This window comes from Podarcis melisellensis, assembly GCF_964234715.1.
Source record: "Podarcis melisellensis genome assembly, chromosome: 5".
Taxonomy (NCBI): domain Eukaryota; kingdom Metazoa; phylum Chordata; class Lepidosauria; order Squamata; family Lacertidae; genus Podarcis; species Podarcis melisellensis.
The window spans coordinates 39,498,710-39,709,793 of NC_138537.1; the positions used below are offsets into that span (position 1 = coordinate 39,498,710).

Consider the following 211,084-nt stretch of genomic DNA (forward strand, 5'->3'; position numbering starts at 1 on the left):
TAATATGCATAAACCATTATTTTGTTCACATAATCTGGGTGGTAAAACTATAAACTTTCCCTACAATTTGAATTTGTTATCATAACACTACGGATCCTTGTCTAATAATTTATTAATAGCCAAAATGTTGTGATCTAGTGTTCTCGTGATAATCAATAATTGTCACTCATTCCTTTAGAAGCTCCTTAGAACTATCCAAGAATCCTACATTTTCCCCATATTGTGAAGCAATGGGGGATTTGTTGAAGAAGAGGAGTTAATAATTTTGTTTAGTGATTTTGTGTGAGTGCTCATGGCACTATACAAAACCAAGAGAGAATCTGCCAGGGTATTACTGTGGCTAGTTTCTGTAGCGTAGTGGTTATCATGTTCGCCTCACACGCGAAAGGTCCCCTGTTCGAAACTGGGCAGAAACACACACACACATTATTACTGAGGGTAATTTATAGAACTGGGATGTCTAAACTAGGTCATGTAGTCTCATAGGTTCTGCAAAGTTTGTGAAAGTAGATAATAAATAGAATTAGGACTTACCCCCATTTCTGCCAAAGATGAAAATATGTTCTGAATTAAAAAGCAGCAATTTCATTACCTTTATAATTGGGATGGGAAGCCTCAGAAGTGAAGGCAAAATGTCACCCTCCATCAAGGAGGTGTGTGTGATTCTGCTCTGTTGCTAGAGGACCAGGTGACCTCAGTGACTCATGGCTTTTTACAGCTACAGCTGGTTTGCCAGCTATGGCCATTCCTGGAGAGGGGGACACAGATAGCCTGGGCAAAGTTATCCACACCCTGTTATCATACGGGCTGGATTATTGCAACTAACTTCACATGGGGCTACCCTTGAAGACAGTCAGGCAACTGCAGCAAGAGTGAATTGACAAGTATGTCTGCAAGAGACAACATTACACTTGTTGTTAAATTGTCTTCACAATTTAGTCTATTAGTCACCAAGCTTAATTCAGGATTTTGGTAAGGTAAAGGTAAAGGTACCCCTGCCCGTACGGGCCAGTCTTGCCAGACTCTGGGGTTGTGCGCCCATCTCACTCAAGAGGCCAGGAGCCAGCGCTGTCCGAAGACACTTCCGGGTCACGTGGCCAGCGTGACATCGCTGCTCTGGCGAGCCAGAGCTGCACACGGAAACGCCGTTTACCTTCCCACTAGAAAGCGGTCCCTATTTATCTACTTGCACCCAGGGGTGCTTTCGAACTGCTAGGTTGGCAGGCGCTGGGACCGAGCAACGGGAGTGCACCCCACCGCGGGGACAAACTTAAATAAAGCTTGGAACCCAAGTATCTGAAGTAACACATTTCCCCATACAATCCTGCTTGACCCTCTTTAGGATGCCATCACTAGCAGAAGTAAAAAAACAATGTCCTGCCAAAGGACCTTCTCATCATTAGCATCATGGCTATGGAATATCCTCCCTTCCAAACTTCAGCACCAACTGAAGGGTGTTTTTGTTTTTTTAAAAAATACCTTTAAATAATTATAGGTCCAGCCTGGAGGACTGCAGGCTTTTCTAGCTATTAATTTGTATTTGTTTTCTCTGTTTATGTTGTTTGCTGTGACACACCCCAGGATAATATATAAAGAAGGGCAGGGTATAAATAAATACATAAAATTAAAAATGATTAACTCTTAAAAAACAAACAACTGCTGCTCAGCTAATAGGAACACCTTCAATCAAAATGTTTTTTAAATTTAACTGCATTTTAAAATAGTATTTAAAGAAGGGCTTTGATACAAATGGAATCTTAGAATGACTATCTAACCAAGATCTCTGTCATGAAGCAGAATGATCCGTACAAATCAGCGTACACAATCCTAGCCATTTTGCCTGATTGATACAAAGTACAGCTAGGTGTCCTGCAGAAGGATTTTACAGAGCAGTTAGTTTGAGATGACTTGTTCAAATGAACCTTAGGAATAAAATAGACTGGTTCAGTTATTAACTGGCAAAAATAAAACAAGCAAACCAACCAACCAACCAAGGGAAAGCCCCCAGGCTGCCTAGACACCACACCCTCTGTCTGAGGTAAAGGCCTTAATCACTGATGGGAATGGATAAGCCTGGTTGTTGCCAGGGGCAGTATCAGGTTGCTTTACATATTCCAGTTACAGATAGGTAGCCGTGTTGGTCTGCCATAGTCAAAACAAAATAAAAAAATTCCTTCCAGTAGCACCTTAAAGACCAACTAAGTTAGTTCTTGGTATGAGCTTTTGTGTGCATGCTGAATAAGTATCTGAAGAAGTGTGCATGCACACGAAAGCTCATACCAAGAACTAACTTAGTTGGTCTTTAAGGTGCTACTGGAAGGAATTTTTTTACATATTCCAGAGATAAGCCAAACACAAGAAAACCCCAAGTCTATTGCTAAGCCCTGGTGAAGGAATGCTCAGACTATGGCCTGGCCTGGTCCTTTTTGTATGCTTCTACACTTGTTTCTGCTACAGGAATGTGTTAGTAGTCTTTTAAGGTATACAAGACTTTCATGTTTTTCCTTCAGCCTAAAGTTCTGCTTTTACTTTATCTGGGATTATCACATATGATGAAAAGCAGTGTGGGAGGGTGTTAGGGGTGTTGGTAGTACCTCTGGTTGGGGACACATTGTTCTCCTTCTGGGGTAGTTTGTCCATCTTGGTCCCCACCCTGCCCTCACCTGTGGATCCTAGAAACTGTCAGCATGCGACAGCAGCCACATCCCAAGAACGGCTTCGACTAGCCGGCTAAACCAGGTGAGGGTAGCTGATGAGTATCAAAAGTTGGGGCTCTTCCACCTGGGAAGGTAACCTATCTAGAAGACAGAAACCTTTGATCCTAAATCTCTGCTGCTTTGCAGGATATTTGGGAGAAGGAAAGGCGAAGGAGTAAACCATACAAAAATCTGGAGTGTAGTCCCTAAAATAGTTGGATAGTGCCTTGTACACCTTTTTCTGACAACTCCTGTAGCTAAGCTGGTGTCAAACGTATTGCTCTGATTTCCTTTGGACCACATCAGCAAGGTGGAGAGGATAGATATTGTCCTCTGGGTAGCCCAGGACCTCCAAGGAGGTCACTTCAGTGCTGCTAATGCAGCAGTTTGACTTCAACCCCTCCCTACAGGTGCACTCCATTGTCTCTCAGACAGACTGATGCCAACAAGTGGTTTGGCACTAAGGCAGAGTAAAATAAAGTCAATAGAGATGTGAGCAGTGGTTGGAGATGGGAGAAAGCATTCAGGATGACTCAAGTCACAAAAAAATGTTGATCTTAGCCCTAAGGACGTTTGTTATATGTAGCCCTTAGATTTAGGATTTCTGAATATTATTTTAACTGCAGGAAAAGCCTGGCCAAGCTTCCCCATGACAGACACAAACAAGCATTTAGGATTTTAAACAAAGCCCTTTTGATCATGCAAATTGACTAGCTCCTGTTCTGACAAAAAATGCACTTAAGAAAATGAACACATAAATCACTTCTTATCAGACAGATCTCTTTGGGGAAATAGAACTTAAAAAGAGACTGACCACACCCACACAGAAAATAAAACCTCTGCTGGTTCCCTTTTGGAAAACAGAGAGCCAAAGCATAGCATTGTACTTGGGACTTGGTTCTAGTTTATTTTAGACCCCAGGAGATATGCGGGGAGGAGGCGTGCCACTGCAATTTTAAGGAGGCTCCTCTATGCTGGGATGGGCAAATTCCAAGACCTCATGCCTTGATGAGGGCGAGGAAACAAGACACCTTCTCTTAAGTATTAGAAGCAGATATTCCCAGCAAAAAGGAGGCCATAAAGGAGGGTCAGAGCTGGACAGTAGCTTGGGGCAAGATGTAAAGATGGATCACATCATTTTATTCTGAATTAACATGGAATAACTGGTCCCACAGCTTCTATAATCATAGCCCTAATGCCATACATAAATATACTTTGAAAGTGTGGGCTTTCTTTAATCATTTAATCAAATTAAATCTTGTATTTCCATCTTCAGCCTTAGAAGGTAGTCAAGCATGTTATTAAGGACGTAACTAATAAAGCTTGTTATATGCCATATTTTGGAGTAGATCATTTACTATTCATTTACCTCATAACTGCTTTAAGCGTTCATAATTTAAACATTTGGGAAATGCACAGATCTCTTTTCCTTCTTTGTTATTTCCCAGCCCTGTTAGAAATTGTATAAACATTATCATAATCATCATTTCCACCCTAGCTTTTATTCATTTAGGATGGCTTATATTTGAAAAAAGCTGCAGAACAAATAATATATCATAAATTGGTATTTAGATAAAATTGTAGAGGGTTGATTAGCAGGAAGCCTCACAGAGCTACAATTCCAGAACCCTTAACAGAATCCTTCGGGGGAAACAATGTGCTTCAAATGTAAGGTGCTATTGCTTCAACAGCTGAAATCAAAGCAAATAAACAAAAATTATTCAATGTGTTTTGATGCACCAAGAACTGGAAAGAGAAAATTTAGTTCAGTTCTAGGGTGAAATCACAGCCAGCGGTTTGATTTAGAAAAGGTAGGGCCACCAGGGAGCAGCTCCTCCACTGTTTGGATCAACATGTGATCCATGTATTGATGGAGTTTCTACTTGTGGCCAGTTCACAGTTCTGTGGGTACTGGGTGGCAGGTGTTGAAACTGCACACCTGTGCACACTTAAAGGGAAGCGGGTCGCACTGTGGTCTAAACCACAGAGCCTAGGGCTTGCTGATCAGAAGGTCGGCGGTTCGAATCCCCACAATGGGGTGAGCTCCCGTTGTTCGGTCCCTGCTCCTGCCCACCTAGCAGTTCTAAAGCATGTCAAAGTTCAAGTAAATAAATAGGTACTGCTCCAGCGGGAAGGTAAACAGCGTTTCTGTGCACTGTTCTGGCTTGGCTTAGTCATGCTGGCCATATGACCCGGAAGCTGTACGCCGGCTCCCTCGGGCAGAAAAGCGAGATGAGCACCACAACCCCAGAGTTGTCTAACCTAAGGGTCAGGGGTCCCTTTACCTTTATGCACACTTAAGTAAACCCCATTGAAAACTGCCAGATATACTTCCAAGTAGACACAGTCAAGTTCCTGTTGCACTGTTTACACTTTACCTGAATACCCAAAGTGCAGGTCCCTTCACTTCTGAGACAAAGTGCATGTCCTAATAGCCACAGCATACTGTTCTACAACCTTACATTTGAAGAACACCAGACGGGGGAACCTTTTACTATAAATCTTCCTTCTCTCTCACCATAATCTGAAATGACACTCCTGAACCCTCAACTAAATAGTACTCTGTTCACTTGGTGATTTAAAATGGGGTGGAGGGGGGTGGGAAGAAAGATCCAAAGCATGAGGTAAACAGGACCACTTTGTGTGAAATATAGAGTCCATTGACCCAGGGAAGTTTACCGTAAGTTTATGCTTTCAGCTAGAGGAGGTGCAGCTGCTTCCTTAGCTTGTGTGTATGTATCAGCGACTGATCCACTGTACAGTGGTACCTCGGGTTACATATGCTTCAGGTTACAGACTCCGCTAACCCAGAAATAGTGCTTCAGGTTAAGAACTTTGCTTCAGGATGAGAACAGAAATCGTGCTCTGGTGGCGCGACAACAGCAGGAGGCCCCATTAGCTAAAGTGGTGCTTCAGGTTAAGAACAGTTTCAGGTTAAGAACGGACCTCTGGAATGAATTAGTAAGTACTTAACCCGAGGTACCACTGTAAAACTAATACAGCTTAGGTTCAGGACCCCTAATCCCAGAGGGGCCCTAGAAGCGAATTTAGCGTATATTGCTTTGTTTATTTATTTTTACACGACTCAACTTGATTTTTGTGTGTGTGTGTTTATATTTCAACAAAGTCAGTAGCACAGATGTTGTAAAGGTGCGGTGATCTGTCCTGGGACAACCCCACTGAAGAGGATAACTTCATTGCTGGTTGCTAATATATATATATATATATATATATATATATATATATGCGCGTAAGTGCATAATGAATATTATGCGCTCTGGAATAATGAAAGTCGGCTTCCAGCCATGAAGAAATAAAGGCGAAACGTTGAGTCAGAGCGAACAGGTGCGGGGGAAGAGAAACTAATGGAGAACAACCTCCGGCTCCCCCGCAAGGCAGAGTCTCCGGAGGCCGAGCCTGGAGCGCGCCAATTCCCCGGCGCCTCCTTAAGTCCCGGCCCGGCCTCCCTCCGCCTCCCCGCCCCCTGGCCCTGACTCGCCTTCCCCGCCAATTCGCCCAAGTCTTAGAATAAAGTTCAGGGCCGGCAGACTTCTTTCCTCAGCGCAGGAGCGAAGTGGCCCCGCGGAGGTTTTTCTTCTCGCCGCCGCCGCCGCTCGTTCTTCGCCCCGCAACATGGCCTCGGCCGAGCTGGCCCAGAAGCTGCAGCGCCGGCTGCTGCGGGACGGCAGCACTTCGGAGGCTCCTCCCGAGGACGGCGACGAGCCCGCGGGGTCCGAGGCGAGCCTGGCGGAGCCGGACGACGACGACGACGACGACCAGAACCCCGTGAACGCCTCCGCGGACCCGGAGCTGAGCGCCAAGCTGAGTCGCAGGCAGGACATCAACGCGGGCGCGGCGCGGCCCCGCTTCGCCCAGATCTTCAATCCTTACACGGAGTTCAAGGAGTTCAGCCGCCGGCAGATCAAGGACATGGAGCGGCTCTTCCGACTGTAAGCACCGCCCCGTCCCCGGCCCTCCTTTCCTCCTTAGCCCGGGTCCCTGTACGGAGTGGAAAGCGCCTGCTTCGGAGTAGAACCAGGCGGCCGCACGTGCGCTTGGAGTTGCACCGATGCGGCGCGGTTCTCAGCGCCTATAGTTCAGAGGTGTAAAAAAATAGAAAATCCCCGTTGAGCTCCACGGAGTAAGCAGCTCCTCTGCTGATGGAGATCGGGATTGCATGCAAGCAATGCATGTTTTCTAGGCAGGAGAAAAAACCCAACCCGCTTAGTTCACTAGGATTTACTCTCCAGTAAATGTATGTATGTATGATGGCAGCCTTAACTAGCAAAACGTTCTGCAACCGAGCCTTCACTGGAAGCACGGGCTGAATCCGGTCAAGTACTATTTCACACGACTGCTGGTTTAGTAGCCACGGGAAAAGTGCCTTGAAGCTCTTGTGATCTGGGGGTAGGTGTGAGTGGTTGGCTAGCGAGAAGCAGTAATTTTGTCCACCCCGCCCCCCCCCTTCTTAGTGGTTGTATGAAATGAAAATATGATCTTCTGTATGTTTACTCCGAAGTAAGACCCATTCTGCTCCGTGGAGTTTACTCCCAGGTAACTGTGCATAAGATTGCAGCCTAAAACCAAGAGCTGCTTCTGTAGAATGGATGTCAAGCTTGGTTTATTAACTAGGAATTATTGAATTGCATCTCTTTTCTGGAGACGCCTGAGTCTGGGTTTTCACTTATTTTGTGCAAAGCAGGTTGAGAATAGCCTTGCAGAACTACATCTACCCTGGTCATTATGCAAAGTAGAGTTTTTAAGTACCCCCCCCCCCGCCCCGGTTAGTAGCATTCAGGTGCCTGCACTTCTTTCCTTTGCTACTCTTCCTGCAGTACTGTATAGCCTTATGAATGAGAAAAGGTGAAAAAGGATCTGTATTCTTTTCATTTTATTTTTAAAGTTTACACTCACTAAGTTGTAAAACAGGTTGCCGTTTTCAACTTGCAGAACTGGGACCACTGTGTGTGAACTGCACCTCTTGTATCAGTCATCTCAAGGTTTGTTTTTCTTCTGTGGTCTAGCTTTGGAGCAGTTTATACTTGGTAGCAATGCTCAAAAGCCACACTGCAACAACAAAAAAAGTTTGACCTTCCCCATCTCCGCAAAGCCAACTGCAGTTATATTTAGCATGTTCCTTTTAAGTCGTGAAATATGACTATTTGTCACTTGTTCCAGTCTTGCTTAAGCACCCTTTGAAAAGGGACTTTTGGGGCTGCCTTTTCTTAGTAAGTCTATGCTAGCACAGCTTCCTTAAGTCAGTGTTGCAATTACGTGTCCCACTGAACTTAGTGGGACTTACTTCCAAACATGCGTAGGATGTGGAAGTGTACTGGGTGACGTGTTCTGAAAGTTGTAGGTTGTAGTTTAATATTGTCTCCTAGAAAAACACTATTCAGGCAGTGTAGTTTGCTAGTAGTTTAAACTGTCTGGGGTGGTAGTGGTGTTTTTGTTTATTACTGTGCTAAGTATGTTAGCACTACTTTTATCTAGTTGATAAAGGTTTGTTTTATCCATAAACCTGTAGTCCTGGAAGAAAATGTGACCCCCCCCCCCAAACAGCTATTTATGATGGTGCTGAAATAGCCATTGTAACGAGGCAGGACAGCGCATTATGAGGTGTATAGCTATAACAACTCCATCAGCGATTAGTGTCGCAACAAAGATCCCTTGACTTTGACTATGGTTTTTCCCTGATTGGTATTTGTTTTGTTTAAGGAGAGGCTGTTGGTGGAGCTAGGGACCAAGAACAAAGTTGATCACATCTTTGAGATAGGAATCTGAAGACTATAAAGCACATCCCAAGCCAAGAGAGTGGAGATTGTGTAACCTGTGAAACTGAGTTGAGGCTGAAAAAGAGGCACACTTTCTGTTCCACTCCCCTTGAGACAAAGAACTGAAATGGATTGTCCCCATCAGTCAGTTGCATAAAACCTCGGAATTAAGGAGAAGCTGCTTGATACTTCATTTCATTATTATTTAATAGCAAAAATTGTAGCCAACCCTTCATAATTTGCTGTAATTGCTACTAACCCACCCACCCGAGCCTTACAGCACAGAGCAATTGCAGGGGGTTGGACTAGATGACCCTTGGGGCACCTTCCAACTCTGCAAGTCCATGATTCTATCCCAGTGCTGAAAGTGCTTCTGAGACCACGCTGCTCTTAAATAACATCCATGTGCCTCTTCTTGTGGTAGGTAGAAAGAAATAACTGCATTTTTACCAGTACACTGAAGGGCAACTGCATTGCTCTTTAATGCAAAGCCCAAGGGCAGAATTAACAGAATTCTTTATTACTTGAAGCAAAAAGACAAACACTGTCTGTGGGCTAGTTATGAAAGACAGAGTCAAATGCTGTGTATTTTACTTCACTTTAAAATAGGTGTAGTGAACTTTTGGGCCGCCAGGTGTAACTAAATTACAACTCCCATCAGCCCCAGCCAGCGTGGCTAATGGCCAGGAATGATGGGAGTTGTAGTTCAGCAACCTCTGGCAGGCCAATGGTTCCCCACACCTGCTTTAAACCACAGTAGCAGCTGTGCCTCCAGTCTAAGGAAAGCTGCTAGTACCAAAAAGGGAGGGATATAAATAAGCTGGGTGTTAACTAAGACCACTCATCAGTCCAAGTCCTGGTTTTCTACTTCCGTTACATGTCAACACTGTGAGCCTCATTAGGATTTTTAAGGGCCTCTGTAACAGTAATACTTGTACAGAAGAGAGACGTTGCCTCCCCTTAAGAACATTGCAGCGACCAGGAAAGTAGTATCTAGCTTTCCTATGCAATATTGAATGCATATGAGCCTCATGGGCTATAGACCTTGCAGGCTGTGCCCCCTTGATTTTGGCCTCCACCTTCCAGGTAACAACTTGCTGGTAACAACTCTCTTCCAATTCTGCCAACATGACTTTCCTGCCTAGAGGTGAATTCCAGTCCAGCTCCCATGTAGAGTCAGGACATCTCCAACCCTCAGTGCCAAGGCACTATATTACAAATGGGCTATGCATTTCTTCCAGTATGCATAAATATGTCTTGCTGCAATTTGAGGCTGTCAAAAGGCCACTATGCCAGCTCCAGGGGGATGACAGAACAACAGGTGAGCGAGCAAACAAGCACTGTGGATGGCCCAGGTGAGCTGTTCCACAAAGATGGGGAAGGCCAAACTGCTCTCTGAAGTGCCTCCCACTCTCTGTTAAACATGGTTGCATTGAAGTTTGGCAAACCACTCTCTGAAGCACCTTTCAACCCCCTTTAAAAGTGGGTGGGGCTTGGGGTGAGCGGGAGGACGGGACTTGGTCAGATGTAAAGAGGGGAGGGGTTGGCCAGGTATGGAGAATGGGGTTCCGGCAAAGCAGAGGCAGCAGCCCCTAGTAAAAACATAGGAACGTATAATGTGTTTTGTGTCAACAGATCCTTGGAGATTTTGCTCTTTAGAACTAGAGCTGATGGTGTCTGTCACATTTGTTTGTTGATGTGTCTGCTCTAGTTGTGTATAACATTGGGAATGGCATCTTCATTTGTAGGTTCAAAGGGTATGTGTGGTGAAGGTGAGGGAGGCTTAAACCTTTCCCCTTCCTCCAGCTTACCTCCTTATTATATGCCTTTTCCCCAGCCTGGCTCTGATGCCAGAGCTGAGAGAGAGTGAAGCAATGGAAGCAACTGAGAATGGGGAGGAAGGCAGGTGAGGGGGGTGGTTTTGACATAAATATGAAGAAACTTCTCCCCCACTTCACATGTCAACGGGACAAACACAGCAACTACAAGCGTGGCTTCCCACCTTGGGTCTGTCAGAAAGCTCAGGAGCTGGTTGGGTTGGGTTTTGGAGACCTCAAGGACTGTAGCATGTGGGGAGGAGGCTTCTTTGAAGCACACAGGGGAGGTCTGCCAGTGCAGACAACTGCTGATGCAACTTTCTTTGTTCAGCCCTAATTAGGTATTGATAAGCTTTGTTCACAGTCGCCTTTACCTTCGAATAAAACCATTTTTCAAATTGTAGAAGGCACAGCGTCTAATTAAACAAAATCATCTTGGGGTGGGGAAACGGCGGTTAATTCCAGGAGGGAAAGAATAGTTATGAGTGTCTTCCAGATCAAATAACACCTAGGAAAACAAAGCAATTATTATTCAGCGTGGGGATTCTACGGAAAAGGGTTTTCCTCAGTTTTGCCAGAAAACCTGACAAATGCACACAGTGGATTTTTAGCTTTAGAAAACTTGACTGGCTTCAGAGTCCAACATCCATTTGTTTTTTTGTTTAATGACGTCTATGTTATCTTGTTTTTATATTCTGCTGGAAGCTGTCCAGAGTGGCTGGGAAAGCCTAGCCAGATGGGCAGGGTATAAATATCATCATCATCATCATCATTATTATTTATACCAATTTGTATTAAACACTTAATAACAGTTTTACAGAACCTCCATGGTGGTCTACTGAAGCCAGTGACCAACTCTTTATGCTTTAGTTTAGGAAAAGCGATTGATGGCAGAAGTAACAAACAAAATAGTTTAGTCTCAGGTGGTCCTATCTGGAAATGCTGTTCCCCACTCCCCAGACTTGTCTTCAACAATCAGAGAATAAATGTGGGATGCTTTGCCCTGAACATCTTGGTTAATAGCATTCAATGTTCTCATTCATTCTTTTTGACCTTTTTTGAACCCAGCTCTAGTGCTGGCTGTTTGCCACATACTAAATAAGCTCCAAAGGCCAATTGTGTGCTGTGAAGAATATTTCCTTTTGCTCCCTGCACGTCAACATAATAAAGCACATTCTAGTTGTAACATTGCTAGTCATCCAGAAGAGTGATTTCAGATCATAAGAACATAAAGAAGAACTTTGCTAGATCAGACGAAAACTCCATTTAATCAAGCTTTCTGTTCTCACACAGTGGCCAGCCAGATACCGATGGGAAGTCCATCCCAGTGAAGTTCAAATCTATTGGCTTGTATATGTGGGCATAGCTAATCTATAATTGTTAGTGGAAATCATTCAGCCTGAATGATGTGATTTGTTTCAAGCTTCTCGCCAAAGAAAATTACTCTCTTCTGATGATTTAAAATGTTCATCCTCTTTGACTGGCAAGAAATTAAAGGAGTAAGGAGAAATCACTGCCCCTATCAGAGCAATGCGGGTGTATCCTGTCCAAGACCATATTAAAAAAAACAGCCACCCTGCCTTTCTGGCTCTGGCATGATGTGTAAATATTGCAGCGAAACTTGACTGATCTGTGTTGTGTTTACACGATTTTACTGCACTCAGTAAGCAGACCTGTTCCCTACTGTCTAGCATGTCGGCTACAAATATACCCTCTTGGGGTGGTGATGTGTAGACTGTCCCTCACAATTTTCTGAGTGCATATACTTGAAGGGATACCTAGTCTTTTGGTTTTATCTTTGGCTGTGATCCAGCTGTGTTGTGGCTTGCTTCCCTGTCTGCCAGACCACTGCCTTTGTGCCTTTTCAGCCAGCTGCTCTGGGTAGTATTTTTACTGCTGTGTTAATCTGGCAAGAAAGATTGAGGGGGAGAGAGTCCCCAACCGAAAAGGGAAGTGCCTCTTTTTAAAACCTCATCCATCATTCTTCTCTGCCAGAGATACCAATGGACTGCCATGTGCAGTAGTCAGAAGGGATAGGTTTGTATAGTGATGGTTCGGCTGCAGATGCAGTGAGATATTTTAATTATGAGAGCCTCTGAAAATAATCTCTGTACACTGTTGGTGTGATTTGCACATTCCTTCAGTCAAATTATTGCAGGATAGTGTGTGGGGGAGAGAGAGGGAACATACTGTATGAAAGAGTGGAGCAGGGCTTTCTGTTGCTGTTGCTGCTACCACCACCACTACTACTAACTTTTCTGTTTTGATTAAACACTCCTCTTTAATTATATAGGGAATGTGCCAGATCTGCACACCCAAAGCCTGACTCTTTTCAGCACTAGTGCATGCCAGGAAGGGAGCAGTGGTATGACATTGCAATCAGTCATCCTCCTGTGTCAGCTTGTTGGAGAAAAGGAAGTTGTAGTTGATCCTCCAAGCACTTCCAGATGTTTTGCAAGCACTGAAAAATAGTCAAAAGTCCTCACTGTGAAAGGAGTTACAGTCTAGATGCTAGAATTCATGGGCAATTTTTGCTAGTGTAGAACACAGGCTCAGCTGGTATTGGGAATGGTATCTTAATCTACTTTTTTTCCACCGCAGACAGTGTTTCTTTAGATCCACAGCAGGGCAACAACTTCATTAGGACCAACCAAAACATTGTAAAATAGTGAGAAAACTTTCAAGCTCTCCAGAACTCTACCTCAGGCTAGAACAGCCTTCCTCATCCTGCTGCCCTCTAGATAGGTTGTACTTGGAAAAACAACTGAAGGGCACTAGGTTGGCAAGACAAAGCTAGATATTCTTCAAAATATCTACCTTGATGAAGCTTTCTGGAGAGCCTGAAAGCTTGCTCACTTTTTTTGATGTTTTGGTTAGTCCTAATAAAGATACTGCCTGACTGTTTATACACCCACACCCACCTGAAACAAACACAAATGTATGTCTATAAATGGACCAGCCCGGGTACCCAAATCCTTTTTATTTTTTTAAGTGTTACTCTTTCTTTCTTGTTATGCTAATTAAAGGTAAAGGTACCCTTGCCCGTATGCGCCAGTCGTGTCTGACTCTAGGGTTGTGCGCTCATCTCACTTAAGAGACCGGGAGTCAGTGCTGTCCAGAGACACTTCCGGGTCACGTGGCCAGCGTGACGAAGCTGCTCTGGCGAGCCAGCACCAGCACAGCACACAGAAACGCCGTTTACCTTCCCGCTATAAAGCGGTACCTATTTATCTACTTGCACTTAGGGGTGCTTTCGAACTCTTGGATGGGCAGGAGCTGGGACCGAAAGATGGGAGCTCACCCTGCCGTGGGGATTCGAACCGCCGACCATACGATCGGCAAGTACTAGGCACTGAGGTTTTACCCACAGCGCCACCCGCGTCCCGTTATGCTAATTAGACACCCTTAATTTGGAATACATCTAATAGTTGGTTTTGCCAGCCCCTAGGTATGCCTCTGGTTGTTAATGGTCTCTCTAGTGTAAAATTTGTATACTTCTGGCGAATACTATATTGCTGCTCTTGAAGCTTGACATAGTTTTAAGTTCATGTATTATTAACAGGTATCTGTTCCATGTATTAAGGGTGATTATTTAAATGAGATTTGGTAAGCTCTTGAGTCTTCAATTTAGAGCAGTTCCCCTTCCCTTCCTGTGTTGTTTTCCCATGTTGCATTCTAGATTAAAAACTCTTTGGACTTGGGCTCTTGCATTCTATAAAGTACATTCCATGCTGATGGAACTGCAATAAAATCATAATAAGAATTGGTCCTTTCAGTGTTTCCCAACCTTGGGTCTCCAGCTGTTTTCAGACTACAGTTCCCATCATCCCTGACCACTAGTCTTGCTAGCTAGGAATGATGGGAGTTGTAGTCCCAAAACAGCTGGAGACCCAAGGTTGGGAAACACTGGAATAGATAATACAGTAAATAAGATAATATATAAAATAAAAATGCCACTGATTTCCCCCCCCCCGTGTTTGGAAACAAAAAATGTCTAGCCTCGAAAACTGAGAGTAGAAAAAGGTATTTCTAAATTTTCTAGATTGACAACATTGAGCGCATGAAATGAAATTTGAGTTGCTGATGTTGGAACGTTACAAGAGAGCACGCTTTAGCCAACCTTAATTGTTGGTTAAAATTAGTAGCTGTTGCTTAGACCAGCAGCCTTCTCATTTCTTGTATCAACAGTAAGAACCAACAGGAATTTCTAAACCATATGTCTATTTCTAGAGCAAATGTCTGCTGATATGTAGGAGGCATATGCTGGGGAATTCTTTTGGAGGGTGGGTAGGAGGAGTGAGGCTGGGAAGCCTGGTGTATTTCACTTTGTTCTTGACAAGTGCTATAGTAATTTCTCTTTCTTTCCACATTTTTGCACCACCTTTCTGAGAAGCTCAAGGCAGCAGACCTCCCCAACCCCCTCATTTTACTGTCACAAGGCTGGGCTGGTTTGCCCAAGCTCACCCAGTAAGCATACACAATCATAAATTTGACATGACCAAAAGGGCCATGTGGTCCAACCCGCTGTAATATAAGAATATTTTGCCCAATGCGGGGCTCAAATCCACGACTCTGAGATTAAGATTCTCATGCTTTACAAACTGAGCTATCCCTGATCAAGTGGGATATGAACTCCCACCTCTATGGTCTATGCTTTGAGGTGCTTTGAGGTATCACACAAAGCCCACTTTAAAAAAGTGGCATACTGTTTTTGCATACTGGCTTGAATCGCGAAGCAGTTGGCTGCACACTAACTCTGTAGAGCAGTTACTACCCAGGTACAATCTCAAGTGGTGTCTGCTTCGCAGGTCTCTTATGTGGAGCAGGTTACTCTTGGAGATTCTGGTGTTTCCATGGTCTGCGTTGTAATTAGCTGGCTGTTTCACGATGAGAAGTCTTCCAAAACTATTAGGGTCCTGTTCCTCACAGTTTTGGAGAAACTCTTCAGAGTATTGCAGCTCAGCTTCAAACCGTTCTCTGCTCAGGGCAAGTTGCTAGTTACAGTAAGTTCTGAAGACTGAGCTTGTGAGTCTGCCTTCAGGCCTTGCATTGCTGATACCTGCAACAGCGCTTCATTAGCTTAGTTTCGTTTATGAGGTGGTCAGTGTGGCAAGAGGCAGGAATGCCTCTAATTGCTCCTGGCATGCTAGCGTTAGGCCATTCGACTCTCAAAGTAATAATGTGGTAAGTACTGCATTCAAATGCTCCGAAGCCAATAATATCCTTGTTTAGGTGGCAGCCTATATTTTTCACTGTCATTATAGGACTGTGCAGATGTTCCCTCTGGTTCTCTGAACTCCTAGAGTGGGATCATGTTCCAGGCTTCAGTGTAGCTTGAAATGGGCTGTTTGTATACACAACTGTTAAGTGCATTTGCTTCTTCACATGCTTGGGAACTCTGGAGTCATTGGGGATCCTGATCAAATGGAAGAGGATCCTATGTGTGTACAATTCCATATACGTATAGCCCCTTTCACACTTCCACATGGAGGACTGAGACAGCAGGTGCATCAATGGAGGCAGAGACAGCAAATGTTCCATTTCTCCCTTCACCTGTTCAGTGCCTGCGTAGTCCTAGTGCAGTCTGATAGCAGTTGCAAATACATGGACATACACCCACCCCCACGGTCTCAACTTTCTTGTTCTTTGCATTACAATCATAATCACATTTTTTTTTAAATGACTTTTTTATTGTTGCTGTGTTAATATCATTTTTTTAAAAAAGTACAACTGTTTGGGCTATCACTGAAAATCCAAGATAATAGCAACTTCCTTTGAGTATTGCTTTTTCTCTTTATAAGGGAGGGAAGAAAACACTTGTTGAAACCAAGCCCTTTGATACTGTATCACAGCTGTTTACAACTAGACTTCTTTTTTTTGAGGAGGGGGGGGGGAATAAAAATAAAATTATTTTTTTGCCCTGTTCCCCTTATCTTGATTTCCTTGTGTCTTGGGATTTGGTTGCTTAAATGAAGGGGCATTCGTTAGTTTTGGGGCTTCACAAAATTTGGTTATATGTCCTTTTTTCTTACATCTGAAACAAGTAACTCTCTTGGATGGAGCCTTGACCTCCCTCTTTGGATGGGGACATGCAGTTTGAGCCATTGGGCTCATCAGTCCTGGTTGGAGGGCTTCTCACACACTCCTTACAAACACATTCAAAAAGGACATGTGGCTTCTAACTGTGTTTTCTCTCCCTATCACTGGGAGAGCCAGTGTGGTGTAGTGGTTAAGAGCGGTAGTCTCGTAATCTGGGGACCCGGGTTCGCGTCCCCGCTCCTCCACATGCAGCTGCTGGGTGACCTTGGGCCAGTCACACTTCTCTGAAGTCTCTCAGCCTCACTCACCTCACAGAGTGTTTGTTGTGGGGGAGGAAGGGAAAAGGAGAATGTCAGCCGCTTTGAGACTCCTTAAAGGGAGTGAAAGGCGGGATACCAAATCCAAACTCTTCTTGTTGAACTGGGTCAAGCCCTCTTTTTTCACATAATGTTAACACATTGATTGCTATCTCTGCAACAATGTTGTAGCTTGGTCTGCATGAATCTTTTGGTGTGGCACCTTACATTATTAGCACTGAAGAAATTACATTTTGCTTTTCAAATTTCATTTCATCCATCAAATTATACAGATAAGCATCATGCATTCCTTACAATGTTATACTGATGCCAGCAGTTTTTGCTCCCCTAATTCTATGAGAAGAAATTTAGGCTGCAATCCCGTGCCCACTTATCTGGGAATAAGTCCCATTTAACTCAGAATGTGCTTTTGAGGAGAGATATTTAGGGTTGCACTGTCAGTCACATCCCTCAAGAGAGGCTGGCTTTGGAAATACTGGCACTTAGACTCCTAGATATTTCTTAACAACTAATTTCACATAAGTTGAGATTAGAATTGGTTTGGTGCTTTGTGGGCAAAGATGGCATTAGCAAAGGAAGGGTGCTCAGGGCATTATGACTTACTAGAGGCCTTGTACCCAATGCTGTTCAGGAATTCTAAGAAAAGTCCATTTTCGAAAAGTCCAGTCTGCCATCTTGATTCAAAATGATGTTCCGTTGTATCCAAACGTACGTGGAAACTCTCCTCCTTGATCTTGGGAACCATCTTGCTTGCAAATTTTGGTTATGATATCTTATGCAGCTTCCTGTAAAAGAGTGTGTAGCAAATTAGTTTATTATAACTTCTACCCCCTTGCCCTTCAAACAATTTCACAGGCAGCTTACACAAAATAATAATAGTAAATCAGAAGCTATAATTTAAACAAACATGCACATACTAAAAGCATATTACAAACAGAAGCATAATATCACCAGCAGAGATTGAATGCATTGCATTAGATTAAAAGGCCTGGAAGAATTTTAGAAAGATGTTGCCTGATGCTAAAATGACAATGTAGGTGGCAGGCAAGCCTTGCTGAGGAGAACCTTCTTTTAATTAGCAGCACCACAGAAATGGTCCTTTCCCATTAGCCAGCTGTTGCATGTATGGTGGGGTGGCAGGGATACCCAGATAAGGGCCTAAGATATCAAAGTCTTAGTATCTAGGCAGGCATATTTGAAGGTGGGCGTGCTAGCCCCCAAACCAGCATTTTGAATTGAGGCCTGAAATGGACCGGGATCCAGCGCGGTTGATGCAGCACTGGTGTGATACGATCATAATAATGCCTGGTACCGTGTCACTCTGGAATGGCTGAGCGTGGGGCCTTAAAACAACTTCTCCCTTTGTGGGGAATGCTGCAGGCCAGCGATGTGATGCAACCTTCACTCCCTGCAGGAATTTGTGCTGAGCTCTTTCTGCTCTGGAAAAACAAGTTTGTCTTTCTTGCTCCACACCCACAGAACGAGATTCTCTCTCTCTCTCTCTCCCCCCCCCCCATTTAAATGTCTCAGTGCTGCCTCTCAGGACTCAGTGGAGGAGGAGGAGGAGAAACATTATCTCCCTCTAATTCCTTTTGTATTGTGCTGAGCTGTTTCATCTGCTTCCTAGGTCCTGCTGAATTGAGAACAGATTGAGTATTCCATAGCCACTCTGCTTTTTGAGGCGGCACAACTTTGGGAAGCTGTGCTTTGAAGGCTGTCTCTGGCACGGCGCACTAAACTCCTATTGTACTGCCGGGATAGTGCATTGCTTTGCCATTGCTGGCAAGACCCAGTTTCTCACAATCCCTGCTTTGTACTGCCTGTGTGCTGGAATGACAGATACGTGAGACTTGCTCCGGTGGCTGTGAATCCCGAGTACACTCGGTTAACCCCTGTGGAGCTATTGCTCCTCCTGCAAAGTCGCCTTCCTCCTTGGGCACCAGCATCCGAGCCCCTCTTTTTCAAAAGGGGCAGCTCTCAGAACACTGCTTTGAGCTAGAGGAATGGCTGTAGCTCAGTGGCAGAGTATTTACTCTGTTTGCATGCAGAAGGTCCAAGGTTCAGTCCCCAGGCATCTCTGGGTAGTGCTGGGAGAGACTCCCATCTGAAATCCTGGAAAGTGACAGCCAGTCAGTGCAGAGCAGGTATGGGGAGCCCTTGGCCCTCCAGATGTTTTTGGACTACAACTCCCTTCATCTCTGCTCATAGGCCAGCGGTGGCCAAACTTGGCCCTCCAGCTGTTTTTGGACTACAACTCCCATCATCCATAGCTAACAGGACCAGTGGTCGGGGATGATGGGAATTGTAGTCCCAAAACAGCTGGTGGGCCACTACTGCTAGGCTATCCTTTTGCTGGGGCTGATGGGAGTTCTAGTTCAGCAACATCTGGAGGGCCAAAGGTTCCTCACTTCTGGCGTAGAGACAATAATGAGCCAGATGGACCCAATGTTCTGGTTTCGTATAAGGCAGCTTCCAAGGTTCCAGAATACCTTTAGTAAGCCTATGTTTGTGGAAATACCTTTTTATCCTGGGCTGTGACTCCCCGTGATGTATTTCTTTTTAGTACGCTATCTGTTCTCTCTTTACGTCAGAGCATAGCAGTGCCCACCATCTTTGCTGGAATTGTAGCTGTAATTTGTTTTAACTGATTGCAATACTGTATTTTTAAATCATTGTAAACCTCCCTGAGACCTCATGGCAAAGTGCAGGTAAGAAACAAAAAAACAAAAAAAGTAGGTGGAAGTGCATGAGTCCTCCTTATATTACCGTATTTTTTGCTCTATAAGACTCACTTTTTCCCTCCTAAAAAGTAAGGGGAAATGTGTGTGCGTCTTATGGAGTGAACACAGGCTGCACAGCTATCCCAGAAGCCAAAACAGCAAGAGGGATTGCTGCTTTCACTGCGCAGCGATGCCTCTTGCTGTTCTGGCTTCTGAGATTCAGATTTTTTTTCTTCTTGTTTTCCTCCTCCAAAAACTAGGTGTGTCTTGTGGTCTGGTGCATCTTATAGAGCGGAAAATACGGTATAATAATCCCCTTGACTGCTACAGCCTTGCCTTGAACATGGGCAATAGAACGTTCTTGCTCGGAACGTGGTGGACTCTCCTTCCTTGGAGGTTTTTAAGCAGATGTTGGATGGCCACCTGTCATGTATGATCTAGCTGAGATTCCTGCATTGCAGGGGGTTGGACTAGATGGCCCTTGGAGTCCCTTCCAACTCTGATTCTATGAGCACTGCCTTGCTTCAATTCCCCCATCCCCACAGGTGGAGTGTTATGCTAAGGAAAAGGGGCTTAACGTTTTCTTTCTGCTCCAAGTACCTATCACTGCTTGTGGGGTTTCCGGTTATAATGACGGTTTACAGCAGCCTTGTAAATAAGCTGTCAGAATTTATCAGCCTGTTTTTACTAGTCTGCTGAGGACTGGCAGAGGAGGGCCCATAAGTTCTGTCCCTTCTGAAGCAGCCCAGTGCAGAGGAGGAGGAGGAGTCCTGTAGCAGCCCCTTTGGTTTCTATATTGGGCAGGGAGGAGTGTCTGTTCCCAGCCCCTAGACACACACACACACACACACACACACACACACACATATTTTGGCCCTCTTAATTGCTCCTTGCTCCCTTTTTTGTTCCTTCTATATTGGTCTTTCCTATCTGCAAAACTGGGTTTCTGCCCTTGTGGATTCATTTCTTTTTCTTTTTTTAAAAAAGGCAGCAACCGGATATTGGCGAGAGTGGCAAAGAGTTAGGAGGATAACGCAGAACAGAGAAGCTTCAGTAATTATTCAGCTCCCCATCCCACTCCCATCCCCCATGATAAGGAACCTTCCATATATATATTTATATATATGAACTGCTCCTTTGTTGTGCTTGGAACTGTGCTATCCAATTTTAGATTCCAGTTCATCTATTTTCACTGCCATTGAGTTCAGCTGTCTGTGTGTGTGTGTTTGAACATGCTATGGAGCACATGTTTTGCAATCAGAAGCCAGACACTTGCTGTTAAAAGACGCTTCATATCTTTGGAATAATGTAATGGGCTGATAAAAGGAAAATGCATTTCAACATCAATATTATTATTTTAGTTGAAGGGATCTCAGCCACTCCTTTCAGAAATGAGTGCCCACTTTTTAGGTACCGTATCTTTTCAAAAAATAGGTTCTAAAGTCAAGATATATTTACTATGTGGATATCTGACTTACTTTTGTCTCAAGTCATCTGTGGTCCATGATTGCACACTTGACTCCCTACATAGAAGTTACACTAAAAATTAGTAAACATCAAGTATGTGCACATTTGGATAGTACTGAATGGGTGTTTCATCCATTTGAAACATCATTCCACAACTTGCCCCTTCCAGATGTTTTGGACTACATCTCTCATATTTTAATCTAAAACATCTGGGGGTGGGCAGCAGGTTGGGGAAAGCCGGTACAGTCAGACCTCGGTTGTCGAACGTAATCTGTTTTGGAAGCTTCCGATTGGTTGCAGGAGCTTCCTGCACTCAAGCAGAAGCCGTGTCAGATGTCCGGCTTCCAAAAAACGTTCGAAAACTGGAGCATTTACTTCCTGGTTCTTGACATTTGGGAGCCGAAACATTCCAAAACGGAGCTGTTCGGGAACCAAGGTTTGACTGTATCAACTATTTTTAAATGGGCAATGGTATAAATTTCTGTGCCAGATAATTTTCTGGATAACCTAAACCTACATTTCTCTTTCTCTCTTGAATGCTCTGTCGTGAAAGGCTTGAGAGCTCTGGAAGTAGCTTATTTCAAGTCTGGCCCTGCCATGTGGCTGTGCAAAGTGATCACCTTCAGGCAGCACCATGGAGTGGGTAAACAGATGAAGGCAGGAATTTGTGCCTGAATGGTGCCAGTGAGACTTTTAAAAGCATTCTTAGGACACTATTGGGGATCTGTACCAGGCACCAAAATGTCTTGAGACAGCACTGACTAGCTGAAACTACATTATGTACAAGGGAGCATTGAGCACTCCTTAAACTGAAGGCCTTTGAGCCAACAAAGCTATGTCTCTCTGACATCTCTCATGTCTCTCATTTCCCCCTTCCTTTTTTTAGGTATGACTCTGGGAAGGATGGTTACATTGACCTTATGGAACTGAAGCTGATGATGGAGAAGCTTGGGGCACCTCAGACTCATCTGGGCCTGAAGAACATGATCAAGGAAGTGGATGAAGACTTTGATGGCAAACTCAGCTTCCGTGAGGTAAATGTCAGCAGAAAATAAAATGTAATGCAAAACCAAATGGGGAATAAAAATGTGGAACTTCTGCTATCACAACAAATGTGTCCTTCACCAACTCACTTCCTCCTTCAAGCCTATGCTGTTTGGAGCAGCTGTGCTTTAACTTCTGTGGAAAACTCCAGCTTGTTGTACACCAGATAGCAATTTCCCAGGCTCGGGTGTTGTGGCATGATACTAGATACGGAGACATCCTTGCATACTGTAAGACACAAGCTATGGGGATTGAAAGTCTGAGGCTTGAAGGCCAGAAGAACTTTTAACCTAGACTTTCCATGTTGCAGGTAGAAGAGTTAAGAAATAATCATCTCATTTTTCTTATATGAAAACTTCTGCCTTTATTTTTCCTCATCAAGAGAAAGCTGAACTAACTCTGAACAATTTTATTTTCTTGTGACACTACACTCAGCTGTTCATGTCACGGTTTGCAAATGTCACCTGCTTCTGGGGTTCAGGGCCACATTGTAATAAATTATTCCCCTCGTAGCAGTAGGTATAGAAGGGGGCATTCTCAAGTGTGCACTAAGGCACTACCACATGGGTATTGTCTAGCTCCACTTGCTTGAAGAGGCAGAACAGCCAGAAAATGTAATCCAGGCATCCCCAAACTTGCCCTCCAGCTGTTTTGGGACTACAGTTCCCATCATCCCTGACCACTAGTCCTGTTAGCTAGGGATGATGGGAGTTGTAGTCCCAAAACAGCTGGAGGGCCAAGGTTGGGATTGCCTGATGTAATGCTTTCTGAGTGTGAGTGCCTCCAACTTTGGTCCATCCAATGATAATGGGTAGACCACTGCCATTTTCAATATACTGTGAGTAGATCGCAGTCTATTGCGAGTTGGACGTCCCTGCTGTAGGGAGTAGAGTTCCAATGGTACCATCTTTGGACATGTCATTCACTTAATCAGCAAGGACATTGTTTCTCAGTGTGTGATTTGGCAGGATAGGTTTTCAAAAGGTTTCATTGGAGTACCTTTTTCTCTTGGAAAGGGATGACCTAGCCACTGTTAGCCATGCTTTAGTAACTTTCAGGCTGTAATATATGTGGGTATACCATTGAAAAGGGTTCAGAAACTTCATCTGGTGTAGAATATGGCACCCAAGCTGTTGATGTGGACTGGCTGGTACATAGTACCCAAGAAAGGTTCATTGGCTTCCATTTTGTTTCTGAGCACAGCTCTCTAGGTTCCCTTACCTTCATAGTTTAGGTAGATGGCTACTGGAGAGAAGGCCTGTTCTATGGTTGCATGTCAATTGTGAAGCTGTCTTCCAAGGAAGATCCGCTTGGTGCCTTTGTTACTTTTCGGGTGCAAGACAAAGTCTGTCTACTTTTGCTTTTGGTGGATAAATTGGTTGTATGTGGATGTGTGTGAGAGATAGAGAGATAGAGATAGAGCGAGAGCGAGCGAGCGAGAGAGAGAGAGAGAGGGGGGAGGGAATACTGTTGACCATAATTCCTGCTTTTTATTGTTTATAAATTATATCATTCTGTGATGACATTTTAATCTTGACTACTGCTCTAATGGGATGCGGGTGGTGCTGTGGTCTAAACCACTGAGCCTCTTGGGCTTGCTGATCAGAAGGTCGGTGGTTAAAATCCCCGCGATGGGGTGAGCTCCCGTTGCTCAGTCCCAGCTCCTGCCCACCTAGCAGTTTGAAAGCACGTCAAAGTGCAAGTAGATAAATAGGTACCGCACCGGCGGAAAGGTAAATGGCGTTTCCGTGCGCTGCTCTGGTTCGCCAGACACGGTTTAGTCATGCTGGCCACATGACCTGGAAGCTGTCTGCGGACAAATGCCAGCTCCCTTGGCTTATAGAGCGAGATGAGCACGCAACCCAAGAGTCGTGCGCAACTGGACCTAACAGTCAGGGGTACCTTTACCTTTTTACTGTTCTAATGTTTTTATTATGCTTATATTTTATTTTATGTTATATTGTTTGCCAAGTATGGCCCCAAAGGCACCATTTAGAGAAGTGCTACCCTGATGCCCCAGTTGCTCCTCTATCAGGTGTGGCAGTGGTGACAGATTTTTCAAGCAGGCCACTTGGCCCTTCCACACACACACACACACCCCTCAAAATATACCCAAAGCGTCCAGCAAACCACCCCCTGATTAGGTCATTATGCTAAATTAATTCTCTCTTAATGGCACCCAGACACCTGCTTTGCTGCTGCTGCTCTAATTTAATGTGTGAGGATTCATTCTTTGTCCTTGAAGTATTATCTTGACTTACTGAAGGACAAGTAGGGCAGAACAGCTTTCTGTTACAGATAGGTAGCCGTGTTGGTCTGCCATAGTCAAAACGAAAAAAAATCCTTCCAGTAGCACCTTAAAGACCAACTAAGTTAGTTCTTGGTATGAGCTTTCGTGTGCATGCACACTTCTTCAGATACATCTAGTTGGTCTTTAAGGTGCTACTGGAAGGAATTTTTTTTGTTCTGTCTCTCCTGTTATCTACCTGTGACAATGAGTAAGCGATTGGAAATAAGTTGAGAAAGGTGTCATAACCATTCTCCTTTTGTTTATTTTTGTCAGATTACAAACTATGCAATAAAAGTGATCGAGGGGCCTGTTTTATCTTCATGAAGGCCACTTTCACTCAACAGCTAGTTTTATGATTGGGATGGCTAAGTCTGATTTTGTTTGGGTTCAGGATTGGCGAGGGAACTGCAGTCTAAGGATGTGTCATTCTTCATGCGTGTGTGTGTATATATATATATATATATATATGTCTCTCTCTCTCTCTGTGTGTGTGTGTGTGTGTGTCTGTATGCATGAATATGCATACACACAGTGGTAGCTGGGGCCCGTTGTGACTGATAGGGCAGAAAGCCGGGAGCCTAAACCATAGATTGAGCTAAAGGTATGCCTAGGGGTTGGTGAAACCAGTCCCTGCTGGGGTGCAAAATGGTTGTGTGTTGAGACAAGAACTGGGAGCTGGGCGGTAGGAGATATGGCAAGGCGGTATGAAGGTAGATCGCTGGATACTATGGAGTGTATAACATATGTTGTTGTTTAGTCGTCTTAGTCGTGTTCGACTCTCCGTGATGCCATGAACCAGAGCATGCCTTTGAAACTCTCACTTTCTTCTCAAAGCTTCTCCTTTTTTATGTCCATGGAGTTTTCTTGGCAAAATACTGGAGTGGCTTGCCAGTTCCTTCTCCAGTATAACATATATGTGATGCTTTTTGCAGTGGGAAAGAAATGGAAGAGCAATAACTTTTTTTGACGGTAAATAAGTTTGAAACTTTATTTCTCATCATGATGGCACCATGAGAGCTAAAAGAGCAGGAGGAGGGGATAGTGCAAAGTTACTTGCTTTGCAAGAGAGCATTTCGCTTGCCCACCATGGTCTTGCAGATCAGCACAAAAAAGATGATTCATTAGACATGCAACATTCAAGGAAATTAGAACTGCTTTCTCTGCATTTTAAAAATAGGATTAAGGAAGTAGATGAAAAGAATGATTTGTGCAAATCTATTGCAACTGAGGAACAAGCCTATAAAAGGCTGCAAAATTGCTCGCTGGGGGAATGTGTGATTCTGTTCAGGCTGAAGCCAGCTAGAAGTTTCAACCTAGAAATAAGCAACTTGTCCCTGTTTACTTCCTATTACTTGGCCTGTGTGGCTCTTACTGTTGGCCACCAGCAGCAGTTGAGCATCGCATTTATTTCCATATTGATTCTGGCTGCACCTTATGCCCTCTGCTGCAGGAAAAGGAATTCCCCAGGGAGGTTCATTTCATACCTCTGAAACTTGTGCAGCTATTTGCTTTTGTAATGGTTACTTATTCCACCGTACCTTTCCCAAGGGGTGTTTTAATAAAGTTAATTTTGTACTTATCAACCCATCAATATATCACCAATTGCTTCCACACCATTCTAGCCCAGATCCCAAGGTGAATAAAGTTGTTGCATGTAAGCAGTATGCCTGCAACTTTTCTGTATCAGTGTCTGCTGTTAGTAACATGGGGCCAATATTCAGATACGATACATGTGGAACTGCCCTTTTCCTACTTATAAAAAATTGTGTTGTGTGGAAATGGACTCGGCCCCATCATCCACACAGTGGTCTAAAGCATCCTTTAAATCACTACTCTGAGGCTTGGCTACTATGCTGGATGTATGGGTTTCTTTACTTACTTTCTGAAGAGCACGCAGTAGGCATACGACTTGCAAAATCTGAACACACCCACGCCTTGTGGATTATGTCCCCAAAAGTTTGTGTAGCAATGTGAAGAATCTCTCCAGAAGGCATTCGGACAATGTGAACGTGCTCAAATCATTTGCCATTTACACAGAATAGTCCCTTCTACCCCTGCACATAGATGATCTGGACTTGGCAACTTGCACCTATGACTTGTTCCCAGCTGTTTAGTGAGTCATTCCCACATGCCTTTTCTGGCTGTGTCAGCTGGTACAACAGCATATTTCCCTCCTTTCTCAGCCAAAATGGAGGAACCTGCCCAGTGCAGAAGACTCTGGAGCATTTGCTCACTCTGCTACAGCTGGTCATGCCAACGTGTTTACAGGGACCAACCTGACATTCCTTGGACTAGAGTGGGTCTTAGATCTCAGAACATTTGCTGGTAATAGACCTTTGAGTGCTTCTTCTGTGAGAGGGTGTTGTTGGAACAGGGGGAAGTAATATCTAGTATAATAGTGATCGAAGCAAGCATCAGAAAATCTGAAAGCCAGGAGGATCTCCATTGGCCACATTGCAACTACAGCTTCAGTTTGTTTGGAACAAGACTGTTCTGCATGTGATGTGCTTACTTGGGTTTGAGGAAAGGGTGCATATGGCTTGAATGGCATGCACTCCCAGTTAGCGGGACCTGTTATTTAAATAAATCTTAAATCTGTTTGTGTATAGCTTCCAGCTCACAAAGGTCACCAAAATGGACTGGCCGGAAAACCAGCTACTTATACCAGGCTTCTTTCAACATAGTAGCTCTTTCTTTATCACTTTGATAGGTCACCACTGAAACTGAGAGGATCCATGGCTCAGTGGTGGTGAACGTAATTGACATGACAGAGTTTATTATTTATTATTATTTTTAAATTGATGTTATTTATTAAATTTGTATGCCACCCTTCATCCGTAGATTTCAGAGCAGTTCACAGCATAAAAATACAAGATTAAAAAACAAACAAAATACATAATAAAAACAAGAACAAGAACAGACCAGTAACACTCCTCCCCCACCCACACATTTAAAAGAATATAGGATGTTAATCAACCCAAAGCATGGCTAAAGAGGAATGGTGCTGTCAGGTGCTGGTGTGGTTGCTCGAGAGCAAACAGGCAAGACTCCAAGCTGTCTTTTCCAGGCTTTATTATCTGTACAAAACTATTTACAGTGCAGAGCGTCTCAAGTCCATGTCTGCTCAGTCGCTAGCAGAATCTGGGAGTGGGCGGTCCTTATACCTTCCCCAGCATAACAGTCGTGTGACTCCCATCCTTCTCCTCCCCTCTCTGTGCCCAAACCTACTGCGCAGAGTGAGCGCTGGCAAAGGGGGACTTGGCTCCCGTCCGCTTTGCTCAGGCTCGGTGTTGAGGCTCTCCCTAGCATCTTCTGATCCCTGTGCCCCTTCCCCAATGGAGGCAGGGCTTCCCTCCTCGCCAGAGGAAGAACTGCTTCACAAGATCTTCGGAGGCTCCCTGTAACACAACTGCCCTTCCACCTCTCGCCTCTGAGCTGATGGCAGTTCCCTGACAGGTTTCAGGGTCCGGGTAGGTTCATATGAAGAGAGGCGGTCCTTGAGGTACTGCAGTCCTGAGCCATTTAAGGCTTTATAGGTCAAAAAGAATTGAATTGGGCCCGCAGACTAATCTGCAACCAGTGCTGTCCAGCCAGGAACATTGAGCAGCCTTGCCCCATTGAGCAGCCTTGCTGCCGAATTCTGCACCAGCTGCAGTTTCCAAAGCCTCTTCATATAACACGCTTCAGTCATCTAACCTAAGAGGTTATCAAAGCATAGACAACAGAAGTTGGAGTGCACCTTGCTCTAAAAAAGGAACCTTTCGAGAGCTCGCTTCCAGCTCTCACCTGTTTCTCTGCAGCCACATTGGGACTTGCCCAGCACCTGACATCACATATGACAATAAGGTGTGGGGCAGGTGGGCATGGTTTCACAGGGAAGTTTATATATTCCTGAGCCACCCTCAACAGGAAGTAGTGATTCTGTAGGGTAGAGTCCAGAAAATCCATAATAATTACCGCTGTCATCTCAGGCCGGGTAGGTGGCACTGTGATCGAATCCTTATTTGGACCTAGTTGCCCACCACCAGGTAGAAGCCCTCCAACCTGGCAATGGACTGGACAGAAAGTCTAGCCAAGCGGTATAGAATTATTACAGATCACTACAACTCTTTTCTGTTGGTCCTGCACCAAGATCTCAGGTGGGCACAGCTGATTAAAAACCAGCTTCTTCCAGTTTATACACCCAGGAGATTCAGGATTGGCACCTTCCTCAGTCTCTGTTAAATGGATCTCTGCTAGAGACTGGTGAGCTGCTGCCAGGCAAAGTAGATGCTATTGTAGATGGACTAATGTATCACTATAAAAGGCAGCTTTGTAACTGCGTACATATTTTTTTCCAGCTGCAGAAAAGCTTTTAGCCACTTGCCAAGTATTGGAAGCAAACTTATGCTACTCTCAGAAGGGAATCTAGTGGGAGGGGTGTTAGCCCAGTCATAGAGCCCTTCCCTCCATCCTTTCCCAGTTTTCAGCCTCTGGAGTGAGTCATGGCAGTGTCATGGGGGTGTCACTCTTGAGGGATGTGTTGAGGCTGGGAATGTGATTCAGTATAAGGACCTGTCAAGCACACTGCGGCAGCAAAACTTAGCAAACATTTGGCTGGACACACCCATCCTATATTTGCTGCTAGAAAAGAGCCCAGCAGTTTCGTAATGCTCCCCCTCCCATCCCTGAGGGACTTTGGGAATTTTTCAACTTTGTTTTTTTTAAACGCTGAATTAGTAAGCAGCTGGGAGCTGGGGGGGCATGCGGGGGAAGCTTGGGAACAAAGGGTTCTGCCAGATGCCTAATTTCCTGATGAAAGAAGCTGGATGCAGTTTCTGGTATCTTGCATGCTGCCCTGTAGTGAGAGAATGTGAGCTTTTCAGAGGATGGAAATCCACTCTGATCACACACATACGAAATTTGAAAGCTGAATTACTGTAGTACTGACATTCCCTGTTTGGATGTTTTATGCTATTTAGGACCTTAGATGAGTCCTTTGACTATAGAAGAAGAGTTGGAATATTGCAGTATTAGCACTTGGTGCTATTTAGTTTGGAGCCACTAGGCCAGTTTGCACACAGCAGTAAGCTGTGGTGTATTGGGACTGAGCAGCATGCTAGTCCACCTTGCCTGCTCACTCTGGCTCTTGTCCTTCCCCTAGGTCTGAGTAGGGGCAAGGAGCCATGAAATCTTGGCTTGCCATTAGGTCCAAATTGGGATTGCTCCTCCCTTTCATGCTGATAAAGTGATCACACTTTTTTAGATGGAAACCCACTACCATCCCATGTTTGGATATAATGACAAGCCAAGGCTTCATGACTTGTTGCTTGTGCCAGAGGAGGAATGAAGCCGGAGTGATTAGATGTGCTAGGGCAGAGTGCACTGGCATCTCAAGAAGCCAGTGATCTGGTAAAGTAACTGGGTTCAGCATCAGCCTGAAGAAATGAGCAGACCAGATAGATAAGGTGCTATTGAGTGCTATGTCACAAATTCACCATTTTAAATGTAACGTGGGGTGGATGGGGGGCAGGGGGAGACATGGAGAATGAAGAAGGTGCAAGGTATTAGGAAGAGAGGCAGCATGAGACATCTCTCTCTCAGACCAGTCACACACAAGCTTGTGCCTCCATATGCTCCCAGCTTTCTCAGCTCAGTCTAGTTTCTTCAAGTGTCATAGGGCTGTTTGACAAGTGAAAGGGCCTGAGTCAAAGCACACAGGCGCGCGCACACACACACACTGACTGTACTGAGTGGGGAGCATTGCTGTTGTCATCATGTGCTCATGGACTTCACATAGGCATTGCTTTGGCCACGGGGAGGACAGTATGCTGGACTTTGTGGACCTTTGGTCTGATCTAGCAGGGCTGTTGTTACATTTTCCAGGACCAAACAAGTAAGTGGGCACAGAGCAGTGGCAGTGGAGCTATCTTCCTTTTGGTTTCTTCTTTGGACTCAAATTACTCATATATAGATGATCTACATAAGTAGTAAAATGGTCATTGATATAAAATAAGTTATACTGAGGACAAAACAGAAGAGATTTGGGAAATCCATTATTAGATCTCCTAATATTTAAGTGTTTACCTAAACCATGAAAGGCTCCAGGTTTTATTAGAAAAATGGAGTGTGTGGCAGGGTGGAGATGACATGCCATTTCTCCAGTTTTGGTCTCCTGCCCCACTGACTTTGCACTGGCACGGGTGAGGGAGAGACTTCAGATCAGGGAAATTGATTTATCTTCCCCCAGTTCAGTTGTTCTGATCAAATTCATCCCCTATAGCTCTTTTTATGTTACAATTAAATGTTGGCACATTCCTGAGTCTCACATATTTTTGTCTTAAATAAGTTCACCACTTTATTACTGATTTTCCTGCCTAAGCTATTACAGCTCCCAGTCATGAAAGCTTAGGCTTAAGTGCTCATCCTGTTACTTTTTTCTAAATTACCATTTTTTATCTTGTATAGTTTCTACTCATTTTCCACAAAGCTGCAGCTGGGGAGCTTGAAGAAGACAGTGGCCTGCTGGCTTTGGCAAAACTTTCCGAAATAGATGTCGCTCTTGAGGGAGTGAAAGGCGCCAAGAACTTCTTTGAAGCAAAGGTAGGAAAAACATATCTTAGAATCAGGTGATGGAGGGGTTCATAAGTCTTAGGCTGTAATCTTAATCACCCTAGGAAGTATGCCCCATTGAACACAGGGAGTTTTACTTCTGAGTAACCGTGTGTCGGATTCTCCACCTAGAGCACAAGTTAACGATTCACACTGGGAAAGTGGTGCACCTGGAAATTTCCCTGCTTTAATGTAAACCAGAGTGCTGTTTTAAAAGCTGAAAGTGCAACTGTTTCAGATTGGGTGAAAGTGCAAGTGGAACCGAGACTGGATGAATCAGATCTAATGAATGCTTGTTCCGTTTCCTGTGTCTCACTATGAAAACAAAAGCCACATAGTTTTCTTTTTTAAAAAACAAAACCACCACCAAGTCAATCTTGTTGGCTACTTTTGAGGTATTGTAACAACTCCCCCAAATCTTTGTATGGTGGGAAAAGCACCCCAATACTTTTTATGTGTTTTGGACTACAGTTCTCATAAGCCCAGTGCAGGCTGGGGCTGATGGCAGCTGTTGTCCAAAGCACGTGGAAAGCAGGTGCAATCAGGTTGGCGAAGGCTGTGCTGTGAATATACAACATGATCTGCCCCTCTCTGCAGATAATTCCAATTGCTTGGTAAAGTTTCAAAGGCCAAGACCAAGGGAAGATGATAACTGTCATCTATTAAGTTCAGTACTAATAACTCTTCTTTAGTAGTACCCCTGGTGCTTGGTCACAATATATTTTTCTCCCTAAATTAAATTACCCTCTCATTTTACAATAAATCAAGGTGAGCACAACCAATCAGGGCATTTAACCATATTCTGAACTAAAATAATGTTTGGTTGACACCAAGATAGCTGACTCTGGTCACCTGGTTGTAAAGAACCATTGGGTGTGCAACCTGTGGTATTACAGTGGTACCTCGGGTTACATACGCTTCAGGTTACATACGCTTCAGGTTACAGACTCTGCTAACCCAGAAATAGTACCTCGGGTTAAGAACTTTGCTTCAGGATGGGAACAGAAATCGCAGCGCAGCGGCAGCAGGAGGCCCCATTAGCTAAAGTGGTGCTTCAGGTTAAGAACAGTTTCAGGTTAAGAATGGACCTCTGGAACGAATTAAGTACTTAACCCGAGGTACCACTGTAGTTATAGGGACGCAGGTGGCGCATAGGGACGCAGGTGGCGCTGTGGGTTAAAGCCTCAGCGCCTAGGACTTGCCGATCGAAAGGTCGGCGGTTCGAATCCCTGCGGCAGGGTGCGCTCCCGCTGCTCGGTCCCAGCGCCTGCCAACCTAGCAGTTCGAAAGCACCTCCGGGTGCAAGTAGATAAATAGGGACCGCTTACCAGCGGGAAGGTAAACGGCGTTTCCGTGTGCGGCTCTGGCTCGCCAGAGCAGCGATGTCACGCTGGCCACGTGACCCGGAAGTGTCTCCGGACAGCGCTGGCCCCTGGCCTCTTAAGTGAGATGGGCGCACAACCCCAGAGTCTGTCAAGACTGGCCCGTACGGGCAGGGGTACCTTTACCTTTACCACTGTAGTTACATCGTACAGGCTAGAGAAATAGCTGTGCTTAACAGCCTGAGGACTCAGATGGTTTGCAGCATATAGTTTTTCATACGTGCCTCTTCTGAACTTGTTACTAGTCTGGGAGATGCAAGCATTAACAGGATGTGTGGATGAGTCCATTGTGGGTTTTGGTTAAAACACCATCCTTTCTCCCAGATCAAGTTCAGGGGAAATTAAGTGTCTGTCAGTACTGGAAGCTGACTGTGTACAACTCTGGCTAGAACTGGTGATCTCACAGTACCTGTAGGGCAGCTAAGAGCTAGCTGTCTTAGATAAGTGAAATAAGTTGCTAATGATGGAATACAGGGGTAGGAATCCTTTTGACCCTGCAAGCCAGATGTTTATATATCTCCCCCGCCCCTTGCAGGCCAACTTTGGCAAGTTAGCCAACACAATTAAATTTCTGCCCCATCAACTGTCACCCCATGGCACCCACTGGTTCACAGGTGGATGTGATTTGGGGAAATGGCCTCATGGGCCAAATTGGACCCACTGTTAAGCCAAAATTGCCCTACAAGCCAGAGGTCCCCTACCCCAGATGTAATACAAACCCACCTCTCAATCTTTTCTTTGTGTTACAATTTTATTCCTCTATTTCTAGGTTCAAGCTTTGTCCTCAGCCAGTAAGTTTGAAGCAGAGATAAAAGCAGAGCAAGATGAGAGAAAACGTGAGGAAGAGGAGAGACGTCACCGCAGAGCAGCCTTCCGAGAACTCAAGTCTGCATTCAGCCAATAACTGAGGCAACCTATCGGCCACCTGAGGGACTTTGTACAATCTTACAAGTTTTGCCTTTGACTTGGCGAAGGACCAGGAGAGGGAACAAAACTCATTTGAAGCCTTTTCTTTTCTTTTTCTGAGCCTCCTACCTAGATGCTGGGGAGGTGTGCCATACACACAGTGGCATTCAGAAGGATGCAAAACCAGGAGTGGTTCAAGCAACCCCCTTTATTTCTGTAATAGGCATTGCTTAGAAGAATCAAAATGTCCTAATGCTTTAGCCTGAGGCAGGTGATTGAAGCACCTGATAATAGTGCTTACCATTTGCATCTTGGTCAGAAAACACTCCTTGTGTCCTTCTGAATGTCTCTGTGTCATAGCTCTGTAATTTCCCTCGGGCTTCCTTTCTGTATACCTTTTGACTCCTCCTGAATTTTACAAAACCATTTCTTGCTTCTAAACAAGCTGACCCTTCTTCTAGGTGCAGATCACAATCCTTTCATGTGCAAATAAATGCCCCAATTCCTAATGTATCATTCTTTTCCGTCTTTGTGCTCACTATTGGGGGTGGAGGGGAAAGACAACAGCTTTTTGGTACAACAGCTCCCCAGTAATGAAGGGAAACCCAGTTAGTAAATATTGGCTGAGATCCAAAGAGCTTCTTGGGTGAATAGCAGGCACGTCTTCCACTCAGTCCTCAAATTCTTGTGCAAGCTGGTCCCCAATACTACCCCACCCTTCCAATGCAGCCCCCACATTGCATATCCCCCATCATCCCTTGACCCCTGCAAGCAGGTTTTCAAGGGGACACAAGGTACCATGACTTGAAAGAGGTGGCAGGAAAACCTTGTTGTGTGGGCAGAACTCTACTCATGCATTTCTGGGTCCATGCCATTTTTTAACTCATAAAGATTCCGTTCAGGGATACAGCAGTCACCATTCATTTTTACCCTTTCCATGTATACAAACGACTGTACTTTTTGAGCAACAAATAGAACTGCTAAGTTCTGGCCACATTCCATTGCATTCTCTGTGTAGGTGCATAGCTGTTTTCAGCTTTCTCCTTTTTATTTTTAAAGCCATTGGATTTTAAGAAGCAAGGAAACATCAATCAATAAGATGTTCAGTGAAGTGGATTAGTACAGTTTTGGGGACACAGTGGCTTCCCACCCCATGGAATTTTTAATCTTCTTGCAAACATTGGTGCAAATGAAAGAGCTTCTGTAGAGTTAACACTTACATAAAACAGCCAGTTCTGCTTGCAAGAGAAAATAGATTCCAAAAGCAGAAAGCAGCATGTTACTCTGCTCAGAAAGCTTGTACTATATTCAGAACTTATACTGTGTGTATATATATATCTTCATGTATAGAAAAGGAAAACATCCTCTTCCTTGCCAAGCTTGTCATCTGATCATAAACTGGATCTCTCATCCTCAACTTTATTTTCACTGTCTTTTAGCTTTTTACACTGTGACACTAAACTGTGAGTGTGGAATAACAAAGGGAGCCCATCTGATATTTAATAATAGGTGGGGAAATTGCTAAACAATTTTTTAAAACTGTATTTGCAAGACCACAGATTATATTTGATAAAAATCACATGTTTTAGCTAAAATATTTATAATAAATGTTTTTATACATGCAAAAGTTTGATTTTTCTTCCCCTGTTGCTTAGTTATGCAAATAAAACTTTTCTAACTTGCTGGAGGCTAACTTGAAATCCTTTTATTCTATCTCATCCTTCATGGCAGAAGGAGGGGGCGGAGTTCTGTGGTGCAAACTAAAATCCTTGCACTAATGCAATGAGTGATTTAGTACTTCTTTAGATACAAACCTTGATCTGGGATTTAGTATTTGTTAATATAATTGCTACTTTATATATATTGTGCTTTGTTTAATATGCTTTATTGTATTGTATATACACTGGTACCTCAGGTTAAGTACTTAATTCGTTCCGGAGGTCCATTCTTAACCTGAAACTGTTCTTAACCTGAAGCACCACTTTAGCTAATGGGGCCTCCTTCTGCCACCACACCGCTGGAGCACAATTTCTGTTCTCATCCTGAAGCAAAGTTCTTAACCCGAGGTAATGTTTCTGGGTTAGCGGAGTCTGTAACCTGAAGCGTATTTAACCCGAGGTACCACTGTATTGTAAATCTTTGAGACCTTTTTTAAAGTGTAAAGTGATTACTGGTGTAATAAATCAATTCTCACTGACCACTGGCCACACAGCTGATAGGAGTCCAAGGACAAATGGAGGGCCAACTCTCCTTATTCTAGAGAGTCTATGAATAGGCAATGTCCTAGATCCAACTATTTAACTTCCCTCCCCACCATCTTCTGTAAAATTCCTGTGAAATGACCTAGATCAATATGCCACTTTTGGAGCTATTTTGAGCTATTTGATGAAAGAGAGTGGCTGCTTGTCTTTGGGATTCGGGCTAATAGGCTGACTTGTTCCAAAGCCCTTTAACTACCTGTTTCCTAGTTTGGATGAAATAGGGAAATGTTTATTTGTTTTTAAGAATATTTATAAACTGCCAACTGAACAACAAATAATGGTGGTGTATAATGAAGTAGCTGAAAACATCATACTGTACAATGATCAGATCCATAGCTAATGAAATACTTCCTTCCTGGTTTGTTTGCTGGCTCACGTGAAGGCACTGTGTGCATGGCCAATATTATTCTTTGCACGCTGACTTTTTAAGCTAAGAGATGATCATTCAAATGCAGTCAGTCTGTAAAGAGACTTTTTACTTGTTTCTTTATTTTGAAGGGAAAAAAATGAAATTTCAGTTAAGGAAGCACTGAACAACCTATCCTTGCCTATTCCAATTGCCTTTATGGGGACTTGAACTGGAAAAAAGAAACTACAAGTGACAGGATGAAGGGTAAATCATAGGACATTTAATTGAATGATTATTGGGTTTTCAGCTTTGCACTATTAATTAAAATTAAGGACACACATTCCTGTTGTTTAAGCACCACCTACTGGAGGGACTCAGAACTCTCACAAATGTTAAATACAGTACAGTATAAGAATCCAGAGAGGTAGGTCTTGCTCCTATCTGTCTGAGCACAGCTCCCGCAACACGGTGCCTCCAATCCCCCTCCTGCTCAAGAGGCATACATGGGAACAGTATTCTTCTGATGTCAGCAGTATCCATCTTGCTAGGATTATGCAGTATAGTTCAGTATTATGACATATGGAAATTAGGGCCCATCCACATTTCTGCTTTTCCTGTACCTAGAAAGCACGGGTTTGAATGGTTTTCTGCTTGTCCTGTGTTTTCTAGGTACAGGTCCAAGCAGTTTTCTGTCTGCCCCACTGCTTTCCCTTAGACGTGTGCGTATTCCATAATGCACAGCGCTGAAATCTGTAAATAATATTATTTATTGAATTTATATACCGCTCTATACCCAGAGGTCTCTGGGCAATTCACATAAATATATATATATTGTAAATTCAGACTAGACACCTTGAGTGTCTCCTAAGAAGTGTTACCTATGTTTGAAGCTTCTGCACAGTTCCTTCAACAAGTTCCTGACTTTAGCAGTGAGCAATAAAAAACTATGGTGGTACCACAAGTTAAGCAGTGTGCTGACAGAGGATATAAAACTAGGTTGGGCAGATGGGTTTAACCAAGAGCTGCACTCATGGCATACCAATGAGAAGGTTTCAAGGCAATTATGGTTTCCAGGTAGTGAAGGGAAAACACCTATAATGCTACCAGGCAAGTTTTTTAATGGGCTTTTAAAGAGGTGGCAACTTGGCAATTGCACTGGTGTTGACTGAAGGAGTAAAGTATGGTATACAATGAGCAGATTAGGTGCAGGGATTCTTCGGACCCTGGCTCATTGCCAATTTGCTTGAAACATAGGGATCTTTTCCTAGTACTGAGAAATTCTCACCATATAATCAGGGAGAATCCTTTTATTACCTAAGTAATATAGGGCACCTTTTAGCCATGAGGCCCGCAAAGCAGCTTATAATTAAATGAAATAATATAACATAAGAAAAAAACTTAAGAAAACCAAAACCAAATGCACAGCAACAATCTACCTCATGTATGTTAACAGCAATCTTCACTCTGGGAAAGCCTGGTGTAATTAAAAAATACCTTCACAGATGTCATAAAGTGTGCGGTGAAGCAGTGCTACCCAGTTCAATAAAGAGGAAATTTCACAGTACAGTACACTCACAACTTGCACACATTTAACTTGTGCACAATCAGCTTTATGTGTGTTTGGCAAAAATATTTTTTTTAAGAGGGTGGGTGTCCCTCCAGTAGCTATGGATCTGATCATTGTACAGTATGATGTTTTCAGCTACTTCATTCCACCTGCCATTGCACCCAATGTTCTTTGACTATACACTATTTTGGCTTTAGGTGCTATTCCTGGAATGTAACCCCCACATAAGTCATGGACTTACTGTATTAAGTGCCAACACAAAGAAAGCTGCCATTTCTTTGTTGTTCTTTAGTCGTTTAGTCATGTCCGACTCTTCGTGACCCCATGGACCAGAGCACGCCAGGCACTCCTGTCATTCACTGCCTCCCGCAGTTTGGTCAAACTCATGTTTGTAGCTTCGAGAACAATGTCCAACCATCTCGTTCTCTGTCATCCCCTGCTCCTTGTGCCCTCCATCTTTCCCAACATCAGGGTCTTTTCCAGGGAATCTTCTCTTCTCATGAGGTGGCCAAAGTATTGGAGCCTCAGCTTCAGGATCTGGCCTTCCAGTGAGCACTCAGGGTTGATTTCCTTAAGAATGGATATGTTTGATCTTCTTGCAGTCCATGGGACTCTCAAGAGTCTCCTCCAGCACCATAATTCAAAAGCATCAATTCTTCAGCGTTCAGCCTTCTTTATGGTCCAGCTCTCACTTCCATACATCACTACTGGGAAAACCATGGCTTTAACTATACGGACCTTTGTTGGCAAGGTGATATCTCTGCTTTTTAAGATGCTATGCCATTTCTAGTAGGGGCTAATTTTACCTCAAATACTAGTGGTGCCTGAAGCACTGTCATTCCAACAGTTCCTCATACTGATTTGTGTATGAGAGGAGGCGTTACGTCCTTTGTCGGTGCCTGGGATGGGCGCACCAGGCAGGAGTAGATGCAGGGCACAGAGGGTGAACAAAATCTGCTGTGCCAGTGCCCAGCCCTCACCGCTGGGTGGGTGTGGGGCACAGAGGCTTCACAAGGCTGCCCTGCACCGCCCATGCATAGGGGAACCTGGTCATCCTATGCAACCCTTGGTGGGCGAATCTCTCCGATGCTGGCTGGGTGGCCATTGAGCAAGGGGGCGAAGGGTGTGGTGGCTTTGGGGCCCAGCGACCCCTGATGGCAGGCAGGGCAAGATGGGGATCCCTGTGTTGGCATGCCTGGTTGACGCCTCCTCAAAACTGTACACCTGGGGCTATAGCCCCCCCCCCGTTCCCACCATGCTATGCCCCTGCAACATGAGACCATGCATGGGATGAGAGGCCCAGTTTGTCATAGTGCATCTTCACACTTATGTACTGTACAAGAACCCCATCTCTGCTTCTATCAAGCCTTTATTTTTTACAAGTTATGCTAGGTATTGATCATCTAAAATCCTGATCCCAAACAATATCTTAAATGTGTGATAATTAGATGTGTTTATCTTTAAAAAAAACCAAAAACCACAAGGTCCTCACCCCCATCAACACCATGCTGGGTGTGTTGGTAGGAGGTTAACTCTTTCCACCTGCGTTTACCTGATGAAACTTTACCCCACCCGCAAGCATTGACCTCTGGCAGGGCTTTCTCAGGAGTGGCTTCCAGCTGATGGAACGGCCTCCCTGGTCGTGGGTGTGTCTCTCCCTCATTATTAACTTACAGGAGGGGTTTTAAAGCATTCTTGCTCAGCCAGGCATTGGGTGGCTGAAAGACACTATTCTTGGCAACCTTAAATTTATTAGCTGTCAGATAATGTGGTTGCTTTGCATTTATTTAGGTACTCTTAAATGTGTTTAGGTGTTTTAAATGGTTCTCATTTCATTTTAAAAAGTATTATTTTATCACTTTTGTCTTTGCTGCCCTGTGCTCCTTTGAGAGAAGGGCAAGATATAAATTTAGATAAACAAAAATGACTGTATTTGCCCTAGAAAGGAAGCTCCGCTCTGCTTCTTGAACTGGAGTGTGCTTGGACTACAGTATTTAGCAGGAGGGCTTCTGGCCCCTTTTCTGCCTCCTCCTCCTGTCATTGTATGCCCTCTAGTGGCACAGGAATTTTAAAGAAAATAGCAGTTTGGCATCTCATTCTGGGCACTGACACAAACACACGCACACCGTCCCGTGTTTGGTCGTGTAGTAAAACACGGCGCTGGTGGTGCCCCTGTGACAACAGATCAAAGTGTCTTCCTCGTTGCCCGCCAATGATCCTTCTGGACTGTCAAGAACAAGGCTCGGTTCCTTCCCTCAGCGTCGACTCTGGACGGTCGAGGTTCTTCTAATTAGTGTTTTAGTGACTCTGCGTGAGGGAGCAACTCCGTTTCCGTGTGTGAGAGAAAACACGCACAGACACTAGCTATCCCTGTGTAGGTACCACAGAGTGAGACCACGGGCCCTTTTCTCAGGCGCCTCCGCCGTTCCGAGAAGACTGAGACTAGGGAGCGCAGCTTCCGCTCGCGGAGCCGCCGTTGGCGCCCGCGTTCGAGAGCGCGACTTCTCCCGGTCTCTCGGTCCGCGGCCTGCGGGGAAGGAAAGGGGCGGAGTCACGGCAGCGAGGTCACATGACCTTGCGTGGCTGCGCGGCAGCCATCTTGTGTTGTCGGTGCTGAGGATTGGCTTTGGATCCGAGAGGCTCTCCGTCCGCGACCTCAGGTAAACCGACCCCCTGGCCGTCCTGCGCCCTCCCTTTCGGGCGCGACCCCCTCGCTGGGTTCCCGCTTTCCCCTCAGGTCCAAGCGGCTGCCCCTCTGTCGCGGCCCTTCCGCGCGAACACGCCTAGGCCTCTCGCCGAGCACCGGTCTCCCGTATGTCTCGTGTCCGGAGAAGCCCATGGCAGCCGAGGGAAAATGGGCTTGAGCGTGGCGTCGGGCTTCCTTAGCTGTGGCGTGGGCTGCTGGGTGGTTTGCCGTGCCTGGGCGGGTGGGAGGAAGTTCTGAGGGGTCAGGAGCTGCCTTGGCTCAGACCTGACACAAGACAGCTGTGGGCCTTTCCTTCTCCATGCGGCATATTGGCAGGAACTGCTGGGTCCGGGTGGGCGGGTGATACTGACTTACTCCTTGGCTGGCAGCTACACAGGAACGTGCAGTTATTCCCAGTCCCTGTGTGCTTCCCCCTGCGACCATTTCCTCTTCAACTCGTTCTGTAGAAAGAGACCTTTCCTTTCCTACTCCATGGCCATGACTTGTCAACGCCAAGGGGGAAGGAAGGCTCCAGCAGCTGTTGCCTAATGAGCCGGTTAGTTGAACATTATACCGGCACTCATGACGAGGGCTTTACAAATGGAGGGTTGTGTGTACTTTGGGGGAAAGCTGTGGGGTGATAGTGGTGTTTAAAGTGAAGCTGATAGTATCTGGTGACTCCTGAGATTTCAGACAGTGAAGGTATATACTGGCCACTAGAAATGACGCGTACTTCCACTAAATACAGGGGGGTGTAGAAGATGTAGAAACTCTGGTTAAACATATATTGGTCATTTCTCAAGTAACAAACTGTTCTGGACAGCATGATAGCAATCTGTTAATTTGAATATTCTCTTACTATTCATTCTCTCTGTGAAGTAGTATTGAGATTTGTGCATAAAAATATAGTGCTTCAGACTGAAGGCCTGTCTGATTCATCATTCTTTTCTCACAGTGGCCAACCAGATGCCTGTAAGAAGCCCACAAGCAACCTGGAAGATAGTTATGAACAAATGATACATAACTTCAATTCATATAATTGCTAGTTTACTTACAGTTGGAAAATAATACATGGTATAGCAGAATTTCTTAAATGACCAGAAATATTTTACTACTAGTCCTTAGCAAATGGGTTACTAGGATAAGTCTTATGTTTGCAACCTTATTTCCAGGGATACTAGTTTGCAAAATTACTTTTTGTAATTGTCACTGAAGTTGTTTTTTTAAGTGACTCTTAAGAAATCTCAGAAGAGATTCATTTCCACTACACTTCCCATCAGTTTGAATTTTTTAAAAAAACTGGAATCACTGTATCACTGTTAATCTTGGGTTTTTTATTTAGCTGATAATATGTTTCAAAGTTCCACAAAAACAGTACTCTAACAGATTTTCTTACTTCACGTTCAACTGTTGGACATTCAAGGTGATTGCCATTAAAGATGGAGCTGGCCATCACTGGATATTATAAACCAAGCAAAGAGTATTAAAGGAGACACAGGCAAGACAATTTGTTTTCTGAAGCTTATTCAGGATAGTGAGCCACTTTGTGGTTATAACCTGATCTGAAGAAAATACTAGTCTAATAAATGGCCTTTGCATTATTTATAGCAGTATGATTAATATAATTGTGTTTGCTGATGAGCTTACAGGAGCTGTTGCACAGAGACTTTGCAGGACCGGCTGTAGGGAGAATGGTCAAGAGGCACAATAAAATTAGGACCAAGAACGCCAGTCAGGTAGACAAACAAGTTTGTGGCCAGATGCAAAAGATGAGCATCAACATGTCTGTATGGGAAGCAAAAGTGAGGCAAGCATGCGATACAGTTGTAGCTTGGTTTTCGAATAGCTTATTTCTCGAATGTTTTGGCTCCCAAACACCGCAAACCCGGAAGTGACTGTTCCAGTTTCCAAACTGTTTTTGGAGCTTCCTGCAGCCAATCAGAAGCTGTGCTTTAGTTTCCAAAAGTTTTGGAAGTCGAACAGACTTCCAGAACAGATTCTGTTCTACTTCCAAGGTACGACTGTATTGTGAGATACCTGAAAAGATGTGGAACCTATGGCCCTTCATATGTTTTTGGACTACATTGGCTGTCAGCCTCAGCCAGCATAGCCAGTGATCAATGATGATGATAATTCTATTCCATCACCATCTGGAGGACCACAGGTTCCCACCTCTGAGCAAGCAGATTCAAAGACCAGAAGGCTATTCTTACAAGGAGAGCTCTTCTGGAAAACAACAATCACATATATAAGAACATACAAAAGGAGAGGTCTGCTAGCAACCTTTTCCTCTGAACCTAAAGCTAGTGAGAACAGGACACAGCAGAAACTACTTGTATCCAAACTATGTACTAAGTAGCAGTAAGGCAGCAAGGAGCAGTTTAGAAGCATTTGGTTTTGTTTTATACTAGATGCAATTTGCCATTCTGTTCAAGTCAGGAGCTAAGATTAGTTTTAACCAGTGCTTTTTTTCTAGGAGAACTCAACAGTACACAGTACCGGCACCTCCCCCCCCCAACCTTGCAGTAAGGTAAATGGAGGGTGGTGAGACCAAGCAAGCAACCATGACTAAAAGGGGTGTGTGAAAAGCAGGAGGCTGAGGTGGCGGCAAGGAAAGGAGGCCCTTGTTTGGGATTGTATTTCTGCTCTCAGTTAACGGGTTGCACCATTCCCCCTTGCACACTCTCCCTCTAGATGCGGGGCAAGCTGTAGGGGTCAGTGTGGATGGTGCGGCTGGTGGCTGGGAGGAGGAGGAGAAATGGGAGGGTGGGTGTGAAGAGTGGACTGGGCAAGGTGGGGGGGGGTTGAAGAAGGGTGTGCACAAAGTGGAGCTTTAATTAATTGTGGGGTGACAGGAGAGTGTGTGTGAGAGAGAGAAAAGGGGGGATCATGGTGAGTACCAGCACCCTTTTTTCTAAGAAAAAAAAGCACTTGTTTAACTATAGTTTATCTTTAAAAAGCCTAGATCAATAACCACATTTTGAAGTTATCCTTGCCAGAGAAACTGTTACTTGACTGGTTGGCTCACTGGGCAGTTTGTTTAAATGTCCAGTTCTTCAATGTTTAGGAACTGCATGTGGAAGATTATATTTCATGTATTTTGTCTTGTCAGGTTACTTTGAGATAATATGGACAAAGAATTAACATTTACTTCTTTACTGAATTTCAGGAGTGGCTTGCCCAGCAAGGTGGATCTATAGCAATAGCCTGCAAGGGAGATGGGATGGGATGGTGAGATTGGGGCTGTGTGGGTGCACTGGTGGAACCAATGTGGCATTCCCCACTGTGTGTGCCCATGCAGCCCTGACCACACCAACTCTCCTGGTAAGTGTTATTGACTTCACATCTGGGAGGCTGTTGCTGTAGTTTTACTTCACTTAGTGAACTTCTGGGTCATTCCATATCAAGTGATCCATTTTTTTTTACCTCATGTCATCCAATTTTCTTAATATTTTGTACACTTGTTGAACGATCAAAACTAAGAGTGATCAAGTGATGTGCATTGGAACACATTTTTAAAAGAAAAGCCTTACTAGCTTTTCAGATAACTTTTAATTGAATAACTTCCTTTAAAAATGCCCTAAGTAACTGATATTACAGTTTGAAGTCTAGTTTATTCTGTTATATTTTACTCTCAAGAAGACCCATTTATCCTAAATAGAACTGAATAAGGCAGACATGTATGTACAAAAAAATTTTTTAGAATATGAGATTTCAAGATGAAAATTTGCAGCTAGGTTTTAGAAAAGTTAAATAATACATTTTTTTTGAATTTTTAATTTTGTAACTTAAATTTATAATATAAAGTAAACCCATCATGTGGCATATCATATTAAAGCCCATGATGTTCTGAAGAGATTGGTGTTAGTAGTTTTGACATATCTCAATTCTGGGCGGAGCTTTTAAGGTTTTTGTATAGTCTGGCAAGGCCAAAATTGTCAATTTTTTGAAATTTCAAACCCTCATAACTCACAAACAGGATGAGATTAAAAAAATGAAAGTTTGAAATTTAAACTTAGATTTGATCATTCAACAAGTGTACAAAATATTAAGAAAATTGGGTGTCATGAGGTAAAGAAGTTGGATCACTTGGTATGGAATGACCCTTCTTGCTAAATTGATTTTCCATTTTTCAGTGATCAGCATAGTGTATAGTGTTAAAAGCATAAAAAATCTTTTTAAAAGACCCAACAAATATAACCTACAACAACAATAGTCGTAGTAACAATAATATCCACAGACAGTTTAGCATTGCCATCGATAATTAAGATCAGCAGCAGTTAAACGTCTGCCTCTTAATGTCTGACAAAGCATGAGATATTTCTGGGAAAAACGCATGGATGGGTATTTGTATATACTTTATCCATAGGGAATTCCAGGGCCTTGGGATGAACACAGACAGGCACTTTTCTATTGTGCTGCTAACTTATTTCTTCTTGCAATTATAGGATCCTTTCTGTGAACCCTGGGATATGTGTAAAAAGAGATGTGCTCAAGGTTTATAGACCCATTCTGTAAGAGTTTTGCAAACCAATGACAGCTGCTTAATTGGGCCCAGAAACATGCCGGCAAACTTCAGTTGCTGCAAAACTGGTTCTTTCTCCCACACCCATCAGGCACTGGGCTGTGGTATTAGTAGCTTCTGAAAAGTTTAAGAGAAGTCCAACCTGGGTAACTTATTATAGACCACATATTGGCACTACTACAGGTGCCACATAATACCCGTTCCATATTTGTAAGAACTCAATCGTTTAGTGTGGAAGCACCTGCACTTTGGAACTCCCTGCCTATTGAGAACAAGCAGTTGTCTTCACAGTAGTTTTTTCAGTGCCTTCTAAAAGCATTCTTGTTTAGACATGGCTATCCAGATGTTTAGAAAGTTGAGGTAATTTTAATTCGGTTTAGTAGGTTTGTATGTTTTGAAGTATAGTTGAGATTTTTTCCTCAGTTTTATTGTTTTAACTTTTTGTAAGCCACTTTGAGGTTTTAAAAAATCAAGCAGAGTATAAATTTTATGAAATAAATAATAAGATTAGCATTCAAGACTTGGGGCTACAAAAGCATGCTTAACTGCTACCAAAGACTGAATCTTTAGTTCATATGTAACTAACACTGGGCCTCACTGATCACAGCTGCCAATGTGTTTTCCACGAGTTCCTTTTAGACTGTTTACCTGATTGATTGAGACCCTATGTTCCCCGTTGTAAACTTCTCTAAAAGCTCATCATGCTTGTCCACCACTGCCCGATTTAGCTTAATTCTTCTAAATCTCATCTTCTTGATCATGGCGTCGAATCATTTAATTGGATAGAGAGATAGGATTCTTAGTTAACACTCTGCTCTATATGTTTCCAGTGTAGTGATGATAGTGCATTCTAAATCTCGCACTAATCTTATTTAGTGATTTTGTATAAATGTTAAATAACATAGTTAAATACTGAACCTTTGTGTAACACTGCATTCTGGCATCCAGTACACTGAGCAGGCATTGCCTAAGGCTATTCTGGAACTCCATTTGCCTAAATACAGTTGTACCTTGGGTTACATACGCTTCAGATTACAGACTCCGCTAACCCAGAAATAATACCTTGGGTTAAGAACTTTGCTTCAGGATGAGAACAGAAATTGCGTGGCGGCAGCAGCAGGAGGCCCCATTAGCTAAAGTGGTGCTTCAGGTTAAGAACAGTTTCAGGTTAAGAATGGACCTCCGGAATGAATTAAGTACGTAACCAGAGGTACCACTGTTAAGAGTGTAAATATTTGAGATCTTCCCCTTTGATGGCTGAAAGTTATTGCAACTAAGGTGATAAAATGTAGCGGTCTACAATGTAAATGTCTTGAGAGGATTAGCAGGTTGAAATTTCCCCTGTGACCCTCCAAACAAATAATTTCCACCATGCTTTCACTTTCTCTCAATCTCTCTCCCCCAGGCCCTGCCAATCTCAGTAACATATAGCCTGATGAAGAGTTCTGCAGAATTGAAAGCTTACTCACTATTTTGTGACATTTTGGTTGGTCTTAATAAAGGTATTGCCCTACTATGGAGTGGGAAGTTTTGTCTAAAGGCAGATGAAAATGGGTTGATAAAGGATGTCTCATCCAGGAAATACTGTGGTTGCTATTCTCCCACGTGCTTATGTCATTCTGTTATGTAGTTCTACTTTGTTTTTTTAACATGAAAGCTAGAACAGAAGCTTACTATTGGTTTGGAAACTTTGAGATACTTTCATGCATAAGGACCACTGTTTTGTGTTTGTGTGGATTATTACAATTCTTTGAAGTCATTTAACAGTTATGGGGAGTCTTGACTTGTTCTTCTGTCCGAGCCCAAAATTGTGGTTTACTTCTCCCTAATGACCCGTGATCTCTAGTGAACATGAAGCCATGGTTTGTTTTTTTTGCTTGTATCGCTCCTTGCCCTAAATAAATTATTTTCCTTTGGTTAGCACATAATGTTCTAGATAAATTTGTGTATATGTTTTGTGGCTGCTTTTTAGGGGCTTAAAGGCTATTCTTGTGCTTCTCAGAAATATTGTAGTAGTAGTGTTAATAATAATAATAATTTATTTATACCCTGCCCATCTGGCTGGGTTTCCCCAGCCACTCTGGGCAACTCCCAATCGAATATTAAAAACACAATTCAGCATTAAACATTAAAAACTTCCCTAAACAGGGCTGCCTTCTAAAAGTAGGATAGTTGCTTATTACCTTGACATCTGATGGGAGGGCATTCCACAGGGCAGGCGCCACTACCGAGAAGGCCCTCTGCCTGGTTCCCTGTAACCTCACTTCTCGCAGTGAGGGAAACACCAGAAGGCCTTCGGTGCTGGATCTCAGTGTCTGGGCTGAACGATGAGGGTGGAAATATGCAGAATATGAAGTAATGTGCTTTTCTGGCTTATTAGTTTAATTTTAGTATTATAAAATCAAGGTGTGTGTCTCCCCTCTGCCCCCTGTAACTCTTTAGGACTGGGTATTTAAGAAGGCAAAGAAGATTTGGTCAAATATTGCCATATAATGTTGTTAAAAATTAAGTTTAGTCATAGATAGCTTACAATAATTGCAAAAACAAATTTGTTAAGTTACCATGGAAAAATAAAAACATTTACAAAAAAATGGAGTCCAGTTGCTCCCTAGAACCTGTACAGAATGGACAGATCATATGCAGATTGTTCCTGAAGCATGCAAGATAGTGTCCTAGATGATCCAAGGCAGTGGTGATCTTTGCAGCTGCTGTCTGCTTTCTGACCTGATTTTGTTTAAGGATGCCTATAGTTTTCGCAGGTGACTTGTGAGAGAAACTTTGCTATGCTTCTAGGCAGGAAGTAAGTAACAAACAACACCATAATGAAGTGAAACAAAAAAGTGCTGCTACGTACATGGTGACATTCATGTTTGCAAGGAATTTTGACAGTATTTGTCCAGCATCAAATGGTATGTGATCAGTTGACAATATTTGACTGGTCAATTATCATACGTACTTTTCATAATTTCAAGGATAATAGTATGTTTTCTATGATCATTCTTATGGGGCAGGTGGGCATAGTTGGGGAGAAATGGCCCGGTGGGCCAAATTAAGATCTGTGGTAGGCCTAATTTGGCCCACAGGCTGGAGTTTCCTAATGTCTGTGGTAAGCTATGGGTTTTTTTAGACCACGGCTTACTGTTATGTGCAAACAGAAGCAGCATGACAAAAAGATGCAAAACTTGGTTTTAAGAACGAAGAAATATTGTAAATAATACCCTATTTAGTTGTAAATGTACATGTTTTAGTTATCATGTTTATACCAATGTTTAGGCAATATATGAAGAAATGTTGATGGGAAATTTAATTTAAATTGGCCTTTAAAAATCATGATTTAAATCGCTGTGTTTCAATTAATCCTTCTTGATACAGAAGTCATTTTAGTTGCTTGGTATGAATGTTTATGTGCAACAGAAACTTAGATTGTTTCGGTCTAAAACAACAACAAAAAAGCCCTTGACCAAAGCTTTTTTAGCCAAATGCGTTGGGCACAGAGTATAAATGAGGAACCAATTCCTTTTTTCTTTTTCTTCTTGCTTCTGTAAGTTTGGTTTCTCTTTAAACACCATCCTTGGATGCTTCCTGTTTTTGATGTATTTTTCTTCTTAATGTGAATGTTTGCAAAGCCAGTATTATACAGCAGCCTCTTGCCTCTTTTTCTGTTCCATGGTGCATTTTTAATTTTGATTTGATTTGAATATATTTTTTTGCTATAGCAGTGGTTCCCAGTGGAGTTATCCCAGAGGGTCTGTGAACTGGCCCTGCACAAGATGAGGAAGAACTGGTGAAGGCTTCAGCAGTGGCACATCCTCTGCCGCAAAATGAGCCTGACCAAGCACAAGTCAGCACTGTGCTTTGCCTGCCTGCCTGGTTGAGACACCCCCAGGGTGAGATCAGGCTAGGGCCTGGGCCACTACTGTAATAGAGCCTTTCTTGCTTGATCCTGCAGTACTTTCTCACTGCCTGGATATTTCTCCTGAAAAAGAGGGATCGAAGTAGCAACTGACTTCCAAAGGTAGGGGGGATGAAAAGGCTGCAGCTGCTGCATTCCCCACTGTGATAGATCCAGCCTTGTTTGAGTCTTTGCTTTCCAGCTCACCTTCCTGCCTCCTCCTCTGCACCTCTTGAGATCCAGGAGGCGTCCTGTGGTGGCATCTGCCTCACCAGCCATGGTGCTAAGCTATGGTGCCCTGCCTTCTTACTGAGCTAGCAGCCTTCAGGTAGCTTTTGCCTTTGGTCTATGCAGCAACCAGCCACTGATTTCTCAGTCTGATGATCACGGTCTTACTTACCACAGAAGGGTAAAAGGCACTTCAACACTTTTGGTGAGATTTGGCTTCTTTTCCATTATGAGATGGAAGATGCTCTTCCACCCTCAGCACAAGAATCTCTGTAGAGAGGCTCCTTGAATTGATAATACATAAATAAACCTATTGCTTGTGTACTGCATATGAAATTTAATAAGAATGTACCACTGGACAAGTTTCTGTAGTTATATGTTCTTCTATTTAAATAAAAAACAAGAACAAATTATTGGAAAGGTTGTAATTTGAGGTAGTTGATTTGTAATAAAATTGGAGTATATCTTTTTGATAGAGCTAGTTGAAGATGGCTCTTTCAACTTGTCTTCAGGGGGACCTTATGTGAATGGTTGTGGCCTTTTGTGTTTGGTGGAAGAGTAGCTTCCATTTCTGAGCAAACATATTCTCTACTCAGGTAGGTAGCTGTGTTGGTCTGATGCAGTCAAAATATATATAAAAATAAAAAAATTGTCCAGTAGCACCTTAGAGACCAACTAAGTTTGCTCTTGGTATAAGCTTTCATGTGCATGCACACTTCTTCAGATACGATAGGGTCTGGTGACTTCTGTTTCAGTGTATCTGAAGAAGTGTGCATGCACACGAAAGCTTATACCAAGAACAAACTTAGTTGGTCTCTAAGGTGCTACTGGACATTTTTTAAAAAATAATTTTATATATTCTCTACTGTTCTTTAACTTCCCTTATTTTTTCTTCTTTTGAATATTGCATGTTTTGTCTGAAGTGGAACATCTTTCTATATTATAAATGTGTTTCAGGGTGTAAAACTCCTGACAGTCATTGATTCGAGAAGATAATGAGATCATAAAATATTCATGGATGTTGCCACTTCTACTCAGGGAATACAGTGGAACCTCTGGTTATGTACCGTCCTCCTTACGAACACTTCGGGTAACGATCTCCGCTAACCTAGAAGTAGTTGCTCCTGGTAGCGAACCTTGCCCCGGGATGCGAGAGGAAGTTGTGTGGCAGCGGGAGGCCCATTATCGAAAGTGCGCCTCAGGTTAAAAACGGTTTCAGGTTGAGAACAGACCTTCGGAACCACCAGAGGTACCACTGTAAAGCTGTCAGTGATAGAATGTTTGCAGTCAAGCTTCTGTGAAAGAGTTTTCCATTTGGCTTTGATTAAAGCCTCACACAAGTCTGAATGGCAAAAAGAATTATAAGACAGGCCCAGGTGAAGTTGGATGAGAAGAGATCCTAGGAGATCAGCTTATGGTCTCTTAAGTTTTTGCAAGGTAGAGTGTCTAAAGAAATGAGTAGAGTGGCTGAGAAATGGGAACATTAGGGAGGGACAGGTAGAAGAGACAGACTTGAGGAAAAGAGGAGAGAGTAAACAGGATGTTTTAGGAAGGGTCTAATAATAGGGCAACAACTCTGGGAAAAGCTGACAACCAAGCCTAAGGACAAATAGGCTGCATGCTCTTCCCAGAAAAGTGGCTGTGATAGGATTATTGGGCAGGCAGGGTACTGCCCAAGAGTTAGGGTTGTTAAAGAAACTAGGACAGAATGGTTAGTTGCCTGAAAAGCAGGGAGTAAAAGAAATAGGTGGAGGCATGAATTGAAAAGGATGAGACCAAAGAAAAATGACTGGGGGAGGGAAGGGAAAAGTATGAGATGTCAAGTGATTTGTAGTGACTGTTTTCATATGTATAAGTACAGTAATCGTTTGACGTTGCTGTGATTGGGTGGACATGCTGTGTGAGGAAAAGATTTACTGTTTGGAGAGTCCCTAGCAGAAATAAAAACATACTTCTGCCCCCATATTTCTTCTGATTTCCCCCTCCTGCCCCTATGCCACATTTCATGCCTTCTAGAGCATCTCTCAACCACTGGAAGCAATTCCTCAAGAGATTCAAGGGGCTGCTATAGGAGAGGATTTCTGTGAATGCCCCACTGCATCAGCAGTCTTCCAGTCACACTCCTCTGGACCCTACCCCAATATGTGTTTCTTCATATTGGGCAAGCTTTAAGTCATTGCATTGCAGGGGGTTGGACTAGATGACCCTTGGGATCCCTTCCAGCTTTACAATTCTATGATTCTATAATTAAAGTTCAAAATTTTATACCAATTAACTACAGTTGTTTTTAAACTACTGTTTTTAAACTAGGATACACTAGTTAAAACTATAAAATCAAATTTCAGTTTAAATGCCTGCTGGAATAAAATAGCCTTCAATAGGCACTGGAGGTTCAGAAGGAAGCGGGTCTGTCTGACCTCAGCTGGAAGGGAGATCCATAACATTTGGTGCACAACACTATATGCACAACTGTAGCTGGTAAAAGGCACTCCTAGGCACCCAGGCTCCCTGAGCTTCCAGTGGCAAATATGGATCTAACAGCACACTCCCAAACTCCGAGCCTGTTCTTTCAGAGGAATGCAACCCCCCTCCAGAACAGGCACATGGCCAGTCTCAGACATGGAGCTAACAACCCAAAGTGCCTTTGTCTTCCCATGGTTCAAATTCAGATTATTGGCCCTCATCCAGTCCATCATTGCGCCCAGACAATGCTCCAGATCATGTGCAGCCTTCTCTGACACATAGATTATGGAGAAATAGAGGTTTTACTAGGCAGGATGTGCAGGGATCAGGAGAGCAAAACAGATTACAGTGGTACCTCGGGTTACATACGCTTCAGGTTACATACGCTTCAGGTTACAGACTCTGTTAACCCAAAAATAGTGCTTCAGGTTAAGAACTTTGCTTCAGGATGAGAACAGAAATCGTGCTCTGGCGGCGCTGCAGCAGCAGGAGGCCCCATTAGCTAAAGTGGTGCTTCAGGTTAAGAACAGTTTCAGGTTAAGTACGGACCTCCGGAACAAATTAAGTACTTAACCCAAGGTACCACTGTAATAATCTTTGTACTTAAAACAGGAAAGTATACTGTGTATTAAATTGTAGCATTTAATAGAGCATTGTTGCTTCCTACAAAAACCAAAGCTCTCTGAAGATCCTTAGTTGCTTTTTTTACAACATAGCTTTTATCTTTAAGCAAAAATAATCACACTGATTCTGTCTGTCTTGTAAGTTACTGCCCACCCACTTATTCTTATGTTAGTCATTTGTAGTATGTAAATGGCTTGAAGGAAATAAGAACTCTATTTCAGTCTCATAGCTTTCGCTTTATGGTTGCCTGGAGGCATTTCTTGTTGCGAGCAACCTCATGAGTGGCTTTTTGTTAGCCATGTATAATGTCTAAATATAATTGTTTAGGAATATTAGTTATAATATTGAAGCCTCCACAAATCCATTTGCCAAGGCCAAGGGCCCTTCTTCAATATAATAACATCATTCATTCCGCCTTCCATCTTCTGAATCATGAGAAGATTTTCTTATGGCATGCTGCTGAGCTTTGAAACAAGAAGAAATATGATGAGAGACTTGCTGCTTCTGCTTTCTCTGAAGCCCAGCATGATATGTGCATAGGTGGTGACAGTGGCGTAGCGTGGGTTGTCAGCACCCAGGGCAAGGCAAGTAATTTGCGCTCCCTAACCCAGGGCAAGGCAAGTAATTTGCGCCCCCTAACCTGCCGCCGCTGCCAGCTTCTTCTTGCTGCTGCCTGGGCTGGTCTGGTGTGGTTCTCTCCCGCGCTCAGCGCTGTGCTGGGTGGCCGCTGCACTGTCCCTCCCCCAGATAGTCCCTTGCTCTCTCTCCGCACCGCACGCCTGGCACCCACCCCCTCCACAGTGGGCGGCGACCCAGAGGCTCGGATCGGATTCGCACAGCCAGCACTGCAGTGAGAGTGAGTGAGTGAGCCAGGTAGGGGCAGAGAGCTGCGAGTGCAAGCGCCCCCCCCCCAGATGTTGCGCCAGCAACCCCTGCACCCCCCACGCTACGCCACTGGGTGGTGAACACAAATTATATCTGACTTGTAAGGCAAGCCAACATTTGTGGACCCCTGGTAATAATACAGGATTTTACTGAAGTTGTTAAGAGTTATTTTGAAATAACAATTTTAATTGCTTATTAGAAGTTGAAAGATTGGCCTTCGGCCAGTGAGAGGTGTTCTGTGTATGGAAAGTGGTTTCTGTACATGGATTACTCGAGCTGTGTTTCAGGAACTTGCTGTGGATATAGGGCTATAGGGAGAATCTAGCAACTCTTCTGCCCTATAAGTGGAGGAGGATTTCTCATATCTGAGTAGAGCAGACTCCCTTGGAAGGTGGTGGACTGTCCTTTGAAGGTTTTTAAGCAGACGTTGGATGGCCTTTTGTCATAGATTATTTTGCTGAGATTGCTGCATTGCAGGGGGTTGGACTAGATGACCCTTGCATAGCTGTCAACGTTTCCCCTTTTTAAAGGGAAATTCCCTTATTCCGAATAGGAATCCTCGCAAGAAAAGGGAAAAGTTGACAGCTATGCCCTTGGTATATGCTTCCAACTCTGATTCTATGAGGGCACAGCCCCTCACTATTTCCCCTTTGAATGGGGAGAAATAACTCCAGGCCCCCCCTGCTCCCTATCCCACCTGATCAGCAGGGAAAATATCAGCTCTAAATGTTGATGCAGTTGGGAATGTCTGGATTGGGACAATTTTAGCTTATCATATGTTGATATAAGATTACTGATTCATGTTCTTACATTTATTTTTCAGGTTAAAACTTTTTAAAAAATGGCAGCAGAAACCCAGACGCTTAACTTTGGGCCTGAGTGGTGAGTTACCTATAATACTTGTGTCTTGTGAAGTTTTCACTAATGAGTTTGACAAAAGTTGACTTCCAGATGCATTGCTTCAAATGGTGAATGATAAAGCATATTTGAGTTGTTGAACTAGCTTTTTTAAATTACAGCTGGTTAATTATATCCCTGGCTTGAATTAAGAAGCAGGAGCCTGTTGTCACAATGTTGAAGAAATCCCCTTTTGTGAGGACATTTCAGTTAGAATAAATCAGAATGATACTAAGGGAGAGAAATATTTAAAAGGAGCACTGAGGGCTATAGATGTTAGTTACTTCCCTTCCCACCAGGAGATAGCACGGACAGAAAATACTTATAATACTTTAGCTGCTTATTGTCACTCTTCCTTGCAACCATATACAGTTTCGGGGTCACAGTGATATGCAGGGTGTATGTGTGATTGGAGTGAGCTTCCCACTGTGTTGTACATTCTATGTTGAAAGTGTGGTTAAACATGTCCTTACTCAAGTAAGACATTGTTACAAAGATATTGCCCATGGCTTTGATTGCACAGTGGTTATTCAGCATCTTCAGACTTGTTCTCATCATCCAGTATGGATGTTCAAGAAAGAATGGATGAGGATCACCTTTGCTTAGTCAAGTAAAGTTTTTCATTCCTTACAGTAAAAATACTGTTGGTATTAAAATTACCTGTGGATAAAATACCTTCATGCAGGAAAAGTGTACATAGTTCATATACTATATTTTTAATGAAACGGCATTTTTTGTGCAAACGTGCATACTTAGCAGTACATTATTCAAAAGTTTAATACTTCACAGCTCAACAGGATGTTTTCATTCATTCTCATCTTTCTGTTACTAATAAGCATATTAGCCTAGTGCAGACATAATGCCTGCTTCTTGAAAATCATTATTTGGAAAGCTGGAAGTAATATTGGGAATGCATGTTCCTTGCTCCCTCCTCTGAAACAATTTCCAACCTATCCTAGTCTTAAATGTTTTTCAATGAAAGTCAGATGAGGGCAGCATAGGGGGCTGCAGAGAGAAGCGGCTATTGGCAGAAATCACCTGTTTCCCCTCCCACCAGTGGGAGAGTCTGCTGAACAGACGTTTTTGTCAGAAAGAAGGTACAAAGCAAAAACTGCTGCTGTAAATTCACCATTATAACACTATTCTTGCTTTTACTTGGAAGAATGTCACCAAGTGCTTGGAGGCCTCTATGCATTTTATGCCTCTCTATTTTTATTTAGAACAGCTGAGAAGGTAGCAATGTGAAGTGGAAGACTAGCAATGTGAAGTGGAAGACTAATGAGGGGGTTTCTTAACCATTTTGCTTTGTTTCATTTTCCACTTTAGGGGGGGAAAACTTCTTACACCCTCGTAAAAGTAATCTAAGGCACAATTCTTGGTGGGAAAATGGAACAAGTAGAAAGAGTTAAAAGTCTCTTGTTCCATTTCCCCTCTGCTTCAGACTGCAACCTCAGTTGGTTTTATTTTATAAGCAACAGGTCCTAGAAGAACTACGTGTAATGTGTAGTTTTGGCATTAGATTCCCATAAATGCATTCCAGTTATGAAGCAAATCAATAAAAAACAATATATAAACTTTTAATGGGCATATATCAAATGCACGGCATTGTTCAATAGATTATATTATGAAAATCCTCTTCTTTTTTCCTATCTGTCTAATAGATAATTTTTAATGTGTGTTTTTGTTTTTAACCGCGCATTAAAATGGTAGCAAAATGGAGAATAGCAGTTAGTTTAATTAAAAATCTTTAGTAACTTTTTGGCACATTAATTTTGAGCAGGATTGGGGTCTACCTGAGGGCCACATTACTTTGTGGGCAGCTTTCAGCTAGAAACTATAGAGATGAGTCTGGCCTTTGTCCGGTAGGCTACATTCCAGCCACACAAAAACCAGAGGTTCCTACATGCACATCTCCCCATCCTCCATTTAGGTAAGCAAGCAAGAAGAGTCATCACAGTTTAAGGCAGTTGAGAGTGTGGAGCAGGACAAGTAAAGGGTGAAGGCATGTGTGTCCTGGGAAGACATGGAGGCCTGGAGGGCTATAGCTGGCTCCTGGAGCTGAGGTTCCTTACCTCTGCTTTAGAGTTTCAGAAATTATTGTTTTGATACCTTTCATATCCATTATATAGTACTTATTTTTTCAGATTCTTGGTTCATATAAAAGTGGAAGGTTATTCACAAGTGATGTTTATTTAAATGTCATGAAAAGTGCTACCACATGGTGGCAGCAAACCAATGAGAGTTAATCCCAAATTGCTAGTTGGAGTGCCTTGAATCCTCCTAAATTATAAATAGCAGCAGCGATCTGAAAAGTTGTATGAGATAAGCTTTGATTTTAACATTATATAGTTTTTGTAATATTTCAGAGTAACTTTTTGATTGCTGGCTCTTCACTAGTTAGCAGTAGCTTTTATTGAATACTTGTAAAGAGATACAGATCTGTGCAGATGCTGGACTTCAGTTTAGCTGCCTTTTAATTCAACAGTATTATTTTAGATAGGTTTACATTTACCTACAATTTACACTTTATACAATATACACAGAAACAAATCACAATCCTTAGTCACTGGTTACTGTTACAGACAGCAGCTATGATACCATTGGTCTGAAAACCTCTGTCCTTGAAGATCTCTGACACATAATTCTGGAGTTGTCAAAATATAAAGCACATAATGTAAATAAAGCTGCATTTATGTTTGCTTCCATTTTTTTTGCATAAAAATGGCTCATTTGTCATCTTGTCTGATGAAACTGCAGTTATCTTAACAGTTTGTTTAAAATAGACCAACATCCAACCATTGGTTATGAATCCAGCTTGTTTAAATAAGCCATAGTTAACATTAATCACACTTTAGGATTCAAAATGCAAAGCAATTTGACTTCAAAACCAAACTCTTCCTCCTGCCAAAGGCCAGTTCACATTACACTTCACGGGTTTAGCATAACATCAAAATGTGGCTGTTGAGATGCAAGTACTTATTGTGTTGGGTGCTGATAATAGTTGCCCAATTGAGACATTATGGGTAACTGGTTAGAGCAAGTTACAGATAGGTAGCCGTGTTGGTCTGCCATAGTCAAAACAAAACAATTTTTTTTTCTTCCAGTAGCACCTTAAAGACCAACTAAGTTAGTTCTTGGTATGAGCTTTCGTGTGCATGCACACTTCTATCTGAAGAAGTGTGCATGCACACGAAAGCTCATACCAAGAACTAACTTAGTTGGTCTTTAAGGTGCTACTGGAAGAAAAAATTTTTTTTGTTTTGGTTAGAGCAACTGTAAAATGCTGGTGGGAATCCATTCACGTGGAGGGAGTGTAAAAACTTGTTTTGGGGGGTTGTCTGAATAAGGTATTAGTTTTATTTGTGTTTGATTAAACTGTGGTAACTAAAATAAAGTTCAGACCTTAGAAAATGCATGTTGTGACTCAGAATCAAACTAAAGCTGAAGTGAAAACCGCACTGAAACTTTTTTAAAAAAAGATGGAACTGTTATTTGAAAGCCTGCTGTGGATCCAGAACAGATCACTTTCCTGCATCCCCAATAATTCTGGTTTCCAATTCAGAATAAGTGTAGTGGCACATGTGCAGAATCAGAATAAGGGATACATAATACATGGGATGATTTTTATACACATTGGGTTTGTTCAGGCTTCTATACCCTGCCTTCTTCAAGAGCTAAGAAGCAGCAGGCAGGATGGAGGCCTGCTGCTTTAATGCTGCAATCCACTGTAGAGCAGGCTGTGAGGGTAAACAGCCTGGTAAAGGAAGGGAAGAGGATAGCATTTCTATGCACTGTGGAATGCTTCCTGCATGGTCAGCTAGTATCTGTAACTTTTACAAGATGTTGTTGAAAGCTTTTCACACTAACCTTTCACCCTAAGGGTAGGTATACATAGTTCTTTATTAAACAGTGAGTTCTCTGACAGGCTCGTATGTGGTAGATAGGCCTTCAGGGTCCCATCTAGTTCAGAGTACAGTAGCCTCCCTGTGCATAGAACAGGTCTCTGAAGTAAGTAGCTTCAAGAGACCAGGTAGAGGGGAACTTGAGAAGATGAAAATAGATGGCAAATGAGAAAGAGAATGGGGAAATAAATTTAAATCTTCAAATTTGTCATCATAGTATAGTACATCCTTCAGTACTTAGTAGCATACTGCTTTCTGTGACTAGGCCCTGAAAAAAAGCTAATTAGACATGGGCAAGGAGTTTTTGCCAGCCAAGTTGAACTTTCTCCTTTGAGCAGCTGACATTCTCATGCTGTATCACAAAGCTTTTTTAAACGTCCATTTACTTCTATTTGCCACGCAGCATGGCTGTAGGAATGCTGTTAGTGGAAAAGCAAGTATAAAACCCTTCTGGGCAGATAGAGTTCTTTAATCTGGGCCATTGTATATCTTATACTTATGTTGCAACAACTTCTTCAAACTGTAGGCTTTTCTTTTCAGTATATTTAGTCATAGACTATTAACAGAATATGCATTACAGAGCCAGGGCCAGGTTTGTTCCTGGGAATCAAGGACCAAGACTGACCTTGGGACCAAGAGTAGTGGCAGTTCATCTGGCTCTGAGAGATGGAGTGGTGAGGACCAGTGGCAATGCCACTAGTGAAAGAAGCCATAGCAGAGACCTGTGGTGAGATGGCGGCAGTGCCTTTAGCACTGCCCACCTCAGGAGGAATACTGTGATTGGAACCACTGCCATCTTACTTTGTCCAGAATTCCTTAGAGTCCTGATGAAGCATTACAGAGTGATGATTGAGGGGAAGGACCCAGATGTGTTCAGGGTAGCTGGTAACAGCTTTAGTCATTCAGTTTGGTGCTCCTTTGTGCCAGGCGTTAGAAAAAAATGAAAAATAAAGCAGGTCCATGTGAGTCACATGGGATTCAGCACTTGTCTGACAGTGCTGAATGGTGGTATCAGGTCTCCAATGTCAGTATGTTGATAACCACCTTTGCACATGTGTTGCCTGTAATTGTAATGCAAATGACATGGTGACCTATTTAGATGTATTGGCCTAAGCAACAGCCAATTCAGAACATCAGTTATAATGGAACAAAATTAAAAATCCCAACTGTTGACTCCATATGAACTTCACACTAAAACTATGTGAAGTGCATTTAAGAGTCTTTTGTGAATAATTTTCAACCAAGGCTATATAAAAATAGCTTTCTTTAGCTACTTCTGCAGGATAGAAAGGGATTTCTGTTTGACATCACTGTAGTCTGAAGGTTTGTTGTCCTGACAGCAGAGTACATAATTGGTTGTCTTAATTTTTTCTTCCCTATTTGTTCCCCTATAGGCTGCGAGCTCTGTCTAGTGGTGGGAGTGTGACATCTCCTCCCCTTTCTCCAGCTTTGCCAAAGTATAAATTAGCAGATTATCGTTATGGGAGAGAAGAAATGTTAGCACTTTTCCTGAAAGATAGTAAGGTAAGTTATGAGAAGAATGTTCCTGTCTGATTGCTTGCAAATACATTCATAGTTTTAAGTGTATGCTAATGAAACCAAGGAGAAAATGTTAAACTCATAAAACTCTAAACTTCTTTGAAAGGTCATTAGTTGCTTAGGGTTCTGAAGGAGTTTTTAGTAATTGCTAGAATTATGCCCATAATTCATTTTATGAGTATACATTTTTGGTTTCCAGATATGTCTGAATAGATATTGAGACCTGGAAAAAGAAATAGAAAAAAAAATTGCTTTGTACTTCCTTTTGGCTATTGGTATTGTCCATGGCATTTATGTTTTGAGGGTCAATGTATTTTGCTACATTCTCTCTTCCCTTGCAGATACCGTCAGACCTTCTTGATAAGGAGTTTCTGCCTATTCTACAGGAGGAGCCCTTACCACCCTTGGCACTAGTACCTTTTACAGAAGAAGAACAGGTTGGTTTCTGAATAAACAGAAAATGGGAATTTCTATACAGTGGTATCTTGGTTCTCAAACTTAATCCGTTCCGGAAGTCCATTCCAAAACCAAAGTGTTCCAAAACCAAGGCACACTTTCCCATAGAAAGTAATGCAAAACAGATTAATCCGTTCCAGACTTTTAAAAACAACCCCTCAAACAGCAATTTAACATGAATTTTACTATCTAATGAGAGCATTCATGCATAAAATGAAGGCAATAATCAATGTACTGCACTATAAAATAAATAAGACAGTATTGTAGATGATAAAAATAAAAATTATTATTCTTTTGTTACCTGCACTGATGATAGTCATTTTTGAATGGGGGGCTTTTATCCATTACCACAGTCACACAATCAATCAATCTATCAATCAATCAGTAGCTGAACTGGGTTCTACACAGTCGCAAAAACAAATTAATCGAGAAAGCCTCAAAAACGCAAAATAAATAGTAAAAGCAAAAGCACCAAACATAATCTGTTCCAGGAGTCTGTTTGACTTCCAAAATGTTCAAAAACCAAGGTATAGCTTCTGATTAGTGCAGGTGCCCCAGAAACAATAGCTGACAGCTGCTTTGAACATTCGGCCTCCGAAAAACGTTTGAAAACTGGAACACTTCCGGATTTTCGGCGTTTGAGAACCAAGTTACCACTGTAAGCCTTATACTTCATTAATGTAGGAAAAGTGGAATATTCCACTATTGTATCGCATTGATCCTTGAGGTTTAGAGAGATGCACTCAAATATAAAGCAGTTTCCCTGGAGTGATACTCAATTGGAATTGATATTGGTATGCTTCATTCTAAATACTGTGGTACCTCGGGTTTCATACGCTTCAGGTTACAGACTCCGCTAACCCAGAAATAGTACCTCGGGTTAAGAACTTTGCTTCAGGATATGCAAGTTAATCCAGGGAGCTTTTAAGACATATTTGAAACATGCAAAAAAGTATTGTTCCCCATTGTTTAAGCTGTGAAATTACTAGTTAATTATTATCAGAAACTTTAGAAATGGAATTTTGAAAATCTGTGGTTGCCTTTACCCCCCACAAATACAGTAAGCTTCAGCAGAATACACTGCAGGAGGACATAATGTTTTATACTTGAATTCTGTATTGCTGTTTTCTTTCTCCTTTATTTGATATGTTTATTTCCTGCCGATCCAAATAATTGCTCAAGGTGACTCACAATTAAAAATACAAAATCCAAAGCTGTTAGAAAATTATAATTTAAACGATAAATATTAAAATCCACAGTAAGTCCTTCTGAACACAATGGGATTTACAAGTAATAATTTTTAGGTGTCCTCTTATGTTGCTACATTTGTACCCATGAAACCCCTTCATGAATAGCATATACAACAGGTAATAAGGGACTGTGTTACACACAGATCAGTTAAGAGAGTTCCTAGTTCGACATACAGTGGTACCTCGGGTTACATATGCTTCAGGTTACATACACTTCAGGTTGCAGACTCCGCTAACCCAAAAATACTACCTCGGGTTAAGAACTTTGCTTCAGGATGAGAACAGAAATTGTGCAGCGGCAGCAGGAGGCCCCATTAGCTAAAGTGGCCCCATTAGTTAAAGGTTAAGAACAGTTTCAGGTTAAGAACGGAGCTCTGGAACAAATTAAGTACTTAACCCAAGGTACCACTGTACTAGCAAACTATAGATAGTTTAAACCAGAATCCAATCTTCTCATTTTATGCATATTGGAGCAGGGCTGGAGAGAAGGGAGGAGCACTTTAATCCAAGGCTTGAACCTAATACAAATATTGTATCTGAATATGCATATACCGTATTTTTCGCACCATAGGACGCACTTTTTCCCCTCCAAAAATGAAGGGGAAATGTGTGTGCGTCCTATGGTGCGAATGCAGGCTTTCGCTGAAGCCTGGAAAGTGAGAGGGGTCGGTGCGCACCAACCCCTCATGCTCTCCAGGCTTCGCACACCTCTCCGCAAGCAGCAGGAGCCCAGCGCTGGGCTCCCGCTGCTTGCGGAGAGGTGCCTGCATGCCGAAGCCTGGGCGCGCTGAGCTCAGCGTGTCCGGGCTTCGCGGACCTCTCCGCAAGCAGCGGGAGCGTTCCCGCTGCCTGCGGAGAGGTGCCTGCATGCCGAAGCCTGGGCGCGCTGAGCTCAGCGCGTCCGGGCTTCGCGGACCTCTCCGCAAGCAGCGGGAGCGTTCCCGCTGCCTGCGGAGAGGTGCCTGCATGCCGAAGCCTGGGCGCGCTGAGCTCAGCGCGTCCGGGCTTCGCGGACCTCTCCGCAAGCAGCGGGAGCGCTCCCGCTGCCTGCGGAGAGGTGCCTGCATGCCGAAGCCTGGGCGCGCTGAGCTCAGCGCGTCCGGGCTTCGCGGACCTCTCCGCAAGCAGCGGGAGCGCTCCCGCTGCTTGCGGAGAGGTGCCTGCATGCCGAAGCCTGGGCGCGCTGAGCTCAGCGCGTCCAGGCTTCGCGGACCTCTCCGCAAGCAGCGGGAGCGCTCCCGCTGCTTGCGGAGAGCTGCCTGTTTGAGGGCTGGGGTCGGGGGAAGCTCTAGCTTCCCCCGCCCCAGCCCCGCACCTGGGGGGGAAATAATTTTTTCCCCTTTATTTCCCCCCAAAAAAACTGGGTGCGCCCTATGGTCCGGTGCGCCCTATGGTGCGAAAAATACGGTTATCAAGTGCTTTGCTGTGTTGTGTAATTCTTATAACTTGAAACATAAGCCACTTTCTTTAATCTGAAAAAGAAAAATCATTCCTTGGTGTCTTAAGGGACATCCACTATACACAAATGCAAAGTAACTGCATAATTAATATTCTAAACATGATGAACATGTGAAGCCATCTTGTAGAACGTCAGACTGTTGGTCCATCTGACCCAGTACTTGCTGTTCTTACTGGCAACAACTTTTCAAGTTCTTAGCAGAATTATTTCTTAGCCCTGCTGTATATCTGAGATCCTTTTTACAAGATTGAACATGGGCTCTTTCCTTTCACATATATTCTACTGTGAGTCAAACACTGTTCAAACATTCTAGAGCATTCATATGCAAAAAGCTCATTTTGATATTTGAAAATTGAAGGAAATTGTGATCTCAGAAGTTCACCAGCAATACTTACATAGCTTTATCTATTTTGACTTGAAAATTGCTGAATAATACATTAGAATTTTGCGGGGGGGGGGGAGATAGTTCTGATTTTATGATAGTATTGTTACAAAATATTTTTCTCACCGTGTTTCTTCTTTTCGGCAGAGAAATTTCTCTATGTCTGTAAATAGTGCTGCTGTCCTACGATTGATGGGACGAGGCGGAGGAACGGTGGTAGGGGCTCCTCGAGGTCGAAGTTCCTCTAGAGGCCGAGGTGAGAGGTTTTGTGAATGTGAAGTAGTGTCATTGTTACATTTTAGAATTAAACTGCTTAACCCCGTATGAAGATGTTGGGGGGTTTTAATCTGCCATGGCTTTTCTTTCTTTGGAAGGAAAGATGGGATAAATGTTACAAAAAATAAATGTAAGCCAGTAAGAGAGAGAACCTAGGATAGAATTGGGCCCTAGCATGAGAGAAGGTAAGGGCTGCAGTACTGCAAAGTAATTAAGGAAGTTTCAATATACGTACACATCCTGTGTTGTTTTCCCAATGTTTGACCAATATTCCTGGATTTAGTGAAGGAAAACAATATTTAGTGGATTTTAAGGTAGGAGCTGAGATAACAACTCTTACTATACAATATTTGAGTTCACTGGATAAATAAGTAGAATATATGAAGCCACCTGCATATTACAAAAACGGGGAAAATGATAACAATTTCTGCCCTTAATGGCCCACAAAGTCATCTTAGACCTCCTCTGCGATGTGAGGTAGTAGAATGAACAGATGTAAAATAGTTACAACAACCTGCAAGAAATGTAGACATAATAGTTGAATTCATTTAACTGACTGCATGGAGCTGGTCATAGATATATTTGTAGCATAGAAGTGTAGAACAAAAACTACTTAAGGCAATAATTTAAAAGAATGTAAAGAGCTTCAAAGCATTCATGGTCATTTTTTATTATTATAGAAATGAACACATTTTGGGTGTAGTGGGGGGGCTATAAACTTAGCATCACAGAATCATAGCAGGGAACCTGTTGGAGTGGTCAGTATTTTTTTTTAATGTCATAATAATAATAAAACGTTGATATTTTGGTATCACAGTGGGATATCTATGGGAGCAGTCTGAAAAAAAGCTTATTAGGTTAACTTTGTTTTTTTTTTAAAAAAAGTTAAAATTAGGAATTTCTTTTAAAATAAAATTTTGGAGTGCCTTGAGGCCACAAAAAGCCTTTTGCCGTATGGCATCACAGCGAGGGATGCATAGCAGTAGTCAGGTTTTTAAAATAACATTTTGGTGGGTCTTGTTGGAAGGCCATTTTACTAGTTATGTATCTCTCTTCTAGGCTGTATGTCACCCATAAGTTAACCATCCCTGCTTTAAATAATCTTGTTTTTATTTCTTTATTCATAAAAAAATTATAATCTGCTATATCATAAAAAAAAGTAACCATGTAAGCATTTAAATAATAGACCATCAACTAGCTGTTGCAGAAATATGTTTTCTTAATTGTCTACATAAACTGGGTAGCATAAAAAAAATCCAACAGGCATTTATTTAAAGGATGATGGCAAATAACAGTTTTGTAGGCTTCCTATAGAACCATGCTTATGCTGTTCTTTACTCATTTTTACTGTGACCTTTTTGTAGGAGATCTCTAGATATGAAAAAGAAATAATCTAGGAGTGATTATGCTTAAATTTTCAATCTTGCAAGCATACTTTGATGATGTTCCCCCCATGCATATTTGGTTTTGTAGTATTTTCTGCTAATGTTCCTAAAGTAGAGTGTCCTAACTGTGTGCTGGGGAAAAGTGTATTTTGTATTAAATTGCTCCTCACTTAAAACCTTTACTGTAGTAACAGTATTTAGCAATCTAGTACTGCTAGTGTTGTCATTGGGCCATATGCCTGTGCTAGTAATTCCTGTGCTGTTTCTGCCACTACTTTTAAGAGAAGTGACAACTGCATAACTTTCCAGCAGGGTTCATGCTGGTGGGGGAGCAGAAAATGGGAGTAACTCAGAAATTAGAAGGAATACTTGTGTGGTTGCCTAGCAATGCACACATGATTATTCCTTTCCTTTTTTAATTTAAATTCTTACTGAGCTCACAAATATGACTGGAAAGTTGCAGTCCTTCCGCTAAAGTGGAGTGATAATAAATGGTGTACAAGTAAGATGTAAAAGAGGTAGTTTCAGTGTTTTGTTTCACTGTTTGCTCACTTTATTAGTTTTGTTTTCTTAATATTTACTGGTGACTGAGGAAGAGGAAACATCATTTATTGATTCTGTTTTATAGAATTGCCAGTCATAATAGGACAAGTGCCAGGAGCACTCAACACTTTCTCTGGACCAACTGATGGTTCTCTGTGGTTCGGATTCCACGCATGGCCCAGTAGTTACCTGTCATGTAAGACAGCACCTGCTTTGCTATAAACCTATGATTTATGAAAAATCAAACAATGTGCATTTTCTAATTTGTCTCCCTAAGAGCTCGCTTTGAAGGAAGATTGGCACTTTGACAAAGTGCAAAAATCAGCTTTGGTCTTGTTGGTTCCAAAGGAAAATGGTAAAATTTATAAGATCTCAACCATATTTTGTCTTTCAGGCAGAGGTAGAGGAGAAAGTGGTTTCTACCAAAGAAGTTTTGATGATGTAGAAGGTGGATTTGGACGAGGAGGGGGTAGAGAAATGCACAGATCCCAGAGCTGGGAGGAAAGGTAATTCAATAAACATATACATTGGCATGGACTGCATCTGTTGTGAAGCTCAGATAACTTGTTATGTTGGTAGAATCCTGGCTGCTCTAAAGTTTGTCCTTCTAGAAGTCTTGTCACAGATGTGGCCACCATGTTTGTGAGCATAGATTTCATAGAATCGTAGAGTTCGAAGGGATCCTGAGGATCATCAAGTCCAACCCCTGGCAATGCAGGAATGCTGCCTACAGTTGTCCCTGGGTGGGCTCAAACCACCATCCTTCTAGTTAACAACCAAATGCACTGACCTATTTCGCCACGAGCATGAGTATACTACACCTGCCAGGGTTGGCAGCGACTCCCCTTTGATAGTATGTTTAATAGCAAACTAGTTTTGCCTTGCAATGTATGGAACGGCTATAGAGGTCCAGCTATTTTGATAAATTTTGAAGTTATAAGATCTAAAATGAGTGACAGAGCCTTCTATAAGAACAGCTGGATAAAAATGCTTAAACAAGCTAACTGAACCAGGGCACTATTGGATGATATTGATGATTCAGGAAATCATCAATATCAGGAAAACATAATTATCCCTTGTAGAATTTAAGAAAGATCTGAAATTGGTAGCCTTCATGACATCATAGCTTAGTACTTATCTGGAATTACTAAGAGAACACGGAAGAATTGAAGCTGCTTAGGAGAGAAGAGATTATGGTCAGTATCCAAAGAACTAAGGAATTAGATCTGTAATCAGAAGAGGACTTTAGACTTATTTCTCTCAACAGCAAATGCCTCTGCTTCAAGGCAATGCTTTTGAAACCAGGGAGAATTTCAAAAGCAGTTTGTGTTAGTGGCACTTGATTTAACTGTTCAAAGAGTGGGGGCAAGTCAAAATCTATTGGGCTAGCAAACACCAATACTTGAATGATCTTAAGCAGCACAGTGGATTCGAACCTAAAACAACTAAACTGTATTCTAATGGGTTGAAATAAATTGATCCACATAAGGAAAAAAACAAATTGTGACTCAAAAAGGTCAAATTAATTCTTCCTGATGTCTTCCTGAAATGCCAAGAGAGAAAACATCAGCTATATTTTCCAACAAGCAAATATTAGTTAACCAGTGGGGATTTCCCCTCATATGTGTTATATTTTTATAAACTTACCCATGACAGATCAAGATCAGATTTTAAAAAATGAGACAAGTAAATTAGTGTCATCAGGCTAATATAGATTGATATTCATGGAACATTAGTATGCACTAAAATAGGATGCATGCATTGACAGTAACAAATATTATTAAGAAGTTCAATAATATAACAAAACATTGATCGTTAGGGCAAATGGATAGTAGAAATACACCAGTAACACACGTTTTTACAGGTTTGTCTTCAGAATGACTTTTGTTACCTGTTCTGATACCTATATCTGTATATATATTCTGTCCAGAGTATGCTATTAATAAACATTATTTCAACTTGTTATTCGTACATTACAGAAATAATTGTGATCTATTCCCTGTCTTAAGTGTTTCCAAATGCTTTGGTAATTTGCTATTTTGCCTTTTTAGGGGGGACAGGCGGTTTGAAAAACCAGGCCGAAAAGAACCAGGTATGTGGGTTGTTTTTTGTTGTTTTTTAAATGGTATGGATATCTATATTTTGTTAACTTTTCTTATTTTTTAGTGACCAATAAACTTTGGGATTTTTTGTTTGTTTTTTCATAATACACATATTGTTGAAAGCAGCAGGCTATTTTAAGGGTCATTTCACACGACCTCAAGTTGGCTGGGGTACATAGTGAATCATATGCCCATTAGAGCTGGTCATGCTACAAGATTGCTCTGCCACACAGCCAATTTTTGGGCTGTAATGAGGTCAATGGGATTAAGAATTACTTGCTAAATTGTGTGCTGAAATTTGCTCTGGCAAGCCATTGGATGCATTCAGTGGTGATAAGACGAAAGTAAAGTTTTGGATCATGCCATGTTATGTCTCAAGTAGTTTGCTTTCTGAGCATTTTTGCAGTGTAATGCAAGATAACATTTGAAAAAACCAATTCTCTAATACCCCTTCCCAGTTAGTCCATAATTCCCCCAACACAGTTGCATAAAAGTTACAACTTGTTGGCTTGGATCAGGTAGTCCAGAAAATGATGCTGTCTATAGGAGTTGGTTTATTATATACAGGCAACTTACAGTGCAGATAGCCTGTGCTTCTTTCTGCCCCTCCCCCTGTTTCCTAGTTCTCTGGAAAAAAGAGAAAGGAACCTCACCCTTTCTACATAGTGCTATGAGAGTGAGCCTCAGGCTTTTACTTTTGTTTTAAACTAATCATAGCTTATGGTGACATTCAAACCTGAACAAACTACAAGTTAGTGTTAACTATACAAGACAACTTCAAACCATGGGCTATGAAACTAGCTTACTTTCATTAATCATAGATTACTCATAGCATTTCTTTGTGGCCATGCTTGGAAAGATAAAAATGTGCAAGCCCAAGACTTGCTGCAGCTCATCCTCATCATGCTAAACCATAGTTTATCATTATGTGTGAACTAGGTCATTTGTATTGTGAAATAGGGGCCTGTTGTTTTCCTAACGTTTTTGGTGAACTGGTTTCTCAAGTTGAAGAAAAGAACTTGGCTTTTCTGAGGAATTTTAAAGGTGCTAATAGCCACCAAGCACTCTTTCTGAAAGTCAATAGGATTTGAGTGCTTAACTGCAGCTTGCTGTTCTTTGTTAGGAGATTCTTTTAATATATATACTCTGAATTTTGTAACAGTGCCAGATTTCTATGGTGATCAAAACTTGAAAATTGTATGAATCGCCATCTGTTTTAATGCCCTTTGAATCCCCTTTAAAGCATCTAAGTTATTTTGTTGTGCTGTTCTATTTTAGTTCTTACGACGTTGGTAACACAGAATTAGAAGGCATATTTCCAATTCCTCTGGCTTTCAGTCATACATAGATTTAAATCATTTTGTTTCTTGGACACTGTCTGAACTTAGTAACATTTTTCTCTCTATAGCTATGAGTTAATATTTAGGCTCCTAAAAGTAATTTATATCGTTTTTATAAGGCATTTCAGGGCATAAGATGATTTACAATTCCTTTTCTAATTTTTCTTCCACATTTCTGTAAAATAGGTTAATCTTCAAAATTATGATACCCAAAGTCCATTCCACCGAAGCTGTAGGACGTTGTGGGGTTTTGTATAGGCATCTAACTTGTCAAGAGATGGCTTGTAAAGCTAGCCATGGTTTAGTGGTATGAGTTCAAGCCATGACAAGCCTAGGGGTTGTGTTTTCTCCTCTTCCATGACCATGAGGAGGAAGCTTCCATATATGTTTTTATTAACCACAGTTTAGCATTTTATCTGAACCACAAACTGTGATCAGTCTTAATTAAAGCTGGTGGCAACAATCCAACTTCATAACTCATGGTTTGAAGTTGGCTTGTTTCCACTAACCATGGCTAAGACTAACCACAGTTTGTCCAGGTTTGGACCACAACAAGCTGAAGTCTAAATCTGAAATGAAAGTTTCTGAACCCTTCCTCATGGCTGCACCTGAGGAGGAGAGGTGAGTCTGAAGCTTGCTGTGGTTTGTAATGCTAAACCATGGTTTAGCCATGGTTGAGTGATACATGTGAACACTGCCAATCTATGCTGATGTTTTTTCAGTAAGTTATGGGTAGAAGAAATACCTGTTGCAATTAGCAGTGTCCCAACAGAGAGTGCAGTGGAGGTAGGATGCAGATGGTTGTTGGAAGCTAAGATGCTTGCTTTTAATATGGATGGTTAGCTGTAGGTTCTGTCTATTGGCAGCTTATTTCTAGCATTGTGCTCAGTGCTGAAGTGGTCTAACTGAACTGCATACCTTGTACTGTATTGTATATTGTACTTAAATATATGCAGCTTGTTTTTCCTGAATTTTTGAAGCAATAGTATAATATCAGTCCTACAGTACCTTGCACACAAAACTACTGGCTTACTAGGATAATTTGCCCCTCTAAATTGATATATAAGTCAGAAATTGGACTAACGTGGCAGGAAAAACCCATAATGGCACTGCACATACCCTTTTTATGTAGAAAAGTTTGCAAGTACATTACATCCTGACTGGATTGTTCAGTTTTTGAGTGAAGTTTTGCATTAGTTTTATTGTGCACATGGAATACGTTAAGCTGTGGGATCTCCCACAAAAATTTAAATATTAGAGAATGGGGGGGGGATAAGCTTCACTTTGTGTGGTTAATAATGCTGTAAAAGGGAGAGAATTTCTTTTAAGTGACTATGCTGGACAAAGAATAAAGTGAGTACAAATACAATTTAATGTATATTAATCCAAGGTAGTGATTGCTATTACTATCCGGTCTCTGCATTGGACTAATCCATTATTACAGTACACTGTGAATGAAAAGATTAAAGCCTCGGCACAGACAAGGGAAGAAATACTTCAACAACCCTGTATGTCTTAGTTCCAAAAACGAACTATTTCTAACACAGAGATTGCATGTCCCCCTGCTTTCTTACATTCAGTTACAAAAATACACTTATTCCCATCTGCGTATATGCTGACTACTCTAGCATGGCTTACATAGAACATCAACATTAGTAATGTTAGTAAAATGCTGGTTCTTTGAGTTGCCTTTTAGCAGCTGTGAATTGGCAGCTAGCACCATTGGGACCAGCTGATTGTTCCATAGCCCCACCATGTCTCAGTTGACCACAACAACCAAATCTTTATAATCAGGCATAAAACCATTTTTTTAGATTTGGGAGAAGAGAGAGTTTCTTAGAAAATACTCTATGATTTGGTAACAAATCTTAACATCCACACTAGTATATACATATAAATATCTGCTTTCGTAGATTTTCACGGGTACAGGAATGCAGGTTTTGGTGTCCTCGGGTGTCTTCCCGTGTAAAAGTTGGGGTGTCTAGGCGACGTTTCGACGAGGTCTCACTCGTCATCTTCAGGCTGGTGCTTTCGGCTTCTTGTTACTGGAACAGAGCAGGATCTCAGTGTTTGAGTTCCTATAAATACTGTTGAGGGGGTGTGGTGTATAGCCTCCAATGTTCTGGGCAGAGAGGAAGTTCCCAGGCTAGTGTGCCTTTTCTTCTTTTGTTCCTTAATTACTTGAGGGATATCTTGAGTGATTTCTTGAGTGATATCCTGAGTACCACTTAGGTGGGTCATTAGGTGTGGATTAGTTGCTAAAGTCTTTGTGTCTTGACCTCTTGAACTTTGTGAAGAGTTTTTCTGAGAAGATGGCTGTACTGCACTTAGTTGTGCTCTGGCTTGGCTTCGTGTATAGGGGCGAGCTGTGGTTTTGTGGCCTGTGTCAGCCAGATCTGTGTAGGGATTGCAGGGGGGTGCAGCATCCGGAGGTGCCACCATGGTTTGGCTACTGGATGGTGTCTGTAATTTATCTGTGGAGAGGGTCCGGGTTTGGGTCTGGTGTGGTTGATTGGTGATGGCGTTCTGTGTGCCTCTGGATCTAGTGTCAGTTTTTGTGGGGAGGGCTAATTTCCAGATGTCTGGTAAGCGGGATGTGTCGTCACGCTTGTTCATGTTGTGAGGGTGTTTCTCTATCTCGATGGCTTCCATGATTATTCTCTTGTGGTGATGTTCCATGTTAAAGAGCAATTTGGAATCTGCAAAATTAATTTCGTGTCCTGTTTCTTTCATGTGTTGGAAAAGAGAGGAAGTTTTTTCTTCTTTTTTGACGGCATTCTTGTGTTCTGCGATACGTGCATTTATTCGTCTGTTTGTTTGTCCAATGTACGTGGCTGGGCAGACTTTGCAGGGTATTTCATAGACCCCTTGGTTTTCCAACTGGATTTTATCCTTGGGGTTTCTGAGGATATTGGCTATTTTTTTGGTTGGTGCAAAAGGCTGTTTTGATATTGTGTTTATGGAGGATTTTGCTAATTTTATCTGTAGTGCCCTTGATATAAGGAAGGAGGGCCATGCCATTGTTTTCTTCTGTGTCTTGGTTTTTGGGGGGTGTTTCTTTTTGGATTAGCTTCGTAACCCTGTTTTGCTGGTATCCATTGGCAATTAACACATTTGAGAGATTCTGTAACTCAGTTGTCAAGTGGTCTTTGTCAGCCAGGCGTTTGGTTCTGGAGATGAGAGTCTTGGCTACGGAGTTTATTTGTGCAGGGTGGTGGTGTGATTGTGCATGTAAGTAGCGGTTGGTGTGTGTTTTTTTCCGGTAGATAGTGTGTCCTAGGGAGCCATCAGGTTTTTTGTAGATTAGGACGTCAAGGAAGGGAAGTTGGTTGTTGGCTTCTATTTCCATAGTGAATTGTATTTTGGGGTGTAGGCTGTTGAGATGTGTGAGGAAGCTATCCAGTTTTTCCTTCCCGTGTGGCCAAATTACAAAGGTGTCGTCAACATATCTGAGCCAAAGTTTGGGTTTGTGTTCTGACTTGTCTAAAGCATTGGTTTCAAAGTGTTCCATGTACAGGTTTGCGATGACCGGTGAGAGGGGTGATCCCATAGGTGCTCCTTCTATCTGTTTGTATCTTTGTCCATTGTGGATGAAGTACGTGTTGGTTAGGCAGTGGTTGGTCAGGTCCACCACCACCCTGCACAAATAAACTCCGTAGCCAAGACTCTCATCTCCAGAACCAAACGCCTGGCTGACAAAGACCACTTGACAACTGAGTTACAGAATCTCTCAAATGTGTTAATTGCCAATGGATACCAGCAAAACAGGGTTACGAAGCTAATCCAAAAAGAAACACCCCCCAAAAACCAAGACACAGAAGAAAACAATGGCATGGCCCTCCTTCCTTATATCAAGGGCACTACAGATAAAATTAGCAAAATCCTCCATAAACACAATATCAAAACAGCCTTTTGCACCAACCAAAAAATAGCCAATATCCTCAGAAACCCCAAGGATAAAATCCAGTTGGAAAACCAAGGGGTCTATGAAATACCCTGCAAAGTCTGCCCAGCCACGTACATTGGACAAACAAACAGACGAATAAATGCACGTATCGCAGAACACAAGAATGCCGTCAAAAAAGAAGAAAAAACTTCCTCTCTTTTCCAACACATGAAAGAAACAGGACACGAAATTAATTTTGCAGATTCCAAATTGCTCTTTAACATGGAACATCACCACAAGAGAATAATCATGGAAGCCATCGAGATAGAGAAACACCCTCACAACATGAACAAGCGTGACGACACATCCCGCTTACCAGACATCTGGAAATTAGCCCTCCCCACAAAAACTGACACTAGATCCAGAGGCACACAGAACGCCATCACCAATCAACCACACCAGACCCAAACCCGGACCCTCTCCACAGATAAATTACAGACACCATCCAGTAGCCAAACCATGGTGGCACCTCCGGATGCTGCACCCCCCTGCAATCCCTACACAGATCTGGCTGACACAGGCCACAAAACCACAGCTCGCCCCTATACACGAAGCCAAGCCAGAGCACAACTAAGTGCAGTACAGCCATCTTCTCAGAAAAACTCTTCACAAAGTTCAAGAGGTCAAGACACAAAGACTTTAGCAACTAATCCACACCTAATGACCCACCTAAGTGGTACTCAGGATATCACTCAAGAAATCACTCAAGATATCCCTCAAGTAATTAAGGAACAAAAGAAGAAAAGGCACACTAGCCTGGGAACTTCCTCTCTGCCCAGAACATTGGAGGCTATACACCACACCCCCTCAACAGTATTTATAGGAACTCAAACACTGAGATCCTGCTCTGTTCCAGTAACAAGAAGCCGAAAGCACCAGCCTGAAGATGACGAGTGAGACCTCGTCGAAACGTCGCCTAGACACCCCAACTTTTACACGGGAAGACACCCGAGGACACCAAAACCTGCATATAAATATCTTTATCCACGTTCAAGAGCTAAAAAACGCCAGGCTCTTCATAACCACAAGTCAGTATTAAAGTAAAGTATTGATACCTATGCAATGTTTTCTGAGAAGAGCCTTTTAATTATCCTTGAACATACAAGTATTTAGTGATTTTGATGATGCTCTTCCTTGGTTTTGAGTGCAGAGTAGTTAGTGCCCTTAGCTAAACAAATGTGAGGAAGCCATAAACGTGGTCCTCTGGACCATTTAAAAACTTGGTTCATTTTAATTTTTTTTAAAAAAAAACAACAACCATTAGTTCTTGTAATTGGTTCTGGTAATAATCGTGATTCAACTTGGCATAGAGCCTTATGTTCAATGTCTCATAATTATATTCATGTTTGTACAATTATTTTACACAGTCATGCATTTTATCTCGGTTTTTATTAACTGAATGGTTATTTTGGAAAGAAACTGCAATAAATGTGGGAAGCAGTGGATCTTTCTGATGACAGGAGTAATTAGATTTTGACTTGCAACAAGGCAGACATGAGGTGTTGATTATCCTTGAGAGGAGAATTGCAAAAAGAGATCGATGAATTCCTGTTGTCTGCTAAATTTATTGCATGTTTCTCCATATGAAAATAGTTCCAATATAGAATGTTTAAGTCTAATACATGTAAAAATTCTTGCCATTCACTTTCATCACGAAAGTGCCTACGGGTGTTGAACTTGTTCTTAGCTGCTGGAACAAAGCTTCAGCAAATGCTTGTGATTTTCCTTAATAAACAAGCACAGCAGGATTGCAACTTCATTGCCACAGAAAATACTAGCAACATTCTTCATAGCATGTTTAGACATCAGCATATTCTGTTGTAACTGTATAGCACAAGAGGACTGATTCAACAGATCTGAGGGATCTTGGCCTTTTCAGGTGAAATTTTTCTTAGTTCTACTACAATGCCACAGTGTTTACCTTAATGTCATTTAATTAGAATTTTGACAAGCTGTCTTGAGTCTGGAAGTCTCTTGTTTCAGGGTCAGTGCAGTTTTAATCATAGTCTAGTGAATTCAGCAGGTAGCAGTTCTGTTTTCCCATAATTTGTGCAGTGTTTCTTGTCCCTGACTCTGTTTTTGTGCAGTTACTCCAGTGGCTCATTCAGTTACATGGATGCTATGCTCTTTATTCTGTGAACTGTTCTGAAGTCAAAGATATTGATAGAACAAAAAGAGCACAATAAAATAGAGAGGAAAGTGAAAACATTGGTGTGGTGGTCTAATCCAATTGTTGAAAACGAAAACAAGCTGGCATCACATTCAAAGTCTATTCAGTCAGATGAGTCTCACAGATCTGGAAGCTGTCAATGTGCTGCCCATTGATGCGGATCTCCATGTCAGTCCTCTTTGAACTTTTAGAGTCTGCAGCTGGAAGTTCTGGAATTGTCTTGTCAAAATTCTCCATCTTGATCTGATATTCCCCTTTAGCACCTCGAACCAACATGGAGGCAAAATGGTGGTGTAATATGATCTCTGATGGAAGATAGGATGTCCTCCTCTGGCATGTTTCTCCAGTGCCCTCTTGTGTGGCAGAAAGGAAGACTACTAGCTCAAAATGTTGATGAGCCTCCCTTTGCAGAAGAATGGCTAGAGGGCTAGATGGAGTTATGGGATGATAATAGGTTAAAGGAAAGATAAAGAAAGGGCACTCTTCTGAAGTGATGCTGTCTAGATGGAAATCCACACTGGTTTGATGCAACTGACCATTTTCTTGTTCTTCATAAAGAACTGCAGAAATCCGAACACTGGTGAGTGGGCTTGGGCGAGTATTGGCCACTTGGAACATTAGATATGGCTTTCCTTCTTTGTGTGTCACTACAGCAGAATAGGTGAACCGGATGGAGAGAGCTCGATTCTTTGGACGGGCAATTTTTGCTACAAATGCACCTAAATAAAAAGAGAATTTACATGTAGATTGTGCATGTAATTATAGTTTCCTGATTCCCTTTATAGTATATTGAAAGGAAACAATGAAACCAAGTTGCACTGTATTAGGTTCACAACATTTATTATTAGCATAAGTATTTCACATTTTTAATGATGGTTCCCACGTTATTCAGGTCCATCACATTAATTTCCTAAACCACAAAAATACTTTTTATAGTAAATGTTTTTTAAATCAGGTGTTCATTAAAATATTTTCCACCATCTTTGTGAACTTGAATAATGACATATGCTTTTGACAAAATAAGACCCACAGTCTCTGCTTTATGATTTAGCATTTCAGGCTAACAGTCTGCTAAGTAATCTCTTAGTAGGTTTATTTTGTTATAAGCTTCATTTATTATATAGCTAATTTTCTTTTAGTAATATAGAACAGTTTTATTTATTAACTCATTTAAAATTATTTTCAATAAAACATAGCAGGGTTTGAAAATTCTCTGATATTCATTGAAAACTTATCAGTAAAAAGTCTTCGCTGCTGTCCTGAGCATACTTATGGTAATACTTCATTGAACTATGTAGATGTTCATTTCTTGGTAAAGCTGCTAAGGATTCATCTGTTAGCTTTAAACTATGCAAATGTGTATGGGCAGTTAATTCTACTAACTAATCACACTTTTTAAAATAATGTAAGAAAAGGTTTTTGAACTAAAGCATGCATTATAGGCATGCAATAGGCATGAATCACCTATTTAGATGTTTAGTACAAGTTGCTATTTAATAATTGTTTTCATACTGTAAAGTGGAAATACATCCTCGTCAAAGAACAGTATTTTTCAGAATGCTGAGTGACATAGCCCTATCCTTGTTTTCTTGCTGTAGCTTTATGACAAAGCTCTTATTTAAACTATAACATAAAAGCACTAGGTTATGAAATAGTATGGAATTACCTGTGATGAAGGCCTCCAGCATCAGACCCAGTACCATTTGTATAGCAAGCAGGGCAATTGCACTTGGACAGTCTCCACTTGGGAACATTGTGCCGTAACCAATAGTGAGCTGTGTCTCCAGTGAGAAAGAAAAAGCAGCTGTAAAGCTTGTGATATACTTTACACAAATAGTGTGGTTTTCAGGTGGAGAATCATGATCGATCTCCAGATCCCCATTCATTTCTGCTAGTAGGTACCAGAGAACTGCAAAGACAAGCCAGTGGAGGACAAAAGAAGCAGAAAATACCAGCATCATCCATCTCCAGCGCATATCCATAAGGATCCCCCAAGCATCTTTTAGGTATGCCAGGCCTTTCCCGTGGGCACCATCCATTTGTAGTGTGCTGTGTCCATCTTTGGTGACCATTCTTGGGTATCGTTGGGCCAGGAGAGGAGCACTAGGTTTGGTGTTGTTGCCTTCTATCACTTCTGTCCTCATCTTCTGAAAATGAAAAGAAACAAAACTGTTGGATGCTTGTTTATCTGTAGTTCAGATGATGTCTAGAGATTCTGACACATTGGCAGTGGACCAGACGCTACCTGCAGCTAGCCAAGGGGGTCTTTAAACATGCAGTTCTGAGAAAAGTAACTTTGGAGAGCCAGGTTTGCCACTGCTTCCATAGTACGATAATGATTACCTACAAAAATTAATGTTGGATCCTTTTTTGATGATAATTTAGAAACGTAAGCCAAACTTTTTGACTTCTCAGGTTTATTTGTGGGTCCAGTGGTTAGTTTGATAGTGAAGGAGCACTGCAAGTCTTAATTTTCTGAAATTCAGAGGTGTGTTCTGTAACTTTAGCAAATATGTGTTTAATATTTAAGCAAAGCACACTATCAAAGCTATTATTAATATTATAAATGTTCTATATATTCTTTTGGTGGCCATCTGAAGGCTGTCATATCAAATATAATAAATTAAAATTTCCTCATTATAAGCTCTTGTGGGGTTTTCTACCTAAATATGTTTACTGCTACCAACCATGATAGTTTTATTGTCTAGAATTGTGGTACCTGGGATATAGCCTCTTCTGCTGAACATACTCAGGCCACTGCTGTTGTAAAGCTGTATTAAAAAGGGGATAGAGAATAATACGGAAAATATTATGCAATTATATAAGCCGAGAGAAGTCCTGAGGAAAAAAAATCAACTCTAAACCCAATTTGCCAAAGGGGAAACTGGAGTGAGGCTTTTGTTATGTGTCCTTAATCATGTTTCTAATACTGTAGTGTGGCAGCTTGGGTTCCTGTGGAGTTACAAATATTGAGTATCTTGGAAAATAAAAGATCAATCCCTGTGCTTTTTATGAGTTTTTCTCTTATAGCAGAAAAAGCCCATAGCTTTAAAATTAACAAGCATAAAAGAAAGCAAAATATTCAATCATGGTGTTTCACTATTTGCTAGAGACTAGATGAAATAAAAAATGTGAGAGAAAGGATGTTGGCATATTTGAAAAGAGAGGTTAAACTGGGGTAACTGCTGAATGACATAGTCACAGAGCACCAGATCTGATTTAATATTGATGGTAAAATTGAAACATATTTGGTCCATCTTGTTGCACAATCATTGTGTGTTGTTTGTTTCTCTCTGAATGGGATACAGATATCTTATTTCAAAATAACAACTTCTGGTGGGGGGCTATCACATTTTCCAAATACTTAGACATTAGTATTCCCCTTCAGGAAAAATGCGAAAATGATTGCATTGTAATTTAATACATGCTTACTACAGGCATAGTTATGATAATAAATTTGATTGAAATATATCCTTTACAAATGTGTAGGGTGGCTTCCTTGGGGTGAGGTGTATTAAACTGCTTTGAGATTAATTACAATCAAGCTAAATGTGTTAAATAAAAACACACACAAATTAGTCATGGGCCAGTCATCAAAAGTAGTTGCACTGTTTTATAGTACTACAGCACCTAAGATATTTACAATCAGTCAGTTTTGACAAAATGTGGTGTAGAGTTCACTGATTGTGTAGAGCTAATCAGATGCTTATCTCCTGCATATGTTGTACTTGGCCACTCTGTTTTTGCTGTTTTGCTAAGCTTGCACATGAGTCATTATAATGGTTTTTATTGTTATGTTCCTGATATTATGCCATGCCTATGTCTCAAGTTGATTAGAGACTTTATGTAGAAAGTGACTAACAAGTAAAAATTATTATTATTGTTGATGATGGTGATAAATGAAAAAACAATGGAATCTACAGTATAGAACTGCTATCCTCTCAACAGAAACATTTTAAACTTAAACTTACAGCAAAAGTCTATAATTGGGATTTGGGAGCACTGGTGAACAAGGCCATGACTGATTGATAAAGCTAATGAGGCAATGAAAAATGCTAGTAATAATACTTAGCCTGTATGTAGTGGTTTATTTAGACTTTTCAAAAGTCTTCCACATACATTATTGTAATTGTCTTTGTAGGCTATAAAATAGGTCAAAATTTCTATTCCAATTCTGCTTGTAGGGACCTGAAGCTTTGTTCACTGGAGAGGCAACTTTTGATCTGTGGGTTCCATGATCCACAGTTTTGTCTCTTCACCCTCATGCTGTACTAGCAAAACATATTGACAGTAAATAGTATTCAGCTAAATTTTATTCAGACTAGACCTATTGAAATCAGTGGCTCTAAGTCATAATTTCAATGGGTCTGCTCTGATTAAAACTAAGTTGAATACCAGTGCCTCAGTTTCATTTCAGCATAAAATGAGCTCTCTTATTAAAGAGAGATTTTTCCCTTCAATTTGGGAAAAATTCCACACCATCATTTCATTCTGTTAAGTCATATGAGCACTTCAAGTAAAATGGCTGTTCTGATAGTGTATCGGAAAATTGTATTAGTGAAGTCAAGTGGTCATATTTTATTTCTGCCAAGGATTAACAATGAAATATAAGCACAATATAAAGTACATAGCCCATTAAAACCCAGGTAACTGAGGCTTGTAGTTTGCAAGTGGCTAGGGGTCCCTTTACCTTTACCTTAGAGTTCATCAAAGTATTCATTTTGAACTGTTCCCTGGTAGAAAATAATTATAAAATTGGCATTTGAAATTTTAAAAGAGACTCTTTGAACATGACTTTTGACTCTGTCAGAAGTAGAACTTTTCTTAAGAAAATGATGAGAAAAATACCATTTTGAAATGAAAGCAAACAATCCTAATGTCATGCTAAACATGCAAGTTTATTTTATGGATTCACGCCAGTCCACTGCATGTGTGGTGCTCAGAGCAATCACCAGAGGAATAGCATGAACTCCTTTGATCTAGTGGAAGGGTTGAGTGTGACTGTGATGTGGCAGGTGTACACATGCCTTGTATTCCATGTAACAGCCTGCTAAGCTGCCTGCATATGTCCCTACCTCATTAGAGGAGGTAGGGACTGCATCAAAAATAACAATTTTTTGAAATACAGACCTATGAATTGAATCTTTATCCTACTGTGATAGTAATGCTGACAGTTTCAACTTTTTAAACAAAGATGCTACTTTATACATGGTTTGTTGGAAGGTGATGCTTGGTATTAGATGTAAGTATTAAACCTACCATAGGCACTAAATTGCCTTTTGTGAGAATTTATTTTTTAAGATTTGGTAGTTATATATTTATGTTTTGCATATTTAAGTGTTTCTGTTTTTATAACTAGCAATATGGTAAATAAAACACATTTAAAAAAAGTAAAGGAAGGAACAGCATAATTGGGCCCTGTGTAAGAATTCTGGACTTTAAAATCTTGTTAATAGTAATCTTTGTTAACAGCTGAATGAAAGTAACCTTAACTTGGCATCCAACATTTTAATTATATAGGTTTCATTATACATTGAAAGCATACCTCTTTACCTTGGCCTTTGACAACTGAGGTGTTTTTAGGACCCACCCTGTTCTTTTGCTTGTAATTTTGTAAAACTGATTTTAATATTGTATTTTTACATTGCTGTAACCCACCTTGGGACTTTATAGTGAATAATGTTTAAGAAATCTAAATAATAATAAGAGTTCCACTACGTACCTGATCAACTACAATTGAAGCACACAAAAATTGCTATTTGCCTTGTTGGGCTTGGATTTCAGTGCACTAGGTAAAGACAGGGACAAGGAACCTCTAGTGTTCAAAGGATTATCTACTGGGAAAGTTGGAAAAAGGACTATATCCTGCTAATACACCTCCACAGACAAGAAAAACAGTTGACTTGTTACTTTTCAAACATTCCTTTTTATTTATTGTTTCCAGGAGGTAGTCATATGCAAAAGTTGCAAGAGCTGTCTGTTTTGGAACATTGTTTTATATAAACTTAACACACCTTCATTACATCCTGTATAGTTTACTGTAACGTGCTCTATGTGCGGCTGCCTTTCGAAAAGTGCTCAGAAACTGACTGGCCTAAAGAGCTGCACGCCAGGGAGCATAAACCTTACTTGTTACAATAGCTCCACTGGCTACACCAGTCTTTTTCCAGGCACAATTCAAAGTCCTATTTATGACCTACAAAGCCCTTATACAGCTTAGCTTAGGTTATCTGAAGGACTGTATGGGAGAGGGCCTTCTTGGTAGCTGCTCCGAAATTTTGGAACTCCTTTCCTAGAGAAAGGAGTTGTTTTTATGCCAGCAGGCAAATACTGTTTTATTCCAACAGGCTTTGGGGAACTGGTTGTTTTTAAAGGAAATGGCTTTGAATAGCCCTGTCCTGTTTTTACTATCTCAAATGCTTTAACTTGTCTTTACAGGAAAAGTGCTTCAGTTATGTATCATTTTGTTCCCCAGTTCTGCATATTTTCTAGTTCTAGTACCCTTTTTTAGATGGGGTAACCAAAACTGTAGAGTTCTTCAAATGCGTCTGCAGTGTAGATTTATAAAGGACCATTCTGACCATTTTATATGCAATATCTTTCCTAATAATCTCTAGCATGGAATTTTCCATTTTGTCTCTGCTACTTACTTCATAGATATATCAATGAAATAATCAACTATGACTTCAGTATCTTTATAGTGGAGTATTTCAACCAGTTCGGATACTTGTAGTTCTGAAACATGTGGAGTTCTGTCTTCCCAAGAATGCAACCATGTTGTGCTCAGAAATTTATAGGCATAATCAACTACTTAAAGGCAATAGTTGTGTAAATGCTACAAAGAGGACTTAGAATAAAGTATGACTGGATTTCCCCTTTTTCTTAACATTATTGTTTAGTGGGTTTGCTCTGCCCCACACTCTGCTTTAGACATTTAAGAGAATTTCTAATATTAATTTTGAATTGATAAGCGTTTATGTGCAAATTGATAGACCTACAAGTTAATGTTGTTTTTTTAAAAAAAATGAAAATTCTACGAGCTGTACGTGTGCAGTAGTTTGAACAAAGTTCAGCAATCAACAAATGAAGAATAGTGGATTACTAATTCATTGCTTTCTCTCTATAACCTGGTTTAAATATTTAGAATCACTGAATCTGGGGAGAAATTATAGTGGCGAGAATTATATAAGTATTCCTAACTTTAATACATTGGCTATACCTGGAGTTATGACTTCTCAAGTGTGCAGCTGTAGAGCTGTGATGCTATCTCCAGCAAATGTATCCAGAACTCAGTGAGTTAAAAATAAAACTTTTTTCACAAAGATTTTTGCACTATACTTTCAGCTTAGCAAACCATGATACTTCCATATGTGCCTATTAAAGGATACTGTACCACTTATTTGCTTACTCTAAAAATAAGACACACACACCCCGTCAAGTTCTATACATAGTTCATAGGCTTCTGCATTTGGTGAAAATTTTTGAGAATCTCAACTTCTAATTAACAATTAGAAAAAAACTCCTCTTGTCCAGTGGTAACCAATGTAATGCCCTCCAGATGCAGTTGGTCTACAGCTCCTATCTCCCCTAAGTATTTGCTTTGTTGGCTAGGCTTCATTAAAGCGGTAGTCAAACAACTTCTGGTGGTCAGGCACCCAGTTGGCTACCCTTCCTTTAGTCCTAGAGTTCATGAAGATGGGTTTGAAAACAGGTTGATAGTATCTATACAAGACATCAGATATTTATGGACATAGAGCTTCTGTGTTCCACTTGACTGCATTCACCAACTTCATGGCTTCTGGTCACTTTTCTTTGACCTATACACTCTGTTGCCTACCGTTTACTACTCCCTCCTCCCCTTACTGCAAACCATTTATAGAAAATGCAAGTTTTCCAAGCACTTGGATATGGAGTTTAAATGTGTAAATTGAAAATATTTATTCATTTGTATAACTGAGCAAAAATGTATTTCATTGTTGCAGAATTTTAGTCCCTTTGGCTTTCTCTGCTTTGTTACAAGAGCAGTTAAGACGTAGATGTATGCAAAGATTAAAGGACTCTCCTATTCAATTAATTTTTTTCACGTGACTCTTAATACCAACAAAACATTGCTTAAAAGTGATATTTGGCAATTGTTATTACATTTGTGTTTTACTACTGTAACCCACCCTGGGACCTAAGGGTGAAGGGTGGGTACAATATAAATCAGCAATAATCAAAGGTCTTTAAATTTTCCACACTACATTTTTGCAAAGTAGATACGCTTTCTTTAGCATTTAAGTATATATTTTACATTATATATTTGTTATATAAGTTTAACATCCCATGATATAGATAGATAGATAGATAGATAGATAGATAGATAGATAGATAGATGATAGATAGATAGATAGATAGATAGATAGATAGATATTCTCCTAATTGATAGTCATTGTAATAATGACACCTTCAATTTAAGTCAGATTGCTTATAAAATCTGTAGTAGTTTTGACATCCAGCTCACTTCAGAAAATTTACTTTGGTACTTGTTTGTAACAGTGAATAGTGCATTAATTCCTCTAGAAAATATTGCCATTTGATGTGAATAAGGTATTCTAAAACTACTGCTGAATATCATAGTCATTCTCTCCATAGATGTTCTAACAGAGTATTAATATAAAGGCTTTGAAATTGAATTCACTTGCAAAAGTTTAAAGCCATAGATTATATCACTTAGAATTTGTAAAAGATAACATGCTGCACTAGTCTGAAGAAACAGTCTTAGGTGCTGCTCATTGCAGCTGTGCAGTTTGCCATTTGCTTAGAGCGGACTTCCCCAACGTTGTGCCCTCTAGATGCTCTGGACCACCCCTCACATCAGCCATAGCAGTGCCAGCTAGGGCTGACAGATGTAGTAGTCCAAAACATCTGGAGAGCACCAGGTTGGGGAAGGTTGATCTAGTCAAATGGTGAGCTGCATGGCTGCAACCAACAGCATACTGGGAAGCCAGGTTGGGGGAGGCTGCTCTAGAGCAAGTAACAGTTGTTTCAAGGAAGCAACCAAAGGGGTAATGCCCACTGCCACCCACCCTCCATCATTTCTGATGTCATGCAGTTTTGCCATAGTGCTCCCCAAGAACAGGTTCCTGTTCAAACTCTTCTTAAAGCTTGCAGGAAGTGTTGAGTGTGTGTACTTGTGCCAATATAGCAGGTCTGTCATTAGGCAGGTAGCAAATGTTGAAAGCATGGTGTATAGTTATGTGTGTTCCTTGGCGACCTCTAAGCTACACTGCTGCTCTCAGGTAATTGCCCCCCCCCCCATTGCAGGTATCCAACGCAGTCTTGTTAACTTCTATACATGGAGTGTGCAGGAGTTTGCGTGTGATCTTGTAATTTGTCTCGCGCCTCAAAATGAGTATTGGCAAAAATAGTGAAGGGTTAAGTGTAACCGAGCTACAAAGTGAAGAAATAAGTGAAGGTATGTTACACCTGAATAGGTTGATACACGTGCCTTTGGATTTAAAACACAAATGTGATACATTTGAATAGTATCAGTGAAATAAAAATGGTATCCCTTTCACACTTTATTATGTACTGATTTTTTTTCATTGATTTTCATTGATTTTTTTCCATTCATCCAGGGAAAAAATTCCCTGGAAGTTTAAAACTATTCCCCAGATAACAGTACCATGCATGAAATATCCTAATTCTTCACAACAATCATTTGTCCCCTTAAATATGATCTTCCATGTGTAGGAGATAAAATAGCTTTGGGCAAACGAGTAATCTTAATATAGGTAGCAATCAGGTGTTTCTTAAACACTGACATTGTGTAAGACAAATGAAGAAACTTGTTCGAAAAGTTTGTTTATATGGTTAGAAACCAATAAAATTTAAATTTGCTTTATGACATAACATTTAATTTCTATTCAAATGGATATTCTGTGGTGAGCAACCAGAAAACCTCTGTGTCTAATCAAAAGAATCACTCAAATGATTTTTTAAATAATTGAATTTGAGTGGAAGTTTCTTTACACTGCTACACAAATTGCTAGCAAATTACTTACCATCTATCAATCATGCTTTATATAAGAAAGCAATAACATATTTTTTCAGAACTTTTAAATAGAAAGATGAGATATTGCTGGAACCTGGAATTGAATTTTAAACTCTAGTCATCTACATTACTGTTAAAAACAACTACTACATCTCCAGGAATAAGTACACACTCAGTCTTCAATATCTGACTGGTCGCAGGATGGTTACCTTTTTGAAGAAATACTCTTTTAGAATTGCACAGCTAAGGTCTGCTTCATGCCTTTTATTAAAAGCTAAAGAGCCATGCATGATGCTGAAGTTACTTCCAGGGATCTCCTATACAGAACTGTTCCTTATGGAAATTGGTTCTGGAAGTTGTCACTGGGCAATATTCATTTGGAAAACAATCTCCTTTGAGAAAGTCTTACAATATTTGAAGTTGGTATTTCAATTGATATTTTTCAAAACAGGTCTGTCTAAATCCTCCAAAACTCCATTTTTGTTTTTGAAAATCTAAAACCACAAAGCAGGAAATATTAATGTAAAAAACTGATGCTATGTTAGCATCATGTACTTACCAGTGTAATTGTAGTATTTATCTACCTGGCAGGGAAAGGGAGGAAGGCGGATGTCCTGGATATTGAAAACGAACCAAACTATCTTGTATCTGTATATAGTGATCCCAAGGAAGAAAAAAAATCTTTTGACAACTAGTTTGGAAGGATGTTTGTTCAAAATGGGCTTACGGGTCTCATTCCACAGTTTATAATGTGGGGGGTTGGCTTTCATATGAAGCTGATGTGATTGGTCATTCAGTCTGCAGGGGGGCCAATTAGCTGTGGTCATGTGGAAAAGAATGCTGATTTGTTCAAGCTTTCTTTCCCCAACACATACCCTAGCAGCTGTGGAGAAATCCACACGAACTTACTTGGAGAAAGGGGTGCATTTTTTATCTTAATCAGGATGGAGTTTTTAGGTTTGCATAATCTTACTTAAAGGTTTTACTTGGAGGTTCAAAGGAATGAAATTCCTCAGGACTGTTTTCCATTCAAGTTTTCTTGTGGTAGCTATTTAGAGTTCACAATTTCTTTGATATTTTATTTTAACCAAAACCAGGCAGTTTGAGGTGAAGGTGTGCTTTCTGTTTCACTTTTCTCTTTTTAGGTTTTTTCTACCATGTGGTACACAGGATATCGGTATCCTAGAGATCAAGGTTGCTAATTAGTTTTACATAGTTGCAACCTAATTTTAGATGCAAGACCTGTAACTTTACTGCGTCTCTTATTTTGCCTCTACTGCTAAGTCAGCATTGCTCATAGGATTGTATTTAAATTACGTCAAATAATATTATGTAGGATATTGCTGCATGTAACATGGTTATGACCAAAAAGAGATGTTTACATTATGCTGTGTCAAATTAGATTTAAATGTAACAGCTGACTAATAAAAACGAGCCGAAAAGAGGCCCATAATGTCTACCTTTCAGAATCACTTGCATGATCTGTGAGGGTAGCTTTGTAGTGCAGTTCAGCATTTCACATTTTTCCTTAGCTGCTGATGTGAGGACTTTGATCGAACGTCAGACCTAAGAGGATCTGAGAAACAAAGGCTGTGATTGTTTGCAGTAAAAGTACTGAAGACCTGCTGTGAAAATTATTAATGTAGACCAATATAATGCTACTTAGAAACTAAAATCTCCCTCATGTTTTTTCTTTAAAAAAAACTCTCCACAAAATACAAAACATTAATTCTTCATTTCATTAGCAGAGAACCTTGTAATACATGTTGAGGCACAGCACCTTAAAATTGTAACATGCATTTGTGACCTTCATGGGTATGGGGACAAGGGGAGACTTTTCACTCAGTATAGCATGGTGACTTTTCTTTTTACTATAAGAAACATGTAACAGATAATGATATACAAATACTTTTATACTTCTAATGTATTTTTAATCTTTGTTGGAAGCCGCCCAGAGTGGCTTGGGAAACCCAGCCAGATGGGCAGGGTACAAATAATAAATTATTATTACTATTACTGTGCTAACATCTTAAAATAAAAACTGGATTCACCATATATTAGAAGTATGTGTGTTCCCGATACGCCCCTTTAAACTGCCTCAGAAATGCAGTTTTTGGTGAAGATTGGAGTGGCGAGTGGTAATATTACAGTGCAGGTAAGAAGCTGTTCTGCCATATCTGTAAAGGTTAGTGGCATATGCAGAACTATAGAGCAAACTTAAACGCATGTGAGACATACTGTCCATGAAATGTAGCACTTGTTTGTGTGAAAGGAATTGGATAGTTGGCATGACTATTGAAGTGCAATATTTTGGTAGGAAGACTGATGTGTATGGATACAATTGTGCAAATTCAGCTTTCAGTAAGGAAAACAGCATAATTCTTGGAGGAAAAAGCATTTGTGCATGGGAAAATTCTGGTACGTTGTTTAGAGACAGAGATGGTCAAAACTAAAATGAAATATGAGTACGTTTTAGTCTGCCTGTACCCTAAAAATGATGACCAATGATTCTTTAAGTCACTTTGTGTGTGGTCATTATTCAAGGTTGTGCAGTGATTTTCTTTCTCTCTTTCACAGTATTGTAAGCTATCTTGTACTCGAGGGACTTTGGTTTAGAAATTATGTAGCCAACAATTAAAAGTTATTTGAAGGATCCTGAAAACGGACACTAAATTAAACTTATTTTTATAATAGAAATGTGTGTGTGAGAGAGTGAGTGTGTCTTAGTGTCTTATAGAAAGATTGTTGACACTGTTATTTGCTATTCTAGTAAAAAATTTCTCAATAAACAAGTTCTCAGAAGATTGTATTCCAGAACACCACTTTAGTACTTTGAAGTCAGTCCCTTTTAAAACTTCAAATTACATAGCTGTAGACTCTGTTGGCTGGATGTCTTTGTTGTATCTGAACTTTTCCATAAACACCATTGCTGGCTTGGGGTCAGACATGGAATGCAGGTGCCCTTTCACTGCTCCTTCTCCTCAGGAAGTCCAGTCAATTAGTTTGAGGCAAAGCCACAGATCTTTTTCTTTTTCCTTTTCATCCTGGGAAATCATGGCCAAACACCGACCTCCACGCCAAGTAACTTAAACCAAGTGAAATGAACATGCTAGGGGTATAAGCTACGTTCCTCGTTAGAATACTTTAGACTTTGACGTATGTGTGTAATAATGTTGACTGAGCGACTATTTATTTCTTCATTTTTAATAACTTCAGAACGTAATATACCTGGGTCTGTTCTTAGTTGGATTTGAAACGTTATTTGATCCAGTTCTGTGTTTTCTCTTCTCAATACCCTTAAGCTTTGAAATATGTTGTTACCTGTTGACAAACAGTGTTGTTTCACAGTTAATAGCCTTAGATTCAGAAGTATATTCAGTGTGGCTTTCTCTCTAGTGAGCCTGCTAGAACTGCAACCTTAATTAGGGATATTCTGTCCCCTCCCTTCTTCTATGATTTCCTCCTGGCATTGTGGGGTCATTGGGTTGGGCTTAGGCTCCTCCACTGATAATGAAAACAGGAGGAAAAAACTCTTTGGGACAGTCACTTTTACTAGTGCCCCCATTTTCTTTACTTCTACCAGGCTGTTATTTTTCTTCTTTTACCTTTTGTCACCATTTTCTTAGAAAACAACCCCCCTTCCTTTAATCGGCTGCCTCACACCCTTTCCTGCCCTCCTTTTTATGGCTTTCTGTACCTTTTCAGAAATACAAAAGCCCGAGAAATTTGTCTCCACTTTACTATCATCGTTCCTTCTGACTGCTCTTTCTCAGACAGGGACATTAATAAAGCCATTGAGCACCCGATTAATTTTCAACTTCACGCCAACTGATATTTGTGGGTCATGGCATTTCAGCCCAATGTTGCTGACTGGGCCAATTTTATGCTGTCTGGAGAGGATGCCCTCAAGGATATCCTGATCAAACTAAAGATAAGCGGAAGGTACTGGTGACCCATAGATACTGGTGACAACCAATCTTCCAACCAGTCCTTTCGGAACTACCTTTCCCCGGGGCAAGGAAGAAACTACAGACAGAAGTCCTCCTGGAACAGCAGTGATGATACCCATCCAGGCAGCAGAACACAAGATATCTCCCTCCAGCACCTACAGAAACAACCACCAGCAGAACCAATGATGCTACTCTGCCCCAAGTCAGGAATCATATACAAGCCTTCTTCAACTCTTGGTGTCAGATTACTACAGACCACTGGATTCTCAATACTATATCACATGGATACATGATAGAACGTCTGGCACCCCTAAACTGGTTCCTCCCATCCCTGATCCTCCAACAATCCAGTCAAGTAACAGGTGATATATAATTGTGTACAGCATTGTCTCAACATGTCAGCTATCGAACCAGTCCCCCTGCGAGGAATTATTCTATGACATATACTTAATATTATCTGTAATGCCATGGCCAGATCACTTCCTGATGCAACTGGACTTCTCTGTGACCCTTCCCCTCTGCAGGGCTGTAGGACCAATTTGAATGATCTGCCACCACCACTTCCTGGATCCAAATAGGTTCCAGAGAGTGGTAGAGACATCTTATCCCATGTTGATGGCTTCTCCACTGGAATGCAGAGTTAAGCAGGGCTATCGACTGTCTGGCTCCAAAGCACCCTCTCTAATTGCATGCAAGAATTCTGCAGTGGTTTCTTGTACTCCACCAGTGGGCCATCACACACATTCTACATCACCACATCAAAATGCCACCAAAAGTGTGGGTAGTGATGAAGTGGGCATCTAGCAGAAACTTGCAGAAGGCACATCTTTTCATGACCCTCACCTCATAGTGGTCACCACAGATGTCAGCCTCTACATTTGGGGTCTCACTGTGAGGGACAGATAATCCATGCCCAAAAGTCTCCAGAGGAAGCTGAACACCTGGCTGGAACAGCCCACCTGGCTCTGATGCACTTTTCTCCACACCTACACATCAAATGTGCCCCTACGCATGGGCAACTCCAACTTGAAATCCTACCTCAACAAGCAGGGGATCACCAAATCCTCGGATCTCCAAACTGAAATGTTCCAACTCATGAAGTCACTGAAACACCACCTCCTCACCCTCACATTGGAACACATATCCGGATAGGCTGGAATCTCTGGTTTTCCAGCACAGTATTTTCCACCATCTTACTTTCTTGCTTATCCAGCCACTCTAAGAATATACAAAGCCACATGGAAGATCTTCCTGAAGCAATGCAAAGCAACAGTACTGGATCTTCTTGCATTCCTCCAAAATGGCCTCAGCAAAAGTCTAAAACACAACACTCTGATGAAACATCAGGCGGGAGCTGTTTCTTCCTCAAACACACCGCCTCTTCCAGCTCTCACCCCCTAATGAAATGCTTCGCTTCCCACAAGGAACAATCCTACAGTGTTCCCCAGATGCCCACCACTTTCCTTCCTGGGACCTTCATAAAGTGCTGTCCACCCTTCAGAAACTTCCATTTGAGCCCCTGAAGAAAGTACTTCTCAAAGTCTTACATTGAAAGGTCTTACAGTGGAACCTTGGGCTACAGACACTTCAGGTTACAGACTCCGTTAACCCAGAAATAGTACCTTGGGTTAAGAACGTTACTTCAGGATGAGAACAGAAATTGTGCGGCAGTGGCAGGCCCCATTAGGTAAAGTGGTACCTCAGGTTAAGAACGGTTTCAGGTTAAGAACGGACCTCCGGAACGAATTAAGTTCTTAACCTGAGGTAACACTGTATTTCTAATAGCAATAACTTTGGCTTGATGGGTCTCTGAATTGGTCCCCCTGTCTATAGCTGCATCTTCCACAAGCGCAAAGTGGTTCTTAGAAAGAACCCCTCCTTTCTCCCCAAGGTACTTTCCAACTTCCATATTCAGCAGGAACTTGATCCTTTCCACCTTCTGCCCCAACCCCTCTCACCTATTAGAGAGGACATGGCACTCATTTGATGTCCAATGAGCTCTTAAAGCATATATTACCAGGACTGAAGAGATCAGACAATCAGAAACCCTGTTCATTTCCTTCTACCCTAACTCACTGGGCAAAAAGGTTAACCCTTCCACCTTATCTAGGTAGGACCTCTATAGCCTACAACTTGGTGAATTGTATCTCACCCTACAAATTTGACTGCCCACTCTACCAGGGTTGAGTCCCCCTAGTGAACATTTGTAAGACAGCCACATGGGTGTCTCCCAGTGCATTCATGATGCATTACAAGATGGGAATTTGTGTCTCCATTGAAACTGCCTTTGGCCGCAGCACCCTACAACAGGCTTTCCACATTGTGGGACACAATATCTTCTACCTGATGGCATTTTAGCCACCTTGTTTACTTTGGGAACATGGGCACCTTTGTGTTGCTTTCCTTACAAGACTCTGATGATTGTTCAAGCTTGGTGAGTTCACAAACTGATTGAGAGCCATCTACGTCCCAAAGGGTTTTTCCTCCTTCCTTTGTCATCAGGAGAGGGGCCAAAGCCCAACCCTATGACCCCCATGCTGCCAGTCAAAATCTACCCTTTGGGTGAATATCGGTTGTTCTTTTTAGGAAGGACGTGATGGAATAGAATGTAAAATTATCCTAGTTTGCTCACAAATGACAATCATTTCTTTAAGCATCATTATGACAATTGTTTTTTGGGATGAAACAGTTATTTTAATTCTCTGTTATTTGAAATTAATGACTATGAAGGTTTTAATGCTAGTCGTCTGGCACTGGTCATTATTATTTTATATCTGTTGACCCAAATGTAAATTTTAGAGATTCTGCTTGTAGGTTTTAACTATTCTAGGGTAAATAGAAGACCATGTTGAATTACATTTTAAAGATGATAAATAGAACATTTTTACTGAGTTGGATTATGCAGTGCTTAAGAACACCTCCCATACAAACAACAACAGAATGCTTGTGCCATTGTAAACTTTGATGTGACCAGGAATAGTGCCTTGATACCTCTGAACTATGGTAAAGCAATCTCTCATTGAACATCAGGTGGCATCTAACTGTTTATGCAAACTTTGCAGATGCTCTTCCATCGCTTGTTGCAAATTGAACTTTTGACTTTCTTAAATGGTTACAGCTGTTTTGTAAATCTCCTTTTTGAAGTCTGAAATCCTTCATTTGTTTTTTAGCCCACAAAAACTGTAAGAAGAGCTTAAAGAAAAGCACTTATCATTATAAGAAAAGTAAAGCAATATATATTTGTTCTTGTTTTCTTTCACCTGAGCATCTTATGACTTAAATTGCATAAGGTCTGACTTCTATTCCAGGTGCCCTTCACAATGACTGTTACATACTTGCATATTTATTTGCTTGCAGTGAGACCAAACTTTGAGGATGCTGGAACCGTAGTAGCAGGAAGGAAGCATGAATTTATACGCTCTGAGAGCGAGAACTGGCGCATCTTCAGGGAAGAGCAAAATGGTGAAGAAGATGATGGAGGTTGGCGGCTGGCTGGTTCGCGAAGGGATGGTGAGAGATGGCGCCCTCATAGTCCAGGTGAGAGGAAATATGGAAAAGTGCAGCACAGTCTGGTCAGAGGCAGCAAGCCAGCAATGTCTGGAAGGAAAACTTCCTAAAACAATATTTGAAAGGCTTGTTCTACGATGGCAAAATCGTTTTTAGTTTTTTAAATGGCTTGTTTTGTTTAACCCACTATTTCCAGAACGTCTAGAAAAAAGCAGCTCTTCTTACCTGCTCTGATTTCTTTTCCACCAAACGTAGCTTCCTTTAGTGATCACTCTGAATCATGAGGCTGAAGATCTGTCATATGCTTCCAGCTACTTGTATAGAAGTGGAAAAACTGTTTGTCATGGAGAATACAGCATTGTGTGTCTTCCTGACGTCAGACATAACTGATAAATGCACAATAAAGCAGCAGTGTGTCTAACTTTGACAGTATTGAAACAGCTGAACCAGCACCACATGATCAGATGTGAAGATTTTACTTAGGGACAAGTACTTGCAGTTCATTTAGTATTTTCTTGTTTAGCATATGAAGAACAACAAGCTAATAAAAATTTTGTTCTCAATAAGTCCATCTGTCTTTTGACAGAAGTCCCGAGGCTGAAATATCATTGGGTAATTTCTGCTACTTTAAAGGAAGTGTAGAGAAACGCCGCATTGTGTAGAATACTGAGGGTTTTTCTGTAATTGCTCTTTAATTTAGATATAGCTGTTTTAGGATAACACTTACTCATTGTCATTTGTGTAATGGAATATTCTCGATCAAAGAGGTGGGCGTTGCAGTAGTCTCAGGTGGAATCCATTATTGCATGAACAGACTTCCACATACAACAGGACTTTATATTTCTCCCCCCCCCCAAAAAAAAAATAATCTGCTTGAGAGGCCTCCCTATCTCAAGAGACTTCCCAAACTCCTGATTTTGGAGAGCATACGGAGGACTGTTGGGATAAGTGAGGAGAGGAAATGAAGTCACACAAAACAGTATTGGGCTACAACCCTCAGTTCCTTACTGTTTGGTCAAAGTATTACTCTTTCTCTGTGTGTACAGAGAGAGGGAGGCTTTAATTAATTAATTAATTAACAGCTGTTAATCTGCTGTGCAACCCAAAAGACCCCCAGAGAGGCTTACAAAGTAGGTAAAACAGTCCCTGCCCTCAGATTTGCCATCTGAAAGGCATGACACACAAGGAAAAAGGAATACAGAGAGGAAGAGAAGAAAGCAATCTCAGGCACCAGTTCTTAAAGGTTACAATTCTTTTAATTATTGCTGGGATGGAAACAATGGAAAGTTAGCCTGATAGAATGGCTGTGGTTAGATGACAGCAGAGGGAGAGTCAAAGGCAGCTGGCCTCTCAGCAGAGGTAATAGAGCAACCCTACTCCTTTCCTTTTGCTCTGCAGGCTTGATGCTCTATCAGCTACATCCAAGACTTTTGATTCCAATAGCCATTTCTAGCAGGATGACAAATAGTATCCTGTATCTAGTATAACCAAGTTAGCCAAAATAAGTGGCTTATGCCAAGCCACATTTGAAGATCACGTTTCAAGCCCCAGTATCGCTCACACCAACTTGCTTGGAAATTCTTCACCTCTCCCAGGTTGTAGAAAGGTGCATCAACACCTGCTGGTGCCTGCCTGCCTCATTCTCATGCAGGCTTGGGCACAGTTGCACAGCCCTTAGAAACAAGCTTGTCGGCTACAAATCCTTTCCCAGAATTATAGTGCTAGCAGGCCACTTCACCATAGTGACATACAAAACAAGGGCAGATTAAATCAATAGAATTAATTAGCACAGATTACAAACTACACTCCAAACTCCAGAAAGGAGGATTGTCAGCTAGCAGACAGAGGGTGAAGGCAAGCAGTTTTGAAGATGCTTTAGGACTGATGGAGTTAGTAGAATAGATGCTGCCTGTGACCTCAAAGAGAAACATAAAAATATGGTAATCCCCATAAAGTGGTACTTGTCTGGATTCATAGAACCGCATAGAATGGTCTTACTAGCAAAGGCTGCCCCCCTGTGGCTGAACAGATTGTGAGGCTGCTATTCAGAAAGATTGTGAGGCTGCCCTGGGCTTAACTCGTAGTTAAATTGTTTTTGTTCTTTTAAGCCCACTTGCATGGAGTTGGGTTGTACAGTCCTTTACATTAATAATATAGCTCAAAGAGACAGTGGTTTAAAGGGGAAATAGTGATGATATATTTATAAAATGCGTGTTTCAAGGTGGACCATAAGCTGTAGTGGCGTTCTGAAGTGCTGTCACTTTGTCCTCTCTTTTCCCTATCCTCTTTTCCTCTATCCCTTTCTCCTTCCAAACAAGTTCTTGCCCTATGGGACTCTTTTGTAAAGTTACTTTCCCGCCCCCTTAGACGGCCCTCGTTCTGCAGGCTGGAGAGAACAGATGGAGCGACGGCGAAGGTTTGAATTTGACTTCCGAGACCGGGATGATGAGCGGGGTTATCGAAGAGTGCGATGTGGCAGTGGCAGTATGGATGATGATAGGGATAGCCTTCCTGAATGGTGCTTAGAAGATGCAGAAGAAGAAATGGGGACTTTTGACTCATCTGGGGCATTCCTCTCCTTAAAAGTGAGAAACTTTCTGTGAACTTGTCATAATATTAACGGTATTATTTATAACCAGTAGTATAAAGTTTGTTGTTTACGTGTGTGTTTTCCTTAGAAGGTTCAAAAGGAGCCAATTCCTGAGGAACAGGAAATGGATTTCCGTCCTGTAGAGGAAGGGGAAGACAGGTCTGATTCAGAAGGAAGTCACAATGAAGAAGCCAAAGAAGTAGATAAGACACATGGAAGGGAAAGTGTTAAGACGGAGCATACAGCAGTAGCAGGTAAGAAGGATTTCTCAAGTCTATCCTTTAAATTTTGCTTCCGCCTTCCAGCTCAGTTAAATAAAGTTACCAATCATTTCAGAAGTAACAGAAGAAACAGTCAAAGAATCTTCACCATCCACCAGGTCAGGTACTCCACCAAAATCCCAGTCACAGGAGCCATTACCTACAAGCCTGCTTGAAAGAAGGGAAGACTGTGTTCCAGAAGTAATAGAAAAAAGAGAAGATAAAGAAAACCAAATGGAGGATATCCCATCAGCCAAAGTGCCCAACAGAGAAGGTAATCATATTTCAGGTTTGGCATAATGTATATGCAAAGTATGCAAATAAATAAATAAATAAATAAAAGACTGTAGTGACAAAGCAAGGTGGAAAGGATGAACTGATCATTCATACATTGTTTAAGCATTGTTGAAAGCATGCCATCTTGCTTATTGTCTGATTATACATTTTATCACATAATAACAGTTCTGGTAGAAAGAAGGGCCTTTCAAGGAATTTAATGTCCATTCTTCCCCACCCCCAGATCCAATTTCTGCTGTCCAGCCTTTACCACAGATTTCTCCAGATGCAGCTTCCCTTGTTCATCTTCCTCCTCCAGAGTCAAATCCAATTCCTGCCTTAAGGCCTGTTCAGACATCAGTCACAGCTGCTCCAGGGATGGGTAACATTCCTGCTGACCCTGATGACGAAGAGGGCCTCAAACATTTAGAACAGGTAGAGCATCTTCGTGAATTCTGGTTTGTTTGTTTTTTGTTGTTGTGCTTCAAAGGCTGAAAGAAAACATTATTTTTTATACTTACCTTGTAAATGCAGCTACCTGATTCAGGTGGTTGTGGGTGAAAGCTTTGGGATTTAGACTGGTTGCTGAGAATATCATAGCAATAGCCTTTACAAGTCAGCAGTGCTTATGCACCCAAGGTGGAGACATGAGTTCAAGATGCAACCTAGAGCTAATGTACCTAGTCAACTATAGACTAGCACACCCCTCTCATAGACCAACAGGTGGCAACTGCAGAGGAAAACTAGTTTTGGGCAGGACTGGCAACTAATTGCTTTTACAATGTTTTCCTGCAACTGATCGTGAAAATGGGCAAAACTATATTGATGTATTAATGGGCAAAAATGACACATATTTTGCAGTTTGACAATACTTCAGATAATCAACTTAATTTTCATTAAAACAGTTTCAACCTGTATGTTCCTGCCATCTCCTTCTCAAACAAAAATGGAAAATTAATATTTTTGCTAATTATAGAAGGGGAATTCCTGTTTTCTAAAATTAAGTTGAATCTATCTTGTATATTTGTGTGGTATGCAACTCCAGTAGGTTAACTTTGTGAGTACTAAGTGAATCAAGTTGAAAAATGGACACACACACTCCGACATTAATATAAATAGATAATCACCTGATTTCATTCATGAGCATTGTGACAGAATGCGTGTACGCAGTAGAGAATATGAGAGTCACCTCATGCTGCTGATACTCAAGTACAAAATATACACACACTGTATTCCCCCCTTCAGAGGGCCAATCCTTTTGCATGTCAGTCACATATGTTTTAAGGGTAAAGCATTGATATGTACAGATGATCATCTTCAGAGCCCTTCCCTGTCTGCTGATTTTATATAGGAGCCCCTCAGTGTAAAAATGGCAAATAAAAAATGAGTGAAAATGCAGGCTGAAAAAGACTCTGAACATAGATTCTGAAAATGACTCCAGAAACAATTCTTCGTTTTCCAGTAGTTTGAATGTTGCTTAAACATGTTGCAAGAAACTTGAATTTCTAAAGACCAATAATTTCTTGTAAAATTCCAACCACGATGTATACAGACAGACAACATTACAATTATTACAATTAATCTATTAACCACCATCTCAAGGTGATTTACACGTAAAATAATGAAAAGCAGTTAAACACAAAAGCAACAGAGACATTTCAATCAAGACTAAAAACCCAACAAGCAGACACTTGTGATGAAGACTCATTTATCAACCTGGGAAAGTCTGTTGGAACGAAAATATCCTCAGCTGTTTCCGGAAGCTGACCATCCTTGCTGCTTACCAGATAATAAGACTTGCTTCCCGGCAAGCAGTTCTGCCAAGCTTTATTATCTTCTTGCATAATTATTTAAACTTACTTTTTCATTCCTTTGTGTCTGAGTCCACCAACCATGATGGTATTATTCATAAGGCTTTCTGCTGAATTTCACCTTATTCCACCGGCGGTGTGTAACCTGGCAGTAGTAACCTCAGTCGTTCTTAATGTGTCCCCCCCCCTCCTCTTGCTGCAGCAAGCAGAGAAAATGGTGGCATATTTGCAGGACAGTGCCCTGGATGATGAAAGGCTAGCAGCCAAACTTCAGGAGCAGAGAGTAAAGGGTACTTCAGTACCATTACTCCATGAGGCCATGCAAAAGTGGTTCTACAAAGATCCACAGGGAGAAATTCAGGGTAAGCTTTCATCCTTACCGCTTTTTATTTTTATTTCACTGGAATGTTGCTGTTTAGTTATATGTGCACTAAAAAGGGTGAGACATAAATAAAAGAAAAAGAAACACCACCTATGTAGAAGGCAAAGTAAAGGGGGGAGGGAGGGAAATCCATGTATACTGTATACTTTACAAAGTTGTTATTGAACTCCATCAGATATTAACCTATTACAGTATTTGTAAGAATGGATTCCAAATATCATTGAATCTGTCCATGGCAAGTCTGCGTTTATATGCAAGTTGTTCATATGTTGCGAGTTTGTATAAGTCTTCCATCCAATCGTAGAAGGGAGCCGCATTTTTATTTTTCTAATTCATCAGTCTTAGTCTTTTTGCTGTGGTAAGGGCATGGAGAATCCACTCATATTGTCCCTTTGTAAGGTTCTGTGTGCTGGGTATATAATTCAAAGGGATATTTTGCTCTGTAAATGTAAGATTGTTCCATATAGTTATGTTGATAGTTTCAGTTACCTTCTGTCAAAAATCTTTCAGTATAGGACAATGAAAAAACATGTTTTAGAGAAGCATTATCCCTGTTGCATCTCCAACAGTTAGATACCTTAGATAGCCCTTTTTAAAACAAACGTAATGGTGTCCAGTATATTCTAAATATTATTTTTTGTTTTTTGAGCCTCAGTTTAAGGTCCAGAGACACCCTTGTTATAGCACTTAACACAGATTCCCACTCTGGGGTCAAAGTTGAGATCTCTAATTCTTTTTTCCATTTCTCCCTCAGTACCTGTATATCAAATTGGTTTGCTAGTGACATATATTTATATATGTTGATGGCCGGGTTTTTTGTTGTGTAAGAATTAATCACTTGCTTCAATATCTCTGGGGTCTCTCTGGCTGTAAAAGCTGCTGGTCCGTAGATGGTGGTTAGCAAGTTTTTTATCTGGAGATATTGCCATTGAGCATTTGTAGGTAATCTGTATTTGTCTCTTAAGACAGAATATGTATAAAATTCATCCTCTTCGTTTATCAGCTGTTCGAACGTTAATATACCCAAATTCATCCACCTCTTCCATACAACTATTTCTTTCCCAATTTTTAAAGACAGGTTTCCCCACAAAGTCATTTGTTGTGGAAGAAAAGGTCAAATTTATATTTTCTGGACATGTGGTGCCATATCATTCGAACTAATCTTATTGTTTCAATAGCATCTTGAGTATTAATGTATTTAGACCCAAGTGCTACCCATCTTTCTTAAGGTGCTACATAGGAATATTCCAAAGAAGCCCAATTTGGACAGTTGTTTTTAGTTATGGGTCTCCAGAATTGTATACCTGACAGTAAATATGCTTGGTGATACAATTCTAAGTCAGGGATCCCAAATCCTCCTCCTTTTATTGGTATTTCCATTTTTTGCATAAATATTCTTGTAACTGAAGAGCCCCAAAGGCATTTTCTAAACAAAGACTTAATTTTATGAAAGTATTTGCTTGGTATGTAAATTGGAATTCCTCTTAAGATATAAACTAGTCTGGTATTATGTTTATTTTATTTCACTGGAATATTAAGGGAAATTACAATACACTGCCTATGTACTTAGGGTGGCATCAGAAAATGTCTAGCTCTGTAAGTAAGATGAAGACGCATATGGCACATACATAGAGCAGTCCCCCAGATACCAGGCTCTATATGGGCTGTGACTGTTGGGTGCAACACTCAGGAGAGGTTTCACTCTTGTCTTCATGGATTTCATCCCTTGATGATTTTGCAGGTCCATTCAGTAACCAAGAGATGACAGAGTGGTTCCAGGCCGGGTATTTCACAATGTCACTGTTGGTGAAAAGAGCATGTGATGAGAGCTTCCAGCCACTTGGAGACATCATGAAAATGTGGGGCAGGGTTCCTTTCACTCCCGGTCCAGCACCACCTCTGCATTTGGTAAATATGACAATATGTAAAACAGTTAACATTAAATTAGAAAGTTAAGAGATGCCAGTTTTAGTGTTTTGTGTGCTTTTGTGCTACCAGGCACAGAGTAGCAATGACCTTTAGAGAGACTGTCTGTATGTTGAACATATACTCTGAGCCGCAATACAATGGGCTTTCCATACAGGAAGGGAAAAGTGCTTACTGTACCTAGCAGTGAAATAGCAAAAGCCCTCATTGCTACTGGTTCACTTACCTAAAAGCCTTTGAATGCTGCTTCAGTTGGATCTGGCTGAACTGCTTTCTATGCATAGCAAATTGCAGAAGGAAATTAAGCCACAATCAGTAAAAGGTAGCTCCTACTGAGGCCGCTGACCCTTACTCCTTTTTTCAAGCATGTTACTAGTTGTGGTCCTCCTGACTTGTTGGTGTAGTCCAAAGGTAAACCTGAAACGATCTTTGAATCAGATTTGTCCTTGAACCAATTCTGCTTAGCAGCGAGAATTCGCCCCAGCAACAGGTGTCTTTATCTAGGCATGTCTGGGGGAAGAGAGATTCAGTGTCTGCCTTTGTCTATGAGAGTCTCTGAACCTGTCTCTCTAGCTGGATTGCTGCAGGGAGCAGAGAGAATTGAAATCTCTGTATATTGTTCTGTTTTATTTATGTAGACCAGTAGTGATATAACATTATGCAACTTGTAATATAAAAAAATATTTGAAGAAGAACTGAATGGGTGAGGTGTTTATTCCTTCACGGGCATTCACCGATAGAGAGCTGGACTGCTGCCGCTGTGAAGACACAGGAAGACTTTCTGGGTAACTCTGCTGTGAGACAGTAAAAGGAACCCCAAAGGATTGGAGCACACACACTAACAAGCCTGCCTTGCTTCTGCCGCTGTGGCTTGATTTAGCATGTGGCACACAGCTTCTCCCTCTTTCTTCATATCTGGGAGAGGTGAAGTAGGAAAGCATAGGGCCTTCCTCGAGGTAGAGGAGCATGTATCTTATGCACTGGGGATATTTGCTCCACTTTCCTTTGCCAAGGAATGGTCCCTAGACACAGTTTAACTATATACACCCCTTTATTTTCCACTTCACACAATCCTTTATACTTTTTTTACTAAACACAGCAATCTGTAAAAATGTTGTTCCATTTAACAACTTTTAATATAAAAGGTATTTCGTAATCATAATGTTGTAGGTCACTGTAATCAGAGTTGTACATATGCTCATGCATCCTAACATTTGATACAAGTCCAGCTATCAATTTGTTTACAACCACAGGGAGAGTTGGACCAGGAACGACTGACTAGACAACAGGAATTCACAGCCATGTACCAAATGCAGCACCTCCAGTACCAGCAATTTTTGTTACAGTAAGTTTACATCAGCGGTGGCTAACCTTTGGCCCTCCAGATGTTGGACTATAATTCCCTTCATCCCTGATCATTGCACATGCTGACTGGGGTTGATGGGAGTTGGAACAGCATCTGGAGCACCACAGGTTAGCATCCTCTGGTCTATATAAATATTTGTCAATGGCCATTTTGCTTTGTTTAAATGATCTAGAGCAGGGTAGTCCAATTTTTCATACTAAGTCGACAGCAAGACATCCCTGTACATGGCAGCTCTTACTTCTTCTCACTTGCCCAGCCACATAACTCCCCCTGAGTGGTGAGTGGAGGAGGAACAACAACAGCCACTGCTACCACCACCCACTCCATCCAAAGTCCTCTGTTCCTGCTGATGGCATATGCCCCTATCACCTAGCAGAAGGAGGACCCATTATGAGACAACTTAAACTACTCAGTGGCAATTCCGCCAGCTCACTTATTGTTGCTGCTCCTTATCTCCATCAGTCAGTCTGCTTACCTAGAGTCTCCCTCTGGGTGACAAGGAAGAGGAGTAGGTAGGCTCACAAAATTTCTCCTAGATAGCTTGGTTTGTCTTGCACCATCCTGATAGTATAGGGCACATGCTGCCCGTGATGGTCAGGGCAGGGAATGAGCAAGAAGGTGTGAGGAACAGTGGGAAAGTGGTGGCTATGACAAAGACGAGCTTTGACAGATGGTGGCAGCTCTTGATTCAAGTTGCTCTTAGTCACAGTTACCATACATCAGTCATTACTTTCTGGTTCTGTGGACAGCAGTATGTCTACTGCAAGTATGTGGGCTAGGAGTTGAGAATATAGGGTCTTGTTTTTTGTAGGTCAGGGCTAGCCAACCTGGTGCTGGATTACCACTCTCATCATCCCTGGCCATTGGCCATGCTGGCTGGACTGGTGGGAGTTGTGGTCCACAATATCCAGGGTAGAGGGCTTCCATTTTGGTGTTCTTCTGTTAATAGCCTATTTGGTTTCTATTCTGGGCACAGAGAAGGGATGGAGCACTTTATTCCTCTTCCTCCAGCCTGCCTGCAACTCCTGGTTGCTTAAGGCTGCCAGCCTAGTGCTTAAATAAAATGCTTGGAACCTGAGTTGCCTTCTGCCGGCAGGAGTTTTTCATGAGCAGACTTGCTCATGGGATGCTCCTGCCAGTGGAAGGAAGAAAGTGACATTCACTTATTTCCCCTTCCCCCTCCATTCCCATGTGTCCCCTGGAGGGCTTGTGGGGTAGAGAGAGTTGGCTCCACTCCTTTCCCACCATCATGATCCTCCATTCAGTGAAAACCTTCCATGGAAAGGGGGAATCCTATATGACAAAGGGATAGTTAGATCCAATCTATAATTTAGGTAAATGTTGTGTGTCACTGTTTTGAATAGCCACTTCAAATGGCAGTTTCTTATTTTTGGTGGGTGGGTTCTGGTTTGTACTGATGTGTTTGAATGTCAGTTGTGGTATGAACTAGCAGCTCTTTTCTTTTCTGGGTTGTTATAGTCATTCTGTAACTAAGTAGAGTGAACTTTTCCCCATTCTCTTTTCCAGACAACAGTATGCCCAGGTAATGGCACAGCAGCAAAAAGCAGCTCTCTCATCACAGCAGCAGCAGCAGCTGGCTCTCCTTTTGCAACAGTTCCAGGCACTTAAAATGAGGTAAGAATGCAAGTTTCAGGGCCATTTTCACACATTATGGTGTAGTAAATCCAGTACTTTGAAAGTAAGCTTCAGGCCACCTACCATGAATGGTTTCCTGAGAACATGTCTTTGGAAATGTTGGCATGCACATAACTGTCATGTTCATACTTCACATTATCAAAAGGGCATGTAATATAACACTGAATATAATGTATAAAGTGGCCCCTATAGAGTCTACTCATGATAGTGGTTGTTGAATATATAGCACTCTGTTTATGCCTGTTCAAAATTGCTTCAAGTCAGTGTCACTAAGACTGTGAAATAGATCTGTTGTCACTTGTCCATTTATGTTGGTTGTATTTGTCTTTTTTTTTTATTTTCTGCGTATTGCAAATTAACTCAATGTGCTCATTTATTCATCTTCTTTAAATATATACTCTTATGAAATGGCAGGTTATTACAATAATCCTGGCAAATGTTGTTATCCCAGTCAGATGGATGGGGTATAAATAATAAAAATTATTATTACAGTATTAATAATCTGTAAATATTCAGTAAACCATTTCCATTCTTTTATATTTTTTTTAAATGTTATCTCGATTTCTTATTGTTCCAGTAAGTTTCACCCCATTTCTGCATATTCCATAAGTTTTTGTGTCCATTTTTCCTTTGCTGGGACTTGTCACACGTGAGCTCCCTGTTGCAGATTGCAGCCCCTCCTGATATAGGCAAAAATAGGGGTGGTTGGCTTTTGCTGCCCAACTCCCCTAGGATCCCTAAGTCCAGGATCGGTCAGAGATGAATAGATAGAGGCAGGATCTAGTGGAAACCAAGGTGAATCTAGCAAGGAGGCGAAAGAGACCCAGAACGTCTCTTTTCAGGGTTTGCATTTTGGCTGGAGAAGGACATCCCCTCTACAAACAGTCAGAAATCACATCCCACCCAAGGTGGGGTTACTGTGGCAAATCCTCAGGATTTGACAAGTTTTACATAGTTCCAGTTTACACAAAAACATTAGCATTTTATAAGACCATCAGGAGGCCTGTCAGGCATCCCTCAATCTGGGCAAACAATCTGTTGGTTGTATTTGTCATCAGCTCATATTTGTTTTCATTGAAGCCTGTTAATTTACCTGAGCAAAAATTTTCATTCGAATTCTGGTCAGTATTAAAGAACAGTTTTGTGCATCTCAAGAATTCTGGATTTTGCTCAGCAATGTTGGAATTGTCAGGAAGTTATGCCCTAATATCACTTTAATACTGGTTCTGAAGAAGAGGGAGAAAAAAGAGAAGCATTGTATTTTAAAATAAAAAGAAAACACCCCTGTGACCTCTAAGTATAACTAGCTTTTTGATGTAGCATGTTGAATCTTCCTCTTTATATTCCAGGAAAGCTGAGCAGAACATGGTGACTCCTGTAACAAGGTCTGTGTCAGTGCCAGACACTGGCTCAATTTGGGAGCTTCAGTCAGCAGCCCCACAAGCTACAGGTACGAAACAGTGTTTTGATATTGACTACATTCAGACACAAAACAAACTGCCCTGAAATGACATCCAAATGAATGTCGCTTACAAACCATGGTTTGTGAATAATTGCCAAACCAGGATCTGAAACTACATCTTGAGAAAACTATGGTTGGCTCCTGGATCAAAGCCCACAAACCATGATTTGGGATGCTGCTGTTTTGAGAGGTACAGATACAAGTATAAAGCAGATAAAAGACAAAAGCTGTATCTTAGAGGCCCTCAGTGGTGGTCTCTTCATTCTCATTCTTTCTGTCAGCAGCCTCATTTCTACCTCCTTAATTTATGCCTAGCTACACATCCTTAGAAGGCTTCCTCCCCCTCTACTTCCTAAAAAAGGAAAAACCAAAGGTACACAAAATAGGTCATTTAACCGTCTTAACGATCAAAACATATAGTGCATGTGAGATTTTTTAATTACCAGTGAATTTGCCTGGGTGCACAGAATTGCTAGTTTCTTGGCTAGCCTTAATAGCCTACATTTCCCCTCTTTTTGCAGTCTGGGAAGGAAGCAGTGTCTGGGATCTCCCAATCGACACTACAGCTCAGGGACCAGCTCTAGAACAGTTGCAGCAGCTTGAAAAAGCCAAAACTGCTAAGGTAAGAAACAGTAGAAACCATTCCAGTTGCAGCTTTTCATTTCATTTCATTTATTTTCTGAGTTACTGTGACATTCCTTATACTGATTTAGTGTAATTGCCTTATACTGTACTGATTTAGTGTAATTGGGACACAACTTACTAATTCTTAATTGGGCTTTTAAAAAACAACAACCAAGGACACAGTTTAGGGAAGACCAATCAAACTGGTAGCTGTAGAAGAGGATGCTGATGAGAGTGATTATAACTAGCGGGAATAATGTGCTAGTTGAAGAGGTCTTTACTTCTACTGTTACTTCTTTAATTCAGCTAGAGCAGGAGAGGAGAGAAGCAGAACTGAGGGCCAAAAGAGAAGAAGAAGAGCGGAAAAGACAGGAGGAGCTACGGAGGCAACAGGAAGAGCTAATCAGGAGACAAGAAGAAGAAAGAAAAAGAAGAGAAGAGGAGGAGCTGGCACGCAGAAAGCAGGTGACATCTCAAATACATAAATTACTATTTCAGTATCTTTAAGAGAACACATTTTCTCATTTCCTGTGAAGGAAGTTGGATAAGTTTGTTTCCTGTTCCTTCCACCTTTTAAGTCCAAAGTGTGTTCAGTTTTTCAGCTCAATCATACATGTTTATATTTTGGACGCCACCATGGGGATTTATTTGAAGGATGTGCAGAAATTGCCCATAATAAAGAAAATACAGAAATAAATAAGAATTTTATATAGGACAGGTGGGGGAAGTATGGTCTATGTTATGTTCCAGGAGCTCTTCCTCATAGAAGCGCAGAGTTGGAAGGGACCCAAGGGTCATCTAGTCTAACCCCTGCAATGCAGGACATGATCCCCCCCAAGCCTTACACCCCAGGAAGAGAGCAGTTAAAGGGGCCTCTTGCCATTGCAGCAACTCCATGGTTCTGCGATCTTCAGCACCATCCCCTGGCTACTGCCAAGGGCAAGGCTTATCAAAACCCTGTTTTTCCCCTGAAGGGACCCTATTACTTCTAAGTTGCCTACAACAACAGGAGGCAGATTGTATTTTTGTATTAGAACATTTTTGTGAATCGGGGGAGACACCTGAGAAAGGACTGTTTAAGGACTCTGTCTGTTTATCTTTAGCAACCAAGCACATGTCTGCTCTAGGCTTAACAGCCTCCAGAGCAAGCTCAGTCTTGCCTTCCAGGAAGGCAGAAGTATTCTTGGGGTGGGATGTTAATTTGGGGAGGACCTGGGTGATAATTTCAGGAAGGGGGAAATTTGATTTTGGGTAATCTCTGGCTTGGGTATTAATTTGGAGAGCAGAAAGAGAGAGAGAGAAAAGAGGATGACCCTGCCCACTGCTGACTTGCGCCCCCAAAGTGAAGTCAGCCCCTGTCCCTACGCATTCCCAACTGCTGTCGTTTCATTTAAAAGACCTCTGGCTTCAGGTCAGAATCAGAGGAGCCAGGTCAGGGGACCCTTACTATCCAGCATACCATAAATAGGAATTTAAATGCACATACACACTTTTAGCTAATTTCATTCTTTTTATTTCTGTGTGCAGGAAGAAGCCCTAAGGCGGCAGAGGGAACAAGAAATTGCACTAAGACGGCAGCGGGAAGAGGAAGAACGGCAACAGCAAGAAGAAGCACTTAGAAGACTGGAAGAGAGGAGAAGAGAAGAGGAAGAAAGACTACAGCGAGAAGAGTTGCTTCGTAAACAGGTGAAAAGAAGGGAAATATTTTGCAATTAAGACCTGCAAGAATCAGAGGCTGGTTCGCATATGTATGCTCACTTGTTGACTACATCAAGTGATAATGCATAAGTGAATGCGCTGTTATTAGATCAAACAATGCAGAGGGACCTTTCATTTTGTTTAAGACTCTACCAATTCGAAATGGTCCTAAAGTTTTGGAATTCTGAAACAAAGTCACACAAGGAGTTTTCAGGGCTGCTCTGGGGCATTTTCTAAAGCTATATTTTATCAAATTGTTGTATTCTAGCACAGGTTGCATTCTTAGAAGCAAAGGATTCTTTGCAATCCAATGTATCTTGAAACAAACAAAAAGGAAGCATTTTAATCTATGTTAGTCCACTTTAGAGACTCTGCATATTTTTTCTGTTCTGGGAAGGAAGAGGAGGCTGCCAAATGGGCACGTGAAGAAGCAGAGGCAAAGCGTCAGCTAGAAGAAAACCGGCTGCGCATGGAAGAAGAAGCAGCCCGACAGAGGCATGAAGAGGAAGAACGAAAACGTAAAGAGCTGGAACTCCAACGCCAGAAAGAAATTATGAGGCAGAGGCAGCAGCAGCAGGAGGCTTTGCGCCGATTGCAGCAGCAGCAACAGCAGCAGCAACTTGCACAGATGAAGGTACTGATTCTTCGTAATGTTACTCTTTTTCTCATTGCCATAAACCCACTCTCACAAGTTAAGCTCACAGCCAGCAGAGAAGCTCTCTGTTAGCTGTGCTAAAATTTACATGACCATTGCCAGAACCTGCCTTTTAATGCTCTTGGAATTGGCACCAGAAGCAGGAGATGGGCAGCTCTAACTTCAATCAGTGACATCCCAGTTTGTCCAGGTTATCTCTTTACTGCTCAGTGTACCTCATTGTACACTGCTTAGAAATTACAGTGCTAAGTGATATTTAAGTTGTTGAAATTAATAACAAATAATAACTAAAACATGAAAGTAGCATAGATATGCAAATCTCTCTAATTTACAGAAAAATTAAGATTTCCTTGACACATATCATAATTCCTGCCCCTCGCCCTGCTCAGGGTGTGCATTCCTGTCCATACCTATAGAACTGAGAAAGTACAATGAGGAGCAACTTGCCACCCTACCAAAAATGTATATAGGTGCACATATCCTGAGTAATGCCTCATTTTTAAGCTAAACCCTTCCAGAGTGCTACCTGGAACTATCCTTCACCAAGATAGCCTAACTACTGTAGTCCATGTTGCATTCCTGAGGCTGGATTATAGTTGTACCTCGGGTTAAGTACTTAATTCGTTCCGGAGGTCCATTCTTAACCTGAAACTGTTCTTAACCTGAAGCACCACTTTAGCTAATGGAGCCTCCTGCTGCTGCTGCGCCGCCGGAGCACGATTTCTGTTCTCATCCTGAAGCAAAGTTCTTAACCTATTTCTGGGTTAATGGGGTCTGTAACCTGAAGCGTATGTAACCCGAGGTACCACTGTATGGCAATGCTCTCTATGTGGGACTGCCCTTGGTCATGCTCCAGAAGCTTCAGCTGGTATATAATGCAGTGGCCAAACTGTTGGTGGGGGCAAATAACCCACAACATGTGACACCATTGTTAAAACATCTGCATTAGCTGCCCATCTACTACTGAGCCAGGTTTAAGGTCCTTTTGTTAATTTACAAGCCCCAAACAACTTAGGTCTGGGGTACCTTAGCAACTGCCTGAACTTTTATATCTCAGCTCATTCACTGAGACCATTAGCAGGAGTGTTGCTGGTTGTCCACTGAATTGAAGACAACTCAGCTATCAGTGACTTGACATCATAATGGCACCAGATGATTTAAAGGTGGGTGCCCCTTGTCCCGCTGCCAGAGTTGACCAGCAGGGGTGGGGAAAATAATGTTCTGGTTCATTGGGTAAAAAGGTTCTCCGCTCCTGATTTAGAGCATAAAACTGGGAGTAGAGAAACCTGGATTCAAATCATCACACTATCATGAAACTCACTGGATAAACTTGGGCCAGTCTAATCTGTTTCACCAGGTAGGTGTGAAGATAAAATGAAGTCAGTACCATGTACACAGGTCCTGGGAGGATGAGCCATATAAAAATGGAGGCTGAAGCTGTTGGTGTTGAATCGCATGGGTCTCTGCATCAGACTTTTTAAAATGCATTTTTTACTACTGCCTTCTTCCCTCAGCTGTTTTCTTCGCTTCATTTCCTTTCCTTTGAATAATTCCCATTTCATTCACAGCACAGTCAGGTGCTTGAATCTTACTATTATATTGCTGTAGAAATTATGACTATTGTTGGTACTATAAAGATTAATTGGAGGTTGGGTACACACCTGACAGGAAAAGGTTGCATTTCTACAGTACAAGGAGACAAAATACAGATTGTGGTATATTAGCAGCTTTTGTGGCAGACAATAACAACTGTTTGCATGTTTTTGAGTGGCTGATTCAGCATATATCCTGATGTATTCACTCTTTCCATTAAGAAAATTTAAGTGCGGTTTCCTGTATGTCTTTCCTCCCAGCTCCCTTCTTCTTCAACATGGGGTCAGCAATCAAATTCTAGGGCGTCTCAGTCCCAAACGACGTTATCATTAGCAGAAATCCAGAAGCTTGAAGAAGAGAGAGAGCGGCAGCTTCGAGAAGAGGTAAAATTCAAAGTTTGGAAAAGAGGCTTTAGGTTGCTGCTGAAATAGAATAATCAAATTTCCTTGCCATTACACCGTTATGAAAGACATATTCTTTCGCCCATTGTGAAAGACATATTCATCTGGTGACCTCCCACTACTTTCTTCCTGTGGCTTGCTCATTTGTGTGCAGTTGTGGCTTGTCACTGCTAGGAGTCACTGTGACAATTTCTAAACACTTAATAAGCTTAACCCAAGATACCTAGGAGGCTTTACACAGCTCATTCTCACCTCCCTTCATGGAACACAGCAGTTAAACCTTGAAGTTGCCAATTAAGCATAGTTTCCTGTATCATCTGAGCTGCGAAACTACAGTTACCAGTTTTAGGACAAGGCAGGCTCTGAAGCCAGCTTCAAAGCATTGTTAAAATCCTAGTTGGTTTTGAACCTGGTAACTGTGATTTCCCAGTGATGAAGTAGAAATTGTGCTTAATTGAATATTTTCTGAGTATAACTGCTGTGTGCTACAAAGGGCGAAGAAGGAGAGCATAGGTAGGCAAAAAGCTTCCACATGTCTCATTTTAATAAACCCAAGTTATATTTGCCCAAATATTATCATAGTCTTAAATTACCAAGATTGAAAGAGCAGAGATTTTCATAAGCTAGCCTCCCCCTTTTTTTTGCAGATTTGCCTGGTTTAATGATACAATGTTAAAGACATAGAATCGTAGTTAATATAAATGCTAATTCTACTGATTCTCTTTAAATGTAAAGCCTAAAATTAGATTCATTGCCCATCTAGTTTTAGTTAGGAATTTAAAAATGAGGGGGCAGGTAGAAAAGTAATTTGTTCTATGAGTAATGTTTGCTTGACTGGAAAACAAGCAGAATATGAAAGTATTTGTGTCCAAGTGCACTTTCCAAGACCAGAGACTTTGATCAGTGTGTCTGAGGCAAATTTCAGTACCCTCAGTGAAACACGTACTTATTCAGATTTATCCAGCTTTAGGAAAATGTGTGGAAAACAGTAGAAGATAATCAAGTATACATTTAAGAACTGGATTGCCCTGCATTGACTGTTTTCCAGCAAAGGCGTCAGCAGCGTGAACTAATGAAAGCCCTCCAGCAGCAACAGCAACAGCAGCAACAGCAACAAAAACTGTCTGGCTGGGGAAATGTTGCCAAACCTGCCGGTACTACAAAATCCCTCTTGGAGATACAGCAGGAGGAGGCAAGGCAGATGCAGAAGCAGCAACAGCAGCAGCACCAGCAACAGCAAAGCAGGTCCCGCAGCAGCACTACAGTGAGTACAGCTAATAATATTGATAATAATGATAATACTCTTGTTGTATCGCTTTTCCTCTGTTGGTGATAATAAACAGTATCTCCATTACTGTTGTTCCAGCAACATTCTAATCTACACACCAGCATTGGCAATTCAGTATGGGGCTCTCTAAACACGAATCCTAGCAGCCAGTGGGCATCAGACCTTGTCAGCAGCATTTGGAGCAATGCCGATACAAAAAACTCAAACATGGGATTCTGGGACGATGCAGTCAAAGAAGTTGGACCTCGTAACGCAACCAATAAAAACAAGAGCAATGCTAGCATCAGGTAGGAACTGGGATGCAGTGAACTTCCCTTCAATTCATTGTAGAGGCTCAGGCCTGTTGCAGGGTCTCTAAATCATTCTGCTGTAGCCTTTGCCAACCTTGTGCCCTCCAGATGTCTTGGCTACACCATCCCTGGCCTTGCTGACTGGGACAGATGGGAATTGTCATCCAAAACCTCTGGAGTCTTGTGGATGGAACCTTTCCACCAAACCCTGCAGTGTGCTGTATCTGTGCAGCCAGGATCTCTTATGGTTCCATTCCTTCTGTTTTCTGTTAGCTCCCATCTCAGTATACTTTCATATTTGTGATTTTGACAGAAGGCAGAAATGTTTGTGAAGCTGTTTGAATTTTCTAGCCTTGTATACTTTGCATGTTTTTTCCTGATAACCTGTGTCTCTCCCTCACACGCTGCCTTTTTGCCTGTCTTAGTAAATCTATAGGTGTTACAAGCAGGCAGAATAAGAAGGTGGAAGAAGAAGAAAAGTTGTTAAAGCTGTTCCAGGGGGTTAATAAAGCCCAGGATGGATTCACTCAATGGTGTGAACAAATGCTTCATGCACTCAACACAGCCAACAACTTGGATGGTAAGCAGTGAAAAAGGAGTGTGAAAGTTTCAGTCTAATACACTGAGAAACTGCATCATAGCTGCACATTATCATGTCATGCATTACTGCACATTGTCCAAATTTGTATTTAGAAGCATTAAGGAAGATGGGGAAATTGCAAAAGGTTTGGTATCCCCAGTATTCTTGGGAATTTAAAAGTCCTGATTTTACACAGATCAGGGCTGATGCTACAGTTAATATTTTATTTCCTGTTAAGTTGTACCATAAGGCATACACCATTGCTAAAAAGTTAGATTAAATAGGAAGTGATCATTAGGAATCCAGCAGAGACTGTTGTCTTAGTGAGGAAATTAATTCATCCCATATCTCAGTGGATAAGGAGAAAGGGCTCTCTGTTTTCTTGCAGGTAAAGATAATACTGTATTACATAAAGTTTGTTTTTGTTTGTTTTTATTCATTTTCTATTGTATTACATTAAAAAAAAAATTCCTCCCAGTAGCACCTTAAAGACCAACTAAGTGCTACTGGAAGGAATTTTTTTTGTTTTGACTATGGCAGACCAACACGGCTACCTATCTGTAACTGTATTACATAAAGTTTGTAAGGAAATGTATGATATTGAAAAGTTCTGGATTTTTTTTTGCTTATGCACCTATAGGCTTTGTAAGTATCTCGTGATTTGTCTTCCTTTCCGGCTGCAGTTCCCACGTTTGTGTCCTTCTTGAAGGAAGTAGAATCTCCATACGAGGTCCATGATTACATCAGAGCCTACCTTGGAGATACCCCTGAAGCCAAGGAATTTGCCAAGCAGTTTCTTGAGCGCCGTGCCAAACAAAAAGCCAACCAACAGCGGCAGCAACAGGTTCGTGCTTCTGTCTTTGGAGAATATTTGCAAGCAAATTTCTGTGATTTCTGGAGAAAACACATCTGTCTCTCTGGTTGATGTAGAGTTTAGTAATCTGTTTTGAAACGAGGACAAGCTTGACTATGGAATGGTTTACAACTGGGGCAGGGAACTCCTGGCTCATAGACTGGATGCATCCTAAAATACAAAATACCCTTCCATTAAATTCTGTGGGCACTCCTGTTGAAAGATTGCCATGTGTACTATCACTGTGACTGTTGTCTCTTTCTCACATGCTCTTTTCTCTCTCACTGCAACTTAACTGGATAGATTTCTTCTTCCAGTCCCTCCCATGTTCTGACCTGAATTTTAGAATCCCAGGAATTCTGATGAAGGGAGCTATTCTGAGTACCTGGCTGGAAGCATGATTCAAAGCAAGGGATGCCGGGCGGGGGGGGGGGGGGGAGAGAGAGAGAGAGAGAGAGAGAGAGAGAGAGAGAGAGAGAGAGAGAGAGAGAGAGATAGATCACTGAGTTGGGGGAAACTCCAGAAATGGCAGGATTTTCCCTAGGCATGGTAGGCTGGGCAAAAATTTGCGGGGGAGGGGGCATGTTGTTTGGCTGAGGTAAGCTGCCCTCAAGTGTTCCTGAGAAAAACAAGTGGCACTGGCTGAATGACAAAACAGGCTGCTAAGAAGCTATTAGCTCCTCTTTTTGGATCCCTCCAGTGAAACCTAAATTCAGTCTCTCAGCGCAGACAGATGCTCCAGATGGCCACTTCAAAATGTTAGGCAACCACCTCAGAAACAACAACTATCTAATCATCAGGACAAAAACTCTATCCCTATGACAGTGCACTCCTAGACAAGCTTACTTGCCTAGGGTTGTGGCCTTAATGTTTATATACAATGCAGTCCTAAGCATATTTATTTGAAAGCAAGTCCCCTTATGGTCAAATAAACTTACTGCCTAGTAAACGAGTGTAGCATAGGGCAGGGAAGGCGGTACAGGGAACGTGGGATGGGATGGAGTGAGGGGTGAGGTGGCATGGCAGAGAGAGAGAGAGATGCAATGCTGAAACTCCACTCGGTTCTTGGAATTAAAGGCTTTATTCCAAACTTCAATACAGTGTCCAAACATAAGTTGCAGAGGCAGGAAGCACAGCAGAGTTCTAGACACATGGTTAGACTTAAACTAAGACCCAACAACTGAGATGCCCCTGAACTCTCCTTCATTTGTGTGATCAATGTACCAAGGCTGGGAATGGGCATTCAAGCAAGCAATCCTCCAAGTGGGCTGAACGTGTGAAGTCTGTTTGTGCCAGCACAGTTGTCTCCATGTTCTTGGTTTATGGAAACAGAGATGATTGAGCCAATTCACCATCAAATATGTTGCTCTGCACTGCCCCTGAAAGGGATGACTCTTCAGTGGTGCCAGAGCCCTCATCAACCAGCCAAGACTCTACATTGGGGTGTCCAGTGGCACTGAAGTGGGGCGTTCTCCTGCCAACCCACTTGGATCTCCTGGGTCCTCATCACCACTTCTCGATCCACTGGGTCCACCCCCAGGGTCAGACTGCACCAAATTCCCAATCTCTTTCCATTCCCCATCAGACCACTCCCTCTAAGACATCTCCAAGGGGCTTGTGACAAGGCCCTTCATAGAGAGAAGATTTCTCACCCCTTGCTTATTAGACAGCTATTGTGTTGTATGTGCAGCTGACCTTAAAATCTTCTGTAAGTAACGTAGAATAGGGGTATGAGAGTGAGGGTGTGTTCAGGTAATTAACAGAGATATCAGCGAGTGTGCTAAACAGAAATGTTACTGGTCTACTGCCTATGATTGGGACAGTGGATCATTGTTATTTTTCTACTCTTACTGAGTGCACAAGGCGTGATTCCAGCTTGTAATACGTTATTTATTTGTGTTCCAGGATTCTGTGTGGGGGATGAACCACAGTTCACTGCATTCGGTCTTTCAGACTAATCAGAGCAACAACCAGCAATCCAACTTTGAGGCAGTGCAGAGTGGTAAAAAGAAGAAGAAACAAAAAATGGTTCGAGCAGATCCCAGCTTGTTAGGCAAGTTTTGTGGTACATTAAATAAATGGGGCAAGAGTCAGAAGGGGAAAATAAAAGCTAAGATTCCAGAATCAGGGGTGGCTGCTGGGTGCTTTCTTCCCCTCTTGGATCTGTAGCCAGATTTAGGTGTTGCCTGGACATCACTCCAGCTCTTACCTCTGCTTGCCCCATCATTAGTTAGTTCCATTCACACTCAGATATGTGGGGGGAAGACAGGCTAATAAGCGTTGAAGGTTTTGTGCGTGCCTGTCAGTCTATTTTAGTCTTGATTACTAGCCCTCCCCTTTGCTCGTTTCCCTCTTGTTTCTCAAATTGCTAGGAAATGATTAGCAGATTTATAAAAGATGAAAATTTCTTCAATATTTGTGTATAACTTGGGGGTTTATTGGGAAGATTACTCACTCATGCTTTTATTGTGTAAATATCCTTAAAGCAGGAGCTGAAAACACTAGAAAAAATAGCTGGATTGATGGCAGGTGCTGCCTTCAGTATTGTCTTTAATATATATGGATTACTTTATGAAGGCATGTAAGATCTGGGAATAAGCTGTACACATCTGTGCACTAATAAATCTGTGTGTCTTGTTTTGCAGGTTTCTCTGTCAATGCCTCTTCAGAGCGGCTCAACATGGGAGAAATAGAGACTTTGGATGACTACTGAGTATATGCAACTCGCCTGGCTTTTCCTGTGTCCTGTTAACCATGCATTCTCCACTGCTGAACAGAGTCTTTTCTATCTGCTGCAGCAGTCATCTTTGCCTTGCAAATGGATCACAGAATCAAATCATCTCAGGCTGCTCTTTCTAGCCTCAACCAAGCCCTTTTCTGCCCAGGATTGCACAACCACCTTCATTTTTATCAGCCTCTGGTTCTCTCTTCTGGATAGGTGGGAAAGAAGATTCATATATGAGGCCGAGTGCAAATCACGGTGCTGTGATTTCTTCTCCCAAGCTATTTGTAAAGCCATTTGGAGGTCTACATATGGTAGCTTCCTTTCCTTCTCTTGTCATTCTCGTCACATTTAACTGGTGCAATCATAGTGGAGAGCTCATGGTTAACAGATGTAATTCAGAACCAAAATGCCACGCAGATACTGACTTCCATGCTCCATCAGGGCAAAAGATGCCTTCCGAACCAGGAAGTGCATTCATAACTAGAACTGGCAACAGCAGGGAATGGTGGTGGTGGGCAGCATTCAGCTTGGATTGGTTTGGCAATGCACATCCCTGCCAGGCCTTCTTCAGCACATTGATTTTGGAGGAGTTCAAGTCTGTCTTCATTGGGTAGTGATGTCAAAGATGCTGGAGTTCATGCTTCAGCACACTCCAGCCTTCCTGAACAATTGGGGACTCAAATTGTGGGAGGAGGCACACATCTTTTCCTTCAGGCTGATTTTCTCCTTTAATTATACTTCCTCCAAAGTGATTGGGCCAGTTATTTTGGACCCTTCTGCTGTGAATTTGTCTCGTTTCAGAGACGCATAGGATCTTTACCATATGTATCTTCACCAGTTGGTTTTTTTGTGGGAGTTGACACTACCTTTGGAACCTGAAACCGAGCCAGATTTCATCTGGTCACACGTGATGGTGGTTCAGAGTTTTGTAAGTTCTGCAGCAGCATTAACGCCAAGGAACAGGGAGCTGTCGTCTTGAAAGTGAAATAAATGAGGCAAGGAATCTGAGCATTGGCAGAGTCTCTTTATAAATATCACATGGAGGGGGATAAAGCGAGGTGTGCTGGTTTTTACTATATAGTACACTCTCCCATTACTTCCAATCCATTGTGCTTATATATTTATGTAATCCACCTTCTCCATTCCTTACCCCAGAATGTTAAAAAGTCTGAAGTGGCCATTGCACTTAGTTCTAAACCCCCACCCTCCACGCTCCCACTTGCACAGGGCTGCAATGTGCCCACGGAAGTTGCGCTGCTGTATGAAGACCTTGGTCTGCCATCATCGCCTGAAGAAGACAACTGAAGTTTCTCCAGAGCAGATTAATTTAGATTTTATTTCTTTTGATTTTCTTCTCTCTTACCCCTCTCCCCCACCCCCAACGTGTACAGTAACTCTTACAGAGACAGCTGCAGATTTGTATATAGTTTTTGGATCTGGTAGCTCAGTGAGGCTAGGTGCTGTCACAGATCTGGTCTCCTGATCTCCTTTGCTTTGTAAACTTACAAAGGGGGGAAGGGGGTAGTTAATGTTTACAGAACTTTAAATTCCCTCGGAACTCTTGCTAGTATGGGGGTAATAAAAAAGAAGAGAGAACTTAAATAAAACCTGGTTGTATTAATACCTGAGCACACATTGTTTGCTTTTGTCAAAGCCAGCTTTGGCAATCCTTTCCGGTGCTAAACTTGACCTGGAACTCTACCAGTGCCTGTTCCATCAAGTAACAATCAAGTACACAGGACATGGAGGGACAGCAGCTGCTTTATTTCATACCCCTGGAGGAATGTTGGTGGTTTTGCTACTTGATAATTTTAGAGGTGAAAATAAACATCAGTTAAGTTGAGATTGGAAATGTTCGACAAATCTTCACTCTTCCCTTCTTTCATCTGCGGACACATACCCATTCATGTTCTTGTGTTGTTTATGCAAGAGGACTAAGCCTGGCTAGTTCTTTTTTAAGCTGTAAACATGTAAAAAAAAAAAACATTAATAAGCCCACTGTGAACAAAACAGCAAGTGCTATACCAACCCCAACATTTTTAATTTTTTTTGCAAACCAAAGCAATGGTTCTGTAACCCAAGCCGAGAATACACTGGCCTTTAGGGACAGAGGGGATTTTGTGTGGCTCTTAAATATAGACATAGGCAGCTTGTTAAACATTTTTCCAAGAATAGTTTTCATTGCTTCTTTTGTGTTTTCAAAATAATTACACTGAAATATGATGATGGGGTGAAGGAAATGATCAGTGACCCAAACCAAATGAAATTGATCAACCCCTAAGTGTCAGGCTTCCTATAAAACATTTTAGATTTCTCACCTGTATATTTTTCTTCTCTTCCCCTCCAGTATTTATAAGTTTACAACTGAACATCTGTCTTGGTCATCTATTTCTTAGAAAACCATTGAAGTGTAGCTTATTTTGTACCATACCTAAGAACAAGGCCCTGCTCTAGTAGCCACATTTTGTTTACTTGGATAGGAATAATTTTGGGCTGTAGAAGAATTTAAAATTCATGCTAAATCAAATTTATTCTAGTAAAACTTCGCAGCAGGGTGGGAGATTGTAGGTAAGAACACAAATGTGCCTTATTTCAAGACCTTTTTCGTACATAAAGCATCCTGTAATGTAAATGCATGGACATGTAGTAAGTTGTTTGTGTGAGCAGCTTTTCATGGGATTTGAGCAGATTTTAAACACCCAGAGCAACCCTTCCTTTCAGGGTATCTACAGTGACATGGTTAAAACCAACCAAATATGGTCAGCTGCTTATGTAAGTGCCTTAACATGCTGACCTGAGCTTTACACGTAGTTGTATTGCAGGCGATTCCCTCCTAGGTCTCCAACATTGAGGAATTGAACTCAGCAATTTTGTAGGATTGCTATTGCTCACACACATGCACAGCCTCTGACATGATGGAATGGTATCACAATATATTAATAGCTTTTTCAGAAGTATCACTTTGCTGTAAAAAGAAGAAAAGAATGGTCTGTGTCACATTCATTGACATTTTAGAAAGGATGGGTATGTGGTGATTTTGTTTGCTGATGGTGTACGTTGGTCTGGAGTCAATCAGTGGTAATTTACCACAATGGGAATAAAATCACTTGGGAGGCAAGGTATAATGGTTTCAGATTACCATTTGCCTTTCAATAATTCAAGCATAACGAGGCTTTTTTAAGTGCATTGTTTTGTCACTTAACATTTTCTCAAGCAAAACTTGTAAAAGCTGCTTTGAGTACACATTAATGTAGAAAATTGGGGTATAGATTATATAAAACCCCAGTGTACATGTAGCCACTTGGAACACTTTGTATTGCCTTGTCCAATGATGGCATTGGTTGGAATTGTACTGTATTTCTGCCCCTGAAATCCGTGGAAATGGGAATGACAAGTTTCTCCTTACCATTTGAGAGTACAGTGCAGCTTACTGTTGGTCATATGCACAATCTAGGCAAATGGTTGTCTGTGCACGCCCATCTATAGTGTACTGCCTGTGTTAAAGATTTGCTTAATGGTAACTTAATGCAACGGTGTTGTGCATGGGAACAGCTTCATAAATCAAGGCATTCTTACTGTGCTGCCAAGTGGTAAGGAAAATCTTACCACTCCCCTGCTGCCTTGAATTTCAGATTAGGTTCAGAAATGCAAGATTATCATCACTACTTTGCAGGGCATTGTGGGCTGGCTTACCACGTGGTTATGTCCAAAGGGTAAGATAAAAAAATCACTTCAAATTGTTTGTTTAAAATTCCATGGTAGGTGCAGATGTGACCATTTGACAAGGTAATACAGACTACCAAATACAACACGGGCTTACCAAAGTGGCTCCATACACAAAATGGAAAGTTATAATTTGGTGAATGACCATCTGTGTTTTCATTAATAGCTCTATTTGTTCCCACTGTGCTTTCAAACTGTTGTGTGCACTGGAAAGGTATAATGGTATTCCTGTGAAATACGTAAGAGTAAAATGAGGTGCACTAGATACTATTTAATCTCAGGATTTAAGAAAACAATATTCCTGTTAATTTGGCATGCAAATGTAATGGAAAACGTTTTCACAGTCTCTGCAAAATTCTATTTTGTAGCATAGCTCAGAAAAGCCATCCCAAAAGTTCATATGTGACACAGTGCAAAGTATTCTGATTGATAGGCTCAGTGCACATAATTATCCTGTCAGAAAATAAGTTTTGATTGATGGAAAGAACAGTAGACATCTGTCACCTTCCAAAAATTCTCCCAGTCACACTACTTCTTCATTGTACTGCAATGTGCAACTTTTATTACAATCCAATACTTGATTATGAAACAAACTGCACAATTTGGGTTTAATATATACTGTTGCTTCAAAAGAGGCTGGTAGCCTCTTAAAGAACAAGCTGGAACTCTATATGTCATCAGTGAGTTTGTGGTAAATATAAATAATGAAGTAAATACTGACTTTTCTAAAAGCTACCAGATGTGGTTTCCCATCTACAAAGATACCTCTAAACAACAGTTTAGAACCAGTTGTTTTCACAGCTATAGCAGGTAAAGTTATAATGTGGTTGCAGATTGGTTCTTGATTTTTCTCTCTTTCCCCATCCCCTTTTTTCAAAAATGAAGAGTGACTACAGTTGCCCCGGGAAAGAAAACCATTTGAATCGTTGGCTTGTTTTCCAGTAAAATGGGCTGAGCAAAGATGTTTATGTTGCAGTTTGAATGTAAACTTTAGGACAAACTTGTTCGTTGCTGCTACGGATTTCAAAGTGCCCAACTACTATTGGATGCTTTGAGATCACATGTAAACTGGGCACTGTAGCTATTCAAACCTGAAGTGGTTTGTCTCTGGAAATGTCCCCCCGCCCCCCGGTCTCTATATTTTAAGTGTTCATTCAATAAGAAATACTTAATCAGTGTGCTTCACTTCAAAGTGAATGTGTGCGATCATTAGCCTATCAGTATCTCAAAGCAACAGTGAGTGATCTCTGAAATGTTCGAGTCTTTGTTCAAATCTTTCCATTTCTCTGGCTGAAGAAACTGTTCAGTTGTTTGAACGAAGAAGAAACCTTTACAGAAACCTGCATCAGAGGAGAGTTAAATCAATTGGGATTTCATAAAATGCAGCAAATATCAGTAGTTTTCACCTCAGTTTGCCTTGAGTGTGTGTTAGTGTTCAGTTGGACACTTCCGATAACCCAGAAGGTTTTGTGGTCATCATTATTCCCCAGTTAAATGTTGGACTGAATACTTGCAGGATGTATGCTACAGCTTATCCAAATATGTGTCTACTTCGGGTTTAGAATTTTTAATGAATGCTGTTATTCACCACTGTCCTTAACATATGGTGATGTTAGATGTGTACGCCAGTTGTTAGAAACCCGGTGCAGTCCTTGGCGCCTTTTGGGTTTTGCAGCTAACTGCCAGAGGGTGTGGGCTTTGCTCTGGTGGGGAGGGTTGGTTTCCAAGGACCAACGGTAGAATTTGGGGTGGGGTGGGGTGGGGGTGGAAGACAACATGGGTGGAGCTGCCTTCTGGCATGAAGAGGTAGGTCTGTCTGAATCTGTGTGTGTGAATGAGCTGAGCCTCTGCAGAGTATTTGCAATTCTCTCTGTGTTGTATACACATGTGAAAAGGCTTGAGAGCTAATTGGACAAGCTTTTCATTAGCTCCAGGAAAGGTTGCTTCCTCATTAAAGGCTTCAGAGAGTCTGAGCATTCCCAAAGGCATATCACTTCCCGAAGGAGGCAATGCCCCACACCAAGGTCCTTCGTCTCATCCTGCTGACACTGTCTGGAGTTCTGATCCCTTTTGTGGAAACAGGTAAGTTGGATTTCTTTCCAAACTACCATTGCAGCCCTGACCTCTTTACTTGTTCCCTCAAATCTCCCAAGCATCTTGTGTTCCTTCTCCAGTCAAAGTGGAATTCAATCAGAGTATTGATTGCTAGTGCTGAGTAAGAGAAGTATCTAAAATCTAGGCAAAACAGAGAAGCTATGGGTAGCATTTTATGGACTGAGGAGCAGGTTTCAGTGAGTTTGTGTGCACCTGGAAAAACATTGGTGTCCTAAAACCTTGAAGAGTTGTCAGCAGCAAATTTAGGCTTAAATTATCATTTTTAGGACTGTGTCTCTTGTGCTGGCACCATACAAATGTGGAATTTGGTATTGTATATCTAATTCATCACCATGAGAATTATGATTTTTTAAAAAGGAAGTTTTTAGTCCCGTCTGTGAAGATAAATGTATAGGAATACTGCAGTGGTGAAATCTGTAGACAAGTGGCAGAATAAGAGATTTAGTGGCCCAGAAGACAGGTTTTAGTGTCTTTTCCAAGTGTATATCCCTATCCTTGCTTCATAGAAGAAATTACGTGAAGCAGGCAAACATTACAAAATGCATATATACAAGATGCATCACACACCACTTGCATCATACATAAACTGTAGGGCATCATTTTTCTTAGTGCTGAATTTGAGTCATCAGTACAAAATTCTAATTATTAAACACACACACACACAGAGAGAGAGTGTACACAAGTCCTAATCAGTGTGTTCCCTTTGGAAAGATCCAAGTGTGCCTATTTGTTCAATGCTGAGAACACCAATGGAATTCAGTGTCAGAAAAACATTTATACAAAATACAATTTTAAAACTGTAAGCTTAAAAGTAACCTAACTGCAATTCCCCAATCCCTTTTAAAAAACACTCTTGGACTGGGCAGTCTGTCCGTGTGACAACTGAATAAAACAGCGGTGGCTAACTTGTGGCCCTAAAAATGGTTTTGATTACAATTCCTGTCTTATCTGACCATTGTCCTTGCTGGCTGCGGGTGATGGGAGCCGTGGTCCAACAATATCTGGAAGTCTCCAGATTGGTTACCCCTGGGGCAGAACAGAGCCGTATGTGGGAAAATAATGTACCTGAGATCCTTTAACTGGATTTCTAATGTTTCAAGGCTCATGGGCTACAATCCTATATCCCTTACCTGGAAGGAAGTTCCATTGAATAGGACTTACTTCTGAGTAGACATGTATGCCTAGGATTCCACCATCAGCTTGCTCATTACAAACTTTGAATGTACTTGACCTTCGCAGTACATTTTAGACAGACATGGAACACACATACAAAAGCTACACAGGGCTTGTTAGAAGCTTGTGGTGTTTCACTTGCAGATATAAATGGTAATGGAGTTTCCAAAGCCATAATGAAAAGCCATTATCAATATGTTCACCCTATCTTCGTTGCATTTGGATTGAGAGTACTGGAGCTTCGAAGTTGCTTAATTCCTGACCATGAGCATTCGTGACAATGCTTTGTCTTTGGTAGGTTGCATCAAAGGAGTCAACATATATTTTGCTAATTAACAGCAGGGAAGATGAGATGATATCCCCATCTTTGACTTGGCACAAACAGCATTGCCTCTTTAGGAACATCATCTGTACCCCTTCATACAATAAAATATATTGTTTTAATGTGTGAGGACTCTTCGCTTCCAGAAGCAGCAGAATAAGTCATCTGCTTATGAGACCAAAAAGGGTATTATATTTTTACCATAAAATGTGCGTCCTGGCTTTCATATATGGTAGAAGAATCCCATACATGATAAATCTGTTAATCATTTTCTCTACAGTGTGTTGCAGTATTTTATTTGCATTGGTTTTCCTTATTGGAACTTGGCAGAATGGTTGCAACAACATTGTTTGATGCCACATTGCATTTCTTTGTCTCCACAGTACTGATAATATTTGGGAGTATTGACCAAGGGACTTGCTATTGATTTTAGCATTTTCATTTCACTTTAAAGTGCAATTTATTTCTTGGTTTAGCTCTGTATCCAGCAATGAGCCTTTCAACACAGGCAATCTCATAACTTTTATTTACACAATCATCTTTGTGCACTCTCACTCTCTCTCTCCATATTGTTGGTACATCCCTTGATGTCTTATCCCCGTATTTTTCAACACTTGACTCACAGCTGTATGTATGAGCTGACCGTTGGAAGTGCTTTGTGCTGGAGGAGATAATGAATTTCTCTGTTGTATTTTATCTGTGATTGCTCAGTCATTCATCATTTGAATATTGCATTTGTGATGTAATGGGCAGGCATTTAGGAACTTGCCCCTTTTTTCTTTTATCCAGGATGAAAGTTCTGCCTTATAAGCTTGCCAAACAAACAAACAACCCACCTTTCATCAAAAGATCTCAGGGCAGTTAATGCTTTGGACTGTTTAGATTTCCCTATTACCTTAGAACTGCCTTAGAACATAAATAGCATTTAAAAAGGTAATGGGTGAAACCCAGATAAAATTCCATTATTTATTTACTTTGATAATTTACGTTAATCATTTTTATCATGTCCTTAAAAAGCTAAACAACTTTCAGGGTGACTTAGAAGGTCAACATATAATATTTATTACTTATAATTGTAAAGCATTTTTACCTCATTCTTTTTAGGGTACAAAAAAAGAGCCAGTCTCTGCCCCAAGGCTTGCAATTTAAAAATATGTGACACAAAAGGAAAAAGGATTGGGGAGGGAGAAGCAAACTTGGGCACTAGATCTTGGTTACAAGGCAAGAACATACGGGCTTGCTGCTGTTGGCTGCTCACAGTTCTGCAACAGGTCTTTGTGGACCTACAAAAAAACAGCTTTCCAACCCAACGTTCTCTCTTTCACAAGGCGGTTGGTTCCGATGGCCTCTGAAGGAGGAGGAGCCCGGCCCAGTTCAGTTTATGAAAATGGCAGTGAATGAACATACTATAATATGGTTGTAACTTTTCTAAAAGTGACATATGTGTTGGATATCACACCCTGTGAAAGAGGATTCATTTTTATTCCCATTGTGCCTTTTGGAGGTTGTTTTTAAATTTGCCTTTCAACGTATGAGTCAGGAAGAAAACTCCTTGCCATGTGTCCCAACAAAATGATGAAAGGGGTACAGCCAGTCCCCTTGTGTGCTTAGCTATATACATAGCCCCGACCTTTTTTTTTTGTAAACAAGTTTATTTAACATCCAGAGCAACCATGGTGCTTTGTGTAGACCCATGCTTGAGCTTGTACCATCACAGACTTCCCTTTGTGCCTCTGAAGAAGGGCTTCTTTCATCCACACACTGGCCACATGCCCACTGGGGCTACCTGAGTCCCTACAGCCCACTCTTGGTCTCTGAGAGCACTTCTGGGTCCCTGCTTTTCTGTGCCGGCGCCTCTGGCTTTCCACAACAGAAACCTCCAAAGTGAGCAGGGAGATACTGATCTCAGCCCCCAAGTACTACTGATGTTTTAAATCTTTAGTAGCTGAGAACCAACCCAAGGGATTAGTCCCTGACCACCTTCCCCTCACAACTATCCATGTGGAAAGAACAGTCAAAACCCCTCAATTTTCCTGCAAACCTACATGAAAGTGATGGAATCAGGAGGCTATGCAGATGCTTCTTCATATATGCACGGCATAGAATCAACCAGTTTTTCGGCTGCAGATGGAGGCTTCCGTCTCTTGATTTGAACCAATAATAATGATGATGATTTATTATTTATACCCCACCCATCTGGCTGGGCTTCCCCAGCCACTCTGGGCGGCTTCCAACAAGATATTAAAATACAGTACCCTAAACAGGGCTGCCTTCAGATGTCTTCTAAAAGTCTGGTAGTTGACATCTGGTGGGAGGGAGTTCCACAGGGCAGGTGCCACTACCGAGAAGGCCCTCTGCCTGCTTCCCTGTAACTTGGCTTCTCACAGTGAGGGAACTGCCAGAAGGCCCTCGGCTCTGGACCTCAGTGTCCGGGCAGAACGATGGGGGTGGAGACGCTCCAAGGCTAACACTGATGATTTGAAATCTGCATATGGGTCATGTTTAAATCAGGCCACTTGCAAGACAGCAGTGAAGATTAGTTTCAAGCTTTCCGGGACGTTAATGTTTGTAAGAGCAGGGACAAGATGGCCTGAGACAACTCTGCACTGTCATAGCGTCTGCTAATGCCCCAGTTAAAATTATCATGCTGCCTTTTTCACTCATCCCAGTACAAATCGATGATGGACTAGTGGCTATGGAGATAGGATGTGCTTTGGAAGAGGAGTTGATTTCTCCAGAGGAGTTGCTGCAAAGTGATCCTCGTTTTTTAAAAAGTAGCCTATAACTAATCCAGAGAAAGAAGTGAGGTGAAAATAAACTATCTCTGAGCCACAGTGCTTCTCTAGGCATGTGTTCTCAGACATTTTATTTTCGCCTTTGTTCATGTGTCAAGATGGAATAAAGGATTCATTGGCATGTTGCAGCGCCCCCATTTTTAACTAAAATATGTCAGTTTGTTCAGAGACATCCTCATTTTCAGAGACTACTTGTACCATGGTTGGTTTGAAACTGATACTATGGGGACTACTGTGGTGTTTTCTCAGCAGAGGATATATTACATAACCTGGACCTTTTAGCACTTTGTTCCAAGTACGATCTCTTTGCCAGCATTATTAAATTGTCATCCCAGTTTAAGTTTCTTTGACAAACTACATTAACTTAGATCAGTGTTCGAGGCCTGTGACAAGTTTCAAATTAAAGGGAGATTATAACAACTCTAATTAAACACCAATCCCTGTTGATCAGGAAGTCTTTGAGAGAGTGTGGGTTCTTGCTTATCCCAACCACTCTGTTACTTTTAAATTATGTGGGAAATAATTTCTTCCTGGAAATGTCATCTTTTGGTGGGCTTTGGCCATTTTTAACAAAAATGTATTTTTTCAGACTTTAAGCACAAAGTCAATGTTCCTATCCTGTGCTTATAAATGCCAATCACAACACTTCACATAGCTCAGGGTGAGGCAAGGGGGTGGTGGAGAGAAGAGATTAGTGGTTTAAGATCAGAGAGCTGATGTTAACATGCTGCCTAAACTCCAAGTAGACCGTCCCTTGTTGCAATTGTCTCTTGTTAGTAGCACTTTGGCTGAAGGAAAATTATATTCACAGCATTCAAATTGGAAAAGGTTGTCAACTGATGAAGATGGGCAACAGGCCTGGCCTTGGGCTTTGAACAGCAGCTGCTTGATCTATAGGAGAAATCACAAGTCAAAACTTTTCACAGCACTGTGATTTAAGCATTGTTACACTTGAAAGTCTACAAATTAAAGGCCACATTCACAGCATACATTTAAAGCACTATGATACCACTTTAAACAGTCATGGCTCCCCCCCCAAAGGATTCTGGGAGCTGTAGCTTTTAAAAGGTGCTGAATGTTGTTAGGAGGCCCCTCTTTCCTTCACAGAGTTACAATTTGCAGAGTGATTTAACAATAACCCCTCTTCCCAGGGAACTCTGGGAATTGTAGCTCTGAGAGGTGTAGATGTCTCCTAACAATCAATTTGCTGACCAATTTGTTTTCAAGCCAGGAAAATCAATGTACAACCATTACAAATTTGAGCAAAACTATTGCTATAATTCCAGCTGCTTTCCCCTCCTTAGGTCATTAGAGCATGCAGTGGAGGGATGCAAGCAGGATATCAGTACTTTAGCAAACTGGGCAGATCACTCAAAGGGAGGAGTCAGATTGCTACTTCCTGTGCAAGCGGGTATAATTTTTATTTAATGAAACACTTTGACAATTCTGGAGAGGATTATGACTGTCTCAAGCCCCCAGCCTCTGACTATGGCTGTTTATTGTCAAGGGAAGGACATTTTATCAGTAATAGGTTTTAGCAAAGGGTCTTCATGGGACGCGGGTGGCGCTGTGGGTAAAACCTCAGCGTCTAGGACTTGCTGATCGCAAGGTCGGTGGTTCGAATCCCCGCGGCGTGGTGAACTCCCGTCGTTCGGTCCCAGCTCCTGCCCACCTAGCAGTTCGAAAGCACCCCTAAGTGCAAGTAGATAAATAGGTACCGCTTTATAGCGGGAAGGTAAACGGCGTTTCCGTGTGCTGCTCTGGTGCCGGTTCGCTAGAGCAGCTTCGTCACACTGGCCACGTGACCCGGAAGTGTCTGTGGACAGCGCTGGCTCCGGGCCTCTAGAGTGAGATGAGGGCACAACCCTAGAGTCTGTCAAGACTGGCCCATATGGGCAGGGGTGCCTTTACCTTTACCAGGTTCTTCATTGGCCTTTGGCTGCCAACCAGGCTAAATTCAAAGTTCTGGTTTTGTTGTATGAAGCTTGAGACTAGGGTTCATGAAAGATCATTTTACTTCTTACATACCCAGTCAAACACTGAATTCTGCAACTGAGGGCCTCCTGCAGGTACCATCTTAGCAGGAGATCTGCCCCACACAATGTAAAGAATCAGGCCTTAAGTGTTGTGGCACCTACTTTTTGGAATTCCTTCTCCTTAAATATTAGACAGGTACCGTCTCTTCAACAGCACAGTCTACATCTGCATTGCAATGGTTTTATCAGTTCTTTTTTGCCTCCATGGGCTCCTTTGGAAGGAAAGGCGGGAAATTTAGGATGAGGTACCTGAGGGTAACTGCAGCAGTGGCCTGGCAAGCATCTTTATGCTACCGGTTTGCCTGAAACCAGCTGTTGCTCGCTTTGGGCGAAAATTTTTTAGCCAAGGCACTTGAGGCTTCAGCTCCAATCTGTTGTTTCTGAGTGAGTTAAAGTTTATCTTAAATGAAACTGATAGCAGGAGCCTTGAAGAAAAAGCTGTTTGATTGCTTAAGTAGACCGTTGATACTGTGTATTAAAGAATATGAATCTTCATGACCAAAAATTATGCCAATATATTAGTCACAGGGCAAGTAAATATCCTAAGGCAAATCATGTCATATGACTGGGATTGAAGGAAACATATTGCTAGGAACATCCTTAAAGTGAATGTTATGTTCTATACAGCACAGAGAGATCATATACAACATAGAGAGAAGCTATGTCAGATGTTTTTTCACAAAAGTTTTCTAATAAAGCAGAGAAAATATTTCAAGCAAATACCCTACTTAAGGAAAACCTAGCTTAGATGTCTTTCCTTGGCAATGAGAACTCATCCCCAACCTATGGCAGAATTTGAAAAACATTGGTGTTAACAGGATTTAATCATCAAAACCTTTAAGCAGGTTACATAAAACAATATAAAATACACATTAAAAATACTGATAAAATCAGATGTTTAAAACAAATTTATCTAAGAATTTTCAAAACATAAAATCAGCATTTTAAAAAAAGCATTATAAGATAAAATGCCATGTAAACAATACACACCTGGGTAGGTTTGCTTGAACAAAAAGGTTTTTAGCAGGCGCTGAAAGTGTTACAGTGAAGACACCTGCCTAATATTAACAGATAATGAGTTTCAGAGTGCAGGGGCTGCCACACTGAAGGCCTAATTCCTTGCAAGTGCAGAACAAACATTATGTGGCACTGGCAAAAGTGGCAGTTCCACAGATCAAAGCAGTCAATCGGACACATGTGAGGTAAAGCGATCCTTCACAAGGTTGTCAAAAATGGCACCTTTCCAAATGTGAGTACTGTATATTGCTCACTTTAAGAACCAAGTTAACAGGCATTTTACATCATTTGTGGTAGGATTTAATTTTGTTAACTAGCTGGCGGATTATTGCCTAAGGCACAGGGAAGGGAACCTCCCCTCCCCCGAGGGCTGCATCCTTGAGGTAATCAGATTTAGACCGCTTGGCAGTGCCAAAGTGCTTGAAGTCATAGGTCAGCGGTGGCGAACCTATGACATGTGTGCCAGAGTGGGCACGCACACCATCGGCCCATCTGCACTGTTATTTTGTTGGTTTTTTCCATTTGTGCTCCCGGTCCTCCCCACGCTACTGCGTGCATCCACTGCTTAAACCTGGAACTTTTTTTATTTTTTCTTCTGGCCGGTGATTGTGTTCGGCAATTGGTCTGTTTTTATTTCTTTTTTTAAAAATATATTTTTATTAAACAATTTTAGCCAAACAAATTATCAGTCACAATAACCAATTACATTTCTCTCCCCCTCTTTTTTATTCCCCCCTTCCCTCCCTCTCCCACCCCCTAAGGACTTCCTTCAGCTCCTCTCTATGATTTGTTTGTGCATATTATTCTCTGCATGTTAAAAATTGTACATATCATTGCCTTATCTATCATATATTCTACTAATAAATTTGTGGATGTTTATTCAAAACCTGCCAAGGAGTCCAATCATTTTGTTGTTTTTTTAGATAGTTTGCAAAAAGTTGCCATTCTTCCTTAAAGTCACAATTGTCATTCTCATGTAATTTATATGTCAACTTTGCCAACTCCGCATAACTCTTCAGTTTTTCTTGCCATTGTTCTTTCTTTCGTTGGGATTTCTTCATTCTTCCATCCTTGTGCTAACAAGACTCTTGCCGCTGTTGTTGCATACATAAATAAATTCTTTGTTTTTCTTGGCAGGTCTCGTCCTAAAATCCCTAACAAAAACACTTCTGGCTTCTTAACAAATGTCATTTTAAACATTTTTTTCAATTCGTTATATATCATCTCCCAAAATTTCTTAACTTCTCTACATTCCCATCACATATGATACAAACGATTGGTCTGTTTTTCAATTGGCTGCGGCAGTGGCTGTTTCTGATTGGGCATAACAGCTATCATTATTTGACCCTTGTGATTTTTTTTCTGCACTTTTTCCAGTGCTGCATGGTAGTTCCCAGCTCCCCCCTCCAAGCCAGGCCTCGCCAAATTCCTTTCCGCCATAACCCCCCCTGCTCCAATCCTCCGCAGGCCCTTTGCCTGCTGTGGGCCCGACCTGCCTGGGCTAGGAGGGCACTTGCGCTCGCCGCCTCCCTGCGTGCCTGGCACAACCCAGCCTCACCCCTTTGCCGCGGTGACATTGCCGGAGAGAGGGAGGAATATGGGGAAGACCACGCTGGGATCGCTGGCGGGGAGCAGGCATATAGGCAGGCAGCCACAGGCGACTGTTGGGCTGGCTGGCTGGGGTGGGGGATCTCCCTCTCCTCCTGGCCACTGCTGCTCACCTGGCCTCAGGGCTGCTCTGTCCTCCTCACAGCAGCCCAAGAGTGAGCCAAAGGCCTAGTGCAGGGGTCTGCAACCCACGGCTCCGGAGCCGCATGCAGCTCTTTTACACCTTTGCCGCGGCTCCAGGGCAGAAACTAGCGAGGGGAGGAGGCGCATTGTGCGCCCCGACACTCCCCACTGTGGCGGGCGCTGTACTGGCTGTGATGTCACCTTCCCGCCCGCCCGCTACATTGTAAGGGGCATGTACGCTGGTCACTGCAGTGAAAGGGGGCATGTACGCTGGTCACTGTTTTGAAGGGGAGTGAAGAACACACACACAAAAAACGGTTAACTTGTTAATTTAACGTTTATTTCTATGAGGAGGAGTAATTCTGAGGGGTCAAACAAAGAAATAATAAAAAAGTGAGAAAAAGTTATTTTTATAATGACGAGTTTTGCGGCTCCCAGGTTTTTTTTCTTCGGAAACGGGTCCAAGTGGCTCTTTTTGTCTTAAAGGTTGCAGACCCCTGGCCTAGTGGAACAGCTCTGTCTTGTAGACCCTGCAGAAAGATGTCAAGTCCCACAGGCCCCTAGTCTCTTGTGACAGATCGGGGCCACGGCCAAAAAAGCCCTGGCTCTAGTTGAGGCCAGCCTAATTTCTCTGTGGCCCAGGACCTCCAAGATGTTTTTGTTTGAAGACCATAAGGTCCTCTGTGGGACATAGCAGGAGAGGCGGTCCGTAGGTAGGAGGGTCCTAGGCCATATAGGGCTTTAAAGATGGCGAGAATCGCAGTGTTTCCCCTCAAAAACGTAGGGCACTTTGCAATAAATAAGTCGGTTTTGGTTTGCAGTTTGGGCACTCAGTCTCTAAAAGGTTCGCCACCACTGCCATAGGTGATGTGGGCCGAGCCAAAGTGGGTGGGGCTTTGCAGTGGGTGGAGCTTTGGAACTAGGCTGAGGGACGCACAAAATGAGACCGAGAGCTGCATGCGCTCCTTGGACCACAGTTTCCTCACCTCAGTCTAGCGTTATTACAGATGCTGCACAACACATGGCTTCAGTAACCTTAATACTTGTTTGTGAGGGGAACTGTGAAGAAACTTTATCCACAAGACAACATGTGTTGTGATTTTTGTCTCCTCTGTGCACAGTAGTTTCTTCATTAAGGTGTGAGGCACAACCTAGAAGGGGCCAGCATTAGTTTGCAGGCCAACTCGTAGCTGTCAGTTTGGCCAGTTGCAGACCACAGCTTTATTTATACTCGGTGGTGTGCAGGTTTTTCCCTACTAATCAAGGTAGGTTAGAGATGGAATTTCAGCACGATCCAAATGCCACTGGTATAATTCACACTTATTGACTATGTGGTGCACCAAATCGGACTGTCCTGTTGGCAGACTAAATGACCCCTTTATGAGGATCACTAAGGCAGCAATTCATGCAAGCCTATGCTGTCAACCCTGACCGGTTAGCCCTCTACTTGAGAGTCTTCACGAAGCAAAGGTGTGGACTGAAGCTTTTCCACACGTGAAGACTGACTGTCCTACCCAGGGCTATTTTTTCAGCCGGAGCTCAGGTGGGCGCCATTGCCATTCTAAGAGAACAAAGGACAAATTAATGGTGAGCTTTGGCACCTCTTTTTCTATAAAAATAGCACTGGTCCTACCACTGATAAGTCTTTTTATCCACTAGCCTGAAGTGAGACTTTACCCTGATCCCACTTTTCTTATACAGCGTTGTGCATTTTTGTCTCATTTTTAAAAAAACAAAACTTCTGTACGTTCTTTGTCTACTGGCAAGCAAGCTACTGAAACCTTTGGCCCTCAGCTATATTTCCCCTCAGGCCTGGGGATCATCTTATGCGATTAGATAGCTTTGAATGTTTTGCTCCACATTTTCAGTTTGGTGTGACATTTCCAGTGGTTTTGACAGAGCCCTGCAGAATGTCTCCAGTTCTTGCTGGGGCCTCTGCCTCGGCCTGCTCAGACAAAATGAGCATTGATCGCTGCCTTCTGGGTCCAGCCACATATAAACAGAAAGGGCCTTTTGAGTTCCTCCAGAGCCCGCTTAGGGGGGGAAAACAGGACATGAATGGCAACATCAAAGAAAATGTAGTTTTCTTGGAATCTCACCTGAGAAGGCATCTGAGGGGCACCGTCAGGGGAGGGTCTGGGTTCCTGTCTATCCTAGTTCCAGGCCTGTGTGTCCTGCCTGTGAAAGTCCTGGCAGGGAAAGGCTGCCGGGGGAGTGAGAAGCTAACATTGTGGGCAGGGAGAAGATTGCCAACAACGCAAAGGCTCCATTAATCCTGCGACTGTGCTCAGTGCTTGGCCTCTCCCTGGACGCACCAGATGTTTAAAATATTTGCAAGCTTTTTTCAATCTGTAAATTCTTCAGCAGGCAGAAGCCTCCAAGAGCAAAAACCAAAAGAAGAATTGGTTGTATTGTATCGTCTAAACTTGAGAAGCTAAGGTGATCAGAGCAGGCTCTAGCTTGCAAATAGGCCTTGCATGGAAAGAATCGGCCCAGTTTCTCAAGTCATTTGCAGTGAAAAAAGTTGTGACAAATATACTCCCTCCCTGTGGAAATACACATTTGCCATTAATCAAAGGTGTATTTCAAACCCTCCAGTTCCATGTAGATTTCCAAGGACTCATGCAAGACATTGAACAGTTGAGCCTAAACAACACAACACAACTATCTGAAGCTGTACCCTCTTCTATCCAATAATATTTCCTTATTTCCTGTTTATTGCAGCCTTATTTTTCCTAGCTTTTAAAAACTGTTTGTGGGCAAAGCATGATATGTCATGGTAGAAGATGTTTTAGGTTTATGGTTCTTAAGGGTTTCTAGTGACCATTATATGGACCACTTGGGGTTCCCTTTATCCCTTAAAAAGATGGTTCGAATTTTTAAAGTATATGAATACTGTGTACTCCCCTCTTCAGCTTTGCCATGCTTATTTCTCCATTTTTCCACCTAAGCAAAAAGCAAACACAAGTACAACTAGGTTCCCCCCACAACATGTATGGGTAAGATTATCATGCTAATACGTATTTTTGTAATTGAAAGGTAGAGCATGAAACCACATGAACTGCCGTAACTGACTGTGCCCAAATGGCAAGCCTTCTGGGGCCAATTTTGGTCAAACTGTCAACAGAGCAAACAGAAAGAAGATGGGCAGAGATGATGTAAAGTTTAGAATGAATATTTCAAAGCACCATTAGGTGTGGCTGGAGGTTGCAGGCTCAGAACCAAGGGAGAACTGAACAGCTCTGATGATTTTATCCAGCAGAGGGCAATGCAACCCATTCTTTTGCTACCACTTATTAAGATGTACTTGTTATTGCCTAGGGAAGGAGAAAGCCTTAATGAGCCTTTCAGCATCCCAGTGTTAATTAATTAATTTATTTTACACACCTAATTATGTACCACTATTCATTAAAAAAAATCAAAGGGTTTTTTGGTGGGGGTTTTTTTTACACTAATTGTGCATAAATCCATATTAAATAGTTAAAATCAGAAATTGACTATTATGGAAAGATAAAGCCTGCATAAGTCTAATGGAATAGAAAATTTGAAACAGGGTTCCTGTTGAATCTCTAGTGCCAGAATTTAAGAGGCTGTGGTCCAGATAGTCTGAAAAGATTAACTGGGCTTTTGTGTGTGTTGCTCTAGCAGAATACCCCCAAGGGCCGCTCCCAACGCTATGGAATGATCCACCAGAGCTGCCATCGGGTGGAGGGCCCTCAGAGACCACCACCACAGCCCGCTTCTCCGACTCTCCAGGATTCCCACCTTACACTTCTGATTATGAACCAGAGGACACAACCCATCTGCACCAACTGGATAATGGGAACGGTACATGTTATTGGAGATGGGATGCTAAACAACACCGCTTTGGGCGGGGGGGGGCGCTGTGTGAGGTCACAAAAATTTGCTATGTTGGGATGGCTGTACTGGAAACCACCATTTCCTTCTAATGCAACAAATTTTAACATGATTTTGGAAGAGTAGCAAAATGTCTCATGAAATACTGCAGTGGATGACTAAGACAACAACCACTAGCAGTTTTGCATTGCTCTGTAAAGCAGAAATACAAAAGAAACAGATTTCCATTTCCTTTGGAGTTTAAGAAGCTCACTTTCTGCTCCAAAGATAAAAAGGTAAAGGACCCCGGGCAGTTATGTCCAGTCAAAGGTGACTATGGGGTGTGGCATTCATCTCACTTTTCAGACCAAGGAAGTCAGGCCAGTGTTTGTCCACAGACAAATGCCAGCTCCCTTGGCATGACCACAGACAAACGCCTGGTCATGTGGCCAGCGTGACTGAACCACTACTGGCACATGGAGGACTGTGACGAGTGCCAGAGTGCATGAAAACACTGCTTACCTTCCCGCTGCAGCAATACCTATTTATCTACTTGCACTGGCATTCTTTTGAACTGCTAGGTGGTCAGAAGCTGGGACAGAGCAACGGGAGCTCACTCCAAGTCAGTGAAGGAACTTTTCTGACATCCTGTTGCGCAGTTTCGAACTGCCGACCTTCTGACTAGCAAGCCCAAAAGACATCCTAAGAACATGGGGCGCCAAGTTGGCACTCCTGGTGTCAGATAATGGCTGCATTCACTCTTAATGCCAGATCATAATTTATCCTTCATGTGCAAAAATCTCAGTCTCGTGTTCTTCCTTCACTTCCTCTGGGTCAGCCACTTTAAATGACCCACAGTTATTCACTATATCTAAACCCAGCCAAACTGTGGTTCGTGTTAACTATAGCATAAGGAAACAAGCAATCTAAAGTTGACACTACTTTTATTTATTATTATTTATTAAATCTGTATATTGCCCTTCATCCGAAGATCTCGGGGCGATTCACAGCAGAAAAATTACAAGATAAAACCAAAAAATGCACGATAAAAGCCAGAACATTGACAAAAGAAAGCAATAACCCCCCACCCACCCACCTGACTTAGGATTTTGGATTTTTCTGAATAAATCATGTAAGATCCTTGATAAATAGAGAGAACAAAACACATACAACCCCAGTGATCTGCTGCATATCTGCCTTAAATTCTTAAAACTCCTGGTATAATTAGAGATCATTGTTCACTCCTGCTTGCAACCAAAATCAAATCTTTTTCTTCTGTAGATGTAAAGAATGACACAACAGAGCCATTTCTTTACCTTCCCTGTGCAGCTATTCCCCAAGGAATGTCAGTGCAGCATTCTAGTCTCGGACTTTCTCCCTCAACCAGCAACTGAGAGTATGCATGATGTCAGCAAATGCGTCAAGAAGGGGGAAGAGCCATATATGGCCCCTTATCCTCTGACCTAGATTGGCCCACCCGCTAACCACTGGCTTAGGGGATCTAGCACATGGGCTTTATACACGGCATTACTTAAGAGAATGATCCAGTACAATCCAGTGTTGTTTTCCTGGTGCTGTACTTGTTAGCAAAGGTGTATGGTGGGAAACACTCTGTATTTCCTGCCCATGTTTTTCAGAGGCACTTTTCTGTTCTCCTCAACCTGTCTGCTTCCCCTCCCCTCCTCTTTGTCACCTGCAGGGTCTCTGGGTCCTGGAGCCATTGGTGCCATAGTGATCGCTGCTCTGCTGGGCACATCTGTGATTGTGGCCCTGATCGTCATCACCCTGCGAAAGTTTTCTGCTTCCTGAAATCAATAAAAAAAGGTCCTTTTTCCTAATATACACCTGTCTGAGCCCTTTCCTTCTTCTGCAGTTATTGCTTTCTGTCTGTGAAAAGGAAAAAACCAAGTTCCTCTAGCACCTGCGTTTTCCAAATGTTATAGGATATATAGCCTGTTTTTAACCTCCTGGGATCAGATTCCCTTTTCTAACACAAATACTTTTAAAACATTAGTGATGGCACAAGTGGGATTTAGAGTGGGGACTGACGGATGTGTGTACACAAATTGAGAAGCTGCTGTGAAGTCAGAGTTTCTTGACCAATATATATATATATATATATATATATTGGTCATATATGCAGGTTTTGGTGTCCTCGGGTGTCTTCCCGTGTAAAAGTTGGGGTGTCTAGGCGACGTTTCGACGAGACCTCGTCGAAACGTCGCCTAGACACCCCAACTTTTACACGGGAAGACACCCGAGGACACCAAAACCTGCATTCCTGTACCCGTGAAAATCTACGAAAGCAAACATTGGTCATATATATATATATATATATGTATGTATTTGTGCCACTAATCCAAATGCGATAAATTGCGTGCATTGTTTTAAAAGTCACATTAACTTGGCACGTGTGCTCGAATGCATCTTTCCAAGCTCTTGCTACAGCTAGAATAAAACTGTAATCAGATTATTGACTTTTAGCTTCTGTAGCAGTAGCTGGGGGTGGGAGCCTGGTATATTTTATTTATTTGTGAAATGCCTGGTCTTGTGTTTTGTTTTTGTTTTGCTTTTCAATACAGTCATACCTCGAGTTACAAGCGCTTCAGGTTGCGCGTTTTTGGTTTGCACACCACGCTGAACCCGGAAGTACCAGAACAGGTTACTTCCAGGTTTTGATGCTCGCGCATGCGCAGGAGCACTAAATCACACTTTGCGCATGTACAGAAATGCCAAATTGTGACCCGTGCGTGCACAAATGCAGCGCTGCAGGTTGCGAATGTGCCTCCTGCACGGATCACGTTCGCAACCCGAGTGTCCACTGTACCCTGTTTGCTCTGGCTTTCATTTAATGGCTCATGCCACCAACAAGCCTTATTAGTATCACCTGGATATAATATTTGAGGGAGGTGGGGGAAGCGAGATTAAAAAGCCTCCTGCATTGACTCCTGTTTGTGTTAAGCAGGCACCTCTACTTACTTAGATACAAATATGTAGTACAGGGGTGGCTGAGGAACACGTTGCCTCAACTAGATCAATCTTAGCAAAAAAAAAATTAACAACAAAGCAAATTACTGTGTTTGTTTGTTTTTATGATGGCAGACAGGTAAGCTGTTGGATGTCCATGGAAAACCAGTGAGGATTTTCACCTGAATAAATGGTATGGTTATATTTGGCAAGCAGGCATTGCCAAAAAAAAGAATGAAGCAAATCAGAGAGGCCAGGGGCTAAACAATGACTTTTGAGACGATTGGCACTATTTCATTTTCTACATAGCTAAGAATTCAGGAACTATATGACACTAGCAGGAATGGCTTTTAGGTTACAAGAGGAAAAATGCATGGATGGCTCTTGCTTTTTTGGTAGCAAAATATATTGTCTATTGTTTAATCTATGTTTGTTTATATAGAGTGTATTTTTTTAAAAAAAACAAACCATCCCAATGGCAGACAGCCATTGGATTTGAAAAGGCAGAACATCATTGGTCTCCTGGATGGACCAAGCAGCTGCTCAGGTCCAGCTCAGCTTTATTGAAGCTCATATATAGAGCCCTGTTCAGTTGTTATTCAAGTACAAAGCGCCTGTGTGGCTCTGCCTTCAGCCTTCATAAGTACAGCCTGCGCCACCACATTTGCTATGAGTATATGCGAAGCCAGAAGGAACAAGTACAACAAGGGGGCCGGGCTAAAGGTGTGATTCCACAGCCCTTTGTTAACGAGCTGGATAGAGTTGTTGTCTTACCCCCAACCATCTCCATCCATCAATAAAGAGTGGTGCAAGGAAAGAAATTCTCCGATAAACATGTAGACACGTAAAGCTGTTAAAACATTCTGCAAAGAGGTTTTGGGGATTATACATTGCACATTGTACATATAGATAACCCTGATTGACTCAAAGGTTAGTAGTTCTTCCTGTACTATATGGAGAGGATTAGCAGCAGCTTCTCTACAAGGAGATCATCCTATTCTGTTTACATGGCTAGAATGAAGGCTGCTAGATACTGGAAAAGCTTCTCTAGATGTTCAATCCAGAACTGAATCCATAGAACTGAAAATGTTAATGTATCAAAATAGACCAGCAGGAGAGGGCAGTTAAAGAGATTCCTTCAAAACATGGTTTCTTTTCATCTCTCAAGTCAATAAATATGTGCCAGGGATTCTTTTTCCATCATTGTATTTATTCTTTTGGAAAGATTATAATGTAATTATGTTGCATTCTGGTCTAGAAATACTTGTGGCTGCAGTCATTTGTATGTGTTATGTGCTAACCCACCTTTGTTTTGTCATGTTGCAATATGTACACCTGTGCTTCAATAAAATATTATTTTAAAGGTCTGAATGTAAGAAGCGGATTTGGAAAATAAGCCACGTTCCCATACAATGTAATTAAATCTGTGGACAGTATGTGCATGTGGTTAGTTAGTACATTCATGTTTATGACTACAGGGTGAAGTAGGTGAGAGCTAGCTGCTGGAGAAATCAAAGTACTGAAAGCTGCTTGTTTGGCCATTTCTGTTTTCATAGTAAGAAAAAAAATATTACCTCCCTCTCCTACATTTCATTCTGGTGGTGTCATAATGGCCTGCGATCCCAAGGTCTATGCTTGTGTGTAAAAATACACCAAGCTACCTAATTCTGGTAACTGGAGGAAGTTAATTGGTACACTGTGTAACTCGGCACTCAAAATTACAGCAATCTGCTTTTGCGTTTCTCTGAGACGTTTTGTTAAATTAGCAGGATTGGTTAAGTCTGGTGAATGCCAGGAGCTTTTTGCTTTCCATAACTCAGCTATCGGGTAACCTTAGCCTCGTACAGTTCAATATGCTACTCCTTGGCTGTGGGTGTTAACAATTCATTTGTTTAAAAAAATCAATTTCTGGCAATAATGTAATGCTAGGGGCATGGCTGAACAGTGCAAGTGAAAGCTGTGCATGACTAAATGATCAGGAATGTTAGTTACTATCATTGCCTTAAATGTTATGTATTTTATTGCATTTCTAGCCTACCACTTCTCCAAGGAGTGCAAGGTTTCACCACCTTCTCGTTTAATATCCAGAACACCCCTGTGAGGTAGGTTAGGCTGAGAGGCAGTGACTGGTGAGCTTCATGGCAGAGTGGGGATTTGAACCCTGGTCTCCACCACACTGGGTTGACTTTAAATTAAGTTAGTTGCATGTAAGTAAGAGCTGAAAGAGGTTCAAAAGTGTTCCCAATAGAAGTTTACAAGGTACGTGTCCTTAGCTGCTTTGCCATTTTCTATCAGCTGTCTTTATCCATTGGGCAAATGGTGATTATATACCTGGGCCAAAAAGATGTGGGAAGACTGTTTTGTTACATTTTTTGTGAACAAATCTAAATAGCACCTTTATTTCTCAGTTTATGTAGTTACACAAGTTGCCTTGAAGGCCTGATTTGGGATGAAAGGCAATCTTTTAAAAAAACACAGCAATAGTTGAGCAGAATCAAAGGTTTTGCAGAAGGTCCTAGGTCCAATCCCTGGCATTTTCAGCTGAAAGGCAGGTATGTAGGAGACCTTGAGGAGCTGTGACCAATCTGAGCAGATAGTACAAAGCTGGGTAGAGCAGCATGACTCAGTATAAAGACAGTATAAGAACAAGTGATTCATACATTCATAACCTTGTGAACTAGCTTGAAAAGGAAAAATGCAGTGTACACAAGCCCTTGTGCAAGGAGCCTCTTAACACAGAGCATTGGGGAGCGTTGCTATTAAATAAATACTCCTTATCCGTTATTATTTATGTAACACTTTTAATATGCAAAGTGCTTTACAATCTTTTAATTTCTCGATCTCTGTCTCATGGCTGACTCTATAATTGTCCTTAGTCAAATGTTCTCTATTGTGAATCTTCTCTCCCCCTTCCAGAGAAGCATCTTGTTGCCAGTTGTAACTTTTGCAGCAAAGGAGAAGATATTTCCTGGCTTTGTAAGCATTTATATACACTAGCTTGAAAGTATTATACATAGAGTTCATGTGTACAGCTGAGGATCAATGCCCAGCTGACATGCAACAGGCCTTCCTATTGCTTTAGTAAAACTTTTGCAGACAACATTTAGTACAAAAGCATGCCATCTTGTCCCTCAAGCATGTTGTTGTTGCTGCCTAGTGGCCTCTGTTCCTCTTTGAATGAGCATTTGGTCCATAATCAGTTTAATCCACTTGTATTGACAAGGATGCATTTCATTCAAAACTCTCTGAACTGGACAGAAATATTATTTGAAATACTGTTATCAGAGTCTGTATATACACCAGGGAAATTACACAGAAATTTGCTGGCCCTAGCTGAGTTCTTTAGCTCTCCAGATTTAGCATGACTATAGAATGTCATGCATGCCTTGAGCTGATTCTCCACTCCTTGTTGTTGTTTTTTTGTCTCCCCCCCCCCCCCCGGTGAAAAATTCCTTAGTATGTGCAACAGAGCTGAGTAGTGAATACTATGGGATACCATCAGTGCATTTGTTCAGGGCCTAAATCTGTACTATCCACTCAGCCACCCTCGCAATATTTAGACATAGTTTACGATACCTACCATTGGCTCTCTCAAAGAACTTTGTTGTAAAACTTAAATGCAGTCAGATGGGAATCCTATATGCACTTACCTGGGAGTAAGGCTCATTGAACTCAATAGGTCTTACTCCTGAAATGACATCTATAGGACTACAGTGCTAGTAATTATTATAGTTTGCACTTAGGATATGGGTCCAGGTGGTGAATTGCACGGCTATGAGAAACAGTGAATTTCCAGTCCTTTCCTATTTTAGGTCAGGGATGGAGAACCTCAGGCTTAGGTGTGGGTGTGTGGAATACCTCTGTACCCTTGGGACTCTCACCAGCTATTGCCCCCCTTGACTGCTTTTGCCTGACTTGAAATGTTCAACTGCGATAATTCCTCTTCCTTGCCTGGATGGAGAGCAGCATGTGTAGGGGACCTCTGTAAAGTTGGAATGTAGGTTCATCCCAGCTTTTGCTCTGCCCACTTTTGTCTATAGCCATATTCATCCCTGTTGTATGGCCCCCTGGAAGTTGCTCATGAAGCAACACTGCCCTTGAGCTAGGAGAGGCCTCACACTCCTGTTTGAAACCATGCAGCTTCTCTACGTCAGTATTCTCCTCTGCAGTTTCCTACAGGGTAGCCCAAGAGTACAGTGTAAATAATTCTGTGGAATATTTTGTAGCACAGAAGACTATGCTCTGCTATAAAAATTTTTTTTTACCTCTGTTAAAGAATCACCAATGCATTTAAAGAATCACCAATGTGTTTATTTATAAGGGATACCTGTTGATGTGCCTGTCTGGGTACTCCAAACTGGGTACTGAGAAACTTCCTGAGTGTGGATACCAATACTGTACACACTTTCAAAGATGGTGCGCTCCTGTGCGCCTGGATTGCACACTGGAAAATCAAATGCTACACCTTGTGCCACTTGATGGAATATTAAAAAATCAGGCTGCTAACCTCTTGGGCCTTGTTGTACTTTTTTCCCCAGTTGATCAGCATTCACTGTTTCCTTAACATGCAGAGTTAAGAGATTTACACTCTTTGCAATACAATAGGAAATTACATTTTACAGCTCCTGGTTCTGTACAGGCACACGGCAGCCTCACCTCTTTTCAAGTTTGTCCTCAGAGATATTATCCATGATGCATCAAGTATGCAAAGAAGTTCATTAGCTTGGAGGAGGGAGGACTTGCTTGACAAAAAAAATGATATTTGAACCACCTTCCATTGTCTCAGCATCTGACATTCCTTGTTTCTGAAATACAACTGCCCAGAACTGTGTGCAGTGATCATTGTCTATTCCTGCTGCCCATCTTCCTCCGCTGACTGTCATCTGTCTTGTGTACCCGGAAGCACTCCTTTAAGTTTTGAGATCGAATCTTGGGGTTCATAATCTCTTCACCCATGGAGCTGGGGAACCAACCTCTCTCCTGATCATGCAAACGCTCCCCAAATATCCAACCTAGATTTTTTGAAAAAGGATGATTGTGGGTGGAGAAAGCATAATAGTGGCAGCTCAGTAAAGGAGCGATGAGTTAATGCAAGCAAGGTTCAAAACTGGTACAAGAAGGGAAGTTATACAACAATCATATCAGAATATATTAGGGGAAGCTGGTTACATAATATTTTCCGTGTGAAGCAGATGTTGCAATTTACAAAGGCTTATAAGAATTCTGCTTCACTGGGACCGCAATGCTTTGGCAATCCAAGTGAAAAAGAGAGTATGAAAAAAAAAATGCATTGGCCCTCATTCATTTCCTGACAACCCAATTAACAGGTCATACACCACCATCTGAGGAGCGCTGGAACATACTGTACAATCAGTCCTCAATGCTGCAAGATATTAGCTTCCTACACAGTTCCCCTGTTATGATTTTGTTGTGCATTTGTGCCTGCATTAAAACCCAAATATGGACACTTCTTACCATCGTCTGTCTTTTCCAGGATGTTAAGTACATCAGCCAGTTCCAGCGACAGCTCATCTGGCTGCTGAGCCACATAAGGATGGACACACTGTACTTGAGGGCAATCTACAAGTGGAAAAGGGAAATTACTAGTTTGCAGGACCCTTTATGAATACTATAAGGGAGAAATGGGAGGGTGTCTGCTACTAAAATGTGTGTGTGTGTGTGTGTGTGTGTTTCCAACTGCTGTAGCATATAGTGACCAGGCCTTTTGCCTCTCTGATCAAGGGTTTAGAATAGCAAAAGTCTGTAGCATAACCTTGATAATTTCTGTTGCCTGTATTACTGTAGCTAGAAAGGAACCACCTTAGAGAAAAAACGGTGAGCTCGTTAGGCCGTGTCATCTCAGCAAATAATTCAACCAACAGGCCAGCGAGTGCAATGGCTGATCTTGGGGACAGTTACATCCTCAGTCAGAGGGTTTGAGAAATGCATAGAATCTCATACAAGAGGGGAAGGGATCTCAGATTAGCTTCTTGCACTTGGGTGTAACATGGAATGGTACTGATGAGGGCCTAAGATGACTGGGCAGCCAACAAATATGGAACAGGGATGTTGCATAAAATTCTGTAGACAAGAATAGGGTAGGTAATCTCTTACTGAACCTTTCGGTAAAGGGATACGAAGCTGACTTCTCAGCTTCACAAAAATTTGCTTCAGGGCACACAATTTAAAAATGAAGCTTAGAATGGAATTTTGTTCTGTAATTAGGACCTGATCTGCCTTTGCATCCTAGAACTGACAATGCTAGAACCTTAGAATGGAACCTTAGAATGGAATGGAAGCTTAGAATGGAATTTTGTTCTGTAATTAGGACCTGATCTGCCTTTGCATCCTAGAACTGACAATGCTAGAACCTAACCAAGAGGAGTGATGTGCTCTTAGAATCCATCTGGATGACAACTTTCTATCATTCCCTCCTTTCCCCCCTTGCCCTCCTTACCCATGAGCCTGGATGTAAAGGAAACAAACTTGGTTCGCCGATTCGGAGCCAGCAAGATCATCCAGCGCTTCATTTCACTTCTGCATTGGGAATAAAACAGGAGAGAGAGCGGCAACCAGTGTTTTCCATGTAATTTGGAAAGGGTCCGTGGAATCAGACTTGCCACATAGGAGTCTACAAGTGACTTGCAAAAATTTACAAACATAAAGGACAAATAAATCCACTTTCTGCATTCTGTGCCATTCCTGCATTTCTGTCTTACTGCCCCTGCCCCTACTTTAATGGTAAAATCCATGTGTTCTCCCTCCCTTTCCTGTCAGCTAAGTCAGTTAAGTGTCACTCATTCACGCATCCTGACTCATGTTCTCCCACTCACTGGTTAGAAAGTCATGCACAAGCTAAGACAATAAGGAGTTCAAGGCAAATCCATGAACTCTACTGAAAGAGCTCAGCCATGTTTCAGAATCCCTTGACAGAAGACTCATTCCTCTATCCCATTTTTCACCTTCGTTTTTCATGTATTATTTTCTAAAAATACCTGGAACAGTCATTCCCTTTCTTAGGGTTAAAGTGGATATGATAAGGGAGATCTGGGATGCTTATGTCCCTGAGAAGAACACGGGTCTGGGAAGAAAGAGCCCAGTTTAACCCCCTTCTTTGTCTCCCTTTTTGCAGTTTAAAGAACGATAGGTTTGGGGTCTCTGGCTAGTCTCAGTGACTGCAGGGTTTCCTGAGCCAAATACCCTTTCCAGTAATAGCTTTGTGGACAAAAGTGAAAAGGAATATGTTCTCCATGTTCTTTTGGAGTCACGAAATTTGAGCTCAAGGGGTGAAGCCATCTGTAGCAATCACACAGGGTCCCCGGACGTTTCACTGTCTATTGATCCCTGTGCCACCACTTTATTTCTTGCTGCCACCACCCAGGCCCTACCTGGTACAATACTGAGTCCAGTCAGGGTTAAATTGGAACATAAACTTCTGTTTATTTATTGCCGTTTAACAAGTGTGTGGTTTCATAAATGGTATCGGTCAATTACATTCATGGGGTGCCTATCCAGACCTATAACTTCCGCTACCTGCTCTCACTCACTAAACCACCTCTCAGATATTTACTTGTCTTCCTAGCCCCTAACTGTTCCTGACTCAGATACACTAACTCAACCTACCCACAGACTCTATCCCAATTCACTCCCACTCCAACCAACCACCCAACTCCCAATGAACTCCTCCCTTCGCCCCCTCCCAGAGCTGGTTTTATAGTCCCTCTGACTCCACCCCCCTGGGTTCTGATTGGGTAACCTGTTTAACTATTTCACCTCCAGCACTCTCATATGTTAACGTCACACCACCTTCCTTGTTCATTCTCTCAGTTAAAGAGAAGCTTTAAGGTCAAAAAAAGGGGGGGGGGAAGCATGCAGTAACTTCTTCAGTCTACTGGAATCATTGCATAGGCTGGATAGCTTTTGCTGCTGCTTCTCTGCTCAAGCTAGGCACTTCCGGGTTTAAGCAGAGGGGCAGCTGAGGTTGTGGTTGTCTTTGTCGCTTACTCCAGGGAACCAGGAAGGGAGCTGGGGACAAGGTTTTTACAACAAAAGGAAGAAATATTTTCTCCTATTTCCCATGTCCTCCATCTGCAATAGTTTGTCAGTAATGCACGTTAACTGAATAAATTCTCTGCTCGAATGGGTGTTGGACTAGAAAGAACACTTCGAGTGCCAACTTTTCTTAATCTATCGTTAGCAACATGCTTAATTTGGAGCAGAAACAGTGCTTCCCGCACCGCTAGGTGTGAAATTTTGCAAAGAAGAAGTGCTGGAAAGAAATACAAAATTTTACATCATGCAGGATTTGGGGTAACAGTATGAAGGATGAACCCATTTGAATATGCCATCTGCACACTGGGAGGATGGATATTATTATTATTAATTATATTTACATACCGTCCTTCATCAAAAGATCTCAGGGCAGTTAACAAGATAGTTACTACCATCTGTTTCTAAGCTTCTGTACCTTCCAAAATGATATATTTTATGTACGTAACATTTATTGTGCTTAGCACATAGGCAGTTACAGTTTATATTCCTATAGGATTACTTGAAAACATACTGCAGTATTTCCTGGGGTCCATGCATTTAATAATCTACAAATTGTCATTCATACAGGACAAAATGAGGACAGAGTTGAGGGAAGGCAGAATTCAAATGCAGTTTTGGAGCAGATTTCTATGGTCAACATACCTGGGGCGATATTTTTGCCATTAGTTCAATCGGCCAGAATTCAGTCTTTGGGTGTTTCAATATATTCTTTCCCTTGGGTGTTTTCTCCACCACTGGAGTGTGTGTGGAGGCGTGAATATTTTGTTCACGGCTACAGTATGAGTTCATAGGACAAACAAGAAGCCTCCTTTGACATCAGCCTGCCTTTCCCTCTTTGTCTGCAGTAGGGAGGGCAAATTCATTCTAGTTCTGTGGGAGGGACTGGAGACTGCATTTCCTGTACACAAGCAGCCACTGAAGAAGACCATATGACAGAATCACCAGTAAGTAAAGAATAGGTAAAGAATTGTGGTAGGAAACAAATTACCCTAAAGCGCTGCAAAAGACAGAGCTACGCAGGATGCTGACAAGGGGCAAGTGAATTCACAATCAATACTGTCATTTAGAAGACAGTCTCCATCAAACATGACGCCTATTGAACAATACCTGTGCCAGCTTATAAAGATAAGTAAGTTCATCCCAAGAGCAATAATAGTTCAGAATCTATTGTAAGAAAGTGCAATGGGATCATGCGCACAATCTACAATTTTTCCAGATATTGCCTCATTATGCTTACTGTGATGATGCCTTTAGCATGTAGCTGACTTCGCGGTCATCTGCATTTTCCAGCAGTCTCAGGATGAAGACATTTGCCAAGCTCTGCCCTTGGTCTTCCAGCTCCTCCACCCGTAGAAGTCCTCGGGGTGCAGAGTCAAACACCTGATATTTGTCACTGAGAGAGAAAAGAAAGGTGTCAGAAACACTAGTTATAGCCTAGGCTGGGGTATAAGCAGGGCCTAAAAGATGGGGCAGAGAAATAGGTGACTACATTTCTCATAGGCAAAATATTCTTCCTGAAGAATGTATGGCTTAGTGTTGAAGGAGTAAACCACACCTGAAACTGTTATCTGGGGATAACAAAATCTTGCTAAGCATGCTCGGGAAGAGATTATTTGCATCTGAAAAAGGACAGCAGAGAAAGGAGGGGTTAACTCTTCTTGAGTCATATACTTCCTTCTGAAACTTTCCCCAAGCCAGCTGTTTAACCCCCTGCCAGTGTTCCATGGTCCTTTTTTTTTTTTTTACAAACATGAAGTGATTAGACGGGGGAAAGTTGGGCACACACTTCCCTCACGACCCTCCTCTGATGCAAGTTTTCTCTTCTCAAGGACAGAATGCATCATATCTTTATTCTAGAGATGAGGAATATGTGAACTCCATATGTTGCTGGACATCAACACTGACCAGTTTCCATGCTGGCTGAGACCAATAGCCTTTGCAGAGTCGCAAGCTCTTCACCCCTGCTTTAGTCCTTGCCTAACAATTTGAAGGGGGAATGGGACGCAAAGGTGAAGAATTGTCTATTTTAGAAACCCAGAACAACAGAATGCCTTGTTTAATGCCTTTGCTTAATTCTTTACTATGAGCGCTGAAAATTCGTCTACAGCTGCTTGGGCATCACATCAATAGATTAAATTAACAATCAGAAACTATCTCTGGCAGGATTGAGGCCGATCCAACTGAGGCTGAATAAACATAGTACAGCTCAAATTCTGTTCCTCTCTGTTTCAAACTCACCTAGATATTTGTCTGCAGAGCACTAGCAAATCATTGAAGAGGAACAAGTAGACTTCTCTGAAGAGTTTCTTTGTGCGGAGGGTACGTGATGTTTTGGGGCCATTCATTTGCTGCAGTTCTCCCTGCTTTAGCAGCCAACGGGAGTGAGAGATGATGGGCACAGACTAACGAAGGAAATAAAATAATAATCAGGAGCACTGCAACATAGCATCTTATGGCAATCCCTCTGAATTCACTGCAAAGGAAAGCTTTAAAAATATACTATACAGAAACTATGGATCCAGGTAGAACCTAAGAAGAGCCTGCCATCGACTCCAGTGTCCTGTTCTCACAGCGGCCAAACAGATGCCAGTGGGGAAACCATAAACACAAGAGCACTATCCTCTCCTGGGGTTTCCAGCAACTGTCAATGTTCTCTTAAAATTAATTTGTGTCTGTCAACTGGGGGGAAAATGTAAAATGTTGATCAGCAGTATTTAGCATCCCTTTAAGATACCAAAATATGAGAAAGTGGTTTTTGTCAAAGTCTGGCTTTATTGCAGAGGACTTCGTTCATATATGTTCCTATTTAGCAGTATCTATCAGGCAAGGTACTGGAAGAGAAGATTCAACTAAAAAGATATGAATTAAAGTATATGAAACACTATTAGACCCAGTATGACCTGAAGGGAAAGACAGAGATGTGATCCAGAACTTACTACAAATCATCTGTGCATAGCCAAAATTAGTTTAGCAGTGAATTTCAAAAAAGCTGTCACTCCTTGGCTTAAAATCTGTTTAAAGAGGATCTGCGAATAGCCGAGATTGCCAAAATTACAAATTATATCAGGCTCAGGGAGTAATGCCAAGTAGATAATTTTGTGGATAGTGTTTGTTCAACACAGCAATGAGAAGTTTAACAACAGCAGCCAACTGCATGTTGTCTTTTCTTTATTGTAAAAGTTATAACTTTTTGGCATGCTCATATTCCCCCCTTTTCCTCCTATTAACCTGTGAAATACTTAATAAAAGTAACATTAAAAGTTGGCTCTCTGAAGATGTATATAATGAGAACAAAATACATGGTCGTTGCAGATCATTAAAGGAAATTAAATTATCCATTGGAAACTTTGAAGTCTCATTCTAAGCAAAAGGACAATAATGACGAGTGGGATATGTTTTGACATATCTTGCCTCAAGAGCCTCTTTAGGTTAATTTAAACAAAATTCACACCACACAGCTGGCCTGCAGCACTTGTAAGAAAATTATACAAATAAAAAACAGATAAAGGAGCTGGAGGAGAGCTCCACAGAGCTATATTAGTCAGCACTGAGTTAGAAATAATACAAGTGACTAGGAATGGCTCAGCACGCATAATCACTGCACGCATTCTGCATGATCCAGTCAGTGGAGCAGGAAACATGGGTAGCCAGGCAACTTGGTAAAGCAGCCAGGCAGACTGAACCCTGACTTGCATTAAAAAAGGGTACCAAAGCTAGGACTGACTAAATTAGATCAGTGATTGTTTAATATAATCATTAGGGGCAACCGTTTTGCTAAATTCATCAATGATTTTGCCCTGTAATATATATCTGTTCCTCTCCTTAGGACTTAGCCTACATGTTTACCTTGATCTTAAATTCTAGCATTTTCTGGATGCTGATCATCTGTTCTGTACGGCTCATCTTCCTGACGCCTTCGTTGCATGCCTTCACTACCTAGAAGAGACCAAGAAATGAGAGTATATCAGAAACACGATTTCTTGTCTCAGGGTTGAAAATTGGAACCCCAATGAGAACAGATTGAATGAGGTGAAGGTAGAAAAGCATGTTGAATGAGGTGAAGGTAGAAAAGCATGTTTAACTTCATTCAGAAGTGGTTCTGTAAATAAAAGCACAACGTCGACAAGATTTTAATAATAAACTTGTTCATGTCAAAGTAAGTGTCACTGACGAGACATTAGCTTAACTCATGTGAAGGAAATCAAAGCATTGTTCACCACAGTAAGATAAGGGAGGACATGCACCCACGGATGAAGGGGAATAGGTTCCAACTCTATTATTACTTAATAATAATTATTAATTACTATGAATAAAATAGTAAGCAAGAATCACCTGAGTTGAGGCTTACTAATGCTTACTTTGGCTCCTGGTTAGAAAGAGGAGGGGCTATAGCTCAGCGGATTTCATAGTTTTATACAGTCAAGACATTTCTGATTTAATATAAACCCTAGAGAAGCTTTCAAATTCTACTAATAGTCCTACTGGTGGAACCAAGTCAAAATGGAATGGAACTCAGATTTACTAGACTGGTCAGTTCTATCACAAATTCAGAAGCTTTCAACAATGCAGCAGGTTGTGTTTCACATTCATAGAGGTATTTGTGCTATCAATTGATGATGACATCATCACATTTCGGCAGCCTCACAGCAGGGCCGGGGGACCTCTGGCCCATGGACCTAATGAGACCAGGCAGGGGCCCTAATTTAGCTTACAATATAGTTTTCCCTAAACCATGTCCATCTGCCCCACCCCTGGCATAATTTGTGACATCAGATGGAAGGAAGGTAAAGGCATTGCCATCACTTCAAAGTGCATTTCCGAGTGGCTTCTCACCCCAGCTTGCTGCATCATTGAAGACTCAGGAACAATTCTACTAGGCTCATGTCTGAAACTGGGGCCTATGTAATTCAGCAGACAGGTAGAGATAGAAAATGAGGGTCCACTAAAACTTGGCTCGAGAGGAATCAGGATCCACTTGATCCCAATGACACTGGACTGGACTTATGATCTGGTCCACTTCATGGAGGGGAACATGTGTTTACCATCTTTGTGTGTTGCCTCTCTAATTGCATTTTTGAGTATACCAAGTATAGTAAACATTTGTGTGTAGCCTACACACTACATGGTCTATTCCAGATTATTTCCATGGGATTGATCATATGAGTTTGGTCTAGGTGCATTGGCTGTATGAAGAGCTTCTGTCTCCATGTGAACATGCAGGGACAATGGAGGTTGGCTGGCTTCTTTGTGTGGGCTGATGCAATACCCTGCATGTGATAAGACTGGTTCAGACTCATGTTAAAAGCATACTGTACTTGGCCTAACCTCAAAATATGTAACTAGACAGGCAACACACATGATAAGAAGCCTTGTAGAAATGGAGTTCAAAAGGAGCTGAAGCACTAATAAAAAGGTATATTATGGCACACGTGATTTTGGGTCAGAAAAATAAGTTTGTACTCTTGGATGAAGTCTGACCTACTAACGGTCTGCTTCAGGTGGCAGCTAATTAAATCACTGCTCTCTGTGGAATCTATCACCTTCAAGTGTCTGACTACAGCTTTTGTACTCTGAAATCTGAGGCAACTCTTCCTTGGATATTATTTCTTCCAGATATGTCCTCATATACCAGATACATATGATTAAGCATTAAATTCAAAGTCATCCTATTAATGCAAGGACTAATGCCTGCACAGTGGGACTACCTCTCCTTCTCCTTTCCCTACATGTCCCACCCCCAAATCCACTCTGGAGGGTAGGGGGATTCTTCAAAACACATGGGGGGGGGACAGGGGTGCCAACTTAAATAAAATTCTGGGAGGCAGGTAAACCCCACCCTGCATAATCAATCATATGACATGGCACACACATACCATTTGAATGGCAATAGTCAGCAACATTGGGAAGGGCACAGAGGCAGAGAAGAAGTCCCATTTGCTCCAAAAAATCCTGAATATTCTGACAAGGCAGATGAGACTTACTGTTTCCAGTTCCTTGTGAGCCTCAAGGGCAGTGATTTCACGTTCAGACTTTTCCTCCACTTTCTTCAGGATATTCTGTACAAGATGAAGGAAGGTTGTTATTATACATTTCCATAAACAGGCTCTACTTGAACACATATAGAAAAATGGAGAGAGGAGGCAAAATATTCATCCTTTTGACAATTACATTATGGGCATAAAATGATACATTTCCTTTATAAAAGCTAGCCAGGAATGGCTGGGCAATGGGCTTTGCAGGGTGGTGAATGCTTCCCTCTGTAAGGGAGCCTTCCCAAACCCCCAGGCGGCTATCAAACCGCTTCTTAAAAAACCATCTTTAGATGCGGCCAATATGGCCAACTATCGCCCAGTCTCAAATCTTCCATTCTTGGGGCAAGGTGACTGAGCGAGTGGTTGCTGAACAACTCCAGGCATGCCTGGAAGAAGCGGACCATTTGGATCCCTTCTAGTTGGGATTCAGGCCTCATATTGGGACTGAAACTGCCTTGGTCGCACTGGTCGATGATCTCTGGCGGGCTAGGGACAAAGGTAGAGCTGTTTCTCTCAGCGGCTTTTGACACCATCAACCATAACATCCTTCTGGACCGTCAAGAGGGGCTGGGAGCTGGGGGCACTGTTATACAGTGGTTCCGCTCCTTCCTCCTGGGCCGTGTTCAGAAAGTGGGGGGGGGGGGGAATGAATGTTCAGACCCCTATGCGCTCAGTGGTGGGGTGCCTCAGGGGTGTCCTCTCCCCCATGCTTTTCAACATCTGCATGAAGCTGCTGGGAGAGATCATCAGGGGGTTTGGGCTGGGTGTTCATCAGTATGCGGATGATACCCAACTCTAACTCTTTTTCAAATCAGAACCAGTGAAGGCAGTGAAGGTCCTGTGTGAGTGTCTGGAGGCGGTTGGAGGATGAATGGCGGCCAACAGAATGAGGTTGAATCCTGACAAGACATAAGTACTGGTTTTGGTGGACAGGAGGGGGCAGGTGTGGAGGACTCCCTGATCCTGAATGGGGTAACTGTGCCCCGAAGGACCAGGTGCGCAGCCTGGGAGTCATTCTGGACTCACAGCTGTCCACGGAGGCGCAGGTCAATTCTGTGTCCAGGGCAGCTGTTTATCAGCTGCATCTGGTTTGAAGGCTGAGACCCTACCTGCCCGCAGACTGTCTCGCCAGAGTGGTGCATGCTCTAGTTATCTCCCACTTGGACTACTGCAATGCGCTCTACATGGGGCTACCTTTGAAGGTGACCCGGAAACTACAACTAATCCAAAATGCGGCAGCTAGACTGGTGACTGGGAGTGGCCACTGAGACCACATAACACCGGTCTTGAAAGACCTACACTGGCTCCCAGTACATTTCCAAGCACAATTCAAAGTGTTGGTGCTGTCGTTTAAAGCCCTAAACGGCCTCGGTCCAGTATACCTGAAGGAGTGTCTCCACCCCCATCATTCTGCCCGGACACTGAGGTCCAGTGCTGAGGGCCTTCTGGCGGTTCCCTCACTGCGAGAAGCCAAGTTACAGGGAACCAGGCAGAGGGCCTTCTCGGTAGTGGCGCCCGCCCTGTGGAACGCCCTCCCCCCAGATGTCAAAGAGAAAAACAACTACCAGACTTTTAGAAGACATCTGAAGGTAGCCTTGTTTAGGGAAGCTTTTAAAGTTTAATAGACTATTGTATTTTAATATTCTGTTGGAAGCCGCCCAGAGTGGCTGGGGAAACCCAGCCAGGTATGCGGTGTATAAATAAAATTATTATTATTATTATTATTATTGCCACAAGGAATGTTCCTTGGTGGCTTTTCCCTCCCCATTAAAGCTCTTCAGCCTCTCAGTGACCTCAATTTAAGACATGGCAAGGTGGTACTGATATATGGGAAGAGTAAAACCTTGTTATACCTGTACCAGCAGCTTCAGCCTTGTGATCCTTTGAAAAGGCAAAATCAAGAACGATGAGAAAGGCAGGCCTTTGCATTTTGGATCCAGTTCCAAATGTGAGATCACCTCCCGGAAAGCTGGCTTGTCCTGGCTGACAGCAGAGACAGATGGAGAGTGGTGTTTTGTTATTTCATTGAGGTTTAAACTTGTGTGAGTAACCAACATGTTCTATGTGTGTTTTAATTTTCACAACACTACCTTCCCCTCAGGGTTGGAATTTGGCTTTGTTCTCATTTTTTTACAATTTGGGGGAGGGGCATATTAGCACTAAGTGGATTTTGGTTTGAAGTTGGGTCTATTAATAGTGTTTGGGAATGGAAAAATAGGCTTTTAATGTGCAAGCCAGAGTAATGCTTTTACATGTGTAGCACATACAAACTTAGCAGCATATGCTGGGTGTGTGGGTGGGTGTGAATGGGGTGTGTGTCCAAGTAGATGAGTCAGAGGCATAATTATATATCTTTACACAGTCGGATTGTTGCAGGAAGGTGAAATACATATAGTCATAGGAACAAGGCCTTCCATCAAGTGATTTAACCGAGGTAGGCCTAGCTGGAAATGACAAGAGGAAAAACTCATCTGGCATAAACTGGAAGCATCTCAGACTACTGGAGAGCTGCCAGGATCTGTCACAGCTACAGCTAGTGTGAATTCAGTGCTACAGAAAGGCACACACTCTTTAGCTCAGATTATTTGGTTTCTCACTGATGAAAAGGCTATTAATGTGAGGGAACTTTCTATTTATAACTACTACCAATATTCATAACTAATACCAAATATTTAGAAGCTTCTGGAATGATTAATTAGTACAGTTCATAGGAAGAAGCATACAGGTCCGAGGACCAGCATGATAAAACAACTCAGGCCACAATCAGACCCCAGCTCTATTTATTGCATTTATTAGTGGCTTTTTTCATGAGAAGTGACCCAAAGCAACTCACAAAATGCTACGAACATTAAAACTGAGTATGAAAAAAATGAAATGAAACCCTATCCATAATAAATATAAAAAGGAAGGTCCAACATAATACACCCCACTACAAAATAAGCAACAAAGAGGGCACAAGTATGCCTAATACACTCCAAATTAAGGGCTGAAAGTCCAGGGGGAATAAACCTTTTTGCCTGGCACCTAACAAGAGATAATTATGGTGCCAGGAGTACCTCCTTAGGCAGAGCATTCCACAAGCAAGGAGCCATCACTGAAAATGCCGGTTCTTGTGTTGCCTCCAACCACACCTCCCTCAGAAGAAACACATGAAGAAGGGCCTCCAATGATGAATGCTGGGTTCATTTGGGGAGAGGCAGCCCTTGAGATATTGTGGTCCTGAGGCACGCAAGACTGTTAACAGCATAGCAATAACCACTGAGGATGCTGTTCCTGGTGTGGTCCAGCTAAGGTTATTTTCCAGGAGCAGAGGGAGGAACTAGCAATTGAATTGGCCCTGGAACTGAGAATGGTATGACCATTCACCACATATGTGACTGAGAAAATACTGAACCAAACGTCTACATTAGCTTTTTCTGAAAGAGTTCAAGCTGACTCCATATTCCTGTCCTGTTGTGCTATTGCCTTCTATTAACGGTGGAACACAGGTGAATTTCTGCTTTGCTCCCAACAGTAGATTGGTGCCTCTCACATTCACAATTTGAAAATCAATTCATTGTCTTTCAGTGCCTTGACCAGGATGTCAAAGAGTGCTGAAGCACTTGCACTATGCTAACTTTTAAGTCTGTGCTTGGTCTTATTGACACCTTCTTCTCCACCATACTTCCTTTCCAGTGTTGTCTATATTCAGTCTGTCAAACGGAAGGCAAATGGGATTCTAATCCTTTGTCATCACAGACCTCTAAGTATGCAGATCTAGTCACCTACTATTAAATAATTGACTAGGAGTTCCTTTAGTGAGAACAAAGACTGAATGGCGAGGAGAAGAAAAGGAGCAAGATTGCTATCGTTTCCTAGCATTCATAAAACAGCCTAGCTGCTGGTTAGAAGCAGTCACCAAGGTCTGCTTCTATAGGGAATTAGTTCGTTTAAGGATTTATCTCTCTTCCTTTGAGCATATTAAAATTCTATCTATACAATGAAGGCTAGGAATGACTAAATTGCATGACGAGTTATTAGGTTTCCCCCCCCCCCACCTTACTAGAATAGTTGTAGCTTACTTAACTCTACTCACTTTCTCGGAAGAAACAAAGTGGTCAAAATAAACATGAAAAAGAAAAAGTATTGAGCTAAACAGTGGAAAATTTCTGAAACATTCAGAGCATTCAAGTAAGCAGCTAAACATTTCCCAGCTTTCATGATCCTTTTAAAGTATTTTTATCTTAATGCTTTGGAGGCTTCCAGTCCCCTTCTTCTCCTTTGCGAAGGAACCAAATATATAATGCGGGTGCATTGAGAAGAGTCATTACAAATCCTAGCAGACTACTACCATTAAATTTAAATTATGAAAACATCTGAAGCAGATTCCCTAATCCAATTCAGCTACACTTGACTCAAGGACTATAATGAATGAGTATTTTTAATTTTTAGACTATAAACAAACACACTTACTAGAGAGTAAGTTCCATTGAACAGAGTGAGATTTACTTCCAAGTAAACACACACAGGATTGCACTGGCAAGGAGAAAGGCTGCAATTCTATGCACATTTACTTGGTGGAGTAAATGGTACTGAATACAGTAAGACTTCTGAATACACATGCACAGGATCATACTGCTCAAGATTCTTCATTATTCAAAGAGCAAGCTTAGCTTTAAGTAAGAATTCCAGGAGTTTGACATCTGAAATCTGTTACAGATCAGAAATTATTCCCTTTATTGTAAGAAACTTTTCACTTTTTTTTTTAAGGCTTTGAATGGAACTTGGAGGAAGTGAGGTTGCTGAAATAAATTAAGGCTGTAAGTGGATTGTAATTTTAAATTGCTTCCACTTCATCATAAGCAAGGAGGACATAAAAGGTTGGCAGTTCAACACTGAAAAATCTTTAGACAAATTGCACATGCCATAAATGCATTCACTTGCTTCAAAATGATCTTGCCCAATAGAAAACCATTAGAACAGACACAACTATGGATAATTTCATACATTTGTCTTGTAATGATGGAATCAACCAGAGCTATCCTTCCTGTGCAATAGATCATTTATAACAGTTAGACAGTCACCCAATGGAAGATGCATGTTTGAAAATTGTGCAAAATGACAAAAATAACTCACAACTGATTGTGTACCAAATCCCAGCTTTCTGCCTAGTTATCTCCTTTCCAGTGGGCAATGGGATTACACTGTGAACACCCAAGCGCATTTTGGAGAAAAGTTTCTATTAAGCATGGATGAAAATTCTCCCACCCCCTACCCCTGGTGTGCTAAACCATTTGACATCTGTTGTCTAATTGGACAGTCTTAGTTGATTGGTTTTAATAAGCAAGCCATGACTGAATAATTGCACTCACAGAAGTTGCTTATAAGCTCTCTCCTGGTAGGTTTGGTTGGAGACATAGGTTACATACACCGAGAAATGATTAATAGTGTGCTGATAGACAATGTCGCAGACATCTGAGATCACAATGTTCTCTTCTACTCGCTTCTCAAGGTCCAAGAGGAAACTAAATAAGAAACCAAGAATTAATCATTGACATCAGTGTCTGCAACAGACATAACCAACAAACACAAATAATTAAAATAGAGGCGTCTGCCACATTACACTCCCCCTCTTTTTATTTTTATAGATAAAAAATAGATTCTGAAATACTTTTGGCTATGAACCAAATGAAGCATTTTGTTCAAAATTAATTCTGCTAGTTTTTTCCAAAACTCAGAGAGCGTATCAACCAAGCTAATCTTTGGCTATCAGTTTTGAGACCAGTCCAGTTATTTTCATTCTATTTTAATAGAAGAGGTGTAACTAATAAGTGGTACAACGTCAACAATAATTTGATCTTGTACCGGCTTCTCAGAGTGAGACATGCTACCCTCTAGGGGAATTGTGGAGAATTTCACGTGGTTGAAAATGGTTATTGATTAATCTTTGGCAATGACATTTTATGAAGGAAAACTTTATTCCTCCTTCCACACACACACACACACACACACACACACACACACCATGGAAATCAGGCAAAATGGGGGATATGTGTACGCTTTTGTAGACACACCATGGCTACTAGCTATGATGGTTTTGTTCTGCCCTGCACAACTGGAGGCAGCAGTGCTTCTGAATACCAGTTACTGGAAACCACAGGGGGCTAGAGGGCTCTTGTACTTGAATCCTGCTTGCCGGTTTTCCACAGGTATCTGGTTGGCCACTGTGAGGAAAGGATGAGCCATTGGCCTGATCCAGCAGGCTCTTCTTAAGTTAAATGTATACATGAGACAGAAAGTGCCTGATTTCCAGGAAGAGAATGTAGCTTTTTCCTATGTATAGGTGAGGAAGGGAATAAGCATGTAGATAAATGCATGCAAGCAACTGTGGTATGCATGTCGTGGGTGGCACTGTGGTTTAAACCACTGAGCCTCTTGGGCTTGCTGATCAGAAGGTCGGTGGTTCGAATCCCCGTGATGGGGTGAGCTCCTGTTGTTCTGTCCCAGCTCCTGCCAACCTAGCAGTTTGAAAGCACACCAGTTCAAGTAGATAAATAGGTACTGCCATGGCAGGAAGGTAAATGGTGTTTCCGTGAGCACTGGTTTCCGTCACGGTGTTCCGTTGCACCAGAAGCGGTTGAGTCATGCTGGGCACATGACCCAGAAAGCTGTCTGTGGACAAACGCCAGCTCCCTCAGCATGAAAGTGAGATGAGCGCCGCAACCCCATAGTCGCCTTTGACTGGACATAACCGTCCAGGGGTCCTTTGCCTTTTGCATGCCATAACAGCAATAAATAACATGGCTTGTCTCTAATTCAACACTGATGTGAAATTAATTTAGTCCTCAACTAGCTAGCAGAATATACACTGAAAACATATATTAATGAAGACGTTAGCAGAATTTGTATGCACAGAATTCTCACCTTGGAAAGGGTGAGATTTCCCACAAAACCTATCATGTCAAAAATGAGGAGAAACCTGAATAATAACCATGACACTGTTGTTGCTATGTGAAGGATCAGTTGTACTCTATTTTCTCCCTGGCATATTTATCCAGTCACCACAGCACAAAATGAGTGCATACCTAGGCATTACTATTTACCAAAGAAAGGTGAGCAGGACAGCATATGATACAACACATGCTTGGGCCTCAGATCCTGGTTTCCTTCCTCTATATCTTGCCTGCTCTGAGAGGCCTGCAGCACCGGACTGAAATGGGAGGCAAGGCTGCATGACTGCAATGCAGAAGAGCAGCAGTGACCAGTCAAATTCGCAGCTCACTACGATGACACCCACACATCTTCCACCCAGGACAATCACCTCCCTATAATAGGGAGGCAACTGTGTTTCCATCTGATTTTAAGGCCTTTTATATGTAATCGCTTTTGGTTCAAAATAAAGGATTATGTATGGGATTCAACAACGATGCTGTTTAAGTCAGTACAGTGGTACCACGGGTTAAGAACTTAATTCGCCCTGGAGGTCCGTTCTTAACCTGAAACTGTCCTTAACCTGAGGTACCACTTTAGCTAATGGGGCCTCCTGCTGCCACTGTGCGATTTCTGTTCTCATCCTGAAGCAAAGTTCTTAACGCAAGGTACTATTTCTGGGTTAGCAGAGTCTGTAACCTGAAGCGTCTGTAACCTGAAGTGTCTGTAACCCAAGGTACCACTGTATAGTTTTTATGGACAATGGTACATTTCTCTACAGTATAAAAGGAGAGACATTAACTTATAAAGATAATTTACAGAAGCTGAAAACACAAACAGGCCCCACCTATGCCTCCCCAGGGGCAGCAACAACAAAATTGAGATTTAATTCCTACACATTTTAATTGCTAAAAGACTTACCGCTCGCTGACTGCCATGACATCTAGGACATTGGAGAAGAGGATGTGAGCCTCTGAAGGATGTAGAATCTTTTTCAATCGCTCGTTTTCCATGAAGTGATATATCAGAAGGTTCAGGCTCTTGTAATACGAAGCTTCTGAGGTAACCAGTTCAAACATGGCCTGCAGAAGAATTCCAAAATTGTACATGAATGATGCACAATATAAGTGAAGGCTCTGAAAACCTCAGTGACAGGTAGGCAAGTCTAGCATTCACAGTCACAGGGCAAAAGCTCACAGTTCTATAAAGTTACTACCCCAATTACCAAGCCAGACCACACCATATGGATCTGGATGACAACGAACTTTGGGATGAAGAATTGATGCAGATGGGACTGAACATCCCATCTGGAGTTGCTAATCAAAGTACAGCTACAGCTTAAATCAGAACATGTAAGTTTAAAACAACCACAACCACCTCAGAATGCTTTTTCTAAAGAGTTGAAACTTGAGTAAGCTACCTGAAATACTTAATGTTCTAACTGTGCAGAAGATATTGTAGCAGGGGTGGGGAACTCAGGGACTAAATTTCTTCCTGGGCCACCACATTCTGGGGGCCACATGCCAGTGGGGGGGGGGCAGAGGCAAAACTGAGCACAGCAAGGAATGTGAATTTTGCTAATCTCCTTGACAACAATAGGGATTCATTCCTTCTTTCCTCTCCAATCAGTGACGGCATTGCAAAGACTTTGTCAGTGACATTGTCACACAGCTAAATCTGACAGGCTATATGGTGCTGCATCATTATTGTATTTGCTGGTGGGAAAATGGTGCCAAACTGCAAAAAAAAAAAAAAAAAAACTAAGGGAGGAGATTTAAAAAAGAGCTTTTGACACCTGATTTTCCACTTCAACAAATAGTGGTGTGCAGAAAATGTGGTACAACACTACAAGCAACGTTTTGAATATATCAATTTTCCCTAATAGTTTTGTCTTCCAAAAACGTTCAATAAATGTTCATATTAATCAGTTTCTTGCATTATTGCACTCAGTCATGAAAAAGCAGCAAAGGAAGACCAACTCCTAATGCAACATTTAAGTTCCAATTCTTACATAACATTTGTCTTCTGTAGTGAAATACTGGTGGAAAATACACATGACTTTTCTAGGGGGGAAAGTCTTTGTTAGTAGCCTCATTTTCACATACTTCCCTGCAAAAATCTATTTGGATTTTCATTGCGGTGAAGTATCTTATGTATGTGTTCCTCCAAGGATAATCCTCTGTGGCAGAAAAAAAATAATGCTGCAATCCAGGATGAGACTAGGTTTTAAATCAATGCCCACGGCAAAGACCAGAGTTTGGATGTGAACTGGAACAAACAAAGTATTAAGACTAAAATCACCAAGAAGGAAGAAACATATTTACAATTGCCAAAAGAAGTGTTCTTGGCCTTCAAGCTCATTCACTGCTTTGAACAGCTCAGTGCTTAGCATCATCATGGATAAGTATTTTTACGATATAGTAATACATTTATGAATTCTTATAATTGCTAGGTAGTTGTTCCGAGTCTTCTCCATTACAGTCACATTCTCCATGCCAGACCAGTACAAGAACCTGAGTAATGTCTTCTCTCTGGCTTGTCTCCTCTGCATCTTTCAATTATTTTCCATATAGCTCAAGAATGACGTTGGTGATTCATTCTCAACAGATGTGTAGATAATTAAAGCTATCCATCAGTGATATAGTCATTTTTATCAGTATTCCATTAGTTTTCCATTTCTTTCCTTATAACACCTAGCAGTTTAAAATATTTCAGCCCAATATCTTGTGGAGATACTCTAATTTTCAATTAGAACAAGCATTTGTGTTTATTGGAAACGTATATCCCTAATTCCCCTACTTTTTCTCACACTAAAACCTGTTTGGACAGGCTTAAAAACAGAAATATGGGGATCCAGATCTAGATTCAGGAACATTGTACTAGCAAACATTTGCTTGCTTTCTTTACAGATGTGGAGTCAATTCTTTCAGCCTTTTGCGTGTTTCACTATTTCATCTAATATGGATAGTGATAGATTCACCTCTGTCAACCTTTTCAAAATAACTTTATCACTTAATTTCTAAGCAGTTTACGTTTTCCATCGCTTGAGGACACAACATCCATTCCAATTCATTTTTCGTTGCCTATGGTCTTTTGACGCTTTATAAATCATAACACTTATATAATTCCCTTTTCTTAGCTTCGTTCAACCAAAATTTGCCTATGTTGCTTTAAGAATGGCCTGTACTGTTTTAGGTGTAAATCTTTGTTGGGCACACCAATTCTGTCTCGTTCTGTAGTTGCTGCAGTACGCATAAAGGCCTGAGCCACAATTGCTTCAATGCCACCCTGCGCAAAACAAGGGTAAATAGTTCCCGGTAGCTGCAGCATTAGAAGCTGTCAGCACTCTCTAGTGGGATAGGATAGAAAGGCTTAAAAGCAAACTGCCACCACACTCCCCAAAAAACCTCATTTCCCATCATTTAATCAGTCAGTTCCAGAGCCCCCTTGTGCCAGTGCTGTCAATGTGCCACTTGGACTCAATGCTGACCTATTTCAGAGTAGCCAGAACCTTTCTTGTTGCCATTAGGGCCAACATTTGGGTCAGCTCCCCTGTATATGTGCCAGATTACATATGGCAACCACATCTGGTTATTATGAGGCATAAAAAATAACAAATGCTTGGAAGTCATTTTAAATTTTCTTCTCCATAAGTTTTATAATTGATTTCAGTAGCAGGAGTATATATGTTGAGGGTTATATTAATCTTGATGTATTGTATAGTGTGGTGGTTTGTTTCTTTTGTTTTATGTTTGTTTGATTGTATGCTTGTTTACTTGTTTGTCCGTCTGTTTTTTCACAAATGTAATTATTTTAAATTAATAAAGATATATTAAAAAAGCAAATGCTTTAAACTTTAATTTAATCCCGAATTATGAATATATACCTTTGCACATTGCTGTGAATCTTACCCACTTCCCCTATCGCTATGTGCACCTCCCTATGAAACCTTAAACAGTACCCTTTATTATTGTAATTCGTTGCAATTGCTCTTTTTCAAAGTTGGCTCTCCCCACCCCCAACAAAAAGCAGCCCTCATCCTCCATCCTAGGTAGCTCTCATGTACTATCTAGAACAGGCATAGGCAAATTTGGCCCTCCAGATGTTTTGGGACTACAACTCCCATCATCCCTGACCACTGCTCCTGTTAGCTAGGGGTGATGGGAGTTGTAGTCCCAAAACATCTGGAGGACCCAGTTTGCCTATGCAAACTGATCTAGAACAAAAATTTGTTAAAAGTTGCTATAGGCCACCATTCTAGTTTCATTGTTCTTTGTGGACCATCACAGTGTCTTAAGTTATGGCCTTGAAAAAAGTTGGACCTGTATAACCACGTCTCTTGACCGACACATGCATTAGGCTGGAACAACATGTTATGCATGATGTCACTGAAAAGGATACTTCTATGTCAAGTTCTCCCCCCTTGTTAAAAGATCTTTAAGCTTTGTTTTTTAAAACAATATCAACACCTCAACAACAGTTTTTGGGTTGTTGCATTTTTTGGTATATTTATACAATACATATTTATTTCACAAGTATTACTCTGCTATTTATTGTAAATGGCTCTAGCATCTCTTCTGCCTGTATTGACATCTATTCATTTTGAATTGCTATACTTTAATAGACTTGTTAAAAAATTTGCTATTCTAACTGCAGCACATACTATAAACAAGCATAAGGCATGAAGCTATTTAAATTAAGCCATATTTCAGCTCAATCTGCCCCAGTTATGATATGAAAAGCAAGACGAAGAAAATAATCACCATCATTAATTCCATAATATCTGCCTTTCAAAGCTCTCAGATTTTGAACTTAAAACATCTGTAGACTAAGAATTACTAAATAGGAAATGATACTAACGCTCAGGCTGGTCGTACAAAGTGTAAATGAGAAATGGTTGACCTTTCCTGGGAGCTAAAATCCTTTCTTGGAGCTGGTAGCCTGTCATTACTCCTACAACTCTTCAGCTATTTTTAGACTTAATAAAATCAGCCAAAAACAGGAAAAAAATAGGTCCCTATGGCAGGAATGCTGCAGTTTTGGCAGCAAGGCATAACATCAGATGAACACCAGTCATATTCCACTACTCAAATATAAACCTCATTGAGTTCAATGACATTTATGCCCAGGTAAGTGAGTATATCCAGCCAACCTAGCAGTTCGAAAGCACGTCAAAAGTGCAAGTAGATAAATAGGTACCGCTCCGGCGGGAAGGTAAACGGCGTTTCTGTGCACTGCTCTGGTTCGCCAGAAGCGGCTTAGTCATGCTGGCCACATGACCCAGAAGCTGTACGCCGGCTCCCTTGGCCAATAAAGCGAGATGAGCACCGCAACCCCAGAGTTGGTCACGACTGGACCTAATGGTCAGGGGTCCCTTTACCTTTACCTTTAAGTGAGTATAGGATTGCAGCTATATGTCAACCATGGGGACATATATAGTGATTGCTCCAGTTTTGTGCCTTGTGGAAGTATGCATATTCTCCACCATTAAAAATAATGCACCAAGGTAACCAAAATGCTGTTCCCAGAAAAGCTGAACTCTGACCATTTTGAGCCTATTTTGTATGTGTACAACTATAAAGATTAGAAATTTCCTTTAAAAACCACAATAGCAGCTGAAATATTCAGGATGCTGAATTCTGAATTCCCAACAATTGCATTGTGCTGTTCTGCATTTACACTATATATGATTCCACACATTAAAAAGACTCTACTGAATCAAAACAAAGAAGATTGGATCAAAACAAAGATCTGTCTAGCCCAGCACTCGTTGTACCACAGTAAAAACCTGCAGAATGTATTTCCTCCAGCTCCTAAATATTCTTTTTCAGATGACTACATCCATACAGAGTGCTCACTGGATTATCCATATTGAAGAGTATATGTACTTCAATGTATAACAGCTGGTGAGGTACGTACTAAACAAAACAGGGCTTCTGCACCTTTAATAGTTATGCAAAAGAGAGGAAATTGCATCTTTCACACAGGTATTAAAATTGCTATATTCTTGTTTGTTTGTTTGTTTGTTTGTTTGTTTGTTTATTATTTGTATGCTGCCCATCTGACTGGGTTGACCCAGCCACTCTGGGCAGCTCCCAACAGAATATTAAAAACACAGTAAAACATCAAACATTAAAACTTCCCCTTGATTCCCCCCACCCCCAGTAATGATTTTTCTTGTATACGTCTAACAGCTCTATTATTTTCTCTTGGCTGGCTCTATTTTTAGCTCTCTGTCTTGTTTATTTTGCTGCATAGCTTACATTTTATTCCTTTTAATTTGATTATAAGCTGCACAGCCCAAAATGAAAAATGAATGAATAGATGTTTGGTGGAAATAACTATTAAGGCAATCTACACAGAAATTTCTGACTGGTTAATAATTTCCTGGAGCCTCTGGCATGCTTCTGAAAAAAACGGTATGACATTGTTTACCTCCCAATTATTAAATAATTAAGTGATAAGTTATGTGCAGTATTTTGATTATAAGATCAACAATTCTATCATTTGAGATTTTGAAGGACTCTTTGGTGAAAGCCATCCACTCCCAGTGAATGAGTAAATTATGGTTTAGTTTCTCAGTTCATCTAAAAACTGTCATTTCTGAATAAAAGAAAGGGAGCTTCTTCCAACATCTTTCACAATAAGGACTGATGCAATTAATTAATTCGCATTCTCTGCAATTTCTTTCTCTCTTCCTAACAGCAATCTTATAGAGGTTGAAGAGGAAAGGGAAGGTACAAGTTCAATACCACACCACCCTGAACAGAAATTTAGAAGCAGCTTTTTCCTTTCACTCTCTTTCTTTGTACCTGGTTATCAGTTTGGGTTTTGGTTTTTTCTTTCATTCCCTGCCCCACCCCCATTGCATTCAATGGGAAGCAAAACTGCTATGCCACCTTCAGGGCTGGTACAGTTTTTCTTGCTTGTTAAGGCTGTACCAGGAGAATGGGAGTGTGTCCATCCCTTGCCCTAACAGCCTGTTGATAGCAGAGCTTTTTATATACCACAGTGAGAAGGCCTCCATCTCCACGCATGGAGAAGAATATACAGATAATCCAATGGTCCTTCAGTCACACTTCTGTAGTTTATTACAGCCCTCTCATGCCTTTTTGTCTGCTTTATTGCTTTTGGTGAACTTAAAAGATACTTGCACCATCCGTTTTAGCAACTTTAGCCCTGACTTTTTCTTCCATTAACATTACTATAGCAGCCCAACCCTGTTCTAGAGGCAGAAACTGGCAGGGATTGAGAAAAAACAGGATGGCCGTGACTTTTCAAAAGCAAGGAGAGTAAATTAAAGATTTCACAAAACAGTTGCTTTACTAATATCAATGAGATTAACATTAAACTGTATCATTTGGTATTAAATGAGTCAACCCACAGAGTTTTCCACTGAAATGTCAGCAGTGCAATGCTCCTTTCATCCACCCTTCCCTGAAGCTGTATTACCTCTTGAAGTTTGATCTCATCTGGCTGGAGAATATTCAGAACACCACTGCTCCTGACTTCTGGAAGATCTTGCCACAAATTAAACCTGGAAGTGGAATTCCTGAGCAAGCATATCTGGGGAACAGCCTTGCTTTCTTCGGTATTTGTGGCTTCTGTCTGTGATGCTGTGTCTTCAGTAGCTGTGCATTCTTCTGCATCTGTCTGTGAATCCTGCAGCCGCCTGGTTTCAATCTCCTGACGTGTAGATTTATCCCGATATTCTTGATACAAGAGCCCTAGAAAGCACCGAAGCACACAGATTTGTTCTCTGAATGTCTACTCCTCCAGAGCCATGTCCTGATGGAGCAACAGTAGTTGCTACTGCACAAATTTTGAATATTGTATATCCTGGCTGCTTCAGCCAGAAAAAGGAAAGCTGGAATCTGAAACAATGTTAGAGTAGTGATTCCAAATACCTAGACTCCAGGATTGTGTTTAAAATCAGTATCATCATACAAGCCATTGAAAGATCGCTACAGAACAAATAGCTCTAGTTGATGCAAGCAAAAGAAAAGCCAAAACTTAGAGTCATTAGCCTATCCAAATTTCCTCCCCAGTTCCAAATACGCTGCTCAATCTGAGCATGAAAAAACCCACCCATTTAGGCTGCAATATTCTAGTCTCTTAGACATATCTAGGACTAAATATTGCACACTAACTAAAGCCACCAAATAGCAATTAAGAACAGCTCCACTTAGGCCAAGGTCAGTTGTCATGCTGATCCAAAATCTAGAGTGTAATTTGGAGATTAGGAATGAGCTGGACACATGGGTACATAGTCCTCTCCCTCTTTTGCCTTTTATGTTTCTCCCTTTCATGGTAGCCTGCTACGATGTCTAAATTGGGCAAACCTTGGCTAGTTCTAAACAGGAATTGCTTATAAACTATTATTTTAAACCATGGTTTGAAATGGCTTTGCAAATAATAGTTTAGAAGCAATCTTTGTTTCTGCTAACCAATGTTCTGGTCACAGATGCAAGGGACATGACTTACTGAGAGAACATAATTTCAAATTGTCATTTGATCTGATCCAGCAACTTTACCAACTTGCTGACAATGAAGGAATATATAATGAAACCTGTAGGACTCCACAATTCGCAATGAGATACAAGGTCTTCCCATAATACACTACGTTACCTTCAAAAAACAAACTTTAGCAGCGCAAGAATGCTCCTGCAGGTTGTGCAGAAATATGAGGAATACTTCATAATTAGTATCATACAAGGCCACCGAAAATAGTAATAATATATAGTAACAATAATAACCAAATCCTACTATTTCTTATGGGATTTCAATAATACCACAGCATTTGACAAAATATATTTTGGGTTTTCACTAGGCCTGCCCTATAAGAGGAGAATAAAATCTTGCATTTTAAATAAATCAAAACACCAGTTTGTGCTAATTTCTTGCGAGCCACTCCCTTCATTTGAAAGTTAAATGCAATTTAAAATTGCTTTCCCCTTCAGCTCCAGTAAGCAGAGAATGGACTTTTAAAAAAGTATATCTATTTCAGTACAATTTTACATTTTACCTAATGTAGAGAAAATCAAAATTGTAACTCATGAACTGCTTCACATACCTCTGTGTCAAGTACTTTAATATTTCTGTATACTAAACTATATTTAGCTTATAATCTTAGATAATACACATGATTTATAATGGGGAAGTGGTATAAGGAACGAGCTTTTTCCCATAGTGCAAGTATATTCAGTAATCGCTTCTTTCTGGAACACTATTCAGAATGGGATTAAAATAGCAATGGGAGAAAGTGTACCTTGGAAACCATGTACTTTCCTGTTAGCTTCCCACACTTAACTGAAAATGAGAGATTACACTTAAATGCATTGTGCTGTTCTAGTGAAATTATACTTGCATAATTCCACTTGAACCATGTTATTACATATTTTCAAAAGCTGATTATTTCTTTTTGTAAATAATCAAGGCTATGCTTCACATTAAACAAAACCGTGAGTATGGTAAGGGAATGGGATGGGGAAAAATAATACTTTAGTGATTTTGGCTGGAGACAGTAATTATATATATATATATATATATATATATATATATATATATATATATATATATATATATATTTGCTTTCGTAGATTTTCACGGGTACAGGAATGCAGGTTTTGGTGTCCTCGGGTGTCTTCCCGTGTAAAAGTTGGGGTGTCTAGGCGACGTTTCGACGAGGTCTCACTCGTCATCTTCAGGCTGGTGCTTTCGGCTTCTTGTTACCGGAACAGAGCAGGATCTCAGTGTTTGAGTTCCTATAAATACTGTTGAGGGGGTGTGGTGTATAGCCTCCAATGTTCTGGGCAGAGAGGAAGTTCCCAGGCTAGTGTGCCTTTTCTTCTTTTGTTCCTTAATTACTTGAGGGATATCCTGAGTGATTTCTTGAGTGATATCCTGAGTACCACTTAGGTGGGTCATTAGGTGTGGATTAGTTGCTAAAGTCTTTGTGTCTTGACCTCTTGAACTTTGTGAAGAGTTTTTCTGAGAAGATGGCTGTACTGCACTTAGTTGTGCTCTGGCTTGGCTTCGTGTATAGGGGCGAGCTGTGGTTTTGTGGCTTGTGTCAGCCAGATCTGTGTAGGGATTGCAGGGGGGTGCAGCATCCGGAGGTGCCTCCATGGTTTGGCTACTGGATGGTGTCTGTAATTTATCTGTGGAGAGGGTCTGGGTTTGGGTCTGGTGTGGTTGATTGGTGATGGCGTTCTGTGTGCCTCTGGATCTGGTGTCAGTTTTTGTGGGGAGGGCTAATTTCCAGATGTCTGGCAAGCGGGATGTGTCGTCACGCTTGTTCATGTTGTGAGGGTGTTTCTCTATCTCGATGGCTTCCATGATTATTCTCTTGTGGTGATGTTCCATGTTAAAGAGCAATTTGGAATCTGCAAAATTAATTTCGTGTCCTGTTTCTTTCATGTGTTGGAAAAGAGAGGAAGTTTTTTCTTCTTTTTTGACGGCATTCTTGTGTTCTGCGATACGTGCATTTATTCGTCTGTTTGTTTGTCCAATGTACGTGGCTGGGCAGACTTTGCAGGGTATTTCATAGACCCCTTGGTTTTCCAACTGGATTTTATCCTTGGGGTTTCTGAGGATATTGGCTATTTTTTGGTTGGTGCAAAAGGCTGTTTTGATATTGTGTTTATGGAGGATTTTGCTAATTTTATCTGTAGTGCCCTTGATATAAGGAAGGAGGGCCATGCCATTGTTTTCTTCTGTGTCTTGGTTTTTGGGGGGTGTTTCTTTTTGGATTAGCTTCGTAACCCTGTTTTGCTGGTATCCATTGGCAATTAACACATTTGAGAGATTCTGTAACTCAGTTGTCAAGTGGTCTTTGTCAGCCAGGCGTTTGGTTCTGGAGATGAGAGTCTTGGCTACGGAGTTTATTTGTGCAGGGTGGTGGTGTGATTGTGCATGTAAGTAGCGGTTGGTGTGTGTTTTTTTCCGGTAGATAGTGTGTCCTAGGGAGCCATCCGGTTTTTTGTAGATTAGGACGTCAAGGAAGGGAAGTTGGTTGTTGGCTTCTATTTCCATAGTGAATTGTATTTTGGGGTGTAGGCTGTTGAGATGTGTGAGGAAGCTATCCAGTTTTTCCTTCCCGTGTGGCCAAATTACAAAGGTGTCGTCAACATATCTGAGCCAAAGTTTGGGTTTGTGTTCTGACTTGTCTAAAGCATTGGTTTCAAAGTGTTCCATGTACAGGTTTGCGATGACCGGTGAGAGGGGTGATCCCAAAATAAAAGCCTCTCCTATCAGTGAAGAAATCCAGCTAAGAATCATCCCCAGAGAAAAATCATCCAGATGCCCCAAACTCTACGGCCTCCCCAAGATACACAAAGAAGGAACACCACTCAGACCAATAGTCAGCTCCATAGGCTCACCTCTACAAAATCTCGCTAAATTTCTCGCCAAGCAACTTCAGCCCTATGCAGAATCCATCTCTTCACACGTTCCAAACTCCTTCCAGTTCATAGAAACAATAAAGAAGCAAAACCTACATCCTAATGACCTACTTGTGAGCTTCGATGTTGTATCTCTCTTCACACAAGTGCCCATTAATGAAGCCTTGACAGCCATTCAAAACAAATACAATCCCCCCGAATACATCTTGGACCTGACCAACCACTGCCTAACCAACACGTACTTCATCCACAATGGACAAAGATACAAACAGATAGAAGGAGCACCTATGGGATCACCCCTCTCACCGGTCATCGCAAACCTGTACATGGAACACTTTGAAACCAATGCTTTAGACAAGTCAGAACACAAACCCAAACTTTGGCTCAGATATGTTGACGACACCTTTGTAATTTGGCCACACGGGAAGGAAAAACTGGATAGCTTCCTCACACATCTCAACAGCCTACACCCCAAAATACAATTCACTATGGAAATAGAAGCCAACAACCAACTTCCCTTCCTTGACGTCCTAATCTACAAAAAACCGGATGGCTCCCTAGGACACACTATCTACCGGAAAAAAACACACACCAACCGCTACTTACATGCACAATCACACCACCACCCTGCACAAATAAACTCCGTAGCCAAGACTCTCATCTCCAGAACCAAACGCCTGGCTGACAAAGACCACTTGACAACTGAGTTACAGAATCTCTCAAATGTGTTAATTGCCAATGGATACCAGCAAAACAGGGTTACGAAGCTAATCCAAAAAGAAACACCCCCCAAAAACCAAGACACAGAAGAAAACAATGGCATGGCCCTCCTTCCTTATATCAAGGGCACTACAGATAAAATTAGCAAAATCCTCCATAAACACAATATCAAAACAGCCTTTTGCACCAACCAAAAAATAGCCAATATCCTCAGAAACCCCAAGGATAAAATCCAGTTGGAAAACCAAGGGGTCTATGAAATACCCTGCAAAGTCTGCCCAGCCACGTACATTGGACAAACAAACAGACGAATAAATGCACGTATCGCAGAACACAAGAATGCCGTCAAAAAAGAAGAAAAAACTTCCTCTCTTTTCCAACACATGAAAGAAACAGGACACGAAATTAATTTTGCAGATTCCAAATTGCTCTTTAACATGGAACATCACCACAAGAGAATAATCATGGAAGCCATCGAGATAGAGAAACACCCTCACAACATGAACAAGCGTGACGACACATCCCGCTTGCCAGACATCTGGAAATTAGCCCTCCCCACAAAAACTGACACCAGATCCAGAGGCACACAGAACGCCATCACCAATCAACCACACCAGACCCAAACCCAGACCCTCTCCACAGATAAATTACAGACACCATCCAGTAGCCAAACCATGGAGGCACCTCCGGATGCTGCACCCCCCTGCAATCCCTACACAGATCTGGCTGACACAAGCCACAAAACCACAGCTCGCCCCTATACACGAAGCCAAGCCAGAGCACAACTAAGTGCAGTACAGCCATCTTCTCAGAAAAACTCTTCACAAAGTTCAAGAGGTCAAGACACAAAGACTTTAGCAACTAATCCACACCTAATGACCCACCTAAGTGGTACTCAGGATATCACTCAAGAAATCACTCAGGATATCCCTCAAGTAATTAAGGAACAAAAGAAGAAAAGGCACACTAGCCTGGGAACTTCCTCTCTGCCCAGAACATTGGAGGCTATACACCACACCCCCTCAACAGTATTTATAGGAACTCAAACACTGAGATCCTGCTCTGTTCCGGTAACAAGAAGCCGAAAGCACCAGCCTGAAGATGACGAGTGAGACCTCGTCGAAACGTCGCCTAGACACCCCAACTTTTACACGGGAAGACACCCGAGGACACCAAAACCTGCATATATATATATATATATATATATATATATATATATATATATAGTGACTACGAGAAGGCTTCTTTTCTGAAAGAGAAGCATATACCTTAACTATTTGCTGGTCAGGCAGTATAAAGTTCAAGAGAGCTAATAAACAAGTCATAATATTGAAAAGATATAATTATGCCTCTATAGGAATATGGATAGCTCAGCTGGTTAGAACGTGGTGCGGATAACACCAAGGTTGCCGGTTCAGTTCCCTTACGGGACAGCTCCATATTCCTGCACTGCAGGGGGTTGGATTAGATGATCTTTAGGATCCCTTCCAGTTCTACAATTGTATGAATGGAACCAGAAGATCATCAAAAGCAGACTATTACTTACTCATATATGCTACCAGTTTGCTCAGATATTCCAGATATCATTTTCTGGAATGTAAAATGGGGTGGGGTTTTTTTATACTGCTGTCATGGAAAGACAAGCTTTGGTCCCCACTTCACAAGCCCCCTTTATTTACACCATCCAATATGAATGCTACCGCACTGCAAGTGATAACAACAAGCATAAGGATGATGAGAGCTGGTAAGATGCTAGCAAAGACAGCCAGCTCAGTTCTTTTATGAGAAACGATAGCATATACTGCTGCTGCTGGTGCCTTAAATAGTTCAGGAAAAATGCTCTGAAACCATCTTGCTTAGATGGCCTATTTTTGGAGGAAAAATTGTCCTCCAAAAACACTGCTCATAAGTGTCAAGGGTCTTTGGGGTGGGGAAGGTGTTTTTACAGATCTCAAATTTATTTCTGGTGTGTTTTATGTTTCTTAACGACATATGAACACATACTCATTAATTTCACCCATAGAAAAACAAAGAGTGTTACCCAGTTTTATGGAAAGTGGGAAATGCGCAGCCAACTTCTATGTTTTGCTATATATAGTACAGCAACAATCCTATACATGTTTATGCAGTAATAAGTCTTACTGAGGTGAATATGACTTATGGGCTAAGGTCATGTGAGATTCATCTGCACACACTAGAAACCTCCAATACCATTTTAAAAGAAAAAGGAAAATAACTTTCCCAGAAGGAGGAACATTTGACTGTAACTAGTAGCACACACGACTGCAGCCTGAGTGTTTGTCTTACCTATTTGCTCAATGAAGTTTTTCCAAGAGTCAGCTGTCATGGGATGAATCACTTGCAGAGCCTCGGGGAAAGCAGCCGGGCAGTCGGGATGCACAGGGCTTTCTTCTGAACTAGAAACTGGTCCAGCCATGGAAGGAGACTCACTTTGGGTGAGAAAAACAACAAAAACAAACCAAGGAGTATGGATGCCTGTTCTGTTTCCTTCCCACCCTACTGGCAGAATCAGTTCGGGCTAACAGCAGGGACTACATTTAAGTGCTCTTAAAGGGACCAAGGTAAATAAACCAAACTTAAAATTTGACTCCGGGATCTATCACGCCCTCACTGCCACGATCCCTGGAAACTGAGCACACTGGGCTCCCTCCCAGAAAGAAGGGAAAAATCCAGTAAGCCCCTGCTGAAGTGAAACAGGCGAAAGGAAAGGAAGGATGGGGTTCAAGAGGGGCAACAGAAAGGAGGGCAAATGAGGAATCAATCTTTCCTAGGGAGGTGCAAAAAGGAGAGGTGCCGGGGCTCACACGCACTCCCTGGTGTGCTACACCCCCCTCCACCTCGGGAAGTTCTGGTCTCCGGTCCCTCACAGCACTGAGGGGAGGGGCGGAGGGAACCACTTCGACGCCCCGACTCAGAAGCGCGGGGGGCGAGACGGGGAGGGCAGCGGCTGCTTTAACCCTCTCTCCCTCGTCCGAGAAAGAGAAATGGAGGAGGGCAGCCGCGAGGAGACCTGGAAACTAAGCCTCCGGACTTGGCGACGGCTGCCTGCCTGCGGGGGAGTCCAGAGGGGAGCTCTGCCCCACATTCCCTACAAGAGGGCGGGCAGTCACGCGGGGCACGCGGCTTGGCGCCAAGACCAGCGAACTTCCCGCTCGCGAGTCTTTAGGTCTAACGTCGAAGGGGGCGCCCCCTGCTCTTGGAGGGCGAAGGGCTCTCCTGCTCTTTGGCTCACCTGCCGGGCGGGCGGGCTCCGGCCACGCTCTCCGCGGAGCCTTCGTGGTCCAGGGCGCAGGCGGCGCTGAGCGCGGCAGCCAGGAGCTCCATGCGAGGCGGCGAAAGCGACGGCGGCGGCAGCAGCAGCAGCGAGTCCTGCAGCGAGCGGCTGCTACTGCTACGGAGCGATTCCGCAGCAGGCGCGGGGCTGGGGGAGTCCGGGCGGTTGCCACGGTAACCGGGGTAGGAAGGGAGCAGCCTGCGCGGGAGGGGGAAATAAAAGAGAGCGAGAGAGAGAGAGAGAAAGAGAAAAGAAAGGTCGGTGGCGCGCGAGGGGGAGGGAGGCCGCCACTGCCGCCCCCTCTGCGCTTTCCCTCGCCTTATTACTCCTGAGCAGCTCCCGCGCGCCCACTTCTTCCGCTCAATCCCCAAACAGCAACCTTCCTAAAGAAGGCGAAATGACCTCCCCACACCCCTCAGTTTTTGTCCTGTTCACAAAGACCACTCTCTCGGGCGCACACGGTGGAGAACAGCATGCAGAGATGTCCCTCGCAGCTGCTGCGCCCAAAACTCCAGAGAAAGCCCCAACCACCCCCGCGCACTGGTCTTTAACGAGACCCCCCTGCCCGCCCCCAAAAAGAGATCTCTAGGCAGAGAGAGGCGCGCGCACCGCCGCAAAACAGGTAATCTCCACGCAGAAGAGCGGACACCTGTTTCCCCCAGGAGTCTGGGAAACACTTGGGAGGGGTTGGGAGTGAGCGCTCCTTAGAAACTAGCCTACCCTTTTAGCCCATTATTGTCCTCTCTGACTGGCAGACTCTCTCCAAGGTCTCACTCAGTACAGTCAGCTCTGCCACCTGAGATCCTGAAGTGCCAGGGATTGGACCCGAGAGCTCTCCTGTGCAACAGACAACTTGTATAAGGCTGTTAACGGGAACACTTAACCCTATAAAGGATTCAATGATCTTACAAGTCACACTCGGAATGGTAAAAGGAAGGGTTTTAGTCCCCCCCCTCCCTTTCATTGCACGCTTATGTTCAGGATCCCCCTTTGTATTTTCGCGTGGAAAATCGGGCAATAATGGTAGTTATTATTAAATATTTGTTTATACCCTGCCTTTTCCCCTGATGGAACGCAAGGTGGCTTACATATAAAAATGTTCCAACTGCAGCAGTTCAATCAATGATACGGTTTGTGGCGTTTGCCACATGAATCGACATGGCTTTTCATCCTGAATGAAGTTAGCCTCTTATTAGGACTCTGCAGTTTATAGATGTCTACCACTTGTTATTAGTCATGATAGCTAAAACAAGACATCCATGTTCCAAGAGAACATATCTGCAGGCAAACAACAATAGATAGGTTTCCTCGTGAGTTTCTCAGGGCTATCTGCCTGACCACTCTGAAGGCACAATGCTGGATTATCATAAGGATGTTAGCTCTGATCCAGCAAAGAGATTACAATGTTCATCTGATGTCCAGTTTGCATTCTCTTGCAAGCTGGAGTGTAGGAGTAGAGTTATTTTCTTCTATTTCTTTCTATTTTGGTGCACTTATTTTTACAGAATTAAAATTAATAATTGAATGCACTGTCATCCAAAAATACAAAGATAACCAGATATAAACTACAGAAAGACATGTCAATTCTGGGGATTTTAGAAAATCTCAGCAGTCTCCTCCCTCATTACCTCTGCAGAAATTCCACACAAACACAGGAAAATAATACATGCTACACAAACCCTTCTTGATTTGGATTTCAATGTTATATGTTCTGATTCAGGGATATTTTTCAAACATCAGCATTTGAATTTCTATTTCATGTGCCAAATTGAAGCAAACACATCTTCCTCTAGATATTTATTCCAAGCTTGAGAACTGAAAGAAAAACTCAGAAATGGGGCACATTTTGTATAATGGCTAGTTCTCATCTGCCTCTTTGGAAATTATGCAAACAGTAGGAAATAAGAATTATGAAATATAGGCAATAATGTTACATAACCTATATCTGTATTCCTGGGTTTAAAGAAAAGTCACTTATTTTTCAATTATATTTTAATATTTTAGATACACACACACTCTGTATTAGAACAGTTTGGATAAAATTACTTCACTTAAATTGGTATCCACTTGGGTCAAGTTACATGAACAATTTAGCTGTATACTGGTATTGCTTGAGCACACAGTTTGACCCATATTGTATGTGCAATTGAGAAATAAGGGTTGGTGGTGAGGTTAAAATGATTTTGCTATTTGAGGGGTTTGGCAGCTCATAAAAGGGGCAGGGCAGGGTGGGTTGGGCATTTGGACAAGTTTTATGTTCCAGTCAACTAATTTTAGTGGATGGAAGTAAATACTGGATGGTTAAGTTGAAGAAATTTCAGTGAGGCAGCCCTAGTAATATTCTTGCTGATGGGAAACTTCAGATTCTTCACCCTAGGCCTAGGCCTAGGACATGGTAAAGTGGGAAGGGCATTTGAGGAAAAACAGAAAGCATGAGCATGTGGGTACATTGTACATTTCTTGAAGCATATGTGCATGCCCAAGTTTGTGGGTAGCTACAGCCTAGTACAGGGTGAGTCTTTTAAACTTGGAACATGTGTACTCTGTATCCACGGGGCCTCTTTTAAAGGACTCACCCTGTATGAGGGGCAGAATATGAAGAGGCCAGGGATTCAAGGTAGATTTTCTTCACTTGCTCCCACAGGAGGCAGTGATGGCCACTAACTTAGATGGCTTTAAAAAAGAATTAGACAAATTCATGGAGGAGAGTGCTATTGATGAACGCTAGCTAAGGTGGCAGCAAACTCCGCAAACAGATGCTGAGCAAGATGCTGGGCCTGCAACCCACAGCTCCGAGACAGAGCCAGATGAGGTTCCTCCTAGCAGACAGGCACAAGGACGTTACTGCCTCAGTGGCTTCCTTTCTAATCTCCATCCAGAGCCATCTTTCCCATAGGGCTTAGTTGTGCCAGGGTGCCGGCCTCTCAGGGGCGCCCCAGCAAGTGGGGGAGCTGCACGGCTTTGCCGGCGACTCCCCTTTCCCTGCATGCCCACCAGCTGCGCCCCGCCAACCATAAGGCTGGCGGGCGTGCAGCTTCCCTCCCAAGCCTCCTTGGGAGGAGAGCAATCCCCGCGGAGGCTTGGGAGGGGCGCAAATTCACTCCCAAGCCTCTGCAAGGATCACTCTCCTCCAGTGGCATGGGGGAGAGCTGCGCCCCCCTGGATGGCTGGCAGTGTGCAGCTGTGACCACTCCAACAGTATCCATGGTAATTTGGGGGCACTGGGCAGATATTTGCACCCCGGCACCGCATCTGCTAAAGATGGCCCTGTCTCCATCTTACCCGAAAGGCCTGCTTGAAAAAACTTTGCTGCTATTTAGCAAGTGGGGAGGAGAGAGAGACAGAGAGCCTGCTTGAAAAACGTTGCTGCTATTTAGCGAGTGGGGAGGAGAGAGAGACAGAGAGCCTGTTTGCTTTAAAGGAGCCAACCTCTCTTCTCCCGCTTTGCTCCTTTAAAGCAAGCAGGCTCTCTGTCTCTCTCTCCTCCCCACTCAGCGGCTCTTCTCCCGCTTTGTTGTTTCAAAGCAAGCCACGGAGGAGGGAAGGAAGGGGAACCATGGATCCTCTGCTCACGACCGCAGCAGATCCCCCCGCCATCCGTAGGCATTCGCTCCATAACACGCATAGACATTTCCCCTTACTTTCTAGGAGGAAAAAAGTGAGTGTTATGGTGCGAAAAATACGGTATTTTGTAGCACATATTGAATTGTACACTCATTGAATATGGCTACTGTGCTTCTTGATTTGTACGTTAATTCAATGTAGATCTCCATACAGATGCTTGGGCTTCACTTACACTGATGAAGGTACCCAAATTCTTTGTGTTTCCACAAAATATAGAAACTTCAAATTTGGCAGTCAATTCAAAGCACTGATTACTAGAAAAGACTGAAAAACAGCATTTTGGTCTAATGATCTAGTCACAAGATATGAAGACTCCCTCATAATATTGCCAGCATTCCTGCAGAGATAATGCCAAGTCACATATATGATGGAAGAGAGGGTTGTGGCGGTCGATCCTGATATTAGAACCAACCTCAGATTATAGGTATGAGTGAAGCTGTGCAAAGGTTATGTAGAAAGGAATCCTTTACTAAATAAATGAATAAACCGAAGAACCAATTAGATGAACCAGGAATCAACCTGACTGCAATGCATAACCTGGATTCAGTGTCTATTACCTGAATTTGGGTTTTGAGGAGTACTGCATAGGGTAATGGGAAATGGGTGTGTACAGTATACCACTTCCTTTCTGAGGTAAAAGAAAGCAGGAAGACTTTGATTAAGCAAAAGTAGTAATAGAAGTTGTGTGCTAATGGACTGCCAGCTAAAAGGGAAGAAACAGTAAAGAGGAAGAAATAAAAATGTGCACAGTAGAAGATTGGATTTGAAACTACCCAGGTATCTGTTGAAAAACAATACAGCAAAATATAGCAGGATCATTTCCAATACCTAATTTAAAATTATTTAGACCTTGGATACTTGATCTCTTTAAAGATTCTATCCCATCATTGCATTTGAATGAATTACTTCTAAAATGCCTTATTACTCCTTTGTACCACAAATGGATAATAATGAATTGTGACGTTATTTCTTCCAGTGTTATCATCCAGTAACACATTTTTTGAGCAAAGTGATCAGTTAACTTTAATCTCTGCACTTGAGTACACTTTAATGGAAAATTCAATTCACTGATGCCTAGTTTTTACATTTATAACAATTCAGTGCATCTGGCCAGTTCTTTAACAATGTGCTGCTAAATTGGTTTATGTACTACTAAATTGGTTGACCTTTTTACGGTTTTGTAATGCATTTTTTTCTGTTAAATTCTATTATACATAAATATTGCAGGTTAGATAGCAGTCACCTCAAAAAAGTAATTAAATTGGTATAACTAGTGCTTCTAGAAGAATGATTGTCTTTGACTCCAGATCTACCCTACCCTTTTATGCAAAGCCAAAGGCATCTCTTTTTGCATGATCAACAGACTTATCCCACAATTACATGATATATGAAGTAACTTGTCAGTGACATTAATGTGATATTCTACCCATCCATAATAGATTTAGGGAATGAATATAGCTCTCAAGAGTAAGGCAGAGGTGGGAAAGCTGAACTAGCTATTATGGTCTTGCTTGGGTTCTGTCCTATACAATTGCTTAAATATGACCTATATAAATAATTCAGCAGAGAAGCTCAAAGTCTCCTAATAATTTTCTTAATACATATTTTTAAATCTTCATTTATTCCACCCCCCACCCCCCAGTGATTGCATGTAAGTCCTTAAGCTCCTTCACAATTCGGTTACTTCTGACATCAGTTCCTGTGTATTTCAGGTATGTGGGATTTTTCTTTCCAATGCAAAAGTGAAACTGACAGCTTATTTACATTTTAAAATCCTATTTACATTTGCTAAATGTAATTTGCTGTAGCTCTCTTAGCAGCTGAGGTTAGCTCATTTATATCTGTCATGATATAATAGCAAAAATTTTTTAGATGGGGTGGGAAAAAAACACCCTGCAAGGTGTTAAAAACTTCCTCTAAGGAAGTTTTATTCAAACCAAGAGGAAATATATACCTCAGATCATGCTAAAATATTTGTGTTGGGTTTTTTGTTTGTTTTTTTCAAATGGGAACATTTCCATCTACATCATGTAACAAGGATCATTACTAAAGTTAGCCGAAAGCAGAATTTGGAGGTGAATTTGGACAGCCCAAATCAAGTGAATCATCTAAGGGATTTTGAAGGATGCTACAGCACATTCCTAGCCCCTTTCCCCCCTTTCCTGCTAATATAGGGACTGGATTATGGAAACTGCAGAGGAGAATCAGCTTGTGGGAGGCAGTTCCCTGCCTGCCAAGTCTCCTTTTGGCTGCCCCTAGGCCATTTTTAATCATTCCTCCCAGCTGTCTTGTCTCTGAAACCTGAAGTAAACCCTGCTGGAGGAAAGCATCCTTGAGCCCCCTCCCCCTGCAAGAAAGGAAATGTTAGAAGCAAGATTTGCCAAGATGGTGTACTTTAGTCCTTAGTCTAATGAACTTCCTTAGAGCAGAGTGGGTCAACTCATAACCCTATATTGGCACTGAATTTTGCCTTCAAGTTCAAGTCAAATTTGGAGACTCCTGCTTTTGCAAAACGTCTGGGGAATTATGTGGAAAGAAACATTTAGCTAGGGATATATAAGGTAAAGGTAAAGGTACCCCTGCCCGTACGGGCCAGTCTTGCCAGACTCTGGGGTTGTGCGCCCATCTCACTCAAGAGGCCAAGGGCCAGCGCTGTCCAAAGACACTTCTGGGTCACGTGGCCAGCGTGACATCGCTGCTCTGGCGAGCCAGAGCTGCACACGGAAACGCCGTTTACCTTCCTGCTGGTAAGCGGTCCCTATTTATCTACTTGCACCCGGAGGTGCTTTCGAACTGCTAGGTTGGCAGGCGCTGGGACTGAGCAGCGGGAGCGCACCCCGCCGCAGGGATTCGAACCGCCGACCTTTCGATCAAGTCCTAGGCGCTGAGGCTTTAACCCACAGCGCCACCTGTGTCCCTAGGGATATATAGCATAACTTTATTGGGAAAGAGGATCCCTGCATACTTAATTGTGGCATTGCCATTTCTCTAAATAACATGCAGGAATTTTATATGGCTAATAGCATTTTTCTTGTCCTTTTTTGTGGGCAAATACATTATTAAAAAAAAAACCACAGGAAGAATCAGCTTTTGCTTTTGAAGTTTTTTTGTCTTTAATTCAAGGCAGGGACAGGGGGTTACTGAGCTGGATTTGCAGTAAATGTGACATGCAGCCAAAGTTCTCTGGACTTGCCAAGTATGTATGAACTTTGGACTGTTTATTCCTGTAACTAGTCAATGAATCAGGAACAGAAGATTTTTAGGGAGCATGTTACAGGGCTTCCTTATAAGGACTAATACAGAACTACCAATCATTTAAAACAAGTTGTGTGTGCAGTGCCAGATCAATACATTTTGCTCTCAGAAGCAGGGCCCAAATGTATCCATCTGCCTGCTTGGGCCAAAGATTTTGCTTGATCACTCAGACACCAATTTCTGCCTTCACTTATCCTCCCACTATGGTGCTGTGTGAAGCTGGACACTTGACTTTCCTGTATGGCAAAGCTATCTCTGGCTCTGAACATTTGGTCACTGTCACTCTGCATAAGTGCGTTCACAATTTGTTGAAACACAAGTCTCTCCACCTGCACTTCTCCAGTCTTTGACAAAAACTTTGCAACAAATTTGAAGTTAGTTCCTAGCTTCTTATATCCTGTTCCCATAGCTTTGCAAGCACTCTGGGGACTGGTGTGATTACCATACTTCTATCTATGGGTTCACTCAAATCTAATTAGCAGTGATTTTCTCTCATGTTCCGGCAACAGTTTGAACATTTATGCTGAAGAGTACAGTTAAGATTACATTTATTTGCAACACAATTTTAAAAGATAATGATGGAGGGAACAGAGGTGAGGCAGATGGGAAGGGCATGGGAAGTGGAGTTTGGATCATCATTTGGCCATTGGGTTTAAGACAGCAGAATCCCAATCCGGCCTTGATCTTGAAATCAAAGCAAAACTTTATATGTGATGGGGATCAGATCAGCTTAAAGACAGAACATGTTCATGTGGTCACAGACACTCATATTTTGACAACTGAAATGGAGAAGGAAATACTGCATGGTATTTTTATCTAAAAATGCTTTATTTTAGGATTAATGCCCCCAGTGAATTCAATAAAGCCTAAGTCTGCTGACCTTCAGAGCATGATATATATCATGTATTTATCTTTTAGCTGTGTGGGCAGAATTTGTTTATTTTTTGCTTCTTTTTTGCTGTATTTTAACTTTAGGCTTAATAGTTTCACCTAGTGTGCCAGTAAGTTAATGGCTTGATTTCTGCACCGTAACAGTATAACAATTTTGCAAATATTTGTAATCTTTAGTAATTCTTTTTCAAACAACTATTCAAGAATACAGTTGCCTTAATACCACCACCCTCTGTTACAGCAGTATTCAGAATCCCCTTCTCTCCCCCTTGCTAAACAATTTTATGCGACTTTGGTGGCTTTTATCCATGAAGCAGCTTACAAATCTTAATACAAGGTGATTGTACTCCATGACCCATAACAGCCAAGAAGTGGTGTGGAGGGGAACAAGCAGAGTGTTGCTTGCACTCATAGAACACCCACCAAGTGACTGGGCACATGGAACTTCTCCCATTCCCAAAGCAATCTTTCCTCATAGAGGAATTGATCATTTTGGTTGCCTTTTTCTAGACCTTTTCCATGAAAGGAATTAGAAATGAGGTGGGCAAATGGTTTTATTCAAAGGAAGCAAGAAAAACTCATCCTTTTTGAGGATTCTATTACAGTCATACCTTGGGTTAAATATGCTTCAAGTTGAGCGTTTTCAGGTTACCCTCTGCGGCGACCCAGAAGTAACAGGACGCGTTACTTCCAGGTTTCACCACTCACGCATGCACAGACACTCAAAATTACATCACAGGCATGCATAGAAGGGGCAAAACGCGACCCGTGCACACACAGACACGCAGTCGCGTGTTACGTTCTACTCAGGATGCGAACGAGGCTCCGGAACGGATCCTGTTCGCATCCAGAGGTACCACTGTATTCCAAATGTTGTCTCCGCATAGATTTATATAATGGCATTATGGTATCAGCAGTATTATTTTCAGTTCCTTTCCTAATGACCCTTAGCATGGGATCTGCCTTTTCCACAGCTGCCACACACTGGATCAACATTTTCATTGAACTATAAAGCTAACATTCTCTGATCTTAAATAGATGATAGGCTTGTCTGTGGGCAACACTTTGTTCTGCAATGTATATGGTCTACAGAGGTTGGGCAGGAGAGGATAGTCCATTGAGAAGGAACTGCCACTTCCTAAACCAGAGGTTTTCCAACTGTTTTGAGTCCACGGCTCCCTTGACCACCTGCATTCTTTCGGCAGCACCCCTGTGGCGCTTAGGAGCTCAGTTATGTCAACCTTTGCCTGCAGAGCTGGCAGCCCCTCACCCTTTTTCAAACACCCTTCCTTGTGGAGTCTTCCCTCATGCCCAGAATCCAATTTTTGTCCCATACTTTTCACAGAGCTTTTCATAGCTGTACCAGGAAGGCCTCCGGCTCCTGTGCTCCCTCTCTTAACTGGGGAGAAAGAGCTCTACAACAGCCTGTAGCCATCATTATCCAACAAGGGCTCCAAAAAAAGGAAACAAACAACTGAGGCCTGTACATATTTATAGAGTAATGGAAAAATTATTCTAAAACTGCAGAATAAAGTAATAAATGTGAAAGTGCTGCACGCAATTTGACCAATCCATTTGATACTCATTTAAAACCCATTTTATCTTTTTTTGCCTTCTGTATCTCAAGGGAAATTGCTTTCTTTCTTACCTTTGCAACCATTGTTCTTCTGCGGCTGTCATATCTCGTTTTACATGTAGAGACAGGCCCTTGTGAAATATGCGTAACAATTCGTCTTTGTTCAGAAGCTCATTTCTGGCACTACCATTTTTTAGTGAAGCTTTGAAATAAAGAAATGTTTTCTATCAGTTCTATAAAATATTTGCAATTAAGAAAAAATAGAGGTTGAGAGTTTTTTTTGTGGCTGATTCATTTCTTCACAGTGTTGTTGTTTTTTTAACAAAAACATGACTACTTGATACATATATAGGTAAGCTTGTGGCTGTTACCTTGCAGAAATCCCAGCCCTCAGTTTTCTGGAAGCTTTCCTAGAACTTAGTTTCATTACTGAGAAAGAAGACTCAGAGATATGTTCTCAGGCATTGGCTTTAAATTTGCTTTTTGTTCTAGGAACAGAATGACAAAAGTCCTACATGCCTACATCAAAATGAGCCAGAAAAAGTTCCCACAAGAAACCAGACATGATCTCATCTGATTCATGGCCGTTTGTTAAAATTTGGGAGGATGGGAATGAAAATGATGCACTTTACCATTTTATCAGCATAATGTACTTTGATGTTAATATGCATTTTCCCTCATTTGTTGCACACATTCGTGTCTGATGATACACTCACATAGCAAGAATATCACATTTCGCAAATGCAGTATTTTTTATTTGGAAAATGTAGCATTTCTCCCAGGCAGTGCATTGATTGCTATTATGGTTGCTGCACTGAACATGGTTGTATGAGCATTTTTACACGGGATTAATGGGGACCAAGTACAGTAAATATTTTTTTGTGATGAAATTAGTGATAATTTTTCCCCGGCTATTTGTTTGATACGTAACTATATTCAGTTTACATACAATTTCTAGTTACCATTTTGCCTTTTTTCTGTGTCAAATTTCATTCTACCAATGGATTGTGGAGCTGTTTCCTGTCTGCCCTTCTCTACCCTCTTCTACCTGCAAAGTGTAAATCCTGAGCCAGTCTGCTATTTGATGTATGAGACATTTGACCTTGATACTGGGGCACATTATAGCCAGGAAGCAGCTGATTAATCATGCTGCTACTTCTGCCCTTTCAGCCTTTTCACTGGTTCATTCGGGTGGGTAGGATAGGAGGACAAACCCATAACCACAACTGGCTCCAGACTGCTTTCTCTCACCAGAACCCCAAAATAAGAGAGGGGGCAGGTGAACACAGAGCCCATGTGCAAGGGGCAAATGCCCAGACCCAGTTCTACATAAACAGAGTAGGATCAGCTTGGCTCAGTTCTGTAAACAAACAATACATCAGAGATCTCAAATGTAAGATAAAAGAGCTCACCCATCGTTGCTGTCCGTGTACTTTAGCTAGTGCTGCAAGATGAGGTTCTCCATTTGCAGTACCCATTGAGGTATGAAGGCTGAAGATAATTCTCTGCTAGTTGCCTGAATAAATGTTAGCTTAGGTGAAAGAGAGGTTCCCTGGCTCTTCATAAAGTCCTGTTACATTCTGAAGACGTCATGAATTCCTCTTCTAGTTCTTTAGGTGAGCAGCTGCTGCTTCAGCAGTGGAACAGCAGAGAGTAGGTAGGAACGCAACTGGTCAGACTACACAGATTTAAGTTGTAACTTGTAGCAGATCAGCTTGTTTTTGAATAGATTCTGCTGGGACTGATGTCTTTCTTTACAGTTGTTATGAATCTGTGCTGTGTGTAGGTCAGAGTCTCCTCATCTGCACCAGGCTTGGTGCAGAGGCTCTCTTGGGCTCAGGTGACTCAATGAAAAAATCTGTTTTGTTAGCCTTGCTGCATACTGCATTCACTGGGTGGAGAAATGTCTGCCCTAGCATACAAAAGAGCTCATTTTGTCCATATACCATACTACAATGACTGGAGCAGCATATTAAGTAGAAGTTTTTAGTCTTGTGATATCTGCTTGGAGAAAGGGAAGAGACTTACCTTGAGTGTTATATTGCAAGAAGGAATGGGCCCAGTCTTCTGTGAGAGGGCATTAGGATGGGGTAATTTGTTATCTAAGCTCATTTCCAGAAGGAGAAACAAAAAACAGCTATCTCCTTGGGGAGAAACCCATTTCTTTGCCAACAAAAGTTGTCTTTACCTGGCGTCAAAGAAAAGTTTATTGGCAGAAGCACAACAATCATCAAGATAATGTAGAGGAAGAATTTTGAATGTGCTATAGACATGCTAAGTATTATTAATTACTTTGCTGTGTGTTTTAGACAACAATAATCTTGTTGTGTTTGGTTCTCAAGACTGCAGTCTAAACACACCTATTAAAGAGTAAGTTCCATTGCACTTAATGGACTTGTGTGTAAACTTGTCTAGCATTGTGCTGTTAATATGTCTCTTGCTCCAGTAGACACTCTCATTTGTATAAAATATTTTGCTTGTTCTTGCTGTTCATTCCTTCTTTAGTTGTGGGTCTTGCCAACCAAACAGAGCTTCATTGTAAGTGAAATGGCATCAGATCTCATCCCGTTTAGCTTTCTCTCTTGTTTTTGCAGTTTCAGACTTGCAGCAACTTGATATCCAGTAGGTGCAGCCGGTGTATGAAGGCAGGGACCCAGATTCTAGAGTCTTAAGAAGTCTGTCACTGTTCTTCCTGTAAACTCTCTCCCCCAACCCTTGCTATATACTTTTATCCATAACTCTCAGTCTCAATGGGCAAAGAAGGGAGAGTAACTACTTAGACTACTTACCTTCAACGTTTTCAGTTTGAACTTCTCTGCTGCTCCTCGCTTTCCCTCTGTTCCGAAGTCTGAAGGAGCGGTAGTACCTGGAATTTCTTCGAATCGGAATGTAGTGCGTCTGTGATTCCTTCTCAGTTACATGGTCGGAAGCCTCTGACTCATTATCACAGATCAAGTCCACGCATGATACTGCCTGCGAAGAACTATCCTTCCAATGACCATGGACTGATTTCCTACTGTGTCTTTCCACCTCTTCTAGTTCTTCTGTCTCCATGGCAACAAGTTGGATTGTTTAATAACACCAAAGCAGACAACGAGGAATCTTTATAAATTCCATCAGGTTTCTTGGCTTTAGAATTAAAAACAAAGTGTAAGAAAGTTTATTTAAACAATAAAAGGAAAACGTTCATCTATAACAATGTAGAATTTCCAGAGAGGAGACATATTAATCATTCTGTGGCAGCAAAATGAACAGTCTTGTGGCACCTTAAGTACTAACAAATTTTATTATGACCCAAGCTTTCATGGACTAAAGTCTACTACATCAGATGCAGGAAGTGTAATCTTCAGTTGGAGATACATAAACACACAGGATGGCAAGGGTGAAGGTTAGGGGATGTTCCTGGTTATGGTTCATTGTTATTGGCACAGATGTTATCAAACTGTCTGAAACATTAATTTAAATGTTGATATTAGAGTTATCAAAAAACTGCATTGGGACATGATATGTCATGATCACCTTGAAAAACTATTCAAGCTAAACTCCAAATTCCTCTGCAATAGAGTTATTTTTGAATGGGAAACATTTGGTCTTCTCTGACGCCCTTGAAGACACAATTTTACATTTCATTTAAATTGTCTATTCATATGATACAAACAGAAAGCACCAAAAAGGATCTAGATGGCGATTAGTAAGTGCAATGATCCCAGAACCTGACCCCTTATGCTACCCTAAGGAAAATACAAGCAGCTCTACTCAGAAAGGACCTTTGGCACCTCCTCTTTCCCCTCCAGACTGATACCTGCAGAACTGGACAAGGATCCTTTAAGTTGCCATAGCCAGCTCCTCGGTGAGGTGGTGGCAACTGCTCCATAGGCCTTGCTGGACTACATAAGGTCTTGGATGACCCCAGCTATTAGCTGAGACAAGGCCTTCCAAATTTTTGTCAGTGGGACCCAGGACCCTAACCTGTTTGATCTGTTTCCTCTTTCTTTCAGGAATGTACAATATCATTGAACAGCTCACCTCTTATATACCCAATTGATCTCTATGCCCTGCAGATGAGAGCCCCCTGCAGATACCATCATATCAGGAGTTCTTCTCTGCTCAGCATAGGAATCAGGCCTTTTCTGTTGTGCCACTGTCATGAATGAGCCAGCCCTCAGGGAAAGTTTGCAGCCAGCTCCCAGTGAAGGAAGTAGCTAGGAAAAAACAGGGTTAATCTCTCAAGACAGGATGATTATAGCCGAGAGCCAACTCCCCTGCCCTTAGGAATGTCAACTGATAAAATTGCGGAGAGTCAGCCAGCAGCTTGCCAGCGTGCTAGTGAAGGACAAAATGCAGGGGCTAGAAACGAAAGCAGCTTAGAGAGCGGGAAGGACCACGGAAGTACTGTCTCAGAGAATGAGGAAGGGGTGGGAGCTGACTCCCTTAGTCCAAGGTCTAGGTGTATGGGACAGAATACGTCACAAGAGGAAGTTCGGCTGTTTCTGGTCTCACCAGAAACACCCTCCTTAGAAGGGACATCTTGGATTTATAGACGGATGGCTGTGATCGCGATTCTGGTGAACTCTGTTTTTGCAATAAATCTTCTATTTAATTAACTACTCTTGTTTGTTATCAAGACTCCCTGACATCCATCTACCCTTTGGAATTCACTTCTCTTAAATATTAGACAAGTGCCAGTAAGTGCTGTCTTTTCAGTGCCTCTTAAAGACCTTCCTTCTTAAACAACCCTTTTCAGCTGAGCTCTTTCCCAGTTTGCATCTCTATTAGAATTGTTTTTAAGGCATTGTTATAGCTTTATCACTTGTTGTTTGCTGCCCTAGGCTCCTTTGGGAGAAAGGGTGAAATATAAATTTAATTTAAAAATAAAGTTTTATCATTGATAACCTTGTGTAGAGGGTTAGACCAAGACTGTGAGATGTTCAGATTGGTCATAAAATGAACTTCATGTCTGATCTTCTTAGCTTATTCACAATTTCCAAATGCTGTGGGGTGGATATATTATAGTAAGTGTCATTCTCTAGGATGAATTGTTAGTAGTAGCTGTCAAGCCTCAGTATCAATGATAAGAAATTTAGCACATTTCTAATTCAATGTCATTATCAAATCCCACTCCCCAAGCAAAAAGATGTCATTGATTTCTCAGAGCTTTGCCAGAGTTTGTTTAGGGCAAACAGGAAGCTGTTTTACAAGACAGAAAAAATCAAGCTACTGTAGTTCGTAACTCCTAACTAAAACTGGATCTGGAGCAACAGGGCTGTTTAATGTCTGCTGTATGTCCACCCTTTCCAAATATGCATGAAATACATGAAATAAATATCCTCCTTGACTAGCTATGACCTGTTGTTGCTCATCCAGTACCTTGCAAAAGCTTCAGATACAAACAAGAAACAGTTATGCATTAACTTATTAACAAGACCCACCCATGCTGGTTCTTACAACTTTCCCGTTCTGGTTTTCAGTAATCTTTTTGGAAAATTAAATATAACACACTTCCAGTAAATATATAAAACATCAAGAAAAAGCTCAGTATACAATTACATCAATTATACATCTTAATTGCCTAAGACTAGACACACACACACAAAATTACCTTTTAAATCCAGTTATAATCTAAACAGCCAGACTTGTTTTTAACTTGTGCCAATGTTCAGATGTCTGCAGAACTTGTTTCTTTCTGGACCTGTATGTAAATATAGCTCATTTCAGACATCACACCAAGCTGTGGTTTCAGCTAACAATAAATAGTCTAGGACTGATCAATGGTCTGAGTTTCCCTACATGCATAATGGCATAGAGCTGCTTGCTTCTTCTTTTTTAATCCAGCTTCATAAATTCACGCCTGTCTTGATGATTTAACAGGTGTGGTCGGAGGTGGGTGGCATCAAGTGACCATCTCCACCTCCAGCCATGCAGGAAAATGGGGACACCCCTGGACCAACCATGGCCATGCCAAGCAGCAAATGCCACTCCCCCAGAGCCCCAGGTTAGCAGATATTTTGTACCTCAGTCAACCTACCCCTGCACACATTCACCCACACTCACATGCTGAACAGTTACAGATCTCAATAATTCCTTGGAAGATATAAAAGGCCACACTACAACATTGGCAGCCTAACCCTATGAGACTAAAATCAAATTTAATCTAGGACTATGCAGCATTTATGTAGCAGAACAAAACAAAAATGACAGTCATTGTCCAGAATAGGGATAAAAAACAAGAGGATTGTGTACAGTGGGGAAAGCACATAGTAAGAATGTGCAAATGTGATGGAAGTCTAACAGTGCAATCCTATGCAGGCTCACTTTGGAGCAAGTCCCATCAAGTTCAGTAGGCCTTACTCCCAAGTAAATGGAAGTAAAAGCTTCCAAACAGCATGTGACTGTGGTAATGGAGGACAGGGAGGCCAGCCTCATTCCCAAAACAATATTTATTGTGACAAACAATTGCCACCATTGTCATATTAATGCTTTGCACATAATGGGTTGTATCCAACCACATTCTGTACATAAGTTAGTCAATTTAATTGAATAAATATACTCTTGAGTAGAACTGAAGTTGAATATGACTCAGTGATTTATTTATTTTTACAAAAATTAAACCAGATTGTGGAGTTTCGAAATAGTAATCAAGCTTATTGTCAATTTCCACTGTATTCAGTACTCTAGGAAGCCATGGATGAAGGAACATAAAGCAAGTAAAGGACTCATTCATACAACCATTTTGGCAAAATGGGGATTTGTTGAAGCCACTCAAGCTTAATTTTTTTAATGCTGTGACTGGCCTTGATTATTGAGACCATAATCTTTCATCTCCTGTTTCCACTCACATTTTGAGAGGGCTTTCATACAGTAGCTAGGCATCGGTTGATGGAACCTATTGGAGCATTCACAGGATGAGTCACCATGCCATCAGTCAGCTTGTGGTGGCTTTCATCCTGTTAAGAGCGGCGGTAAGATATGGTAGCCCAAAAATGTCCTCATAGGAAGCAATACGCTGTTGCCTGATTGAGTAGGTGAATTGCACTGGCATGAAGGTGCTACATAAAGACTAAAATGAATGATGTGCTTTCAGAAGAGACATTTTGCTTCACCTCTAGGAAACAAATAGTGCTGAAATTGCGAAGATGACTCATTAACAGTGTAACAGCTCTCAAGAGAGGTGAGGAGAAATGCAGGAAGAACAACAACAGGGCGCAGCTGAAGGGAGTATAATATTCAAACTTGGAAGACTTGGAAGCATTAGCCTTCTGGGGGTGGAAATATACATGATGCAAGATCTTTATCTTCAAATGTAGATTGCTGTCAAACCACAGCAAAAAAATGAGGGAGGGCAGAAGAGGGGTGCTGAACTCTTTTTTTCCATTATCTGTTTAACCACAGTCCTGTTGCAGATATTAATACTGTGCAGTTTGAAGCGACTGGAAGCAAAAGAACTGACTCCTTTTGGAAGGCAACTTTTTCCCGAATCATAAAGATATTATTCAAACTTTACTTGCAGAACTTTCTTCATAACAGAATTAAAACATCCAATGATACATCCAAACAGTTCCATAAGACATTTGCCATTCAAAGTCATAGGCTCAGCATCTTACAAAATATGAAATAATCCAAACAGACCTATAAGCAAAGGTCTCTCTCCTTCAACATCCATTTTGCCTTTATCTGTTTTCCTGGAGAACTTCAGTTAAATCTCCCTTCCATGCAGCCTGGGAGAGAACAAAGAAGCAGCCACCACCTTTCCAAGATGGTAAATTTGCAACTCAGTACCTTCATCACCTGATCTAAGGTTACTCACTCACATGTTAGCTAGCAGAAAGCAACAATCAGTTAATTATCAACTCACCAAGAGCTCAGAGTGCTCTTCTTGCTTTTCTTAAGCTTCAGTGGAATCTCCCTATGTTAAATCTTTTCACCAATAGATAGACATACCCATTTCAATGTCAATTAAACCAATTATACTTAACAAGCCTCTCCTTCAAGGTTGCTTCCCTAACACAGCCACCCCTAGCCAGTAGCAGACATCATATTGGAAAAAAAGTGGCTGGAAGAAGGAGTTGCAGAGTGAAAAGGGGGTGGTTAGCTGCTGCTTCACTGGAAATCCCTTAGTGACTTGCATTCAAAGACAAATCTGCTGCTGTCATATATAATTCTACATAGCTGAGGGGAACTAGCTTTACTACATTCTCAGTATGAGATCAAAAAAGGAGAGGGCATATCAAAGTTGGTCTATTGCAAAGTACGGTATGTGTCTTATATCAGAACAGCATTCAAACAAGTCCTCTGCAATAAGGCAAGAAATATAAACTGTTTTGTAATAGGGTTTCCTTGGCTGTGTGAGAAAAAAAATAAAGCTGGGGCTTTGTTTCAACCAGAACTTGCCGGAACTCAGTTTCAGCACCTCTCAGTTGGGTGCCATTGCCATTCTAAGAGAACGAGGGTGGTACATAGCATACACATTACTACCAGAGCAAATGCTAAATTGGTCAGGTCACAGGAACAATGGAAATCTAAGGTGGCTCAACAATAAAATGTTGGACAGAAGACATACTAGATCAAGCAATAAGTGAGCAAATATATATTATAGATATGAAAGCAGGGGAAATCTGGAAGACATTTTTTGAGCTATTTGAACAAGAGATGAAAGCAGCATTGAACTGTGGTTCTGATTTAGCCTCACACTTCTTTTTGCTAAGCCCTTCCCCCCCCTTTCAAATTCCTCTACTGTTGTTGTTGGTTGTGGGACATTGAGTTAGGACTGCCCAGGGATGGGAGACGTAATTTTATGTCCACACTTTGGGATATGTAATTAATTATTCATTCTACTGATACTTTAAAAATTAATGAAATTTGTCATATATTTTTTTTTAAAAAGGCAGAGCTCCCTTTGTACCCTGAAAATATGACTAATTTTTCCAGAGAATGTGTTAACATACAAGGAACAGAATCAGAACTTTATGGTCCAGTAAGCTGTATTATTTTATTGTGAGGAGAATAAACAGAACCCCCTCCTCCGGTAGCATATTATGACATTTGGAGTGTTCTACTGCTTATACTGCATTTGGGTTAGTAATCCTGTTCTGACAGTCATACTGAAATGTTCTTGTTGTTATTCTAGAATATACAGAGAGACGCTAATAAGGTCAAATATGAATGCAGTGCTGAAGACTGGCTAGGCAATGGATGAGGAATTTGAAGAATGTGGAGAATGTATATGCTTTACTGTTCAATGAAAGTATTGCAGTATTTGAATTGGCTTCCTCTTGTCCATCAGTTAAAACATCAAAAGGCTTATAATAACTCTACAAAAGGACCCCTTGAAGAAAGACAAAGTCAAATGCATGGATGTGGAAAACAAAGCATAAGCTGTCCTTGCTTTTGGAGGAGGAAAGTGGCTGGATTTCAGTTATTAGAAGATCTTTATTAGATTCATACGATAGCGCTATGTCTGATGCACAACTCATTATAATCATTGGATTTAAATTACTTCAACTCCATTCGTTTCAGAGGGTCTGCTCTGAAAATGACTTATTTGGATACCATCCCTGGGAATGTATAAGTTGGGGTCCTGGAAGGTATAAAAAAGGGGGAATCCCACCCCCTACATAGCACCATAGCATGAGACATCTGACTTCTAAAGTTTGAGATTAGGCAGGAAGAACTTCTCCTAATCCCCAAATGGATTGGTACAGCTGTCTCCAATATGTGCAGTAGCCGGGAATTAAGAGTCTGCAGACACATATCTCATGGCACACAACCCCAAACCTTCCTCGCCCTTTTAGGATACTTTGTCAAAGATAGAGGCCATTTAGCCCTTCATATATTGCTAAATTCCCGTCATCCCTAATGGGACTGATGGGAGTTGGATTCTAGCAACACACATTCTGGAGGGCCACACATTCCCAATCCCTGGTTTAAACTAGGAGCTTTACATCCCGTGCAGTTTAAGAAAAGTCATAGAGGACTGGTTATTGAGGATCAGGGAAAGCACTTTCCCGTTGTGCTGCCTATGGATCAGACACGGCTTTACACAGCCTGTTGTGAAAGTGCTTCACATACTCTTCCTTAGAGGGTTTTAGGCCAGTTATTTGTGCCTGTGATTGTCATAGTTGATAGATCAAAGGAAGTAAACAGTAGTACGTAGTACATAAAAAATCCATCTTAAAATGTTGAATTCTTAAAACGTCGTATCTTAGAACATGTGGCTAACAACTGAACATGTAAGTGTTACATATTTAAAGGTAAAATTATAGTTAGAATTGCTCTATTTGTGCTAACACGGTACTGCCTTTTCACACTTCTGGTATTGATTCATTATGTAATAAAAGCAGATACCCAGGGTTCATAAAACATGTTTGCAATAATAGTTAGTACATCAAAGTTCACTTAGATCATTCACATCCTGCACAAATCTGTGCTTTGTCTCATGGGTCTCATCGAGGAGAAGCTGCTAAAAGCAGTTATCTTAGAGTAGGATCGCTCCTTTGGGGCTATTAAGCAGTCATTGTCATGTCGGAAAAGTCAGCATTCGGTATATTGAAAACTAAGGAAAACAGAAGGCCTTTTCACTGCCATTATAAGATTTCAGAACTAATTAAACTATAGGCTAACCTTATTTTATTCACATTCTTAAAGCTAGTTCATACGCAAAGATTGAAGGTCCTTTTCTCTGTAAAGAATTCCCATACCTAAGGGAATCTATCATGAAATGTAAAGACGGATTAAAGGAAATTTTGACCTCCACTGCCTATTTTTCAGTGTAAAACATGATCGCATTCCAGAACCCTGATCTGGCTCATTCTACAGTAGCATAAGCCACTTCAATTTGAGAGGGATAAAAAAGTTGTCAGGAGAACAGCTTGCTTCGATGTCATTCTTTCTTTCCTTGTTGTGTGGATAAACATCAATCAATCTAAATTGGCCAGAGCTGTCAATCTTACACACTTCAAGGTGATTTCCAGATTTCACTGGGACAAATGTTAACACCTTTTTCTCATAAGGCTGCTGTTAGCTTACATCACCAATGCCCAAGATCTAGTCAAAACACAATTAAATAGGATTTTTCTGTGGCTTAAGTGCAGGCGTGAGGGACCTTTTTGAAGCCTGAAGGTCATATTCCCTTCAGGACAACCTTTCAGAGGGTCAGATGCCAGTACCGGAGACGCAAGAGGCAAAACTGGTCAGAGCAAACTAATGCAAAATTTACCTTTGCACACCCCTCTCTAGCCTCCATGAATGCAAGCAAGAAGCATTACTGTATTGGAGTTCAATGACACATTTCAGAAATGCAAAAACTCTCAAAGCAGTGCTGCTGAGGCGTGTAACCTAGGGAAGAAGAGGTGTGGCCTGGATAGAGCCCAAGGGTCAGATAGACAGAAATGGAGGGCTTCATTTGGCCTAAGGCCTGGGGTTCACCACCCCAGCCTTAATGCAACAATACTCTCAGCTTGCAAGAGCCCCAGAAGGTATAGGCAATAATTAGAATTAGAATTCTAAAAAGCTAAACTATATGTAATAATAATACGCCGCCTAACTGACTGGGCTGCCCCAACCACTCTGGACAGCTACCAACAAAATATTAAAACACAGCAAAACAGCAACCATTAAAAACTTCCCTGAACAGGGCTGCCTTCAGATACCTTCTAAAAGTCAAATAGTTGTTTATCTGTTTGACATCTGATGGGAGGGCGTAGATCTCTGAACTGAAGACAGGTGTATTATTAACTGTCACTTTATTTCTCCTTCTTGCTACTTCTTAAGCAACATCTAAGCATGTTTAGGATATGAAAATTCTTTAGCTCTGATGTTCTTCTTAATGAACTAGTTGAAGGCCTGGTGAGATGGGAATGTAAAGAAGTTTTTTTTTAAAATTGTGGGCATATTTCTGTGAAGTAGAGATTGTCAGTAATATTATGTATTAAAATGGCTTGATAAAGTGTGGGTGTTTGCCATAATGGCTGAACCAACACAATTTATTAGGCTAGAGAGGCCTTTGCCAACCTAGTGCCCTCTAGATGTTTTGGACTATCATGCCCATCACCTGTATTGGCTGGGGCTGATAATGGGCCTTGTAGTCCAAGACATCTGGTGAAAGCTGGACTAAAAGAACAAAGAAAGGTTGAGTTGATGATAAATTGGACTGGTTCTACTCCGAAACTGAGCATCACTTATTGAATTACGTCCATACAGCATATCAAAAGAGTACTTGAAAAGAAAAGAACTTCACCTCAAAGTAAACTACATTTTACAATTTAATCGAATATCGTTAATATTGATTATTACCAAACAGAAACTATGGGTTTACGGTGTTTTGCTGGTTTATTCCGGCATGGTCCTCAACATGTAAAATCAGACTAGTTGTCATAAGAAGGTAATATACTGAATTAAAAAATATAAATCTATACAGGTTTAGTTGTATTCTCAAACTGGTTTCTCTCTCTCTTTCCACACAGTCTGGTAGCAGTTGGGTAGAACAAGTATTAAAAAGTTTATGCTTTTGTCTTATTGCTTATCACCCTGTCCACACCCCTGTGATAAAAAAGTGTTGGTAGGTTGGATATGAGTGTGTACCTGACCGCCCATCATTCCTTTCTACCACACAAATATTTATGAGTTGATTACTCAATACTCAAATATGCTTGTTTTACTTCCTCTTTGCACTCTTCACAATTGCCTCCATTTTTGTATTAATCAAAGCAGCTCGGCAACCATACACCCCCACTAGCACCCATAATTGTAATGCTCATGCTTGGATGGGTGTGTACAGAATCACCAAACCACATGCAAAAGATCAACAAGAAAGATCAACTTCCAGCAGGCATGGAGTTAGCCCACTATGTACAGTGCTTCTAACATACATGTCCACAATGTAGTTTAAAATAGGATGAAATGCTTTTTTAAAGGAATTTCCAGGTTTTTTGGAGCATGCTTTGTAGTGCCATGGGGCTGGGAAATCCAGAATGATATAATGGATAAATCACTGGACTAGGAAGAACCAGATTCAAATCACTGTTTATACAGGAAATTCATTTGGTGACCTTGGGCAAGTCATTATCTCTCAACCTAGCCTATTCCACAGGGTTTCTTTTGAGGATAAAATGGGGTTGGGGAGTCATAGAAACATAACAGAAAGTGCATATTAAGTTTATGTTAAACCACAATAGCAATGATGGTACCACAACAAAAGAGTCAGGTGTTTGTAGATCAGCCTTTCCCAACCATCAGCTTCAGGCAGCATGGCCAGTGGTTAGGGATGATGGAATTTGGAGTCCAAAATATCTAGGAGGCACCTCCATTTTGGCTACCTCTTCTCTCCAGCTGCTGTAGTCTGTATGGTAACACAGTCAGATGAGCAGCATATAAATGATAAGTTATTATCATCACATACTTCTACAGACTTAGTGGGTTCTACATATACAGTTCCCATGGCCCTGTCTTTGAATATAGTGCACATACATAGGAGCATCCAAGCCCTTTGAGCTGTCTAGGATTGTCTGGCAAATGGGAGGTTCCCATCTTTGTATACTCCTGGGGGAACCACAGGAAAGGATGGGCCTAGACCAGCCTTCACCAACTACACTTGCTAGCTTATATTGCTGCAGTCTCAAACATCTGGAGGGCACCAGGTTGGTTCAGGGAAAAAATAGGTACAAAAAGAGAATTCCTGGATGCCAAGATCCAAGTTTGGGGCAAGTAGTCTTTGGTGAGAGAACCCCAGCAGAGATTTAAAGCACAAAATATGCAGCAAAGTAAAGTGTGGAAATATAGGCTGTTAGACCTTTAAAATATTTCCTTCCAAGTTCCTTCCAAAGTTGCCCTCATCCCCAGCATAGAAAAAGGCCACATGCTTGGTAAGTTAAAATGGTTTAGTTACAAATTATCCAAAGGTTAAGTTCTTGTGCTTTAAAAAATACAAAAATTATATTTAAAAAATTGAAATAGTTGCACAGGCAATAAAACATGGCTCAGTCACAGTTGTGAAAGTTCCTAAATTATTGGTATAGGAAGTCAAGAGTGGCTTGTGAGAGGCATGCAGTCTGAACTTGGAGCAACCAGCTCAGATGTCTTCGCAGGTAGACTGAGGTGGATTACCTAGGTCCTAGTCTCTCCCAAGGTGAGCTAAGCCTGGCAGGACAGTTTACTTTATGGTTTTAACCCCTTCATACATTAATGACACTTAAGTATGTTGGTTTTATGAGACTGCTTATTCAACAGTCCTAGACCTTGGTGTAGCTGAAGGATATTTTTGGTGCATGCCGGCATTCTACAGGCAAGCCTGGTTTGTGGGCTATTTTAGGGGAGGGGGGCTTTATTCTCCAGTCACTCTGTGAAATAACTCAACCCACCCTCCAATCTGATTGAGGCCTGGAAGATTATTCTGCACAATTCTCTTGTGTGGGCTTGCCTATCTCTAAAGTGTTACAAATATGATTTGAAGGAAAATATCTGTATCTATTTTACAGGCACCGGTGGATCTAGACATAACTAGCATCCTGTATTACAGTGCCACAGTCACAGAGCAAACATCTACGGCTCTGTGGCCTATTGTATAAATTTAATGAGGTTGGCAGAGAATTGTCTTAGTAACTGGTGCTCAGTATGGTGGAAAGATCACACTGTAGAGATGCTAGACTGCATCAAATTTGATAGCATCAACCCTCTGAATGTCATGCTGGGTTATTTCCCAAGGTCAGAATTTGTACTGCCAGTCCGACACCCAAATGGCAAGAGGTTCGCAAGTGAGCCTCTCATTTCTTTCTTTTTTACTGTCATTTCTTCGGCGCATTTCTAGGAGCTGTCTCAGCCTATTTTTAGAACATGGCAGTTCCTCTGAGAAACACCCTCAGTTTCTATTTTTCTTCTGTACTTTCTTCTATAATAAGAAAGGGAGGGAGAGAGGAATCAAGACTCAGTGATTAAGACACTGGCCTGTAAATTGTGGATATTTTTCCAGTTTGGCACCCTTTGGGAGCAACAGCGAGTGTCTTCATGTCTCTTTCTGCCTCAGTTGCCTTTGGGGAATGGCATATGCATTCCTTCTCTCCTGTTTTGTCTCTCTTTATGCTCCTTGTTCTGCAGAGCAGCACAGAATCCTTAATGTGTGTTTGTAAAAGGTTTCAACGGCAGTAGTAGTTTCTGTAGTATATTATTAGTGTACAAACTGCTTATTCTTCTCATTTTTAGCCCATTTGCACCATGGGGATATTGTGTTGGCCTACTTTGCAGGGTGGTTGTAAAGACTGCTGCGACAATGCATGCGAAGCACTGCGAAATTCCAAATGTGCTACATAAGTGCTGATGATGACCATATCCTAGGGTTTCAAAGAGTAAAAACCAGGACACCCCAGAAGTTGTTGTGCCTTTTCAAGGGAACCCACAGAATTGATGCATTCTTTTAAGGAAAACCCAAAAGTTGTTTTTAGACAAACCTAAAAATTCTTGAGCTTTCGTGGTTTTTTGATTGACTTGCATAAGATCTAGGACAAAGAGCTGCCTTTCAGAAATCCCCCCTGGACGTCATCTAATTTATCTCCACAACACCCCTTTGCAGAAAGATGTATTGACAACAGAGAAACTCCAGTCTGACACAGGTCCTTTCTATACTGTGATCAGACAAATTGAATACTTACCGTATATATTGCATTTGGCTTATGGTCTCCTCTTCTTCTTTTTTGCCAGAAAGGGGTTATGATAATTTTGAGAGGGGGTGAGAGTGGGACACACATTATATTTCAAACCTTCCTATCAGTAACACTGCAAAGCTAGAAGTACCCTGAGTTATCCTCATGAATAGTCATATTGTTATTGTGACAAAGGGCACAGCAGCGTAATGGGAGGAGATTTTCAAAGAACTACCATCCCTGAGTCATCTTAATGGCATGCTATTTTGATTACAAAACACAAGGAACTATATGGGGGAAATATGAGGTTCTTCTTTTAGCTTTTGTTGTTGTGATAGCCACATTTTTTTATCCTAGTGTCATATTTGGCTTTTCAAATGATAGCTGCAGTATGTTTTATTTATATTATTTTGTAACACAATTTATGCCCTGCTTTCCAGGTCCAGTTGGAGATGCCCAATACAATATTTTTATGGGTTGTAAGTGCCAGGGTTTGGAGATGCCACACTCCCCATAATTCCTGGATTTAGTAAATGCTATAATTTAATCAAGCACCTCCGGGTGCAAGTAGATAAATAGGGACCGCTTACTAGCGGGAAGGTAAACGGCGTTTCCGTGTGCGGCTCTGGCTCGCAAGAGCAGCGATGTCACGCTGGCCACGTGACCCGGAAGTGTCTCCGGACAGCGCTGGCCCCTGGCCTCTTAAGTGAGATGGGCGCACAACCCCAGAGTCTGTCAAGACTGGCCCGTACGGGCAGGGGTACCTTTACCTTTACCTTTTTATAATTTAATCAAGCCCCCTGAATCCCTGGATCCAGCGGGGATTAAATGGCTGGAATAGCCAGGCCAGCCTGATAATGGCTGCTAAGTACTGGTCATTAACTTAACAAAAGCAAGGTGGTGAGCTATTAAGAAAGATGTGAAGAGGAACTCTGCCCCTGACAGAGGGAGGGTCACTCCCTCAGCTCTGAGACAATTAGCAGAGACAAAGCAAAGTTTAGGATTGCAGTTGACTGGAGGAAAAGGTGGTACTGCAAGCTGGAGGGGGGGCAGAGGGTTACGGCGTACTTCTTTTTGAATTCAAGGCTGCTGCAGCAATGGGAGAAACAGGACCCTCTTGAGTGTTAATGCTGTGAGCCCCTCCATCGCAGGCTCAGGTTGTATATATGTGAAAATAAACCATTTATCATAAAGACGCCACAATCTCCGCTTTGCCTCAGAGGAAGGTGGCAAAACTGAGCCATGCTAGAGGGTGGAGCAGTGGACATCAAGTCAAGAGGTGAGAAGAGAAGGTCTGCAAGCCCTCCTCTGGTGCTGAACATTTGAGGGTGAACTGCTATTGGGGGGTGCACTGTGCCTGAGAGTGCCCCAACCTCTCTCCCCAGATCCTGGCACCAAACGCCGACTGCGACAGACAAGGTATCTGGTCCTGGAATTGTACTACAGGAACTGTTTTGGGACTGGGGTGTGAGTTTAGAGTTTCTAACCCACAACCTAAGGGAAGGCCAAAGAGAAATAGACAGGCTCCGGAGAATCTGAACCTGTGAGTGGAGCCCAGAAGTAGCTGTGTAATTTTCGTGAACTTTGTGAAGATTCCACAACAAGCAATTCTCTGTAGCTGTTTTGATTTACTTGGACTGAGAACTCAATGAAAACACGGAAGCCCCAGGACAAAGGGCTATGCAGGCAGCTGCCTGGTGGAGGAGAAGCAGAGGTTTGGGTCTGATTTCTGAGACTGTTTACTTTTGCTGCAGGGATTCTTCCTGCAAGGCTTAGCAATGGATTTTGAAACACTGTGCTTTATGGTTTTTGTCGGGTTTAAAGGTTTTTTTAGAATTGCTGTTGATGTGTTTGAAAGCTGCTTTTGAAATGCAGATCTGGCTGGAGTATGCACCAAGAAGGTAGAAGGAAGGCTGATTAATTCTTGATGAACTGGAAATTGCTAGAAAGGGAAAGACTGTTGCTGGGCTGTGTTGAGTTAAAAAGTGTCATTGCGTTGTGATCTGGTTGGAAGATTTGTTCTGAATGCCTTTACTAACTTATTTCTTATGTGCATCTGGAACAGGTGTGTCTTTCTTAGAATCTTGCACCACTTTACGGAAATCGCGCACTACTTATGGAGATTGGGGTTGTGTGTAACAAAACAATCAACAGAGAGCCAGACTAAAATAGAAATATAAGCAGCAAAAGCTTGCTGAAAAAGAAAAAAATTCCAAGCAATTACGGAGCACCAGCTTGAATGCGGGCTGCCCCACGCTGATCTTCCAATTGGTTCCAATTAATGGAAAAGTCCCTCCCTGTTGTAGCTACCATTGATTCTCCCTGGAAGGCAGTGGCACATACAAAACAGCCCCCTCAGATGATCTTTTAAGGCAGGCTGACCCATGCCAGAGGAAGCAGTCCTTTAGGTACTGTGGTCCCAAGCCATTTAGGTAATAAGCAGCACCTTAAATTTATGAATTGGGAGGGGGAAATGCAGGCTGCCCTCTGTGAAACATGATCAGTTAATGCAGGCATTGGCAAACTCGGCTGTCCAGATGTTTTGGGACTACAACTCCCATCATCCCTGACCACTGGTCCTGTTAGCTAGGGATGATGGGAGTTGTAGTCCCAAAACATCTGGACAGCCGAGTTTGCCTATGCCTGAGTTAATGTGACAAGACTTTAGACTACATCGCGTTATGATCTGTGTCATCTCTCTGATATTGCATTTACGGTAATCTGCCGCAATGAACCCTTGCTGCAAATAGCACATTGCTTAGGAAAGGGGTCAGGCAGAAGACAGTGGGGTGAGAGGAGGACAGGGGAAGGTGAGAGAAAATGAGATGAGTGAGAAGGGGATGGCAGGGGGACTGTACACACCATACATTTAAAGCACATGGTTTCCCTCAATGAATCCTGGGAACTGTAGTTTACTCCTCATCTCCCAGCACCCTTAACAAATGACAGTCATGTGGGGGAAGTCATGTGCTTTAAATGTATGGTGTATACACAGCCACAGAGAGATGTGCCAGGGAGAAGGAAATGGGTGATAAGATGGCACATGGCAGGTGGGCAGGGAGAAGGAAGCAGCAGGATAGTAGTGGCCTTTTATCTCATTATTTGGATTTAAAAAATAAATAAAAATAAACTTCTTCCCAACAGAATAAAATGCATGTACAAAATATAATAAGGTATGAGAAATTAAAATGTTTCCAGGATGGTTTAACCCTGTCCAAACAAGCCACTTAAAAGCATTTGTGAGGAAAGAACTTGGGCTTAAAATTTAGGCAAGATCCCAAAGGAAGGGCACCCTTTTTATGTGGCCCTGATCAATCGATCTTGATTTATGAATGGTACAGTTAAGAGGATGCTGGCAACTGATCTTGTCCAAGCAGGTGAAGTTTTAAAATTTCAATCTGAGTAATAATGACCTTTCAAAAAATTAAAATTGCTTTGCTATCAGACAAATGCTTTTCAAAGGCGTGGCTTTCTTCATGCCTAGCTTTGGGTTATTTAACAATGTTAATGGGCGTGGACTGAAAAATCCCTATTATTCATAGAGCTGTCAGAACACTATGTTCTCAAAATATCTTTGTCATTGTCTGTTCTGTCAGTTAACATGTTATTGTTAACATACATGGCCTTCTGTACCTATAAAATCGACTTTAATAGCAAGGGTAGATGCTAGCATTTGGGGGAAATCTGAAGGTATGCCTATTTCCTCCCATATATCAAAAATTAATCTGGATTCAACTGACTGCTTTGGCCTCAGGTTCAAAACCATGTTCTCAAAATTCTGTTTTTATACTAAATCCGCCTCCTGCTTTCAGATATTGAAAGTACAGCCCATTTGACCCAACAAAGCAAAAACAAACCATTTATTTTAACCCAAGTAATCCCTGAATATTTTTTTAAAAGATGGAACGTCTCATTTTTGCATTTGCATTAAGTATTATACAGGATCCTAGGCAACTGAAGATCAACGGGTTTTTGTTGCTGGGCTAACAATACTGTAGCTCCCTAATGGGAAAGATAATTTCTGTAACAAAAAGGACAATTGTTTCTTTTGAAAAAGAGATGTGCTGAAGAGCACCCAAGAACAGTCACTGCTTGTCATCCTGTTGTCTCTTCAAAATTACAAAAATGTGGCAAATTGTTTCTTGGAATGTTTCTTTGGGAATGTTTGTCCCTCCTTCGTATGAACTGGCGAACTGTGTTATCCTGGCCAGTTTGTGAATACTGGATCTTCTACTTACTTGTCGTGGTGACCCAGTTACTATAATTTTGCCAGTGATGTGCCCCCTCCGCTTATCTGACATTCCCACAGCTTGAATAACTCCCAGTGGCTTTCCGTGCCCGATCAGATGCAGTGGCCCCATTTACCTCGCCAAATGTTCTGCCAGGGTTTCCAGATTTATATTCTTCTTTCCATCCTCCGCCCCATGATTCTTTTCCCCCACAGAACAAATAATTCTTTACCTTTCTTCCATTTGTTGTTCTACTCACCTATTGTTGTACGATTGGTTTACTCTCTTAGCCTGGCAGTTCTACCAACAGGGTATCCAGTACAGTGCAGTTGCAAATTCTGCCCCGTCTTTACAGTGATTTAGGGAGCTTACAGTGAAGTTCTGAGGCCTGGACTGGGAAAATCCTTGCTTGAAACAGCCACGACCTTCAGCCCCGGCACCTTCTGTCACCAACCTGCTGTGTTAGAATGCAAGGCTTTACCAAGATAATGTTTACTTAGTTTCCAGAGTCACAGCAAACATGATTTAAAGCAACAGATCCCTTTTATTCAGGCACGTTAATGCAAACACAATGCCAGTTGTCATTTGTGCTGCTTGAAGGTATAGCCACAAGGCTTAGTCAAGCCAAACAATCATAGTAAAAATATCTGGGTGAGGACCTGAAACCTTTGTGCAGACATCAGACAGCTGCAAAATGACTGAGTCAAAGAGTAAAGAGCTTTATGGTGTGGCAAAGTGTTGGCTAAAAGCCACTTAATGTTATGCCATGTGACAGTTATGCAATTAGATTGTTTAAATGGTTAGGCCTTCCTTTAAATTTAGGATTTTTGCTATTAAAAAAATAATCATTTTATGAATAGGGGCATGAAGTGAGTAAGCATCACTGCAACTGAGCTAAAGTCAAAATGTTTATTCAGTGCTTCGCTCTTTTGCATGCTTCCAAATGGAGGTTTTAATATCACAACTGTGTCATTCAGATGCAACAAGCAGGTTGCTGACAACACATTGTTTTCGCTTTGTGGATTTTCCGCAGCAATCTGAAGTGGGGGGGGGGGTATAGGCATTTTGCATGGGTGAGTGGTACTGATCCCACACAAAAAGCATCCATCTGGAGCCACCCACCTGTGCCTCTTGAACCCTACTATACATTTGAAGCAGTAGCATGGCACTTTAAATGCCTATAGCTTCCCCCAAAGTATCCTGGGAACTGTAGTGCTGGGAATTGTTAGGAAACGCCTAATCCCCTCACAAAGTTTCATTTCCCAGAATTCCATGGGAAGAGGGATGGATTGTTAAACAACTGTAGCTCTGTGTGGGACTGTTGTGCTACAACAGTCTGGAAAACATGCCTATCACAATAATACAACCAGAGTAAATATATGTAAGGGTTATCTCTTACATCCAGAAATCTGTAGCATTGAAAGGTTCCAAGAAAAATCCAAATAAGTCAATGCAACTTGAGGGATATGGTGCATTATAGATCTAAACAGTATTATGGATCTAAATAGCTTTATGTCTCTAAATAGGTTAATATTCTATTTCCAGACGCTTATCAATACTTTACATCCATACCCCTGCCCACTTCTTTCTTTTGGGAGCTACCAATACCTTTTTCATAAGAGGTGACACTACAAACGGAACACAGTATTCCAATTGAGTGCTTCATTGTTCAATGTGCTGTCATTATATTACGTTCCAGATTATTTCTGAATCCCTTTATTAGTGCACCCACGCATCTTATTTGCATTTTTATAAGTGAAGAAAAAATCATTGGAACTACCATAATGTAAGAGCAACAGAGGAACAAATTGACGTTGAAGGGCTTGATTCTGCCCTCACTCACTTGGCTTCCATGCCACTGCAACTCCAAATGACTCATTCCTGATTTATGCCAATGAAACAAGTGGGGAGTCAGGCCCACAGCAGAAAGCCCAAGCTGCTTTTCAGCAGCTTAAGTAACAGTTTAGGGCTAATTACAGCATTCAGCATTGCTCTTTTGCAGGAAAGGTAACTTGTTGACGGGGGATGATTTATGCTGTCGGTGGTCTTCCAAAGGAAATTGTTGAATCTCTGTAAACTCTAGCTGCTCGTATCCTTTTGTGTAAAAGGCAAGGGGATTCAGACTCACTTCATCTCTTTAATGGAGTAGCTTATGAATGTGGATGGATGAGCCTTTCAGAAGGCAAGCGACTCTGTTGCTGGAGTGCTACTCAGGTGTAGGAATCCTCATATGTCTAGATGGCACCTATTGATGAAGGGCAAGTAATAAACTGAACAGTAGTAGTAGTAGTAATGATGATGATGATGATATCATTGTTATTTTCAGTGTGCATTTGCCTGTGAATGTCAAGCACAGTGCGAAATCCCTTCGCATCTCTGCCAGTGTTCCCTGGGTCTCTCACTACATGTCTGGTGACACAGCAACAGACCCCCCCATTCCTCCCCTGATTTTTCTGGCGCATGCAGAGATCATCTGAAGATGTTCGTTTTGCATTGTGCTTTGTCAACATTCAGAGGGGAACCAGAATCTCTCTTGTTGCTCCCAAATGTTTTCAAATTCTGGAGCGAGATGAAGGACGGACCAAGATGTTTCCCCAAGTATTCTTGTGTGTTCTGGGTGACTCAAAGTAGGAAAGGGGTCAGTGGTGACCATAAATAATGGTTGACTAACACAGAGAGCCAAAATGTGTGGAACTCTGCATCCTCAATTTTAAGATGGTAGAATTTGGAACTGTGTTGGATTGAATTTGGAACATACAGTGTGGGGAGAGATTCAGAGGGAGGGGTCACAACTGGAGAGGGAATGGTTAACAAATCCTCTCCAGTTGTGACTGCCTGGCCTGCTATCGTCCTGGTCCCCCCCACTGCAGTTTCAGCTTGAATTTTTACTGGCTACAATAGAAGGTTTTTCCCCAAGCTTGATTTTTGCAGGCAGGCAGAGGAGAGAACAGGAAGCATCATCCTGTAGATTGTGGCTGGGGAAGAAAAGTTAACTTTTGCTTCCCCAACTTTACTGTCCAGGAAGATCACACATCCCCCTATTCCCCAGGCTTGGGGGGGGGATCTGCACCATTTTTTCAAGCCTAAATGCTCACGGGGGTGGAGGAAAGAGGTGTGTGTGTGTGTGTGTGTGTGTGTGTGTGTGTGTGTGTGCATACACACACGGTTGGGCTGCATGTGTGGTTGTGGTGTGTAAGGGATACCCCCAATGATTTCTCATGTTTTCAAAATTGCTCATGGCAACCCCTGTTATATCAACACAGAAGCACTGTAAGGTAGGGTAAACTGAAAGAGTGTGGCTGAACCAAAGTCACTGTGACTTAGTGTGAATTTGAACTATGATCACCCTGGCCAAAGTCCAAAACTTTAATACACCCCACTGGACTCTTTTGAAGCTCATATTCATATTTGAATGCCAAATTGGATCTTCGGGCCACAATCCAATTAGAGTTCCAGGGAACATGTTATGTGCAAACTCCATTAAAACAAATGGGAAGGCTATTTAATAGCTCTGTTCATTTTAGACAGTGCAGCTAATTAACAGAAATTCCTGCTATATTGGTACTCCAGTCTATGTATTAATGGCTCCTCTTTTCTACAATCAATTCAATCTTTCCAAGCTCCAGGGTCTCTTATTTGGGTCCCTGAGGTCTACAGGAGACATTGAAACTTCCAAATTAACATTCCAAAATTCAGAACAGAAAAAATTCTGTAAAACCATCAAATATTACTTCAAAGAGTGAGTAAATACCCTAGAACTCCCATCACTGCTGACCACTAACCCTGCTAGCTGAGGATGGTGGGAACTGTAGTCCAGCAACATCTGGTGCCCCAAGATTGGGAAAGGCTGCCTTAGACTTAGCAAACATTCCAATTCATATGAAAAGAACAGGAGAACAAAGGAAATTATCCCAATTGGAAATGCTAGCCATTAACAGAACCACTTCGCTTGTTTTATTCAAGCTATCCATTACAGATGCACATTAGTGCTCTAATTGCTCCCAGTACCTTTTTAAAATGCCTTCCTCTTTTTAGAATTAGTTAATCCTAATGGAACATCTCTTTGGGCATAAAGAGAGAGAGGAGCAATCTTTTGCATGTAACTATGGATTTTGCTCAGCTAAGCTTCTCATAGAAGCAGCACCAATGCTTTGTTCAAAAGACCTGGGTTTACAAATAAGCCTTTTTTTTTTCCTGCGTGAGAAAAAATGAAGGATCTAGTGACCAACCTGGATATTTACAGAGTCCTGTGTGCATTGTCCCCTTGTAATATCTGACTCCGAGCACCAACATATTGTGCATATGTTGACCAGTAGTCCTTAAGTCTTCTTTTTGCTCTGCAGCTGGGGAGTGTAGCAGCCAATAGCAACCAAACAAAGGATGTGGTGCAAAGGCAGCAACCTTATAGCACAGTTTTCCTGAACCTGGAGCTCTCCAAACATTTTGGACTCCAACTCCCATGAGCCCCAGTCATCATGGCCAATGGAAAGGAACAACCACAGACAAGAGAAAGCTATTCTAGAGGACCCTGATGTGCTTCCTTCCTCCAGTCTGATCATCAGCATCTCCTTGTTGGCACAGAATTGCATAGACAGGTTCAGCAATGCTTTTTATAAGATTTACATGTTTGCCTTGTTCACATATAAAGGGGTGTGTATTGTTTTTTTCTTTTTAAAATGAAATGGAGGATGCAGGTGAGGGAAAATAAGTTTGCTCCATTTCCTGCCTTTCCTCACTGGATATTGAGCACCTCATGGCAGTGTTTTATCATCCTCTCTGGCTCTCGGTCCAGTGTCGATTCCAATTCAAGATATTGGATGTGGCTTTTAAGACCTTTCATGGCTTGGGGTTAGGTATGAGACAACAGATGAACTGCAAAGCGCAGCCATCCTTCAAATTTTACCCTTCTCTGGGCTTCCTGTTCTGCCTGCGCCAGGAATGGAGGTCTCCCTAGACATTGCAGGGAGAAACAGACAGAGATAAACAAAGAACGATGGGGAAACTCATTTTTTTAATTCCTCTCTGGGTGGGAGAGGAACGGGCCCTGTGGATTGCCCTGAGGTCTGGCACCCGCTTCCCTAAGGAATGCGAGGGCAGGCAAAGGCACTGAGTGCATGGAGCACTCCAACTGCCGTGACCCCACCACCCATTCCTGGAAGCAGAGGATATCCTGCTAACTGTGTTCTAATTGGAGTAAAGTACAGGCGCATGCTAGAGGCAATGAGAAGACAAACTGTGGAACATCTCGGCTACAAGGATTTAAAGGTTGGAAATGAGAGGGGAGAGGGGAGCCTACTGTTTCCCCCCCCCCCAAGTGTTTCTTCTACATTTCTGATTTGGCAACCCTTCCTGGAATGGTTTAAAATAACACATGCTTAAGTAGAAGTTCAGGAGAAGGGAATGTATTTGCTTTTCTGCAACATGAAGAAGCATGGTTGCTGCACAGGGAGCCATTTCATGCCACACATAAGACTAATTGTTCCATGTGGGATAAGTCTGAGTGTACATCAATCAGCATTACTTACTGGGTTTCTCAGTGTTTGACAGTTTATTCCCCCGTTGTTCCTTATTACATTCATATATTTTGAAAGGCAATGTTTGAGCCCTACATTCTCTGCCAGGAGAACTGTTATAAAAGAGCTGCTAGATCTATTCCACACACACCCCAAATCTATTTATTTATTTATTTAACATATTTTACTGGCCTTACAACCAATGGTTCCCAGGGCATTCTCAATTAAAAAAAAGCAGAATGCGATAAAATCCTAACAAATCAAAGCAGAAACAAAAAGCAAAAATGAACAACAATTTAACTCTCAACAGATTATGCCAGCAGCTTGATGTTGCAATCCTATACTTACTTGCCTGGGATTAAATCCCACTAAATTCAGTGGAGCTTACTTCTGATTAGACACAGACAGGTACAGCATTGCAAAAAATACAAAAGTCAAAACTCCATTTCTGCCCAAGATTGCCAGCTGGCCAGAAAAAGAACAGTTGGCTGTGTTCACAGCATACATTTAAAGCACATTTAAAGCACCTCAACAGAATCCTGAAAACTGTAGTTTGCTAAGGGTGCTAGAGACTGCAGCTCTCTGGGGCAAACTACAGTTCCCAGGGTTCAGGGTGTGTGTGGGTGTGCTTTAATTGTATGGGACATGTGCAGCTTAGCCAGCTCCTCTGCCTTTAACAAAGGTTTAATATGCAGACATTATAATTTGTTAATTGATGATCTAACTGCTGCTACCTCTATCCTATATCCCCCTCCCCATTGCTTAGCTGTCAAAAGACTTATCTACTATTGCAACATATGAAAAAAAGCTACCTTCAGCAGATGGAAAGAAGAGAATAAACACTTAGATACTGGGGGTCTGTACCTGGAATTGTTTGCATGAGGTTCCCATCCCAGCAGACTCTGATGGAGCCTTTTCCCACCCCCTTCCCCCCTTTTAGTTTTGATTACAGGTTACATCCGCTTCAGGTTACAGACTCCGCTAACCCAGTAATAGTGCTTCAGGTTAAGAACTTTGCTTCAGCATGAGAACAGAAATCGTGCTTTGACGGCACAGCGGCAGCGGGAGGCTCCATTAGCTAAAATGGTGCTTCAGGTTAAGAACGGACCTCCGGAACAAATTAAGTACTTAACCTGGGGTACCACTGTATATTCACTTTAACTGTAATAATAATAGTAATAATTAATACCCTTTTTAAAAAAAAAGTACTTATACCCCCACAAAGGACAGCTGCAGGACCAAGCCTAACACTTGGCAACACCATTTCTACCAAAGAACCAAAGCAAAATCTAAGCAGAGAATGTGCAAGGCTGTTGGATGCATTACATCCATTACATTATTATACCACCCCTGGAATAACAGTTTAATCTCACCGCAGTCTGCCCTCACCCCACCCTTCTCCCCAAGGAAGCCATTTATAATCTGGGCTAGGTGATAAATACATTATATAACACATGGTACTTTGCTGGATGGATGACAGTTCGCCATATATGGGCAAAGGTCTGAACGCCCTCTTGTGGCCAAATGGTTATTGCCATGCCTGTGTTGACGTCCCACTGTGTAGAAATTTGCAAAGCCTGTTTTCAACGTTTAAAAGGTGTTCCGTACCAGAATAGTTATTCAGCGTCAGAACGCTTCTGTAAATATTTTGTTAAAATAAAATACTAAAAATATTCTAAAATCTTCCTTTAAAAGTATCTGATTTATATATGGGTGTGTATATATATATATATATATGCAGGTTTTGGTGTCCTCGGGTGTCTTCCCGTGTAAAAGTTGGGGTGTCTAGGCGACGTTTCGACGAGGTCTCACTCGTCATCTTCAGGCTGGTGCTTTCAGCTTCTTGTTACTGGAACAGAGCCTTTAACAAATACCCTTTTAACAAGAAGCTGAAAGCACCAGCCTGAAGATGACGAGTGAGACCTCGTCGAAACGTCGCCTAGACACCCCAACTTTTACACGGGAAGACACCCGAGGACACCAAAACCTGCATTCCTGTACCCGTGAAAATCTACGAAAGCAAATATATATATATATATATATATATATATATATATATATATATATATATACATGCACACATCACATAGGTATATCTTGTCTATTAAATATTGTGACAGCCACAGCAAGATGCTCTGCACATTTTCTCTGAGTAATTAGACATTATGCTCTTGTCAACAGACAATGGAGACTTCAGACTGAATTGCAGAAAAGAGACTATCCCAAGGTTTTGAGCTTCTCCGCCTCTAGGTATGGCCTAATTCCCTCAATCAGAATGAAATATTACAGGTGCTATGATGAACTAAATCTGGTGTTCTGCTTTATGCTTGTTTCGGATCACTGTCTCAGGGACTGAATTGGTCTGTTGCTGTACAGTGCTGTTTCCTATAAAAACAGTGAGTAATCTATAGTGACTGTGGTATTTCACACATACACAAACATACAGACACACACACACACACACACACACACTTTGCAACTTCTATTTTGGCAGCAGCAATTAAAAGAAGGGTGAATTCTCTGTGGAAATATTTTTATGGGGTTCTTAAGTGACTGGCAGGAGAGTCAATGACAGATCAGGCTTGGATAGGTTGCTGTACTATCTCAGAGATAATACTAAATATACTTTGCCAAAATTCTCCCCAGCATTTTTAAAGCTAGTTTTATTCTATGCTGTGGAACCACTGTTTGGAACACATGTCTAAATAATGCACAGAGTCTTTGCTATCTGCCGGGAAACTTCAGATTTTACATGAATTCTACTGATCTGCCTATGTCCATACCCAAAATGGCACCTTTGCTTGAAAATCAAAGCACACTATGGAACCTCTTTGTCAAAGCTCTCACCCATGTCTGGTCTTGCTTGGCAGCCTCATACATTCATTGAACAGGAGAAGGGATAAGATGGGGCCTCTTGAGTTTCCCTGGGGAATTGCTGGGAGAGGATGAGTATTCAGCCTTTCAGCAACCCTGAGATGTTTCTACCAAGAATAACTGTGGAACCTCTCAAATCAAGAGTGACTTTATAAACACCTGCCAGTTCTTGCAGATAAGTCACCAAGGCTTCATGGTTCAGAGAACTGAAAGCAAGCGACTAGTCTAAAAGAGAGAGTGCAACTGTATGCATGTCTTGCTTGTGGGCTTCCTATAAGCATCTTGTAGGCCACTGTGAGAACAGAAGGTTGGACTGCACAGGCCTTAGTCTGATCTAGCAGGGCAGGTGGGCATCATCAACCAAACCCACAAGCCATGTTTGGGCCCAGATCTAAAATGTGAACAGTAACCTGGTTAGCTCTAATTCCAACACAACCTCCCCCAAGAAGGAAAGTTGGAGAGGAGACATGAAATGGCTGCTGAATTTATATAATGGCTTTTTGAACAAGACCGTGGATCCATGGATCCATTATCCATTTGAGGCTGCCTGGCACTTACTCTTAGAAATGCAGTGTTCACCCGAACCAGTAGGAGGGAAATTCTGGAACTGGTTCATAAGTGGCTGTTCAGAGAGCCCTCTAAGTGCACCAGTTGAAACTAATTGGTTAAAAACAAGGCAAGGCTGATACCTCAAATTCTAATACTGTAATTAAGCAGCTCCCAGGCAAGCCATATACAAGCAGTTTTGCCCCCAAAGTGGGTGGTAGGTTCATCACAGAAGGCAGATGTTGGTTTTACATCTAAGGCTCATTTGCTAATGCTGTATACTAATTAATGTTCATATATGCCAGCTATGTTGGGCTATACATAAAAATTAGCTGGCTAGAAATATAAGGAGCTTACACAAAGGGACCACAAGAAGTTAAAGGACTCTTACCAATCCTCCAAACTTTCAAACAGGCATGGTTGGGAGCAGGGGTGAAAGAGAGTCCATACATTGCTAACAGGGCCATTGAACGGTAGGGACCTATGTTTTCACAAGGTCAAAGTTTGATCTTGACAATAGTCTGGAGATATCTATCGATCTTGCCTTATCGATAGAGCCGCGACGTCAGACAGCTTTACGATCCGCATCAATCACCTACAGCGGTCCGGCAGGCTTCCTCTCAAGCTGCGCAATAACTCCTGCTGTCTCTTCTTTCAGTCACGGCTTTTTAGCAGAGTAGAAGCACAGCGTGTAAAGCAGTCTTGCTTCTTGTAAGCACACATAG

The 211,084-nt window shown here is 41.8% G+C and overlaps 5 protein-coding genes and 2 long non-coding RNA genes across 25 annotated transcripts; 4 read left to right on the forward strand and 3 right to left on the reverse strand.

Annotated features, from left to right (window-relative positions):
- Positions 1-6,215: 6,215 nt before the first annotated feature.
- Positions 6,216-34,736, forward strand: EFHD1 (EF-hand domain family member D1). The gene is made up of 4 exons (XM_081912492.1): positions 6,216-6,646; positions 21,717-21,864; positions 30,612-30,746; positions 32,907-34,736. The coding sequence occupies exons 1-4, from the start codon at positions 6,330-6,332 to the stop codon at positions 33,039-33,041; spliced, it is 735 nt and encodes a 244-aa protein (XP_081768618.1). The 5' UTR covers positions 6,216-6,329; the 3' UTR covers positions 33,042-34,736.
- A 5,062-nt stretch (positions 34,737-39,798) lies between these two features.
- On the forward strand, positions 39,799-115,720 carry GIGYF2 (GRB10 interacting GYF protein 2). Of its 2 annotated transcripts, none has more exons than XM_081912427.1 (28): positions 39,799-39,880; positions 53,347-53,405; positions 58,717-58,846; positions 59,203-59,298; positions 62,556-62,664; positions 65,007-65,118; positions 66,664-66,704; positions 91,514-91,693; positions 94,031-94,248; positions 94,342-94,507; positions 94,590-94,787; positions 95,034-95,224; positions 96,803-96,962; positions 98,724-98,890; positions 100,162-100,253; positions 101,802-101,909; positions 103,280-103,380; positions 103,914-104,014; positions 104,323-104,481; positions 105,544-105,702; positions 106,112-106,348; positions 108,223-108,345; positions 109,412-109,627; positions 109,730-109,938; positions 110,367-110,521; positions 111,205-111,365; positions 113,280-113,427; positions 114,020-115,720. In XM_081912427.1, exons 2-28 carry the CDS (start codon positions 53,365-53,367, stop codon positions 114,085-114,087), a joined length of 3,846 nt encoding a protein of 1,281 aa, XP_081768553.1. In that variant the 5' UTR covers positions 39,799-39,880; positions 53,347-53,364; the 3' UTR covers positions 114,088-115,720. The 2 variants fall into 2 exon arrangements, with proteins under 2 accessions (XP_081768553.1, XP_081768552.1); XM_081912426.1 differs by having other exon boundaries at positions 94,342-94,500; positions 94,574-94,787.
- On the reverse strand, positions 72,961-94,017 carry KCNJ13 (potassium inwardly rectifying channel subfamily J member 13). 10 transcript variants are annotated; one of them, XM_081912483.1, is made up of 5 exons: positions 91,889-94,017; positions 84,766-84,854; positions 76,890-76,941; positions 75,837-76,317; positions 72,961-74,889 (listed from the first exon to the last, which is right to left on the reverse strand). In XM_081912483.1, the coding sequence occupies exons 4-5, from the start codon at positions 76,312-76,314 to the stop codon at positions 74,270-74,272; spliced, it is 1,098 nt and encodes a 365-aa protein (XP_081768609.1). In that variant the 5' UTR covers positions 76,315-76,317; positions 76,890-76,941; positions 84,766-84,854; positions 91,889-94,017; the 3' UTR covers positions 72,961-74,269. The 10 variants fall into 10 exon arrangements, with proteins under 10 accessions (XP_081768609.1, XP_081768607.1, XP_081768606.1 ...); XM_081912481.1 differs by lacking the exon at positions 84,766-84,854 and having other exon boundaries at positions 75,837-76,314; XM_081912480.1 differs by lacking the exon at positions 84,766-84,854.
- A 3,895-nt stretch (positions 115,721-119,615) lies between the features above and the next one.
- Positions 119,616-134,688, forward strand: SNORC (secondary ossification center associated regulator of chondrocyte maturation). Of its 7 annotated transcripts, none has more exons than XM_081912497.1 (3): positions 119,616-119,904; positions 132,657-132,839; positions 134,548-134,688. In XM_081912497.1, the coding sequence occupies exons 1-3, from the start codon at positions 119,832-119,834 to the stop codon at positions 134,655-134,657; spliced, it is 366 nt and encodes a 121-aa protein (XP_081768623.1). In that variant the 5' UTR covers positions 119,616-119,831; the 3' UTR covers positions 134,658-134,688. The 7 variants fall into 7 exon arrangements, with proteins under 7 accessions (XP_081768623.1, XP_081768624.1, XP_081768621.1 ...); XM_081912498.1 differs by having other exon boundaries at positions 119,618-119,904; positions 132,660-132,839; XM_081912495.1 differs by lacking the exon at positions 119,616-119,904 and adding an exon at positions 125,115-125,634.
- Positions 124,281-126,647, reverse strand: LOC309370583. The gene is made up of 2 exons (XR_014168617.1): positions 126,366-126,647; positions 124,281-125,118 (listed from the first exon to the last, which is right to left on the reverse strand). It is a non-coding gene; the product is annotated as an uncharacterized lncRNA (long non-coding RNA).
- Positions 134,689-135,173: 485 nt separating the features above from the next.
- Positions 135,174-140,321, forward strand: LOC309370585. Its single transcript, XR_014168619.1, has 2 exons — positions 135,174-136,008; positions 137,849-140,321. It is a non-coding gene; the product is annotated as an uncharacterized lncRNA (long non-coding RNA).
- Positions 138,597-201,870, reverse strand: NGEF (neuronal guanine nucleotide exchange factor). Of its 3 annotated transcripts, XM_081912439.1 has the most exons (17): positions 201,686-201,870; positions 187,171-187,260; positions 184,361-184,700; positions 181,644-181,773; positions 172,184-172,423; positions 171,238-171,380; positions 164,261-164,535; positions 157,730-157,890; positions 155,251-155,403; positions 151,753-151,882; positions 149,849-149,923; positions 147,714-147,803; positions 146,106-146,269; positions 145,105-145,260; positions 142,273-142,352; positions 141,291-141,395; positions 138,597-140,827 (listed from the first exon to the last, which is right to left on the reverse strand). In XM_081912439.1, exons 3-17 carry the CDS (start codon positions 184,623-184,625, stop codon positions 140,655-140,657), a joined length of 2,340 nt encoding a protein of 779 aa, XP_081768565.1. In that variant the 5' UTR covers positions 184,626-184,700; positions 187,171-187,260; positions 201,686-201,870; the 3' UTR covers positions 138,597-140,654. The 3 variants fall into 3 exon arrangements, with proteins under 3 accessions (XP_081768565.1, XP_081768567.1, XP_081768566.1); XM_081912441.1 differs by lacking the exon at positions 172,184-172,423 and having other exon boundaries at positions 201,686-201,869; XM_081912440.1 differs by lacking the exons at positions 187,171-187,260; positions 201,686-201,870 and having other exon boundaries at positions 184,361-184,705.
- Positions 201,871-211,084: the final 9,214 nt, after the last annotated feature.

Coding starts and splice junctions, on each gene's coding strand:
- EFHD1 (XM_081912492.1), top strand. CDS start 6,330: ATGGCCTCGGCCGAGCTGGCCCAGAAGCTGCAGCGCCGGCTGCTGCGG. Junction 6,647..21,716: donor ATGGAGCGGCTCTTCCGACT/GTAAGCACCGCC, acceptor TCCTTTTTTTAG/GTATGACTCTGGGAAGGATG. Junction 21,865..30,611: donor GCAAACTCAGCTTCCGTGAG/GTAAATGTCAGC, acceptor TATCTTGTATAG/TTTCTACTCATTTTCCACAA.
- GIGYF2 (XM_081912426.1), top strand. CDS start 53,365: ATGGCAGCAGAAACCCAGACGCTTAACTTTGGGCCTGAGTG. Junction 109,628..109,729: donor GGTCCCGCAGCAGCACTACA/GTGAGTACAGCT, acceptor CTGTTGTTCCAG/CAACATTCTAATCTACACAC. Junction 113,428..114,019: donor AGCAGATCCCAGCTTGTTAG/GCAAGTTTTGTG, acceptor CTTGTTTTGCAG/GTTTCTCTGTCAATGCCTCT.
- KCNJ13 (XM_081912487.1), bottom strand. CDS start 76,314: ATGAGGACAGAAGTGATAGAAGGCAACAACACCAAACCTAGTGCTCCT. Junction 74,890..75,836: donor GCTGGAGGCCTTCATCACAG/GTAATTCCATAC, acceptor CTTTTTATTTAG/GTGCATTTGTAGCAAAAATT.
- SNORC (XM_081912494.1), top strand. CDS start 128,878: ATGGGGAAGACCACGCTGGGATCGCTGGCGGGGAGCAGGCATATAGGC. Junction 129,044..132,659: donor CTCCTCACAGCAGCCCAAGA/GTGAGCCAAAGG, acceptor TTGCTCTAGCAG/AATACCCCCAAGGGCCGCTC. Junction 132,840..134,547: donor CCAACTGGATAATGGGAACG/GTACATGTTATT, acceptor TGTCACCTGCAG/GGTCTCTGGGTCCTGGAGCC.
- NGEF (XM_081912439.1), bottom strand. CDS start 184,625: ATGGAGACAGAAGAACTAGAAGAGGTGGAAAGACACAGTAGGAAATCA. Junction 151,883..155,250: donor AGAGCTTATAAGCAACTTCT/GTGAGTGCAATT, acceptor CTCTGCTGTCAG/CCAGGACAAGCCAGCTTTCC. Junction 142,353..145,104: donor ATGCTAAAGGCATCATCACA/GTAAGCATAATG, acceptor TTCCCAATGCAG/AAGTGAAATGAAGCGCTGGA.